At 36.0% G+C, this 287,641-nt stretch overlaps 25 protein-coding genes and 1 long non-coding RNA gene across 57 annotated transcripts in view; 13 read left to right on the forward strand and 13 right to left on the reverse strand.

Annotated features, from left to right (window-relative positions):
- Positions 1-7,487: 7,487 nt before the first annotated feature.
- On the forward strand, positions 7,488-16,792 carry LOC101896438 (TBC1 domain family member 5). 2 transcript variants are annotated; one of them, XM_059125294.1, is made up of 12 exons: positions 7,488-7,668; positions 7,891-8,025; positions 9,708-9,752; positions 9,809-9,905; positions 10,008-10,124; positions 10,373-10,524; positions 10,587-10,637; positions 10,696-10,798; positions 10,895-11,031; positions 11,090-11,232; positions 11,295-11,638; positions 15,739-16,792. In XM_059125294.1, exons 1-12 carry the CDS (start codon positions 7,535-7,537, stop codon positions 16,243-16,245), a joined length of 1,965 nt encoding a protein of 654 aa, XP_058981277.1. In that variant the 5' UTR covers positions 7,488-7,534; the 3' UTR covers positions 16,246-16,792. The 2 variants fall into 2 exon arrangements, with proteins under 2 accessions (XP_058981277.1, XP_058981276.1); XM_059125293.1 differs by having other exon boundaries at positions 7,489-7,668; positions 11,295-11,677.
- A 224-nt stretch (positions 16,793-17,016) lies between these two features.
- Positions 17,017-20,629, forward strand: LOC131803719 (TBC1 domain family member 5-like). Its single transcript, XM_059125296.1, is given in 12 exon segments — positions 17,017-17,401; positions 17,496-17,675; positions 17,732-17,828; positions 17,931-18,047; positions 18,296-18,447; positions 18,510-18,560; positions 18,619-18,721; positions 18,818-18,954; positions 19,013-19,155; positions 19,218-19,561; positions 20,069-20,183; positions 20,186-20,629. Coding segments are annotated over 12 exon segments (1,815 nt in total). The 5' UTR covers positions 17,017-17,399; the 3' UTR covers positions 20,560-20,629.
- Positions 20,630-21,082: 453 nt separating this feature from the next.
- Positions 21,083-30,421, reverse strand: LOC101893294 (protein suppressor of variegation 3-7). 3 transcript variants are annotated; one of them, XM_005176052.4, is made up of 9 exons: positions 30,183-30,421; positions 29,378-30,121; positions 28,250-28,579; positions 27,416-27,592; positions 26,613-27,119; positions 24,765-24,962; positions 24,518-24,700; positions 23,684-24,448; positions 21,083-22,492 (listed from the first exon to the last, which is right to left on the reverse strand). In XM_005176052.4, coding segments are annotated over exons 1-9 (4,212 nt in total). In that variant the 5' UTR covers positions 30,185-30,421; the 3' UTR covers positions 21,083-21,186. The 3 variants fall into 3 exon arrangements, with proteins under 3 accessions (XP_005176109.1, XP_005176108.1, XP_019894623.1); XM_005176051.4 differs by having other exon boundaries at positions 23,684-24,451; positions 30,183-30,420; XM_020039064.2 differs by lacking the exon at positions 24,765-24,962 and having other exon boundaries at positions 23,684-24,451.
- Positions 22,791-28,241, forward strand: LOC131803720 (uncharacterized). Its single transcript, XR_009342748.1, has 3 exons — positions 22,791-22,853; positions 22,909-23,020; positions 28,142-28,241. It is a non-coding gene; the product is annotated as an uncharacterized LOC131803720 (long non-coding RNA).
- An 80-nt stretch (positions 30,422-30,501) lies between the features above and the next one.
- LOC101893122 (protein suppressor of variegation 3-7) lies at positions 30,502-34,158 on the forward strand. Its single transcript, XM_005176050.4, has 3 exons — positions 30,502-30,897; positions 33,055-33,387; positions 33,445-34,158. The coding sequence occupies exons 1-3, from the start codon at positions 30,824-30,826 to the stop codon at positions 34,037-34,039; spliced, it is 1,002 nt and encodes a 333-aa protein (XP_005176107.2). The 5' UTR covers positions 30,502-30,823; the 3' UTR covers positions 34,040-34,158.
- A 132-nt stretch (positions 34,159-34,290) lies between these two features.
- Positions 34,291-44,852, reverse strand: LOC101892944 (pyruvate kinase). 5 transcript variants are annotated; one of them, XM_059125297.1, is made up of 5 exons: positions 40,840-41,158; positions 36,682-36,759; positions 34,802-36,197; positions 34,579-34,735; positions 34,291-34,514 (listed from the first exon to the last, which is right to left on the reverse strand). In XM_059125297.1, the coding sequence occupies exons 1-5, from the start codon at positions 40,879-40,881 to the stop codon at positions 34,502-34,504; spliced, it is 1,686 nt and encodes a 561-aa protein (XP_058981280.1). In that variant the 5' UTR covers positions 40,882-41,158; the 3' UTR covers positions 34,291-34,501. The 5 variants fall into 5 exon arrangements, with proteins under 5 accessions (XP_058981280.1, XP_011294964.1, XP_011294959.1 ...); XM_011296662.3 differs by lacking the exons at positions 36,682-36,759; positions 40,840-41,158 and adding an exon at positions 44,712-44,852; XM_011296657.3 differs by lacking the exon at positions 36,682-36,759.
- Positions 44,853-46,236: 1,384 nt separating this feature from the next.
- Positions 46,237-47,001, forward strand: LOC101892599 (guanosine-3',5'-bis(diphosphate) 3'-pyrophosphohydrolase MESH1). Of its 2 annotated transcripts, none has more exons than XM_020039056.2 (3): positions 46,237-46,503; positions 46,574-46,768; positions 46,817-47,001. In XM_020039056.2, the coding sequence occupies exons 1-3, from the start codon at positions 46,291-46,293 to the stop codon at positions 46,832-46,834; spliced, it is 426 nt and encodes a 141-aa protein (XP_019894615.1). In that variant the 5' UTR covers positions 46,237-46,290; the 3' UTR covers positions 46,835-47,001. The 2 variants fall into 2 exon arrangements, with proteins under 2 accessions (XP_019894615.1, XP_005176105.1); XM_005176048.4 differs by having other exon boundaries at positions 46,239-46,503; positions 46,835-47,001.
- LOC101892771 (probable phosphoserine aminotransferase) lies at positions 46,977-48,499 on the reverse strand. The gene is made up of 3 exons (XM_005176049.4): positions 48,346-48,499; positions 47,586-48,262; positions 46,977-47,378 (listed from the first exon to the last, which is right to left on the reverse strand). The coding sequence occupies exons 1-3, from the start codon at positions 48,388-48,390 to the stop codon at positions 47,006-47,008; spliced, it is 1,095 nt and encodes a 364-aa protein (XP_005176106.2). The 5' UTR covers positions 48,391-48,499; the 3' UTR covers positions 46,977-47,005.
- An 8,319-nt stretch (positions 48,500-56,818) lies between these two features.
- On the reverse strand, positions 56,819-61,626 carry LOC101896267 (putative defense protein 3). The gene is made up of 3 exons (XM_005176071.4): positions 61,097-61,626; positions 60,802-61,021; positions 56,819-57,003 (listed from the first exon to the last, which is right to left on the reverse strand). The coding sequence occupies exons 1-3, from the start codon at positions 61,308-61,310 to the stop codon at positions 56,934-56,936; spliced, it is 504 nt and encodes a 167-aa protein (XP_005176128.1). The 5' UTR covers positions 61,311-61,626; the 3' UTR covers positions 56,819-56,933.
- Positions 61,627-64,540: 2,914 nt separating this feature from the next.
- Positions 64,541-118,936, forward strand: LOC101892199 (uncharacterized). 7 transcript variants are annotated; one of them, XM_011296639.3, is made up of 8 exons: positions 64,541-64,697; positions 86,196-87,588; positions 90,624-90,776; positions 90,844-90,984; positions 93,868-93,982; positions 94,048-94,244; positions 95,031-95,510; positions 98,016-98,156. In XM_011296639.3, the coding sequence occupies exons 2-7, from the start codon at positions 86,391-86,393 to the stop codon at positions 95,387-95,389; spliced, it is 2,163 nt and encodes a 720-aa protein (XP_011294941.2). In that variant the 5' UTR covers positions 64,541-64,697; positions 86,196-86,390; the 3' UTR covers positions 95,390-95,510; positions 98,016-98,156. The 7 variants fall into 7 exon arrangements, with proteins under 7 accessions (XP_011294941.2, XP_011294938.2, XP_005176102.2 ...); XM_011296636.3 differs by lacking the exon at positions 64,541-64,697 and adding an exon at positions 68,211-68,519; XM_005176045.4 differs by lacking the exon at positions 64,541-64,697 and adding an exon at positions 68,211-68,519 and having other exon boundaries at positions 94,048-94,235.
- LOC101892027 (probable multidrug resistance-associated protein lethal(2)03659) lies at positions 104,285-118,360 on the reverse strand. Of its 2 annotated transcripts, none has more exons than XM_005176044.4 (7): positions 118,220-118,360; positions 113,050-113,280; positions 109,546-111,450; positions 109,166-109,481; positions 105,825-105,975; positions 104,797-105,745; positions 104,285-104,733 (listed from the first exon to the last, which is right to left on the reverse strand). In XM_005176044.4, exons 1-7 carry the CDS (start codon positions 118,297-118,299, stop codon positions 104,454-104,456), a joined length of 3,912 nt encoding a protein of 1,303 aa, XP_005176101.1. In that variant the 5' UTR covers positions 118,300-118,360; the 3' UTR covers positions 104,285-104,453. The 2 variants fall into 2 exon arrangements, with proteins under 2 accessions (XP_005176101.1, XP_058981424.1); XM_059125441.1 differs by lacking the exon at positions 118,220-118,360 and adding an exon at positions 115,955-115,989.
- A 4,846-nt stretch (positions 118,937-123,782) lies between the features above and the next one.
- LOC101891852 (ATP-binding cassette sub-family C member 4) lies at positions 123,783-135,417 on the reverse strand. Its single transcript, XM_005176043.4, has 7 exons — positions 135,079-135,417; positions 129,553-129,783; positions 127,471-129,489; positions 126,190-126,565; positions 125,974-126,124; positions 124,917-125,865; positions 123,783-124,316 (listed from the first exon to the last, which is right to left on the reverse strand). Exons 1-7 carry the CDS (start codon positions 135,156-135,158, stop codon positions 124,022-124,024), a joined length of 4,101 nt encoding a protein of 1,366 aa, XP_005176100.2. The 5' UTR covers positions 135,159-135,417; the 3' UTR covers positions 123,783-124,021.
- Positions 135,418-136,470: 1,053 nt separating this feature from the next.
- LOC101891683 (26S proteasome non-ATPase regulatory subunit 1) lies at positions 136,471-139,826 on the forward strand. The gene is made up of 2 exons (XM_005176042.4): positions 136,471-137,550; positions 137,603-139,826. The coding sequence occupies exons 1-2, from the start codon at positions 136,620-136,622 to the stop codon at positions 139,699-139,701; spliced, it is 3,030 nt and encodes a 1,009-aa protein (XP_005176099.1). The 5' UTR covers positions 136,471-136,619; the 3' UTR covers positions 139,702-139,826.
- A 997-nt stretch (positions 139,827-140,823) lies between these two features.
- LOC101891500 (histone RNA hairpin-binding protein) lies at positions 140,824-141,924 on the reverse strand. The gene is made up of 2 exons (XM_005176041.4): positions 141,698-141,924; positions 140,824-141,639 (listed from the first exon to the last, which is right to left on the reverse strand). The coding sequence occupies exons 1-2, from the start codon at positions 141,788-141,790 to the stop codon at positions 141,046-141,048; spliced, it is 687 nt and encodes a 228-aa protein (XP_005176098.2). The 5' UTR covers positions 141,791-141,924; the 3' UTR covers positions 140,824-141,045.
- A 1,064-nt stretch (positions 141,925-142,988) lies between these two features.
- On the forward strand, positions 142,989-144,396 carry LOC101891322 (phosphoglycerate mutase 2). The gene is made up of 3 exons (XM_005176040.3): positions 142,989-143,199; positions 143,461-143,958; positions 144,015-144,396. The coding sequence occupies exons 1-3, from the start codon at positions 143,007-143,009 to the stop codon at positions 144,179-144,181; spliced, it is 858 nt and encodes a 285-aa protein (XP_005176097.1). The 5' UTR covers positions 142,989-143,006; the 3' UTR covers positions 144,182-144,396.
- A 2,651-nt stretch (positions 144,397-147,047) lies between these two features.
- On the reverse strand, positions 147,048-153,792 carry LOC101891150 (plexin-A4). Its single transcript, XM_005176039.4, has 2 exons — positions 153,560-153,792; positions 147,048-153,494 (listed from the first exon to the last, which is right to left on the reverse strand). The coding sequence occupies exon 2, from the start codon at positions 153,319-153,321 to the stop codon at positions 147,265-147,267; it is 6,057 nt and encodes a 2,018-aa protein (XP_005176096.2). The 5' UTR covers positions 153,322-153,494; positions 153,560-153,792; the 3' UTR covers positions 147,048-147,264.
- Positions 153,793-155,827: 2,035 nt separating this feature from the next.
- On the forward strand, positions 155,828-158,355 carry LOC101890979 (eukaryotic translation initiation factor 2D). Its single transcript, XM_005176038.4, has 3 exons — positions 155,828-156,154; positions 156,764-156,908; positions 156,975-158,355. The coding sequence occupies exons 1-3, from the start codon at positions 155,897-155,899 to the stop codon at positions 158,327-158,329; spliced, it is 1,758 nt and encodes a 585-aa protein (XP_005176095.2). The 5' UTR covers positions 155,828-155,896; the 3' UTR covers positions 158,330-158,355.
- Positions 158,356-170,884: 12,529 nt separating this feature from the next.
- LOC101890805 (uncharacterized) lies at positions 170,885-174,277 on the forward strand. Its single transcript, XM_005176037.4, has 5 exons — positions 170,885-171,200; positions 172,792-173,040; positions 173,173-173,313; positions 173,381-173,526; positions 173,585-174,277. Exons 1-5 carry the CDS (start codon positions 170,934-170,936, stop codon positions 174,174-174,176), a joined length of 1,395 nt encoding a protein of 464 aa, XP_005176094.2. The 5' UTR covers positions 170,885-170,933; the 3' UTR covers positions 174,177-174,277.
- Positions 174,278-178,627: 4,350 nt separating this feature from the next.
- On the reverse strand, positions 178,628-198,456 carry LOC101896105 (GTP-binding protein Di-Ras2). Of its 10 annotated transcripts, none has more exons than XM_059125316.1 (5): positions 198,261-198,455; positions 194,621-194,981; positions 186,000-186,185; positions 185,774-185,944; positions 178,628-183,251 (listed from the first exon to the last, which is right to left on the reverse strand). In XM_059125316.1, the coding sequence occupies exons 3-5, from the start codon at positions 186,111-186,113 to the stop codon at positions 183,078-183,080; spliced, it is 459 nt and encodes a 152-aa protein (XP_058981299.1). In that variant the 5' UTR covers positions 186,114-186,185; positions 194,621-194,981; positions 198,261-198,455; the 3' UTR covers positions 178,628-183,077. The 10 variants fall into 10 exon arrangements, with proteins under 10 accessions (XP_058981299.1, XP_058981298.1, XP_058981296.1 ...); XM_059125315.1 differs by having other exon boundaries at positions 198,237-198,455; XM_059125313.1 differs by having other exon boundaries at positions 198,106-198,455.
- A 2,614-nt stretch (positions 198,457-201,070) lies between these two features.
- Positions 201,071-204,859, reverse strand: LOC101890631 (DNA-directed RNA polymerase III subunit RPC2). The gene is made up of 2 exons (XM_005176036.4): positions 202,195-204,859; positions 201,071-202,138 (listed from the first exon to the last, which is right to left on the reverse strand). The coding sequence occupies exons 1-2, from the start codon at positions 204,751-204,753 to the stop codon at positions 201,287-201,289; spliced, it is 3,411 nt and encodes a 1,136-aa protein (XP_005176093.1). The 5' UTR covers positions 204,754-204,859; the 3' UTR covers positions 201,071-201,286.
- Positions 204,860-205,481: 622 nt separating this feature from the next.
- Positions 205,482-209,207, forward strand: LOC101890463 (integrator complex subunit 5). Its single transcript, XM_005176035.4, has 10 exons — positions 205,482-206,152; positions 206,211-206,540; positions 206,596-206,940; positions 207,009-207,273; positions 207,357-207,723; positions 207,790-207,847; positions 207,921-208,285; positions 208,355-208,634; positions 208,696-208,838; positions 208,897-209,207. Exons 1-10 carry the CDS (start codon positions 205,597-205,599, stop codon positions 209,191-209,193), a joined length of 3,006 nt encoding a protein of 1,001 aa, XP_005176092.1. The 5' UTR covers positions 205,482-205,596; the 3' UTR covers positions 209,194-209,207.
- Positions 209,208-209,474: 267 nt separating this feature from the next.
- Positions 209,475-212,331, reverse strand: LOC101890290 (serine/threonine-protein kinase stk11). Its single transcript, XM_005176034.4, has 5 exons — positions 211,500-212,331; positions 211,120-211,442; positions 210,864-211,058; positions 210,105-210,268; positions 209,475-210,041 (listed from the first exon to the last, which is right to left on the reverse strand). The coding sequence occupies exons 1-5, from the start codon at positions 212,208-212,210 to the stop codon at positions 209,809-209,811; spliced, it is 1,626 nt and encodes a 541-aa protein (XP_005176091.1). The 5' UTR covers positions 212,211-212,331; the 3' UTR covers positions 209,475-209,808.
- A 2,149-nt stretch (positions 212,332-214,480) lies between these two features.
- LOC101895939 (elongation of very long chain fatty acids protein AAEL008004) lies at positions 214,481-264,110 on the forward strand. 5 transcript variants are annotated; one of them, XM_020039017.2, is made up of 6 exons: positions 214,481-214,977; positions 260,678-260,818; positions 260,894-261,084; positions 261,149-261,223; positions 261,285-261,584; positions 261,657-264,110. In XM_020039017.2, exons 2-6 carry the CDS (start codon positions 260,758-260,760, stop codon positions 261,912-261,914), a joined length of 885 nt encoding a protein of 294 aa, XP_019894576.1. In that variant the 5' UTR covers positions 214,481-214,977; positions 260,678-260,757; the 3' UTR covers positions 261,915-264,110. The 5 variants fall into 5 exon arrangements, with proteins under 5 accessions (XP_019894576.1, XP_058981270.1, XP_058981271.1 ...); XM_059125287.1 differs by lacking the exon at positions 214,481-214,977 and adding an exon at positions 238,210-239,112; XM_059125288.1 differs by lacking the exon at positions 214,481-214,977 and adding an exon at positions 238,210-238,484.
- Positions 217,353-228,008, reverse strand: LOC101890125 (elongation of very long chain fatty acids protein 7). Its single transcript, XM_005176033.4, has 6 exons — positions 227,316-228,008; positions 223,788-223,978; positions 223,625-223,702; positions 221,454-221,616; positions 221,229-221,365; positions 217,353-218,388 (listed from the first exon to the last, which is right to left on the reverse strand). Exons 1-6 carry the CDS (start codon positions 227,458-227,460, stop codon positions 218,092-218,094), a joined length of 1,011 nt encoding a protein of 336 aa, XP_005176090.1. The 5' UTR covers positions 227,461-228,008; the 3' UTR covers positions 217,353-218,091.
- A 3,802-nt stretch (positions 264,111-267,912) lies between the features above and the next one.
- On the reverse strand, positions 267,913-275,465 carry LOC101889844 (elongation of very long chain fatty acids protein 7). 2 transcript variants are annotated; one of them, XM_005176031.4, is made up of 5 exons: positions 275,306-275,465; positions 269,642-269,716; positions 269,352-269,542; positions 269,039-269,282; positions 267,913-268,966 (listed from the first exon to the last, which is right to left on the reverse strand). In XM_005176031.4, the coding sequence occupies exons 2-5, from the start codon at positions 269,697-269,699 to the stop codon at positions 268,536-268,538; spliced, it is 924 nt and encodes a 307-aa protein (XP_005176088.1). In that variant the 5' UTR covers positions 269,700-269,716; positions 275,306-275,465; the 3' UTR covers positions 267,913-268,535. The 2 variants fall into 2 exon arrangements, with proteins under 2 accessions (XP_005176088.1, XP_005176089.1); XM_005176032.4 differs by lacking the exon at positions 275,306-275,465 and adding an exon at positions 275,194-275,237.
- An 8,219-nt stretch (positions 275,466-283,684) lies between these two features.
- Positions 283,685-287,641, forward strand: part of LOC101889454 (adiponectin receptor protein) — a 7,113-nt gene continuing 3,156 nt past the window's right edge. The window contains exons 1-3 of one of the 3 annotated variants that reach the window (XM_059125320.1): positions 283,717-283,846; positions 284,262-284,468; positions 286,161-286,590. In XM_059125320.1, coding sequence (XP_058981303.1) covers positions 286,231-286,590 — 360 coding nt within the window. In that variant the 5' untranslated portion in view covers positions 283,717-283,846; positions 284,262-284,468; positions 286,161-286,230. Of the gene's footprint in view, positions 283,962-284,261; positions 284,469-286,160; positions 286,591-287,641 lie in introns of all 3 variants that reach the window. The other 2 variants (XM_005176030.4, XM_005176028.4) reach the window with 2 other exon arrangements.

The raw sequence follows: 287,641 nt of genomic DNA on the forward strand, positions 1-287,641 counted from the left end.
GATGTACCATGTTTGGATAAATGGGATACTCCCTTCGAAAGTTATCGTGCGCATTAAGCAGACAGACAGACGGACGTACATCGCTAGATCGACTCCAAATGTCCTGAAACGGATTTGTGGGATTTATGGTTCGTTTGGATATTGGGCCTTACCTTAAGTACCGGGAGCGTGTTATCCCCCGAAGTGGTGACCACAATTCAACACGTTGTTACTTGTGACTTAACACCTTGCTTATTCTTTCTTTGGGGCCCCGTGAAAGATTAGGTCTACACCGACTGGTCAGCGACTGTATTGGTCTATCGAGCACATAGGGCAGCCGTATGTTAATTGCATGAAAAGGGTTTGGTTTTGTAAGCATGTTTCTAATGGCACAACCAAACACAAATTTCTAGGGTACAGGGAGTATATCTGGCCATAATGACCATCAACATCCACCCACCTGCATCTCTCGCCGCAACGCAATGGCGATTGATTGGAATCGCTTCTATTTTCTGCCGTCCGACTGATAATTCATTTCTCCATTAGCTATTTATTCCAATTCTTATTCATGTGATGTGCCATACTTTATGTAATCAGTAGCCGAGATTAACAAACCAATATTCGGAACACGTACTGCCGCGAACGTTTCATAATTTCCATGAATACTTAATTCGACAATTCTATTGAGAACATCCACGTTTCTGGGCAATTGGGTATTTCGAAGTAAGTATCAGAAAAACGTAGAAACCCGACAGAATGAGTTGTCGAATTCGGTAGCGCTCGAGGAAGTAATCTGACTTGGTATACGTTCGTATGTACATATGTCTTTATATTTGGGTTCAATGGTATCTGGCCAACGTGTGTCAATAGATGTCCATATAAATCGATAAGTAAACAAATATTGAAAACTTACATATTGATTTGCATACAATTATTATTATTATTATTGTCAACACAAACAAATAATTGTCGAATATGAAACATGCTGTACTGACTTTGGGTTTTAATCTCTATGGAGATATGTATAATAAGCAATTTCTTTAATCAAACTGAACTGAAACGTAATTATTGTTGTTTTGAAATTTATTTTGCTTCATTGCAGATCAGTTATTCATCTAATAGAGCTCTTTTATTATTCGACAATATTCATTCTATTTTCATTTGATCATAATGTCAACAATTGTTTAATTGGAGTCGATCTAGCGATGTCCGTCCGTCTGTCTGGCTGGCTGGTGCGCACGATAATTCTCGAAGGGAGTATCCGATTTGGTCCAAACTTTGTACATCGTAATATTTTGTCAAACTTCGATCGACTTCGTAGATGGGCAATATCGAAATTTTCAAAAAAAATATTTTTTCCACAGAAAGAGAAACGATAATCCGACTTTGCTCCAACTTTGCAAATTCAAATATTTGCGTCAGTCACGTGCGAAAATGGACAATATCAGTCCACTCCATCAAATACCTCCCCCACAAATGGTCAACATGTTGTATAATTACAACTCTTATAAAATGTGATGTAAGAGTTCGATTGTCTTCAAATTTCACACATCCCAATATTTTTATTAACCCAAGGTCTGGTATTAAGATGGAATATATCGCTCCACTCCATCAAGTACCTCCCCCACAAAGGGTCAAAATTTTGAATATTCATGAAATTAACACCATTCAGACTTCGCACATTTCAATATTTCCATTAACACAAGATCCGTTAGAAGTATGGTAGAAATCGGACCATTCCTTCGGGTTCCTCACCCACAAAGGGTCAACATTTTGAATATACACGAATCTCATAAAACGAGAAATTAACATTCGATTTCATCCAGACTTAGTACATATCAATACTTCTATCAACACAAGATCTGTTGTAAAGATGGTAGAAATCGGACCATTTCTTCTAGTACCTCCCCCACACAAAGGGGCAAAATTTTGAATAATTCTATCTCTTTCTCACATCCCAATATTTCTATTAACACAAGATCTGGTGTAAGGATGATATATATATATATATATATATATATATATATATATATATATATATATATATATATATATATATATATGCTCCTTCTGGTACCTCCCCCACAGAGGCATCAAAATTTTTAATAAACAAACGACCTTAAAATGCGAAATAAGCTTTCGATTCTTTTCAAACTTCACATATCTCAATATTTCTACTAACACAAGATGTGGTGTGAAGATGATAGATATCGAGCTACCACTTGTGGTACCTCTCCCATAAACGATGACAATTTTAAATGCTTAAATCTCTTATAACTTGCGAAACAACATTTTCTAAAAATTATTACACATCTCATATCAAGTGAAGTAAATAGTCAAATGGGCAATACAAGTCCGATTTTAAAAGATGGAAATGCTTAGGCATATTTAGTCTTTTGAACTTATAATAATAATCATAGTGTGTATGATTGAATTCTCCCATAAAAACTATTAATTGTTGTGTGGAGCTCTACTAAATTAGCAAATGGTGTAGGGTATCATAAAGTCGGTCCCGCCCGAGTTTAAGACTTTGTTTACTGGTTTTTATACCCTACAACACTATGCGTTGGGGGGTATTATTCTTCTTCTGGCTTTATTATACTGATTTCGTTGACGAATATAGCCAAATATCGTAGACAAGCAAATCATATCGATGAGTCTAAATTTGAAAATTTAGAGTGACCTCAAAATATTTAGGGGTTCAAATGAACCAAAAACAAAAAAATTCCTGATCACACAATTGAAACCAATCGACACGGAGAATGAGAAGAGAGTTAAGGACAGGGAAGAAGTCAAGCATTTTGGCTGACGATTGGATTATAGTTAGCTGGAACTAAGAGCACGATGGAGTGGAGTAGAGTGGAGAAAAAACTAAGGGTAATATCTGGGCAGTGCTCTATGACATCATTTCAAAAGCGAAATCTTCCCAAATGGATTTGGACATAAGGTGTCTTCTAACATATTGTTGTAGGGTATCACATGGATTTTTTGACTTAAGTCAAAGGCTGGCTTCTTCGGAAAAGAACAAAGGAGCGTAAGACCAAAATCGAACGAAGTCGACCTAAAACTCCTTCCTTCCTCTACGAGGAAGCCAGCCGATGACTTAAGTCAATCAAAAAATCCTTGTACGTACCCTCATCCTTTACTCCCTGAAAGAGAAAGGTCTATATAGGTCCACGATATCGTATATCCCCCATGTGACGTTACCTTTCAAAACTGGCCAAATTTTTGAATCTATTTGAGCGGAATTAGATGCTTAAAGTTCTTAGTTACAAAAAAAATTGTGTAAATAAGTCTACGATTGCATATAGCGCCAATATAACATTACCACAAAATATTTGGTATTTTCATGATTTTGGACAATTTTTTATGGAATTGTCTATATAGGTCCAAGTATTACCTCATCTCATATAATGGAACCCCCTCGATATTTGAAATTTTGATGAATTTAGTCAGATGGGATATTGGTATTTTAATAGGTTTCTTGAAATATTTTAGGGTAGTCTTAATTAAGAAAAATTATCTTGCAATAATGGAACCATTTGAATAATATGTTTCAAATTTGTATTTTTTTTTCAAAAAATTAAAAAAAATTTAAAATTTTTTTTCTAATTGTCGACCTGCTGAAATAAACTGCTTTTTTACTTGTTAATACATTACATATGTTAATATTTCAGAATTAGAATATTTTCTGTACACAATTTATACAACTTATTAACGGTAAAGGTCAATGTCAATATTTCAGGTCAAATACAAAACTATGCTGACGATCTGATATGCCATTTACATTTAAATACCCGTATTAATGCTGTTATCTGGTTATAGTTGTGAGTATGTCTTGTTTCTTGCTAGGCCAGACCGACCATGTGTCTGTCCGCACTTTGAGATGGACAGGAAATAAATTAAGAAAAACAAAAACAACATCACGGCGAATCGGACAAGAAACCAGTAAAAACAGTTAAAAAATGAGGAAACGAATTTCAAACAAATTAATAATGACTAACTGTTCGAACAGTGAGACAGTCTTATCGTCACGAAGTTTCTGCTTTTTGTTTTCTTTCGCGATTCTCAACAACGTTCCTCTTAAAGCAGGTCAATGACGTCGTCTTATCCAAAGCAAAGAGAATGAGGGTGAGGTTATACCGTTCACATAGATTATCTGTTTATCTTGGGCTGCTTGTGCTTTCAGTCTTCGCCGACGAATTTCGGGTGTACAAAAATTGAGAAAGTAAAAGTACGATTTTTTATGGACTGAGTGTGGAGCTTCCCAGCAATAAAGGTGTTGGTATTCTCGAGATAATGTATTTTTATTGGCCATTATGAAAACAAATTGTTAGCTTAACGCCATATGCGCCATTCAGCTCTATTTTGGAACCTTCGGAGACAAAACTTGGCACACTTAAGCCTTACTGGTATCAATGCAAGCTCGTTACAGAATTAAATAATAGATTTTTTTACATTTTGTAAACAATTTGTTTTCGCGAACGGATCGCGAAGAAATAGATACCAATAACATGCCTTGGTAAGGCGTTGTTGAGAGTCGCGAAGGAGTAAACAACATGTTTACACAAAGGAGATCTCTATAAAAGGAGTGTCCCGCTGTGAGAGGGGAACAATCGAGTGTAGACCGGTAACATGAGTGCGGAAATTGATAAGATACGAGACTCAAGGAGTGAGAGTGAGTTTCTCCACGCCACTCAGAGACAGGATTCCATTTCTTATAAGCCCCAGGTTGCTCCGCAGAAGGGTGGGTTGAAGAAAGCCGCTCTTGATAAGAAGGACAACACTACAGAAAAATGATAAAATATTTGAATAATAAAGAAGAATAAAGCGGGATATCTCTCCCAAAATAAATATAGCCATTCTTCATACTCAAGTCGCTGAAATAAACAAATTTCTGTGACGCACGTTGGTCACCGCGAGCATATCCTAGCAACGGCGGTAATCGTGTCGTTACAAATTTTGTTGACAAAAGCTTAACATTATTTTTTTTAGTTTTTAATATAGAAGCTGGTGAAGCACAAAATCATCAGCTCGTGTAGGTTCTTCTTTAAGTGATCGAGTTTTATCTGAAGAATTTCAATTAAATTCTGTTCATTTTGTTCTTGGCAATCTATTATTTGCCAAGATGACACAAGTTATTGCAAATCAAGTCACGTAAAATTTGAGTAGATATAATATAGTGTTGTCTGTATAGCCAATGGTTCAGCTCTTGGCATGTGGTATTCAAGATGCAAGACGGATCCTAGAGAAAGAGACAAATGAAACATGCATAGAATCATTAAAAACAGTAAGAAGAAATCAATTTTTAAATTAAAGTAAATTTAAAATAAAGTAAACGTCCTGCAGTTTTTTTGAGAGAGTACGTTAGTTTAATTCTCTTTTGGAAGAAAACTCTGAAGAGTACACAGACGGAATCGAAAGTTAAGCTAAAATTTTTTTTGTTCGTCTACTAAGAAGCCAGCAGATGACTTAAACCAGCCAAAAAGCGTTTCATGTAATACATAAAAATCGATCAATGAAAAAGCAAACTTATAAATGAAAAGTTATAATAAAAGTACATGGTAAAGTTAACAACATTTTTAAATCCTGAAAACTATTGTAATTTACCATTGAGAGTTTTAATTTTATCAATTTGTATCGGTAACGGCAAAAGTGATGACGAATGATGAATAAATGATGTATATACCCATAATGACGAGGATACACTCAGAAACAATTTCACATATTTTCCCTAAACCCGTCATATTAAAATAAGTATCATGGTACAATGAAATAAAGATAACCTCATTTCAAATTAGCATTCCCCGCTCTGCATTTTCTGTAATTTACCTTGTCAAATTTCAATGCATAAAAAACACTTTCTATTCCAGATTTTTATGACAATGAGATGTTATCAAATGTATAAATTTGAAAAAATTGTAAACATATGATTAAATGATTGCCATGTTAAGTATTACTATTTTCTACAATTTAAATTATCTTATGTCTTCCAATTTATAGTTAGGGTAATAGTACGTTTATATATATGAGGGTTAACCCACTGGATTTGGATTTAAATTGTCATGCCCATTACTTTTGCTTCAAATAAATCCTCTCAAAGTAGGTTAACCCTACAAAAAGTTCTAACGTAAACATGGCATAAGATTACATAAACAGCTTGCCATTAATGGGAAACGACGGCAGGATTCGGCTCTGGTGTCCCTTTATGATATATCACAAAATATGGCATAAGGTTTATATCGCTGAAAAAGCTGTATTTGAATATTTTCTGAACAATTTTTTATTATTGAAAAGAATACGCACACATTAACAAATAAAGTTGAAATATTAAGCCAAGAAAATAAAAAAAAATCAAATCAAATGGTATCATAACCCTATATTAACCCAAGAATAATCAACAAATCTACAACTTTCCCGGTAAACACTAGTGCCTAATGTCACTTTAAAATTTCACCATACCCGAAACACGGTGGAATTGACATATGGCAACATATGTCTGAAGAACAGGAAGAAAATAAAAAATTAAAGAATGGAGACTAGGGATAGGCAATGGAAAGCAATAATCGACTTTCCTTTAATTTTGTTCTAATAGTGGGAACCTGTTTTCTTTGCCATTAAATTTGACAAGATTTTGAAATTTGAAACGAGGTGACCTTACAGTTTTGTTCAATGGAACAGGAATTTGAAAAAAAATAATGAGTAAAGTAATGCTAAGTTCACATGGCACGTGATTCGCTATTTATTTGTTATTCGACCATTAATTATGAAATATTTGCCTGTTTACCCACACAAAATTTTCTAAGCGAGCAAAGGTTTTGAAAAAAAAATAATGAGTAAAGTAATCCTAAGTTCACATGGCACGTAATTCGCTATTTATTTGTTATTCGAACATTAATTATGAAATATTTACCTGTTTACCTACACAAAATTTTCTGAGCGAACAAAGGTTTTTGTTCCATTCAAAGCACTCTCAGAACTACGATGAAATATATGCCATTCCTAACAAATGAGAGAATTTATCAAAAAAAATAAATTATGACATTTCAAAAATCAAAATAGAAAAATTAATCAGATTTAATGTACTTTGCATGGTAGAAGAATACAGGTAAAAGCAGCAACGCTTGGAAACATTGATATATCAAAAAATTTTAAATGTTTCTTCAAAAATAAATAGAAATAGATATTTTCTTATACGACGTCATTCGGATGTTATTATAATACACGTTTTTCAACAATTTTTACAAATTTAAATAATTTTTCATTCAACATTTTCAATTCCAAAATTGGTTTGACAGTTCGTTGTCCCGGCAGCTGAGTCGATGCGCCTACCTATATTCTTCTACCATGGTACTTTGAGAGCAAACAACGACATTGAAATTCCAATGTGAACATAGCATAAGTCAAACAATCAACTATGAACAGTCGAGTACTCGGTTTTCACCCAAGTCCATTGTCGAGTTCGAGTTTCAGAGCTTTGAGTACCAAAAGTCGATTATTCGATTAATCGGAAGTAGACTTATCTATCCCTACTCTAATCAATAAAAATGAAAAAATGACAGTGCCTGGTGTAGAAGCCTTAAGCTACACCTCTGAAATTAATGGAACAGAAGGTGAACAAGATGAAGCTAATGCTAGTGAGAAATCCAGCGAAAAAGGAACTGCATTGAACTCGAAGGAGAGATATAGGTAATAGAGTTGAGTCCCTTATCTAAAACTGTATTTCTTTTGTTTTGAACAGAAGGGAATGGTACTCACGGATCTTATCGGTCTAAGATATTCGCCAAAGTTCTCTGAGTATTCATTGTTTTAAAAAAGTTTGTATTTTATATTTTAATCGGAATTTAATAAAGATATGATGCGCGTTTAAGACCGTGCTAACTTATTTGTTATTGTATAAATTTCTTTAAGGAATGAATGGAGTGGCCTCTTAAAAAGCTTAAGTACAAATCCAGAGTACATTCGCGAGCAGGCGTTTGACGGTGCATTGCAATATTCAAAATTTCGTAGCGTTTTCTGGTCAATTCTCTTGAGAGTTTTGAGTGAGGATCATTGGCTTAACTCTAGTTTAGTAAAAACTCTTCAATTTTTTCGAAAATTTTTTCAGTGGTAGGTATTTTAACCATGATCCCGGGAAACTATTTTTTTCTTGGGGGACGGACCTGGGACCCCAGATTTTTGACCCGAAAGTCCGGGTTCGAGACCCCTACTAGACCCGGATCCACTTACCCGATACAGACAATATGGGTATCGTTGGAAAGCTTATGAAAATTCCTATCCAACAAGTGGTCACATGATGGGGTAAGATCTTACGGTTCGGAAGTTATAGTCTAATTATCGATTTTTTGGACCCGGATTTTTTATAAAACCCCCAAAAAGTCAAAAAAGGGTCCATTATGGGGGACAACAAAATTGATGCCAAATTATAGCTGACACTTCTACCTTTCCAAAAAGGTTCAATTTGTGCTAATACCTTTACTAAGTCCAGAGATATGGGTCTTTCCATCCGCATAACCCGATTCTAACCAGTTCATTAAAACTATGTTTTCAATAAAAAAGGTATATTTTGCGTAAGAATGAAATTCAGAAATCTTAGGTTCGCGTTAGCCGGTGTAGGACATACCCAGAGGAGAAAATCTCAAGCCCCGGCCGAAGGCCGGCTACTTACAAAAGGTATCCAATTTAGAAAACTTTGGTTCGCGTTAGCCGGTGTGGGACATACCCAGAGGAGAAAATCTCAAGCCCCGGCCGAAGGCCGGCTATTTACAAAAAGTGTCAAATTTAGAAAACTTTGGTTCGCGTTAGCCGGTGTGAGACATACCCAGAGGAGAAAATCTCAAGCTCCGGCCGAAGGCCGGCTATATACAAAAAGTGTCAAATTTAGAAAACTTTGGTTCGCGTTAGCCGGTTTAGGACATACCCAGAGGAGAAAATCTCAAGCCCCGGCCGAAGGCCGGCTACTTACAAAAGGTATCCAATTTAGAAAACTTTAGTTCGCGTTAGCCGGTGTAGGACATACCCAGAGGAGAAAATCTCAAGCCCCGGCCGAAGGCCGGCTATTTACAAAGAGTGCCGAAATTATGAACCTTTTGTTCGCGTTAGCCGGGGTCGGACATACCCATAGGTGAAAATCTCAAGCCCCGGCCGAAGGCCGGCTATTTACAAAAAGTTCCAAATTTAGAAAACTTTTGTTATTCCGACGACTGCTACGCGAAATAAACACTTTTTTTATTAAAAACGTAATTTTAATGAACTGGTTAGAATCGGGTTATGCGGATGGAAAGACCCATATCTCTGGAACCGAAAAAGGTATTAGCACAAATTGTAGCATTTTGGAAAGGTAAGAGTGTCAGCTATAATTTGGAAACAATTTTGTTGACCCCCATAATGGGCCCTTTTTTGACTTTTTGGGGGTTTTATAAAAAATCCGGGTCCAAAAAATCGATAATTAGACTATAACTTCCGAACCGTAAGATCTTACCCCATCATGTGACCACTTGTTGGATAGGAATTTTCATAAGCTTTCCAACGATGCCCATATTGTCTATATCGGGTAAGTGGATCCGGGTCCAGGCGGGGTCTTGATCCCGGACTTTTGGGTCAAAAATCTGGGGTCCCGGGTCCGTCCCCAAGAAAAAAAATAGTTTCCCGGGATCAGGGTAAAAATACCTACCTCTGGAAAAAATTTCCAAAAAATCTAAGAGTTTTTACTAAACTAGAGTTGTTCCGGATCATTTGTCATGGGCACTTGAAAAGAAAAAACAGAGGCAAAGGTAATATTACATTGTAGTCAATTTCTGAAGTATTAACTGATGACTATTCTGTATAGCTATGAAAAGTTAGGAAAGGAGTTTGCCAAAAATCCCCACCAAACAGGAGCAAATTTAATGCAAGTGGACGACGATCCACTGTCACAATCATCAAAGGTTAGTGACTAAAATGGATTCATATTTGTTGGCAACCAAGAAATGCTGTTAACTTCAAAACAATACTTTATGAAAAAAATATTGCAATATTAATTTTTGTAGAGTGTTTGGAACCAATACTTCAGTGACCAAGAACTGTTTGCTACAATACGACAGGATGTGGTAAGGACATTTCCTGGCGTAGATTTTTTTCGGAAACCGGCAATTCAAAATATTATGGTAAACAAGTGTTCCAAATCGCAGATATAGAAAAATGCCTTCCTTGGTTCAATAAGAAGGTATGCGATATTCGTAAGAACTACAAAGATATAACCAAAAAACAATACCTTTTTATTGTATCATGGTTCGGAGCAGTTCCAATAGTTACAGAAATATAAAATACTCAAAAGTATTACGAGTTGACTAGTCTGTATTTTTATTGGGATAAAGCTACACATACTACTAATTAAACATTTTTGTTTGAAAAGATCAATATACTTTTTTACTACGCCCGGGATCATCCATACATGTCTTATCGGCAAGGAATGCACGAAATTCTAGCACCAATTTTATTCGTTATGTACGGAGACCACCAGAGTTTTTTACATTTTAAAGAAATTGCTAATTATTCCGATATAGAGTGGGTATTTAAGTCGATTTTATTAGAACGTATCTCTTATTAAAAGATCTTCTCTATTTCAGTGACACACTGCTGGAAGTAATGAATCCTTTATATTTAGAAGCTGATTCATAGTAATGTGCAGTATGAACTATTTGAATTGGGATTCTATTGATTTATTTCATTTTCTAGTTTTATATTTTCTCGTGTTATGGCATCTATAGAATCCTATTATCGTGTTCGCGGCTCCATGGTGTCTACAAGTGGCAACAGTGTGGCTCTCTCAGATCCAGATGTAGGTTAAATGTAGTAGTGTTAAAGTTCTGGGAAAGAATTCATTTTACTATGACTATATTTAAGTTCATTAAAAATACTATCCTCTTTTTTACAGAAAGTACCAGCATATGCCTCAGAGGTGGAAGTAATAACGCAACTAAACTTTATTAGAGATAAAATCTTAGCCAAAGAAGATTTGCACCTGCACAATTATTTAATAAAGTTGGATATTCCGCTACATATTTTTGGAATGTAAGATAACTATGGTAAATACGTTAAACTTAATTACGTATATTTCAACTATCTTTAGACGTTGGTTGAGACTGTTGTTTGGACGAGAATTTGCTTTGTTAGATCTCCTTGTCCTGTGGGATGCCATTTTTGCCGACAGCGACCATTTTGATTTACCAAACTACGTACTTGTTGCGATGCTAATAAGGATACGTGATAAACGTACGAAAATATATATTACGTTTAAAAATAGATGATAAACGCTTTCGTCTTTACTATTGCAGTGTTACTGAGCGACTATACAACGTGTCTTACCTATTTGATGCGATATCCCCAAAATGTAGACATCAGCTTGATCCTTCGGCATGCTTTGCATATGAAAATGCCAAAAAAGTACGACAGACCATCTAATGCGTTCATATATTTCACCATGCCGGGCAATGTGCGCGATCCTGCCGTTAAAGATAAAAAATGCTCACGTGGACCCCAACCGAGAGAAAAAAGTGCTTTGGAGAGACACGTAACAACGATTCAGGAACGAAACGCTGTGGAAGAAGCACTATTTGCAAGAATAAAATCAACTTCTGAAGGCAGCAATAATGTAGCCATGGATGGCTATAAAGACAATGTACATAATTCGACCAAAAATTATCAAGAACACTTTAAGGTTATGACAATTTTATGATGATATATGTCCCTAAATCATATGTATGGAAAGGTTGTATTTAATGCACATAATTTGTTTAAGAAAACTGACAAATGTGCACAGATCTGACCATATTCATTTTAGAATTACTAAACGGTCGGCCTATGTAAGCACACACATGTAAATGTACCAAACATTCTACTTAGGTTGTTCCTAATACAAAATCAAACTATTCGGGATATCTCTTTATTATAGAAAACGTCAATAGTAATTACAGTAGTACGCCATTTCATATTATCAAGGATCCCTCAATCCCACGGCAGCGGGTTCTACGATACCGGATTGACCCGAAACAACAAGTTTCCTGTTTCGGCCAGCGGCTGCCAACCCAGTATGTACATGTTTGTGTTTGTTTATTTTTCTGCATTGGGAGCAGCATATCCCGGAATGCTTGCTCCGGATTTTATTGGTCCGTGCCGGGATTGAGGAAAACCCCGGACCTTGGTTCTGCTCGGTTTGTCAGAACGTCATCCACCACAGATCTGTCTCGGTGCGATGTAATGGATGCAGAGAGTGGGTGCACTTCAAGAACTGTTCCGGATTAAGGCGTTTGCGAGACTACAGCGAAAGGGATTATGTTGCGACTTGCTGCAGTAACGTAGTCCCCAGCGAGTCCTCTTCTTCGTCGTCCTCGTCAGAGACGTCGTCGGAGTATGGCACTCCACCGCAGTCTCCAGAACAGCAACCAACACCGCAGCACCTAACGCCACATGTTGCTGTTCCAACTCCGGATTGTGCATCATTCTTGCAATTCAATTGCAACGGACTTCGAGGCAAAATAGATGAGATAGTGGAATTTATGAGTCGGAGGAATATTAAGATCGCAGCGGTGCAGGAAACCAAGCTGAATGAAAATTGCAGCCTACAACGTTGTTATGGTTACAACGTACTAAGGAAGGATCGCACCAGAAGTGGAGGTGGGGGATTAGCGTTCCTGTTACACCATTCTGTTCAGTACAGACCTATCTCGCTTGAGCTAGTCTCTAGTGACCCATACATGGAATGTATGGGGGTAGCAGTCAAGTGTGGAACTGCCGAGGTAGAGGTGCTTAATGTGTATATCCCGCCGATTAATAGCTGTGAACCACGTTATTTGCCTGATATTAGCCCATTATTGGTAGGCAATAACCGCCTGGTACTAGGGGATTTTAATGCCCACCATGAGTTGTGGCATTCCGTCCTAGGTAATGACCAGAGGGGATCAGCGCTGGCAGAGCAGATTGACTGCTCCACATTCTGCACGGTTAACGAGGATGCCCCCACCCGAATAAGAGGAGAGTGTCACAGTTCGCCAGATTTAACCATAGTGTCACCCGGTCTGATAAATGACGTGACTTGGCAACCCGTCATTTCTCTTGGCTCAGACCATCTCCCGATAATCGTCTCCATAAGCAGGTCGCCCGATTTCATAACCTCTGAACGCCGCACTTTCCTTAACCATGGGAAAGCTCACTGGCCAGAGTTCAGAGAATTCACCAACCGCCGCTTCAGAGAACTGCCCAACCCTTCTGATGTTCGGGTAGCAGAAAGGATTTTCCGAAACATCATCAGAGCTGCAGCCGCTCGCTATATACCTGCTGGTCGAATACCCGAGATAAGACCAAACTTCCCAGCAGAGGCAGCGGGATTAGCAAACGAGCGTGATGATCTCCGTCGTACCAACCCTACTGATCCTAGAATCAGTGATTTGACAGTGGAAGTCAACCGGTTGGTGCAGGAGCATAAGAGGAAAAAGTGGCTAGACCATCTGAAGTGCTGCAACATTGGAACCGATATGAGTAAGCTGTGGGTAACGGTTAAGTCGCTCTCGAACCCTGGAAAAAAGGATGATAGGACCTCAGTCACTTTTAACGACGTAACGGTGACTGATCCGAAGAGGTGCGCGGAATATTTTAACCGACAATTTGTCGAGCACCCCGAGAGTGATAGGGCGAAGCGAAGAGTACTACGTCGTATCAGATCTCTTCCCGCCGAGGAGGAACCACCACAGTTTACGATGGGTGATGTTGCAAATGTCATCCGTAACGCTAAGTCATCCAAAGCGTTGGGCCCGGACGGAATCTCAATGGTAATGTTGAAGCAGCTGGATACGCCGGGAGTCGAGTACTTAACAAAAGTTCTCAATTTGTCGCTAGCCACCTACATAGTGCCCGAAACCTGGAAAATGGGCCGGGTGGTCCCGCTACTGAAGCCAGGCAAGGATGCCAGTAAAGGCGAATCGTACAGGCCGATTTCGCTTTTGTCGCCAGTAGCAAAGACTCTTGAGGCTTTACTCCTCCCCAGCATTAGAGGAAGCTATGCAGTTGCCAACCACCAGCATGGATTCCGTCCACAACATAGTACCACAACAGCATTACACGCCATTTCCACACATATTAGTAGAGGACTAAACCAGAACAGGCCGTGTGACAGAACAGTGTTGGTAGCCCTTGACCTATCAAAGGCATTTGATACGGTCAATCATGCCACACTGTTTGAGGACGTACAGAGAACTACCCTCCGGCCAAGTTTGAAACGTTGGATAATCAACTATATGTGTGGACGCCAGTCGTACGTGGAATTCCGGAACAAGAAGTCCAAAGCCCGTAGAGTGAAACAGGGAGTTCCCCAAGGTGGGGTGATATCTCCGGAACTGTTTAACCTCTACCTTTCCGGAATTCCTCGCCCTCCAGACGGCATTGAGATCGTAACGTATGCGGATGATTGTACGATCATGGCGTCGGGTCCAGTGGTCGATGACATATGCGAAAGGTTGAACCCCTATCTCGCGGAGCTTGCCGCATACTTCCACGCGAGGAATATGAAAATATCCGCCACGAAATCAACGGCCACACTCTTTACCACATGGTCTGCGGAGATGAGAACACAGCTGAATGTTCAGGTCGAGGGGAATTTAATACCGACCACGAACTACCCCAAGATTCTTGGGGTAACGTTCGACAGCATGTTCAAGTCGTCCGCGCAAGCCACAGCTATCTGCGACAAGATGAAAAGTAGGAACAAGGTCCTCAAGGCGCTAGCCGGCAGCTCTTGGGGTGCGGACAAAGAAACCTTGTTGACCTCTTATAACGCGATAGGTCGGTCTGTGGTCAACTATGCGGCTCCAGTGTGGTCTGCGAATACTAGTGCTACGCAGTGGAAGAATATCCAGACCTGCCAGAACGCTGCCCTGAGAACTGCGACAGGGTGCCTCCTCATGACACCAGTGGACCATCTACATGAGGAGGCGAAAGTCCTTCCCTTACGTCAGCATAATCATATGCTTTCGTTGCAGTACCTGCTTGGGTGTTACCGTGAGAGCCATCCCAACCATCACATGGTGGATAACTCTCCCCCACCCAGGCGTGTCAGGAAGGACATACATGATCTAGAGAGGGAGGTCCAGCGCTACAAGAGAGAGCCTCTAGATCAAGAAGCCTATCAGGCAGGTCTGAGTGGCATTCACACCGATGCAGTCGCGGATGCTATTAGCAGTTACAAAGTGAATGCCGTCCTCGGAGTCCACCCCCCATCCATTGCAGCCGAAGAACGTCAGCTGCCTAGACAAACCAGGGTAGTTTTGGCGCAATTACGTTCAGGATGGTGTAGTCGCCTCAATTCGTATTGGGCACGAATTAATGAAGATGTGCGTGACGCCTGCCCGGCGTGTGATACAGGCCCGCACAATACGCTACACCTTTTTAATTGCTCAGCCAAACCTACCCAACTCACTCCAGAGGATCTCTGGCTACAGCCCGTTAAAGTAGCCGAATTTCTAAACCTGGAGCTGGAACCAGATTAGCAGAACACAAACACACACATGTACTACTGCTACAACAACAACAACAACATCAAGGATCCCTATTAATCCCTACCTTTGGTGTTTTGATTTAGAACTTCTTTCTACTGAAATAAAATGTTCCATGTGATTTTATAATATTTAAAGACATTTGTGCTACATAGGGACTACATTTATTGATTTTATAAAAACAACGTAATATGTCTTGTTCACGACTTCAAAATTGTATCTTTGATTTTTCCAGAACACTGAAGTCATGCGACTAGAGTTGAAAAACATGCAAACGGTGGTAGCAGTGGCGCGTTCAAAGTTGCAGTCGTATTTGGAAACAATTCGAAAAAATACGCCAAAACAATCTACAAAAGAGATGTTGGATGCCATAGATGGCATAGAAGAGCTGTGCCATTTTTTGGATGTGAAAATTGAATTTCCTTTGCGTACGCGACCAAACCACATAGATCAAGCTTTGGAGGCCAACGAGTTGCAGTATCGCCGCAAGAGTGAAAAGACTGAACAATCCAATCTTACAACCAACCACGATCTCAAAAATATACCTATTGCTGACACAACACCAAACATATACGAACGACCCGATAATGGGATGCAATCTTCAATACTTTTAGGAACCGAAAAGGAATTTGAGTTGGTTCCAATAGTGTCAGAAGCAATAGACCCTAAGAACAATGATAACAATTTAACCCGAGGTAAGGGTTTACCAAAAGCCGATCCCCTTAGCCGGAAAAATGATTGAAAACTTTAAAGAAAAAAGCTGTGTTTAGAATAAAAATTAAATATATAAATAATTTTTTCAAAGAAAAAAATTGGACAAAGATTTTATTCATATATTGTAAATATATTTGAAAAAGAATGATATTGGAACTGATTTCATTTGGTACATAGCAGTCATACTGAAAAATGATGTCAGTTCCATTCTTAACATAAATCTTATATAATGTTTCTTTCTGATATATATATATAAATACGATTTACGTTTATACAACAACATCGAACAGTGCTGGTCGCAACCGGACATAATGGAATATTTTACAGAAAAGAAAGTTTAGATTTTAATTACGTAACTTTTAACAAGTGTATAAGGATTGACGAAAGAACATGAATGAAAAGTTACATTAGAACAACATATCATATATAGTTTTGTTAAGAACAATGCTGTTTGTTTGGCCTTTTCATCGAAACTTACATTGTGTAAGGTACCACTATAGCTACTACTGCCAAACCTATTGCAAGACAACGAAAGTAATTTCGTCCATAAATAATAACAAAATCTTAAAGAATAATTCGTATTTCTGTTTTTCTTAGAGAAAAATGTTTAAATTTTAGATGAAAAATATAAAAGTACTCCTCTTTGCATTGGAAATTAGCTGTGGTAGCTTCTTGAAGTTGGTGGTGTTTTCTGTCGCGAAACGTTATAGTTATTAACTGCAATTTGATTATTCATAGAGACATTCGGATTCTGGGAAAAACGTTTAATATTTTGTGTTGTCACTGTGTAGTTGCAATTTGGGCTTTTGCTCGAAAGACTGTTGGTTGTCACTGTTGAGGTAGCTGTCGTTTGTTGCACCAAATTGGGCCTTTTTGCTATTTGAATGCTACGAACGTTGACCATTCCTGCTTTAGATCTTTCCGATACACTAATGTTGGGAGAACTCTGGGGACTGTGGACAGAAGTAGTAGTGGATGGTGCTATTGGCATTTGAATGCGTGTGAACTTTGCATTTGCCTCTGGCCCAGCGCTATGTGACAAATTCTTAAGCGGTATGCAGCGAGTTGAGTCCCTTATCTAAAACTGTATTTCTTTTGTTTTGAACAGAAGGGAATGGTACTCACGGATCTTATCGGTCTAAGATATTCGCCAAAGTTCTCTGAGTATTCATTGTTTTAAAAATGTTTGTATTTTATATTTTAATCGGAATTTAATAAAGATATGATGCGCGTTTAAGACCGTGCTAACTTATTTGTTATTGTATAAATTTCTTTAAGGAATGAATGGAGTGGCCTCTTAAAAAGCTTAAGTACAAATCCAGAGTACATTCGCGAGCAGGCGTTTGACGGTGCATTGCAATATTCAAAATTTCGTAGCGTTTTCTGGTCAATTCTCTTGAGAGTTTTGAGTGAGGATCATTTGTCATGGGCACTTGAAAAGAAAAAACAGAGGCAAAGGTAATATTACATTGTAGTCAATTTCTGAAGTATTAACTGATGACTATTCTGTATAGCTATGAAAAGTTAGGAAAGGAGTTTGCCAAAAATCCCCACCAAACAGGAGCAAATTTAATGCAAGTGGACGACGATCCACTGTCACAATCATCAAAGGTTAGTGACTAAAATGGATTCATATTTGTTGGCAACCAAGAAATGCTGTTAACTTCAAAACAATACTTTATGAAAAAAATATTGCAATATTAATTTTTGTAGAGTGTTTGGAACCAATACTTCAGTGACCAAGAACTGTTTGCTACAATACGACAGGATGTGGTAAGGACATTTCCTGGCGTAGATTTTTTTCGGAAACCGGCAATTCAAAATATTATGGTAAACAAGTGTTCCAAATCGCAGATATAGAAAAATGCCTTCCTTGGTTCAATAAGAAGGTATGCGATATTCGTAAGAACTACAAAGATATAACCAAAAAACAATACCTTTTTATTGTATCATGGTTCGGAGCAGTTCCAATAGTTACAGAAATATAAAATACTCAAAAGTATTACGAGTTGAGTAGTCTGTATTTTTATTGGGATAAAGCTACACATACTACTAATTAAACATTTTTGTTTGAAAAGATCAATATACTTTTTTACTACGCCCGGGATCATCCATACATGTCTTATCGGCAAGGAATGCACGAAATTCTAGCACCAATTTTATTCGTTATGTACGGAGACCACCAGAGTTTTTTACATTTTAAAGAAATTGCTAATTATTCCGATATAGAGTGGGTATTTAAGTCGATTTTATTAGAACGTATCTCTTATTAAAAGATCTTCTCTATTTCAGTGACACACTGCTGGAAGTAATGAATCCTTTATATTTAGAAGCTGATTCATAGTAATGTGCAGTATGAACTATTTGAATTGGGATTCTATTGATTTATTTCATTTTCTAGTTTTATATTTTCTCGTGTTATGGCATCTATAGAATCCTATTATCGTGTTCGCGGCTCCATGGTGTCTACAAGTGGCAACAGTGTGGCTCTCTCAGATCCAGATGTAGGTTAAATGTAGTAGTGTTAAAGTTCTGGGAAAGAATTCATTTTACTATGACTATATTTAAGTTCATTAAAAATACTATCCTCTTTTTTACAGAAAGTACCAGCATATGCCTCAGAGGTGGAAGTAATAACGCAACTAAACTTTATTAGAGATAAAATCTTAGCCAAAGAAGATTTGCACCTGCACAATTATTTAATAAAGTTGGATATTCCGCTACATATTTTTGGAATGTAATATAACTATGGTAAATACGTTAAACTTAATTACGTATATTTCAACTATCTTTAGACGTTGGTTGAGACTGTTGTTTGGACGAGAATTTGCTTTGTTAGATCTCCTTGTCCTGTGGGATGCCATTTTTGCCGACAGCGACCATTTTGATTTACCAAACTACGTACTTGTTGCGATGCTAATAAGGATACGTGATAAACGTACGAAAATATATATTACGTTTAAAAATAGATGATAAACGCTTTCGTCTTTACTATTGCAGTGTTACTGAGCGACTATACAACGTGTCTTACCTATTTGATGCGATATCCCCAAAATGTAGACATCAGCTTGATCCTTCGGCATGCTTTGCATATGAAAATGCCAAAAAAGTACGACAGACCATCTAATGCGTTCATATATTTCACCATGCCGGGCAATGTGCGCGATCCTGCCGTTAAAGATAAAAAATGCTCACGTGGACCCCAACCGAGAGAAAAAAGTGCTTTGGAGAGACACGTAACAACGATTCAGGAACGAAACGCTGTGGAAGAAGCACTATTTGCAAGAATAAAATCAACTTCTGAAGGCAGCAATAATGTAGCCATGGATGGCTATAAAGACAATGTACATAATTCGACCAAAAATTATCAAGAACACTTTAAGGTTATGACAATTTTATGATGATATATGTCCCTAAATCATATGTATGGAAAGGTTGTATTTAATGCACATAATTTGTTTAAGAAAACTGACAAATGTGCACAGATCTGACCATATTCATTTTAGAATTACTAAACGGTCGGCCTATGTAAGCACACACATGTAAATGTACCAAACATTCTACTTAGGTTGTTCCTAATACAAAATCAAACTATTCGGGATATCTCTTTATTATAGAAAACGTCAATAGTAATTACAGTAGTACGCCATTTCATATTATCAAGGATCCCTATTAATCCCTACCTTTGGTGTTTTGATTTAGAACTTCTTTCTACTGAAATAAAATGTTCCATGTGATTTTATAATATTTAAAGACATTTGTGCTACATAGGGACTACATTTATTGATTTTATAAAAACAACGTAATATGTCTTGTTCACGACTTCAAAATTGTATCTTTGATTTTTCCAGAACACTGAAGTCATGCGACTAGAGTTGAAAAACATGCAAACGGTGGTAGCAGTGGCGCGTTCAAAGTTGCAGTCGTATTTGGAAACAATTCGAAAAAATACGCCAAAACAATCTACAAAAGAGATGGCATAGAAGAGCTGTGCCATTTTTTGGATGTGAAAATTGAATTTCCTTTGCGTACGCGACCAAACCACATAGATCAAGCTTTGGAGGCCAACGAGTTGCAGTATCGCCGCAAGAGTGAAAAGACTGAACAATCCAATCTTACAACCAACCACGATCTCAAAAATATACCTATTGCTGACACAACACCAAACATATACGAACGACCCGATAATGGGATGCAATCTTCAATACTTTTAGGAACCGAAAAGGAATTTGAGTTGGTTCCAATAGTGTCAGAAGCAATAGACCCTAAGAACAATGATAACAATTTAACCCGAGGTAAGGGTTTACCAAAAGCCGATCCCCTTAGCCGGAAAAATGATTGAAAACTTTAAAGAAAAAAGCTGTGTTTAGAATAAAAATTAAATATATAAATAATTTTTTCAAAGAAAAAAATTGGACAAAGATTTTATTCATATATTGTAAATATATTTGAAAAATAATGATATTGGAACTGATTTCATTTGGTACATAGCAGTCATACTGAAAAATGATGTCAGTTCCATTCTTAACATAAATCTTATATAATGTTTCTTTCTGATATATATATATAAATACGATTTACGTTTATACAACAACATCGAACAGTGCTGGTCGCAACCGGACATAATGGAATATTTTACAGAAAAGAAAGTTTAGATTTTAATTACGTAACTTTTAACAAGTGTATAAGGATTGACGAAAGAACATGAATGAAAAGTTACATTAGAACAACATATCATATATAGTTTTGTTAAGAACAATGCTGTTTGTTTGGCCTTTTCATCGAAACTTACATTGTGTAAGGTACCACTATAGCTACTACTGCCAAACCTATTGCAAGACAACGAAAGTAATTTCGTCCATAAATAATAACAAAATCTTAAAGAATAATTCGTATTTCTGTTTTTCTTAGAGAAAAATGTTTAAATTTTAGATGAAAAATATAAAAGTACTCCTCTTTGCATTGGAAATTAGCTGTGGTAGCTTCTTGAAGTTGGTGGTGTTTTCTGTCGCGAAACGTTATAGTTATTAACTGCAATTTGATTATTCATAGAGACATTCGGATTCTGGGAAAAACGTTGAATATTTTGTGTTGTCACTGTGTAGTTGCAATTTGGGCTTTTGCTCGAAAGACTGTTGGTTGTCACTGTTGAGGTAGCTGTCGTTTGTTGCACCAAATTGGGCCTTTTTGCTATTTGAATGCTACGAACGTTGACCATTCCTGCTTTAGATCTTTCCGATACACTAATGTTGGGAGAACTCTGGGGACTGTGGACAGAAGTAGTAGTGGATGGTGCTATTGGCATTTGAATGCGTGTGAACTTTGCATTTGCCTCTGGCCCAGCGCTATGTGACAAATTCTTAAGCGGTATGCAGCGAATCGCAGAGGTAGATAACATCGTATTGTTCGTGGGATTTAAACCCGATTTAGTGATTTGCTTAACAATTGCAGAATTCTTAAATTGCAGGGTATGAAGACCATTTTTATCCATTAGACCAATAATAGGTGGCTGCTGATTGGCATTCGTGTGGGAGTCCTTATTTGACTCCTTCGTTAATGTTTTAGAGGCCACATTGGTGTTTGTCAGAGATGATTTTGGGTTCGAATGTGGACCATTTACTGATGATTCGCCGGTTATTGGAGTTAAAATGGTCTCAGTACCTGTCTGATCGATTGGCTGGGAAGGAGCGGGGGAATTGTTGTATGTTGTCTTATTTGTAATCGCTTCGGAATGTTCCGACTGGTCGCTTACAGAAATATTCAACGCTGCTGGTGAATTATTTGCTAGATTCGAACTGCTGTCATTCGGAGCAGCAATGATATCTGCAGTACATTGCTGTTGTCTTTTTAAGGCCTTCAACTCTAAGTCACAAATAATTTGCATTATTTTCACTTTGCCCTCGGCTGCCAAATCGGTGGGAAAATTCTTCATAGTTTCACTGACACTTTTGAAAAATAAGTCTAAAGAGTTTTCCTGTTGCGGCAAACCGACAGCGGAAGTCGAGGGCTGAGCTATCGTGGGCGATTGTTGAATTTGTGAACTTGTTGCTTGTTGGATTTGTTGTTGTATCAGTGGACCTAGGCATGAGGCCAAAGTTAATGGTGTAGACAAGATACTGGCAACTAATGAAGCGCTGTTTTCATTAAGTCGGTGGAATGGACTACATTTTTTTGCTCTCTTCGAAGGCCGGCCATGTGGCGGTGTATTTTCAGCCGACTTGCCCGAACGCTGCAGCAAAAAATCTAATGCTTCGTGCTCATCCATATTTTCCGACCTTAAAAACAGTTAAAAAGACAAAAATTCTTATAATATTTATAAAAGTTAGGGGAAATGAAAATGTTCCCCCAGAAATAAGTTGTGCATGCACTTTCCGATTGTGCAAGACACTCGCTCTGTTCCAGAACCTGCAAAAATCTATTAACTTTGCAGCCCAATATATAAAACTATAATACAGCTTGAGTGTATTAATAGCTGCCTTGAACATTTTTTTAACAAAGTTTGACAAATATTTTTCAAATGTGTCGTCATTTGACATTCGTTTTGTATTTTTATGAAAATTCTTGCCAAAAATTTTTAGTTTTTTATAAATAGCAATGTGAGGCAAAAAAGGAAATATTTCCCACCAAATCCTTATGGTAAAAATAAGTGATTTAGGAGTCTGTGGTTTATATAACTTCAATTTTCTTATAGACTGAACGCCTCAACAAAATACAGGAATTCAATTGGTACTTACTTCAATATTTTCTCAAGCTTAAGGCTTATGTTTTTAAGCTTATAACAATATTATTCTCAAGTCATTCTGGTATGTTGGGAATTTGTTTCATATCATAAAGGAAACATCGGTTATCGTAGTGAGAAGTTTTACATTCTTGCAGTTCTGGAACTGGAGCAATTGTGAAACAGTAGTGCGATTCTGCTTTTAGTTAACGACAATTATCGATAACAGCAATTTGTAAATTGCTTATAATTTCGGTAATTTACCGGTAATTAGCGACAATGTTGTCAATTTTTTTAATTTACTTTTTGCATGAACATTTTGTATTTGAAAGTTACCGTCCCACTACAGGATGGATTTAATTGGACTTAGATGAGTGGCGATAATCTGTTTTTTTTCGGTGAGCTTGAAGTGTCAGTATTAACATTATTTTTGCGGTCTCATTTTTTAAGCAAAGCCAAGATCGAGATCGTTCTATAATCTTTATGTAAGAAATTTTAAAAATATTGAAACTCCCGATTATGGTGAAATGTTTTATGAATTCATGTGACCATTGCATTTGCATAATGCAATTTTATTTACACTTTGTAATTATGAATGAATTGCATTATAACTGGGTTTTAATTGCAAAGAAAAAATTAAACAAACGGAGGAAAGTTCGCCAGAGTATGGCACTTAGAGGATTGATTTTTGAATCTTTCATAAGACTGCACTTGAAATAAGAGAGAAACTAAGAAAAAGTAAACATACTTAACCGTCCAGTTATCATCTTGTTCAGATATTAAAATTTCTTCTGCGTTGTCTTCAATCAAAATGACATCATCACCATCATCAACATCTTCAGAGGTGGCGTTCGATTCGCTATGCCGTCGTTTTTCTCCTTTAGCGACATTTATACGGTATTTTACGACAGATTGACGATGATTTCTTGAATTACTGTGATTTTTTAAAAACATTGGCTTAAGGTAGACGTTTTCATTGCAATAGGGGCAGTGCCCACAGTTGGGTTTCGAAGATCTTTTTAACCATGAGTATCGTTTTTGCATTTCATCAATTATATTCGAAACAGCAATTTCACTTTGAGACTTCTTCACTTCAGGAGTTTTATCACCAGCATTTGATATTGGTGATGTATCCTTGGCTTTGGTTGTTTTAATCTCCCGCTTTCCTACATCCGCTATGATTTTGTGGTTCGCTTCATCCTGTTCCTCGCGTTGTTGCTGTAGTTTCTGCCGTCGAAGCTGATTGGTAGTGCGAATGTGTTTGCCGGATCGCTGATGTTTTATTACACTCTTTATGGTGCGCACGTAAACCGATTGCTCGCAAATTTTACAAAATGCATAGTTAGAACGGCTCTCCGAACGTTTGTACGACAACCACAGAAACTTCTTTTGCCATTGCTTGATGAGAGTTATTAACGACGGTACCTTTTCCACTTTTGACAATGGCGGCGTTTCTTGCCGTTTCAGGCTCGTTTGCTGTGTTACAATATTATTCTCCTGTTTGACCGGCTTTCTTCTAAGTGGATAGAGTATAAAACATAATAAATCAGAGGGGACTCTGCAATATCCCACCTACACTTACCTACTAGTTTTGAATAAATTTTCATTTATTTGATGGATTTTACTAATCGAATGTTGTTTCTTGCTGTAACGCCTCGAAATACGAACGCGGCAATACTTGCAATAGTACAAACTTGGCTGTGATTTGATATCCACGGCCCATTCGAAAGTCTCGTTAGGCTTTTTTAACAAGTACAGATTTTTCCTAAAATAAAAAAATATTGATTTGCATTTAAAATGTTTGTTGAAGGTGTTGGACTGTTGATTACTTTTGACGGTGCTTCCTTAAATATTCTGCCTCTGCCGCTACATGGCGTCCCGTCTGGCTGTGTTTCATACGATTGCACCTTTTACTAATAACAATCTTGCAAAAGCTGCAGAAGCAGTATTTCAAGGGGTCCGGTTTATACTTCTTACACCAGGGATACTGCTTGTACCACTCGGAATCATTGCGAAAAATACGTTTCCTACACAGATATACATACATATACATAATATTAGATACATATATTACTGATTTCCTTTAACATGTATGTTAAAAAGCAGCTGATTATGGCTAGGATATTTAGGGGTTCGTAGAGATCGATGTTGTTTTTAGTTCGGGTTGCACGCGTTTGGAATGTTCTGCCTAATACTGAATTTAAGAATAAGCTAGGCCGCATATATTTTGCTCTTACTTTAATAGTTGAAAAATATTTGTAATATTATGAAACTAAGGTTTTATGTAACCATTGTAATATTTGGTATTGCAGGCATTGTATTACATAAATGTAATTAATAAATAAAACATTGTGCAAGACTATGGGGACGTTAAACTAATATATAAATATTAAACTCATACATCAGTTTTCTCAGTAATATTGGATGGAAATAATTTTGATTTTTCATCGACTACTTGTTTGCGTGAATCTGAATCAAACTCGCTTTAAAACGGCATACCTTAGGGTTCAGTATTAGGGACTATCTTCTATATTCATACTATATGTAAATAACTTGAACTATTACATTACATCAACACTCCATAAGTTTGGTGATGATATTAGTGGTTAGGCTAAATCTCTCTTGGCCTTTGAAAGTCGTATTAATTTATTCCGTCGGGTTTCATCTTGTACGTTCGTTGCAAAAGCTATGATATTTGGAGGTTATAAGAACCTACATCCAGAGATGAATGTTGCATTAACAATAACGTGGATTTTGTCTCTCAAGGTTCAATGGCCGTGCAGCTCGATAATTAATTATATTTTATGTATCATATTAATCTGGGTAAAATTGATCTACGCTACGCAAGATTTTTGGTACAAATATGTATATTCCATTTTAATTAAGACTTATTATGCTGAGATCCATCCATGCTAAAATCCATTCTGCATTTTGTTTAAGACGTTCGAAGGAGATATTACATTAGGTGACTTCAGTAGCTATCGAAATGTTCATTTTTTTGTAACGTAGTCAATTGTTGAAAACCTACAACTTTAATAAGATGTTTTGGATTTGCTCATTCAACTAGGTTCTAAGAAGTATATGAAATATTATAATGAAGAATTATGTGAAGTGTAATAAAAATGTTTTTTAAGAATTACTTAAGAAATTATAAATAAGTGAATATTTATAGTAAATAGAGGAGAAAACTGTCATTGAGTGTAACGCATTTTCGTTCATTTAATCCTATTCAACATCGTTATACAGACGCTTTCTTACTAATGTCAACGACCTTCTAAAACCCATTTGAAGCGTTACAAATTTCATCCTCATATAATTCCTAAAGAGTTCATCAATATGTTTTGTTTCCATGGAAGACAAATCTATTTATTGAAATATTCCGAATGTAATTAAAATTAATGGTAATTATTTTTGTTGGCGTATGCTAATAGGTGTGTACGATAACCCAATATTTTGTACAAATGATTACAAAATATTGTTCGTTAACCCAAAATCCAGAAAGAAAGAGCGCGTGAAGAGAGCATTTTTGACAGTTAAATTACTGAGAGTTTGAAAATTCCTACTTTGGAAATATTCTCATTACGAAGTATTGCTCGCAATTATGGAGCAAAAACACATACATCTTGGTTAATACAACCAAAAATTAAAAAGAAAAAATTAGTCAGTTTTTAGCTTACCTTGATTCATCTGCTTTATTGTCCTCCTCTTGGTCGTGGGCTTCGTCAGTTTCCGCCTCTTCATTTTCTTCGTCCTCCTCATCATCTTCATGGTTTTTATCGTTATCATCATTCTCTTCATCTTCCGATTCTTCACTCGCTTCGTCATTCTCCTCCTGAGGGTCATTTCCATCTTCGGCTTCTGTATTTCCTTCTTCATCTGACTCATCTCCATTGTTTTGATCCTCTTCACTATTTTCGACGATATTCGACTTCTCTCCTCCTCTGCTCTCATTCAATTGGCCTTTAATATTTTTTTCTTGATTTTTATGAAAAACACTGTTCTCATGTGTAGCGCGTTTCGCTGCTGAGTTACCATATATTAGCCGCTTTTCACAGTATTTACAGTAGGCCTGTGTTTTATCAGACGGATCCGCAATCAGCCACGGATGTTGTTTTGTATACAGATGCCATTCGTGTGATGTTTTGGAAGAAACCTCCTGACTTTCATTATCAGTTGAATTGGTTCTGTAAAATACATTGATCTGTTATATATATATATTTATGTGTTAATGCAGAGAAAATGTTAAATATGTAGCATAGACAAAGAAAAACTCAAAACACCGTGGACAAGGAACTCAAACACAAGAAACTCAGAATTATTCGAAGACGGTTTCAAGTAACAAGTAAAATTGTAGTTCATTTTTCTGTTCAAAGATGTACTTTCATTGACATTAAACAATTAGCAGCTCCGTCGCCCCAACTCTATTTGAACATACATTTCTTCGTCCATATCTTTTTTTATCTATGTGTTTAGTACTTACTTTTTCGATTTCCTTGCCTTATTACTTTTAACATATTCCGATTCGCGCTTAAGATGCAGATTTGTACGTAGATGTCGCTTAAAATTATTTTTCGCCACTGTTATATCGCATATTTTACAGCGCAGTACAGCGAATTCGTCTTGAGCAGACTTACAGCGAAAATCATTGTCTTCGTTGCTAAAAATGAATATGTACATTTTATGTGTATTACTATATGCAATAAAAAAGTATGTAAACAGAAGTATATATTATTAAAAAATGTATTAAAAGGTTATTTTGTTTTTTCTTTTTTTTTTGCGGGTCTAGGCTTTTTTATATACTCTCTTATTTGAGAGAGATTATTTTTTGTCAGAGTACTCGTCTTTGGAATCAACTTCTGGTGATGTTTCACACACCTATATTACATTTGCTACAGATCAGCCCGGGTTTATCTTCAACAATAGGCTGTTCTGTAATTAAATGGTAGCAATTTTGTATAATCTTTATAATTGATGTTTCCTTTGATAGTTTAATTTTTGTCCATACGTTAAATTATATTTTTCGGATGCATACTGTTTATGCGTTACCAAGTATGAAATAAAATAATTTAAATTGAGCGTGATATATTTTAATTTACATACAATTCAATGTAATCACGGCCAATATCTTATATTAACAAACAACAACCTAAAAAATGCAGTTATCGGTAGTATACTCTAAGATGTTTACCTTTACCAATTTCAATAGGTAACATCAATTTCTACATAAACGGCTAAGGTGAAAGTCCTTGGCCAATCAAAATTATTAACCACTGCTGGATGGATACTATATAAATAATAATTTAGAATTTCTTACCTTTTGGTGTTGTTTTGAAAGTCGTCGGATTTATTCAAAGAACCATCTCTCTGGCCCGAACTGTTGTATTCCTTCTCGAACTCCTTGTGTTTTGATGTTTCCTGATGTCGCGTTCGTAGATAGGAAAATTCAACATTAATGCGAACATTGCAGTACTTACAGATGCCAATGGTGCCTGTTGCGCTGTCACGCTCCAGCCATGGATATTCTTCCAGCCAACGTCGCCAATTGAAATTGTTCAGTGCTTCAGCTTGGGTTTTGCGTTTCAATTTCAAGGCAGCTACGTAGCTGTCGGTTCCAATCTCCTGTTTTATTTCAAACAACGGCGTTCTTAAAAAATAATTAAATAGTTTAATGTATTGACACTTTCTAACTATTTAACGACAATTATTGATAACAAAAAAATCAATGGGGATAATTAACGAAATATTCTACGAGGTATTAGCGATGGAAATAAAGCTGTCTTAAAATCTACCGATAGTTATTGTGTTGACTTTTGTTTCGTATTATTAGTGAAATTTCGTGATCGAAATTAGGTGATTTTTATTGGCAACCGAAAAAAAGGTAGAAAAACCCCCGAATCTAACATCCTGGCACAATGGACCTAGGATACCTGGAACCAAACGTTACTAGCATACTTTTTGAAAGCCCAGTAAATTTCTAAAAGAGCAGAAAAACATAATTTTTATAATGCTCACTTTCCAATGGTGCGTTGATTATGGGATAGAACATTGAGATGGTGACATATGGGACATACCATATTTTGCAAAGATTACTCTTGCCCTTCCAACAACCCCCGAATCTAACATCCTGGCACAATTAACCTAGAATACCTGGAACCAAACGCTACTAGCATACTTTTTGAGAGCCCAGCAATTTTCTAAAAGGGCAGAAAAACATACTTTTTATAATGCTCCCTTTCCAATGGTGCATTAATTATGGGATAGAGCATTGAGGTGGTGACATATGGGAAATACCATATTTTTCAAAGATTACTCTTACCCTTCCAACAACCCCTGAAATATACATTTGAAACGTGCATATTTTTAGAGATAACTAACAAGAGCGTTTAATGTTATCTAAACTAGGACCAAGCCAAAATATACATATAACATTCCGAAATCTTACCCGAAACGATTCCTTTCTTCCTCCTCTTTAAAGGATAAGTAATTGTCGCTCCTTTCCTTATGATATAGGGACATATTATGTTGCTTGATATAGCATGCCGAGCGCACACTTAATCGAACATCGCAGTAAAGGCAATAGCCGAAAGATTCATCACTTTCTTCATACAATAGCCAAGGGAATTCTTTACACCATTCCGAGATATTCGTTGAATTAAGAGTGCCATGTGTGGACGTTGAACCGATCGAGCTGTAATCGTCAAAGGCATCCTCATTATCACCCTCTTCCTCTTCGTTTGATTTTAAGCTGTTACTACGATTATTTAGAACCAAAAGATCCATGGGATCATTTTCACAAGCTTCGCCCGTAGGAATAGCGTCTGTTATGGGCTCAGTCAATTCATCTTTAATACCAGTGTCAGTGTCAGCATCAGCATTTGTAAAAAACTTTTCAGGAGCTATTGACGTAGTTGGAACGACAACAAACTCTGTTGTCCTTACCGTTTCCGAGTGCTCTGTTTGACAGTTATCATTTCCGAAAGAATCATCATGTGTGTTGTTTTCTACGTCATTGCCAAAACTCATATTTTCCTCTAGCGTAGAACCGTTCAAAGATTCCACGATCATCGATCCATCATTAGGCATGTTTTTGGATGGAGTGTTCTCACATACTGCATCACCCACTGTGCCATTTGTTTTGTTCCTAATAGCTGCATCACTGTCTGACGGAACGTCCTTAATAACATCCCTTATTTACAACAAAGTTTGCATTGAAAAATACGTCAAAACATTTAATAAAGCTGACTTACATTTCCGAATCTATTGAATTTCCTTCAGCAGTCCTGATAATGCCTCACGACGCCACTTTGTTGTCGATAAATTGTCAGTGATGCCATACTCACAATTTTACGCATATATTAGCGGAATTCATCGTGTCTAGGAATTTAAAAGTTAGTTTTTTTTTTCAATTATTTTACAGTTAATTACTAATATGAATTCTTTAGTATCTTTGCCTCAATATTCCTTCCTCCATAACGGCAAGATGTATATAAAAAATCACAATTACATTTACATCATTAAATGTGGCAACTTAGCTTGGGAACATTTTTTCCTTCGATTGCAATCAAGTACGACACACAAACACACAACACAATTGACCGACGTTCACATCAGCTGTAAGGGAAAAAGTGCTCCATTTTGTAACTTTCCAACCAATTGTAAAATATATTATTACCGTTTTTTGGTTGTTTGGACATCTAAAATATATTTTACCAACATTCACAATTTCTTTGGGTACTAGCGCGCCACAGTGTTGTTATTTTTTATTCCCGTTCTAAAGTGTTAGCACAATTACAATTTGGCCGTACCACAATTTTTTAGCGTACTCTATACACATTTTATCGTACGAGTTTTTTTGTGCCCTTATTGAAGTGCAAACAATTTTTCAACTATGAATTGTGATGGGGAAAATGATGCGTACACTTCGACGCCTGATGCCCACATAGAGGAAGTCTTTATAAAATGGTAAGTTTGGTGGTATTAGAAAATATACCTCTATTCCCTGTGATATGGAATTTATTATAGGAGCCTTTGCATAAGGATTCAATGTGGTAGTTTCATAAAAATATGTTTATATCTTAAAACAATTTTTGTCAATTTGCTTCCAGTTTAGTTTGAAATTGTGTCTAGGACCTTTTGAGATTTAAAATCGTATTTAAAATATGTTACTTGCATAGAGTCAATTCCTTAGGAATATATATGGGTTAACGTAGTTTTCTGTTCTACATGTGAGAATGACTAGCCCATTGTGGCCCAATGTTGTCCACAGCCAACACTTATACATTTTACCGGATTTAATAAACAAAATGAATTTAAACTGTCGATTCCATTGCATGCATACAAATCCTCTTAAAGGAGGTTAACCTCTTAAAGGATGTTGGAAACTATATTTGTGTAAAATTTCGTTGAGGTTTAATTGATGTGTTTACATTCGAATCGTCATACAAAAACCGGACACAAGGATTGTCCTTTGCTGTAATATGTTATTAATTAACATATAAAAACAGATAATAATTTCAGCATATTTCCGTTTATTAAAATATATTTTGCGTTAGATTATTCAAATTGTTGAAATTTTATGAAGGAGGCACCAAAGGAATGAACTTATAAAACTTAAAGACAGTCTTTGTGATTATTCAAAATGTTGACCCTTTGTGCGAGTGATACACTGATACAAATGCTAGAATTTGCAAATTTTACCAAAACTGGAATCTATATAGACAATTTTCTATTACAAGGTTTGCTATTTATTGCGTGTCTTGAATACCAAATTTGAAACAATACCGTGGAAATTTCGAATATCGGTGGATATCATTGTATTGAAAATGTTTTGGCACTGGTTAAAGAATCCATTTTTTCTAAAAAAAATATCTTACTTCCTCCTCCTCCTCGACTTAGAATTTTAAGTTGATCATGAATAGGGTCTACGACGAATGCTTAAAGTTGTTACCAACGGAATGAGAAATGTGATATAGTCTCCTTTCCTTGTTTATTTATTTAATTTGTGTTCCGCATCAGTTTTATTAAATACAAGTAAATTATTAAGTCCAATAAATATTTTTCATACAAATATGTCGGATTTTTTTTTATCTAAAACTATACAGAATTACTTAAATTTAACGTAATCGTAAATTATCATTCGAAGCGGTGCAAGTTTGAAGATGACCTCAGCCACTCAATTGTCAAATTCGATACGCTTTGTACCCATGATGCATTTAGAAGTGAGTTGCTCATTGCCCAAAAACATCACTTCCGCGAATCGGAACTAATCAAAAAATGCACCAGTTTATACGTTACAATAACAAAATTCCTTTTTCTGCCTCCTGTTATCGTTATGTAAACCATTTCTTTGCATTATTACAATTATCTCCTGTTATCGCGTTTGCAGACATTTTTTGTGACTTTCATCGGATAAAGAAGCGATTGTTTACATATATTCAAGCATTGAACAAAATTAAAATTTCAGGATTTTATGACGTGGTGAAGCAGGGGTAGGCGTGCTCGGATCGTTGTCTGAACGTCCGGGTTCGATTCCCGAGCAGGAAACATTTCTGTGATATTTTTTGCATGCAGGGACGGGCCTATTCTGGCACTCACTTTGTCAGAACAAGTGTATGTACACTCACGGCGTTTCTAGTTCGGTATATCCTAGAACTTTTGAATAGCACTATTGCAAAAATTTAACAAGATCACTTTGCATAAATTCAGGATTTTATGACTTGGTGAAGCAGGGGTAGGCGTGCTCGGATCATTGTCTGAACGTCCGGCTTCGATTCCCGAGCAGGAAACATTTCTGTGATATTTTTTGCATGCAGGGACGGGCCTATTCTGGCACTCACTTTGTCAGAACAAGTGTATGTACACTCACGGCGTTTCTAGCTCGGTATATCCTAGAACTTTTGAATAGCACTATTGCAAAAATTTAACAAGATCACTTTGCATAAATTCTTATAACGTAAAAAGAAATCGCCCTTAATCGGGATAATCATCAGCATAGGCAATTACTTTCGCCATTTCAAGGATGATGTCTAGTTCTGTGGGTTGCTTTGCGAATGAAAAACTTTCATGTTATTAAATGCTTTATATAATATACCTATAATATAATTTTATACCAAATTTCAGCGAAAATGTAGAGAAGAAAGTCCAAAAGACACCTGCTAAACCTCGAGTGCGACCATACGAGGATCCCCAGCAACGACGACAGAAATTTTGCCTTAAATGGGGTCAAGACTTTCCGTGGCTAAGGCCAACCGAAAGAGATAGCTCTGTGGGATATTGCACCGTATGCCGCAGAGATCTAGTTTGTAAAAGGACACATTTGGAGAGACATCAGAAAACTTTGAAGCATATGCGTCTTCAAGGATTTGAAAATATGAACTCTTTTAATGAACCTGAAGCCGATTTAATTGAAGCCCATACTAATGGTTACTTGGAAAATGATATTGACCACGACTTGTAAGTATTCTTTCAAAAGTGTATCAAAGTAGACATCATTGATCTCTTCTTCTGCAGTGAGGACGAAATGATGCTTGATGATGATCATATTGAATACACGACTATTAAAGTGGAACCAGCTAAGTTTGCTACATTCAAAGAAGCGGAACCCGTTACATTGAAAAAGTCACCGTTGAAACGTACGAAGATTGAAAAACGCTCTTCACAAGTATCGACATTTGATAATATAATTGATCCCAATACAAGTAAATTGTCTCATTCTGTTAAGAGGGAGCGAGAACACGTGAGAGAAATGGGAGATTACTATTATATGCCCCGACCGCCACAAAAGGACAGCTTTGATTTGTTCTTCGAATCCGCTGCAGCTTCAGTTAAAAGCCTACCTCCAAAACTAGCAGCTGAACTTAAAAGTCGAGTGTCTCAGCTTTTAAGTGAATTTGAACTACGAGCCATTTGCGAGAAGGAGGCTCAAGAAAAGGCGGCTGCTGCAGCAGGCACACAATCCATAACGGCCATCGCGAGCCCTGTGACCGTCGCCGTTGACCAATCCATATGTTCCACATCACATGGCGAACCTTCAAGGGTGGGAAACCAACAGCTACAGGACCAGCATCCGATTGCTCACTACGTCTATTCGTATCAGTCCAAGTAATTGCAAACGTTCACCCACATACTTATAAACATATACATTTGTCATAAATTTCAGAATTTATAAAAAATATGTTAGTAAATTTACTAAATCATCAAAACACCGACATTTAAAAAATAAAACATCCTAGTTTCTTTTCAAAATTTCTCTTTGTCCAAATAGGAATTGTGAAATTGTTCCCATTTAATAATTACATATAATACATGCTTCACATGTGACTCGCAGGAAATTATTTAGAAGCGCACTTAAACATCTTCAGATGAGAATACTGATTATATTTTATTGTTTATACATAACTGAACTGTTTTTACTTTATTAACAGATCTATGTTCAGACTACAAATACATAATAATGGGAAATAATTTAATCTATACAGATGTGCCAGAACGTATTTTAATTAGTTGTTGCATTTAAGCGAATATTCCGAACTCCATTCGGAAATGTCTGCGTGGTTGAAGGTTTAGTTTATTCGACAGGTCTAAAAACGTAAAATAAGTTATAAGTGATCGCTCTCTGGGTTTAAGGTATGTTATTTTACTTACACGATGCGCATGGTATTGGTGAATCCAGCACCTTGTTTCCAGCCTGTAACAATGACTACTTGATCTCCGGATTTGATGAAGCCATTCTTTTTGCCGACTTGCACACCGAATTGGACACGTACATCGACATCCTTCAACCAGTCCCCAAGTGGAGCATCTGTTTGAAATGCGAATGGGGGCATTAAGTAATAGTTTTATGTACACTACGTAGTTCTTAACATACCCTTGTATACCAATGGAACCAAACCTCTGTACAAATGGGCTTGTCTAGCGGTCTGCGAATAACGAGTTACAGCTATAATGGGACATCTGGGACGATATTTACTAATGAGATAAGCCGATTTGCCAGTGGTAGTGATGACGACAATAGCGGCAGCCAAGGCTTTATTTGCTGCTTCTACAGCGGCAATAGCGGTGGCGTGGGCAGCATCCAGAGTGCATGACTGATTGGCACGAACCAGGTCATTGAATAGATTTCGGTGCCACAAGGCAGCTTCGGCTTCCTTGCAGGTCTTGGCCATGGTTAAAACACATTCCAAGGGATATTCACCCTTGGCTGTTTCGCCAGACAACATAACGCAATCAGCACCATCGAGGATAGCGTTAGCAACATCTGAAATTTCAGCACGAGTTGGTCGAGGCTTCTTGATCATAGATTCGAGCATTTGAGTGGCACAGATGACAGGTTTACCGGCCCTATTACAACGTGAAATGATGGCCTTTTGTGCCAAGAACACCTTCTCGGGTGGAATTTCGATGCCCAAATCACCGCGAGCCACCATGATACCGTCAGAAGCAGCAATAATTTCATCCAAGTTATGCATGCCTTGTTGATTCTCAATTTTAGAGATGATTTTTATATTTTTTCCGGCTTCTCCCAATACACTTCTGATTTCGGCCAAAGCTGCAGCGTTGCGAATGAATGAGGCGAAAATCATATCAACGCCCTGTTCAACGCCAAACTTAAGATCAGATTTATCCTTTTCCGACACGGCGGGCAAGTCTACAGGGACTCCGGGCAAATTAACACCCTTGCGAGAGCCCAAAACACCACCATTCTCAATTTCGCAGGTCAACGTGTCACCAGACACCTCCTTAACAATTAGAGATATCAAACCGTCATCGACATACACACGATTGCCGGGCTTGACCACCTTTACAATATTTTCATAGTCAACATAGATAACATCCTTGTTGCCTTTTTCGGCGTACTGCTTGTTAGTAGAAAGCTTAATGGTTTCATTCTTTTTCAACTCAACTTCTGCAGTACCGCTTCCTTCGATCAAACCGGTACGGATTTCAGGACCTTTTGTATCCAAGGCAATAGCAACTGGATATTCATAGCCAACCTTTTGTGAGTAGTTCGCTGCGGCCTGGCGTACGTTCTTTACAGTTTCGGCATGGTATTCGTGTGACCCATGGGAAAAGTTCATGCGGGCAATGTTCATGCCGGTAGCCATCATCTTCTCTAACATAGGGACGCTGACTGAAGCCGGTCCAATGGTACAGATAATACCTGACAAGCGAATTTGCGAAACAGGAGCATCGAATTCGAGGCGACACATGTGCTCCAATTGAGAATCTGCCTGGGCTGCCATCTTTTGAGGGTATTCGTTTGGCTGTAAGAACAAAAAATCTTTTGTAATTTTCAATTTGGCAAATTATCAATCTATAAATATAGTATGAAGAAGATTTCGATGTTGTAAAAAATCGCGCCGTTCCATTAGCTTTTCACGATTTCTCTTATTGCGAAAAAGGATAAAATAAAAAAATATAGCCTAGACCATGGCCTAGACTATTTCAAAATTTGGTCGCTTTTCATAACACATTGCAGCAAAATATTTTGTCACGTCATGTCAATCAATTATCAATTAATAAATCAATTATCAATTAATTTTGAGGATGAATTTTATGATTACATAGAAACTCAGCGAAACTTGTCTGGAAGCGGTTCAAATGTGATACATAAATTTCATTCAGTCCATGTGAAATGGTCAGTTAACTGACTTTTACAATTTCCAGAAATTGTTACACCTCGGGATAAAATAAAAAGATAAACATTTCATACATGCATGTTGAAAAATCCGTCCATTTCGACCTCACCCTTCGTTTGCAATCAACACCAGTGCAATTCATATCTGCTTTAACATTATACAATTTAAACGCGAAAATGAATTCAATCTGTGATATTTTGCGGAAGAATTATTTAAACTGTTACTCTTTTTATTTCGATAATTGGTCACTATTGGAAAATGTATTGGAGCAACTAAAGTATATAATTAGTCCAACTTTTTTATTTATTTGTATTTTTTATTTTTATTTATTCAGTAATATTAAAACCTTCTTTGCCTATAAAAGTATAGAAGATATAAATTTTCGAGTACATTAAATGTGTGGCATAAACAGTTAAGTTAACCCCATGTGTGGAAAAATATACTTACTAAATTAAGTAAACCTTAGACTGAAAATTAACCCCCAACATCTATGTTTATCCTGTATATATCAACACATGATTGTCCTATACAAATGAACTCAATATCATGAGTACCATTGAAATGAACAAATTGCCATTGTTTTCATAGCAGTATTATTTAAAGCATTATTAATCATGCATATATAATATACTAGCTGGCCCGGTCCGCGTTGCCGGCCCGTAGTTTTTGTCTATTATGCATATATTCCCAAGCATAATTATTCACAGATATGACTGATATAAGTGTTCACGTACAGGTCGATTTAAAGTGTTTTAAAATACCTGTACCCATTTTTAACCAGTGGGCTTCAATATTTAAACCGTGGGCTTCAACTGTGTGAATGTGCTATACAAATCTATTAAAAAGTATATATCAATCTTATCGCCATATAAGGGATCAAATTAATTTTTAATATGGTAAAAATCGTAGCAAAATCTTCCAGTCAAATGAGCAGTAATTTGGAATTTGCTGTATTTTGTATACTACATAATTGAGGGCTGAATGATTTAAGAATAGCCAAAGTTAATTACTTTTTTAAACCCATTAGCAACTTAGATTGTGCATTAGAGTCCTCATAAGTCCCCCTAACCATGTCAGTCTGTTTGTCCGCCAAAAGGTGGACTTGAGAGGGTATTATAACATGGATAAAAATTCTAAAATTTGTAGATATGTTGAAATTTTAGTGTAAGATTTTCACCCCCCTAATACGCATTATTAGCCAAATTCTTTGAAATGTGGTTAAATTAGGAGGTACCTTCTTTATATGGGCACTACTCCGAAACATCGACCTACATTGAAAACTTTCTTCTACCCCTTATAATCCAAGATGACAAATAGAGGCCAAATCAAAAATATAGCAGAACAATATAGCATGTCATAGCATTTCGCGTGATTTAAATAAGTAAAAATAGTTTTATCCACCTCATAATTGAGGGCAGAATGATAAGATGGGAATTAATTTTATTTGCCATTTAAATTGTAAGTTGGAGACCCCTTAAAGTCCATATTTTCATCATAGGATAATTCAATGATGATTAAACAAATATTCGGTCCCGTGCTACTTTCTTATATTTGTAATTTGTTCATGTTTCCACAATTTATTTCATATGGATGCACATCCCAAATCTACGTTCCCAACCAATATTCTCTTGGGGGTTAAAAATTCAATAGAATACAAAATTTTCTTTTCTGACCACACATTAGATGTGAAAGTGGACTTGGGGATACTCCAATGTGGGGACTTTACTTAAATAAATTCCTATGTGGCAATTATCTGTATGATGGTTCCCCACCCCAGGGTGGCATAAATAAAATTTTTTAGCCAAATCAATTGATGAATGTGGTCAATACCAATATGGGCCCCACTCTGAAAATTTCAAATTTTATGCGAAGAGGTTATCTACCCCCTTAGAAACAAAAATGTCAAATAAGGGCCCAAAAATGAAAAAAGTGGCCGGCCAAGACCCCAAAAATAACTTAAATCATAGATGGTTATATAAATATGAAATCGGGTTGTTCCCTTATCCATGAGTTATGATCGATATAAAGACCTGCAAAAGTGATTTTAGGTATTTTGAATGTTTGGGAAGAATTTCTGGAAGGATATAAAACCTTTTCTTACTAAAAGTCCCATTCGCTCTACTATTTTGCACCTTTTATTTCAATATTGGTATATTACTTATTATTCTCCCAAAGAATTTTGCATTTTGAGCTCTCATTGGACGGATCATTGTCACGCTTTGAAATGAGCCCCATTAAGCTTTTTCGGTCATTTTTGTTTGTTTAAACGTGTTCGCATCTTCCAGCTAACCCACGATGTAAGCCCTGGAGTTGAAAGGTAGATGTCAGTTAACATCCTATTTCGCACTTATTCAATTTTTTTAGTGAAAAATTATTCTTTATTTTGTTCACAAAAAAAAATTGACAAAAAAAAGAATAACAAATTGAAAAAGTCTTCAACTTTTTCGCTGATTTTTTACAGCAAATGTTTTAAGATCCTTCCTTACAAAGTTTGTCAATAGAATGTACTATTACTTTAAAATTCGATTCCATTGAAAATGTTTTTTTGATTTTTGCAATGAGATCTCTTTTTCATGATTTTTCAGCGATTTAGAAAAAGTAATTATCTTTTAACTTTGGTGTGACCGCGTTAAATTATTTCGATATCATCTATTCCGTTTCGCCACCACATAATTCGCTACTACACTTCCATGTAACCCGCCATCAATTTCAGTTCTCAAGAAATCAAGTCAATTAAATAAATTGGTATAAATATTCGAATTCAAAAATAAAATATAAAAAAACACTACAAATGTACATTAGAAAAAAGTAAGTCAAAATGGAAAAAAATCATGCAAAATAAAACATTACTATTGTACATTTGAAAAGTCAAAATGAAAATGTTAATATATCACATTTTTACGCGATTTTTTTTGGATATTATCCTTTTCGGAGAGTAGACAACTCCGAATTTGTGTGAATCGTTAAAATTAATCCAGCGGTTCTTAAGTTATAAGCGTAGTAACTAACACAACTTACATTTATATATATAGATACATTGACCCACTACCGACCCTTCGTGAACTCTAGAAGTTATTGATGTAATGCTAGAGGATATGGTTAATCATAATCATGCAAGGCCTTTAGGTCATAAAAACAAATTACGTAGCTTGCAAAACCTGTGTTTTATAGGATACAAAGCCGGTTATTCTCTTTCCTGGACAGAATGTCATGCGTACATTTCAAGGCAGGAAAGTTTCATACCCTTAGCCGCATGCCTAAAGAGGGTATATATATTATTTGAAATGTCTTGGCACATTACAAAATGTTTTCCAAACTTAGATCGATTTCAGAGATGAGCAATATCAGTCCACTCCCCATAAAAGTCCAAAACTTGTCCAATAAAAATAATCAAAGTCTGATTTTGAACTAAGAAAGTACCCGATGTAGTTTGTGATATTGTGATATTTTTAGTCACCTCATAGTACAACATAGTATGTGGTAAATTAGGAACATGGAAGTAAATGTTTATTTTAAGTTACAGTTATTCTTGTAACTTACAACATTTCCATACACCGCTGATTATAACCCAAGGAATAGAAGTGCCATTATTATTTTAAAATTAATTCCTCAAATTCTGCATAGATAGTTCTCATATCCGCATAGCTAAGATTGAATAATATTTATATCTTAACTATTTTTTTTTTACAATTTTTGCACTACGTAACTATGAGGAATGGTTGACGTTGCAAGCTTTTATTTCCGCAATTGCAAATTGAATATTCTTTTAGTTTACACGAAAACTATAACATTTTTCTAAAAACGCTATTTTTAAAACCAAATATATTTGTGCAGACTTGGCAAACATTTTTAGTTGTGACAAGCCAAATTGCCTCAGTATACAGAACTACACTCTCCCTCTCGCACTGCTCATCTCGAAGTGCTCATATCTTCCCACAATGTCGAGAGAAATGTTAAAAGGAGCTATGGCACATTCGACGATTTCCTTTGTGGACAGAATAAACCAACCCACCATCAATCGATTTCTTGTTGTCTTTTTTATTTTTCTTTCTCTTTCAACCCCTTAGAGAAACGTATGTCGTGAATTGCATAATTTTGTAAAGGGATGAAACTAGAAAAATTTCCACAAAGTTGAAATCTAGTGTTCTTCAGGGGCAAGCTTTGATTTGTTCGAGCTTGGATGTTTCAAGTAATTGATTGTGTAATTGTAACACCATATGTATGTGATTATGCAGTTGCAAACATCAATTAGCAAAACAAAGAATACCTTAAAATTTGGATTTTCATCGTAAATAGTTGGGTTCACCATTGCGACTATGTGACTTTGAAAAGTTCTCCTGGCAAAAGTTCCTTGTGGATACAATAGGCAAACGTTTGATGAATGGCCTTCCGGAATTCGAACGCAACACAAAAATCTAGCTTTGCTTGAAATTCCTTCTAGGACAACCAAACGCAATGCGTTCAAAGTCGATAAAATTGTTTTATTTTATTTGAAACACAATTACTGAATTCAAATATTTTGAATAAAACTATTTTCGATGCGATTTATCCGTCGGTTGTTACGGCCAGCGACCAACTAATAATCAACCACCACAGAGGAATCGAGAATTGTCAAAAAGGCATACAAACTTAGAGCAAAGAGAATAAAAATATTCTTTATGTCTGTTCTCACATCGTCTTTGGCACAGTGGTTCGGTGTTGTAACTGCTAGCAATTAGATGGAAGAATTTAGCCAGTCAAAATGACGTTTGTAAAAAGTTAAAATAACAACAGAACAGAAAACTTGTACGTATCCTGAGAACAATCGCAGCTATACGGGAGAAAAGTTCACCGCTATGACAAAAAAATGCTCTGAACTGTAAGGCTAGGCTATTCAGTAAAGTTTAAACAATCCGACAATCGACAACCTAGCCTATATTTCAAATTGTTGCAGCGAGAGGTGTGAAAACGTAGATAAACTGGGGAGTAGATAAACTTTCAAGTTTGAACATTTTCTTAACGAATATTGAAATTTTTTGTTGAAAAAATTAATAAAAGGACAATTTCGCTCCAATTTTTACAACAATATCAACTGTCGTTAATGGTTTACAGAAAAGGTCTACAGGGACAAAAACATTATCGCAATCATTTCCTTAGTCATTCAAAATTTCTTACTTAGTACTTTTAATGTTAAAATAACCAAAAACAATTAGTAAAAAGAATAAAGTATAACAATTTTAATGTATTACAAAAGTTAAATATTTACTTGTATAAAATAATAGTAACCATTATAAGAATACACCTAAGTCTGTTTTTACTCGGTCTTTTTGTACACGGTTTTTTATATAACACGGTTTGAAAATTGAATATTTTTAATTTATTTACACGATTTTATTCCATTTAGCACGATTTGAAATTTTATGTACTTAAATTTTTTTGTCAAATTTAATTTTTGCGAAGTATGTTCATATCACAAAAAAGTATTTATGAAAGAAAAAAGTCTGAAACCATCGATAGTTTGCGAACACTAGCTTAAAGATTTAAGTGAATTCCCCTTTAGCGCGTACAAACAATTTTTACTGGTCAAAGCAAATGTGAATAGCACTATGTGCATACAATAAAATTTACTGGTCAGAGCAATTGAAACGTGTTAATATTTTGTGAACTGTTAATGCAATAAGACGTGTTTGGTAAAGAAAAAAATAAAAAATAAGATTAGGAACAAATCACCCATTTTTGTATAAGATCAATGTCTTTTTTACACGGTTTTTTTTACACGGCTTCTTCTGGAACCAATCTACCGTGTAAAAACAGACTTAGGTGTATGCAAGAATTATGTTAATTCCAAGTATCAAATTGGATACACAAAAGTTAAAAAATATGTACAAGTGTTTGTTCAGAATTCCACTGGGTTATGTACGAAGTATCAGACGGTTGAAGGTTTATTTATACATTTCATAAACTAACACTGTGCCCTTAAGTTATTTTTGCATTGCCGGGTGGTATTTGACCATTTTTTTATTCCGCCTATTCGAAAATTCTCCAATTTTTTAATTATGTTCTTAGATAGTTGGGGAAATTGTTGAAAGAAATAACTGGTTATACTGGAAATGTCACATATGTATTTGTTTTTACATAGGTATGTTTGACACTCTTTCCGTTCTGGAACAGAACAAATATTACAGAGATGTGCAATGCATCCTGTTTTTGGAAATTTCAAAGGTTACAATTGTACTCAGAACGAATTGATTTCTAATATAAAATATTGAATTTTAAACTTTTTTTTTCAATTTTTTTTTTTAATATTTTTAATAGTCTTCCGCATGTGATGGGGGACATTTGGGATAATAGAGGGAGGAAACGTACATTGCGGATCGCGCATTAAATCTATTAATCAGTTTTGTCATGAAATTGAAGAGTTTGGATCATATTAAAAAAATCCCGGCAATTGGTTGGCATAGCCTCAGGGCTGCATTTATGTAGTTTTACGAAGCTGTTCTACCGCCTTATGTACCATGGATCTGCTCCCAGAACCAACCCTATATTCTTTGGTTTCATTGTCTTATCTACTTATCTGCTCTACTTGTCTTATTAGTAGCTTTCATCGTTGTAGTCCTATTCTGTATTTCCCTGGATTAGAAAACCTTATGAAGATGTAAATAAATTTCCACGTATTCCGTGTATTCACGTATTTTAGATCTCCACATTGCGCGTGTCTGCCTTCAACTTACAAAAGTTAATTTGATTATCAAGTGCTCTGTTCCAAAACCAGCAAGTGTGTACAAATTTTACCACAACAAAAGATTATTGTTTTATGATATTGAAAAACTTGCAAAATTTGTAGATTAATGCAGACTTTGGAACATAGCAATAGTTTTCAGCTTAAGTGTTACATCTCCAAAAACAACTGTCGTGAAAAACACATTTTAAAATATCGATAGATATTTGACTGACCCAAATTGAAAAGACAAATACAAACTTCAATTACAAACAGTCAACATTTTTTGTATTATTCGCATAGACAAATGAAAATATAGACAACGAAAAGTTAGATTTGTATTTTTTTCAAATATCCTACAGTTTTTGTTATTTTAAACATTTTTGAATTGAGTGACTTCAAAATTCCCACTCAAACCCCTGAAACGATATAAACGACATCTGCTGATCCGATTTTTTCGAAGATAAACGGTGAGAGCTTTTCGTTGTCTATATTTTCATTTGTCTATGTTATTCGTTTCTATTTAATTTGTATTAAAAAAGTTGTCAATATTGAGCTCGTTAAACTTTCTTACGCTCGACGTGTTTCGGTGCCACTCGTATGAAATGAATTAAGAGTGATGAGGTGTGGACTTATGCCCAATACAGAAGATATAATCCCAGTTTGGGAGAAAAATTACCAAATGTGGCAACGCAAATTCTGGAAGAAATACCACCCTCGCAAATGTCAATATGTATGCATATATGTTTATTCTTAACATTATGTGTGTTTATTCTTAACGTTATGCCAGTATCTATCTGAGCAAAAGCTTCAGTGTTAAAAACAAATTGAAACATTTCAAACTTACAAACGGAAAACAGCTGACATGAAAATAACCCCAACTTGGAAAATATGCATAAAAAATGACTTTTTTGACCTTGAATGCCGGCTGGAAGGACAACAAAGGTGTGACGACACCCTTCTTATCAGCAGTGGCGCGTAAATCAGGTTGTCAGGAAAATTATAACGAACCTATTTTGATATGAAATTAATGCCGGCAAAACAACATTTGTTCCAATTAGAGTTGCAACGAACTTTATCTTGCGTTCTCCAATTGACGCATTTATTATACTCGAGTATAATTATTTGCTTATGATCTGATAATCTAAATCTCAGATGTTCAGAAATAGCTATATTCATAAGTAGTCAGTGCAAGTCATTAATCATAAACTGACTCAGAGCTAGTAAGCTTAGAAGGGGTAACACTCACACAGACCCTTCAAATCGCAGAATCATCCGCTGGCTAGCGCACCGCTAGCTATGACTTTGAATTCACCTTGCTAACCGTAACATTTATATAGTACACATACGTGTGTAATATGATCACCGAGTGGAAAACATGGAAATTGATTCCAAATTGAATTCAAACAGATATTAACGAATTATAAAGTGCTTTCAATTACCTGTAGTTATTTAATGGGATAATTAAATGCGTAATGCGATCTAAGTAGATCTGCGTGAAATTCAACGGACACGGCGTAAATTTGCACTGCGGAATGGAACTGGAGTTGATTTGTGAATGGAATGCGACGAAATTAGGGATACGCAAATAGACTTCGATTTCGATAATCGTACATATAAAATCGATTTTTACGAAAAGAAAATAATCGACTTCTTTTTCGAATTTTAATATCATGTTTACATTTGGGCTAGGGCGATGTTTACAAGTTGACACTGCAAGTACGTTTACTTTCAAAATCTCTAAACAAATTTACCCTCACAGTTGACCACTCACAATAAATTGGACTATAAAATCATGCACTTATACTTTGTTCCAGACTGCAAAACGTTAAAAATGTCATTACGATTTCCGATTAGTTCCTAAGTTTCTGGAACGAAGCATTAATTAATTTTGACTATTTGCATTATCCTTATTATTATTTGAACTAATTCGTTCGCTATACGAATTAGGTACATAAACTAACACTTTCAAACGACACTGTGCGTGATACTTGTTTATGCCTGTCCCTTTTTCTGTCAGAACATATACACATTTTATGTATGTATGTGTATTGTTTTGAATAAAAAATACAATAATTTAAAAAAAAAGAAATTTTTCAAATTCGGTTGCAAAATAAATGCATATTTTCGACGTTAATGGGAAACTTATTATACAATTTTGGAACAAATCTGTATTGTCCCACTATTTCAGATTCAATCATGTGGAATAACCCCAAAATTCTATTCTTAATGAAAATTAAAGAGAAGCAACTGTTGCACATTTAAAAGTCTATTTGACACTATAAGACTCCAACACAGAGTTGCATTTTTCTAGTTTCTTTAAAGTTGAACAACCGATCTTTTTGAGTAATGCGTAGTAGCATAGTACAATAAGGGGGTTGAAAAGCTTCGTAAAACTACAGTAATACAACCTCAGGGCTCGATTCCTGCCAGAATTATTCAAAATTATATGCTACAAGTTTATTTTTCATTCATTTAATATTTTTAGTCATTTTTAAAATTAATTAATTAGCGCGAAATATGAATGGAATGTCTGGATTTCGAAAATATGATTTAAACTGTTTCAGTTCCTTGGCAAAACTGCTTAATACCTGGTCTGTTCCAGAACTGCAAGAATGTTAAAGTTTTTTCTACGATATCGACAAAAATTGCAGAACTAGTGGATTCTTGCAGATACTGAAACAGAATAACAGCAAACAAAAGCTTCCCAGCTAGGGAAAAAAGGTTTTATATGTCCACAAACAAATAGTTAACCTCCGTAGATCTCTATAAATGCTCTGTTCCAGAAACTGCTAGAAATTACTAGTTTTGCATTTTTTCGATATCATAGGGAAAAACGGTTATCGTAGTAAAAATTTGACATGTTCTGGAATAGAGCATATATATCCGTTGGTGTTTAGCACAGACATTTCGTATGAAAATATCGATAAAAAAAACTATCAAGCGACACTCCAAAATAAAGAATCGATACTATCGCTATTGCCATAGATTGTTTTGCATCCCATCTAGTTTTTGCGCAATATGGAGTTGTTTATGAAGTGTCTGCAGTTTGCTGCCGACAAACATCGGAACCAACGCCGAAAAGACACCAGTGGAACGCCGTATATAAATCATCCCATTAATGTGGCAACTATCCTGTCGACAGAGGCGCACGTACAGGATATGACTGTTCTTATGGCGGCCTTGCTTCATGATACAGTCGAGGACACAGACGCTACATTTGAGGATATTGAGGCAATTCATTAGTTTTCAGTCTCATTATTTCATTAAGTGGTGTTTTGAGCAATATTTACATATTTTGTAGAATTTATTCGGGCCTGAGGTATGTTCCATAGTACGCGAAGTTACGGATGACAAAACGTTGCCCAAAGGTGTAAGGAAAGATCTTCAAATAACGAACGCTGCTAACTCCACTCGAAGGGCAAAACTTGTTAAATTAGCAGACAAATTGGACAACTTGAGGGATCTTGAAAAAACGTTGCCCTGCGGTTGGACAGAGGTTAGTGTAATTCTCTTGCTACATGACCTGTGTGCCACAATTTGTCAGTCTTGCGTCAATTTGTAGGAACGTAGAGATGAGTACTTTAAATGGGCAAAGAAAGTTGTAGACAATTTACGTGGAACAAACGAACATTTAGAACGTCAATTGGATAATACATTCAGGACCCGTGGATTACTATAGGTGAAAAATAAAACAATACTATAAATAAAAAAATCTTTGTTTTATGTAAACACTTTATTTCTTGTTATTTTCATAAAACTGTAACATAACTTCAGCCAGTTTCTGAGCTTCCTCGACCTTGATCGCATTGTAGAGCGATGCGCGAATGCCACCAACGGAACGATGGCCCTTCAATTGGATCATTCCTTCATTTTCAGCTTTTGCAAGAAAAGCCTTTTCCAGATTATCGTTACCTGACCGTCCTCCGATTCTGAAAGGTACATTCATACGTGAACGAACATTTTTGTCTACTGGACAGTAATAAAATCCATTTGATTTGTTTATGACATCATATATGAGCTCTGATTTTTTCTGGGCATTTTTTGACATGCCTTCGATCCCGCCGTTACGTTGAATCCATTGGAAGACTAAACCAATTACATATATTCTGAAATTTAAAATAATAGAATAACATAAGCATGAGAATATTATAAATTTTTGCAGGCATCGTGACAAAATGATATGCGTTGATACTTAAATTTAAATAGCCAGCCTTTTTCTTGTAGATCTTTTGTTAATTAGATTTAGAAGTGCATTATTTGATAGCGGTTCCATTCACATTCGTTCTAACGTTGTTTTAAAAGCTCAAACTTACCCAAATGTGTTTGGTGTGTTAAACAATGAATCGTTTTTGCTCATTAATGCGTAGTTGAAAACAGAAGGCGTCTCCTTAGTCTGGTATCCCATTAAATCTTCTCTTATAATGACAACAGTCGTTCCAGATGGGCCAATATTTTTTTGAGCTCCAGCGAAAATAACACCGTATTTCTCGACGTCGATCTTACGTGACAGAAAGTTTGACGACATATCACACACCAATGGAACGTTGCTCGGAGGGACGGGTACAAAATCAAACTCAACACCGTCTACAGTCTCATTGTCACAATAATATAAATACGATGCTTCTGGGTCTAGATTCCAAGTGTTTAAAGGCGGAACAGTGGTATATTTGCCCAAAGCCGGAAATACCACATTCACTTGTCCATACTGACTAGCCTCCTTTGCAGCCTTCGCCGACCAGGAGCCGGTGACAGCATAATCAGCCTTACCACTCCGTCCTATAAGATTCATACACACTGCAGCAAATTGTCCACATCCTCCCCCTTGCATAAACAACACCTTATAGTTGTCCGGTATGCTCAGAATATCCCTCAAGCTACTAATGGCGTCCTTCTGGATCTTGGCGTATGAGGGGGAGCGGTGCGACATTTCCATAACTGAAATACCGCAGCCATTGTAGTTTAACAAGTTCTTTTGTACCTCTTGTAAAACCTGCAATATGCAAATTGCGGTTAAGCGAATAACAAATATAGCTGCATTAGTATTCAATAGATGAGAATCAACCCAATCATTACCTCTTCGGGTAGTTTAGCTGGGCCTGCAGCGAAGTTGATAACCATGGTTCAAACTGGTCCTTCCTATTTGAGAAGTGCGTATCGATGTCTACCGCTTCAAATTCTAGTCGACGACCGCCACGATGAGCTCCACTTTTGTAACTGATTGGGGATTGGGGCCATATTTTTGTAGAATGTTGGTTCGTCAAGTCGGCAAGTGTCATCGTACTCGCCGCGCTCTGGACATTTCATATTGTTGTTGATTAAATTGTAAAAATAAAAACAACATCGGTAAGTAATTCTGATCGTTCGATGTGTGCATTCAGCGAACATACATACATACAACACATAAGTATGTACACGCGTGTTCAATGTGCTCAAAACACGAGGAGAGCTGAGAGAAGTCTTCCAATCAAAGTACAGTAGCTCTAAGCGAAACTCGTACAGGTAATAACAAATGTTGATTTTTCGTATAACTTCGTATTTCAATGTCAAGACATTAATATTTTGTATGCATTCCTTTACTTTTTTTGCCATTTGTAGCCTATTTCCTATACTTTTAACAGGTTTTTCGCAAAAGCTAGTGTTCACGGATAAGTGAACATGTTTTTATAATAAAAGAGAATAGCGGGGCTACCTAGTGTAGATGAGAGGGATTTGTTAAACTGGGATCTTCTTAATACAGTCCACATAAAATAAGATAAGAAAATGTGGTGAGCAGACCTTCGAGTTAGAAATAAATAATACAGAATTTTCAATTGCTGCATGTGTTATGGTGGAGTTAGATTATGGGACGTAATCTTTACTCAGACTGATAAGCAAGTGCAGCATGTTTGCTTGCCACATGTGAGATAGCTATGCGTGTGTATGACCTCCCCCTAAGGTTTATGGTGGCATGGTGCATATGCATGTGTACGGTTGGTATCTATCTCTCTCTCTCATTTACACTTAGTTATAATTTAGGTTAAGTCATATTATCACAACTAGTTCTTAAGAAATGTTTTTAATAAATAAATTCAGTGTCTTACAAACGCTCAAACGGAAAAGACGTTGCGTCTTTTAATTAAATGATCCCTATTTACATTGGTCCACCGAGCCGGATCGGTAGAGGATAAATGTTGAAGAATTTGCCTTAACATCGAGGAAATTCTGTCAGGCTAAAATTGGTCTTCAAGAGTGGAAAATTACCGAGCTAAAACTGCAGCTGGAATTGTTCCCATACAGAAGAAATTTATAAGCCAAATAAAAGGATGCTGAGTCAGAAGGAAACTTCAGCACAGAAGACTGTGGTGGCGGTGCACACCGAGGGTGCCTCATATTTGAAATCTTCAGACAGAAGGGGTGATGCATATGCCCAGGAGGACGAATCGGTGAAACGGCCGCCAATGATGAAAATAAAGGAAGAGGCTGCCACTCTTCTCGAAATGATGGGTACAATTATGGAAATAATGAGTACCTTAAAGACAGAAGAAGCCATAGAAGGCGTATTTGACTTCGCCAAAGAAAAAATTATGGACGCGGCAAGAGACGTAATATTGCATCCATGCGTTCATAGGCGCTTTTTAGAGATGCTTCTAAAGAAGTCCAAACTAGCCGCTGCTGTCAGAGCAAGTCAGCCGAATGGGACAGCGAGGCTGTATTTGGAAGATGTTAAGATCATCCTTAAAGTCACGCAGGATCTTAATGTGGAGACCAAAGAGCAAGTCCTTGGCTTGAAGAAACAAGTGGCCTGCATAACATCCAAATTGGACGTCGAGCGAGAGGGGCGCGAAGCAGCGGTAGCCGTAATGAGAAAAATGGAAGGTGATATTAAGGAAATGGACTTTGCCTTGATTTCACAGAAAGATGAAAAAGAAGATGCCCTCAAACTTGTCTCCAAATTGAAGGAGGAAGTCGAAAATGCTGTGTGTGTAGCCGAGGATACTAAGGACAAATTACGAGCGGCTAACCAGGAGGCAGAACGCGAGGGCAAGGCGTTGAATGCGGTAATAAGACAACTTAGTGACGAGTTGTCTTGTGCAAAAAGAGAACGACTTGCAGCTGCAACCGAACGTGACGGGTTGGCTGCAAATCTAGAAGCTGGTGAAGAAAAAGAAAGAAGGATATTTCTGCTGGAGGCTGAAGTATTGCAACTTAAGGAAGAGTTGCTCATATCGCAGAAAGCATCCAAAATCGAGGCTGATGAATTGGCTGCAAAACTAGTGGTCAATATCAACGAAGATATGATGGTTGAAGAGGTTAATATGGAAGACCCAATTGCCAAAAAGGAATCAACTTTGGAAAAGGTAGATGAACAGGTCTCTGGAAAACTGGACACAGGGAGATTGGAAGAAGTCGAAGATAAACTGTTTGCCAGCGAGATGAAAACTAAGAAGAAAAGCAATATGCGTCGCTGGAATAATAAAATGCTGGAAGACGGTCAAGTTGTGATGAAGATGCCTAGTGGAAGTGGTGCAGCGAATAAAATACAAGCCGAGGTGACAGAAAATTATGAACGCTGGAACGATAAACTGTCCAAGGTCGGTCAGACGGCGCTTCCAGAGAAGGATGGAAACTTTGGCTACAGAAAGAAGACGACAGATAAAAAGGATTCGGCTTGGAAATTGAAGCCGGCAGATAAAGGAGGAGGGATGTTCAAGAGAGCCAGGCTGGAAAGATGGAGGAGTTACTTGGGTGTTATAACTTAACTTCTTTTCTCTTAAAATGTCACTTCTATTAGATCTATTTTATTGTTCATATTTGTAATTTTTATATTTTATATGTATTTTTGCCCCTGCCAAGAATGTTCACGGATAAGTGAACATGTTTTTATAATAAAAGAGAATAGCGGGGCTACCTAGTGTAGATGAGAGGGATTTGTTAAACTGGGATCTTCTTAATACAGTCCACATAAAATACGATAAGAAAATGTGGTGAGCAGACCTTCGAGTTAGAAATAAATAATACAGAATTTTCAATTGCTGCATGTGTTATGGTGGAGTTAGATTATGGGACGTAATCTTTACTCAGACTGATAAGCAAGTGCAGCATGTTTGCTTGCCACATGTGAGATAGCTATGCGTGTGTATGACCTCCCCCTAAGGTTTATGGTGGCATGGTGCATATGCATGTGTACGGTTGGTATCTATCTCTCTCTCTCTCATTTACACTTAGTTATAATTTAGGTTAAGTCATATTATCACAACTAGTTCTTAAGAAATGTTTTTAATAAATAAATTCAGTGTCTTACAAACGCTCAAACGGAAAAGACTTTGTGTCTTTTAATTGATCCCAATTTACAGCTAGGTTCAATTTTTTGCCATTCTTCCAACACAGCTTTCTTCAAATATTCTTTGCTATGCTGACGGATTTTTCCGTCGAGATTGCTCTATAAATTCTCTATGGGGTTTATGTCTGGAGTCTGGGTTGGTGTATCCATGACGTGGGGAAATTATATAGCAGCAATGACCGCATTTTATAAGCCCTGTGTTTCTGATGAAAATAATATTCTTCGCCAAGGCCGTTTAGCTCTTCTTCCATTGTAGTTGACAAGGTAAATGTCTTATTATTTGCCGTTTTTGACTTATTTTCTACACATACATCTGTTTTGAACCGTTTTATGATGTTCTAAACTGTAGATCGGCTTCTATTACCAATTTCAGATATCTCACTTAGCGATTTATGGAAATTTGTGATAAATTAGCTTTTCGGTAGTTCCCCAAATACATTTTCCAACAATCGCGAGAAGTTAAACGCAGTTCGAAACTGGGTTGCCGTATAAATGTGAGCTGTACGAGTTTAGCTTTTGCATAGAAAGTTGGTGAGTTTTAGAATAAATGTCATTATTTTGTTAAATAAATAAATAAACAGTAAACCTATGCTCCACGGCTAGTTCTAGTACCCTATACACAATGTATTGAAAGTTTTATTTTGAAACAGTGGTGAGTGAAATAATAAAGGAATGCATTTTATTGTTTTTTATACATTTATTTATATTATCTTATTTTAGCATTATACGGCGTCGGTTAATATAATAACAAAGCTAAATTTTACTTCAGGTCCACACCCTTCACCTTGGAAAGGAGGGTATATTAAATTTGTTATTCCGTTTATATATATTCATGATCAGCATAACATTCTAAATAGTTTAACGATGTCGGTCTGTCTGTTTAAATCACGATACAGACTACATTATTTGACGTAGAGCTAAATTTGGCACATTAGTTTGTATTGTGTCTAGGATGGAAGGATGAGATATATCGGTCCATGGTTTTGGGATAGTCCCATGTTTTCGTTTCGTATAGCTCACATATAACGGTACCTCCCGATATTCATTATTTTGATGGTTTAGCCACATTTTTGTCCAAAAATTTGTATATGTAGTTCGTAATAGGTTCTAGCTCCGCTGACAGAACATTGAATATCTAGGTTCATACACACGGTGTCAAATCATTGTCCATATTGGTTAACGGTTTCCATACAACGGTTCAGTAATTGATATATAGACCGATATTCGGTATTTTGAAAACCCTAGTCACATTTATCCATGGTAGAAAAATAAAGGTAGAAATATGAACACAGCTGATGGAACAATGAACTGCCAAACCAATTTCAGAATCGAAAATTTTGAATGAAAAATGGTTCGAATTTGTAAAAATTGAAATTTCAAACATATCAATGTTCTAAAGATTTGATGCATCTACCTGTATTCTTCTACCATGCATTTACCCACGCATGCAAATTTGGTATTTAAGATTCGCAATAGATAACAATCCCAGTAGTATAAAATGGTCTTCCGATTTGGTACGTTTTTTGAAAAGTTAATAAGTAACATGATTTTCACAAACTGACAAATGAATAGAGTTAGTCTCATCGCATATAATTGTATTATGTCATGCTTCCTTCGATAAGGTAAGTTTTAATGTATTATCTCCCACTGTATGGGGCGTTCGACAAATGCGAACGGAATGGTTACAAGAATTATGAAAATTTCGACCTAGCATGGCTGGTATCCTAATCGTTTAGTTTGTTTTTGTACTCAATATATTATGAGGATTTCCCCATGGCAGAAAGTTGGTCTTTTCTTTAAGATTGTGTTCTTATTTCAAAATAGTAATTATTTTTTTACAACCTGACATCGTTTTCTTGAGAGAACCCAAATAATTAAACGTTCATCGTCCACACCAGAAAACGATCGTAATGTTATCTTTTGGTAGAGTATTGTACTAAAGCAATATAAATACATCTTTGCGAACCTATGTGTGTTAATTTATAACTTGTTCCATTGACGAGCGTTATCAACGAATAAATTGTAAGCGCGCACGATTGTCCGTCTAGCCGATAACAAGGGTTAATAGAATGTTCCTTATCTACCGTGCACAATTTCTTCCACATTAACTGGTTGGAAACAGTATTGCCCAAGATATATTTATTATAAAGTATATGCATGGATTACAACAACTAACAATTTAACAACAACTATAATGTTGTTCATGGTAGAATAATACAGGTAACAGCAAGTGTTGTTGCACAACAAGCGTAACAACAGCAACATACAAATTTGTTTTTCCTTTTTACTTTTTACTAAGATAACCGATTTTTCGGAAAAATTGGAAAACTTGTAGATTCTTGCAGGTTCTGGAACAGAAATGGATTATTGAATTTAAAATACGGAAGAATAGTTCTTAAAACATTTTATTTTAATGCTTTTTCTCTGAAAGTATAGTTGTTTGCTGTGAGCAATCGCTAGAAAATCGTGGAAAACGCAATACCCTTTCAAAGTGAAACCAATATGTGTATGTAAATAAACTATTCTACATTTTGGAATTTTAGAAACATGAAATATACGACTATATTATATTATGCGACAACACGCTGTGCTTCACCATGTAATAATTTTCTTATTTTTTCAATTATTAGGCAAAAATATGTCCACATTGTCCTGCAGTGAAATTGTTATAGAAAATAAATTGTCAATCGAAGACATTTAAGGAAATTGTTGCAAGACAAAAAAACTTTTGGAAGTGCTAAATTCAGCTAAATTTATGTAGCATTCTTTTAGAATTCAGAAATATTTGAGGGACCCTACTAAATTCTGACAAATAATTTTAGAAAAAAAAAACAGACAGTGTATTTTCTTATTGCTTTTGCGCATAATATTTTACTCACCACAAAAGTTAAATACCAATGTGTCCAATAAAGTCAAACTCCATTAAAATATTCCATTAAATAATTGAATGTTTTAAAGTATGTTAGTAAGGTTGAGTTGATCTTCTTGGAGTTGATATTTTTGGTTAGTTTTCTATTAACTGATGATCGTTACTTGGATATAACTTATAAGGGGGAAGCCATTCCGAAACCAATTTTTTTAATAAACATCTTTTTCAAAAACAACTGTGGGTTTAATGAACAAAATAATGAATATGTTCAATGAACAAAATAACTAACTCCCATTAATTGAATTGCATGCATGTATTTAATATTTTACAATAAAAACATTTTTAAAGCATTTTAAATAATCTGTAATGGCCTCTTTAAAAAAATCCACATTTTTTTTAATTATTTCTTTGACAACATATCATTGTGGAAATATTTACTCTGTTCCATAACCTGCAAGAATCTATTAGTTTTGCAATTTTCCTCGATATCATCAATGGAAAATCGATTATGGTAGTAAAAACTTTTACATTTTTGCAGTTCTGGAACCATTTGATTGTATATGTGTTGTATATACACAAATCAGAGATTGGAGGCCAATGTTTTGTTTTTTTCCAATACTCTTTGAATTTCATTATCAGCGTGATTTGCCTAATTAAACCTAGCATGGTGTCATTGACCTAAAGCTCGATCAAACTGGTTTTCATACCTATTATTGATAACTGTCGTTGATTAATTTTTGAATAGTTAAAAAATCGCACTACTAACTACTAAGATCTATGTAGTGTTGGGCTGGAAGACTAATTTTGTCAAGAACGAGACCATGGTCTATTTATTAGGTTATCCGGTTAGACTAACCTTTTCCAAGCCAACTGACTATCAAATTGAATGTCAAAATGCATTATTGTGATTGAAATCGTAGAACAAAAGATAAATAAAATGTAAGAAAATTATGACATTTCAAATACATGACCCGTATTGTCAAAAAACTATGCCAAAGTGAATTGAATCTATCCTCCACCATAGCATGGAGGGTATATTAAGTTTGTCATTCCGTTTGTAATACCTCGAAATACACATTTTAGATCCCACAAAGTATATATATACTTGATCAGCATAAAATTATGTGTCGATTTAGCGACGTCTGTCCGTCTGTGGAAATCACTGTAGCTTCCGAACGAATTGAAGTAGATTGATAAAATTTTGCTAAAATGTATGTTATGCCTGCAGGAGTTTTGGTATTGAAAATGGGCCATGTAGGACCACGTTTTGGTATAGCCCCCATATAACGGTACCTTCTGATATCGGGTATTTTGATGATTTCAGCGACATTATTCACCGGAATAGTTCCAAATTTGGTATTTGAAGTTCGTAATGGATACTACAGCCTAATACAGAAAATTGTCTGTGCAGGTCAGCGTCTTCGTATAGCCCCCATATAACGGTACCTCCCGATATTCTGTATTTTGATGATTTTAGCGAATTTATTCACCGGAATTATTTCAAATTTGGTATTTGAAGTTCATAATGGATACTACAGCCTAAGACAGAAAATTTTCTGTGCAGGTCCACGTCTTCGTAGAGCCCCCATACAACGGTACCTTCCGATATTCGGTATTTTAATGATTTTATGGACATTTTTCACCAGAATTGTTTAAAATTTGGTATTTGAAGTTCGTAATGACCTATGACAGAAAGCTGTCTGTGCAGGTCCACGTCTTCGTATAGCCCCCATATAACGGTACCTCCCGATATTCGGTATTTTGAATATTTTAGCGAATTTATTCACCGGAATTGTTTCAAATTTGGTATTTAAGTTCGTAATGGACACTACAGCCTAAGACAGAAAATTGTCTGTGTAGGTCCACGTCACGTATAGCCCCATATAACAGCACCTCCCGATATTCGGTAATTGAACGATTTTAGGGACATTTTTCACCAGAATTGTTTCAAATTTGATATTTTGTAATTCATAATGGATACTACAGCCTACGATTTTTTTAAAGTTTCGCATTTGAATATTGTAATGGCTTATGACAAATGTTACCTACGCAGGTTCATGTCGTCGTATAGACCCTAATATAATAGCTACGTTCGGTATTTTTAAGATTTCAACAGACTTTTTAACGGATTTTATTGTTTTTAAGAATTGCCAAATTCTTTCCAAATGATGGAGGGTATTCAAAGTTCGGCCCGGCCGAACTTACAGCTATTTTACTTTTTTGTGTTCATATAGGAAAACTTTTTATCGTAGTGACATTTTTACATTCCTGCAGATTCTGGAACAAAGCATATTACGTTTGGACCCCATGACCTTTTTATGCCAAGACAGTTTTTAACGATATTTTTTGTTATATTTTATTACAATAATATGACCGACATTTTACGAACAGACACAGTATGTTGCATTTGAATATTTCACCACTTCGTTTTACAATACACATTTAAGCATTCATTTATAAATAATGTCCAATTCACTGATGTCGTTGGACCTTTCCGATAATGTCACTCCAGAAAGTTCCGTAGCTTTGTAGGACTGTTCCACTGCAATTAAAAATAAAAGACAAAACACAGTAAATTAAGAAAACAGGCGTAAAAAGAACTGTGGATAATGTAAGGGAAAATAAAAATTGCATCTTGATGTTTATTATTATGTTGCTAGCATTCTGAAACATCAATATTGCCTAGCATTCGAATCAAACTACTCAAATAAATAAAATATTTCATTACAGATTTGTTGATGTTTTATAAAAAATAAATAAAATAAGTTGATAACAAATGCTATTCCCGGTTAACCCTGATAATTGGCCAATCGTAACAACATTGACTATATAAACGCGCTATTACATCGATATACAGCAAATCGGATAGACCTAGGGAAAATACAAGTAAAATTGAAATATTTGCGAAATTTTTCAATTTCGAAGAGAATAACTATTTCTGTATATTATAACGTAAATAAAAAAATAATGTTCAATCCATGGTACAATGAAGATACGGTAGGCCAACTTTGAAAAAATTCCAAGTATAGAGGTCTACCTGTTTGGCTTGTAATAGGTGTGTCTGGTTACCCTAAAATTTGTAACAATTGTTACAAATTGTTACTGGAAGTCGTCTGTTAACCCAAAAGTTCTGCAAAAGAGAGCGGTTGGAGAGAGAAATTTTGACAGTTCTTTCAGTGAGAGTTTGCAAATTCTTGCTGGACAAATTTCTTTTTGCAATCTCTTGCAACTCTTCTTCTTCTCATTCATCGACATTCAATCAGATGTTTTATATTGTTTGTTTATTTCTTTTTGTTCTTTCAATTTGAAAATATTTTTTTTTGGAATTAGCTAATCTAATTGTTTTTGGAGTTTTTGGAATAAAATAAAAGACTATTTCCAACATTTTTAGACAAAAGCCATTAGCAACACGTTTAAAGGATTCCTGGGAACACATCAAATCTATCTTTATTTTACTGCTCATACTTTTATTTTATTGCTAACTTCCTTTTTATTTAAAAAACTTGTAAAATTAGTATTGATTCGTTTGTTTTAATTCTTTTAATGGGGGACAAATTGGTTTGTTTTGAAAAATCAGCTGATTAGTTGCAAGCTTCTGCAGAAATACCGTCTGTTTCCTTTTCGCATTTTCCTTGCAAAAGAGAATAAAACTACCTTACTCTCTCAGAAAGAAGTTGCTGGACAATTCCTGCTGGAAAAGTAACCAGATGCACCTAATGTCAGAATTAGTATCAAAACAATAAAAAATCAAACAACTTGTTGCATTTATTTTGAATAAATAATTGAAAAACGCGATAACTGAATGAAAGGTCAACACTTATTTTCAAAATCATGTACTATATATCTCTAAAGGATTATTTCGCTACAAAAACTCTAGATTTTGTCGATGCATACGTTGAAATAAACATTTTGAAAACACCCGAATTTGAATGTTTTCTGAACAATTTTTTTGTTATTAAAAAAACACACACACATAAACAAATAAAGATAACATATTAAGCCAAGAAAATAATAAAATTAAAATCATATGGTTTCATAGCCCTACCTTGATATCATTGTACCATGGTTCAATCTATGAATAGTTTTGTTCAATAACTCTTTGCACTTTACGTTTTGGTCTTTAGAGAGACGAGTTATACTATACTGTAAAGTTTTTTCTTTTTTCATAAAATATCCTGAGAAGCGTCTAAAATAATGCTGTAAAATGCAACAGATAATTGCGGATAAAGTTGCTCTACATATGACTCTAACATCATGTTTAATGTAGCCTGAATCTAAATCTAAATCTAACTCAACTCAAATTGTTATTTTTTATTTTATTAAAAATATAAGTTTTCGTTAGCCCAAAAAATTTGGACTAATTACTACTGAGTGTTGTTCCTCCAGCCCAGTTACATAAGGTTGAGAATATAAAGACGATTTTTTCAGGCCATATGTCATCGAAATCGGTCGAAAAAAAAAACTTATATAGCCTATGTTACTTTCAAGCGATGTTGTTGTATTCTTGGAAATTTTCAGGAAAATCTGTTCTGCGGTTTTCGAGTCCATCAATTACAAACGAACAAACAATCATACAAAGTCAAAGGAGCGTAGGGTTAACAAGCATTAGTTAGGGGCCGATATCGAACTAATCAACCTAAAGCTTCTTTCTTCTGTTACAAAGAAGCCAGCCGATTACTTAAGTCAGTCAAAACAGCTTTTAACGTATTCTCACCTTTGGGTCGACTTAGTTCACCTTCGGACCATAATTTAAACTAAAAACAAAGCAAAATCACATATGTAACTAACAACGATTGGCAACCCCTTCATTGATTTAGGTGTTAAATCGAGCATTAAAAATGTGTTTTTCTTTTGTTGTTTTTACAACATGTTGTTATTTTACTTTTTGTAATATTTACTCCTAAGAAAAAATATAATTTATGCTCGGTTATCAGTTACTGAGCACTTAGTTGCTTTTCCTTTTTTCTTATCGGAAAAGTAAACGAAGGCACCTAATATACCACTCATCTTGCATAAATTGTTGTGGAATCATCATGGCTGGTGTACCATTTACGTCAAATTAGAGGGAAAGTAACACTCTCATGGATTGTATATTGTGGCTTTGTGGGGACATAAATATTAAATCGGATGTTCGGCCGAATAGACCAAATATCTATTTTGGATGGTGCACAATCGTGCAAAGTTATATCCAAATCTGAACCGATTACCACAAATTTGAATAGTGTCTGTCCTTAGAAAAGGGAACAATAAATGCTTGCAGAACTTATTGTTATAATATTTACCCCATACCTATATATTCCTACGGTGCATCCCCCATAAAGCGTCAACCTTTTGAGGCCTCTACATACATAAGTGTGCATACTATTTTAAGATTGTTCAAAAGTTTTTGTATTGGCTGATTGAAATGGAGTCAATAATTATTGTTTTGAAAAATAAAAGTAAAACATTTTAGAATGTTTTTTTGTTGAACAGTTTGGATCCAATTTTTGAAAGAAAAATGAGGAAGCATATTAAATAGCTTATACAACTTGTTGTGTCTAATTTTGATTTTTTTTTAATAGTTTTGACAGGAAGATGATTTATGCACTGGGCTGCATTTCAGCTGTTTTGTAAAGCATTTATGTACGCAATGCAACCGTTGTGGTACCAATCATAACCAGAATATATTTAAAAAACACTTAAACACAAAACTTTGAATTTGGAGCTGAGCATTTTTGAATTATTGTTTAAAATATTGCACTTTTTACAATTGTTTGACTTTTCCGTTTGTATGTAACAAATATAATTCGGATAACTTTTCATGTTTGTTCCAAACGCCCTTTCAGTTGGTGTGCTCGTCAGTTATACCAATTCATTCATTAACTTTGGAAAACGGTTTTTCAATAGCCTATCGAAAATATTAGAAAAACATAATTTGACGGTAATGCGTCCACGATTGATTTAAAAAAATGCGAGCTTTTTGGCGAATGTAGCTATCCACGTACATACACAGAGAATATATGTCTACAAACATATTTTGCTGCGTTTGTGGTACACATTTCATCTAAAACTTCTTTCAAAGAAGTTATGACCAATGTGTTTCGTTTTGAGACACGCAGCACACAGCCACATATGGATGTACAACATATGAGTGAGTAGCCGATGGCCCGGACCGAACAAGGCACATGTCGGCATAACCAGTTTGTCAGTCTGTGCTGAGTTGTCGGCCTAAAAACATTTGCTTGTTGCAAAATATGCTGTTTGTTTGTTTGTTTGTATATTTTCTGGACCGGCATGGTTAAGCCAAACGAAAATTTCGAAAGAATATCGAACAGTTCGAGAATATGAAGTTCCTACTTACGTGAAGTAGACACGACCTCGTTTGTTTTGGGGGGCTTTCCAAATGAGCTTGGCGGCGAGTTTGTCACGATTGTCTCCGTGCGTAATGGCAGAGCATTCCGGTATTGTATTGGTATTTTCGCTGTGCAGCCATTCTCCAATCCATTCATTTGAATCGGCGTCTCTCGCTTGTATGAAGAAGCCCCGGAACAACTCTTGCTTTGTGTGGGAATATATGACCACTGTACGGCATTGGGATATGTTAGTTGAATGTAATTAGAAGTTCCCGATACCGATGGGCAAAGGATTCCACTCACCTGAAACTTCCTGGCCGGGGTGGTAATGCTCCGAGTCGGCTACCACATTGTAGGGGTTACTGTCGAGTGGTTGCGATCGAGCCTGTCCATGATTCGGTTGGTTGGGTCGTTTTTTTACACACGTATCTGAGGGAGCTCCGTCAGGGAATGCCAACGTTGCCGTCAGGGAGACCGCCAGTAAAACCGCCAGAGAATACATTACAGACACCGACATGCTTCCTATGTTGTTTATTGAGAGCTGGGCTACAGCGGCGGCTAGCAATTGATCGATTTAACGATGCGATTTAACAAAAATCTTTTTTAAAAATCTTTTAGATTTGCCCACAGACGCACTCTTTTATAAACTACTGGCAGTGAAGCGTGTAAGCTTTAGGACGCTGGACAACGTTGAAGAATTAGCAAAGAGCTTTAACTTTAATGTACCATGGATTGTACGAGGGTGTGGTGTCAATTGCAGAATGCCAAAGAATTGGGGCCATATTATTTATATCTGGAACAAATATAACCAAACCAACAAAATCAGATGATTTCCATGAGGTCGATCATTTACATTTTAATTTTGATTGTTTTTGAGAAAGGTACCGACATTTCTGAACTTGAAACTCGATCTAAATTTTATAACGATGTTATTTCTATGAGGCATATTTGGCGGTATCAATCGAAAAATTCTCTCTCTCTCCCTCTCTATAAATAAGACAGAAAACAAAGTTGAACAAGTTCAAATAATGTGTAGGTGGACTGTAAAATTGCCAAATAAAGGGTTTAGAATGTACATGTTAGCACCAGTAACTACTTACAGCCCCCTTTTTGACGTGGACATGTTATAGGAAATATAAATAAAAAGGTTCTTCTGCTATTTTGGAACACTAGAGTTGGATTAGAGTGCAACTACTGTGCTATTTTGATGGAGGGGTAGAATTTGATTGGCAGTCGGACACACCAAGCCACTGATTCGAAGGTTTTGTATCCGGAAGTACTCACTCTGTTACTCATTACATGGTCTAATGAATTTAGGCTGTTTTTCCTGTAAATATTGAATAAATACGTATTTTATAGCTTACTGGTAATGCAATGAGTATGTGGATGTCATTACAAGTAAACTAAAATGGCTTTTGTGTTAAAACTATCCATTTTAATTGTAAATCCGTTATATTTTATGTAAAGAATTATTTCCTTCATTTTTCACACCACCCTCATATTCAATTGATTTTTGTCTGTAAAAGCTTTATTTCTAATCTGAGATAAATTACCAAAATTAAAAATAAAAGCAAAACTAAGCAAAACAAGTACGGTTTCATGTGCGCAGCTATAAAGCCAGGCATTGAAGGAACGTTTCTTTTACACCACGACGGACAGTTTATGCGCGGAAGTGGCTGAAACAAAAAAGCACATGCATTTTTCTCCACAATGTGTGGAGGGCAGTTTATATTTGGATTAGTCCACAAAATACATCGAAACATTGGCAGCAGCTCCATCTTTTATCTTGTGAGTCCGCCTGTTACTTTGTCCAACAATATTTGTAAGAGAACTCCACATACCTATGGTCTCATCGTTCCGAAACATAGTTTGCTTACGAGAGAGAATCGTACATATTTCGTACTACGACCCGACACTATTAAGCAAATCAAAAACAAAAACAATAGATTTGTTCTTGTGTAAAGGGCAATAACATTATTCCTCCACCCTGCATCTTATAGGAATTATGAAATCGAGTTTCTTAGATAGATCCAGAGCTGTAAACCACTTGTGGATTTAGGTTGGTTCGGTTGAGTGGTTTACATTAATTTTGAACAATGGTTCGGTTTTTGAAATGCTTTTTCAGACTGCTAGATCCGTGGTATTGGTTCGGTTTAGCATTATATGAAAATACATTCATATCCAGTTCCACATACAAACTGCTTGCCAAATTCATTACATTAGTCGTAGTTGAACTAAATATTGTAAGGAATTATCAAACACAAAATAAACAAGTAAAAAAGCTGTAAGTGCAGCCAGGTCGAACTTTGAATGCCCTCCACCATTTGGAACAAATTTGACAATTTTCAAAAAAAAAAAAATAAAATAAATAAATAAATAAATAAATAAATAAAATCCGTTAAAATGTTAAAAATACCGAATGTAGCCGTTTTATTAGGGTGTATACGACGACGTGGGCCTGCATAGGCACCTTTTGTCATAAGCCATTATAAGATTCAAATGCGAAACTTGAAAAAAAAAATCGCTGAATAAAGTAGGTAAAATCTTCAAAATAGGAAGGTACCATTGTATGACGGATATACGAAGACCGGGAACTACACAGACAATTTTCTGTCATAGGCTTTAGTATCCATTACGAACTTCAAATACAAAATTTAAAACAATTCCGGTGAATAGTGTCACTAAAATCATCAAAATACCGAATATCGGGAGGTATTGTTATATGGGGGCTATACGAAGACGCAGACCTGCAAAGACAATTTTCTGTCATAGGCTGTAGTATCCATTACGAACTTCAGATATCAAATTTGAAACAATTCCGGCGAATAATGTCACTTAAATCATCAAAATACTGAAAATAGGGAGATACCCATATATGAGGGCTACACCAAAACGTGGACCTACATGGCCCATTTTCAATAGCAAAAGTCCTGCAGACATTTGAGTAAAATTTTATCAGCCTTTTTCAGAGTGAGATTCGATTCAGAACAGCGATTGGTTCGGTTCAGAACCGGTTTGCAGTCCTGTTTTCAGAATCTTGCAATAATTGATAAAGTGTAGTAGCATAATAAAAAAAAGGTATTGCAGTTATTTTTTATTACCTCGATTTTATGTTACCTCTCGAGTAAGGTCCATATTTCCAAACTGATAATGAGTGTAGACGTATGTATCTGGATACATATTTATTAAATATATTCACATGGATTTGACATTAAATAAAAGTCCCTTCGTTTAAACTTTTGGTGTTTGTAATGTTCAAGGCCATCCAAGCTAATTTATTAATCAAAATCCATATTTCAGTCCGTTTACGTTCTATGGAATAAGTAATGGACATCATTGATAAAAGGACTGTATTTCGAAAGTGTGATTTGAATTATATAATATTTTTTAACACTTAAGACTTCTATACGAGTTTTTTCAGATGAAGTAGCCTTTCAAGGTTATCCTCCATCCGCTGTGAGAGGAATTTTGTAAGATGTTCCATACCCATAAGGCATGATGTGTGGACGTATGTTTTATTTGAAGCAAATAATGAAAAAAAAACCCGAGCGGGTCACAACTACTGCCGTTTAAAAACAAAGAATTCTACAAGTTTTATCGTATTCCAAAGAATGTGACGTATGAAATAAATTGAATTACGACGAACTATTTATTGCTGTTTTGGACACTGGAATTTCCCAAAGATAATCATGCCAATAATAGTTGCTTGCTAAAACATTTCTAGTTAATCAGTTGGGATGTAAACTTCGAGTAATCCAGTACTCTAACTGTCAAACAATTAAAAATTAGAGACGCATTAATCGAATTGCAAGCTGTGCGTGTGGCCAATAATACAATACAATAATCAAGTTGAAATCGCCAAACCAAAAATCATAGTGTAGAATTCTGAATAGTATTCCAAAAGGTAAGTCTACAATCAATATCCATACCAGCTTTTTGAATTTTATTGGCATTTAGGCTAGGCCGTCTTTTTTAAGTTTTCACAACAAATCACAGGGTTTTGCTGAAATGGAAAACTTTGCGGTGGAGATGTAACATCTCCATACGAACGAGAAACAAGACGTTACATGGCCTTTGTTCACATCGGCTGTACTCAAAATATCAAAACTTTGGACTTTTGGCTACAAGTTCAAAAGTATAAGTCAGTTTTGCCGACAGATGTATACCTTCAGTCACTTTATGTGAGATATGTGATAATTTTTTGAAACTGTTAAAATTAGCATGAGTTATCAGATATAGTCGACCGAAGTATTCCATTTTCAAGCTTCACCAAATACAACACAGATCTTGTGCTAGCAAAAATGTTTCATGTGTAAAATTTGAAGAGGATTGGATGCTTATTTCGCTTTCCTCGAACTTTTATTATACCTTACACCACATAGTGGTAAGGGTATTATGTGTTTGTGCATTTGTTTGTAACATGGAGATGTGATCAGAATCACATTTTGAGTCGATTTATGCATGTCCGTCCGTCTGTCTGTATGTCCGTTTGTCCACGTATTTTTGTAAACAAAATGCAGGTCGCATTTGTTGTTCGATTGTCCCTCAGTTTTGGATATAGCTCCCAAATACATCCTCATCCCATTTGAGGTTCATTATGTACGATTTTGGTACGTTCGACCAAATTCAGCCCAGAAGTAAGTACATCCAATTTGGTGAAAATGAGTTAATATAGCTATAGCTCCCATATATATCCGATTCGGTGTTTAAATCTCTATATTTCGGAATATGCACTCTACCATAATCGTATGTTGTACCAGATATTTCATAGAGCTCAGAAATGTCCAATATAAACCTTTCTTTTACGAGATCTCTACTAAATATGCATAGTGGTGTAGGGTATCATGTAGTCGGCCCCGCCTTACTTTTGAGCTTTCCTTACTGTTTTTTTTTTTTAATCTTGAACCCTATGTGGGGAATGTACCAGAAGGAATGGTTCGATCTCTACCATCTTCATAACAGATCTTGTGTTAATAAAAATATTGAGATGTGCCAAGTCCGAATGAAATCAGAGCCAGAAATCAAATTTCGTGTTTTAAGAGCTCCATGAATATTGAAAATTTTGACCTTTTGTGGTGGAGGTACCAGTAACAGTGGACCGACATATTCCATCAACACCAGACCTTTGGCTAATACAAACAATTGGACACTTATATCATATTTTATAAAAATTATAATCATTCAAAATGTTGACCCTTTGTGGGGGAGATTTTGGATAGAGTGGACCGATATTTTCGTTTTGGTTGTATCAAATGATATATACTCTCTCTAGCCATATGGCTGAGGGTATAAAAAAATATTGTATTTGGGAGGTAGCTGCATTGTACCTCCTGTTATGGTATCACAACACCTATTTTCATTATTTTTTCAGAGCAATTTTTCTATCGACAATTTTTCAAAGACCTTCAAAATACCGAAAATTAGGAGATACCATTAAATGGGAAGCCGGTATGTGCCATTTTCAATACCAAACAACCCAACGAGCTAATGGATTTTGCATTGGTCATGAATGTATGTGTGTACTTAAGGGATCTGCGATAAATATTTCGAAATGGTGCAAACGGAATGATAATTTTAATGTACTCGTGGAGGGTATAACCATTCCGTTTCCAAACACTATGAGTAATATTGTTTAAGTTGAACGCAGGTTTTACCTATTGCACGGAAGCAATACAGTTTGACTACCAGTTAATTCACTTTGCAAGGCCTGAAACTGGTTTCTAATTAATGAAATGTCTGTTCTTACAAAAAGTCCGCTACCTAAGCTATGAAAACAGACAGAAAAACAAACACACGCAAATGCACATGTGTGTGCGCCTTTATATCGTTCAACGAATGAATTCTGGCTTCTTTTCAAGAATACCACTCGAGTTGCCGGATAAGGAGCTGAGTTTTGTAATATTTCGAGAACGTATTAGGCACTGATGTAAACAGCGACTCGATACGGGGCCAGCAAATGCCAATGTACGACAGAAAAGCTATTTGCGCGAGCATTCTAATTGTGATATAGCGAAACGGAATGATACAGATCTGTTTCATAATGTCGTTATAGTCATGAGTCACGTATCTGTGGACGATGTTGTCAAATATCGGTAATGTGCGAAATTTAAAAATTTGGTCTTTCCTTTTCACGAGTTTCTAAAAGAGGTTTTATCATGAGGTACAATCATGAAACAGATATTTTACCACCTTTTTCAAGGGTTCCGACACAATTTCCTATCAAATCACCTGCAAGTGATTATTTTGGATAAGAATTGTAAAACGTCTTTACTTCAAGAAGGTGGCTATATTTGTACCCTCCATTTCGTATCTGAATTTAAACGTCTTCATCACATATATGCAGCAATTGAGATGGCAACACTGTCACAACAATTAATTTCATTATTGGTGATGAAATGCATGACGAACCGAACTTGAATGATAAACAACCATCGAAGGAGGGCACAAAATACTACAGGTGTTCCTATTGCGAAACGTTGCGATGCATTTCTGTCACACATTTCATCGCCCACCACTTTCGTATCCCCGTCCGTGTTCGGTTGAGTAAACAGAATTTAACGTAGAGAAGGATAAAATGGAAAACTGTGTCAAACTGCACGCTTTGAAAAGTGATTAGGTTACGGTGGTGTCTCGAATTGCGCAGACGCTAAAACTGTTGATGCGAAAAACGACCCACTAAATCACTAGGGATGCCACACCTATGGCCAAGTCACAATTTGAGTAAAGGACAGAAGCTCATGTATTTTCGTTGAAATGTCCATCAGGAAACTAAATTATTAAAAACAAGTAAGAAGGGCTATAATTTCGGCCGGGCCGAACTTTTTATACCCGCCACCACTATGTTTTTCGAAGTAAAAAAAAATAATGAAAAGAGTAGAATATGTTAAGTTAAAATATCAATCCGTTTTAATTAAAATAAAACAAATAGACTAGTATAAGTCGGTTTTGCCGACAGATGTATACCCTCAGTCAATGTTCGATTTTTAAATAATATTTTGACTTCTTTTATGAGTTTTCAAATTTTTGACCCTTACTTCGTTCACTTTATATGAGGTATGTGATAGTTTTTAGAATTTTTTTTTCACATTTTCACACTTCATCTATAAAATATTGGTATGGGAGAAATGACAAATCGAGCATTTTGATCCAATTTTATGGGGAATTAAAAATTCCATATTCATATTTCTGGTTGATAGTTATGACATTAGACAGCCACATTACTCTTACTCTTACTAATAATCGAAATTTGAATTGAGCCAACCTTAAAGGAATGTCATAAACAATTCCAACTTTCAAATATCCCATGATTTGGCAACACTGAATAGGATTCGCTTACTCTCCGAAAGAAAGAGAGAACTGCACACGGACACTGGGAATGAGCTCACGTTGTTTTCCGCTCGGAATTGCTTGAAGAAAATCAACATTACACGCTGCCGTCACCATTCAGACGTAGGTGAGCTGTTCGAACGCATAAACGTTTTGTTTTAAAAACGCTGCAAAAGGTTAAAAAGAAAAAAAAAATAAGGAAAAAAGAAGAAAAATAAGAGAACACCAATCATCCTAAATTAAAAGAAGAAAGAAAAAACACAATCAAAGACAATTGGAAAAAAACAGAGTACAGTGAGTGGCCTATTTTTGGCAAAGAAAAGTGATGAAATTGAATAAAACAAAGTGATTTCTGGTCCACTGTGTGCTTTTCACAATTGTTTAATAACTGATTAGAACGGTACGAAATTTTTTTTTTAAATAATGAGATAATTTATACTATAAAACTTCAATAATTCCGATACTCCTCCTGCATAGCATATATTGACGGATTTACACACACGCACATATAGATTGCATTGGTGTGTGTGTGGATTTTCATCCACAAACGTATATATATATATATATATATATATATATATATGTATTAATATAAGTGTATATATTTTAAAAGTCTTATTAAAGCGTTCAATCTATAGAATTTTAAAACAATCGCATGAATAAAAAACCGTAACTCTTTGCATAAATTAAAAAGATCCAAATGTAACCAATATATTTTTGTATCCACCCATTCGCGTCTGTGAAAATCCCAAAAATTGAAAATGTATAGTTATGTTTTTTTTTTTTTTGTTTTACGAAACTTCGCAGTTTCACGTGATGCCTTTTAAGAATGTTCTCTAAGACACTTGTCCACATGCACATGTCTCCAATGTTCCTTCAAGCTGCCTACTTATAGTCGCAATGACTTGTGTGTGTGTTTGTTTGTGTACACATACAATGTGCGTATGTGTACGTAATTTAATTGTATTTGTTGTACCATGTCATGCCACACCACACCATGGCCAAGCAGCAAGTCGTCTAGGATTCGCAACTTGTGCCACTTTACGCCACCAGCTCTCATTCCATCGCATCGACCTGGTTCGCGTTTACCTCCCAGGCCTTTATCGAATTGTCGAATGCCCTCTTTCCACCATACGACTGATGATGTACCGCTACGGTGAGGGTCTTTTCCCATTGTATGATTCATAGAGAAGGCAAAAGTAATTCGAGATCCGAACGAATCGTCAATGGTGGAGGAAGTATGCCGAAGGAGAAATGTAAATAAAAACAAAGCCCCCCTAAAATATTACTAAACACGATACTAGCGTACACACAAGTGTATGTGTGTAGCTGTAATATTATATGCAAACACATATACAATTCTTCATATAAATGTATATTCTACGCTGCACATGCACACACGTCTACACCATTCATTGTAATACGCATCACTGTGTGTGTGTTCGAGTGGGGTTACTCGTTAAGCAATGTCGGTTAATTCCCCTTTATAAAGGTTTAAGGGTTCAGTGTCGGATCACTTGACTTGGTTTTTATTTAAATTTTCCAAGTTTTCATTTCAAATCCGCACAAATGTCAACAATATGAAGCAACAATCAAAGGCATAGCTCGTAGGGGCTTTTCTATAATTCATCTGAAATGGGATGAAAAGAATATACATATATATGTGTGTGTTCTAAACACGCACAACAATGATGTGAAGTCGAAACAATTATGTATGGGGAAAATCTATGGTCTCCAATAACACCCCCGATATCTGTATTTTGCATGAATGAAAGGACTCTGCTGTGTTTTCAAAAAATACCATCAATGCAGTGTAATGAAAGTTTAACGTCATTTCCCTATACACTTAAAAAAAAAACAAAATAACATATTTAAAGAATGTTAAAAATACGGTTGCTGTCCGAATGGCTAAAAATATCCATGCAACAACTGGTTTGTTCGCTTTATATTTTGACCACTGAAAGTGTTTTCAACATTTTTTGTCATTATAAAGCTGTCAGTCATTATTGTTATTGTAAAAATGCGATAACTTCCACTAGACCACATTTTTGAAATCCTCCACCACTATAAGGGTATTATTTTATTTTTTCCAAACAGTTCTTGCTTAATGCCAAACATTTAAATTATCTCTGATACCAAATAAAATATCGAATATAGTAGGAAGAACCATTATATGGAGGTTCCACGAAATCCGTAATCATATAGATCATATTTCTTTGTTTGAGCAGTTTTAGCCATTACTAACATCAAATACCAAACTTGAAACAATTCCAATGGAAATGTAGCTTTCATCGAAAATACCCAAAATCGAAATAGCAAAATTTAAGACTCATCTAAGTTCAGACCACAGTCATATGTGTGCAAAATGTCAGTTCACTATCTCAACTACACCGAAAGAGGGAGAGAGAGAGTGGTTACAACAGTCAAACGGTCTGACGGACACAGCCATTAGAATTTTACATTGATTCAAGATATATAATTTATCGGATTTGAAATTGAATACATCCAATAATATAGAGAATGACTAGGTTAATTGAGGTCATTATGTTTATTAGCGCGAGAAATTGAATTTGAAAAATTGAAAATAATTAATATCTATAGTTTCGGATTTACCAAAAAATGGATATTACTTTGTTTCCCCTTTTTTGTTCCAGGACAGATTTCGATTTTTTTCATAATTTGTCTTCGAAATTAATTAATTAATTTGTCTTAAACAGCATTTTACATGATTTTTCTTTTGGTGCCTCTATTCTGCCAAAATACTTGTATGCGTGTGTGTGCAGCGAGAATACGCCCAACTATTTACAAATAACAACAATTTTTTGCGGCTTCTTTAATAATAAAATTGTTGATTCCTTCATTACACAAGATTCATAAATTTTTAAATTCGTTTCGTTCGAACTTTAAAACAAGTTTTTCGATTTCAACCGAAAATATTCAGTTTAAATAAAATATGAAATTTAGCAATCAGTCACAATAAGTGTTGAACCTCGATACAAAATATATTGTGATTGAAAATATATGTGTTCTCGATGTTCGCTTTATTCATGTTCGACTGTATAGCAATTCAACATATCTGGTAAGCGACTATGACAATGCTGACATACTTCCTCAAGTATGCGAAATAATGGCGTCAAATAATTTAATATTCCCACGAACATCCCAAGGGGGACAAGGACGTCAAATATAAATGAACAAAGAGTTTTTTTTTTTTTAAATATGTGTATATGAGTAATATAGACCCCGACACACAAACCAATGGATAGAGTGGAATATTTGCAAACTGTGAGCGCATTTAGATGGTCTAAGAGTGCATTTAGATGGTTTAAGACAGAAGCTTCGATTTTAAACAGAAAGTATAGGTGGTCACATTTAACGACATCTACGGACATAATTTGGAGACTTGTTGTGCTTAAAAATTGAAATGCACACAATATACTTTGAAATCATATTTGAAACAAATTTTTCCAAACATTCTTACTTAATACTCCAACTGAAATTAAAGAACTGAAAGGGTTAACATAAGGATTAGATATAAAAAGAAACAGAAACCAACAGTTAACGTTTCTTTGTCATGGTGTAAAAACGAAATATTTCAAATAGCATACATTTCGGTGGGAAAATGCGGTTAAACCTTAAAAATGTCACAAATAGGGCATCGCAAAGTTGTTATTGGCAAGGATGATTCCCTCTCCCAAAGAACAACAATAATGTCAAAGTATAGATAATTTGGTTGAGCGGAACATCTTAACTTGGTCGATGGTCTACAATGTGCTATTCCAAAATGTGGACGAGTATAGCTTTTTTTCCAACATATAACGGATATAGACTGAAGCCACAATATTTCAATAATTTGTTCAAAAGATAGCGTCATAACAACAAACCGACGACGACATGGTTAAAGGATCTTTATTATAAGTATAAAATCGGGAAAAATGATGTTTGTGTTGCTTCACGCTTGCCAAGTAGTTTCGGCAGTTGTCATTCCCCACAACCCTAGTAGACACAAGCCACACAACAATACATATTTTGCGGCATTCATTTCTATTTAATATTTAAATTAATGAAGTTTTTCCTGGTCTTGCTGTAATTATATCCTTTAAATATCCTTATTTTTCACATTCATTTGCGCACAAACAAAAGCTCCCCTCCAGAGCATTATTTGACTTCGTTACGTTCTTTGGCTTACAAGGAATCCTAGTGAATTATTCAAGTCGTGACTGCAGCAACACACGTTGGCTCTTTGCCTCTGCTGTGGCTCGTGAGGTTTCATAATTCCGTTTGTCAACTCGTACAGCGGTTGTATATACTAATATGGCATCCTCGGTCCCTCTGTGTGTGTATGTGTGTGTGTGCCTTTTATGAGCGTCCATATTTTATTCATTCAGCAAAGAAGAAAGGGAGGAATATGCTATTTTGGCTTGGTATGTAATTGGGCGAAGGGATATGTCTTAAGAATGCCATTTAAGTGGCAGAAATCGATCTGGGAAAACAAAGAAGTTCGGGAACGCAAATGTAAAAAGGTCATAAATTCTATTGCAGAACTCCGTAGGCATACCAAAGACCATGCCAATGACAAGATGCTTTGAATCAGAGTTGAAACTAAAATAAAAACTAAAAATAAAAATACAAAAATAAATTAGAAGGAAAAATAATATATGGAAAACTAAAATGAACTAATTTTTGCTTGGTCAAAACTAAAGCAACTTTTTGATTTTTTATTTTAAAATAATTAAATTTTGGCTAGTAGTCGATAGCATCCATTTTTTTTTTTTTTGATAGCAGCTGCACACCTACGTGGCATTGAATCGATAACACGCTCAATTTGATCCTTGGGTATGCTTTCCAAGGCACCCCGAATTCTTTGGAAAATGTTGTGCTTATTTGTTTCCGAATCTCGCTTGATCTTCCTGTCTATGATACTCCAAAGGTTTTCTATGGAGTTTAGGTCAGGTGATTGTGCCGGCCATAACAAAACATGCATTTTTAACTCCCGCAACCAATATTTGACAAGTTTTGATGCAAGTTTGGGATCATTGTCATGCTGAAACACCCAAATGAGCCGAATATTTTACTCAGCGTAAGGGAACAACGTGATGTTCAACACATCTTTGTAAACAAACCGATCCATAACTTCCTTTATTTCATGGATAGGCCCAAGTCCATAGAAAGAAAAACAGCGCCACGCCATTCTTTACCCTCTCTCATACTTCACTGTACTTTTGCAACACTGAGTCTTTCATTTTTTGGTCTTCTCACCGTAAAATTTTTCACTTCTGAGCTTTTAATATTAAACGTAGACTCATCCCAGAAATAATGTTTTTCCACTTAATATTATCGTTTCCGAAAGCCTTTCTGATTTTTTCAGATATAAATGGCTTTTTTGATGGCTTACGGACATGCAGACCAGCTACCACTACAAGTCTACGCACTGATCTCGAGCTTATATCCAATGATTGCTCTTTCTTTTAACGCTGTTGGTGCACAAAAAAAGTGAAATCGGGTGAGAATAAATGTGGGAGCTATATCTAAATATAAATGGATTATAACCAATTTCAATAGCGTCCGTCCTTGAATCGAACAAATGATCTGTGCAAAATGTCATCACAATCGAACAGTAGATGCTACATTTATTTTGTTTAGAAAAGTAGATGGGCACTCGGACGGTAGGACATGCATACATCGATTCCTAATGTGATCTATCTCGTTTCATTTTACATGTTACAAACATTTTGATAGGAACTGGTGCAAATCATATTTTCAAATTCGTTCATTCGTCTGTGCAAGGCATCAATTCGGCCAAGCGCAATACATCTAAGCTGCTTATTTTATAACCCTAAATGCAGATTATCACAGTAGATTTTATTCCACTTTCGGCACATTATGAATTCATAAAAAAATTGTTGATGGGGAAGAAAGTGGTCCAGTTGTCTACACAGTTTACAAGTAGACCGTAAAATGTATAATGTGATAATGTGTGTGGATGTACATGTGTCGTTTTGCAGCCCCACCCCCCAATTATTAGGTTGTCCCGAATCATAGGATAGCAACATCTGTCGCAGCAATGTATTTGAACTAAGCGTTAGCCTTCCCCGAAAAAAAAAAAAAAAACATTTTTCAAAATTAGATTTTCAATTCCGTGACAAGCCAATACCCATGCAAACCGTTTTCTAAAAATAAAAGCCCTCTTTATTTTTTTCGCCATTCAAAGGGGACATTTCATTTCAGAGGGCTTTGCATCGCCGATGTGTGTGTGTGAGAGAGGACATGGAAAAGTGGAGGTGGATTTGCATCACAATGTAACGCATTGTTGCGAACGTTGCATGTCCTTTGTGCTGAGCGAATGAAATAAGCCTAAGGAAATGCCAAATTCGAACTGGAAACCATGATGACAGCGCCCACAATATCATTTTGTGCAGTAATTTGTTGAGAGAAAATATTGATTAAAATGCCAGTAAGAATTTATTTCTCTTTTCCATCATGCCCACTCAAAGTGTGTCCTTCACTCTAAGCGAGCTGCGTCCATGCTTTACTTCACATTGACTTTAGCTTCGAAATTCGAAATAACGGAGCGCCCCCAAACAAAGTAATTGGCTTTGAACCCATTTAGATAGAAGGCGGAACTACTTACCATTGAACAATTGACCCATTATTTCTCCATGGAATGGAATAAATCGAATTACAAATGGAAAAAATTCCAATTAAAAGTCTTACAATTCGAATTACAAAATGATTTCTCCAATTGCAACTGAAATGTTTCCCACCGCACTTATAAACATTTTCATCTCTCTTCACTGATGAGGATTGGTGGCTCTTTCCGAAACCTAGGTAATCATGGTAATGATAATCATTACCATCGTTCTCCGCTAAACAAGAAACATTGTTTTTTTTTAAAACAACAATAATGGGATTAAGCCTAACTATTTTGCAACAACGAAATGCCATTCTTTATTAACAAAATTCATTGACAGGATGTCGGGATGGATTTGCATAAATCGACAAATAAAGTGATTTCATGAGGACCTTAAAAACTTACTAGACCCATAGTATCTCGTATCATACTCATACATACATACTCACATTCATACATATATATTAGTTTTTCCTTTTTATCCCTGTTTCGCCACGACGCAGTCCCCAGTGCCAGAACAAAGAGAATACAGTTGATTGTGTGTGTCTGTGTGTGTGTGTGTGTGTGTGTGTGTTGTACTTCCCCTGTTCCAAAGGGCGAGTGACTTAATTGCAATTCCAAATGATTGTACGTTGACCCATACATTGTTCATATTCCAACGAATGGGCATTTTTCCCAGCGGTGCACCCCTTTTGGGAGCCTGATGAACTCACTTGTATTCCATCTCCAGTAATGCTGCCGTTGGAATTAATTAAAATGTAATTATTTTCCACTTCTGGGACCACTCTTTAATGTCCCGAACGATTCGCCCATGACCGAGGGGACGTTTTGCATTCCGCCTGCTTTCCACACCATTTGCTTGTTGCGACAACACCCATCTGGACTTTGGCTAGTGTGTTTGGATATTTTTGTTTGGAAATATAATTAATTAAGTGAGACCGACACAAACACACAAAAGAGCCGGCGTATCACTGCATCCGTGGTAGTGTGGTATACGTTTCTCTTTAGATTCTTTGCTGTATTGCCATGAAGAGGGGCGGGTGGTCGAATGATCTCCCAATGTTTGCTTACATGAATTTCGAGTGAATGACATACCCACAATTTGCGAACATACAACACTGCCATGCACCCTATTTATTGGTCTTCTGTAGGGTAATTTGGTTGTCATAAAAACATGTTTGGCAGAAGGTAGGATATGGCTTAGAGTGAATCATTGATACATGTTTAAATAGCTAAAGTCTCTTTTAATTTTTGTTGTTATTTTCATGGGGGAAAACTTTTCGAGGACAAACTTCAGACATTGGTATTTGATGCGACTTCTTCGCTTTTTTCCCTCCTTGAACTCACAGATCGATGTTAAGGTTATAAACAATTGAAAGCATGACAACTTGATTAGCTTGTTTAAATAATTCCCTGAGGACATAAATAGCACATCTGCCTTCATATCATGCTTCAGAATAGTATGTTTTGAACTGAAAGTATGCATCTGGCAGCATTTTTAAGCAAAAGCCAGAACATCGTGGTAAACGAAATTTCTCAAATCAAAATACATCTATCTGCCTACTTAATTAATTAATTTTAGAAAAGGGCTAGACATTTTTTCAGAAGTTTAAACCCCGAAGACATTGAATGAATGCCGAAGAAAAACACCACTTTTGAGCCGATTTTAAAGAAAAAGTTATAGAAAACCACCATTCCAAAAAGGTTTTTCAAACAAAAGCCCCTTTCTCATTTGCATTCACTTTCGAATGAAGACACATACACGGGATCTGTACATTTTAATTGATTGCTCTACAACCCTGTACTTTAAGGTGAAGTTTCTGTAGATGTGATACCCTTGAAATGGAATAGAATCATTCAAAAAAATCAAGGTTTGGTCTTTGAATTACGATTTGTAGGGCTTATAAGAAATAGGTTTCATTTTAATTTCACAGCAGATCTTGGGCGTATTTTGGTGCTACTTTCGAATAACCCTCATATATACCAAAAAAGTAACAATCTCTAAAAAAATCGATATTTGACAAAGTAGGGACAAAGTGGGTCCAGTAGAAAAATCACAAATGAGTCCAAGCCTAAGTATACTATTTGCAACTATCCTAGATTTTTAATACACCGAACAAGCTTTATACGTTTCGACAGACATACCAATCTTTCTTCACAATGTCACTAAAATTTGTCTCAAAATTTCAGACAATTTTCTTTGAATGGAAAATAGCTTTGTGTTTAAAGCATCGTCACATCCATCATCAGAAGCAATGTCTAAGAAGAAACTGCTTCGAAGATTAATATGAAAATAACCATCATCCATCAAATTCATTATGTGCTCAAGTATCGAATCGTAAATATTCTTTCAAGAGAGTTTCCCGGTCTCCCGGTCTTGGAAATGTTGCAAAAACATTCATCAGGTTTAGGTTTGTGCTTGCGCCGTACATCTATCGGCAATCTAGTCCAAAGCACTGAAGCCCTCGTTGTTTGTTGATTCGATTGGCATTGTCGCCTGTTTTTTTTTTTCGAATCGCACTTTGCCACGCTATATGTCGTGTTGGTGCGGAAATTATACTATTCAAATAGCTCCAGCGCGAAACTCCATCGCTTTGCTCCTCTGCAGCGTAACCATAACATCGCAAATGTTGAGGTATGAAATGAGTAGTTCGTCTGGTTGTGCGGTTGTATGTGTGGCCACCTAGCCGTTACTCTGCTTCTATGCCAGCGTTGTCTTGGCGTCACATAGCACACCAATCAATGGCGAATCGCACAGATTACGTGTTTTTATTTCTGAGGAGAACATAAAGTCAAAGGACAAGTACTCCGCTTCACGCTCGGCAATTTATCTTTTTGACAATAGGCAGAGAATGAAATGCGGAAATCGATTCGGTTTAAAATGCAAACAATACGAATGACGTGCTGCACAGTGGGACGTTGATTGCTGAGGCATAACCTGCATTGTAAAGCCGTTCTCTATGACTGTCATCGGAAATTCAATTTATGGGGGCAGGTGTACAAATATTTACATTGTAATTTTTCAAATGAAATTCCAGGTAGTTATGGCCTTCTAGGCCCTATGTCAGATTTGTTTGGACGTACGACGTAGAATGCGTCAGCAAAAGTCATATAACATTAACCCCTGCATTGTGTTTCTGACATGCCTCTACCAACATCAACATTTCAGGAGTCTTTGAGATCCTTCGTTATCGTAAAAATGAACGCTAAAAACGTTTTATTTTTGATATGAAACTAAGAAATGTTCATTGTTTTCGAACGTTGCTTTAAAATGACATTGATTTGCAAGAGACAAGCAGGATATTGAAGGGTTTGAATAGAGTAATGAATCGTATGCCGGAACATAATACACTCACTCATATGTATGGCCCTGTTGACTTCAATTTGTTTTTGTTCTTGCTTTTGCTTAGCTCTTTTCTTGTATTTATTGTATTATTTGCGTTGTCTGTTAGTAATTTTTAGTATATTCAGGATTTTATGCAACGCTCTTGGATATGTCCATGGCGATATTGGACATTTCCGAATGTTTCCTTATGCTTCAATTATCACACACACACAAGCAATGGAAATGGAAATGGGCTTACGCCGGCAATTAACTGCTAGCAAAACGGCTGGTAGCACCGAAACACCACATCCAACAACAACAAAACAGCCTCGTCACCGAATAAATTGGTTGCCATTACCAAAAACCATTGCCATTTAATATAACTCTCGGTCTACTTGCATTTAGGGTATCGTGATGCCATTCCTTGTGAAAAAGAATAAACCATAATGAGTAGAACATCATGGGGAACCAGGTGGTGAACGAAGTGGGGGGGGGAAGGTGACGTGGTTTGTTATTTTGTAGACGAAACTATTCAATGTATAACCCACCCCTCTGCCATAAAGCACCAAGTCTGTCGTGGCATGCAACTTCTCTGCCTCGTTACACATCCGCCCTGTTTTTAGAATTTTGGCGCCCAAATCACGACACGTTGCTGACTCTGTGGCATTGGCCTTCGACTTGTTACAGTAGAAAGCCACCTCAAAGAAGAGCCTTAAATAATAATCCCCCATTATTTATGGTGATATTAGCAATCGCCGCACAGTATTCCGAATGTCAAATGAATGTTCGCTGAACATTCAGCCTAGGTATAATAATTTAAGTGTATAGGGCTCTTTGAAGTGTATCCTACCTTGCGTTTACAAAAGGTAGGAAAACAAAATTCATGTATGAAAAAAAACTAAATTTTTCCTTGTGGCATAGGCGTTCAGACAATTTGCAAATCACCATTGAAGAGCCAATGTTCGTGTTCACTTTTCGCTCCCTGGTTAATTTATTTGCCTTGTTATTTTATTTTTATAGCGATGTAGAATTGCTTTTATTTTACGTTTGATCGTAGTGTCAAAACTGTCAATAGTTTCTGTCTTTGAAAACTTCAAAGTAAAACGTAGTAATTACACCTTCGCTTCGAGACAATTTTCAATAAAAGAAAAAAACATCAGAAGAGTATGGGCTTTATAATGTGCCAGGACGATGATAATCCCCCAAAGTTTGGTTCTTTCATAGAAAATGCATGATAGAGTAAAAAGTAACAAGCCAGTATTGTGTGGTATTAAAATACAACTCTGATGCAACACAATTTGTCAGTTTTATTAGTATTCATTTTTATGAGGATTCAACCTACCAATTCCATTCACTACATGTCGAATAAATAATCCGACAAAAGCTTCACAATTATTACTCTATCACAACTATTACTCTTCTCTTGAAGGTTTTTTTTTTCGATAAATCCACCAAAGGGAGGAAAACCATAGAATGTGTTTGACAAATAATAAACGTTTTTCAAATCTATATATAAAAATCAATTGTTGTTCGTCGGTAATGGAATCATTTGAGAACGGCAGGACCAATTTGCAAAATATTTTGTACAAAGTTCGTCATACCCCGATTTAGGGTTTTAAAGAAATAATATTGACCACACCTACTTTCACTAGATTTATCTAAAATCCTTATATTTGCCAAAATAATGAAGATATCGGTTTGAACTTTATTACACGAGATACTGTTGAGATACAAAGTATTGGGAGCTGTGGAACTGATATATATATATATATCATGGTTGTAAGTCAACATTTGTAACAAAGTTTAGTTTTTTTTTAAAGAAAAAAGCTTAACTTTATGTCATATATTAGGTTCTTACAAATATGCATTTGTGTATAATACTACGAACCAGCATGGCGGTCCGGGTCAGCTAGTATACATATATTTTTGTTAGAAAATAAATATTTATTGCATTTTTGGAACTTAAGCAATGTGATGTGACGGCAAACGAAGACGACCTGTATCGCCTTGTTTAAAACAAATAGAAGAAAAACAAGTTAAAAATTATCACTCGGTTTTGCCTACAGATGTACACTGGTGGCCAAAACTAAAGCAACTTAAATCGCAAAGACAATAAATGTTCTGTAACTTTTACAAAAATAAACAAATCGTAATTATTTTTCCAGTTTTAAATGAGGGGTTTCATTCACTTTCAAGAAACTAAAAATAAAAATAAAAAAATAATTTTGAACGAAAAATAATATATGGAAAACTAAAATGACCCAATTTTTGCTTGGTCAAAACTAAAGCAACTTTTGATTTTTTATTTTAAAATAATTAAATTTTGGCTAGTAGTCGACAGCATAACCATTATTTTTGATAGCAGCTGCACACCTACGACGCATCGACTCTATAACACGCTCAATTTGATCCTTGGGTGTGCTTTCCCAGACACCCCGAATTCTTTAGAAAATGTTGTGCTTATTTATTTCCGAATCTTTCTTGATCTTCCTATCTACGATACTCCAAAGGTTTTCTAAGGAGTTTAGGTCAGGTGATTGTGCCGGCCATAACAAAACATGCATTTTTGACTCCCTCAACCAATATTTGACAAGTTTTGATACAAGTTTGGGATCATTGTCATGCTGAAACACCCAAATCAGCCGAATATTTTACTCAGCGTAATGGAACAACGTGATGTTAACATATCTTTGTAAACAAACCGATCAACAACTTCCTTTATTTTATGGATAGGCTCAAGTCCATAGAAAGAAAAACAGCGCCACGCCATTTTTGACTCTCCCTCATGCTTCACTGTACCTTTGCAATACTGCGGCTTGAGTCGTTCATTTTTTGGTCTTCTCACCGTAAAATTTTTCACATCTGAACCTTTAATATTAAACGTAGACTCATCGCAGAAATAATGTTTTTTCCATTGAGCTTGATTCAACTTAATATTATCGTTTCCGAAAGCCTTTTCGATTTTTTATAAACAGATATAAATGGTTTTTTGATATCCTTCGGTCATGCAGACCAGCTGCCACTACTCGTCTACGCACTGATCTCGAGCTTATATCCAATGATTGCTCTCTCACCAATCCAGTTGAACTCTTAAATAGTTGTTTTTTATTTCTCTCACAATTTGTGGATCAGTACGGGCTGAAGTTTTTCACGGCCTTCATCCGTTATGGACTGTTACTACTGATCCAATTTCAAAAAACCGACTTAGTATACAGAAATAATTTTGAAATCACATAAATATTTATGAAATATTTCTAGGAAATCATTTTCTGTGATATGTTGTTTTGATAGTCACTGATAATTTGCTGTTTTATTCAGGTACTGTATTTGCTTCTAGCCATTTTTAAAATTTTTTTGGGCAGTACTTAAAAAAACGAAAAGAAAAACACATACTGTTGTAAAAAACTTCTCAAAAGGATTTATAACAAGCGAAATTGTCGAAGGAAGCAAAAGTAAAAACAACTGAAATTGCAGCGGTTATATGAATGTACAACAGAGTTGCTTTTGTTTTGTCCAAGCCAAAATCGGGTTAATTGACTTTACCATACGTTATTTTTTTATATAAAAATGAATTTTGGTTTTTTGTTTTAGGATTTTAAAAAGTTAATAAAGTACCTAATTTAAAACAAGAAAAACTTTCTTATTTTCTTAATTTTTAAAAAAGTTACAGGGCATTCATTCTCCTTGTAATTTCAGTTGCTTTAGTTTTGGCCACCAGTGTATATCCTCAGTCCATTTGCGATTGTTTTAATATATTTTTTACTTTTGTTGTGATTATACAAACTGTTGACCCTCTACGACGTAGATTCGGGAGGAATGGGCCAATATTGTCCATTTCGTATCGGACCTACATAAATATCATCTAAATATTGTGACGTGCTAGGTGTTGACTACATTGGTTACTTCCATCACAATTTTATGCGAAATCATAAATTCCATAGTCATCTTAGGTTTCGGGTTGAGATAAATATTTAGATATGGCATGTTGTAAAGAATCCCCGACTTGTTTCGCATGTTATGACAGATGAAAGTATGGCAAATTGTGAAATTTGAGGAGAGTTGGATGTTTATTTCGCGTTTTGTTTTTTTCAAAATCTTGAACCCTATGTATGGGCGAGTTACCAGAAGGAATGGTCCGATCTCTACCATCTTTATACTAGATCATGTGTTAATGGAATTATTGAGATGTACCAAGTCTGAATGGAATCGTATGTTAATTTCGCGGTTTATGATATGATATTGACCTAACACAGATGCAAAGATTAGGATTTCTCATTCGGTGCAGTAAATTATTTTCTTTGAAAATGTTGAAATTTTGTGGGGGAGGTGCCATAAAGAGTGGACCGGTATTGCCAACTCTGAACTCGAACTACGTTAGATAATAATATTACGATGTACCAAGTTTGGATCAAATCAGATACTCCCTTCGAGAGTTATCGTGTGCACCAGCAAGATAGATAGATGGAGGGACATCGCCAGATCGACTCCAAATGTCCTGCAACGGATTTGGTCCGAAGATACCTAGGGTCTAAAAGGGCTATTTCGATGAGGCACGTTTTGGCCGTATCAAATGATATATACCCCTTCTAGCCACATGTCTGAGGGTATAAATATTGGAAATCTAATGCAGAGGGCGTATGATTTATTTCCCTAACACGGAATGCCCAGTTGGCGTATGAATATTTCCTTTTTTTAATTTCCGACAAGTATATACTTTTTTAATATAAATTATCACTGTAGCACAATGTCGAAATTTTTCTTGATAAGAGAAAACTGGCTGTTATATTGTTGTCTACTCGATCTATCCCAAAACGGAAACATTTATTCTTCCCACAAGGTGTAATATGAATTTAAATTTTAACAGAATTTGAAAATTTGTAGGTGAATGCTATGTCCTATCATGGTACAACTAGGATGTAGAACAGCTTCTTAAAACAACTGAAATACAGTCCTGAGACTGTCAAACTATATGCGACAAGTTTTTTCTTTAAAAAAATATGGTCCCAACTTTTCGATCTTTTAATTCCATGGTAAAAGTGGTTACTATCATTAATGCGCGCCCCGCAGTTTTGTTTTTATTTTTCAAAACAATAAATACATGAAAAAAATGGAAGAAAAAAATTGTAATCAGCTGGTGGCTCTACACCCTGGAAATGATGAATGCCATCGACAACAAACAAACAAATATCTCAATTTCGCATTTTACAATTGAAAGTAATAAAGTGCTGTGTGAACTGCGAGGACATATGCTTTCCGCAGGATTTGGAATTGCCTAAATCAACACTCGAATTATAGATGTCGAGTGTTGGCCGACGTTTCTGGCAATATATTCATGGTCGATAACCAGCGATTGCGAAATTTAGAAAATAAATCCAGGTGTACTCTTCAAACTATATGGGGAATTTCAAGTTAGGCCTACATATGTGTGTGCTCTACATACACACACATGCACAAAAAGATGTTTTTATACTCAACAAAATGTACGCGCAACGACGAGTGAGTGACGACGTGAATGAGGAAGGAAGTGTTCTCGCATACGTCACTTGGCCGAGCGCCAAGAGAGATGATGGTGGCACCCAGAGAAAAGGAAAGAACTAGATATCTTAACATTGCATCGCATTAAAGCAAAATGTATGCAAAGTAAATCTGACAATTCCTTTTTAGTATTCTTCTTCCACGTATTGCATGTGGCATATACATGCATTTATTTTGTTGAAACCGTATCAAAGTTCAAGCCACGACATTGCAATGCGCCAAACGTAGAACACTGTCATACACACATACATACATTTGTTTAGAAGTATGTATGCAACATTTTTAATGCGCTCAATTTTTTCCACTACAGGACCTACTAATGTTGCTGTCAAAAAAAAAATACAAAAAATAGAAAATAAAAAAACGTGGCCTATTTAGGGTCGGCCAGTAAGCCCATCTGACAACTACATTTGCTGTCAAAAGTCATACTTTGATTTGAAATTTAAAGAGAATCGAATAGTACTAGTCCAAATTGTTGTCTAAAGTAAACTTCTTGGCCTATAATATGAAGGCCTAAAAACAATTTGGTTCCCACTTATTTATCGGTGCTGTAAAACGCACTTTCAATTCCGTTGATGAAAGAAACTGTTTAAAAGAATTTATTGTAAACATGATGGATGCTTCCCGGCCAAAATTAACATTTTTTACCTTGGTCTGAAATTCTGTGAGTTGTCAACACTGTTTTGTGTAACAGCATTACCATGGCGTATTTACAAGGTGACAAGGTAAGGTAGCTGTTGCCTTCTTTTTATACCCTCAGTCATATGGCTAGAGTATATCATTCGAAATAACGGTTTTAGACCCTAGAGACCAAATCCGTTTCCAAGAAAATATTTCACTGCTCAGAAAGAAAAGGGATAATCCGACTTTGTTCCAACTTCGCATATCCTTATATTTGCACCAGTGCTAGGTTAGGTGCGAAAATTGGCAATATCGGCCCACTTCATCAAGTACCTCCCCCACAATGGGTTAACAAATTTCAAATTACACACATTACAATATTTTTAATAACTCTATGCCTGGTGTGATGATGGAGTATATCAATCCACTACTTCCGGTACCTTCCCCACAAAGGGTCAAAATTGTTAATACCCTTGAAGCTCATAAGACGTGGAATTAACATCCGATTCCATGTAGACTTGTAACATCTCAATATTTCTATCAACACAAGGTCTGTTATAAAGGTGGGGGAGATCGAACTATTCCTTATGTTACCTCCCCCACAAAGGGTCAACATTTTTAATATCCATGAAACTCATAAAACGCAAAATTAATATCCGATTCCATTCAGACTTGGTACATCTCAATATTTCCTAACACAAGATCTGTTTTGAAGATGATATATATCTGTGTACTCCTTCCTCACATACAAAGGGTCACAATTTTCAATTGGGAAACAAGTCGGCGAAAATGGAATACTTCCGTCGACTATATCTGTACCTCATGCACATATTAACATTTTCTAAATATTATCACATATCTTAGACAAAGTGAAGTAACCAAAGTAGTCCAAACTTGGCAGGTTGCAATATTTATATCATATTTATTAAGGCCCGAGACAATATGGACAATATTGATCCACTCCTTCCGAATCTACTCCACAATTTGAATAATCATAACACATGTCAAAATATTTAAATAATCGAAAATTGGCTGATTGTCTATCGGCTAAGCCGATTGACACTTTTTTACTTGTTTATTTAAAATTTTATTAAAAATATTTCTTTTTGGGCAAAATATACATTTGCTACATTGAGATGTTGAATTCTGTGAAATTCTCCTTTTGATGGAATTCACGTCGAAAACTTTTGACAGCAAGAAAAGAGTAAGTCCTAAATTCGCCTTCTTTGCGAGCTTATTAAATATGGGGTACGCGGTCGAGGTTTACACTACAAAACCTTAACACATTATGTGAATACTGTAGTCTCGGTTTCGGATCTTGACAAAAATCGATATAACAAATAATATAAAGAAAAAAGCCTATGTTTGATTATTTTGTCGATTTTTTATAGTCCCAATAGTTTCTAACTAAGCAAGAGGTTAAAGATGCCTGTCGGTTTGAAATTATAGGCAATTTCAATTTTTTTTTTCAAAATGTCTGAGGTAATTCGGGACATCAGCAGTACTTAATGTGTATTTAATTCCTTAATGGACCATTGGACAAGCCCAAATACTTGGAACGACATTTTGCCACCTTTTTTTGTAAAAACTTAAACTTTAATGTCATTGCCTTGGCAAGAGGTGTCCCTTAATGCGATATCCGGTCAGAGGAATATGACGACAATGATGTCACTTCGGTGGCTACGACGATTCCTGCCGGTGCTAATTGTACCTGGGTGCATAATCTAATTTGGGTCGGCGCTTCCACACTTTGGTTTGTTTATAGTTCAAGGCTCACGTTTCACTTGTTCAGCCCCTCCCTCCTCCAAAAACGAGTAGTGCGTCATGATATTCAAGAGTAAAATATGTAATTTGGCTAATGGCGGAATGAGCACTTAACAGAGCTCTTCTTAACAGGGTGTTTAAACTGTTGATGGCAATGTAAAGTTGGATAAACAAATAAATGTGTGCCGTTTCCATTACAGGTAGCCGGAAGCCGACAGGCGTCATCTTCGGGATAACTACTCTGTGACTTACGCAATTGTTCTCGCATTGTTTCCACGGCGCAGGGATAACGTCAGCATTTACTATACCCACGGACACAGCTGGACAACTTGTATCTGAGAACAATACGACCGCAAGGACAACAGCATGGATGAGGAACACGACGACGAAAGAATATGAAATTCAATGGGGCTTTAAAGCCCCGCCACGGAGCCTCCATCGAAGGAAGCTCCCCTGGTGCTGGACAATTGCGAAAGCATCGCGTTAAACAATATCCCCAAGATATTTGTGGCAATGCTCAGAGCGAGTCGTTGCCCCAGCAGCAACAGCGATACCCGCACCATCACCTGCACCACCCCTTCGGCGACATCGAATGTGGTGTAAAAAGCGAAGAAATCAACACGACTTCCATCAGCAGCAAGGATAATAGATTCAAGAACTTACTCTCAAAGGAACGGCAACATCAACAGGCGCAGCATCTTGGCAAGCACCCTGATGAGCAGGGAATGGGCAATGATGCAGCACGAATGAGACCTCAGATTTTTACTCAACCAAGCAGGATCACATCGGTCACAGTGGCACAAAAACTAACATCGTTTATGGGTAGTGGCAGTCGGGGCACCGTAGCGTGGCGACAGGCTAGCGGCGCTCTGGGCGGGGGCGGAAGTCACGAAATACACGCCGTTATTATACCCAAACAAAAGCAACAACTAATCATCACAACGCGACAAGAAAAGGAACACGGCAACAACCGCAACAACAACAACAGCGACATCCAAAGAACCAACTCGCCTAACAACGAAAATACAAAGCGTCCAAAAGCCATAGCTACCAGTCGTCCCAGTAGAACAGCTACCAACCCTGTGACCAATAACTTTGACGACGACGACAACAACAAGAACAAGAAGTTAAAGGCTAGCTCGAAACTCTTGGAAATCTGCGACTGGCGTGCACTGCCCTTCCCGTCTGTAATATTTTCCAGATTATTTGAACAATTTGCCTTATTGCTGCTCTGGTTCGGATTGTTAATGCCCACGACCGGAAATACAGTTAGTGGCAACGGCAGTGGTATTCGGAACGGGCATTCCGCTTCTCGTGTCACGAAATATAATAGAATAGCGAAAATTATGCGTATCCCACAATCGTTAATGGCCTCATTGAAGCGCATTTGTTTTAAAAATGCGTTCCAATCACGTTTACCGCTCACCACCACCGCCATCACAACCGCCCCGACAAAATCATGCGCCCTTACGTACCTGCTGCTGTCCTGTGCAGTGGCAGCAGTTCTGCTGCCGCAGCAGGTTTTGGCGGACGACGGCGATAACTTCTTCTCGCCCAACGGCATTGTCATCGGAGAAACAACAACTGAATTTGGTGAGTATACGCATCGGACGCATCCATACGTATGTACGTACGATGTAGTTTTTGTTTATACATATTTACATCGAGATCTTTTTCATAGTTATTGAACAAAGAATATGTAATAATTATTGGTGACCATCTTCAAAGTTTATTTGGAGAGAGTTTTTCAAGTCTTTTCGTGAGAGTTTTTCACTTATTGCACGATGGGTCTTCTTATTTGTTGAAGGCAAAAGTTTAAAAATGTGCTTTTGATTTCTCTCCTTCTCTGGTTTCACCCCAGATTTTGCTTTCTATATAAAACACGAACTTTATGTTCTATAACGGTGGCCAAACTTATTAACCAGGCCATGATCCTCGAAATACTCATAATAGACCCTATAAAGTATATATTCTGGATCAGCGTAAAATTCTAAGACGATCTAGCAATGTCCTCCCGATATTCGGTATTTTCATAATTTTAGCGACATTATTTACGGAATCGTTTCAAATTTCGTATTTAAAGTTCGTAATGGGTACTACAGGCTATGTTTGAACATTTTAAATCTGAATTTTGATATGGAGCTAGAGTTTACCAAAAATTACAAATTCAAATTCATTTTTTGCATGCCGTAGGAAATCTATTGCTTGATCGAGACATTAAAAGGCCGTATGCATTTTGTCCCATATTTACAGTTTTATGTCTCGATTGGTCTGTAATTGCGACCTGTAGAGAAACTGCAAAATCAGGACAATTTACTTTTTTTTGGTCCATTTCAACCCTTAAATATTTGGTCCGTTTCAACCCCAACAACAATAGGCTATTACATAATTTTTAACCAAATCAAACATACACATAGTGGTGTAGGGTATAAAAACACGCTAAATTTACAGGTGGCATAATAATATGTGCATATTATTTGAAGAAAGTCGTTGTTAATTAGAATAGAGTCCAATCTCCCTCTTTGATTGTCAAGTCTATCCCTTTTTCTGTGAGAAAAGAAACACGACCGCTTCGTTAGGGTGCTATTTCAATTCTGATTTTATTTAAAAAATATGTTTCTTAAGTGCTACTGAAACTAAATTAACTTAACCTAATCGCAGCCACACAATTATTCTTATCTATTCTAATATTGAATGGAGAACATTGCGGGGCTGCTTGACATCTCATTCAAGTGGTCTCGTGCATCTACTGAGCGCATCGATATCTGTGCGTGTGGGTCATAACCTTTATTATCTCACACATTATCGTACGCGTCAGCGCACAAGATCACTGAATTGTTCACATGTGGTATTTCATGGCGGCTGGGAAATATGTAATTTTAGAATATTTATTGTTTATTGCTAGATTTCCCCAGCGCGTCAACCGCACTCAAAAGTATGTACAAAGTATTTTGTACAGTCGTAATGACCATTTTTATAGAAAATTTTAGGACAAACAATATTTTCACAGAACTCATCGTTTTCGGAAAAATTCTGACAACTAAAAATGGTGATCTTTTACCCCGATTAACAGTTTTTGCAGACGTGGAATTACTGGCGATTTTATGCAATTGAACACCCTTTTCTTATTATTTATTTTGACTGTACCATATATACGTTTTAATTTCACTTTCACCATGCCCACGTCTGCCTAATTCCTAAAGTTTCAATAATTAGTGATTGAAAATGAATCCTAAAGACCTAAATAAACCTCACAAGAATAACTAAAACGATGAAATCAAATTAAAACGAGTGTAGGCAAAACAATATGTAGTTCTTAGTAGGTTTAGGCTTAGTTATGCCTCCTGTTATTATGCCATGATAACAATCGTCTTAGACGTTGCAAAAACTTCGTTGACAAACTTCTTCGACAACCTTTAAAAGATATTACAACAAAATTTAACTGCTGATGCGATTAAATTGCTGGGATTGATTATTCGAATAAAATCGGAATCCTATTTTTGGGGTTATACAAAAAATTGCATTGAATTTTAGCCACTTATGGCCATCCGTTCGTCTGTGGAAATCACTCTAGCTGTCGAACGAATTGAAGTAGGTCGATAAAATTTTACTCAAAAGTGTGTTTTGATATTGAAAATTAAATGTACTGAAAATGGGCTACATAGGTCGACATTTAGTTCGGTATTTTGATGATTTTAACGACACAGGTCACCCGAATCGTTTCAAATTTGGCAATGATAGTTCGTAATCGGTGTTACCGATTGTGACGGAAAATTGGCTATGCAGGTCTACGTCTACGTGTTAGCCCCCATATAACAGCTCCTCCCTATATCAGATATTTTGGTGTTTTTAGTGACATTATTCCCCGGAATTTCGTATTTGAAGTTTCTTATAGGTGCTATAATCTATGACAGAAAATTGCCTATGCAGTTCCAGGGACTGGATTCTTGTTCTATGAAAATATGAAATGAATTTCCATTATAATATTTTTCATTTGACATTTCTTTCCTCTATAAAAGTTTTCATTTCACATTTTCATAGAACAAAAAAATAGAGGCTCAGGTCTTCGTATAGCCCCTAAATATCGGTACCTCCCTATATTCGGTATTTTGATCATTTTAACTACATTATTCTCGGGAATTGTTTCAAATGTCGTATTTGCACTTCGTAATGGGTACTGCCTGCCGGTGACTCCAACACGTCTTCGTATAGACCCCAAAATAACAGTAACTTTCTAAATTTAGTATTTTTAAGATTTTGATAGAATTTTAAACGGATTCTATTATTTTTTTAATTTCTAAATTCGTTTCAAATGGGTGAGTGTATTCAACTTACTACTTTTTAATTGTTATTACTATTTTTAGAGAAATTTATAAATCTATAAAACTTAGAATTTGCCTTTCTTTTGTTATATAATCGTAAACGACACAACAATAAATGATTATATATTAAACCATCCCATACTCTAAAGTATTTATTTTGGTTAAAAAATAATGGGTACGTTATAAAATCGCTTATTATAAATGTAGAAAAAATAATTTACATGGCACTCTTACAGGATCAAAGAAAAGTAGTAACTTGCACACTTTTTAGCTGATTTCTAATCTTGTTTTTCTTCTTATCCTCAGATTATGCTAGCCGTGGTCAAAAGAAGTTCGGTGACAAATGTGATAATACGTTGGAGTGCGGTTTTCCTGGTTCTATCTGTGATACTAAAAAGAAGTCATGCCAATGCACAGAAGACTTGCCCGTGACAAACCATTTTGACAAATGCGGAAAAGGTAAGTCCACGCAAGGCAGCATTTATCTGATTCATTCTCACATTTCTTTCCTCTATTGCATCTTTAGAGGCAGCTGTCAACGAATCCTGCTTTTTCAACGAGCAATGCGAAGTGAAATATTTCCAGACCGAATGTCGTGACGGTCGCTGTGTGTGTCGATTCGACATGACACCGATATGGCTGAAAGACGGTTCCGTAGAATGTAAAGGTAAGCAATTTGCTGAATTCTCCTCTATGATGAACGGACAAGAGTGCCCCCATTTGTCTCAACACTCAATTTCTTATGCCGATGATAGATAACGAACCCTTGGTTCAAGTGTTGCTTGAAGAGGATTCATGAATGTGGCCGAGAAATTAAATTTACTTATGCCAAGGCCAAAAGGCAAGATACGCATTATTAGACAAAAATATTGGATTAAAATGAACATCGGTCGTCATTTGTCGCCGATAGCAGTGGTCCGCAAGATACTTTGACCAATTTGCCATGTTGTACGTATGTGTCGGTATTGACGTGTTTTCCCATTAATCATGTGCGAGAATGGTCAATCCCAATGCAGTGGCATAGTAATCTGGATCAATGGTTATTGTTTTTGTTCCTTAACAATATGTCAGTCAGTCAGTCAGTCATAACAACAATGAATTATGTCACACGACATAACAACATTCAAGACATCTCCCTCCGAATGTATGCCTTCAAATTATATATTTCATTTTTCAATACTATTATCTGTTATAACTTGCGAAACAAGTCGGCGTTTCTTTATAACTTGTTATATATAAATATTTCTTTCAACCAGAAACCTGAGATAAATATGGAATTTATGATTTCGCATAAAATTGTATATAAATGTTCGATCTCCTTCAAATTTTGCACATACCGATATTTTTATCTGTATTAGATGAAGTATGAAAATGGAATACTTCGGCCGCTATAGGTGTTACCTGACGTATATTTCTACATTTTCCAAAAATTGACACATATCTTATGTAGTCCATATAGTCCATATATCTGGCACGTTGTAATATTTATATCCGTCTTAGGTCAGATACGAATTGCCCAATATTGGCCAACTGCTTCGGAACCTGCCCCATAAATCAACAGTTTGAATAATAATAACTCAAGCCTGGGGGTATACAGTTGCCGGCAAAACCGAGTGATACTATTACACTACAAATTATGCCAATAATGATCCTTTGCGATTTTTTACCTTGAAAGTCTTGAATATTTAATTGTTTTGTTTCTAAACCTCTACATTTTATCCCATTTTGAATATAGGAATTTTGTTTTTAATTTAGTTCGTAAAGATTTTGTAATCCATAGACTTAAGAATCCATGCCATCCATATTATTATGTATTTAAGGTTGTATGTGAAACTCGTACGAGTATGAATAAGTTCAGTTTCTAAACAACATGAACATGACGCAACACATGTCACATTGATTAACATTTCTGTTGGCGCTTGATAACAAAAATGATGCAAATTTAATTATTAGAAAACAATTTCTATGCAATTCTTTTAAGTAAACAATTACGCGAATTGAGTCGCTGTGCGTCACACTCACAGATTTAAATGATTAACTTATTTTGTTTTATTTCAATGTTCTATACAATTTCAGATTATCGAATTACAAATTAAAAGTCATTGTGATCGATCGCGGGAAATGTCGCACATCAGTGTATTGCTATAATACTATGGTATTATTACATGTGGATGTAATATTGACTGAGGGAGATCATACATCGAAACAGATACATATATCCATGGTAGGAGAATGCAGTTAGTCGCATTTTGAATTGAAAATTTTGAATGAAAAATAAGTAAAAAAAACATTAGGTTCGGACGGGCCAAACTTTTAATACCATCCACCTTGGGGTAAAGGAAACATTAGAAGAAATGTGGCAAACACCATCAAAATGGAAGCCATTATGACCAACAAATGCCAATTTTTAGACAAATACGTGAAGAAATGTGGCAAAAAAATTAAAATACCGAATATTGGGAGGTACCTTTATATGGGGGCTATACCTAAACCTGGACCCATACATGCAATGTTTTGCCACACGCACAGGGACCCATTATGACCTACAAGTACCCATTTTCAAACAAATCCGTTAAAGAATGTGGCATAAATAATCAAAATGCCGAATATCGGGAGGTACAATTATATGGGGACTATACCAGAACGTGGACCGATATATCTCATTTTCAATACCAAGCATCCTAGACACAATACAAATAGTTCTGCTAAACGACAAATAATGTGGGCTGTATCGTGATTTCAACAGACAGACAGACATCGTTATATGAATATATATACTTTATGGCGTCTACGACGAATATTTAAGGATGTTACAAACGGAATGACAAAGTTAATAGACCCTCCTTTCCAAGGTGGAGGGTATAAAAATTATTCAAATTTGTAAATATTTTTGAAAAACCCATATTATCCTCCGAATAACCGAAAAATCTACTTATATTTGAAAAAAAAAATTAATTTTTGACATATCAATGTTCTTAAGCGTTGATGCATCTACCTGTATTCCACTATCATGCATATATCCATGGTACGAGGAAGTAACCCTCATCTGTCAAAACATGCGCACATTTTTGCATGTATTCTTTAAAACCACTTTCGTTGAAAAAATTGGAGAATTATTAAAATACCGTGGTTATAAGAAAACGTGGACCTATATTGGCAATGTTCTGTCACAAAGAGTAAAACCTATTTCGAACTCTAACTTCCGAATTTTAACAAATTCCGTTAGTAAATGTGCCTTAGATCGTCACTTGCCCACTGACAAAATACACATGTGTACAAAATGTTAGCCTTCTATCTCCATTCGTCCGAAAAATAGCATGATTACAGACGGAAACTTAAGGCTAATAAGGCCTTGGATAAAGATAAGTAGTTTTGTGACGCATCATCGATGGAATTGACAATCTAAACGCTTTTAAAGCGTTTTATTAAAACATATTCGATGTAAATGAGGCTTAGTATTGCAGAAGTCAAGTCAAGTCAACTGGGGTTTGCAGTTGTACCATGCTTTTGTTTTATTGCAGATATCCCAAATAAACATATTTATTTCTAGGTCGCCAGGATAAGAAGGGGCCCGAAACCTACATAGATCCCGCCATGATTGGTGTTCTCATTGGCATGGCTCTGATGTTCATCATCATATGTGTGGTTCTTCGTCTCTTTAGCCAGTAAGTATGATGGTGCACCTCGATTAAGAATCGATTTAATTGCTGTCACCGTTTTCTGTCCACAGAGCTCGATGGCGGGAAAATCGGACTATCTTCAACACTCCGAACCCACGACTCATGAACGTATCGTTGCTGCGCGAGAGTAAACTTCTGCATGGTCAGGAGCGGAGGGGATCACGCATGTCCGTCAGGGCACCATCACGACAACCAAGTATGGCTTCTTTACGTCCACACTCACCAAATCCATCGTTAGGTAAGGCAGGTTCGTATTCAATGCACCCCAATTGCACCTAATTTTCTCTTACAATGCAGCTCACAACAATTTCCCCTTTCTCGTCGTCGTTCGAACAAATATGCATACATACAGATGTACATATATATTTTTTGAACGGCATACCAATTTTTAAAGCTTACTTCCATGAATGTATGTATGTATGAATGTACATAAAGCCGGAAAGTGCGCGCATGATCAGAACCATAAAACCTCATATCCTCGGATATAAACAACATTAATGCAGACATTTTTTGTGTGTGTGTGTGTGTGAGAAAGAGAGAGATAGACTACACCAAATATTAGGCAGCGATATAAATATGTGTACATGTTTTCTTTCATTTTCGTTTTGCAAAGCTTAACAGCTATGCGAGGGGTAAATCCAGATAGCCCTAAACATAACTCAGTTTAAAGTATTTTTTTCGCAAGAGTCGAATTGTTCTGGTTTTAACAAATTCGGACACTAAATGTGCCAATTTCAACATTTGTTTGTGTGAATCTCTTTAAGGTTACCAAATAAATAGTAATAGTTTCAAGAAAATAGACCGATTTACAGAAATCCGATCCGTGCCCCTTGACCGCATATCAAGTCGCCCGATCAAATGGTGTTATACGAACATGTAGATGCAGATATTTTGCAATCGTTACTTGCCTTATCGAAATTACTTAGATTTAAACTTATTTACAATGTTTTTAGTTGGCCGTTTTTAACGCGAAATATCCCGAATTTCGATCGGGTCTTTTTGTTGCCCCCTTATTAATGGCTTCCGTTTGCAGGACGAATGACCCGTTCCAAGAGCAATACTCGTTCCAGCGATTCACGTGTTAGTGATGCTTCAAACTGCTCACGCTTGCTTGAGCACAGTCATACAGCCAACACACATCATCATATCGCGCACCCACATCCGAACTCCTCAAATATAACAGCCGCTGCTGGTCATGCCACGCCACACACCAGTGGCATACACAGTGCCAGTGTGTCCCCTCACTCGTCGAATGCAATATCGCCGACACCAACACCAACACTGACCGCCACCATAGCCTATTCCAGTCAAAGTCCGACGACTGGTACTGCCTGTAGCACGAACATAAAGCCACCGCCGCCAACGGTCAACATAAAACCGAATAAATTTTAAAGGCCATTGCCAATCGTCATTACCAAATCCACCTTTTACTAAACCACAGTGGATGGTTGGTTGGTTGGTTGAGGCGACATCGAAAACAAAAGCCTATCCGATGCGATGTCCCTGCGAAGAGGTATGGTGTTCCGTTGGGATCTCCTCAACAAACCCACCTATTAATTTCTCACCTGCTCCCTTCTCAAAGTCTATCTATCGCTCTCTACTGCTATGACGATCGTAGAATCTAGAATTTCCACGTAGTCTTGACCTGAATCGTAGCTAGTTGTATCTGGAACATAGACCTTGTCCAGCTATTGTAGTGGCCAAACTGTGTCCCTATGTTTGAAGACACCAAAGTAAAACTCTTTGTTTTTTAGTTTCCACACCAAACCACACTCCACTTTAGCTCTGCTAAAGCCTCACTCATCCAAGCAGACACAAACCCGATCAGCTGAAGACCTCACCCACACTTAAGCCGATATACATAGCTTCTCAAATTCTATTCCTTTGCGTTCTCTTAACCTTAACACCGCTTAATACCCAATCACCGCTCTGTGACACAATCATCTACACACATTATACGCCTGTGCAATGTGGAGACGACGAAAGGCTAAATCGGATCATAAACCAATCAAAAGACCAGATAAAATAGTTCTTAAATATCAAACTTTTGTGTATTTATCTATTAAGCATTTTCATTACGGACAAATACAAGAGCAAACCATTTTCCTGAAAAGCAATAGTCGGAAGATAAAATATTAAGACGGGAGAAAGAGGAACAAAAAATGATATTTTCAATGATAAATTTACAAACATTCTGGTGATTGTCGGGACGACTTCTTTACAGTAAGATATTTTGATACTTGTGCAATAGATTACAATACATGAACTCTAATGCCTTTCGTTTCTGAATGGAAGGCATATGCCTTTATGGAAAAAAATAGGAAGTATCGAAATGTCATTTTCGTCACTCCAGCGTCCATAAATACAAATTCATTTCGATTGAAGTTTGTCCAATATCGATTGCGAGTACTGGACCAAGGCGGTTAGGTCTGACTTTGTTGGATGTATCGTTTTCCTATTCAAATGATCTGCATCATCATTATTATTGATTAATTGAAATGAAAGCATTTTTGCACAATTCGAAAATACGTTTAATCGAAGGTGCAGTTATATGGGAGCTATATGTGTTATATCAGTGATTAGACCGCTGTGTGATGGGCCAAAAAAGGATGGCTTTATAGACTTCTCAGCTTTTCCATAGAAAATAGAGTATTTTATATCAAATAACATTGCTATAAAGTGCATGATATCACTTCGAGGAGGATTATATTATATTTATTATATATATATATATATATATATATATATATATATATATATATATATATATATATATATATATAGAAAATGGAAACGAAAGTCCCGAAATTAGAAAATGGAAACGAAAGTCCCGAAATTCACTCCATTTAGACTGATATTATTTATAATTTGCACAGTAAACCTAAAATCGGATTAAGGATATGTATGGGAGCTAAATCCAATTCTTAGCCACTCTCGATAAAATTTGGCAAAGGTATTACTGACCTCTTTAAGATATCTGGTACCAAATATCATTGTTATCGAATACATATTACGATATGGGAGCTATAGCTATATCTGAACCGATTTTCTCCCAATTTGCTGTATTTCTTCTAGACTAAATTCGGTCGGATATACCAAAACGTAGGAATTTTTGAAATATCGGTTCGGTTGAAAATATGTATGGGAACTACATCCAAATCGGAACCGATCTTGAAAAAATTGGCAGAGGTATTTCTGGGCTGCATATATATGACGAAAAATGTTTCTGCACAACATCGAAATGTAAAATTCCTGAAACATATTTTAGTATTTTATCTTTTTTTTTGTTTGCACTATGGGCTGACAATCGAGACATTAATTACGCCATGACGGGTTCATCTTATCTGTTACGGTTCGTCTTATCGAATACTTGGGACAAGCTTTTCGACTGATCAGGGCCTCTCAGGTAGAGTTCCAACCCGCTCAGCCAACTTTCTTGAACTCGAACCAAAACAAAAATACATTTTTTATGTTTTACACTCGCCAGAGGCTTTCATTCCCCGCAAAAAAAAAATTTGCTCTGTTTGGGTCCACAGTGTTAGTATTGCTTCAAGAATTTCCTCGACTCACATTGTACCTCTTTAGTGGACATATTGCCGCCGTGTAAACGTAAATGTAGTGTCGTCAGAGCGTTGTTGTAGTATTCGTGTCGTTATACTAGATTTCGCATGCACAGACATCCGAACGTAGTGCGAACATAAACAACTTACTTTGTAAATAAACGGCATTTATCTATCTTTAGCTGAGCTTATTTTATTTTACGTTTTGTTTGCGATGCACTTTTTCATTCACCAAAAAATCACCCTTCACTTCAAACTGTTAATAGTTCACGTTAGCAAACATTTTGTTTACTCTTTTTAAGTGGATAATGGTTTTCTTGTTTGTTTTGAATTTGGTTAGCCAAATGTGTTTAGCTGTAGCGAGTTTTAATAAAACTAGATGTTGTTTCCCAGAGAACACCTTGATTAGATCATAATTTGTACATTTTCCCAAAAATCCAAAAACCGTCTATTTGCAGGTTCTCGTTCGAACTCCCATGGCAGCAACGCTTCTGCTACTTCGTTGAGATCCACACGAAGCAACTCCGTTTCGCCGGCCATCAATAATGCGCACCATGAGAGGAAAGGTTCCACTTATCATCCACATCTTCAGCACCACTCGCAGCATCTCTCGACACCCGAGGCAACACTTCAACAGCAGCATCAACCGTTGGTGCAACAGACCAACATAATCGCCAATCCAGTTGCTGAAAGTGTAACCGTGGACATTATAGAACCGGAAAAATAAACACAGCGCAAGTGTCCGGACGATAAGAGAAGAAGCGCACATACACGGAATCTATTGTGTGCAACTAACCATAGCAAGGAAACCTCTACATACAAACATATATATAAAAATACACAAACACACAATCACACACAACCAATGGAATATGCTTTAAACTTAGCAATTAATTAATAACAACAACAACAAAAACCACAAAAACGAAACAAAACAAATATTAAATCTCTATTTTGGAATATAACGAAATCCCAAGATCTATGCACACTTTTTAAAAATGATAGACGATATACAATATAGGACGTGCAAGCGAGCCCCCACAACTGCAGCAGTACGATGTGCGGGGTTCATTGCCGAGTTCATACTTTAGCTGCGCGTGCTCGTTTAGGAGGACACGAACAAAACCAGAATAATATTTTTTAAATTTTAATTATGGCATCTTTTTAAAACAAACGAAAAAGCAAACATTTTAAACAACCACAACCACAAGAACAAAACCAAAAATAAAAAATATATATATTGCCTTTAATACACACCAAGCAAAAAAGCTAACTTAAAAAAAAAATTAAAAAAAAACCTTGCATAACAAATTCATTATAAAAAAAAACAAATTATTTTATTTCGATTTATTAATCTTGAAACACGATATTTTACCACATTCGTACATACAAACACACATACATTTTCATTCAGAGATGATTACTCAAATTAGATAAGGATAAGTCAAACGTAGCTAAGTAGTTTGAAAGCCTACCAAAGAAGAATTCCTTCAGCAAGGAAGGAGCAATACTGCAAGACAAACATTTGGGGGTTGTACTTTATATGCTGCTAATTTTCTAATATTTCGCCACTCCTGATTTTTACCAACCACCAACATAGATTAGAGATTCCCAACTACTAGAGTCATGGGTCTTGAAACGCCAACATCGTCACACTACGCTTTCATAATTCATGCTACTCACCGCATTACCCCATCGCATTCGCCCACTCGTTGCACAAAAACCTTAGTTTTCTTCTACTTTGTTTTCCATCGAATAGTAATTAACAACGTAGTCATATGAAAAGAAACACAAACTTCGGGACCATATTTTCGAATCAAAATATGCGTTTCAAACAATTTTCCACTGTGTTTTTGTCATTCAATTCAATTGTTCTGTTGAAACAAAAACAAAAAAAAAAAAAAACACAAGAAACACTCTAAACGCAATCATTATTTGATAAATCGTTATATTTATAATGCCCAGACTATTAAAACAAACAAAAAAAAAAAACAAGCGCCCAAAGCTCTCTAAACATTTTCAAAGAAATTAAAACAAAAAAGAAAGAAGAAAGAAAAAAGAAAAAAAAAAAAACAATATTTACATTTAACCCTCTATATTATACATGATCTCTATACATTATTATATACTTCTTATATATACATGAAAATCGATATATACACATATATACATTCTTATATAAAGAAACTATTTTTAATTAGCCATTAAAACGAAAAACCTAAAGCGAACATTTGAACAAAAGAAAATTAGAAAAGAAATCTCATCCTCACATTCACATTCACAAAGAGAGGACGAAATTTAGTTTATTTTCTACACATCAGAAGGCATAACATTAGGGAATAACTTAATACAAAAACATATACATACACACAAATATATATTTATATATATATCCATACATACATATGTATGAAACGTATTTATGAAGAACTCCAATAGTGCATCTAATCGAATCATCTAGGCTCCAAATTTGTGCGATGTAAACCCATTCGTGGCAAATCCCAAGGTATTTCAAGATCTGCTGGGATCCGAATACCATTTCGGCTCCTGGGAGGAGCCATACATTAATAGTCGCGTTTACCTACCAAATCTGTACCCGGGTTAGCTGTGATCATTTACTAATCACAATAATTACGTTTCCCATAGACAAATGTGATTGTTATGTGATTGGCCAGTTATCAGATAGTTCCCACATTTTGGCATTGGCTTAGCAATCGACCCTTTGAATAAATATACGGGGAAGGTATTTATTTGTCGCTTGTTAAGTTCTATCAAATCGATGCGAATCGTATCGAGTCTTCACTCGTGCCCAAGTATACTCTTAAAAATGGTTCACAAAATTTACTTTACTTCGCGATCAGGCACTGAGTTCGGCTAGTTCATGATTAATTCTGTCGATACTATTGAAGACCGGAACAATTTCCAGAACAGATCCCCAATGAAACATTGTGATTTAGTTAAAGTTCAACGAATTTTTAGACAAGGCTTTGCTATTACGACTTTTTATTAAAACGAATTTAGTTTTGAAGTTTGGGGAAGAATTTCAAAACTACCAATGTCGTTTTAACGAACAAACCCTTTACATCCATACATACACATATACACTTTAGTATAGAGAGAACAATTACAAATATTTACTAGCTTAATGTTATTAAGATTCGACAAACAAATATTTAGGCAACGTTTAAAAAACAAAAATAATTACAAATATATTTCAAAGTTAGCCGGTAGCGTATTTTCAATTATAATTCGAACAAATACTAACACACATATTACAACGGCGATGCCATCCCACAGAAGTCAACCATGGGATGTGGCAACTCCATTCCTTTATCCTGACAACTGTTGCTGGCTGTTGTTTCGCCGAAGCAAAGCCTTCGACATTCGCATTCACAGTCCGAACATCACGTACACATAACGCTACGCAGTGACCACATGCACCCACCACGTTCGTTCTCCGGCGAGGAGGCATCTTCCAAAATTAAACTAATTTTTATTTCCCATTGAGTTTCATTTCACAAATTCGCAGAATTTACAACAAGTCTTCTATTGAACCTTCAAATAAAACAACAACAAAAACAACAACAACAACAACCAAAAGCCTTATGCTAAGCGTATTAAATATCCGCTTGCAAATAGTTTTCATTTTCTTTTTGATCGAAATCAGGAGACAAATCAATCATAAAACACGCCCATTCCATCGTTTCTTTCTTTACCACAACAAAGCATAAAACAACAAAACAAAACAAAAATAAAAATAAAAACACAATATCTAGATTCAACAACTAGCAATATATAATAAATAATTAATTATATTATATTACAAATATTATTATTATTATTACTACAAATAGAAGAGCAATTTGTTTGTGAGAAATATTAAATGACGCCATTTATATCTAAAACGTAAACTGCAAACTAAGAAAACTACGAACTAAGAACTCATTTTATTAAAATAAACTAAATACTCTACCATACCTTACTTACAAAAACCAAACTAAGTGTTTTCAATTGAGTTCGTGAAGCAGGAGGGGGAGGCGGTAAGACCACTAGTTTCAAATACAATAATCCACAAATAAAAGTTCCAACAAAGAAAATCTCGGTTTTCCGTCGTTTGCCAGTATGTGCGTATTGAATATGTAAACGATTCTACCATTCTACAATATCCCTCTGAAATTTTGCTCAGACATTTATATTACCTTTAGTATGTTTTGTATTAAAAATGGGACATATCCGTCCACATTTCGGTAAGGCCTCTATATAGCGTTATTTCCACATTTAGGTGTTTTAAATGTATTGAAAACAATTTTTAACCAAATCATGTGTAACTTGACATTTAAATTTCTTAGCAGGTATAATCTCTTCGTGCCAAAACTTTTCAAGATTGCTTGCTTGATTTGGCCACAATTCAAGCCCGATAATGACTAACCTGACATTTTGAATTCTGAGCTGACAAAATCTCTACCTTTGAAGACAATCCACCATTGTGTATTGACCAAATATAACGATACTTCTAAATTTTAGGTATTAAAACATCTCTCCCTGCAAAATTTTAATTATTTTACGTATTTGAGCGTTTTAGACACAGATTTTTTTTTGGCAAAATTATTATTATTATATAAAATGCAAATATAAAACCACCTAAAAGGTAGGTCTTTGCTGGGCCTAATGGGGTTAGATGCCAAAAATCAAAGAAAAAGCATTTCGTTGCTCCCATTCATATGTTTTGTTTTAAGTACCATTTTGAGTCTTTTGCAAAAAAATTTTTTTTTTCTCTTTTTTAGTTCCCTTGATGTATGATTTGGCTTAAATCCAGTCTAGCTCACATTGATCGCGCAACAACAATGATATACCTTGTAGTACTTTTTTACCCCTGAAGTACCAAAAATACCTCCTCTTATCAACACCGCACAAGAAGAGTGACTCTCATATAATTTCCGGAAGACCTTTTGCATAATGCTGTTAAACTTATCAAAAAAACCAGAAAGTGAGCGAGGCCGTTATATGGGGCCATACCAAAACGGGAACCTCTATGGATAATTTTACACTTCAAGGTTTGCCAAGATACCAAACTTGAAGCACTTATGTGGTAAATATGACTAGGACTATCAAAATAAATCAAAATATGTGCGTTTTAGGAAAACGTAAAACTAAATATTCAATGTTTAGCCACACGAGCTACAACCCATTACGAACTACAAATACCAATTTTTAGACAAATACGTGGGAAAATGTAGCAAATATCAACAAAATACCGAATATGGAAAGGTACCGTTATATGGGGACTATTACAAAACGGGGACCGACATATTTCATTTTCAATACCAACCATCCTAGACACAATACAAATTGTTCTGCTAAATTTTGACGCTCTACGTCAAAAAATGTGGGCTGTATCGAGACTTCAACAGACAGACGGGCATCGTTAAATCGACTTAGAATTTTATGCTGATTATGAATATGAATAAATATGCTTTAAGGGGTCTACGATGAATATTAAGGGATTCTACAAACGGGTTGACAATGTTAATGTACCCTTCTTTCCAAGGTGGAAGGTATACAAATCCGGTAAATAATGTAGCTAAAATCATCAACATAATGAATATAGGGTACCGTTATATCGGGGCTACATGAAGACTTGGACATGCATAGGCAATTTTCTGTCACAGACTGTAGTACCTATTAGGATCTTCAAATATGTGGGCCAATGGGGCCTATACGAAGACCTGGACCTGCGTGCACAATTTTTGGTCATAGGCTGCAGTACCAATTACGAACAATTCCGGTAAAAATGACGTTAAAATGTCATTAAAATACCAAATATCGGGAATACCATTATTTGAGATCGTAGACCTATACAGACAATTCTCTTCCAGGGGGCAAAGTACTCAAAAAGAACTCCTCGTGCGGATTTTAAGATAATTTCATTGAAAAATTTGGCTAGTATCATCAAAATACCGCATATCGGGAGGTACCGTTATATGGGGGATATACTATATCATGGATCTATATATACGATTCTCTTCCAGGGGGAAAATGCTTAGAAGAAACTTCTTGTGTGGATTTTCAGACAATTGCATTGATGAAATGTAGCTTAAATAATCAAAATACCGAAATCCCCGCTATAAGGGGGATATACGATATTGGGGACCTATATGGACAATAATATTCCAAGGAGGTAAAGTACTCAAAAGGAACTTCCTGTATAGATTTTCAGACAATTTCAATGAAAAATTTGACTACAATCATTAAAGTAGCGAGTATCGGATGTACCGTTATGTGGGGCTATACATGTTCGAACTTGACCTGCCTGCAGACAAAAGACTGACCTGTGCAAAATTTTAGCTTCCTATCTTTATTCGTTTTGACAGACGGACATGGCTAAATCGTCTTAGAATTTTACGCTGATTAAGAGTATTTATACTTTGGTCTAAAATTATTATTTCGATGAGTTACAAACGGAATGAAAAACTTAATATACCCTTCATACTATGTATGGTGGAGGGTATAAAAGACATAAACCATTTCCATACACCAAGACACCACCAGCAACAAATATCTATTATTGCTGCATCTCCAATCGTTTGAGGTAATGGTAAAAATTTATACAAGTTATCGAGTAAACAGGCACTCCTATTCCTAAATTTTACGAAGGAATATATATTTTCTTTTTTGCACACCAGGACCGTATGTATGTTTGCGAAGCGCTTAAGACGTGTAGCATTCATTTAATATTTTGTGCGTTTATTTGTGTGACAAAAACGAAACCCTTAATATTTACAAAACATACCCACTAGAGATCTAAGAGTAAACTGTACTCACTAATATTCCCGAGTTAATTAAATATAAATAGGTAGTATAAATAGATGTCTGTGTGTGTTTGTGATCTTCTAAAACTATTCTGATTTTTTATTTGTGACACGTTTTCTGTAACTCTGCTCGGCTATGTAACGCAAATGCTTTGACGTGCCTGGACCGGTTTTTTCAACAAACTTGAAGAGATGTCCCTCTGGATTCTGGAGTAACTGATGGGGATGACCCAGTTCTACTGCACTGCCAGCGTCCATAACTAAGACTCGATCATTGTCCATTACCGTGTGTAGGCGATGGGCAATCGTAAGGACTGTACACTTCTCGAACTTAGTGTGAATGGCCTCCTGGATGAATTTGTCGGTTCTGAAAGCAAAAGTTCTATTTTGAAAATTGCAATTTTATTTACGCCATGAGGATAAGACTTACTCAGGATCTACATTGGCCGTAGCCTCGTCCATTATCAAAATTTTGTTGTGCCTCAAAATCGCTCTCGCCATGCATATCAACTGTTTCTGTCCCATACTAAAGTTCGAGCCGCCGTCATACACTCGAGTCGACAGACCACCCTCGAGTGACTTCACGTAATTTTTCAATTTAACATCGTCCAGGGCATGCCAGATTTCCTCGTCAGTCCTCTCGTCGAAAGGGTCGAGATTAAATCGCAGAGCTCCGGAAAAGAGAACTGGATCTTGTGGGATTATAGAAATACGACTGCGCAGGTCATGTAGTCCCAGCCTTTCGATATCGAAGCCGTCAATGTCCAGAAGTCCGTCATTTCTAGCTAGACGGAATATTGCCTGTATTATCGACGACTTGCCAGCGCCCGTTCGACCAACTATGCCAATTTTTTCCGTCGGTTTAATGGAGAAGTTGAGCCCCTTCAAAATATAGTCACTATTTTCCGAATATTTGAGCTTTAGATCTTTGAAGTGCATTCGGCCCGTAGCGGGCCAATTCTCCGGCAGTCTGACGGATGCGTCCGTTTCTAAACTGGGTTCTGTGGGAAGTTCAATATACTCTATAACGCGTTCTACACTCGTCATATTGTTCTCCATTTCGGCCGTCTGACGCATCCCCCACTGGCACATTATAACCAATGACATGGACTGCGTGATGGCCAAACCGACATCGCCGCTGTAGAACTCTTGGTTAATGAGCAGAAAACTGAATGTTACGGCCAGAATGTAGAGGACACATATCAGATCCGTCCAGAAGGCGAAGGCCCGATTTGTTGTCACGTACAGATACAGTGCCGACGTATTGTTGTTCTGATGGTCGTGGAATTCTGCCTCCAGGTGGCGGCTAGCATGAAGGGCACGAATAGTTGTCAAGCCTTGAAATGTCTGATTCGTATGGGAGTAGACGGGACTGCGGGCTGAAAAGGTTGACAGACAAATTAAAAAAAAATGAGCCTATCAATGTATTCGACTCCCGAGATTGCCCCTATGACTTACTCATTACTTCGATTCTTTTCAAACTACGACTAGCCCCTATATATAGTCCACGACAAGCGTACAGCAATAGAATCATTATGAAGGCCGGTATCAGAAGCCAATAGTTTGCCGTGGCCACGACCACCAATACGGCGACGGCATTAACGATGAACTGAAATGAAGAAAATATTAACGTGTAAGGTATTTGTACGAAATGCTGATTATACGAGTGATTACAGTTTTTTTTTTTTTTTTTTTTGTAATTTACCCTGCCTGGGAGATGTTCGAACATATCCTCTGTTATAAACCATACGTTTTCATATTGGGTTTACACATACAAGTGTTAATAAAAACAAGTTAAAAAGTAACAATCGGTTCTGCCGACAGGCTAATGCCCTCAGCCAATGTTCGATTATTTAAATATATTTTGACTTCTGTTATGATTATTCCAATTGTTGACCCTCTGTGGAGTGGCTTCTGAGGGAATGGGCCAATATTGTCTATTTCGCATCGGACCTAAATAAATACGATATAAATATGGGGTAACTTAGTAACAGGTTGGTAACTTCCTTTACTTTAGATGACACATGTGATAATTTTTTAGAAAATGTTAACATGTGAGTGAGGTACCAGGTATAGTCGACCGAAGTATTCCATTTTCATGCTTCATCTAATACATATGAAAATATTGGTATGGGCAAAATAACAATCTATGGGAAATCATAAATTCCATATTCATCTCAGGTTTCTGGCTGAGAGAAATATTTCGATATAGGAAGTTGTGAAGAAATGCTGACTTTTTTTCGCAAGTAATGACAGATAAAAGTATTGAAAAGTGTGACGCTTTGTGGCTGAGGTACCAGAAGGTACAACAGATCTTGTATTAGCAATAATGTTTGTATGTGTGAAATTTGAGGAGAGATGGATGCTTTTTTCGCTTTCGTTGAGCTCTTTGTTTTTCAAAATATTGAACCCTATGTGGGGCAGGTATCAAAAGAAATGGTCCGATCTCTACCATCTTTATAACATATCTTGTGTTGATGGAAATATTGAGCTGTACCAAGTCTTGAATGTAATCGTATTTTAATTTCGCTTTTTATGAGCTTCATGGATATTCAAAAATTTTAATCAGAAGGAGTGGACCGATATATCTCACCTTCACAACAGATCTTGTGTGCCAGAATAGAATCGGATGTGCCTAAATAGAATCGGATGTTAATTTCACATTTTATGAACTTAATGAATATTCAAAATTTCGACCTTTGTGGGGGAGCTACCAGAAAAAGTGGACCGATATATTCCATCTTAAGACCAGATTTTGAGTTTATAAAAATATTGGGATGTGTGAAATTTTAAGACAATCGGATTCTTACATAACATTTTATAAGAGTTATAATCATTCCAAATTTTGACCATTTGTTATGGAAACACTTGATGGAGTGGACCGATATTATCCATTTTTGCACCTGACCGAGAACTGAGGCTAATATTAGGATTTGCAAAGATGGAGCAAAATCGGACTATTGCTTCTTGAAAATTGAAATTTGAAGACAATCGAACTTTTACTTCACATTTTATAAGAATTGTAATTATTCAAAATGGAGTGGGCCGTGGACGGTGGTTTTTAGTAATATCACTGCAAACAAACGGTGGCGGATAGCCGAATTAAATCACGCCAACAATAGAAGACAGGTGACTGCGTAAGACACGTAAAGTATAAATGGAGGCGCTGTACAGTTGTTCGTGGTCCAACTGGCTCTTTATCTCTTCGAGTCAGATGGAGAGGCTTTGGTGATGGGAGAGGTGAATCATAAACTACTGTTTGGGACTGAAACCAACCGTGAGATGGGATGGGGCTATAGGGCAACATATCGTGTAGGGCAACATATGATGCGGCAAATATAGAACGTATCGATCGATTCCTCATGAAGGGTGCCATGAACGTTATAAATGGAGCGCAACACTTGAAGAATGATTTGGATGAGGATTCCCTACTTTGTTCGTATGACGCGGCGGACATATGTACTTAAAAAAACATCTTCCACCTGGTTCTTTAATGATATTATTAGATCAAGGTCTATTGTACAATGAAGAGAATAATTTGTTATTATACCACAGAACGTATAACATCATGAATTTGGATACTAATGTATATATAACTACACAGTAGACTTGTAAATAATATGTAAATAGTAGTTAAGTTCCCTAGTTTTAATTCTTAGTTTTAGTCCCTAGTTCATAAGCATTTTAACTGATTTTTGCCTACTTCTAAGAGTTTTGTTGTACGTCATCAGTGTTGAGAGGGGTTTCTGTCGTTCCCTCAGGTTTTAAATGCTGTCAATGCAGCTGCCATCGATCTGTCGCAATTCAAACGCAGTTATTGTCATCAGCGCCGGCCACATGTCGTCAGCACCATTGTGTCAAGCTGCCGTTAATGGGACTCACCATTTATTTGCAATTGCGCAGTGTTTCTTACAATGACCAAGTGATGCAGATAAAAACATGTGAACTGTATAATTGATCCAGTGTAATATATATCATAGTGTCAGCTTTAATCCCGTACTGTAAATAAAGAAGCACTGTTTAATATTAATCCCGCTGCATTCCTTTCCCTAATGTCACCGAAACCAAATAAATTATCTGTGATGTCCCTGGCGCCCGCTAAACCAACGCCAGCTTCAAAGTTTTAAAACACGTCGTTATACATAATAACCTCCGGTTGGAGATGGATATAAAAATCCATGGCACAATTGCAAAAGATAGAACAAAGCTACCTCAATACATACATATACAAATTGTGTATGTGTGCGTATAGTTTTTAATTAAAACCGAATAATTTGAATTTATTTCAAATTCATTTGCAAAATAAATACATATTTTCGACATTAATGTGCAACAAATTGTTGAGGATAAATCTGTTTGGTCCTACTATCTTAGATTTAATTTTATGGAATAACCCCAAGATTCTTTTCATGTTTTGTGGTTCTTCCTCAATATTAACATTTTTTTAAAAATCTAGTATAGTATATTTAACACTGCAAGACAGAGTTTTTCCAGTTTCTTGAAGTTGTGCAAATTTTCTGGTTGAGCCTTGTAAAAATCTACTTATTTTTGACAAAACATTTTGACATATCAAGGTTCCCAAGCGTTGATGCATCTACCTGTATTCTTATACCAAGGGAAACACATTAACAACGTTCGCATTAGTTTTAAGCGTACCTACGGCGTTACTGCTAAAAAACACGTTCGGATAGCAACCGGGCTTGTTCACCACTAAACTCCTATATTTTCAATTCTTATCGGTTTTTATCCGATGCAAATGCAAATCTTCACCAGAATTGCTCTTCCATTGTCTCACTTACCGATATCGAGTCTAACATTGCCTGTGGCAGAGCCACGTCAATGTTGTTGATGTCACTGGAAAATCTGTTCAGGATGCGCCCCGAGGGATTTGTATTGAAGAAATACATATACGAACGGATTATGCCATTAAAGAGACTGTCGTGTAGACGCAACGAAATCTTCAGGCAAATCATGAAGAACCCAAAGGTCCTCGCTATGTAAAGGACCAAGGTACATATGATCAATACTGTGTAGATGGACACCATTCGTTTCCGTTTGGACGTGTACTCCGCATAGCTGTCGTGTTCCGTGGGTTGCGTTTCTTCCCAAGTGGCCCTATGCGAGAAGAACAATTAGTTGGAGCAGTGACAATCTGCGAAGCGTATCGAGGAGTACTTACCACCGGGCAATGAATATATCCATTAGAGCTTCGCACGCTCTGGCCATTATAAATAACAAAAACACAAATATGATGACCCACGGCTTGCCCAGGGCATGGAAATACGAGAGATAGGTTTGCAGTCTGACCGAGCCCTGCATTTGGTTCTCTTTGCGGTCCTCGCCTTTGTCCTGTTTCGTGACACGTTCAACCTCGTCTTTGGTGTCCTTCTTGTCGTTGTCAATTATGCTGTCCGTATGCTTCAGAGCCTGCTTGCTATCCTCTTCCTCCTGCTCCAAGAGAGCACGAAACACGATACTATGCTTCAGCGTCTCGTAGGGACCCTGTTCGACGACTCTGGCATTTTCCATCAGAATCAAGTGATCGGTGTTCTTGAGGTGGTGGATGTGATGGGTGACCAGGATGCGTATTTTATCGGTCAAGAATCGATTGAAGCACTTGCTGAGCAACAATTTGCCCACATGTGAATCCACGGCTGATAGGGGATCGTCAAAGACATATATATCGGCTTGTCTGTACACAGCCCGAGCGAGGCCGATACGAGCCTTTTGGCCACCGCTCAAACTGATACCCCGTTCGCCCACAATTGTGGAGTCGCCATAGGGGAACAGCGAAATATCCCTCTCCAGCTCGCATGCATTGAGGACTGCCTTGTAGCGGGCTTCGTCGTACTTCTCCACAAACACTATGTTATCTCGTATGCTGCCTTCGAACACCCACGCTTCCTGCGGGGCGTAGCTCACCTGGCCGTTGACCTCAACGTTGCCGTGGATAATTTCCAATTCTCCGAGAATGGCATTCAGCAGGGTCGTCTTGCCCGACCCAACATTTCCCACGATGCCCACAAATTGTTTTTCCGTTATAACAGCACTGACATTGTCGATGTGCTTTCGACGGCTCTCGGAGTCCACCTTATCCCAACTGGCCGTCAAGTTGTGCAGAAAGACGCCCTTCTTTATGGCCCTGGGATTGTGGACACGCCCGCTGAAATTGCCCTTGTCGTCGTCATCATCCATGGCGAAATTTTCAATGCCACCGTCGGCAGGGTCCTCGCTCTGCATGAGGAACATGACCACGCGACGAGCACACACCACTGTCTCCGCCCAAGTGGTTACGGCCAAGGGCCAGAAGTGCAGCAGCGAATCGTTCAGGACATCGTAGTACGAAGACACAATAAACACCTTCTTGGCCGTCACTATGTCGCCCGTGTACACGTATGCCACCAAGCTGATGAAGAGCGAGAATTTCGATATCATGTTGGTGCACTGCAAGGCGGCATAGATGTTCATCGAACCCCTGATGGCCTTCACTTCTTTCTTCCGTATAATGGCGATCAGCTTGGCAAACGACTTCTCCCAAGCGTACATTTTTATGACCTGCATCGCAGTGATTATCTCGTTCATAAGGTTGACTCGGTCATCGCCGTGCTCGGCCGACTCGTATCTGAAGTGAGCCGAAGCCTTTGCCGCCCAACCCTGCAGCGGAATGAAAATTATGATGAAGCCCAGGCCAACGATGGCGGGCCATCCCACCTGCAAATACATCAAGTAGCCCATGATGCAGGCCTCAATCGGTCCCTTCCACAGGTCGTGAAAAAAGTAGAAGGTAATGTCAAACTGGGGCAAGTCCGACGACAAGACGGCAATGGCAAATCCGCTCATGCCTCGATTGTCTGCAGTCACTGAGGAACGCAGACATTTGCGATACACCAACCCAGAGCATGCCAATCGTATTCTCGTCCCCACTTCGAAGAGGTAGAACATGAAGGGATGGAAACACAGTGTCGCCACCAGTGAGCAAAGGACTATGCCCGTGGCATAGAGGTAGGCCTGTTGTTTGCTTATGTCAGTCTGGCCCTCAGCAAAATAGGACACCAATCCTCCCAAAAATAAAGGTTGGGATGAACTGAAATTAGAAAGAAAGTCATTATGAGAGGAAATTTGCCAGCATGCTTGTGGTTTGTGGAAAATAAATGTGGCTCCGTGATACTATAGTACAATATGATTGCAAGAATCTGCAGATTTCACTGTAGTATAGTATCTGTATATAATACTGTTACGAAATTCGAAAGAAAAATAAAATTATTTTGAAAATTCTCAAATTCTGTTGAAATTTAAATTCATGTCTACAGTTTTTGGGAGACTGTACTTTCGCTTTTTGGGATGAAAATCGTATTAGAAAAATCCTCCTCGTCGTTCCGAACAATTTTCGCAATGGATTTATGAATATACATTTTGACAATGGTATGCTTTATAATTTTGGAAACAATTTTAAACATACGCTTGCATGAGTCCATCTTCTTAATTCTACAATGATAAAAACGAATAATGGAAAAATGTTGGAACTGGAAAAACCTACATTTGGAGGAATTAAATCATGTTTGAAAAATGACCCTGCTTTTATTTGATTGGCTTGAAGCTATGTAATTTGCGAATATATTTCACTCACACTAAGGGACGTACACAGAAAGACATCAAAATCACTTTTCCATGTAAAATGTTCAAAAAAAAATAATCATTTCAGGCCCTCTGAAATGATTATTATTATTATTTTTTATTTTTTGCCCACAAGCATTTATCTCTGTTCCCAGATACAAATCTTAGCCAGAGAGGTAGAGATTCAAGACACTAGTTTCATACTTGACGAACTTATCTTACTATAACTGCGATGTGCCCAACGATAAGATATCCGAATGGTGGACACATTATCTGATCCCACTAACGTGCTCTCTTAGCGACGTTATTAAAAACTGACTATATATGTGTGTGTATTTTTTGTACTCGATGTTTTGTAAAAATTGTTACATGATTTTTCTAAATGTTCACTTTTTTTAAGTAAAAGTCGGGTAAACGAGAGCGAAATGAGCAACAAACGTTGACTTTTTGCCTCGAGATCTTTCGCAAGAAAAGATGCCGAACCACAGTTTGCACCTCTGATTTGTTAAAGTTTCGGTCAGCTATTTCTAACTTTCCGATTTCTAGCTAAAAAAGTTTAAACTGGTAATGTTAGTCTTTTTGGCGGCTTCCAGAAGTCAGATCCTTACTTCTTATTCCTTTTTAAAATAGAGTAATTTATTATACATCTGCATATTTCTATGAAAAAATATATATTTTGACAGCAGCCGGACTTATTTTATACCGTTATAGTGTTGTATAAAAATCCAAGCACAATATTTTATTTGGCAACTAAATTGAAAAAAAAAAACGAAACAACAATAACCCAAATGAATCAGTAGCGATTGATTACCTATAATCTCCACCGGACGAAGCATGTTTACTTCATTTGATCGACACTGACCACATCAATTTGTGTAATGTCCGATATGCGTCATGTACAAAAGATCAACTTGTTTGTTAATGATGTATTTTGTAAATATCCTATTTTTAAGTTAATACATATTTTAATTTCATTAAAAAATAATATTTTCGTATAATAGGTATACATATTTCAAAATATATTTATACCCCAACACAGGGTGTGTGTGTTTACTTTCCATATACTTACTGTATCGATATCTCCAGTATTGAGTACAATATGCAAATTGGCACAAACTTCCACCCGTACGCACGGAATATCATGTGCAAAAGATTTGGTTTCTTTCGCCTCACTTCCTTCTCCCAGTGTTTGATGAGTGCAAACGAGACATTTCTACTGTCCAATGTGGGGATGTGTGCATACAAATCGTCTGGTTGCAACTGCTCCCTGTAGCCCCGTTTGAATGTGTCACGTGTCCACCTGCGAACAAAGAACAAACATAAACAATGACCAACATCGAATCACAACAACTCCCTTCGTCTGTCGTAAATCAAAGCACGCCCCTGTTGGGTAGCGGGAAAAATATGACAGGCCATAAACTATTTACAAAATCCCACCAACAACAACTCTCTCACTGATCCTTTTGACTGACAGCCGTAAGTCGCAGTCAGTCACTTTTTGACTTGTTCTACATAAATACTTTGTTTATTTTTGTATTTTATTTTTATTAGATAAGAATTGAGATTTTCCACAACTCCCCAAAAAAAAAAAAGGTCCGCACACTTAATGGTAGAAAAGTTCATGTCTTACGAATTTTAAAATTGTCATTTTTTTCAACATTCCAATAAGTTCTACAAATAATATTTACTGATAAATAAAATTACTTGAATGACAAAGTCGAATTCTGGTGCAAACGAGATGGAGATTTTGGCAAACTGGAATATGTTGCTAATGAATAAGATATGAAGTACGTTTACCATCATCAGAAATCCGGATTAACCAAATAAACCCTGCTGATACATAATTTGTAATAAGTCTTACAAGTGAATTTGAATATTAGAATACGCACACACAGAAACACTTTCCCATCTCTGATTTCAGTATATTCAAATTATTCAGTGATTTCAGTATATACGATGTGATGTCTGTAGAGGGATTCTCTAGCTCTTTCTTTGAATTACCGACAAAAATCGGTAACTTCCGAAATTCAGTTCCTTCCTTTCGTTTTAATTCTATCGATTTTTTCGGTAACTAAAAAGTTAGAGAAACCCACCACAGAAGTATAATTTTGTTAACGATTGTAAACATATATGGACTGTTCCAGAACTGCAAGAATGTAAAAGTTTTTACTGCGACAATCGATTTTACCTTTATGATATCAAAGATAATTTTCAAAACTAGTAGATTCTTGCAGGTTCTGGAACACAGCAATAATATCACAAGTTTTACCATGTAAACATATTAGAGTGTATTGGCTTTATTCAAAGAAAAATAGTTGGTCTCAAAAAAGAAAATAGCATTGAATGTTAACCAACTAAGCCTTACAAATCTACTGTGTTAACCTTGTGTACGGTTAAGGAAACCGGATATACGAGACGATCATCATAAAAAAACACATTCTGAATCGATTTATGTATGTCCTTCCGTTCGTCTGGCCTTGTTGCATTTATTGAGTTGAAACTTTGCACATATCGTTTGTTTGAACCAAGGACGAACGCTATACAGTGTGAGATGAAAAACTGCAACCAACTTCAGGCTGCTGTAGAAATGACAGCAGTCTGAAGTTGGTTGCAGCTTTTTCGTCCGACAGCTGTTAAAATTATTTCAGTGAAAGCTCAGTATATTGCTTACAAGCGTACAAAAGCATTTTGGTGAGAATTTTCCAGAAACAAAGTTATTCGTGATGAAGACCAAGCGTGATAGTGTGATTTTCTTATATTTGGCAGGAAAGCCACAAGTGGCTATTAGTAAAGTTGGAGCACTCCAGCATTTAAATATAAACAAATCTTTTGTGTCTCGTACCGTGATACTGTTAGCGTAGCACGACGTCAAGGAAATGTACGAAAGAAAACAGCAACATCAGCAGAAATGGTTCGAAAAGTAAAGAAGCGACTTGATCGAAACCCGCGTCGCAGTGGCCGAGAAATGAATCGTGAGCTGAACATATCGCAATATTCAATTCGACAAATATTGAAAAATGAGCTCGAGGTAAAACAATTGAAATTGCAAAAAGTGCAAGAACTTACACCGCAACAGAAAGAAATAGGCTCAAAAGAACTAAAGAGTTGCTTCGCTGGGCCAAAAGTGGTGAACTGTCGAATTTAGTTTTCTCCGATGAGAAAACATTCGTTGTCCAGCAGTTTATAAACAAACAAAATGATCGTGTTTACCTGACAAAGAGGTCAACTGAAAAAATGTGCACCTTCGTGTGATGGTGTGGGCCGCCATAACAGCCGATTTTCGCTCTCCGCTCGTATTAATCGACCGTATCAGAATATATGCCGAATATTATCGCGAAACTATTCTGGAGGGTGTATTAATGCCTTGGGCACGCAAACATTTTGGCCGCAGACCTTGGACATCCCAGCAGGACTCAGCACCATCGCACTTAGCACGCGCCACCCAAGAATGGTTACAAAATGAGGTTCCTCGCTTCATTTCCAGCGCACAATGGCCATCAAAATCTCCTGATACCAATCCGTTGGACTATTGTGTCAGTTGTACTTTGGAAAGCAAGGTTGACACTAAAAAATACCAAAGTGTCGATCACCTCAAGCAACGTCACCAATTCCAACAAATCTAAACTTAGTCGAAAATTTGATGCTATTTCCGACATTTTTTGCTTTCATTCAATAAAATTAAAAAAAAATGTAAAAATTATGTCGTTTTATTTTTTTGCAGTTTTTTATCTCACCCTGTATATTTTCACCCGATTTCACGTTTATTGCGCCCAAATCCAAATAAAATGAGTTTGGGCAATTATGACCCACCATAGACACTAAGTAAGTATGTTGATTCGATTCAGATATAGCTTCCACATACATGTGAACCATATATATGTAATATTAGCCTAAATAGTATGAAATTTGGCACATTCGACCAAATTCAGCCTAGAAGTAATTTTATGAAATTTGGCGAAAATCGGATCAGATACCTCCAATATTTGTATTTCATCCGATATTTGAATCCCCCACATCCGTAATTTACACTCATACGATGCAAGTACATAAAATTTGATGAAAATCAATTCGGATAGCTCCGAATTATATTCACAGCCAATTTTAATTAAAGTCCTATTAAAGTGACTCGTTAGCAACGATATCTTTTATGCGAGATCGAATACATAATGTAGTTGAAATCGATTAAGAATCAGATATGAAACCGCTTTAAAATCGCAACACGCAATCAATAGCGGTCATAGTTGGTATTTTTAGTCCAACTTTTCTTTACTGATTTCCTTTTGGCACTGTGAGAGGCTGTTATACTTTTTTGAGTTATGGTGTTTATTTCCTTGGCGAGTAACACATTTGCCATTTTGTCTTGCCGATTCGACGTAGGGAACACGATTGTTGGAGTGCATGAATCATTTGAATACAACGTTTTATTCTCATTCACGGAAGCTTTTGGACGTCTAATCTTCCTAGCCAAAAAAAACAAAACAGAAACAGATATAATAAAAGAACGCGTTTTAAAAATAAACAATCAATATTTATTTTCAGCACTGCCCCACAAATTCAGCTGCAAATATACAGACACATGTACATCAGCCATATTGTACGTGCGGCGACTCTACTTCTGCTTTATCGCGTCTTTAGACTCAACAATTAAAGCATTTCAGATAATTTGAAAAGACATTGTGGGAATGCTTATTCATATAAATTCATACAAATATATTGAAATAGATTAGCAACACTTCAAACCTGTCAGATCTATGTAGTTTCTCTAAAATCTCGCGGCAATTTTGCTATTTTATTATAAGTGTATTTTATTCTAAGTTGCCTAAGGTACTCAAGGTTTGAAACAAGAAACTACCAACTGATATTTTTCATTATTAAAACAAGAAAGTAGACCTGTAAAGTTTGCCCGGAAGAAAATATTTTTTTATGAGAGAAAGAGGGTCGAAGAAGAAGCGACATTCACCTCATAGAACTCCTTTCTTTCCCATAAAACTCATTTTACGTTTCCCTTTCCTTCCCCCTCTGTTTTCATGGGCTATGAACTGGTCACCAAGGAGGCAAATTAATGAAAATGTAATCAATTGCAATATTTTCATAATTATTTAATTTAATATTATTAATAGAGATTACATTTTTGAACATTGAAAACAAAAACACAATATTGTAATAGGGTTGTGACCATGGGAATTAGAAAAATGCTAACTCTTGAACACATTTTTTTCTTTTGATGCCCCCATTCTTTAAAAACATATACATGGTTGGATATGTGTGTGGTGTGGTAAAATAAAATCCAAAGTAGGACATTGAAATCATCTGGATAACATGTTGACCTATGTTAGAAATTTTTATAGAGTTAACCTACTTTAAGAGGATTAATTTGAAGTATAAAGGTGTAAGTACAAAAGAAGTGACATTTCATAAAGGGATTACAGAGCCGCACTAAAATCCTGCCGTCACTTTCCATTATAAGTTGACATTAATATGCCTACACATGATTTCAAGCCTTTTATGTACTTGCATCTTAAGTAGTGGATATTACAATTTTAATCCAAATCCAGTGTGCTAACACATTTATATGTAAACGTACTGTAAAATAAAAATTAAATTCGTCGCTTTTAGGGAGAATATAGTACGTTTACGTTGTAAGGGATTCAGAAAACCAACTTCCTCGTATAGCTCTCATATAACGGTAACCTCCCGACATTCGGTATGATGGTGGGTTTTCCACGGATTTGTCTACAAAATGATATTCGTAGTTTGGAATAAGTTCTAGCTTCGGTTGCGGAACATTGTACATATAGGTTTCGTATAGCCCACATATAATGGAACCTCCCAATATTCGGTTTTTGATGATTTTTGACACACTTTTAAAAAGAATTTGCAAAAAAATGATGGGCTCCAGCTCAGGTGGCGGTACATTGTATATATAGGTCCACGTTCTCGTACAGATGATTTTTACAACATTATTTTTTCACGGATTTGCCTAAAAATGTTTATTTGTATTTCATAATAGTGGAGGATATTACACTTATGTTTTTTACTTGTTTCATATTTAATATTTATATTTAATAAACCCGTCTTTCCTTGTGCTTATTGTACTGCTGTATCATGTGTGTGCGTGTTATTTTTAATAATAGAGAGAAAACAATTTGACATATGCAATTATGTTGAACACCCAGAACGATTTCCCGTAGGGAGCCGAACATTGAAACCAATTATTTTTTTAGGTCGTGCCTCCTTACCAAAAAAACCATTTCGATAAGAAATTGGCTTCAAGTATCGGATTAGGTTTACGCTCGTTTTTGTACTTTGATTTGTTCATATTTATGCATGTATTTATTTATTTATTTCAGGATCGCACTGTATTCGGTTCCGTTCGTATTCAATTTTGGTTTCTGGTACACATAACGCACAATTCAAACGACCACAGTGATGTACTATGTTTTTTTCATTCGACTGCCTGAAATTTTTCCCGCTATATACACACCGACCACTTCAAAATTCTCACGAGATATGACTGCCGTTCACATCATTGCCAAGTTTTTAATCAGAATGCCGCTAAATAATTTCCGAAAAACAAACATATGTACGTACTGACATTGTCATATATGTATTTACGACACCAAAGCCCGACAACAACGTCGATATCTAGGTTCTACTAAATTAACCTTTTTTGATGAATTTATCTAAATCCTTGCGGACAGTTGGACATCACGGTGAAGATGTTTTGTGAGCGACGGCGATTTCATTTGAAAGAGACCCAGCTATTGGCTTGCATACACACACGAATGCTATCATGGTACTATAATTAAATGTAGAATAAGTTACAAAAATAAGAAGGTTTTTTTCGAGTTTGTAAAAAAAATTCCAAATGTATAATACTAAAAATGGTAAACATCGCATAACTTGCAGATCATTTGAGGTTCAGAAACAGAATATATATTAGTTGTATATTTTTACTGATATTTAATTTTTTGTAAAAATGTCACTGGATGTTGACTTTTTACTCAAAATCCCAGTAAAAGAATGCGTAATGAAGAGAGGTTTTGACATTAGTGTGTGCAGGGAGAGAACGAGCCAGATTCTCTTAATTATTAATGAGTAGTTTTTTCAACGATTCGAACGAAAGCCATTTAGTGTTCTTGGTCAGTGAACATATTCTGCAATTCTGTACAACTTAAAAAAAATGATTTGGAAAACTTCTCGACACCATCGCGAACACACTTCAAGGCTGAAATATTCATAAGATTTACAGAATGTCAAAGCGTGGTACAATAAAAAGGTAAGGTAGACCTACCAGTTGATTACACTTTTTTTCGAAGTGTACCCGACTTCTGACAATTTTAGGTATGTCCCTGCAGGAATTGTCGAGAAACTTCTTTCTGAGAGAGTGAGGTAGTTTTATCCTTTTACTTCTAAGGTGACATATTTTATAACGTGGTGGTAAATTTTACCCCTCTAAACATTACAGGAAAAAAACTTTGTTAAAAATTTTATTTGATTGTTGCAAAATGGTCTGGCTTTATCCCTTTATTGTTGTTTTTATAAAAACAACGTTTGTTTATTAGTGGAGAACGATAAAGCGAAACGAAAGCATAACAAGTGGAGAAAGATGTAAATGTTTATAAGTGCGGTTGTAAGATTTAGAAGACTTTCCAAGAGAATTTTAGTTTTATTTAATTCTTTGGTTCCTCTTCTATTGAGCTTACGATCTCGGGTAAAAAATGTTTTGTCATAGAAGTTATTTTTAAAATAACTTCTGGGGAGAATATCCCAGACAAAAACAAGGGAACTGATGAGGATTGGTGGCTCTTTCCGAAACCTAGGTATTCCCTGCCTTACCCCCTGGTAAACATTACCATCGTTCTCCACTAATAAACAAACGTTGTTTTTATAAAAACAACAATAAAGGGATAAAGCCAGACCATTTTGCAACAACAAAATACTACGGTATCCCGAACAAACAAGCCACACTGTTCTAATTTTATTTGATAATAATTTGTTTTTTAAAAGTAAGCTTGTATATTTTAAATTACAATAAGTAAAAAAAAACATTTTTTTTATGTAAACGAAATTTTTATTCATTGTAATAGAATAGAGAATTTCAAGAAAATGTGAAGAGAGGGTAAAATTTACCACCACCTCAGAAGTTAAAGGTTTTCTCTTTTCCAAGAAAACTGTGAAAAGTAAACAGACGGAATCCCTGCAAAAACTTGCAAGCAATCAGCAAGAATTTGTAAACTCTTGGTGAAAGAACTGTCAAAGTTGTTCTTTCAAATCGCTCTCTTTTGCAGATAGTTTGTGTTAACAGACGACTTCCACGACGCGACAATTGTTACAAATTTTAGGATAACCAGACACCCTTTTTGCGTATGTATTTATTGTTTTGAAAAACAAATTTTTTTCAAAATCAATGATTGGAAGAAACATACATTGCAGGGCTCAAATTAAAGGTAATAACTATTCCATGAAATTGAAGGATTGATCAATTTAGATCAAGTTTTTTAAAGAAAATCCACACATTTTATTCATTATTCGCGCTTTTTAATCTGTATTCAAAATAATGATAAATATTAAATAGCTTAGAACCACCTGTTGCATCTACTTTTGAATAAGTCTTATAGAATTATATAAAAGTTGCACAAAAAATTGCTCTTTAGTCGCAAAAGCTTACCGCGGCTTACTGTCATAATAAAAATTACTGGGTAAACTTTACTGGAAAAGTAAAAAAATATACCTATTTGTTTATTGTATACGAGCGGATAAGAGTGACGCTGGGAACGAAAAAAAATAAGGAGGTAAAACAGCTTCATAAAACTTCTGAAACGCCGGCCTGATGCCATGCTTGCTTCCTGTCATAACTATTAATCATTGTTCCAGTTCGTTTGATATTTGTCCTAATTGTTAAAAATGGATCAAAAATCACAAAGGTGAACAAAATGCTTGGATTTTCTTTCAAAAAAATTTCAATACAATGGCAAAATTGGATATGTGACTATGCATTCGAAATTTTGTCGTATTAACGTGTTATGTGATTTTGAAAGCGAGCAACGTAGTTTAAATTCCAATGAGAACTATGAATATTTTTTGTGGAGCATTATATGTTCACAATATTAACAAGATGTCCTAGGGCTACAATTAAACCACTATTGACTGGGATATGTTGAAACCATTTCAACTTGCTTTGGCATCGAAATTGTATTTGAATTATAATTGCATAACATAAATTCACCAAAATTCAATACCGATTTCAAAACATGTACATATGTTCACAACATCTGAACGCCGCACTTTCCTTAACCATGGGAAAGCTCACTGGCCAGAGTTCAGAGAATTCACCAACCGCCGCTTCAGAGAACTGCCCAACCCTTCTGATGTTCGGGTAGCAGAAAGGATTTTCCGAAACATCATCAAAGCTGCAGCCGCTCGCTATATACCTGCTGGTCGAATACCCGAGATAAGACCAAACTTCCCAGCAGAGGCAGCGGGATTAGCAAACGAGTGTGATGATCTCCGTCGTACCAACCCTACTGATCCTAGAATCAGTGATTTGACAGTGGAAGTCAACCGGTTGGTACAGGAGCATAAGAGGAAAAAGTGGCTAGACCATCCGAAGTGCTGCAACATTAGAACCGATATGAGTAAGCTGTGGGTAACGGTTAAGTCGCTCTCGAACCCTGGAAAAAAGGATGATAGGACCTCAGTCACTTTTAACGACGTAACGGTGACTGATCCGAAGAGGTGCGCGGAATATTTTAATCGACAATTTGTCGAGCACCCCGAGAGCGATAGGGCGAAGCGAATAGTACTACGTCGTATCAGATCTCTTCCCGCCGAGGAGGAACCACCACAGTTTACGATGGGTGATGTTGCAAATGTCATCCGTAACGCTAAGTCATCCAAAGCGTTGGGCCCAGACGGAATATCAATGGTAATGTTAAAGCAGCTGGATACGCCGGGAGTCGAGTACTTAACGAAAGTTCTCAATTTGTCGCTAGCCACCCACATAGTGCCCGAAACCTGGAAATGGACCGGGTGGTCCCGCTTCTGAAGCCAGGCAAGGATGCCAGTAAAGGCGAATCGTACAGGTCGATTTCGCTTTTGTCGCCAGTAGCAAAGACTCTTGAGGCTTTACTCCTCCCCAGCATTAGAGAAAGCTATACAGTTGCCAACAACCAGCACGGATTCCGTCCACAACATAGTACCACAACAGCATTACACGCCATTTCCACACATTTTAGTAGAGGACTGAACCAGAACAGGCCGTGTGACAGAACAGTGTTGGTAGCCCTTGACCTATCAAAGGCATTTGATACGGTCAATCATGCCACACTGTTTGAGGACGTGCAGAGAACTACCCTCCGGCCAAGTTTGAAACGTTGGATAATCAACTATATGTGTGGACGTGGAATTCCGGAACAAGAAGTCCAAAGCCCGTAGAGTGAAACAGGGAGTTCCCCAAGGTGGGGTGATATCTCCGGAGCTGTTTAACCTCTACCTTTCCGGAATTCCTCGCCCTCCTGACGGCATTGAGATTGTAACGTATGCGGATGATTGTACGATCATGGCGTCGGGTCCAGTGGTCGATGACATATGCGAAAGGTTGAACCCCTATCTCACGGAGCTTGCCGCATACTTCCACGCGAGGAATATGAAAATATCCGCCACGAAATCAACGGCCACACTCTTCACTACATGGTCTGCGGAGATGAGAACACAGCTGAATGTTCAGGTCGAGGGGAATCTAATACCGACCACGAACTACCCCAAGATTCTTGGGGTCACGTTCGACAGCATGTTCAAGTCGTCCGCGCAAGCCACAGCTATCTGCGACAAGATGAAAAGTAGGAACAAGGTCCTCAAGGCGCTAGCCGGCAGCTCTTGGGGTGCGGACAAAGAAACCTTGTTGACATCTTATAACGCGATAGGTCGGTCTATGGTCAGCTATGCGGCTCCAGTGTGGTCTGCGAATACTAGTGCTACGCAGTGGAAGCATATCCAGACCTGCCAGAACGCTGCCCTGAGAACTGCGACATCTACATGAGGAGGCGAAAGTCCTTCCCTTACGTCAGCATAATCATATGCTTTCGTTGCAGTACCTGCTTGGGTGTTACCGTGAGAGTCATCCCAACCATCATATGGTGGATAAATCTCCCCCACCCAGGCGTGTCAGGAAGGACATACATGATCTAGAGAGGGAGGTCCAGCGCTATAAGAGAGAACCTCTAGATCAAGAAGCCTATCAGGCAGGTCTGAGTGGCATTCACACCGATGCAGTCGCGGATGCTATTAGCAGTTTTAAAGTGAATGCCGTCCTCGGAGTCCACCCCCCATCCATTGCAGCTGAAGAACGTCAGCTGCCTAGACAAACCAGGGTAGTTTTGGCGCAATTACGTTCAGGATGGTGTAGTCGTCTCAATTCGTATTGGGCACGTGACGCCTGCCCCGCGTGCGATACAGGCCCGCACAATACGCTACACCTCTTTAATTGCACAGCCAAACCTACCCAACTCACTCCAGAAGATCTCTGGCTACAGCCCGTTAAAGTAGCCGAATTTCTAAACCTGGAGCTGGAACCAGATTAGCAGAACCCAAACACACATATGTACTACAGCTACAACAACAACCGATTTCAAAAAATTGAATCGGATCGGTTTCCACGCCAAATTTGCATAATTATCATATAAATTTCACTTCTGCATACATATGGCCTGATAAAAAGATGTTCTAAATATTTGCAGCTAATTTGCTTTACTAATTTATTTATTTTCCGATTGCAATTGAAATAAGAAAGTACAAACAGAATATTTTTAACAAATCTCTTGTATTTGAATTTCAGACAAAAAAACATTTTCTGAAATATTTTATATAAACTATTACTATTTGTGCTTACAATGTAGAAAAAAGTGTATAAGTAACAAAGCACACAAAAGCATGTGTAAAATGGCAGTATTCAATTTTCCTACTTACATATAAGTACATTTTTATACTATATAAATATAAATTCATTAATTTATGTGTTGTATAGTACACTTGATCACAATTCACAGAGATTTATTAGACTTATCACTTGGATCTTGCATCCTCAATTTGTAATTGTTTTCCGCAGCTTGTAATAAAGCGGATGCTGTCGCCAATCCTGTATGATCGACTAAGTTACGTAGGAAACCACCTGGTTTCTGTAACAACTCGAATGGATGTCCCAACTCGACAGCTTGGCCCGCGTCCATTACCAATATACGATCGCAATCCATAACTGTGTGTAAACGATGCGCAATCGTTAAAACGGTGCATTTGGAAAATTTGGTGCGTATCGTCTTTTGAATAAGTTTATCCGTCCTAAAAACATATTATTAATCAAATAATTGTAAACATATCGACAAAATATTTTACATAGTAGAATATAATTATTGCATGCATAAAGTAATATATAAGAAATAAGAGTAGATAGCATATTATCATTGAATTTCGAAAAATTTTGTTCGCGTCCAACCCATGTCCCATTTCAAAAAAAATTGTTTTCTTACGAGTATTTTCCAGTCATAACTATTAACAAATCACCCTAGTTTCCACATAGTATTGGAGTCATATGCAGCTTTAAATATGACTCGAACATTGTATACTAGTCTTATTTTAACACCGCTACCTAATACCTAACATTTTAAGAACTTCAACGACTTCAATATAATGTGGTAATTTCTATTTGAATGCAGAAAAGTCATTGAGTTAAGCTAATATAATGAACCACTTTTCTTAATGAAAGAGGAAAGGAGGTTAAAAAAGTTGTTTTCGCTCAATTCGTTCGTATTCAAACGTATTCGTTTTTTTTATCCGGCTAAGAAGTAACTTGGCATGAAATAAATGATATGAAATCGAAAAAAGTTATGAACAATAGAAAACTTGTTTTTTAGATTATATACAATATATGGCGATACTTACTCGGGATCCACGTTTGCCGTTGCTTCGTCCAATATTAGAATTTTGTTCTTCCTCAGAATTGCTCTGGCCAAACATACCAATTGTCTCTGGCCAACACTAAAATTCGATCCACCATCATACATACGGCAATTAAGACCACCTATCAACGTAGAGACGTGTCCCTTTAATTCGACCTCCTCCAAGGCTTTCCACATGTCATCGTCATTACATTCATCCAATGGATCCAGATTGTAACGCAATGTGCCAGAAAACAGGACCGGGTCCTGAGGAATAATTGATATTCGGCTTCTCAAATCGTATAGACCCAATTGCTCTATATTGATGCCGTCAATATATATTGCACCTTCGTTGCAGGCTAAACGGAATAATGATTGGACAATTGAAGATTTCCCAGCACCAGTTCTGCCAACAATGCCAATTTTTTCATTTGCCTGTGTGGCAAAGTTCAAATCTTTCAGGACGTAGCCTTCCTTTGGACTGTACTTGAATTTGAAATTGACAAATTCAATGCGACCTTCACTCGGCCATTCACCTTTGGGCTTGTTTTTCTCCTCTGTTTCCATTGAAGACTCTGGGGGCTGCTGTGTGTACTCCAATATGCGTTCGACGCTTGTCATTTGATTTTCCAATTCTGCCGTTTGGCGCATGCCCCACTGACACATTCCAATCATTGTCATTGAATGTAAAATTGCCAAGCCGACATCGCCGCTATTAAAGTCTGCACCCAATACGAGAAAACTAAATGTTACAACACTAATGTAGAACACACAAATTACATCTGTCCACAGCGCAAACGCTCGTGTGCATGAGAGAAACAAAAACCATGCTGAGGTATTAGCATTTTGATAGCCATGAAATTCCGCTTCCAAAGCAGGTTCAGCTTCCAAAGCTCTTATTGTTGAAAGACCTTGGAAGGTCTGGTTCGTAAGGGAATATATAGGACTGCGAGCTGAAAGATTCAACGGATGTTGCGATATTTAGATGGTATTGAAAATATTATCTAACTATTACAAGCAAAGATTTAAGATTGTTTATATTTAGTTAGCTTTACACTTACATATCGATTCCAAGCGCTTCACGCTGCGACTTGTCTTTATATACACGAAACGAATGCCCACTAAACATATTAATATCACAAAGGCAGGAACCAGAAGCCAATAGTTGGCGATTGCAACAATAAGCATTACACCAGATATATCGATGGCGAACTGTAATCCAAATTCAAAACCAACATTCATTCACAATAAACCACTAATTCACCAACAAAACCTACCGACAAACAATCCATTAGTGTGTGAGGCAAATCTGCGTCAACTGTCCGAATGTCTTTTGAAAATCGATTAAGAATCCGACCAGATGGATTAGTATTGAAGAAATACATGCTTGTGCTAGTTATCCCCTGAAATAGACGATCGTGCAATTTCAGAGAAATCCTAAGGCACATCTTATAGAAGCCAAATGTACGCAGTAAATAGACAATTAGAGTTGAGCCCAGCATAGCTGAATATATTATCACACGTTTTTGGCGTTCGTGATCTTCATAGGCAGTGCTATCCGTTGTACTCAACACATCGGAAAATGTGGTGAAGTTTCCAACATTCGAATCCGTATCATTTGCTGTGTGATGAATATTTTCTTCCCATATGACCCTGAAAGCGAAAAAACAAGGCATTTTAAATCAATAAATTAACGTTTGATTTACTAAAATTACGCAGAGATGCAAAAAATTGTCGCCAGCAAAATGAAATTGAATTTGTTCAGAATGAAGTAGTACCTAAAAAGGTCTTGTGTTCTTCACATTCAACAACACCCGATTCACATCCAAGTAATTCTTCATAATTACTACTCAAAATGTAAAATCATATTATTTTTAAAATAATAGTTGTGTTCCAGCAAACGCAATATAGTATCATTTTGTATTATTTTTACAATCTCTACTCGAAAACCGTTCTCGTATACGAAAACCAAACAAAATGTTCGCATAATAAAGATAGTATAATAAAGAGAGCTCGATTCTCCTAGACTATTGTTTAGTTGGTGATGGTGAATCGAGGTGTAGGGTTCGAGTTTCTAGTGAATTTGTAAGATAAATTATTAGGTTTAATATGTTATTTGTTTGAATTAATCATAGAACTTAAATAGCACAAAAATGAATAAATTGTTTTCGAATTCGAAGATCAATCATAGTGACATCTGCCGGAAGGGGTAAATTTTAAAACATTTTAGTCTATACCTTTACTTGACTATTGTTTGGCCATAAAAAGTACGAGAGCACGAATTCTTTACATGCTAGAAACAATGTATAGTAATGGGTGTCCACTCGGACAAAATGACATTAATGTTATTCCTAGGATGTTTGGCACTGTTATCCATGTTTAATTATAACCCCATTAACAGTCATGTTTGATTTATAATGAGTATATAGAGAAGAAGGTATTCAAGCAAAATAATCAAAAACGTAAACAATATGAATAAGTTTACTGAACATTTTTACACATCAACTGTCCAAATTCGTCTCTCATTTACTAGACTTCAGCTTATATGGAATACTTACCATCGGGAAAGGAAGTAGTCAACGCCATTTAGCATAACTCGTGCACAAATAAAAAGCCCAACTATTAGAATCAGGATAAATGTGCTCTCTAGTGCCTTAAAATAGGATAAATAGACGTCTAACTTTACCGACCCAACAGCTTGTGCTTCTTTGTTAGCATCTTCGACGGGTGATTCATCGGGTCTCAAAACTGGATGGTAATGTTCTGTACTCTTTTCCGAATCGCTTCGGGACATATGACTATTTACGCTCACTTCATCTGCTGCAGTCTCGCCAGGCCCACAATCGTGATGTGTTTGTGCCAAAAATTGGAATTGCTTTGATTTCTGCAACTGCTGATAGCTCCCTTGAGCCACTATACTACCCGAGCCCATAAGAAGCAAATGTTTGACGTCGTAAAGATACTGCAGCTGATGTGTGACTAATACCCGTACTTTGTTGGATAAGAAATCGTTTATGCATCTTTCGAATATATGTTTACCGACATTAGTATCAACGGCGGATAAGGGATCGTCTAAAAGGTATATGTCAGCCTTGCGGTAAACAGCTCTGGCCAAATTAACTCGAGCTTTTTGACCTCCGCTCAAACTAACGCCGCGCTCTCCAATCATCGTCAAATCCCCCCTTGGCATTAGTTCTATATCTCTTTCCAAAGCGCAGACCTTCAGGACCCGTTTATATCGTCTCTCATTAAAGTCCTCAACAAAAACTACATTGTCACGCACAGTTCCTTCAAAAACCCACGGTTCCTGGGAACAATATGAGATCTTTCCATTAACGACTACTTCGCCGGAACCGATTTGAACTTCGCCCAATAATACATTGAGAAGGGTGGATTTTCCTGCGCCTACTGGTCCAACTACTGCAGCCAATGTCTTATCCTTGAATTCGCAGTTCAATTTTTCTACTGCCATATTTCCACAAACATGCGATGTTGTACTTTCCCATGTGGCACTAACATCGCGTAGAACAATACTTTTGTTGGTGGATTCAAGATCAACTAATCTTAAATTTTTTATAGGACTCGATCCTGCAATTGGTACAATATCGTTTTTTCCTACACGATCAACGTGTTCAAGCCCCCTCTTATTGTTGTTTACTAAATATTTTTTTAACGACTTTTTCTTCCTTTTCTTTTCCCTCTGAAGCGGAGCCTCAGCTTGGTCACCATCCAGTAGAAATTCCTTGCATCTGCGTGCTGAAACACACGCTTCGGCTAAAAAGGTTATGGATAGCGGCCAAAAATGAACCATGGACTCATTTAACATATTAAAGTATGACGATACTGTATATACGCGTTTTGCGGTTAAGGCATCTCCCAAGTAAACGTATGACACCAGCGCCATGAAAACCGACAGGGGAGAAATCATGGAAGTGCAGCTTAATGCTGCATGGATGTACGACGTTCCACGAATAGCCTTCACTTCCTTCACGCGTACCTCGGCGACAACTTTGGCAAATGATTTCTCCCACGCGTACATTTTTATCACCTGAATGCCCTGAATGATTTCATTCATCAGTTTCACTCTTACATCGGTTCGTTCCGCCGTTTTTTGCCGGTAATAAGCCGCTTTCTTTGCAGCCCATGCCTGTAAAGGAATGAAACTCAGCATGAAAGCAACGCCGATCACAGCCGAAATACCGATTTCACGATACATTAAATATCCTATTAGAAGAGACTCTGTTGGTCCCTTCCATACGTCGTGCAGAAAACATAGCGCCACGTCAAATCTTCCCAAATCATTTGAAAGAATGTTGATTGCACGTGCCCGCAATGCATCGTTGGAGGCGCTCCTTGAAAGTTTTAGGCATTTGCGGTATATAAGACCCGATAAAGCTAGACGTATTTTTGTGCCAACTTGAAATATGTAGAATATAAAGGGGTGGAATGTTAAAACAGGAATACTGGAACACAAAACGATGCCGCCCGCAAAAAAGTAAGCATTTTCTTTGCTTATTGAACTTTGTCCATTGGCAAAATATGCCACAAGACCGCCAAGGAACAGTGGCTGTAAAGCTCTGGAAAATATTGTATGTTGTAATTATTCATAACATCGGTATAGATGAAGGTCATTTGCTTACTTTGTTGCAGATTCGCATATTGCAAAAAGTACTCCAAGTGGAAGAAATACTGAACCGTAAGCTTTAACAATCATCCGAACAACGCTTGGTTTTTTCTTTCTTCTTTCCTCTTCCCACAGCCGGCTAAACTTTTCTGTAACTCGTTCGCTATCCAAATTCTTGCGATGCTGATAGAGCTCTTCATCTTCCAAAGGTCCTTTAAGGCCGCGTCGAAAAAGATCTTTCATCCACCTAAAAAGTACATATACAATTAACAGTCATATTCATTATTTCTAATTAGTTTCTGGTCAAATTTCCCATATTAGAAATTGACCAAGATTATTCAATGTTGCCCTCCATTAGGCTCTAAACGTATATATAACAATATCTTTATCTTTTATAAAATTAAACACTAAACTCAATTAAAAAATGAAGATAAGCAAAAATAACAACTAATTGTATAATTTGACGAACAAGCCATGATTTACAAAAACAAATTACCACAAGAAAACCATAAAACATTCAATAATTTTTAAAAGAAAATAAACATATCTTCACGTTCTAGAGGATTTAAAAAGATTCAAAGGAGAAGTTGACTGCAATTTAAAATTTCTCCAATCAACATTGACCTTAAATCCGAGCTGAACAACATAATATAAAGAGATTGTTTAACAGAAAATTAAAGTTGGATATTTTATTTATTTATATTTATTTACATAATACATATATAGTGATTGGTTGGTTGTTTAACAAAAAATAAGAAAAATTGGCCACCTGTGCCAGAATAACTTCTAGCTCAGCATTGCCTTAAATTCACAACGCATTCAAACCTACAACCAAGAAACACGTTCTTGTAATGTTCGTTTAGAAATTTGTACAGTGTTGTTGAAGAATGGAAAGTGTGAAATAAAAAAAATTAAGGTTAACGAAGAAGTCTACTACATTTAAAACTATTTGATGTTCATGTTCAAAGTGGCTTCAACAATGGGTGTGTCTGGTTACTTTTCCTGTAGGAATTGTCCAGCAACTTCTTTCTGAGAGAGTAAGATAGTTTTACTCTCTTTTGCAAGAAAACTGTGAAAAGTAAACAGACGGAATCACTGCAAAAACTTGGAAGCAATCAGCTGATTAGTCAAAAGGAAACATTTGTGAGCCATAAAAAGAGATTAATTATGCAGAAAAAAATGGCCGGAAAAAAACAAAACAATTACGTTTGCGATTTCCAAAATATATATGTTTTTTAAATTGCTTGTCCAAATATAAATCACCGGAAGGAGAAGAACAAGAGTTGCAAATGATTGCAAGAAGAAATTTGTCCAGCAGTGAGAACTGTCAAAATTGTTCTCTCAAATCGCTCTCTCTTGCAGATATTTCGTGTTAGCAGACGACTTTCAGTAATAATTTGCAACAATTGTTACAAATTTTAGGGTAACCAAATTTAATGAAATTTTAAAAATTTTTGGGAAGACTGAAAATTTTGAATGAAAACTACAATGTTGAATGGCGTATGTACATTCAAATAAAAGTACATTTTGTTTTCTCTCTCTTTCGAGAGTTGTTTTACTATGAATTACGAATCGTACAGTATGAACGGGTTAATTCGTGTACAAAATTCTGAGAACGAACAACGTGATTGAAAGTGTAATGAGAACATAGCATAACACGCTTATAAGAAATAAATGCATATATAATAATGGTTGAAAAACCAAAATTTGAAAATCACCCTTAGAATACATTATGTAAGAACATTGACAACACTTGTTGGTGAACAATCCTCGCAAAACACATGTATGCACGTAAAATGGGTACGAATACGTTTTTAACGAAAATTTGCGACACATCTTAGGGTAAGTGCGCCTAAGTTCGGCATGTCCCAGTAGGTTTGCAGTTTTGCGGCAGTTTTGAAATTCCAACTTAAATAACTAAGAATAGAATTGACCAAATAATAAAAAATTGCAAAAAACGTCAACAGTGTTCTCTGCTCTCTTTCTGTAAAAAAGCAATTAGCTCCAATCATTTATTAAAAGATAATAACGGTTTTCGTCAGTGAGTATCTTCCAACGCGTGCGAGAGTTCTTGTTTGTAAAGAAAACCAGTAAAGAAAGTCTTAAAGTCGGGCGGGGCCGACTTTATGATACCCTACACCACTTTGCTAATTTAGTAGAGCTCCACATAATAAAAGTTTTTATAGGAGAATTCAATCATACACGCTATGATTATAATTATAACATAAAGTTCAAAGGACTAAATATGCCGAAGCATTTGTATCTCTTAAATTCGGAATTGTATTGCCCATTTGGTGCACAATTAATTTGAAATCGGATAAAGATATATATGGGAGCTATATCAAAAACCGATCTCGATAAAATTTGGCAAAGATATTTTTGAGCTGTATTTGATATATTTCCCTGAATATCGTTGTTACGGAGTGCATATTACGGTTGCGGGTAACAAATATAACAAATCGGATGAATAATATATATGGGAGCTATAGCTATATCTGAACCGATCTTCACCAAATTTGACATACTAGCTTCTAGACTCAATTCGGTCATAAGTGTCAAATTCCATCCAATTTGGACAAATATTAGACGTTTGGTGCACAATAAAAGGTAAATCGGACGAAGTTATATATGGGAGCTATATCCAAATCTGAACCGATATCGATAAAATTTAGCAAATGTATTTCTGAGCTGCATTTGATATATTTCCCCAAATATTGTTGTTACAGAGTGCATATTATGGCGGCGGTGGACAAAAATAACAAATCGGATGAAAAATATATATGGGAGCTATAGCTATATCTGAACCGATTTCGATCAAATTTGGCATACATATTTTCAGACATAATTTGGGTGTATATGCAAAATTCCATACAATTCTGGTGCACAATAAAAGGCAAATCGGACGAAGATATATATGGGAGCTATATCTAAATTTTGACCGATTATTTCCAATTTCAATAGGGTTCGTCCTTGAGCCAAACAAATGATCTGTGCAAAATTTCATCTGGATCGGGCAATAAATGCGACCTGTACTTTGTTTACAAAAATACATGGACAGACGGACGGACGGACGGACGGACAGACGGACGGACGGACATGCATAAATCGACTCAGAATGTGATTCTATGCAGATCATCAAAAGGAACTATGGGTCTATCTCGTTTCCTTCTACCTGTTACAAACAAATGCACAAAGACATAATACCCTGACCACCTTGTGGTGTAGGGTATAAAAATAGTGGTGGCGTCAACTTAATAATCGATTTAAGTAAATTAAATTAAATACTTTTGGAATCAGAAATATTTTATAATAGTAAATAATAGTCTAAAGATCATTTTATAACTTAAAAACATACAAATCAAGCATTTTTCTGTTATATTATTTAATGCCGACATTAGGAACAAAAAAAAAGAGATTTGCCAGTAGTCGGCAGGGGGTGCCGATTACTAGAAAAATATCATTTTTGGCCAAAACTTGAGAAAAGTATTAAAAAATTATCCAAAAACTACTCAAATAAAAAAAATAGTTTTGAGTCGGCAGTTGCTTTTATATGTGCTTTTTAACCAACTTTTATTTTTTTACTTTTATTTTAATTGAAAATCCATACGCTCTCAGAATTATGTACACGAATTAACCCGTTCATACGGCACGATTCGTAATTCATAGTAAAATAATTCCTTTTTTCAAAAATTTTGTTTGTTGATTTTAATTTGAATTTATACGAAAATACATGAAATTCTCACTAATATAAATAGAAGAAATGATTGTTTTTCTCCTAAAGATTTATTATATCATTAATTTTATAATTTTCATTCACGTTTTCAACTTTTTGTGCAAATGTTGACATTTTGAATATATTTTTGTATTTTTCTATTTTTAAATTTTGCTGGAGAGACACTTGTCAAACATTTTTTCTGCCGAGACAAAGTTTTTGAAAATATTGCCTCTTTTGTTTGCAGTTTTTTGTGGAAATTTCAACTCGTGGATAAAATGCGTACCTCGAATCAGAGAGAAAACAAAATGTACTTTCGTTTGAATGTACATACGCCATTCAACATTGTAGTTTTCATTCATAATTTTCAGTCTTCCCAAAAATTTTTAAAATTTCATTAAATTTTTCTATTTTTAATTTTTAAATGTCATAATTTATTTTTTCGATAAATGCTCTCATTTGTTAGGGATGGGACATATTTTTTCGTTGTTCTGAGAGTGATTTGATTTGAACAACGTACAAATATGAGTGTTCGCTCAGGAAATTTTGTGTGAAGAATAATGTAGTTTTTTCATAGTTAAGGGTCAAACAACGAATAGAGAGCGAATCAAGTGCAGTGGAAACGCCACATAAAGTGTGAATTAGTAATATAACATTGCTTTATACTATTTGAAATACAAAATTTACAGAATAATATTTTTTACTAAAATACCATATGCCGACTATTGGCAAATAGACATGCCTAGCATTGGAAAATGGTGCCGACTACTGGCAAAAAACAAATTTTTTGGTAAAATTGCAAATTTTGCCAATTTAATAAAAACAAATTCACTTTTTGTTTATTATTTCGAAAATAAAACAAAATTTGGAATCTGAATAATTTTATTTACCTGCAATTGTAAGATTTCACTCAGAATGTTGGAAGATTGAAAAATCGAAAATCCTAAAAATGCGGACTACTGGTACACTTACCCTATATAAGGGAAAACTAGTTATCGTAATAAAAACTTCTACACTCTTGTAGTTCTGGAACAGAGGATATGTTTATTGTTTAGAATTTGGCCCAGTACCATTGCGTTTTGTGTACTAAATTTGTTGCTTCATTGCCGGTAAGATGTAAAACCAAAATATCTAGCATGTCAGAAACTAACTGAGGGGCTATTCACTGAGCTAAATAAGTGATTATGGACAACATGTGCAGTTGCGCTGTAAGGCCTAGCTTATAGTTTTGGAAAAATAATCGTACAGACCTATTAAGTTCTGACGTTACAAGCCTGTGCACTCGGTAATCTGCAACAAACAATTTTTAGACACTGTCCGAATTTACATTAGCAATTTTACTGCTGGCAAGTCTCTGCTTTGTAGAAGAAAAAGCTAAGGGAATAGAAAAAATTGGTCGAACTGGAAATTTGTTGACAATTCCCTTTGCTTTTTTGTTCCACAATATATCATAAATAGCAGACAAAAGAAGCAGTGATGAAAAATGAAAATTTAAAAAACAAATTTCCAAGAGAACAATACAAATTGTAAATAAACTCGTCCAGTCTAAATCAGGAAAATTTTGTTGGAGCTGCTACTGATGACACTGAGATTTTCTTTTTAATTTCTTCCACACATTGACAGAAATATATCATTTTTAATCTTAGGGAATTCTGCTAACTGTATGAAAGTACAATAATGAACACTGTCAAATGTATGTTAGAGACGTCATCATATTACCCTTACACATGTTCTGTAAAATACCGTAGCCTTAATTGAAGTCAAATTACACATACCGCATCACGTGCCTTTGCATTTCCTTAAAGAAATCTTTTCAATAAAATTACTTACCAAAAACTCCATCGTGAGAAGAGATTTGCTTTAGAATAGGGATTCTTCGGTCGTATGATTTTCTTGCGTGTCCTATTCATACTCCACTCCTGCCTCCGAACTTATTACAAATTTACAGTTACACGACCTATTCTCTTAAAATACGATCACTAGATATTGAGACAACTTAATTTACACTTTGTTTTTAGAAAAAATTAATATAGAACTTCACTCCAAGCGTATTGACGGAAGGCAGAAGATTAACTAAGTAATTATAAGAAGCAAGCTGAAAAGCAGCAACAAAAAAATAAAAAGTACCGACAAACACATCAAAACAACAAAGCATGCGTCCACTACCACAGCTTCGCGTAATTTCATGAGATTTTGCAATTAGGAATAATTTATCGATAAGAAATCGATAAATTAATTTTCGCATTCAATTTCCTTCATTCTCTCTTTCTTATTCTCTTTCATTGCAACCTTAATCAAGGCCAGGGCTGCCATTTGCCGGCATTTTGACGATTTTTTACTCTAAAAATGGGAAATGCCGATTGGCCGATTTTTGCTTCAAAAATTAAGATTTTTATTCAATATGTAATACTAAAGCCTTCAAGGCCAATAAATAGTATATATAGGCCATGGTGCAATAAAATGGTAAATGGTAATGGTACTACGATAACCGATTCTCCCCTTATGATATCGGAGAAAATTGCAAAACCAGTAGATTCTTGCAGGTTCTGGAACAGGCCAATTATTTCAAAAATAATTAACAGAAATTCATAATTACTTAACCATATGGAGCTACTTTTTAGAAGAAACTTTATAAGAGATACTATTCTGACTTTATGGACATCAAATATTTTTGAGAATATGATGAAGTATATTTCATATTATATACAAAAGATATTTGCTCAGTTTTGCCATTTTCTTTGATATTATAAAAAGGTAAAAGCTTTTACATTCTTGCAGTTCTGGAACAGACCAATTGTTGCCTAATTAAAACTACACAAAACAAATTAAAAAGCATCACTCGGATTTACCGACAGATGTATACCCTCAGCTTATGTCCGTTTTTTTAAACATATTTTGGTATGCGTTATTATTCACCCTTTATGTATCGGATGTACCGAAGTAGTGGGCCAATATTGTCCACTTCGCATCTGATCTAAATCTCATTTAAGTATTGCGACATATCAGGTTTGGACTGTACTGACTATTTCCTTTACTGTACAAAATATATGTGAAAATGCTGAACTTTTGTGGCGTGTATGTAGTTCTTTTTGTTCAGTGACCTCCACAGCTGTTTTTTCGGCGAAAATTTGGCTTCGTCCGTTTTCAATCGTTGTTTTTGTTTGATATTTCTTTTTATCACATATTCCGGCTTTGGCATTTGTTTCTTATATTACGGCGGTGCATTTTTTAATGGAGCTTTGTAATGTGGTAGTGATTCTGCAGTTTCCAAGACAAAGTGTGAATTTGCGAATTTGAAAGTGTTTTTAGAGGTAATTTGTCAGCACAAATAATACCATAAGTTAATACAACGTAACCAAAAAGAAACGAAAATGAGTATTACTTCGGCGGCTGGAATAATATCGCTGCTCGATGAGCCGATGCCAGATTTGAAAGTTTTTGCTCTGAAAAAGCTGGATCATATTGTTGATGAGTTTTGGCCAGAAATATCCGAATCAATTGAGAAAATTGAAATGTTGCACGAGGATCGGACTTTTCCGGAAAATAAATTGGCTGGAATGGTAGCGTCAAAGGTCTTCTATCATTTGGGCTCTTTCGAAGACGCCCTCACCTACGCATTGGGTGCGGGAGATTTATTTGATGTTAACGCTAGGAATGAATATACCGAAACTATTATTGCAAAATGCATAGACTTTTATATAGCCCAGCGGGTGGCATTTATTGAAAATCCAAAGGAAGCTAAGCCAGTCGATGTCCGTTTGGAGGCGATTGTAAATCGTATGATTCAGCGGTGCCTAGATGATGGCCAATATCGGCAAGCGTTGGGTATTGCTCTGGAAACTAGGCGTATGGATATTTTTGAATCAGCTATAATGAAGTCGGATGACGTTAGCGGTATGCTGGCATACGCTTATAATGTCACCATGTCATTGATTCAGAATCGTGGTTTTCGTCATGAGGTGCTTCGTTGCCTGGTAGGACTCTATCGCGACTTAGGAGTTCCAGATTACGTCAATATGTGTCAGTGTTTAATATTCTTGGAAGATCCATTGGCCGTCGCCGAGGTTCTAGACAAGCTGACAAGGTCTTCCAAGGAAGCGAACAACTTGATGGCTTATCAAATCGCTTTTGATTTATACGAATCTGCTACCCAGGAGTTCTTAGGAAACGTCCTGCAGGCTCTTAAGGAAACCGCGCCCATTCCCACTGCCTTGCCTAGTATATTCAAACCGCAGGGTACCAATCCTACAACCAAGAGCGAAGAAGAGACTTCTAAAGAAGAATCTAAAACTGATGAAACAGGTATGAATAAACCAATATTTATAGGCGCTGACTGAAATGTTTTCTTTTTTAGATATCAAGGCGGAGCGCACTGTAGAATCTCTTAATGACTCGGAGAAGGCACATCAAAGGAATATTGAAAAATTAATATCAATTCTTTCGGGAGAAGTGACAATTGATTTGCAATTGCAATTCCTCATCCGTAGTAACCATGCAGACCTGCAGATTTTACGAGCAACAAAAGAGGCAGTCCGTGTTTCTATTTGCCATACAGCCACTGTGATTGCCAATGGCTTTATGCATGGCGGAACCACATCGGATCAATTTTTACGAGACAACTTGGATTGGTTGGCACGAGCCACTAATTGGGCAAAACTGACAGCAACAGCTTCCCTGGGCGTCATACACCGGGGACATGAAAAGGATTCGCTGGCTCTTATGCAAAGTTATTTGCCCAAAGAGGCCGGCCCCAGCTCTGGATACTCTGAAGGAGGTGGCCTTTATGCGTTAGGTTTGATCCATGCAAATCATGGCGCTAACATAATAGATTATTTGCTGCAACAACTGAAGGATGCCCAGAATGAAAATGTCCGTCATGGAGGTTGTTTGGGTCTTGGTTTAGCTGCAATGGGCACTCACCGCCAGGACTTGTACGAACAGCTTAAGTTCAATTTATACCAAGACGATGCAGTTACAGGAGAAGCTGCAGGTATAGCAATGGGTATGGTCATGTTGGGCTCTAAAAATCCACAAGCTATAGAAGATATGGTGTCATATGCCCAAGAAACGCAACATGAGAAAATTTTGCGTGGACTCGCTGTCGGGATTTCCCTTACAATGTTCTCTAGACTAGAGGAGGCTGATCCATTGATACTTTCTCTATCTACAGACAAGGACCCAGTTTTAAGACGTTCAGGCATGTACACAATAGCCATGGCCTATAACGGTACTGGAAGCAATAAAGCCATTCGAAAATTGTTGCATGTTGCAGTTTCGGACGTAAATGACGATGTCCGTCGTGCTGCTGTCACAGCCATTGGATTTATATTGTTCCGTACGCCAGAACAGTGTCCGTCAGTCGTTAGTCTTTTAGCCGAATCATACAATCCTCATGTTCGATATGGTGCTGCCATGGCACTGGGGATTGCTTGTGCAGGCACAGGCCTAAGGGATGCTATTGCATTGTTGGAGCCAATGGCTCGTTTGGATCCGGTCAATTTTGTTCGTCAGGGTGCATTAATCGCTTCAGCAATGATATTAATACAACACACTGACCAAACATGCCCCAAAACAACATTTTTCCGTTCGCTGTACGATGAGGTCATTTGTAACAAACATGAAGATGTTATGGCCAAGTTTGGTGCTATTCTGGCGCAAGGTATAATCGACGCTGGAGGCCGAAATTGCACTATATCATTGCAGTCGCGAACTGGTCACACAAACTTGCAGGCTGTTGTTGGTACATTGGTATTTACACAATACTGGTATTGGTTTCCATTGGCACATGCCCTTTCACTAGCATTTACACCAACTTGCGTAATTGGTTTAAATTCCGACTTAAAAATGCCTCAAATGAAATTTAAATCGGCAGCAAGACCCTCCATTTATGCATACCCTGCTCCTTTAGAAGAAAAGAAATCGGAGGAACGCGAAAAGGTTGCTACAGCTGTTCTTTCAATTGCAGCTCGTCAAAAACGTCGTGAGACTGCAGATAAAAAGGAAGATGACAAAATGGATGTTGACCAAGAAGAAAATAAGGAGTCTGCAACCACTTCCAAGAAAGAAGAAGATGTAAAATCTGATGAGAAAAACAAAGTGGATGATAAAAAGAAAAACGCGGACGCATCCAAAAAAGAAGATGAGAAAGATAAAGACTCGTCTGCTTCCGACAAGGACAAGGATAAGGACAAAAAAGATGACAAAGAACCAAAATTCGAAATTCTTGAAAATCCTGCACGCGTTATGAGACAGCAGCTAAAAGTTTTAAGTGTTGCCGAGAATCAGTCGTATGTTCCTCTTAAAGATGTAACTATTGGTGGAATTATAGTGATGCAGCACACCGGCAAGGCAAAGGAACAGAAACTTGTGGAACCCGTCGCAGCATATGGCCCTAAAAATGACGACGTCAAGGAACCCGAACCTCCAGAGCCATTTGAATACATAGAAGATTAAACAGTTTTGCAAAAAATACCGATTTCATTTTAATTGATTTCTTTAACATAAACACATTAGTCCAACGCTCTTAGCAGTTGCATTGTCACAATATTATAATCAATATATCACTAATAAAATCTTAAGCCACGCAGTGTTTTATTTCCAGTAAATGAGCGCAACCTTGTTCAGTTCTTAAATCAAGTGTGCAACTAAAATTATAATTTCGCTCAATTGCAAAGGTTTACAATTTGGCATAACTTGCACTTTTCAATATTTATGACAATAAATATCAATTGTGAAAATGACATTTACTTGCGGTCCAAATCCCATTTTGCTTATGGCAGGATTAACTGATTCGTTAACGACTGCAGTCATAGATCACGGCTTCAACATGTGTCTTCAAATTGTGTTTTATACAATATTTAACCTTTAATAAGTGGTGTTCCTTAAAGTTCGTCTCGTCTAGTTATTAGCCTGTACGTGTTTCTGCAGTCGGTTATTTACTTTGCTACTCATAAGACCAAAGTGCAATTTATTTTCCCTTTGTTTGCCTAAAAAGTCCAATTTGTAGCAAGGTGCCTCCGCTTTGTGATCACTTCTCTCAGCAATGTATATAAATTAAATTTCTAGTTCCATTTCTGCTCAAATTTGAGATGCAGGTAGATGCATCAACGCTTGAGATCATTGATACGCCAAAAAAATTTAAATGTTCTTTCAAATATAAGTAGTTTCTTAAACGTTTTCGTATACGACATCATTTGAGGGTTATTATAATTCGCGTTTCTCAACAATTTTAAAAAATTTTATAATTTAAATAATTTTTCATTCAACATTTTCAATTCCAAAATTGGTTTGACAGTTCATTTTCCCAGCAGCTGTGTCGATGCGTCTACCTATATTCTTCTACCATGGGATAAACCCTAACATGCCACTCATGTTTTGTGGTATCCCCATAGACACACAATAAGACTAATACAGCGTTGCATCTTCGGTAGTTTGGTTAAAGCTCAAAGACATTGCTGGTTCGCCAAAGAAAATTCAATGTCGATCGAAATTTAAGAATTTAATCTCCATATAGGTATATCAAAGTCAATTGACACTGATCCGAATTAACCGCTTAAAACTTCACAATTGAAGGTATTCAATTTCAATATATTCAACTTTTATTTATACAGAATAATATAATTCAGTTACATTTATCTACTCATAAAAATTTAATCCAGATACTTAATTATTTCACAATAGATAAACGTACTTTTGTAACTTGAAAAAAACCAAACAGACCTTATATAAAGTAGAGAAAAACAGACTGTTTTTACATTAGCAATCCATATTACGAACAGAATAAAAAAGGGCTTAACATTAGTCCGAGTCTGAATCGCTACTCGAAGCAACACCAGATCCTTTACTAAGCGTGGGTTGATTGGCATTAGGTGGATCGTAATAGTGTAATTGTTTGCGCCATATTTTTACCAGTCCATCAAAGGCTCTACGGCTATATTTACCGTATTTGTTAGGAGTGCGAGGATGATCACGGGTACGTTGTGCTTTGGGGACCATTTCAGTATATCGTTCGTATGCTACGGTATTTTTTCCATAATCAATTTGTTTTTGGCGTCGTGTGAGTACGGCAGCATCAGTCTCTGTATATGAAGACGATGAAGAAGACGACGATGTAAAACTATTCTGCCTAGCGCGTTTTTCATTCTTGTGACTATTAAAATACCGAGCTTGCTCTCCGTCATTGCTAGTGTTGCTGCCACAACTGCTATTGGGACTGTTGGATCGTGTCTCAATACTCGGCGTCTCCGAATGACGCCTTTTGAATGGTGTTTTCAGCTTCTCCTCTTTTAAAAGACGCTCAAATTTTTGTTCATTAACATTATCGATAAATTCCAAGGATATGTCCCTCCGAGATTCGCCATCAGTTAAACTGTTGTTGAAAGAACACTGAGACTGGAAAATAAATAAATCTTTTGGTGAGACCCGACATGTTACCGCGTATACTACTTACGTGAGAGTCAGCTTCATCTGCCCAAGAACGACTGCCTGAGCCAGCATCTTTTTTTTCGATAGACATAATTGTAGAGGTCTCGCAAACCATCATATCTTGACTCAAATTTTCGCGTTTAACTAGAGAAACAAGATTCTCGTAACAATATTCAACAGACTTTAAATGCTTTCAACCTTCCCTTTCCGCAGCAAATTCACATCTGAAAAAACAAACCAAATGTTTGCCTCAAAAAATTCGCGCTTTTTTATCTCGTTTTGTTTACTATTGGCGATAGAGATGCCCAAATATTGAATACCAAATACCAGTTATTCTTTTGGGATGTTCTACTGCCGTTTATACAAATCGTAAAGTGGACGTATGCGATAAGTATCGTAGGTGATTTAGGATGTGATATATGACATTGCATGCATGGTAGAAGAATACAGGTAGATGCACCAACGCTTTAGAACATTGATATTATTGTCCCATCAGCTTTGTCGATGGGTCTGCCTGACGGCATGGTAGAAGAATATGGGTAGATCCATGGTACAATGAAGAGAAGGTAGGTCAACTTTGAAAAAATTGCTAGTATAGAGGTCTACCTGTTTGGCTTGTAATGTCAAAATTAAAAATCTATATGTTTCCTTATACGACACAAATAGTGACTTGTTATGGTATGCATTTTTTTAAACAATTTTTACAAATGTCATTAATTTTTCATTCAAAATTGGTTTGACACTTCATTGTCCCAGCAGATGTGCCGATGCGACTACTTGTTTTCTTCTATCAAGATGTTTTCTTCTACAAACCCAGTAGATAATAGTTATTTCGGGAACAGCGCTTTCCTAACAATTACTGTTTATCATCCTTAATTGTTGAATACATAGTTCAATCTTTCAATTTCATTGCTAAACTGGTTGATAGCTTTAATGTAGTTTTGAAAATATTTAGTTTTTATTTTTCAAAACAATAAACACATACAAAAAATTGCCAGAATTCGGGCACACTTAGGAAAACAATTGTAATCAGCTGGTAGCTCGACCTTACCTTTTTATTGTACCATGTTTAATTGTGCCAAAGACATAAAACTATAAAGCAAAGGCATATATGTCTTTGGTCCCATCTTATTATATTATATGTCTTTGATTGTGCCATGATAGCCCCAGTTTCAAAATTGACAGAACTTTTTTGTATGTTGTGTGCGCAAATGGAAAGACTATTTTTTCTTTTTAAAATAAACACGCCTATTGCACAAAGCCGTTGCAGTTAGATATTTTGTTAGCTTTGTACTCTGATGACCTTGTTTTTTGCAAAGGTCATATCCCAATTCATGGTAGGACTTAGCAGTACATTATTCCTATCTCATATTTCAGTCAGAGGTAATATCGGTGCTGCCTGTCGAAGATTATTCACTGCGAAAATGGCTGGAAAATATAAAATTGTTATGGTCAGACATGGAGAGTCGGAGTGGAATTTGAAGAATCAATTTTGTGGATGGTTTGATTCAGATTTGAGTGAAAATGGTAAGATTTGCAATAGTTATGAAATGAATGCAGCATGACATCCTACTGCATGCAATATCAATATCTCGAAGTGGGCTTAACATTATTGTATGTGAGCGATATTTGAAGAATACATACATTCCATCTGATTATTTTAATAATATTTTTTAACATATATCTAGTCATAGGCAGCTGCATCCAAAACTAATCATTTTCCTTAATAAACTTAGCAATTGTTAGAGAATATGTGTATATTGAATGTGATCACACTCATGATTCTAGGTAAAAAGGAAGCAGAAGCTGCTGGGGAAGCTGTAAAAGCCGCGGGACTAAAGTTTGATGTTGCTCATACATCGGTTCTCAAGCGAGCCCAAATAACCCTCAATACCATTCTCACTAAAAGTGGTCAAAGTGATATTCCCGTGTTTAAGACTTGGCGTCTTAACGAACGCCATTATGGCGGTTTGACTGGTCTAAATAAGGCGGAAACTGCAGCAAAATATGGAGAAGAGCAAGTAAAAATCTGGCGTCGTAGCTTTGACACTCCCCCACCACCAATGGAACCTGGACACCCATACTACGATGCCATTGTCAATGATCCTCGCTATGCTAACGAACCTAAAAAAGATGAGTTCCCTATGTTTGAGTCATTGAAACTTACCATTGAACGTACATTACCCTATTGGAATGATGTCATTATTCCTCAGCTCAAGGAGGGCAAAACTGTAATGATTGCTGCCCATGGTAACAGTTTGCGTGGTATAGTCAAACACTTGGACAGTAAGTACTTTACTGTATTTTAGAACGTTCGATGGGTAATACATTTTTTACCGCAGATATGTCCGAAGATGCTATTATGGGATTAAATTTGCCTACCGGCATTCCATTTGTTTACGAACTGGATGAGAACTTTAAACCCGTAGTATCCATGAAATTCCTGGGAGATGAAGAGACAGTAAAGAAGGCTATCGAGGCAGTTGCAGCACAGGGTAAAGCTAAGTAAACTCGGCATTTAGTTGTAACTAACTGAATATATGCTCAGTGTTTGTGGAATGTAAGCACTGAGCATTGCATATTCTATTAATTGGAATTCATAAGAAAATTCGATGAAAACTCGAACTCTATTGTACCTCTGGTATAGGTAAATTCAAATATATATGTATACAGTGTTCAACATGTAGATTGTATTTAAATTATTAAAAAAAATTAAATAAAATATACACTTTAGTTTTATTTGTAATGTTGGTATTGTTCGTTTAAGTTACTAAGTCAATCACCATGGGTTAAATGCTTCCATGGTCGACATGTCCCAGTAGTCGGTATTTTACGTTTTTTTTCCAGAACAAGGCAAACATAGCCAAATTCACGCATTTCATATCAAAACAATGTCAATCAAAATCGGTTTAAATGAGTCTATTTTAGCTTGACTAAACTGAAAATTTCGGTGGAAAGGGCTAAATATGACATTTTGGAGTTATTTCTTGGTCGACCTTATATGGGCCTTGATAAGGCATTTACCAAAATGCTTGACAGCGTTACCTCAAATTCGACGTAACACATACAAATATTCAACTTCCCACTATGGTAAAATATTTTGTATGTTGTATTACCCAAATACGCCAGGTCCATATCTTAAAATCTTCTAACTAATAACGTTGTAAATGTGGATAATTTCTAAAATATAAAAATACGAGAAAATCAAGTGAAAAACGAAGACATGTGTTTTCAAAATTTCTTGGTCAATAAGCATAAAAAGACAAAACTAACTTTCCCTTGCAGCATGTTGAGGAATCAATCCGTCCAAATGTTAATTCTTCGTTTCGCGCCATTAGTTATGATGAAATTGTTAAAGACTTTAAAAAAATGGAAGTGGAAGCTTAAATTTATGCCTTCTCTTGTTGCCCATTTTGTGCTGCATATTGTTAATACTGTGTTGGCAGTGTCCGTGTTTTCTGTTATTTAAATGCATGGGTTTCCTGCATTAATCTGTTTTTGTACGAAATAAATTTTCATAGCTAATTAGAAATATATGTTTGTATGCACAACGGGGCCACCAGAAATGAGAATTTGATTTGACGCCACAAGTGAATAATGCATCACATCACAGCGCGGATGTTCGATCTGTCCTTCGAAGGACACCAACAAAACTTTTTCCGTCCCACCCATCAAAATACACATTGTTGAAAAATAAATCATTCACAACACCCCTTAGACTGTATAGTTTTACCAGTTGTTGCTACAAATCTAGCAAGACTTAAGAAACTGCTAAAAATATATACATAGTATTTATCAGAAAAAAGAAATTAAAACAGAAAACGTTGCATCGACTTTGACACTAATATTTAAATCAATTTGGATGTTGCTGCTATCTTTAGTAATTGTAGAATTTCTTGTGCCAATGCATTTGATCAGATATGGACATTGCGTATTAGTGTATACGACCGTATAAATCATTTTAACATAGTGTGAAGGATAATATTAGGTATATCTGTTAAGAAATTACTGGTTCAATCTAGATTTAGAAGATGTTTAAAGAAAATTGGGGAATCATCTCAATTTTTTGTAGCATAGACACCAGAGGAGAAAATTAGAGGCTCTGACTTATATTCATTTTCGTAGCCGGTGTTGGACATACACAGATTTGAATTTGTGTTACCGTTGGGAATATATGTGTTCCGGTCATTTGTGAACATATTTTTGGAAGAAATCCATGTATTTCATTTTAAAAATTAGGAAAAGTATATAACATAAATGAGAACACCATTAAATTATGCGGACAAATTGTTTGTCTCAAATACCCTTGTAACGGGAATTTGGGAAACCGATTTCTTTTAACCCATCAAAGGTAAAGTTTCAACTATATCTGAGCGACTCAATGAATACACATTGTACAAAATTAAATAACCCAATATTTTGAAATGATGATGCTCGCCCACATTACTAAACTCAGTAAGTATTATCAAGTTATCAAAACTGACCCATTGTTAAAGCACGGGGGGAAATTTAGCAAGAAACAATATAAACACACACTTCTTTTATTCCATTCAAAGAACTAAAATGAATTTACTTTATGTAAGATATTGTAGAGACTTATCTCACATTTGGTTCCTTACGTTTGCATTGAATCCGTACATACAATATATACATATGTATACTTATCGTTTACCACCCTCTTACAATTGCACAGGAAATACAATAGGTTGACTTGTACACCCAGCTACTGATACTAGTGAACTACTGTGGTCGAACAAAGAAATGCGCATGTACTCGTTTATACAAGCAGTTACATACAACGTTTTTTCATTTCAGATGTTTCATGAATGTATTTTCGTTTGGGATATGTATGTTATTATTATGTGGCTTCTTAGGCTTAATATATGAAATAGACAAAACATCAATATTTTATAAATTATATTCGTAATACATTTATTATTATTATTATTTGTTATCGTTTAAAATTATAGTTATGATTTCGTACTTCTCTATTTTAGGTCTGTCCAGCAAGAATAAAGCGTAGTTTTCGAGTACACATTCTTCTATGTTTGTATGTTCGTATGACAGTGTGAGAGTGGCAGTGTTGTGCAGGTACGACAATGCAACAAGCATCGTTAACCTACATCAGAAGTTGAGCATGATGAGATGAGTTGTGGTTTACTTTCACTGCAAGATTCATTTGTTAGTTGTGTTAATTGGAAATCCAAGTTGGCTTCTTGTTGGACAGACACGATCGAAAATTACATTGTTAAATGATATATGTATAAATGGTGGAAAATGTATATAGCATTTTCGTTAAAAAATGAGAAAATATACAACAAAAAAGAACTTGACATCGATTAATACTTAAATATGTTTTGAATATCAATATGTTGTTGGTTTTTGTTTTTGTTTTTATTGAGCCCAAATTGGGAGTTACAATTTGAATTTGCTTTTTAAGATTGACTTTTATTACTTGGTATCTTCCAATACGTTTTCTTTGCTTATTAAAAAAATGTTGAACACCAATTAGTTTTATATTTTACTTTGCTTAATTGTTAATGATTACATATTACAAAATATAGTAGCTTTCACTTTGCATGGTCAGAGCTATTACTCGGCTGACATGATGTTGTGGACTTGTTCTAGTTTATAGGCAAGACGCTGCTTTTGCGAAAACTCGTCCTCCTCCAATGTGACTGCCAGTTGCTCATTGTATTTGACCACGTAGGTGTAGAGTTCGTGGAGAGCACAGTTTGTGTTGAATTCGGATGTGTGAAGTCGCGACTCCTCAGCCAACATGGCATTCATGTCCTGATCGGAGATTGGTGGCATCTCTCGGATGTCGTGATAGTAGCGATCAACCCATTTGCGGTATTCTGGTATGTCTTTTGCGTAGAGCAGTTTTGAACTGGGCGAATCCTTGCCTAGCCTGTGATCGGATGTGGAGCATGAGTCCATGAATGTTTGTGCGACAACGGAGAGGCAGGAATCGACGATATTCGATTTGTGGATGTCAAAGACGAAGTTAGGATTCTTAATGAGATTCACCCAGAAACGTAGTGGCAAGCTATTGCTTTTCCAAGTGTGCACAACCTCGGGATCAGTGATGCCATGCAACAGGGCCTGGTCATCAAGAAAATCAAACATGTACTTAATAGCTAATGGCAAAGCCGAACCACGGTGGGCTGTGCTGAAAATTGTCTCGAATAGATCGTCGACGAATTTTTGCAATGTGCCTTTCGTTGCTAGAAGGCGTGTCAAATATATTTCCGAGACGAGCTTATTGACCCGTTCTCCCTCTTTCTGGACATCGTTGTCGTGATGCTTGACCAGATGCCAGTATTTGATACCGTTTTCATGGATGTCATTATTAAGGGGACTACCAGCTCTGCTGAATGTTGGCGAAGATGATGTGAATTTGGAAAGATTTAATGTCTCGTATTTATGTGATTTTTCGTTTTTGTCGGACAAAATGGAAAAGTTATAAATTGAACTTTGTTTGGGAACCAAGCTCAGGGCTGCGCCGTCCGGAACGTTATAATGTTGCAGCGTGTTCAGCTTCTTCCACTCGTTCTCAGTCTTTGAGGTTGTGTCTTCGTCATACAAAATAACTCGGCCAGTTGCACCTGTTCGCCATTCAAGGTCCAAATCATCTTTTCTGGGTTTTTGACTAGCCGGTATATTGCGATAAATAGTGTCCAAGCACTTCTCTTTAACTTGTCCTATAGTATCGCAATCTAAAACTTTGACTGGCACATTCTCAGTGTGTGTTGGTAGCATCTCCACATTGTTACAAAATATTGGCTGTTGTATTATGCTGGCATAAACTGTCATGGGTCTGAAATCAATGAGCTGTCGAATGAGTTTCTCTTCACTCAATGAGTAGCGAGCTTCATATGTACAGGCGTCCACTGGACCCTTGTCTACTTGGCCTTTTACCGCACGGAAAAGCATGTATAGAGGTTCACCAGCACACTCCTTTAGAAATTTATATAGGAGGAAGGTGAACCATGCACTCAACATTTTTTCGGCGACACTTTCCGTTCTTCGTAGTAGCAGTTTGGGATGGCTCTTTCCTTCAATGCATTTCTCAATCAGATCACTCAACAGTGTTTTCAAAATGTCTGTGCAGTATTCCAGCTTTGATTGCAATGTTACCATAATTAGAGAGGCAACATTGACTCGCTCTCTCATCGAGAAGTAGCGATTTGATTCAAGGGTTCGAATAAATAAAAGTAGAAAAGTTTTATTCATGATTAGCTTACCGAATAGCCGCAAGCCATTTTCCTTGCGCAACAACTCGGGTCGTTCCCATTGGAGTACAATGTGGTCTTCATGATTCGGAAACAATATTTTCATTGCATAAGTGCAGTAGTCGAGGAATGGAATACCACCTGAAGTAAGGTCTCCGGTAAGATCTGTCATTTCTGTTTGTAATTCAGCAAAGGCTTCTTTGCATTCAGCGGCCACCCGCAACTCCAAAATATCCATTTGTTCTTGCATGTTTCTAAGCACTCTATTTGATTCCGATGTTTTCTTCTTGTATGCCACCAATAGTGCGACGAATATCAAGAGCAATAGTATAACACCCGAAACAACGACCACAAAAGCATTTTTGCCCAAATCGTCCATGATATTCGGCGAGGCATAGCTCAATACCCCGATTCTGTACTCCAACGAACGTCCAATGCGCACAACAACCTCAGGCCCAGAGCTGTCCTTGCTTTCTGGACCACTGTCGTCATCCGTATCGTAGTTGTCTCCCCCGAAGGGCTCCAATGGAGGACGACACGTCAGTTGTTGTCGCGACAACGACGTAATATTGCACAACTTTTTGCCAATGAATACTTTCACATCGCTTTCGCTACATGCCCGATCCAAATGGCGTCCGTTGATAGTTAAATATTCGCTCTTGTAGTACTTGACGCGTTCTTCAAAGTTGTAATAAACGGGATTCGGGTACAATTCGTAATAATTTTGATGTTTGGCCGAAAGATTTTGCACTTGCAATACATGGTCCATTAGGAATCCGTATTCCAACTTTTGCGGATTCTCGGCCTCTAACATGTCGTCAGCGCTAGTTTCCACCGTTGGTGAATCGCAAATCATTTCAGTTGATGATTTAACTTGACACTGGCTGAGGAACGTTTTGTTCTTATAAATGACATACATGCTAGGTGCCTGTATAAAGTTGAAATGCGTACCAATCACAGTTATTTCTGTGCCGCCTGCTGGTATCCCTTTGGGGACTTTTATTTGGCCGCCTGGGGTTCCGGAGTATACCTGTTCAACGGTGGGATCAAGTACATATTTAAAGTTGTACTCGTTAAATTCTCTTGGGCCGTTATCAAATACCATCTTCAGACGCCCCTCGATGATACCCGGCGACGAGGACGTGCTGCAAATTGCCTGATTTTCATCTACACTGAGAATCTCGCATGGCAAGTGATCATTTATGAAAGCTTGAATTCGTGAACCGGAATTTAAATACTTTCCAATTATTCGTATCTGAGTTCCACCGGAAACGGGTCCATGTCTGGGGCTGAAGGATGATATCTTGGGGTCAACAAATTCATAGTCCTCTTTTGACTCTCCCCGATAATCGCCAATTTGTACAACAATGCGGCCACTACGGTACATTTGTTCCCCGGGACTGTCCACTATACAAACAATTTCCTTGGTATCCACGTAGAACTTTTCAAAGGGCGAACAATTTATTCCTGCAATGCGTACTCCCGAGTAAATGTCGGAGAACTTTTTACCCAAGTTGATGCCGCGTATCGTTATGTTGGTACCGCCCTCCCAGGGTCCTGTTTTTGGTGAAAAATAATGTATTTCCGGATTGGGACATGTTTCCATTCGATTCAACCAGTCGGTTTTGCCTTCATTATTATTCTTGTTGCACTGCTCTTCGACCTCGCATGTGTTCGTGGACGAACACCAACCGCAGTTGTATTTTTGTGCCAGCGCTAGGCACATGCCACAACTGTCGGCCATATCACGACAACGATATATGACCACGTGTATATCATGTGGGTTGTCCAGGGGCTTCGAACCTCCCCAGATAACAGCAAATGTCGCCGTCAAATTGGGCGAACGAGATGTATATTGGAATTCCATGCTATCACAGTAGATTGTATCGCCTAATAGCTGGGCATTTAGACTAGTGACGCGTCCTTCAATGTTGAATTGACACACAAATCGAGTTTGTACTATGAATTGCCCGATTATATGAACCTTAACTTTAATGGACTTGCTGGTGCCTGCGGCCACAAGAATCTCACTCCCATCGCCCGTAGCATTTATAGTCGGACAAAACCCTGGTCCAGATCGATAACTGGGACCAATACGACTGACGCCAGTTACAAGGATATCATTGCGACAGTTTTCTGCTGTATCATGTGTGCAACGATGGGCTTCGACGCACCAGTCACAAGGGAATTCTGAAGATACGCAGCGAGTACACGACGAGTGAGTACTACAGTCGAAGAATGTAAAATCGGTTGATACCAAATCGGGGCCATTGCGAGTGCGCACAGACAATTTCGCAGTAAAGTGGTGTTTTCCTTGTCCAATCTGTGGCAACATATCTGTCCGTGGAGTAGTGCAGTTCACACCATTTCTCTTCTTTGTCGCATTCGTAAATAGCGCCTTTTCTTCTGTCGTAAAAGCACACACCAAGTTTTCTTTTAGCTGTGGCAAGTGGTCAATGATCAGTTCCAAAGTTCGAGCTGTTGTTCGTTGCAATTGATGAGGCATTACACTAGTTATGGTCGTACACTTTCCCGTCTTGTAGTTTATCCAGTACAGGGGATCGTTGACATCGTCCTGGCAAGTTGATCGTGATGAGCACTTGTTTTCCAAAGAACACCAACCGCAGTAGGGATCATGTGCTCCCAAACATTCACCACATGTTTTGTAGCCACTGCAATCGTAAACCTTAACTTTGGCGACCTGCGACCTTGACATAACATACAAATGCATGTTCTGATTGTCAAAAAGCATGTCTTTGAGAATTGGCGAACCTACGGAAATTGGTATCTCGGCATATTCATTTGCTACCGTGCTCGATTCAACAACGATTTTCTTCAAATATCCGTTGCCAGTTCCAATGAAGACAACCGTATAGCCGCTGGAGCTGGTCGCAGCAATTGATGTAAGATAATCTTTAAACTTCAGAACAGCGACTGCAGTAATCGGTTGATCACCACCAAGTGGAGAGTTGACGTCCAAACCGCAAAAGTCTTCGCCAATAGTTTGCAGTTTTGTTGGCACACATCGCATATCGGGGGATATGAAGTCGAGGCCTCTGAATCCATTACCATTGAAGCACGATTTAATATTCTGCATAAACTTTTGTCTTATTGATTTTAATGAATATATGCAAAGCGCCGAGTTGTCAGTTGATTGGTTACCACGGCCCTCGGAAAATACAGCATAAAGGACGTCGTCTTGTGGTGTCACAGAAAGACTCTCAGCCAAGTCCGCACTTGGCTTGTCCAAGTAGGCGGCTTGTACCAAATTGTACTTGGTGCCGCTGGAACACTCAACTGGTATCTCAGTGTAAGAGTAGTAATTTGAATCCTCTTGACAAATTCGGACAAGTTTGGTAATGTATTCCTTTGGATACACGTGATGATTGCGCTTCAGTTGCGTTGTTAGGAAATAAGAAAACTTCTCAGAACTAAAGCCATAGACATACGTGACCAAATATCCTTCGCGGGCATACGAGTTGATGAATGTTCGTGTTCCCGTTGTTACCGCCGCCGAAGCTATTTGAAACATATTTTTCTTCTCCAACGAACGTGAAGCTACTGCCGGTATTTCACTCCGATAGGGCGAGTTATTTGTATAAGTAACTCCTACATACATTACATTCGTTAGGGGGTGCTGTGGGGGCCCAGGCGCGATAAATGCAACTGTCGAAGAATTAGCATCGTTCGCCACAACTGCGTCTTGAACTTCCTGCTCTATAATCGACACATTCTGTAGGTTATGTACTGTGCAATTTCCTTGGAACAAGCTTCCGCATACGATCAGGCGTGAAGTTGCGCGGTCAATTAGCAGGACCTTGTTATAGTTATCGGTGGGCTTACGTTTCGCATGCGCAGGACAATCTAATATCGAACACTCAACCGAATCGTTTTTGGGGCCGGTCTTTACACTCTCGTGTATCTCCAAATCGGGCGATAATTGATATAGGTTATTTACACCACCCACATAAACGCGCCCCGTCACCGTGTCCACAACCAAGTGGTTTAATTGGGTGTCAAAGTGAACCTTCTTAGTAATAAAGTTGTTCACAGTTTTATTGCTGCTTTCCGCACCTGAGTGTAAGTCACTCGGCGCTGATGACGAGTCACCATTGTTATTTGTTTTATTTTCTAAATTAAACGACAGTGACTGATTGGACGAAGAGGGACTCGATGTATTGTTTGGATCTTCGTATGTCAACGCTGCAGACTCAAAGCCCTTATATGCAGCGCTGCTGAACAGTTCGATAATGCTGCTGCTCGCCCCCACTGAAGCTGGAGATTGTGGCAGTGACTTTGATTTTCCTACTGTGGAGCTCACTACTTCATTATACGTTTCTATGCTGGTGGTGACATGATGTGCAAGCAATGCCAATATTACAATGATGCGACAGGATAAATAAGCAAACTTCATGTTTCAAGCAACAGACTGAATTTTCAGTCGCATAAATTACTTGGATTTACGTTTATGGCTGATGCGGTGCACACTTAGTTTAGACAATTAATGATTTGAGTATTGTATTGTTGTGTTGATATGAATAATTCGTTTCACGGTTTTGTCAAAAAATTCAATGAAGATGTGAAAATCTGCTCGCGAAAAAGGACACCATTAAAATCTGTACGTGTGTATGTATTTACTGTAACTGTCTTACCCATATCTATCGTTGTCGCATTTTATCTATATGGGTTTATTTTTTCGTTTCGTTTGGCTCAATGATACTTTTGCATTATAAATTTATTGTTTGTAACTAACAAGAGTCGCTTAGTCTAGCATAAATGTTGTTTCATTTGCAGTTTAATACTTTTTTTAAGATAATTTAAAATTTTCTGTATTTCTTGTTCTCTGTAGGCAAAATAGGGTGTTAACTAGGGATACGTAAACTGACTATAGTCTAATCGTTGTTAGAGCTGCTAAGCAATCGATAAAAATCTAGTAATCGATTTGTATGATTTAAGAAAAATAATAATCACTTTCACAAGAACAATAACTGTGTTCTTTGTTGTGGCGTTATCTGGAAATTGGCCAAGTTTCAACTTTCTAAAACCAAAAAAAAAAAAAAAAAAAAAAAATAACTGTGTTCGATTGCGTGTAAGGGTGCAAGTACATAAAAGGCTTGAAGTCAAGGCTAGGCATATTAATGTCAAGTTATAATGGATAATGACGGCAGGATTTTAGTGCGGCTCTGTACTCCCTTTATGAAATGTTACAAAATATGCCTAGCCATGACTTCAAGCTTCTTATGTACTTAGCCCTTAAGAATCAAGGCCTATCATCATTGGCATTTAATAACGGCGTACCGCTCACACGAAATATCAAAACTTGTATTTTTGTTTTCAATCGTTTTCAGCGCCAGAAGTACACAAATAATACGATTGATTTAAAGTACTTCGACACATTTTTTGATTGAATGATGCACATAATAAATGGATAAAAAGTTATGAATTTGACTTTAAATTAGTTTTTACTTAATTCATAATGAGTTCATATACAGGCAAACACATGGTAAAAGAATGGGACAATGAATTGTCAAACAAATTTTGCAAATGATATTTTTGAATGAAAACTTGTTCAAATTTGTAAAAATTGTAAAAAAATACATATCATAACAACCTCCGATTGCCGTCGTGTAAGGAAACATGTACAAATCTACTTATTTTTGAAGAAACATTTAAAAAATGTTGATATATCAATGTTTCCAAGCGTTTATGTAGCTACCTGTATTCTTCTACCATGGGCAAACGTTTGCAATGAGGTTTGCACTGTTTTGTTTCCAATGTTGCATCATGCAGCAGAGTAAATTTCAGTTTTATTTTCGTTTCCACTCATCGCAAACTGACCACAATAAAAAAACAAATTCCGTTTTTTCGTACGCTGGTTCCAGAAGAAGAGTTTTTACTACGATAACAGATTTTCCCGAATAGATTCTAGCAGGTACTGGAACAGAGCATGTATTTTCTTGATGCGTATTTGCCTTTTCATGTTAGGAAGAAAGTGGCTGTGTAAGAGGTCAATTATTTTAATTTTATTATTTCTTAAAATTTTAAATTAAGACGGTAAAGTAATTTCAAATAGGAATATCCATCTCTGCATTTTCTGCAATTTACCTTATCTGTGTAAACATTGGATTTATAAAATATGGTCTGTTTCAGAATGATATTCCCATGATACAATGAATTCAAGGTAGGGCAGAACTACCATATGATTTCAATTTTTTTATTTTCTTGGCTTAATATGTCATCTTCATTTATTTATGTATGTGTTTTCTTTTCAATAACAACAAAATTGTTCAGAAAACATTCAAATTCGGATGTTTTCAAAATGTTTATTTCATCGTATGCATCAACAAAATCTAGAGTTTTTGTAGCGAAATAATCCTTTAGAAAAACAGGTAGACCTCTATACTTGCAATTTTTTCAAAGTTGGCCTACCTTCTCTTTATAGTACCATGGATATTCCCTTTATGATATCGAAAAATATGCAAAACTAGTAAATTCTTCCAGGTTCTGGAACAGACCAATAAATTTTGACATTGTTATGTTTTAAATAAATAATTGAAAAAATGTAAACATATGATTGCATGACTTTACCTTCTTAATTCTACCATGTGTATGAGAAATTATATTTGAAATTGAATATATTATTTGAATAAAAATATTAGATGTTTAGCAATACAAATACAAAATAGAGAAATATTTACATTGCATAATGGAAATACAAAAATATTTTTAAACTGTAAAAATGTTCAGAAAAACGTATTGTATTAATGATGCAAAACTCTTAAAACACACAATTTTATCCGTTGTTTACATCAGCGCGCATTTTTAAAATGCAATGAGAACATGGTCTTAGGACTTGTGATTGTGGCTACAATCGACAAGCATGCACGTCGTACTTTAGATGGGCATGCAAAAGTCGATAAATTTTAGTCAACTTGTCAATAATTTGGAGAAGTAATTAATTTATTTAGAAAAATTGGACCGAAATAGACATGTTCCTTAAAACTTTCAAATTGAAAAGTAATGCACCACTTAAAGCTTCGGAAGCTAAAAAATTACGAGCTCGTCTATTAACAGAATACCCTGACGCAAATTCGGAAGTTTTAATACCGCCGAAATCGAATGTTACGACGTTAAAAATAGTAACTTGTGGTGAAATACAGACGTCTGTTTATTGTGTGGACAAATTGCCTATTTTCTTTGAAAATGAAGAAAAAAAGCTTGTGCCAACAATATACGCGCTTTGGAAAGTGAGTCTCATTAGATTTTTATGAATACACATACAAATTCAATTTTTAATATCTCAATTTAATCTTTTTTTGAGAATGTTTATATTGGAACAATGACTTAGATCAAGTTGAAGGTCTCCTTACGGATCTTTGTAAAAGTTTAACCATGTGTAGCGTATGGGGTTTTGTTTAAAACTGCAACGTCTACTTTTTTTTGCGGAAATCTATATTTCCGAAAGTTTTTGAAACAAGGATTTCCATGATATTGCTTATTATCATAAAGAATTCCATCTTTCAACACCCACAAAAACTCATATTAAAAAGATATTTTGTGACTTAGCCTGTGTTGGAATTTGCCCATAGTTGAAATTCTTGAATTATGGCCAGAGACCAGCCGCCTAGAAAGACAAGAACTTTTAACATAAGATTTTGTTGATTTGTGGAGGGTTTGGGCTCACTCGTTAACAAGGCTTACATCCCTACTGCTTTAATCCATATTGCGTTCAGGGGCTCATATCCCGATTCCGATCCCCAGAATTCTGAAAAATGTTACAAAAGTTCCTCGAGGGACCATAAACTGAACTTGTTCCCAGACTAACATTGATAGATTCTTTTTACGTCGAATTGTAGGTGCCGGATTTATTACCATACTTTACTACTCATCCGGCAGTTCTGCCCAAACTAAACAATGGTGCCGATTTGATGCTGCCAGGAGTAGTAACTCATGGGAAAGGTGGTATGTACGTTTACGGTCACTACAAAAAAGGTCAATTGGGTAAGATTTCCATTTCTATATGGTATAACAAGCGGAATGCCTTCATGAGATTTTACTTTATTTTAGTTGCTGTAAATCTAACGTCCAACAAACATGCTGTTGGCGTTGGCGTTTTACCTCGTTCGAGCGAAGATTTATACATGTGCGGTGGGCATGGTGTCGCCGTTAAAATGTTACATTTGTTTGGTGATAAATTATGGGGTATCGAACCACAACTAGCTCAACAAGTACCAGAATTTAAGACTACGTTGTCAGAGGATGACTTTCCTGAATTAGGAAAAACACCAAAGCTAAAGAGAAACGAAGAGCAAAAGCTTGAAACCCAAATGAACGAAAACGTTGTGCTTGATCGATTTGAAGACCTGAGTATTAAAAGTGAAACTTTGCAAGAAACATCAGAGGATTCAGTGATCGATAATAAAGAGAACCTTGTCGGAAACGAAGTGAATATAACAGACAACGATAATACAAATGATGTTACCAGCCCAGAGCAAATACTGAAGAACGCATTTCTATCAGCATTAAAGAACCATGGCAAAGCTTTACAACTGCCATTGCTAACTAGCAATTTTTATCGTCTTTATGTCGTACCTGAAGCTCAAGAAGCCATAGACATAAAGAAAACGAAATACAAAAAGTTATCGAATTTTCTCAATGAAATGATTGAAGAAGGCTTTATAGTTGTAAAGGAGGAAACCAAGGGTGTTGACAAAATAACATATGTTGATTTGGAACACCCTGAGTTGGTTAATTTTATTACAGATTATAAAAAACCGACAGCTAACAGTGACGGAACCATGGAAAATTCCTTATTCCATTCCGAATTAATGGAGTTGTATACAGTAACTGACTCGACGGCTCCATTTTTCACAAAAATTAACTACAAACGAGGAGAAGGGATACCAGCATCTAAAATAAAAAAAGTTATTCGCGAATATCTAAATGTACACAATTTGCCACTGTCAAAAGACTCTACTGCGGAGCCAAAGTCATACGAGCTAGACGAATGCTTACAATCGATATGTAAAACGAAGACTGCAACATTATCCAACATCATTGCTCTCATTACATCACAAATGCAGCATTCTTACCAAATGTGTACAGTAACGAACGTGTCGAGCAATAAACCTATGATTCAAATGTCTTTAGCAACTCGATCGGGGAACAAGAAAGTGACGTTGGTTAGTAATTTAGAGGCTTATGGAATAATATTGCCAGAGTTTGTGAAATTGTGCAAACAGGGAGCAGCTGCCAGCACAACAATTGTATCCCTTCCTAACCAGAAGGGGGATATGCTACAGATACAAGGGAACCAAGTCAGATTTATTTACAATTTGCTCACAGAGAAATACAAAATACCAACAAAAAATATTTTGGGCCTAGAATTAGCTAAAGATGGTAAAAAGCACAAGAAGAAATAAAAAAATAAATAATTACATGACAATTACCCGACTGAGTTTTGTTGGCTCCGACCGTTGCAGTTCTTAAATCTTTTTTACTGTTTTTGATTCTATAAAATAGAATCCCACTACCAATGTTCATTTATTTAAAAAATATATATGAAACAAAAAACATATCGCTCATTTATTCAAAAGATGTCACAACTAAAAACTAACGACTTTCGAAAAAAAACTCATTTTAAGTTATCGATTGAAATTTGACTTCCCAAATTAAAAAAGATTATTACACAAAATATAATATATGTACTTAGTCAATTATTTGCGAAGAGGTCATAAGAAATCAGTACTAAATTTCTATGAAAGGTCAATATACTGTTTTATTGATTTACAAGTTCTACATATACCAACATGAAAATTTGATAAAGCAAATAAAAACGTTTTGCAGGAAAAAATTAAGGTGCCTTCTTCGAGTTATGCTACTCATTAAGTAAAGAACCGATATGTCAATATCGCACAATCTGTTTTTATATCCTGCACCTTAGAAAGGAGGGTATATTAAAAATATAATTTTGTTTGTAATACCTGTAGTTGTCGCAGACACCTTAAAGTACATATATTGAAGGTCAGCATAATATTTTAAGTAGATTTAACGATGTCCACCTGTCTGTAGTCCGATACAGTACAGATTTTTTGATATACAACTTTGAAATTTGGCACAATGGTTTGTATTTTGTCTAGGATGACTGGTATTGTTTTCGTATATCCCCCATTGAACAGCACCTCCCGATACAAGGTATTTTGATGATTTGAATGATATGTTTTCACGGAATTGTTCAAAATTTGATATTGAGAGTTTGTAACGGTAGCTGAACTAGTCTGTATAGGTCCACGTTTTACTATACCACCCATATAACGGTAACTTTGGATATTCGGTATTTCGGCGATTGAAGCAACATTTTCTAATGAATTTGTCTAAAATTTGGTGTTCATAATGGGCAGAGCATGTATATATAGGTTCACGTTTCCTATAGCTACCATATAATGGTATTTTGGTCACTTTATTTTGAATTTGGTATTTACAGTTTGTAATGGGTTCTACCTTTTGTGCCATATTTTTGTCTATATAGGTCAACGTTTTCCTATAGCCTACAAATAACGGTACCTGTTGCTTTTTACCTATTGATGGAGGGTATTGAAATTTGTTATATGAGAGTTCACTTCAATTCAACTGCTATGAATCATTTTAATTGGAAAAAAGGAAGGTGTAAGGTATATGAATGATGAAATAATACAAATAGCCACATCAACACATCCGATGGTACAATGAGCTATTAACACTTTTTCGGATTTATTTATTTTTTGTTTTCAATAATTTCAAATTGAAACCAAAGTACACATGTACATGATGTGCATTTTTGCAAAACTTGAAGTTGAGTTCTGCAGATATCAGCATGATAATTTGATAGAAAAATAAAGTAAGTTTCGTAAAAAATAGTTTCGTAAATAATCTGTTCTGAACACACATAAATGGAATGGAAAATTAAATTTTGATACGTTTTTATTTTCGTTTTAATATTTTTTTTTTTAATTTGTTTGAATTGTAAAGATTCAATAATTGGCAGAATGCTGCAAAATGTAATAGCAAATTAAAAATACTACAAAATGTAAAAAATCCATTGAAAAATGTCACCATAATTTTAAAAAATTGAATAATTGGACTTAAATTTGTATTGACAATTCTGTCACAGGAAATTGTACCCATTACGAACTCGAAGTACAAATTTCGGCAAAAAAAAGTGACACAAATCATCAAAATACCGAATATCTTGAGGTACAGATAGGCGTTACAAACGGAATGACAAACTTAATATATCTTTCATACCATGGTGGAGGTTATAAAAATGGAAATAGATGCACTTTACTTCTGTATTGAACCTTGTTTTTACCTGCAAGAATCTAATAGTTCTGACATTTTTCGATATTTTCGAGCAAGTTGAGTTTTTTAACCTAGTTAAGGGAAATAATTATTTTTGGGTTATTTGACCCGAAAGTTCGAATACAACATCCGGTTTTTATCCGGTTCTACAAAATGGGTATCATTTGAAAGCTTGTGGAACCGGTTCCGGAGTAATCCAAGAAAATTGGTATTTTTATGTCATTCCTTTAAAAAACAAGTTAAAAAGCAGTAAGTTCGGCCGGGCCGAACTTTTAATACCCTCCACCATTTGCAACAAATTTGGAAATTTTCAAAAAATAAAATACTTAAAAAATTCTATTAAAATTTTAAAAATACCGAATATAGCCGTTATATTGGGGTCTATACGACGTGGACATTCATATGCATTGTTTGTCATAAGCCATTGCCATATTCAAATTCGAAACTGGACCCGCACCGACAATATCAAATTTTAAACAATTCCGGTTAATAATGTTGCTAAAATCATCAAAATACCGAACATAGCGAGGTGCCGTTATATGGGGCTATACGAAGACGTGGACCTGCACAGACAATTTTCAGTCTTAGGGTGTAGTATCCATTTGGAACTTCAAACACCAAATTTGAAACAATTCCAGTGAATGATGTCGCTGAAATCATCAAAATACCGAATATAGAGAGGTACCGTTATATTGGGGCTATACGAAGACGTGGACCTGCAAAGACAATTTTCTGTCTTAGGGTGTAGTATCCATTTGGAACTTCAAATACCAGATTTGAAACAATTCCCGTGAATAACGTCGCTAAAATCATCAAAATACCGAATATCGGGAGGTACCGTTATATGGGGGCATAGACTTGCACAGTCAATTTTCTATCTTAGGGTGTAGTATCCATTTGGAACTTCAAATACCAAATTTGAAACAATTCCGGTGAATAACGTCGCTAAAATCATCAAAATACCGAATATAGGGGGGTTACCGTTATATGGGAGCTATATGTAAACATGGCCCATTTACGAACTTACTGGAAAAATAAACATGTGCGCAAAATTTTAGCCATCTAGCTCAATTCATTCGAAAGATAGCTTGATTACAACAGAGAGACAGACGGACAGACGGACATCGCTAAATCGACTTAGAATTTTACGCTGATCAAGAATATATATACTTTGTTGGGTCTGACATGAGTATTTCGAGGAGTTACAAACGGAATGACAAAGTTAATATACCCTCCATAGTATGGTGGAGGGTATAAAAAAACCCTAAAAAGAAGAAAATGGTCTTCGGCCAGGGATTAAGATTTTCTCCCCTGGCGTATGTCTAACACCGGCTACGCGATCCGTAGTTTTTCTAAACATTGTAATTTTTGTAACTAGCAGGCCTTCGCCCGAGGCTTTAGTTTTTCTCCGCTGGGATATGCCTCACACCGGCTACACGATCCACAGTTTGTCTAAACTTTATAACCTTTGGAAGTAAACGGAATTCGACTTTAAAGTCAATACATTCGGAACTACAAAGCTATAATGGTTAGATATATATTAGTAGAGAAAACCTCAATTTCATGAATTGCAACACCAATATCTTCGGAACTACTAGAGATAATATGGCACCATTTTGGAAAGGCCAGAGTGTATGCTACAACGTATTGTGCTTTTTTCTATGGCTTTTCCCGGTACAAAAATACCAATTTTCTTGTATTACTAGAGAACCGATTAAAACCAACCGATCATATGACCACTTGTTAGATAGGTGTTTCTCTAAGCTTTCAAATGATAACCATTTTGTAAAAGGTTAAAAGGATGTAAACTTCAGGTCAATCTGAGCATAGCCCCTAAACTCAACTTAAACAAATTGTTTTCATTTATTTGATATTATTTGTTTATTTTTTAAAATGGTATTATTTGATTTATTTGTTTATTTTTTAAAAATAGTGCGAAAGAGGAATGAAATACCTCTAAAAAAAATATGATCCTAAGTGTTCAATCTTTCAATTCCAATGCAAATCTGCTTAATATCGCCCCGCAATTTTAGTTTCTTCCAATAATTGATTTTGAAAATATATAGTTTTTATTTTTCAAAACAACAAATACATACACAAAATTGGCAAAAGTCGGGCACACTTAGAAAAAAATTCTACCTTACCTCTTCATTTACCATAGGTGATCGTAGTATTCTTGTAGTTCTGGAACAGAGCAATTGAAATATATTGAAAATTCCAACATTGTGTAAAAAGTGGAAATCATGAATGAAAAGTATGTATTTTTTTAAAGAAAAACATATTTTGAATTTATGATGTTATTTGCTGCGTCTATTTTTATTAATTTTATATGTTCATTGGTTCAAATTGTAATAAAACGAGGAAATAAAGTAAGAATTTATAAATCATGTTACTACATTTCATGACCGTTTGAACGGGTTCGCTCGTGTACGTAATTCTGAGAGCGAACAACGTTGTTCTAATTCTAATGGAAACATGCTATTAGGTAGACCTTTAACCATGGTAGAAGAAATATATATGTAGATGCATCAACGCTTGCGAACATTGATATGTCAAAATGTTAAAATTGTTTTGTCAAAAATAAGTAGACAATTTTGGAACAACTCTAGTTTAGTAAAAACTCTTAGATTTTTTCGAAATTTTTTCCAGAGGTAGGTATTTTTACCCTGATCCCGGGAAACTATTTTTTTCTTGGGGGACGGACCCGGGACCCCAGATTTTTGACCCGAAAGTCCGGGATCAAGACCCCGCCTGGACCTGGATCCACTTACCCGATATAGACAATATGGGTATCGATTGAAAGCTTATGGAAATACCTATCCAACAAGTGGTCACATGAAGGGGTAAGTTGGCTCGGAAGTTATAGTCAAATTATCGATTTTTTGGACCCGGATTTTTTATGAAACCCCCAAAAAGTCAAAAAAGGGCCCATTATGGGGGTCAACAAAATTGTTTCCAAATTATAGCTGACACTCTGACCTTTCCAAAATGCTACAATTTGTGCTAATACCTTTTTCGGGTCCAGAGATATGGGTCTTTCCATCCGCATAACGCGATTCTAACCAGTTCATTAAAATGATGTTTTCAATAAAAAAAGTGTTTATTTCGCGTAGCAGTCGTCGGAATAGCAAAAGTTTTCGAAATTTGGAACTTTTTGTAAATAGCCGGCCTTCGGCCGGGGCTTGAGATTTTCACCTATGGGTATGTCCGACACCGGCTAACGCGAACAAAAGGTTCATAATTTCGGCACTTTTTGTAAATAGCCGGCCTTCGGCCGGGGCTTGAGATTTTCTCCTCTGGGTATGTCCTACACCGGCTAACGCGAACCAAAGTTTTCTAAATTGGATACCTTTTGTAAGTAGCCGGCCTTCGGCCGGGGCTTGAGATTTTCTCCTCTGGGTATGTCCTACACCGGCTAACGCGCACCAAAGATTTCTATATTTTACACTTTTTGTAAATAGCCGGCCTTCGGCCGGAACTTGAGATTTTCTCCTCTGGATATGTCCCACACCGGCTAACGCGAACCAAAGTTTTCTAAATTTGACACTTTTTGTAAATAGCCGGCCTTCGGCCGGGGCTTGAGATTTTCTCCTCTGGGTATGTCCCACACCGGCTAACGCGAACCAAAGTTTTCTAAATTGGATACCTTTTGTAAGTAGCCGGCCTTCGGCCGGGGCTTGAGATTTTCTCCTCTGGGTATGTCCTACACCGGCTAACGAGAACCAAAGATTTCTGAACTTCATGCTTACGCAAAATATACCTTTTTTATTGAAAACATAGTTTTAATGAAGTGGTTAGAATCGGGTTATGCGGATGGAAAGACCCATATCTCAGGACTCAGTAAAGTTATTAGCACAAATTGTAGCATTTTGGAAAGGTAGAAGTGTCAGCTATAATTTGGCATCAATTTTGTTGTCCCCCATAATGGACCCTTTTTTGACTTTTTGGGGGTTTTATAAAAAATCCGGGTCCAAAAAATTGATAATTTGACTATAACTTCCGAACCGTAACATCTTACATCATGTGACCACTTGTCGGATAGGTATTTTCATAAGCTTTCCAACGATACCCACATTGTCTATATCGGGTAGGTGGATCCGGGTCTAGTCGGGGTCTTGAACCCGGACTTTCGGGTCAAAAATCTGGGGTCCCAGGTTCGTCCCCCAAGAAAAAAATAGTTTCCCGAGATCATGGTTAAAATACCTACCACTGAAAAAAATTTCGAAAAAATTGAAGAGTTTTTACTAAACTAGAGTTAAGCCACAATTTTTACAAATTTTAATAATTTTCAATTTTAAATTCGGTTTGACAGTTCATTGTCCCAGCAGCTGTGTCGAAGCGACTACCATGCCTTTTACAAATTACTTATACGACTACCCGTATAATCTGCTTTGGGCTGTGTATTCGAACGTCGATTTTTACTCGATTACCGATAAATCGTCAAACTACTTGTTTACCTCTAGTGTGTGTGTTAAACGTCGTCGGTGAAAATGAATTTCGCGCAATCATTCATACTCAGTTATGTCTTTTTTCTACATGTAAACAACATTTGTTGTGAACATGGAGAGGATTCATGGCTGGAGCCGGATGCTTGGACTTTGGAGCAATTAAATGATGTATCTAGCTGCAAGTGTCAATTGGATTCCTCCGATGCCTCACAAATTCATCCGATTCCTGAAAAAGTATCAACTGATGAGGTAGCCTTTGTGTATTTTAAGAAATTAATTTCTGTTCTTTTCGACCGCAAGCACTTAATGGTGAGTTTAATTCACACATGAACATTGAGTATGACATCATGGAGTGAATCCGAACATCTGTATTTCCTATAGAGATTTAGACGCGTTTGTTTTTCAAATACAAGTCTTATCCAAATATGGAGCGTACTATTCATAGATCATAAAAGCGTTGGATTTTTGTATATATGACGTAGTCATTTTTAACGAGATGAATGTTTGTAGACCCAAGGCACCCATTTTAATAAGAGCCCTAAGGATAACTTATACCTATTCTATGGTATAAAAGGACCCGAATTGCGTCTCTTTTTTTTAGCTATAACATCCCATTAGCGTCGTTGAATTTAAAGTTGTGTAGGCCTGTCTTTTAGGAATTTTACAACGTTTGGCTACATTGATCATCCCCTACTTATGCGTTAAAAAGGGGGATTACCTTTTCTTTGTTATTGTGTGTATAAGTTGTAGTAGAAATACATTTTTGCATTTGGCAATAATACAACAGTAATACCAATTTGCAGCAGAGACGGCAATTAAATTAATCTAAACAAGATACAAAAGAACGAGATCCTTATTTGGTTGAGATGGGGTCTCAATTGGGATACATGATCAAAATACGAGGTTCACTGAGCAAGGATGTTATTTTAAATACAGCTCTTTTTATTTACTCCGAGTTCAAGGTCTATATAATGCATAATAATGATTTCGAATCCAGGTTTCAAAAGCGAGCAAATTTACATGATGTAACATCAAAAGGAGAGTCGGCCAGTGCAGATTCAGTAGCTTTCGAAAAGTTTAATCTTTAGCAGAAAGACATAAATGAAACAGATCTTTGCGCAAAACATTGAATAACCACAACCCTATTAACACTTTTTCGGATTTATTTATTTTTTGTTTTCAATAATTTCAAATTGAAACCAAAGTACACATGTACATGATGTGCATTTTTGCAAAACTTGAAGTTGAGTTCTGCAGATATCAGCATGATAATTTGATAGAAAAATAAAGTAAGTTTCGTAAAAAATAGTTTCGTAAATAATCTGTTCTGAACACACATAAATGGAATGGAAAATTAAATTTTGATACGTTTTTATTTTCGTTTTAATATTTTTTTTTTTAATTTGTTTGAATTGTAAAGATTCAATAATTGGCAGAATGCTGCAAAATGTAATAGCAAATTAAAAATACTACAAAATGTAAAAAATCCATTGAAAAATGTCACCATAATTTTAAAAAATTGAATAATTGGACTTAAATTTGTATTGACAATTCTGTCACAGGAAATTGTACCCATTACGAACTCGAAGTACAAATTTCGGCAAAAAAAAGTGACACAAATCATCAAAATACCGAATATCTTGAGGTACAGATAGGCGTTACAAACGGAATGACAAACTTAATATATCTTTCATACCATGGTGGAGGTTATAAAAATGGAAATAGATGCACTTTACTTCTGTATTGAACCTTGTTTTTACCTGCAAGAATCTAATAGTTCTGACATTTTTCGATATTTTCGAGCAAGTTGAGTTTTTTAACCTAGTTAAGGGAAATAATTATTTTTGGGTTATTTGACCCGAAAGTTCGAATACAACATCCGGTTTTTATCCGGTTCTACAAAATGGGTATCATTTGAAAGCTTGTGGAACCGGTTCCGGAGTAATCCAAGAAAATTGGTATTTTTATGTCATTCCTTTAAAAAACAAGTTAAAAAGCAGTAAGTTCGGCCGGGCCGAACTTTTAATACCCTCCACCATTTGCAACAAATTTGGAAATTTTCAAAAAATAAAATACTTAAAAAATTCTATTAAAATTTTAAAAATACCGAATATAGCCGTTATATTGGGGTCTATACGACGTGGACATTCATATGCATTGTTTGTCATAAGCCATTGCCATATTCAAATTCGAAACTGGACCCGCACCGACAATATCAAATTTTAAACAATTCCGGTTAATAATGTTGCTAAAATCATCAAAATACCGAACATAGCGAGGTGCCGTTATATGGGGCTATACGAAGACGTGGACCTGCACAGACAATTTTCAGTCTTAGGGTGTAGTATCCATTTGGAACTTCAAACACCAAATTTGAAACAATTCCAGTGAATAATGTCGCTGAAATCATCAAAATACCGAATATAGAGAGGTACCGTTATATTGGGGCTATACGAAGACGTGGACCTGCAAAGACAATTTTCTGTCTTAGGGTGTAGTATCCATTTGGAACTTCAAATACCAGATTTGAAACAATTCCCGTGAATAACGTCGCTAAAATCATCAAAATACCGAATATCGGGAGGTACCGTTATATGGGGGCATAGACTTGCACAGTCAATTTTCTATCTTAGGGTGTAGTATCCATTTGGAACTTCAAATACCAAATTTGAAACAATTCCGGTGAATAACGTCGCTAAAATCATCAAAATACCGAATATAGGGGGGTTACCGTTATATGGGAGCTATATGTAAACATGGCCCATTTACGAACTTACTGGAAAAATAAACATGTGCGCAAAATTTTAGCCATCTAGCTCAATTCATTCGAAAGATAGCTTGATTACAACAGAGAGACAGACGGACAGACGGACATCGCTAAATCGACTTAGAATTTTACGCTGATCAAGAATATATATACTTTGTTGGGTCTGACATGAGTATTTCGAGGAGTTACAAACGGAATGACAAAGTTAATATACCCTCCATAGTATGGTGGAGGGTATAAAAAAACCCTAAAAAGAAGAAAATGGTCTTCGGCCAGGGATTAAGATTTTCTCCCCTGGCGTATGTCTAACACCGGCTACGCGATCCGTAGTTTTTCTAAACATTGTAATTTTTGTAACTAGCAGGCCTTCGCCCGAGGCTTTAGTTTTTCTCCGCTGGGATATGCCTCACACCGGCTACACGATCCACAGTTTGTCTAAACTTTATAACCTTTGGAAGTAAACGGAATTCGACTTTAAAGTCAATACATTCGGAACTACAAAGCTATAATGGTTAGATATATATTAGTAGAGAAAACCTCAATTTCATGAATTGCAACACCAATATCTTCGGAACTACTAGAGATAATATGGCACCATTTTGGAAAGGCCAGAGTGTATGCTACAACGTATTGTGCTTTTTTCTATGGCTTTTCCCGGTACAAAAATACCAATTTTCTTGTATTACTAGAGAACCGATTAAAACCAACCGATCATATGACCACTTGTTAGATAGGTGTTTCTCTAAGCTTTCAAATGATAACCATTTTGTAAAAGGTTAAAAGGATGTAAACTTCAGGTCAATCTGAGCATAGCCCCTAAACTCAACTTAAACAAATTGTTTTCATTTATTTGATATTATTTGTTTATTTTTTAAAATGGTATTATTTGATTTATTTGTTTATTTTTTAAAAATAGTGCGAAAGAGGAATGAAATACCTCTAAAAAAAATATGATCCTAAGTGTTCAATCTTTCAATTCCAATGCAAATCTGCTTAATATCGCCCCGCAATTTTAGTTTCTTCCAATAATTGATTTTGAAAATATATAGTTTTTATTTTTCAAAACAACAAATACATACACAAAATTGGCAAAAGTCGGGCACACTTAGAAAAAAATTCTACCTTACCTCTTCATTTACCATAGGTGATCGTAGTATTCTTGTAGTTCTGGAACAGAGCAATTGAAATATATTGAAAATTCCAACATTGTGTAAAAAGTGGAAATCATGAATGAAAAGTATGTATTTTTTTAAAGAAAAACATATTTTGAATTTATGATGTTATTTGCTGCGTCTATTTTTATTAATTTTATATGTTCATTGGTTCAAATTGTAATAAAACGAGGAAATAAAGTAAGAATTTATAAATCATGTTACTACATTTCATGACCGTTTGAACGGGTTCGCTCGTGTACGTAATTCTGAGAGCGAACAACGTTGTTCTAATTCTAATGGAAACATGCTATTAGGTAGACCTTTAACCATGGTAGAAGAAATATATATGTAGATGCATCAACGCTTGCGAACATTGATATGTCAAAATGTTAAAATTGTTTTGTCAAAAATAAGTAGACAATTTTGGAACAACTCTAGTTTAGTAAAAACTCTTAGATTTTTTCGAAATTTTTTCCAGAGGTAGGTATTTTTACCCTGATCCCGGGAAACTATTTTTTTCTTGGGGGACGGACCCGGGACCCCAGATTTTTGACCCGAAAGTCCGGGATCAAGACCCCGCCTGGACCTGGATCCACTTACCCGATATAGACAATATGGGTATCGATTGAAAGCTTATGGAAATACCTATCCAACAAGTGGTCACATGAAGGGGTAAGTTGGCTCGGAAGTTATAGTCAAATTATCGATTTTTTGGACCCGGATTTTTTATGAAACCCCCAAAAAGTCAAAAAAGGGCCCATTATGGGGGTCAACAAAATTGTTTCCAAATTATAGCTGACACTCTGACCTTTCCAAAATGCTACAATTTGTGCTAATACCTTTTTCGGGTCCAGAGATATGGGTCTTTCCATCCGCATAACGCGATTCTAACCAGTTCATTAAAATGATGTTTTCAATAAAAAAAAGTGTTTATTTCGCGTAGCAGTCGTCGGAATAGCAAAAGTTTTCGAAATTTGGAACTTTTTGTAAATAGCCGGCCTTCGGCCGGGGCTTGAGATTTTCACCTATGGGTATGTCCGACACCGGCTAACGCGAACAAAAGGTTCATAATTTCGGCACTTTTTGTAAATAGCCGGCCTTCGGCCGGGGCTTGAGATTTTCTCCTCTGGGTATGTCCTACACCGGCTAACGCGAACCAAAGTTTTCTAAATTGGATACCTTTTGTAAGTAGCCGGCCTTCGGCCGGGGCTTGAGATTTTCTCCTCTGGGTATGTCCTACACCGGCTAACGCGCACCAAAGATTTCTATATTTTACACTTTTTGTAAATAGCCGGCCTTCGGCCGGAACTTGAGATTTTCTCCTCTGGATATGTCCCACACCGGCTAACGCGAACCAAAGTTTTCTAAATTTGACACTTTTTGTAAATAGCCGGCCTTCGGCCGGGGCTTGAGATTTTCTCCTCTGGGTATGTCCCACACCGGCTAACGCGAACCAAAGTTTTCTAAATTGGATACCTTTTGTAAGTAGCCGGCCTTCGGCCGGGGCTTGAGATTTTCTCCTCTGGGTATGTCCTACACCGGCTAACGAGAACCAAAGATTTCTGAACTTCATGCTTACGCAAAATATACCTTTTTTATTGAAAACATAGTTTTAATGAAGTGGTTAGAATCGGGTTATGCGGATGGAAAGACCCATATCTCAGGACTCAGTAAAGTTATTAGCACAAATTGTAGCATTTTGGAAAGGTAGAAGTGTCAGCTATAATTTGGCATCAATTTTGTTGTCCCCCATAATGGACCCTTTTTTGACTTTTTGGGGGTTTTATAAAAAATCCGGGTCCAAAAAATCGATAATTTGACTATAACTTCCGAACCGTAACATCTTACATCATGTGACCACTTGTCGGATAGGTATTTTCATAAGCTTTCCAACGATACCCACATTGTCTATATCGGGTAGGTGGATCCGGGTCTAGTCGGGGTCTTGAACCCGGACTTTCGGGTCAAAAATCTGGGGTCCCAGGTTCGTCCCCCAAGAAAAAAATAGTTTCCCGAGATCATGGTTAAAATACCTACCACTGAAAAAAATTTCGAAAAAATTGAAGAGTTTTTACTAAACTAGAGTTAAGCCACAATTTTTACAAATTTTAATAATTTTCAATTTTAAATTCGGTTTGACAGTTCATTGTCCCAGCAGCTGTGTCGAAGCGACTACCATGCCTTTTACAAATTACTTATACGACTACCCGTATAATCTGCTTTGGGCTGTGTATTCGAACGTCGATTTTTACTCGATTACCGATAAATCGTCAAACTACTTGTTTACCTCTAGTGTGTGTGTTAAACGTCGTCGGTGAAAATGAATTTCGCGCAATCATTCATACTCAGTTATGTCTTTTTTCTACATGTAAACAACATTTGTTGTGAACATGGAGAGGATTCATGGCTGGAGCCGGATGCTTGGACTTTGGAGCAATTAAATGATGTATCTAGCTGCAAGTGTCAATTGGATTCCTCCGATGCCTCACAAATTCATCCGATTCCTGAAAAAGTATCAACTGATGAGGTAGCCTTTGTGTATTTTAAGAAATTAATTTCTGTTCTTTTCGACCGCAAGCACTTAATGGTGAGTTTAATTCACACATGAACATTGAGTATGACATCATGGAGTGAATCCGAACATCTGTATTTCCTATAGAGATTTAGACGCGTTTGTTTTTCAAATACAAGTCTTATCCAAATATGGAGCGTACTATTCATAGATCATAAAAGCGTTGGATTTTTGTATATATGACGTAGTCATTTTTAACGAGATGAATGTTTGTAGACCCAAGGCACCCATTTTAATAAGAGCCCTAAGGATAACTTATACCTATTCTATGGTATAAAAGGACCCGAATTGCGTCTCTTTTTTTTAGCTATAACATCCCATTAGCGTCGTTGAATTTAAAGTTGTGTAGGCCTGTCTTTTAGGAATTTTACAACGTTTGGCTACATTGATCATCCCCTACTTATGCGTTAAAAAGGGGGATTACCTTTTCTTTGTTATTGTGTGTATAAGTTGTAGTAGAAATACATTTTTGCATTTGGCAATAATACAACAGTAATACCAATTTGCAGCAGAGACGGCAATTAAATTAATCTAAACAAGATACAAAAGAACGAGATCCTTATTTGGTTGAGATGGGGTCTCAATTGGGATACATGATCAAAATACGAGGTTCACTGAGCAAGGATGTTATTTTAAATACAGCTCTTTTTATTTACTCCGAGTTCAAGGTCTATATAATGCATAATAATGATTTCGAATCCAGGTTTCAAAAGCGAGCAAATTTACATGATGTAACATCAAAAGGAGAGTCGGCCAGTGCAGATTCAGTAGCTTTCGAAAAGTTTAATCTTTAGCAGAAAGACATAAATGAAACAGATCTTTGCGCAAAACATTGAATAACCACAACCCTCTATAGAGATTGACCTATTTACGTCAATATCCTGGATATATACCAAAAAATCCAAGGGCAATGACTGGCGCTCTGAAAAAAGGCTTAAATGACCGCAACCCTCTATAGAGATTGAGCTATTTACGACGAACTACCCCGCAAATTCTTGATTCAAGAGATAAAAACCGTAAATTTTCTATGAAACACTTCTGGAAGAACTACAAACAAAAAAGTCCCTAGGCAAAAGTCCTTAGGGTGTATAAAAAACTTGACTTGAAAATGAACTTTTAGTTTTGTCTGACAAATTTCTTCATTTCATTCAACATTTTAATTTTATAATGCAAATTCCAAAAATATGAATTTCTAAACATAAATTAATAGATTAAAATTATGTTTTGTTAAGTTTGTCTTGCAAGAATCTACTATTTTTGCGGTTTTCTTCGATATCATGGTTGGCGTAGTAAAAACTTTTACATTCTTGCAGTTCTGGAACAGATTATCAATAAACTCTTTAGAGAAAGAAAAGATCATATAAATCCAATTTCCGTTTTTATTTTGCAAGTGTTTTTCAATGTCACTTTCTAACTTATTAAAAAAAATGACTGTGTCAATGAATCAAATAAAAACAATTCCATGACATCTAGCTTAATATATGTTCTCGTAAATAACGTGTAAGATTTTTTATTCTAAAAATAGTAAAACAGGAACAAATCATACAATTGAACAGGTTTACCTTTTTATGTTGTTTTATGCGCTAATCTGTTCGATTTGTTACAGTTTGACGCCTCACTTCAGAGATATGAGAGGTCGATGTCATTTTCACTTCAATTGTCTCAATTGGAAAAATTGGAACGCTTACAAGATCCGAGGGATTTGGACAACGTCCTAATGGAAATATTTGAAAATACTAGGCACGTGCCAAATTCGTTCAATCAGTGCGCCTCTCCTACTTCTGAAGCAGCCGGTTTTGTTGAATTGATTGCTGATATCTTAAGGGATGTGTGGCACCTCACACAAACGTCAGAAGTAAGTGTTTGTTTTTATTACAATTGTTACAGCGCGTCTTTCTTTCTTTTGTTAGAGTAGCTAGACTAATAAAGTTACATACAAATGTATCTCACGCATTACGAAATTTACATTTGCTTGCTATGTTGTCAGATTCGTTTTCTCCTAATTGTTTTAATTGTGGTTTTGTGTGGATGGCTTTTGAACAAACGTTTTCGAATTGGTTTATTGGCACTGCTTGGTGGAGGCCTGTTTGTGTTTGGATATTTGCACACGTACTTGGAGTGCAATAGGGTAAGAAGATGCATAGAAATGGTAATATTGAATGTAATTTTTTTGAGTTCAATTTTTATACTTTCAGGAGTTAGAAGTTAATGAAATGCTCGAAGTGTTGAATCGAAATAAGCTATCGCAGGGCGAAGAAGAAAAGTCGCATTTTTTTGAATATATTAAAGGTTTTCTTCCATTTTCAAAGTCAGAAAGTATTGACAACAAAGATCTTTTGAGGTAAGGGTCAAAGTTGAAGTTCGATTATTGCAACACTTATAAAATTATTTCATTGCAGGAAATCAACAAAAATATCTTTAGGCTTTTGCCGGCCCGATCATGTTCTAATTATGTACTTCAATGATATATTTTTGAAATACCTGGAAGTTCTATTGGAACAATGCACAAAAACCTTAACATCTTTACGGGAGAATTTATCATTCCCTTCCTACATAGTAGCGTCAATTTTTTTAATAAGTATTATTGGATTTGTCATTAAATTAACCTTTCAGTACATACTGAGCCCAGCAGTTTGGTCAAATATATTACACAGTGGGTCTGATAAACATCGGACACATCGTTATAGTAATAATGCAGCTTTAGTACAGGGAAGCGCAAATACCGGAGGCGACCAAATATCGGGGGAAAATCTAAAGCTATTGTTAAATGCCATAAATACAGCTCCTCTTCGGCAGTTGCCAATGAACGCCGTGTCAGGCGTACAGGAGGTGAAGGAATGTATAGAAGCTCCCCAAAGTTGCGAGGATGTAAAACCCATTATTATCCAAAAGAAGAATCCTCCTACTAGCCAGGATAATAACAATATGCAGAAAGAGCAGGCTGGTAAAACTTTCTTAAATGTAACACTAGAGGATATGGCTGACGAATAGTAATGAGCTTTTATTGTTAACCATTATTTATTTATAACTAGTTGATAAGATAATGTTTTATACTTTTAATTTTTTCGAATAAACGTTTTATGCTTTTGTAAGATTGTTCAGCCTAATTCAGGATATACCCAGGGAGTTTTTCTTGTGAGAGCAAAAGTACAGAAGTATGTCCCCATGTTCCCTATGTTTAATGTGTAAGCGAAATTAATTAAGCAACTGCTTGTGTCTGTGGAGAAACGAACCAAATACTTTCACTTTTTTAATTCACGCCATTAACATTAAACTGTAGGGCGATCCTTTATCGCATTGGCAAGAAGAACCAATCAGGAGAGATGTAATATCGGAAGGAGTTTGTAGACAATAATAAATCTTAAAGTACAGGGGTGCCCATATTCGACAGACCCATGTTTTTTTTTTTTTAAATCAAAGAAAGAAATAAAACTTTGGCGGTTGGCAATGTTAATCATTTAATTTGTTCCAAAGAGATTTGTTTACATCAATTTTTGAATATGATATCACTCAAATGGCCGCCTCTGGCGTTGATGACGTATTGTGCCCTTTTTGCTGCATTTTCCATCGTTTTTGCCAACATTTCGGCCGGAATAGCGGCTATTTCTTCACGAATGTTGTCCTTGAGCTCTTCTACGGTCCTTGGCTTGTTAACATAAACCTTTGACTTCAAATATCTCCACAAGAAGAAGTCAGGCGGCGTCAAATCGGGCGAACGCGGTGGCCAGTCCAAATCATCACTTTTCGACATCAAACGGCCCCGAAACAAATTCTTCAGAAAATCGATTGTTATGCCACTTTTGTGCGGTGGAGCGCCGTCTTGTTGAAACCAGAACTGCCTCATACGCTTTCGACGAATAATTGGCATCACAAAATTGGTCATCATGTCGCGATAACGCTCCTGATTGAGGGTAACAGCATGGTCATTTTCATTTTGGAAGAAAAACGGCCCAATGACCGTTTTCGCACTAACGCCGCACCAAACTGTGACTTTTTCGTCATGAAGAGGCACTTCTTGAATCTCCTGAGGATTTTCAGTGGCGTAAAAACGGCAATTTTGCTTATTTGCGGTCCCATTCAATGTGAAATGGGCTTCATCGGACATGATAATTTTGTTCCAAAATTGCTCGTCATCTTCGGCAATTTCGATGACTCTTTAGGACCATTCCAATCGACGAGGCCTGTCCGCAGGCAACATTCTTTGCGTCAATTGAATTTTGTACGGAAACAAATGCAAATCAATGCGAATAATCCGTTGTAAAGTGGACCGAGCCATGCCCAACTGCTGAGAACGGCGTTTTTGGGATGTTCTTGGTGACCTCTCAACACTGGTTCGTACGGCAGCGACATTCTCGGCCGATCGCATTGGTCGACTTTTATATGGCCTCTTCGGATTAGAAAGAGCCTTACCAGTCGAAAATTTTTCGTATAAACGCTTAATGGTGTTCTTAGAAGGCGCACTTCTCACATTTTTTAATGTTTTAAAAGCACGTTGATTTTTCACAATTGACTTCTTCTGTTGAATGTAAATTTCAAGTATTTCAGAGCGCTCGCGTGGCGTGTATTGGTTCATGGTAAAAATCTGCTTGGACTGACGCTTCAAACGCGGTATGTCATTAAGCGATGTGACATCTCTGTCAAAAGTTATGGCGTTGCCAGATGGGTCCGTCGAATATGGGCAACCCTGTATAGTTTTAATTAAACTCTTGATATGAATTATATAAACAGGGACAACGCCGTAAAAATGCATTAGTTTTATGAAAGGGTCCATGAAACAAATAATGTTCTCGTGGTAAAAATAAGAAGGTAACGTCATGCTGTCATATGTTTGCAACTTTTTCAATATTAATTTATAAATCCATTGTAGGGACATAAATCAGAGACACGTCAGTTTTATTTTTTTTTTTTTTATTTTTTTGAATTTCGCCTTACCAATTTCAATATTAATATTATAAACAGAGCAGCTAATTCATTCTTAAAGTCGTCTGTTTTTTTTAGATGAGTGAAGTTACTCTTCTGCACGGCTTTGCTAACCTAGTACATAAAACCAGTAAGCAAATACGGATTACCCTCCCGACAACTTATTTACAATGAATATACAGTAGACAAGTTTTCTTCGATCTATAATTTTATTTAAATTGATATTACATGTTGCATGTATTTGTAGTACAATCTGATAGTTTGTTCATAAAAAGGTAGTCATAATGCAATATATGTACAATAGCAGATTAAGAGTATTATCGGGATTTAATTTTAACACATTCTCATATTTAGTCAAGTCGATATAATAGATAATATACTTAAAGACTAAAAGCAGAATGAACGCGTAGGGACTTCATTCAAATGAATCAAATACAATTTTAAATTGAAAACCCGATAATGAATACTAATCTACCTTAAAGGGTTAAAGAGAAGATGGGCATTCAACCATGCTGCACGTTAAATTTGATCGAAAATACAACAACCACAAGGTTGTCCTTGTGAATGTTATTTACGATTATATTTAATGCGAGTATGTTCGCTCTTTACGAATACGACATTGACAATCTAAACAACGCATCTCGTTTATACGTGTTTAAAGTAAACGTAGGAATAGTGTACATTTTCAAATTAATTTGTCATTCGTGTTTTCAAGCTTAGACAAACACATTTGAACAAACGTCATTGTATTCGCATTATTATCACTGTTTCAAATTAAATAATTGATAAGTTAGCATACTATATAATATAATTAGGTAGGGATGATTTTCAAAGTGTTTTTGTGTGTTTGCACAGAAGTTGTGATTACGATTGTGTGGAGTATAAACATACTGAATGTCTTAAACTACGTATGGGAAAGCTTGTTATTTTTTTATTCTTGTTTTATATAATTGTTGAAATAATTTCTTAAAGAAGCCTAATTAAATAACATCTGTGTATTCAATTCTAATATATTTTTAAAGCATGTCGATTCAAATGCTTTCAAATGCGGACTTAATATTACGATAAATAATATTTTAATAATTGTGATTGTTTAATATATAACATTTTTTATGTTTAAAAAATAATTAACAAAAATCTTGTAAGCGTTGTATATATTATATGTATGTATATCACTTTAAAGTGTACATTTTTTATTATTCGTTGTATTTCAATGAAATCTTAATATTGTATGTATTTTACATTGTGTGTTGCGGTTGTTTTTTTAATGCTATATTTTTTTCCTTCAGATAATTTTTGTGAGCGAAGAAAATACATAGGCAGAGATGCACAATTCAATTGCATCATTTGTGAAATACATGGAAACTATATGCATTTTTGATTTAATTTAAAAGTATTGGTCCTCTCGTGACATATTCAATTGAAAAAATAATAGCCGAACGATATTCAACCTTTAATGTCCCTAAGGAAAATCACTACAAAATAAATTAGAATGTTATAAAAACTAGTAAAACTTACCTATCTGCCAGAATAACTTTTATAATACAAAAATTTATTAAAAATAATAAGATAGAAATCGGATATGTCATGCCTTAAGCAGAATGGTTGCAAAGACATACACACATTTTCTGTGTTACAGAAAAAATCGGTAAAATTCAAATGCTTATAATTTCGGTAGTTAACGAAATTAGTCGGAAAGTTAACGATGAAATTAAAGTAGTCGCTAAGGCGTACCGATAAATATCAAAGTTGTCGTATTTTTTATATCAATTTTATATCATATATATATACTTACACTTTGATATTTATCGGTATATATATATATATATATATATATATATATATATATATATATATATATATATATATATATATATATATATATATATATATATATATATATATATATATATATATATAACATATATATATATATATACATATATATATATATATATATATATATATATATATATACATATATATATATATCCCGATAAATATCAAAGTTGTCATCTTTTATTTATATCAAAATTTTATATATATATAAACTAGAAAACACAACAACTTGTGGACACCCAACTAGGAATGTACAGGTCTCAACTCTATTATTTCTCATCCTTAAAATCTGACTTGGTTTCTTCATTCATTTGTCACATACGCATTTCTTCATTCATTTGTCACATACGCATTTCACTGTCTTACTAGTTTTTTGCCCATAAAAATATTGAAGGTATCAAGCTAAATTTGTACACTTTGTAGTTATAAGTAATATATTTCTTAGGACGACATGTTTAAAAAAAAAAAGATTTAATCAAATATTTGAGGGTTACGAATCCAAACAATCATCAACGTCCTGCTCGTTTTTGTTTAACTTTTGAATTTTTACGCATGTACTCATTTAGTCGAATACTGATGTGGTCGATTATTGGATCATTATCATTTGATCACTATTTATGCGAAATTGATTTAATATTTTATCAATTAAAATACAAATATTTGTTTATTTATTTTTAAAAACAATAGATACACATGTCAATATTGTTTTTAAAAATTTTCGAAATTTAATGCATATTCACGGTATTTTGATGCCACATTTTTTTACGAACTGGTATTCAAAGTTTGTAACGGGTTTTCCTATGGGCCCCATATAACGTTACCTTTATATATTTGATAGTTGTATTTCGTAATGGGCTCTATCTCCGAAGAGAAAAAATATTGTCTATATTGGTTCAAGTTGTCCTGCATCCATATAACAGCACCGTCGAATGTTCTGTAATTTTAGCTACATCTTTTAAACTTCGAATTTGGATTCTTTCAGTTTAATGAAAACTGATTGGACATTTCTATGATACATTTTTAAATTAATTTAAATTACCACTGGTCTTATTTTTGAAACTGAAATTATTGATTTTCTCAATTGCATCATGCAGTAGACAGTTAGATAATACTAAAACGGGTTTTAGTTTGGAAACATCATATAATTGTAATATTTTTAAACATTAATATGTGAGCGTTTATTTGTATAATGACGCGACCTCAGTAAATTGCCTTATTTTTCTTGTCTCTCTATTCATCAGTATACGACATATATTTTTACAGAATAGCACTACCCATGGTAGAATTAAAATGGTGACGTCATACTAGCATATGTTTGGACATTTTTCAAAGTTATACATTTGACAACATCAACGCCGTGCTGGATATTATTATTTTTGAAATGGTGTTAGATTGATTTAATTGTACCGTGGTTCTATCGTTGTAACCAAGGTATAAGAATATAAGGTAACAGCTAAAAAACGACAAAATTGATTTTTTTTTGGTAGAAATTAATACAAACGTCACCTGAAGAATACAACATGAATGTATATGTTTTTCTTACCAGCCATGAATGCAATAAGTAAGACAACAAATCAAATATTTCTTGGCTATAAGAGTAAGTTTTATTCGAAAAACTGTTGCTGTTGGTGATACACTAGACACTTCAAGTGTCAATCTGGATTGAACAATGCATTGGAGGAAATCCGAACTGAATGTAAACACTGGGGGACGCATGTATTGTGTTGAATTCGGCATAAGAATAATAAAACTACGAGCATATGATAGAAGGTAAATACAATCATACAATATTGAATTCGATTATTTTGATTCTAAATTTGTTGGAGAATTTCGTGTTTATATCGTGTTTGACATCTTGTCTTTGTCTCATTTTAACAACAATACGTTTGTATTTTCAAAAGATAATTAAAGCTTTGTTTATTTTTTCAATTCTTATATTGATAATAAAGTAAACTAACAATTAAAACTACCTAATTTATTTGTTGGTAAGTATGTGTTGCGCAGTGTATATGTATATATAATTAAATTACGAATATTACAATATATTACTACAAGTTTATTGTTGTTTCTCTTTAATTTTATTAAATGACTAAATAAGCAAAAATAACAACACTTGAATTCGGGTAATCGGTTGCTGTTTTCTGCCAATTCCCAATAATCTCTTAATAAATATTTACCTATTTGAATAATAGCAAAAACTGTCTATTCTTATGTAAAATTGCGTTCCTTTGTGTATTTATTTAATTAATTGTATAAATATTTGATGTATATATGTATGTGTGTGTTTGTATGTATTCTTGTATGAAGTTTTCCGTTCAAAAACGTATTCAGCAAGCGGTTAATTAAAATTATGCATAAATATTTCATACCTACATATGTTTTTGCTTCGAATGATGCTAATAGTGTACACAAAACATACATATCGCTCTATTACTCAAAGAGTGTGAAAACTCGAAATTCGCCTTTTTGAGTCATCGATTCATTTTTAAGTACCTTTGCATTAGCCGTCACTTAAGAAGTGACGACACTTAACAAAACAACCTCATGTTGAATCTTGAAGATGTCGCCAAATTCTATGGAAGATAATAACTATGTCGATCTTATTATTTAGATTTTATTTCATCGAGACCCCCTTAGGTATTATAATTCATGCCTTATTATTCTGTCAAAAGGGTTTCTGTGTGAAATTTATCAAACACAAAAACATACCTAACTAAATTTCAACATTTTAACATCATACAAGTATATTTAGGTTCTGGAACAGAGCAACACTTATCCGACAATGAGGCACAGTTTGCTCAGATAACAGTACGTGTACAATCACATTAAATTTGACTATTAACGTATGTAGCAAAATTTATTGTGATAGGTCAATCGTCCGGATTATCCCTGGTAAATATTTTGTATGCACATGTGCTATAAGTCCCACGAAGAGAGCGGAACATGCATTCATAGACACGTTACATAGTATATAGACTCGACTCGCGGTAGAATTAAATTAAGGCAATCTCATTTTTAATAATATCCAGTAGTGGAATTCTCTAACTCATTATCGAGTCACCACTGTGGATAAAAATAAAATTATATAAGGAGTTTATAAGACCGTCAATATTGACGGTTAACGTATGTGTTTGCAGGAGAATATAAAAATAGAGAATACAAAAAACGACCAACAAATTATGCCGCAATAGAGCTAATATGGAAGTAAATTGTGTCGGAAAATACGTGCACATTTAGTTTGGTTTTTAAGTTTTTTTACAACCATCTGAACGTCCTACACACCGACAAATAAAGTACTCACTTTTAGTAGATTCCTTATTTACTTGATGTATTATCTAAGTAATTGAGAATCTAAATAACACGTTTTACGAACATATTTTCCATGTAAATAAGGAATACATAATGTATGGTATAATTATAAGAAGTACAACAACAAGTACAATTCAATAAGAACCATAAGGAAATTTTTTATTGTAAGTAATGCTAGTGTCAGTGTGTTATGTCCAAACATGTAATCCAGGCAAAATAATTTTAAAATATACATAAAAGTATTTATAATATTTGGATATTTGTATTTGGATTATAACGCTCCTTGTTATGTTATAACTCGTAAAAAAGAACCGTCACGCATTTTCAGTCAGATTTTCTTTCAATTCGTTTTGATTTTTCGGTGATTTACCTTGAAGGTAAATCTAAAAAATCGACATCCGGGGACGGGGATTTTTAAGCCCAAAAAAATTAAATTTTATGTCCCACGTAATACAGCAGATAAAATGTCATTCATTATTTTTGTAAAATATGCCACCCGTCACACGAAAATATTTTAGTCATGAAAAGAAGTGTTCACACATAGGAATACTAGCCCATTATTTTAACAAGGTTAAGTTTCTTGACAAAGCATCGGTAGTTATTCCTTGCCCACCAATCAGTCGACAAAAAAGCAGTTATTCTTTGGCTACTGCCATGGAAGTTGAATAGTTGAAAGCGGTAATTTTGAATGGAGGAGGAGTATACTACATTTTGCAATTTTAAAAAAAAGACCAAATAAAAATAGAGTCGCGCTTACCTCAGAAACAAAGTAGAAACAATGTTTTTAACTTTTAATTTATGTTTTACATGAAAGTTACAGACGTTTGCCCGTAACGCCAAAAAGAGTTGGAGAATCCTACTACAGCATAGACTAAAAAATATTTACACAACGGAATGCTCTCACTGTCAGTCGACAAAAAAGCAGTTATTCTTTGGCTACTGCCATGGAAGTTGAATAGTTGAAAGCGGTAATTTTGAATGGAGGAGGAGTATACTACATTTTGCAATTTTAAAAAAAAGACCAAATAAAAATAGAGTCGCGCTTACCTCAGAAACAAAGTAGAAACAATGTTTTTAACTTTTAATTTATGTTTTACATGAAAGTTACAGACGTTTGCCCGTAACGCCAAAAAGAGTTGGAGAATCCTACTACAGCATAGACTAAAAAATATTTACACAACGGAATGCTCTCACTGCTTATCGTCCATATTATGGCAGGGGTATGATTGAAATTCAAAGCCACTCAGATCTAAATCTTATGTATATTTTACATGATTTCGTCGAAAAATGGCCTATCAATCATGTGCAGTGCTTCAAAAACGAATTAATGTGTTTCCAAGTCGAGTAGGTCCACTGGCTCAATCAGCATGTTGACTATGCAAAAACTTGCTGAGAGCCACATGGGTATAAAGACAGGACCAAAGCTTCCGTTGTCTACATATTCATTAGTCTATGACTACAGAGGGATGTTGGATGATATGAGAAGATTTTCATCCATATCTTTTAATATATTTCTTATTCCTGGTCTTCAGTCTTAAAACGTGAAAAAAAAACATTCCCGATATGTGCACATGAAAATGTTACTTTCAATTTTGGTAAATGATTATGGAATTATTTTTTAGTTCAATTTCCAAATGAAAGATAAATGAGACTACCTTTTATAATTATGCTATGTCTAAATTTGGTGTACCCAACTATAGCCGATCTTTTTCCGCCGTCTATCATTTATGAATATAACATAAGTATGTTTGTATGGGTGTGTACAATGTATAATTTCACTGAATATATGCACCAGTTTCAAGTATTTGTTAGTATTTCTTTGCATTACATTATGAGACATTTCTCTTTGGCACTACTGGAGCCTCCTCCGTCACCCTCGCCGTTTTCCGCTATGGCACCATTTGTTTCCTTATTTTTCTTTTCCTTCTTCTGCTTCTTTTTTGTTTTTGTATCCAGCTGTAGCGATACTGTTCGTGTTTTTTCCAAATTTAGCAATTCCTGAAACCAAACACAAGGGACACATTGGGATTAACCTTAGATTTAGTTAAAAACAAATTTACAGTCCAATACTTTATTAAGCATATGAAAATATCTTAATGTGAAAAAGGCGTTTGAAAGAACTACATTCCTGTTTCCAATTTTCCAAAACAGTCTAATGTATCGATGGGCACTGTTAGTTCGGGGTACTTACAGTCGGTCTGTTCCCGAAATGTGAGAGTGTACATTTTTTTAATTCATTGATTGATTTTTCCTTTATGACATCGGAAAAAATCAAAAATAATAGATTCTTTTAGGTTCTGGAATAGATCAAATGTTTGTAAATAGTTTTTTAAACATTTGAAGAGAAACGCATACTTTTTCGTATTTTAAGAAAGTTATAATTATTTAAAATTTTGATCCGTTCTGAGGGAGGTACTAGTACCCATGGTACAATGAATTCAAGGTAGGGCAGAACTACCATATGATTTAAATTTTTTTTATTTTTCTGGCTTAATATGTCAACTTCACTTGTTTATGTTTGTGTATTATTTTCAATAATAAAATAATTTGTTCAGAAAACATTTAAATTCGGGTGTTTTCAAAATGCTTATTGCGACGTATGCATCGACAAAATCTCCACCAAAGACATAGAAGTATAAAGATGGGACAAGACAGAGTCAATATATGGCAACCCTGTGAAAATACCTCTGTTGTTATGATATCGTAACAACATAGTTAGAAATGTTATGCGATTTAAACCGCTTAGGCAATATGCAATTAATTTGGACAGTCTATGGAATAGAATTTTGAAACCCAATCCTTGGATTTTTCAAACTTTTGTTTGTCATTTTTTTTCTATAAATATATTTTTTATATTAACATGGTCCTGCCATAAGCTGTTACTCAGACAGTATAGACACAAACCATTTGCTCAGAATGCATTTTGTCTAGTCTTTACCATTTTAGGTCTTTGTCTCCACTTTTTGTCGCGAAATAAACCATAAGAGATGTATAGAACATGATTTTGAAAAGAAATTTTGACCTTTCATTCAGTTTTCGCGGTTTTAAATTATTTATTCAAAATCAATGCAACAAGTTGTTTGCTTTTTTATTGTTTTGATAGTAATTCTGACATTACAAGCCAAACAGGTACCCCTTTTTACTTGCAATTTTTTCAAAGTTAGCCTACCTTGTATTCATTGTATCATGCTAGTACCATATTCAAACATGGTCTTGTTTTGATAAAAATATTGGGATGCGTCTTTTGAAAGTAATCGTATACTTATTTCGAATTTTATAAGCTTCATGGTTATTCTAAATGTTGACCCTTTAATGGGGGAGGTACCGGAAGGAGTGGTTCATTCCATTCGTTCTTCATACCAGATCTGGACGTGGTAGAAATATTAAGGTTTGCTAAATTTAAAGACAATCTGATCTTTTATTTCACATTTTATAAAAGTTATAAAAATTCAAATTTTTGACACTTTGTGGGGGAGGTACTTGATGGAGTGGACCGATGTTATCTATTTTCGTACATGACATAGCACTTATAGAAACATTGGGGATTTTAAAGTTGACACAAAATGAAATGATCCTTTCTTGTTCCATAATATAACTATCTGAACCCGGTGCGCTTCGCTACTCTCCTTTTGATTTTATATGCATTCAAAATTTTGTATACAAATATTTGTTGGTTAAAAAAAATAAAACAAATTCAAAAATTTAAAGAAACAAATTAATACTTTAATGCGTAAACAAACAAAGAGCTAGGTCTGCCACGCGTGAGCATGTCAGGAGCAGCTGACCATGAGAAAAGCAGGAAGCGAATTTATTACACCAAATTCATTGAAATTGGAGGTGCATACCGTGTTTGGTGCATCAAATTTGTGAAATCGGCCAAGAATATTTATGGGAGCTATATCCAAATCTGAACCGATTTCAATATAATTTTGCAAATTTATTTTTGTACCAAATTTAGTCACGCATGCCAAATTTCTTTGGAATCGGACTTACTTATCGTGTTTGGTGCATCAAATATGTGAAATCGGACGAGAATATATATTGGAGTTATATCCAAATCTGTACCGATTTCAATATAATTTGGCAAATTTATTTTTGTTCCAAATTCCGTTACGCATTCCAAATTTGGAGACTGTATCTGTAATCGATCAATAGATATGTGCACATAAAATCTAAATTTTTGGGAGGTACCCTCGATTCTGATGCTATATCCCTAGTTCCAAGTGGAATTCCAAAAATTTATATAGCTTATGTCACTTTGTAGTATACTTGTAGCATACCCAATATAATCAATGTAGCGGCAGTACTTCCAAGTTTTCTGTGGGAAAGAAGCAGAACATAGGTCTTCCGATAGGGCCAGAGGATTACCCTAGTATTGCATACATGCATACAATTGTGAATAAAATGTACACAAAATTGTTGACAGTGCTGGGTTTTTAATCTTAATGGTAGTTTTCGTTGTACTTACACGTTTAACGGACCTTGGAACCCATAAACAAAGTTGTTTTTACTCAACTTACCTGAAATAATTCCGTAACATTGTGATTGGTTTTTGCAGAAGTTTCCATAAATGAAATATTCCATAGCCGGGCCTGCTCTTTGCCCTCCTCCTCTGTAACATTTCGCAGTTCCGCACTTTCATCGCACTTATTGCCAACCAGCATAACAGGTATATTTACTATGTCTTGACCCTGGAAGAGTTGTGCTCAGTAACATTATGTGTCGCTTCTAATACGAATGTCTTACCTTCAGTTCCTTAATGAGATTCCATATTGGCTTTAACTCTTCTAAGCTTTGCTTCGAGCACACCGAATACACTAAAATGAAGGCATGACCTTTAGTTATGGACAATCTTTGCATCGCAGGAAACTGATGGGATCCCGTTGTGTCGGTAATTTGCAGGGTGCAGATCGTTTTATTGCAGCTTATGACCTAAGAAAATGGGAATGGATCAAAGTATATCTTAATCTCTGTAATTAAATTGATAACATTGTTCAAAAAATAAATGTATATATGGACTTATTGCCATTGTATTTTGTATGTAAACTACCCGCAACAAGAAGCGGGAAAACGCATTATCTACTTTCGGACAAAATTGTGTTGTCTCACAATAATAATCCCGAAGACCTGATATATATTTATGCAATATTTAACGATTCGATAATTTTCGCCTATCAACCACCATGGAAAGGATGAAAGGACGAAGACCCCATAAGTATATATATTCATAATCAGTATTAAACTCTAAGTCGATTTAATTGGGTCCTTATGTTTGAAATTTGACACGGTAGTTCATATCGTGTCTAGGATGGTTAACATTGAAAATAAGGTATATCGGCCCCTTCCGATATTCGGTATGGACGGTATGGTAATTGGGTATTGAGAGTTTGTATCGTGTTCTACCTCGGGCGATCGCACATTTTCGGTATAAGTCCATGTTTTACAATAGACCCCATATAACGGTTCCGTCGGATATTCGGTATTTTGATGATTTAAGACAAATTTTTTACAGGATTTGTGTAAAACTTGGTGTTTGTAGTTCATAATGGGTTCTATTACCGCTGTCAGATCATTGTCCATATTGGCCTACGGTACCCGCCAATATTTGGTATTATGATGCTGCTAGCTTCATTCTTCCACGAGATTGTTTTAAATTAGGTATTTAAGACTCGCAAAAGATAACGGTATTTGTAGTAGAAATGTATCTCTATAGAATCCCGTTTTGCTATGACCCCCATACAATGGCTCAATCCACTTTATTGTTTTTTTTTTTAAGAACTTTAACTTCGTTCTCCAACCGATCTCACTGATATTTGTAGTTTAAAGTGGAAGACACATTTGAATCCAGATACTTTTAATTATATTTTTTTTTTCCAATGGTGTACCATCCACAATAGCCCTCCTTCAAGGTAGAGTGATGCAATAGTATGTTAACAATTTGCTCTGTTCCAGAACCTGCAAGAATCTACTACATTTGCAATTTTTTCGATATCATAAAGGGAAAATCGGCTATTGTAATATTTTTTTTGTTTGTATTCTTGCAGTTTTGGAACAGACCAAAAGTTATTAATTTGACAATACTCATCGTCAAAATATATATTTTTAAAGACGCAACTCAGAGATTGGTACCTGTTTTCTATGCAGTGAAATTTGACAAAGTAAATTACAGAAAAGGCAGATTAATTGAAATTACTTTACCTTCTTCATTTGAATTTGCGACACATCTAACACAATCTCAAAAAAATTGCGACTCACCAATTGGCTGCTTATAAAAGTAACACATAAATACTACCAATAGCAGTTTGCAATAGAGATTTAAAGATTACATGTATCATTTTTTATTTAATACTAAAATAGTCTACGAACAATTGATTTCAATGGGTATGATGTACTTATTCTACACATATTACAGATTTACCATCATATTAGTAACTTTTAGACGCAGGGGGTTGACACGTCCAATTTATTCCATATTTAGTTGCATAAGAAGTGAAGGCAGGAAGACTTTGGTTGATTCATTAAATAGGCAAGCACACTTCCTAGCAACCGAAATCAGAATTTCGTAAATTGTTTGTGATGAAATGGGTGTCAAAGTTACTTCTTTATAATAAAAAATGCGAAGCAATGGCATGATGACTTGGTTTCCTTCTATTAGGGTTTCAAGAATGCAAGTAATTTAAAAACATTTGTATGTCGAAATTCGCAAACTTATTTTTTTGTTTTTGAAGAACCATGGTAAAATAAGGAAGGTAATGTCATGCAATAATATGTTTATTTTTTTTTTTTTCAAAATTATACGCTTTATCATTGTACAATGAAATCAAGGTAGGGCAGAATTACCAAATGATTTTATTTTTTTATTTTCTTGGCTTAATAAGTCAACTTTATTTGTTTATGTGTGTGTATTCTTTTCAATAATAAAAAAAAGTTTTCAGAAAATATTCAAATTCGGGTGTTTTTAAAAGTGCTTATTGCAACGTATGCATCGACAAAATCTACAGTTTTTGTCGCGAAATAATCCTTGGTAGATATATAGAACATGATTTTGAAAATAAAATTTGACCTTTCATACTGTTTTGGTGCTTTTCAATTATTTATTCAAAAACAATGCAACAAATTGTTTGGTTTTTTTATTGTTTTGATAGTAATTCTGACATTACAAGCCAAACAGGTAGACCTCAATATTTGCAATTTTTTCAAAGTTAGCCTACCTTGTCTTCATTGTACCATGCGCTTGATAACATCTCATTGTCAAAATTTATATTTACAAAACCATTGTATACTCACAAATCAGAGATGGGAACTAGTTTTCTATGCACTGAAATTTCTTATAATTTGTTTATATTCTATGGAATACAATGAAGACAAGGTAGGCTAACTTTGAAGAAATTGTTTATATAGAGGTCTACCTGTTTTGTTTGTAATGTCAGAATTATTATCAAAACATAAAAAGACAACTTGTTGGATTGATTTTGCATAAATAATTGAAAACTACCGAAACTGAATGAAAGGTCAAAATTTCTTTTCAAAATCATGTTCTATACATTTCCAAAGGTTTATTTCGCTACAAAAAATGTAGATTGTGTCGATGCATACGTTGCAATAAGCATTTTGAAAACACCCGAATTTGAATATTTTCTGAACATTTTTTTTTATTATTAAAAAGAAAACACACACATAAACAATTAAAGTTGACATATAAAGCCGAGAAAACAAAAAAATTAAAATCATACCCCAACATACCAAATTGACTTGAGAATAATATTTTAATAAGCTTACAAACATAAGCCTAAAGCTTGAGAAAATCTTGAGAATGTATTGAGAAATGTTTGTTTAACAATTATAGAATAATCGAAAAGGAACCCTTATTCATAAGCTTATTCTTGTAATTGCAGAATAAGCTTACGAAAGTAATATTTTATAAAGCTTATTTTTTCAATGGTAAAAAATATTTATTTATTCATTTTTTAATTATTTTACACATTTCATTCATTGATTGCCATCCCAGCTGTCACTGCATCCTGTTGCCTTGATACCTAGATGTTTTCTTTCCCCTTATTTGAGCTTCTGTATCTCCTCCACTTATTCTTCACTTCTGTTGAATTCCTGCAACTTTTTGACGCCTCCATTCTGAAATGAGATTGAAATAATTTATACAACAGATTCCCAGATTTATTATTCATCATTACCTTAGAGTTTCGTCCGGAAATGGGTCCTAAATTCGCGTGATTTTGATTTTAACCAAAGAAAATAATTTTTTGTTGACAATTTTCACAAAAAAAAATCAAAACAAATTTGTCAACAAAGGACAGATTTGAGAAAAGTTTGTGCAAAAAAGTGTTTCTCAAGCATTGTTGAAAAATTTTTATGATAAACTATTTTCATAATGTTATTCTCAAGCTGTATTGTATTTTTGGTATGTTGGGACGGTATCATGGTCCTACCTTGATGTTATTGTATGTTAAATTTGTCATTCCATTTGCAACATCCCCAAATATTCGCCGTAGACCCCAAAAGTAAATATATTTATATTCAGCATAAAATGTTCAGTCGATTTAACGACATCCGCCTGTCTGTTGATGGTTGGTATTGAAAATGAGATAGATCAATACCAACCACGATTTGTTATAACCTACATATAACGGTACCTCCCGATATATGGTATTTTGATGATTTTTGCCACATTTTCCACGGATTTGCCTAAAAATGGTATTTGATTTCGTAATGGGTTCTAGTCCCGGTGGCGGAACATGGAATATTTAGCATTTTAATAATCCTAGTCACATTTACCCACGAAATCGTTCCAAATTTGTTATTTAAGACTCGCAATAGATAACAATCCTTGTAGTATAAAATTGTCTCTATATGTTTCCGTTTTGGTATGGCGCCCCATATAACGGTTTATGAGTAAAGTATTAAAAGTTCATCCAGGTCCAACTTACAGCTTTTACTTGTTTTATTTTCTTGGTTAAATACGTCAGGTGAGAATACATAAACATTGTTTTGGCTGGCTGTAGTCATCGGCTGGCTTCTTCCAAAGAAAAGAACAAAGGAGCGTAGGGCCAAAATCGATTTAAGTCAACCTAAAACTCCTTTGTTCTTCTACGAAGAAGCCAGCCGACGACTTTAAGCCAGTCAGAAGCTTTTTTCTCACCTTTAGTTGTGTATGTATGTATTCTTTTCAATTATATAAAAATTGTTTAGAAAATATTTATTATTTTTTATTATATTTAGAACATGATTTTGAAAAGAAACCTCGATCTTATATTCAGTTTATAGGTGTTTTGTTTATTAATTCAAATTCAATGTAACAAGTTGTTTTGTTTCTCTGGCAAGGATTTGTGTAAAATTTCGTATTTGTAGTTCAAAATGAGTTTTATAACCGCTGTAGGAACATTGTCGATATTGGTCCACAAAGGAGTTTTAGGTTGACTTAGTTTGATTTTGGCCCTAGGCTCCATTGTTCATTTCCGAAGAAGCCAGTCGATCGATATTGGCCAGCAAGATAAGCGCTTTATGTATTCCCACCTTAAGTGTTTTTTTTTTCTCACAACCACTTTAATGGCGACTTTCAATAAAATTTGAAACTTTTGACGGTCGTTTGATTTGTTTTTAATTCAATATTCGTTTGCTTATAATTGAGCGGTTCCAGATCTACAAGAATGTAAAAATATTAACTACGATATGACATCAAAAAATTTTCTGGAAGTACTGGAACAGAGCATATATATATATATATATATATATATATATATATATATATATATATATATATATATATATATATATATATATATATATATATATATATATATACGGTGATCAACACTTTGGTATTTTTAAGTCGCTAACTTACCGAAAAATATCGTTAATTACCGAAATTATAAGCATTTGAATTTTACCGTTTTTTTTTTTTTTTTTTATATATTATATATATATATATATATATATATAAATATATATATATATATATATATATATATATATATATATATATATATATATATATATATATATATATATATATATATGTATATATATATACGGTGATCAACACTTTGGTATTTTTAAGTCGCTAACTTACCGAAAAATATCGTTAATTACCGAAATTATAAGCATTTGAATTTTACCGTTTTTTTTTTTTTTTTTTTGTAACTCAGAAAATGAGTTACAGAATTCCACTACTGGTGACCAACCGAAGGTGCACATTTTTTCAGCTGACCTCTTTGGCAAGTATACACTATCATTTTGTTTTGTTTACAAACTGCTGGACAACGAATAATTTCTCATCGGAGAAACCCAAATTCGGCAGTTCACCACTTTCGGCCAAGCGAAGCAACTCTTTACCTCTTTTAGGTCTATTTTCTTTCTATTGCTGTGTAAGTTTTTGAAATTTTTGATATTTCAAAGACTTTACCCCGAGAACATTTTTCAATATTTTCCGAATGGAATATTCCGAGCCATCTTCGACCATTACGTTCTTTACTTTTCGAACCATTGCAGCTGATGTTGCTGTTTTCTTCCGTCCACTTCCTTGACGTCGGGCTACGCTACCAGTATCACGGTAACGAGCGATGGTACGAGACACAAAACATTTATTCACATTTAAATGCTGGAGTGCTCTAACGATAGCCACTTGTGGTATTCCAGCCAAATATAACGTCGGACGAGTGGCTCAGAAATGACAGCAGTCTGAAGTTTCGATCGTTGTTTCAAATAAACCAAGACATGCGAGCATGTATTTTTGTATGGCAAAATATGTTTTTATACCCTGCGCAAGCGATTCCATATTGGAACTAAGAAGGCAGAGTGATGCAATCATATGTTTACCGTTTTTTTTTTTTTTCAAAGTTACTCTTTTGATAACATCTTAATGTTATTTATGAAATATGACAAAGTTAATTACCGAAAATGCTGAGGTGGGTATGCTTATTTGAAATGACTTTAGTTTCTTCCATGTGTGATTCCCAAAGTTTACTGACCCAGACCCAACTTTGAAAAAAATGGTGACAAGTGGATACAAGCGAAGTAAGATGAAATTTGTAATTTGAAGGAAAACGTGACATGATGACATATATAAATGCCTATTTAGTAAACTCACCAACGAAAGGGAACTCATATATATATTGGTCTACGTTGATGATATTTTTGTGATTTAAGACAAAATATTTGATTATTGAATTCGTCAGGAGACATTTGTTGAAATCTTACTAAAAGAGTTTGAAATACAGGATTTAATACAGGACATCAAAGTATACACTTGATCCAAGATACGGCAAGGAGATATCAGAACCATTGCTGATAATTCAAGGTGCGGGAAACTAGTTGCATCTCTTCTGTACATACATATGTGTGACTAATAGGCCAGATATAACAGCCAGTCGTTTAAAGATGCCTAGTGGACCGAGCTAAAAAGTGTTTTGAAATACCTAAATTATGTTAAACTACTACAATGAAAGCACTCTCTTTTAGAACGCATTGATAGCTATGCCGGCGCGTATTTGGTCGGAGAATAGAATTGGCAGCAGATGTAATTCTAGATTCATTTTCCAAATAAACGGAGAATCCATCAACAGTTCATTTGCTCTCTTCGATTACATTAAACCACAACATATCAATTGCATATATTGTCCTTCATATCTGCTATGTCGACCAAGCCTCTATCATTAATCAAAAGTGCGAGATTCAGGTAGCAATCAGGAGTACAGATTGCCAAAGTCTTAAGCTGGGAATACATAAAGCGCTTTTTTGGCTGGCTTAAGTCATCGGCTGGCTTCTTCGGAAATGAACAAAGGAGCCTAGGGCCAAAATCGAACAAGGTCAACCTAAAACTCCTTTGTTCATCTACGAAGAAGCCAGCCGATGACTTAAGCCAGCCAAATATGCGCTTTATGTATTTCCAGCCTTAGGGTGCAAGTACATAAAGAGCTTGAAGTCATGGCTAGGCATATTTTGTGACATTTCATAAAGGGATTACAGAGCCGCATTACATGACATTACAATGACATTACATGACATTAATATGCCTAGCCATGACTTCAAGCTTGTTATGTACTTGCACCTTTATACTTTGATTTGTAAAATAATATCAATGTAGTTTACATTGAAATGTGAATTTGTACCAAATATTTTTCCATTCTCTAAAATTAACTTGATGAAGATAGTCTTCTAAATTTTGTTTCTCAGACGTACTCTAAAGGTGTGGGTACATAAGTAGCTTGAAATCTTCGCATAGCATATTTTGTGACATATTATAAAGGGATTTAAATTTGGCATTAATATACAAATCTGCTTCTGTTCCGACAGGGCCAGCTGGCATTGCTACCATTGAACATATAAGTTGCAACCATAGTAAGTTGCTACATTGCTGCTGGGACAATGAACTCTCAAACCAATTTTGAAAATTATTCAAATTCGTTAAAACTGTTTAAACAGGCATATCATAACAACCTCCGATTTATTAAAAAAAAAACATTTTAAAATTTTTCCAAGCGTTGATATATCTATGGTACAACAAAGAGGTAGAACAGCTTCGTAAAACTACAGAAATACAGATCTTTGCCCGCTTCCTGTCAGAATTACTCAAAATTATATGCAACAAGTTGTTTCCATTTTTTTCACATTTAAAAATGTCTTAAATAAAGCGAAAGATGAATGAAGTTTCTGGACTTTCTTTAAAAAATATGAACCAAAATGTTGAATCCTTCAATTCCATGGCAAAACTGGTTTATATCTTCAAAGCACGCTCCACAATCTACGTTTTCTCCAATCATTGATTTTGAAAATATTTTGCTTTTATTTTTCGAAACAATAAAAAAAATTGTGATCAGGTGGTAGCCCTACATTACCTTTTTATTGTACCATGGATACATCTACCTGTATTCTTCTACCATGGTTGCGACATAATATGTAAATATTTTCAATATGATTTAAAACAATAAATACTCAAACGGTGTACATATTTCGACCAAAAAAAAAAAAAAACTACACCGTGAGACGTAGCAATGGTTTATGTCGCATAAATGTAAAGTATGTGTCACTATTGTTTAGTTAAGACGTTCAATTTCCATTAGGTCTTCAACACAATTATTACCATTCCTGTAAAACTATTAAATATTCTGTGCTCTTATTGTCGGTTGGGAGTCGAATGCCTTTGGGAATTTTTCGAACCCTTTTATTTATTCGTACTTCGTCGTTCTGAAGCGAAAAATTACTAACTCACACTATTAAAACATTCAATTGGTTTCGTTGAAGTCATCTGTGATTTTCATATTAAGGTTTGGAGCTAAATATTTTTTGCTCTAGAACGACGACTTTTCAGCTCATAGAGTTACAAATAGTTGAACATTTCTCTGTAATATGCTCACCTGACGATATGTATCCTCTATTGTTGGTATATAGGATTCGCGAAATGTTCCTTTTATAAATCGTAGAACTAATGAACTTTTCCCAACTCCCCCCGCGCCAAAAACAACAACCCTATAGTCGTTGTTTGCTTCGGCGCGGGTCACGACCTGCTGATTCTTTTGCTCCGTAATTTTGAGGCTGTTTCTTAAACACTATCACAATGTTCACTCAAATATTTTCCCTGAACGAGAAATGAGTCAGTTCTCTTTGTTTTATAAAATGTTACGTGGCGTATGACACTTCAAAACTGCATGCGCGGAATTGATGATATTAATGACTTGTACACTTTCATACCGGTTTTTCAGTTTCTTTCGCGCAGGTCTGCAAGAAAGTAATCGTAAGGGTCTGCTACAATGTTGCGAGTTGAGTGTTTATGTTGGATGTTTGTGGGTGTGAGATCAATCATTGTTTCGCTATTAACATGCATGGTATATATTGTATGTTTTATATGTGTATATACATATAGGATGCTTATGCCAGTATGAAACTATTTTTTGTAAAAAGGTGCAAAGAAATTAGAATCAGAACAAGTTACTTCTCCGCTCACGACTTGGTGCTCCGTCAGTGTTAGGCGCTTTAAATCAATACGTTAAAATAATAGTTCTGAAAATTTTATAAATAAAAAAAATTGTTTCAAATTATTTCAATTTGGCCAACTTATGAAATATACATAAATATAAGAGGTGTGTGTGTGTCTTCACTATGTATATTTTTATAAATGCAAATAAAGTTCAATAGAATAGGTCATGGTAGAAGAATATAGGTAGACGCGTCGACACAGCTGCTGGGAAAATGAACTGTCAAACCAATTTTGTAATTGAAAATGTTGAATGAAAAATTATTTAAATTTGTAAAAATTGTTGAAAAACGTAAATTATAATAGCCTCCGAATGACGTAGTATAATAAAACATATAAAAATCTACTTATATTTGAAAAAACATTTAAATTTTGTTGACATATCAATGGTCCCAAGCGTTGATGCATCTACCTGTATTCTTCTGCCATGGAATAGGTATAGAAAATAGTATAAACATATTATTGCAAGCTCATTTTGTCACTTCAATACAGTCAGAGAATGAAATGGGGCAACCTCAATCACATTACGTTCTTAGACACTTGTAGAAAATAAATGGCTAATTGTTATCGGCATTACAGTTGTCACAATGTAATGCCGACTCTGAAATCACTTCCACCCAAAGTTTCGCTTTGCTGCAGTATTTCATTTTCTAATTTTAAAGTTATAGTTGTTCTAAAAATGCGCCCAATCAATTAGCAATACCATACTTTATACAGATGAGAGAGATTATTTTTTGAAAGAATGGCAATTTTTGTCAAGTTTAGAACTAATAGTACGTTTACAGTCCTAGTGTATTTAAATCACTGCATTGCATATACGCCAAAGGAGTTTAGCCCGGCAAAACGATCTAAGGTAAACATATTAAAGTTTATTAAAAATAAAATAACATTATTATAATAACAATCACGAAGTCGCGGTTTTATGTCAACAAGCCTCAGACTCTTTTAGCTTTTAAAGACAATATCCGTCAAGAATGTGGGGACCTATTAGGTGTGTCTGGTTACCCTAACATTTGTAACAATTGTTACAAGTTGTTACTGGGAGTCGTCTGATAACCCGAAAGTTCTGCAAAAGAGAGCGGTTGGAGAGGGAAATTTTGACAGTTCTTTCAGTGAGAGTTTGCAAATTCTTGCTGGACAAATTTCTTCTTGCAATCACTTGCAACTCTTCTTCTCATTTATCGACATTCAATCAGATGTTTTCTATTGTTTGTTTATTTATTTTTGTACTTTTAATTTGAAAATATTTTTTGGAACTTGAAAGACTAATTGTTTTTGGAGAAAAACTTTAAAAAATGTGGAAAACGTAAAAAAATAAAAGACTATTTCCAACATTTTTATTTAAAAAACTTGTAAAATTAGTATTGCTTCCTTTGTTTTAATTCTCCTTATGGGGGACAAATTGGTTTGTTTTGACAAATCAGCTGATTAGTTGCAAGCTTTTGCAGGAATACCGTCTGTTTACTTTTCGCATTTTCCTTGCAAAAGAGAATAAAACTGCCTTTTCTCTCAGAAAGAAGTTGCTGGACAATTCCTGCTGGAAAAGAAACCAGACACACCTATTGCCGGATGTGTTGGCCAAAGAGATGTAAAATGTCATAAAAAGAGCTCAAATGACAAAAAACTGTGGCGACGGCCATTTAAATGTATTTCTTAATAGTTTGTTTGCCATGACAAGCATATAACCAAAATTGGTTTTCAGTTCATTGTCCCAGCAGCTGTGTCAATGCGTCTACCTATATTCTTCTACCATGTATTGGACCATGATGCAACAATAAGGTGTTCCAATAATCAAACGAAATGTCTAAACTTGTTTACTTTTTGTTTATCTTTCGTACTGTGATTCTAATCACAATAAGTATTTTGACAACTAATCTGGATGTGTGTAAATGCCTTTGCCTTGTGTAAATGCCAGGTTAGTATTTTAAAGAAGTGTGTACAATGTCATATCAGACATTTGTAATATATATTGTAATGCTCATGGTAGAAGAATATTCTTCTACCATGGCAATGCTTTTGTTGAAAAGTTGCCAAAGGTTGTTTTCTTAGCATTGGAACAAATGTCCCTGAACTCCACTATATGAAACCCCTTCCCCATATAAAACCCTTAAAAGCACAGAAACACAAATATGAATCACATAGTTGGGATGGAAAAATTAGATATGTAAATACGTCAAGACATCCCTTGATGGTGATCGGTGATTGTCTTTCCCAACAAATGTCATTCCCAATAATTCGCCTTAACTTTCACAGCAATGGTTAGCCACTAAAACTTAAAGCATCATAGGTGTTCTTCTTAAAACATCCTGAAAAATATATTGTTGGTACTTCCAAGCGGATTGTTGATACAATTACTACCGATAAACTAAACAGATGGGCTCGTCCTAACAAGAGTTATTAACATTTCGACATGTGACATATTTTGCAGTTCGTGCGACAGCTTTAGGTTCTTGCTTGTTCTTGGGGGGTGCACAATTCAAAATGAGTGGGTGGGTGTTATATGTATTGCAGCATTATGGTTGTTATTTCCCATGTTGTAGTAGGAGTACGAAAACTATAAATCACACAGTCCCGAGTTAAAAGGCTCATATTTGAAATGAAAAAAAGAAATATACAAAATTAAATAATAGACACGCTACACGTATGTAGGTACATGTACAATTGTGCATTGCCAGGGAGCGGTGGATATACTAGATACTTTCAACTGGTCATATCCCGTGATAGTTTCTTAGTGAAGACAGCTGTAATATAGTAGTATTGAAATGCGCAATATGTATTAAGATTAATTAGGTAAATATTTTTCAAAGCAGGCATACAAATATACTATATTGGGTTCTTTGTGGGTTCTACCGCAAACACTTGTGTTACAATTTGTTTGTGTGGATTGTTGTATTTGGTCGTTTGAGATTTCCTTCTATAGGTTGTGGGTATGATGTATTATGTAGGTAGGAAGGTGGGTGGTTAGATAGATATTCGTATATTTTGTGTTGTTCTTCTACTGTTATTTTTTTATTTCTTTCCACTGGTTTATTTTCACGTCTCGATTCTCATTTCGTTGTTTAAACAAAGAAATTAACAAGTATCTTCGTTGCGTATCGAATTAATTGAAACAAGAATAATCGCGTTAAATTACATTTGTTTTTTCACTAGTTTTGATTTTAACACACGGACGAAATTAGTGTCACACATACACAATCAATGAACAGAGAGAAGGAGGAGAAATAACAAATTTCAATTGCATTTGGTATTTAGTACAGGTTTGACAACTCCAAAAATTACGACATGCGCAGAAAAAACGACGACATAAATACTTGAAAACCGTTATGATATTGGATATTGCTTGTCGAAAATCGACAACATAAAAAAACACTTAGAATAGATTTGAAAAAATAAAGAACTTAGACTATGCCCGCTTCCTGTCAGAATTATTCAAAATTAGATGCAACAAGTTGTTTTACTCATTTTTGTGAAGCCAAAAATGTAAACGTTTTTACTAAGACAAAAAATTGAAAAACTTAGATATTAGGTGTGTCTGGTTACCCTAACATTTGTAACAATTAATACAAATTGTTACTGGAAGTCGTCTGTTAACCCGAAAGTTCTGCAAAAGAGAGCGGTTGGAGAGCGAAATTTTGACAGTTCTTTCAGTGAGAGTTTGCAAATTCTTGCTGGACAAATTTCTTCTTGCAATCTCTTGCAACTCTTCTTCTTCTCATTCATTGACATTCAATCAGATGTTTTCTATTGTTTATTTATTTCTTTTGTGATTTTAATTTGAAAATATTGTTTTGGAATTAGCAAGACTAATTGTTTTTGGAGAACAACTTTACAAAACGTGAAAAACATAAATATTAATATGTAATAAGAAAGTAAAAGACTATTTCCAACATTTTTAGACAAATGCCATTAGCAATAGGTTTAAATAATTCCGCAGAACACATCAAATCTATCTTCTTTTATTGCTCATATTTTTATTTTATTGTCAATTTCCTTATTATTCATAAAACTTGTGAAATTGGTGGTGGTTCCTTTCGTTTAATTCTTTTAATGGGAGACAAATTGGTTTGTTTTGACAAATCAGCTGATTAGTTGCAAGCTTCTGCAGGAATACCGTCTGTTTACTTTTTGCAATTTCCTTGCAAAAGAGAATAAAACTACCTTACTCTCTCAGAAAGATGTTGCTGGACAATTCCTGCAGGAAAAGTAACTAGACAGACCTATTGTTGGTGGTTCTGGAACAGAGCATTTGTTATGAAATGATAAGCCATAGAAATCACCTAAAAACATTTTTTCACAAAACATATGTGCATTTGTCAGATTTTGAAATTAAATTCCAAAACATAGGTGTGTCTGGTTACATTTCCTGCAGGAATTATCCAGCAACATCTTTCTGAGGGAGTAAGGTAGTTTTATTCCCTTTTGCAAGGAAAATGTGAAAAGTAAACAGAAGCTTGGAACTAATCAGCTGATTTGTCAAAACAAACCAATTTGTCCCCCATTAAAAAAATTAAAAGAAAGAAACTCCAATTTTACAAGTTTTATAAATAAAAAGGATATTATCAATAACATAAAAATATGAGCAATAAAAGAAAGATAGATTTGATGTGTTCGCCGGAATCCTTTAAACGTGTCGCTAATGGCGTTTATCTAAAATGTCGGAAATAGTCTTGAAGTTGAAATGCATGGCAGAAGAATACAGGTAGATGCATCAACGCTTGGGAGCATTGATATGTCAAAAAATTTTAAATGTTTTTTGAAATATGAGTAGATTTTTAAATGTTTTCTTATACTTTTTCTTTTCTTATTATATTATAATTCGAGATTTTTAACAATTTAAATAATTTTTCATTCAACATTTTCAATTCCAAAATTGGTTTGACAGTTCATTGTCCCAGCAGCTGTGTCGATGCGTCTACCTATATTCTTCTACCATGTTGAAATGCAAGGATGCAAAGAAAATAATGCAGAAGATTAAACCCGGATTAAGCAATAAATCCTGATGTGGGTTAACCCGGAAACCATGTTGTGTCTAAACGCGCTATAAGACTATTTAGAAAGTGGGAAAACTTTCAAATTTAATTCCCATCTTGAAAAACTAAAAATTTTGCATGTGATACCTAAAAAAATTGACTAAACCCTTCTACATTTTGTATAATCAGAAATTAATATAACTTGTGGGAAAGTTTGTGCCACCGACAGCAACAGTGCTGTGAACTTTATTTAGATTTTAGTATGGAATGTAATCCTATCTCTTAATGAGAAAATTAAAAATATAAAAATAAACGAGTTTCTTTTAAAATCAGTGGTGAAGTTACTTGCCTCATCTTTAATTTTGACTAATTATCCAATTTTAGGCAATGAGATAGATTTAAGGGAGGACATAACAGATGAGGTTGAATTTTATTTCATTTAGCTTAATTACCAGCCGTTCTCATAAAAACATGTAGTCTTTTTGTCTTCAGATTTGAGAAGGTTTTTCGAAGAATAAATTATATGGACATAAACGTGGACCGATATGTCCCATTTTTAATACCAATCATACTAGGAGTAATATAAATGTCTGAGCAAAATTTCAGAGCGATAGAATGCTTTCCTGAATTAATCTCCGTTTTTGGGGATCTAACCCCCCAGTGCGACGTCTAATAAGGTTGATTATAATTTTATTACTTATTTTATTATATTATAGATTATTTTATTATATTTAAAGCACCCACAACGTTTTTAACATATGTGAACGTTGTGCCATTGGTTTTTGGTATAGTTTCGATCAATTTCTTCGAAGCATTTGCCTTTGACTAAAGCAAAATTAAATGCAATAAACAAAAATGCAATGTTGTCGATTACTACGAATATCCCTAGCTGCCAACAAGTTACGAAAACCTGAATCAGCGGCAAGGAATTACATTTATTTCGCCTTTTTCACAGTTTAAAATTGCTTCCAGCAAATGGGATTGTTCACGGACGATATTCAGCCGATCCCACAAAATCGCTTTTGCTCACAAATGTTTTTATTCATAATCGACAATTAGGACACACATTTACTTTTGCGTTAATAGTTCTGCAATTTTAGTTTGGGAACAACATTCATGCTTGTTAATTCTTGGAATAACAGTTTACATGCATATGGCATAGATATTTTTGACACGTTGGCCGATGACTGACAGTAATGGCACCACGAAGAGTAGGCTAGTCGTCCACATGACTTGCACACATCTACGTCAAATGCATCCGACGATATCATTAGGCGTTCCATAATCAACATACTAGCGCCATAAGATATTAAACAATCACGTTCCATTTCACCTAAACGTAAACCACCTTCCCGACTCCGACCTTGAGTAGGTTGTCTAGTGAGCACAGCTTTGGGACCTCTTGCTCTGGCATGCATTTTATCTTGCACCATGTGCTTCAATTTCTGGTAGTACACAGGGCCTGAATAAATATAAGCTTCCAAACTTTCGCCAGTTATTCCTGAGTAGAAATAGTCCTTGCCCATGTAATTGAACCCGTTTTTAAATAATTCATCCTGAATATCCGAACATTTTGAGCCACCAAAAGCAGTGCCATAGTGAAATTTCCCCTCCAATAGACCAGCTTTTCCACCCAACAGTTCGAGAGACTTTCCAACGGTCATACGAGATGGAAACCCATGAGGATTCATTATCATGTCTGGACAAATACCAAAATCATTGAAAGGTAGATCCTCTTGGTCTACAATTAGACCAGTCACACCTTTTTGACCGTGGCGGGAACTGAACTTGTCACCGATTTCAGGTCGCCTCGTTTGTCTTAATAAAATTTTTATTAAAAAATCTTCTTCGCCATTCGCCGACACCATTACTTTCTCAATATAACTGGGTTCTGGGCCTTTGTACGAAATTGGAACAGCTGTGTAGGAAACCTGAAATTAAAATATCCAAAATAGTAGAATATAAGTAAAAACAAATGTTTACCTACCTGTGAGCTCTGTCCCGTCTGTTCGATGGGATTAATCGAAGTTACGGCAGGCATTTCTTTGTTGATTAAAATTTGTTTATTCACCACCATCTCTCCAGGGGCAACTATGCCATCCGTATCTAAGGCATCATGTTTAAAAATAACTTTATTCGTTAGAGCATCTTTCATAGGTCCCATAATCCGGTCGTATGTCTGATTGGCATACCTTTTGACAGTACATTTTGAATTTTTGTATATAAGACATCGGCCATAACCTCGGTCAATTGAAGCTTTATTAAGTATAAGCGCATCTTCAATATCGTAACCAGAATAACTCATGACGGCAACGGTGGCGTTCTGACCGGCTGGTAACTTGTCGAATCCCGTCAATTCAATGGTCTTTGATTTTACCATTGGAGCTTGTGGATAGACGAGGTTGTACATGAGCGTATCTATGCGATTTTTTTGGTTATATCCAATAACGCCCATCGCTTGTTTGCCCATAGCACATTGGTAGGTATTACGGGGACTCTGGTTGTGATGCGGGTATGGAACTAATCCAGCACAAACTCCAAGCAACGTGAAGGGTTCTATTTCCAAATGTGTTGTTGTGTCAGGATCAATGTCGTTTTCGTTCCAGGCAATGAATGAATCGTTCTCTTCATTTACATCCAAATATTCTACGAGGCCATCGTGGAGGAAATCTTCGAATTTGCGGATGCCCCTCTTTAGTTCCTCAATGTGGTGCTGTTTTACAGCTGGCTGGCCTTTTCGGACAATTATGTAAGGTCGACACAAACGACCCCCATCAGTATGAATATATACACACCTTTGAGTGTGAGACGTGTGAATGGAAACGAAGGGTCCCAGGCGACCTTTACGTCTCATCATACGGAATACTTCTACTAATCTTTTGTAACTGATTGTTAAGCCTAAAATGTTACCATTGATGAAGACGAGAAATACCTTGGAATTATTAATGGCGTCCCCACCGACCAGACGAATGTCCTCTACACCCGCATTGAAGGCTAAACGGACTACTGGTTCTTCCTCAACTTCAGTGGTTATGTGAGTCATTAAAGCCAGGTTTTTGACAAGACCACAAGCTTCACCTTCAGGTGTGTCAGATGGACACAGCATACCCCACTGACTGGGTTGTAAAGAACGAGGGCCCGATACTTTTCGAGTTTTTTCGAATTGAGAATTTACCCTTGTCATCATTCCCAGGGCGGATATGTAGCTTAGTCTAGAAAGAACTTGTGTAACGCCAGCTCGCTCCATCTTGAAACGTTTAATGGTCCAATTTCCTGACGATATAGCTGACTCCAATCCAACTGTTATTTGCGCCGCTCTAATATGCTTCACCACATCGAACTGAGCGGCCTTCACCTTGGGAATATTTTTGTCTGCTATCATTTTAAGCTCCCAATTCATACGCTTAAATAAATCCTCAAACATCAGGGATATTAAAGACCCGGCCAATTCCAAACGCTTGTTACCATAGTAATCCCTGTCGTCCACAGCCGAGGCATCCAATTCCGCAGCCATAACGCGCCTGACCATAAGTGAAACGTAAATAGATTTTATTTGAAAATTAAAATTTTCCACAGGCACGTGGGCCAAAATTGTAGTTGTAAGCAGTTCCCTTGCTTCATCAGCTGGTGTTTTACTGGCAGTGGTTTGGAATCGTTTTACCATCAGTTTTGAGCCCATATATTCAAGAGCACGTTGCTGTGTAAAGATCTTTAGATTGAAAGCCTCGAGGAGGGAAGGTGCGAATCGGTTTTGTGTTTCCGTACTTGTGCCAATTAGGGACATAATCTCAAGATCTGACACTACTCCCATGGCTTTAAAGATGACAACTATGGGAATGTCATCTACCATTGAGTTGTGTTTCAAATAGTATTTACCGTGTTTGCTGAGGACAACAGTTCTTGATTTCTTTTCATGAGTGGAAGAGGTGACCTGGCACTGCACAGTCCCATTGAATTCTTCTGTGATCATCTTATTCCATGACAACTGTTCTTGAATGAGGATAACTTTCTCTTGTCCCCTTACTACAAAATATCCACCAGGATCCAAGGGACATTCATTTAACTTTGCCAATTCAAATTCTGATTTGCCAGTGAGGACACAGTTAGAGGATCTCAACATGACAGGCATTCGTCCAATCAGTAAATTATTCCTAACTATCCTCTGTGCTCCGCGCGTGTATTCGATGTCCACTGTAATAGGGGCAGAATAGGTAGTGTCTCTTAAGCGACATTCATGTGGCGTTGTGGCTTTTGTAATGTTGTAGCCATCTTCAATGTCTGGTGTACCAACCCGTACATCCAAATACTTGAGATAAAACATCGGATCAGCATCACTCAGCACCGTTTGGTTAGCTTGCACAATTTTTTTAATATCCACATTAACAAAATGATTAAAGGAGTCGATGTGCTGCTTTACTAAGCCCTTAACCTGTAGAAACGCAGGCACGAGTTTCCATTTTTCTTCTAACGGTTTGATGGGATTCGGCCAATTTTTCTTATCACTATCCCATCCGACGTCTTCCTCAGTGGTTGACATTTGATCCATATTTTCAAAATAATGTTCAGATCCCTCAGATCATCACAACTCCACACTTTGAAATAGAAAACAGTCAAGGACCGGGGATGCAATCGCTGACACTACCGATAGTTTCTGTGAAACATTTCATTATCGATAGTACCCATATGTTTTAACTGTCCAAATCAATAGATGGTAATCGAATAATATTTGCGCCTGGTCACTTCTCACAAACTCTGCGTTTTCAAAAGACATAGAAGTGAGTTAATGCGTTAATTATCTAAATAAAAAAATTGTATTTCAATTTTAATATACGAAAGTCTAAAGGGCTAAGTACATAAGAAGCTTGAAGTCATGGCTAGGCATATTTTGTAATATTTCATAAAGGGATTACAGAGCCGCACTAAAATCCAGCCGTCGTTTTCCATTATAATTTGACATTAATATGCCTAGCCATGACTTCAAGCTTCTTATGTACTTAGCCCTTAATAAATTATCTATTTCGTAAATTTAAAATTTGTAAAATTTGTACACTTGCGAGACATTGGAAATAACTGACTACAGGTTCAAAAAAGATTTTTAATTGAAAACATATTAGAGAATAATATTCATGGTCTATTGCATACTATTTTTCTTATTATTACAAAAATAATCGAACGAAGTTAGAAGTAAATGAAAATGTGGAATTAGATTAGTAATCATTCGTTCGATTTGATGATTTTTTTTAGTTCAGTGAACTATAATTCAACTAGTTCTAAAGCTCTCTTTAATGAATCATTCAGTCGAACTAGTTCGTTCGTGTAACAACGCTCCTAATAAACCTTCAGCTTGGATTTAACAGGAGTTCGTTCCCAGTTATCTGGAAAGGAAATAATGTTGAAACAACATGTTTTAGTAGAACTAAGACAATTCATTCAGTCTGTGTCCACCATTCATCGCAGCAGTTCTAATTTAACATCAATTGGCCTGATTAGAGCCTCGCTACATTTGCTAGATGATCTACCATCGTGCAGAGAAATTATTTTCGAATACTTTGCCTTGGTGGCTGAGGTAGGTGTCCAAAGCTATGTGAATACGGCGAATGTGGACCCACAAACAGGGTTGATTATACAGCAGCCGCAAAAAATGGCCGGAAATCAGCAGCAACAGCAGCCTGTCTCCCAGGAAGATCCGTGCTTCGAAATGATACAGCAAGCTCTGGATAATATGGTGAGCAAAGGTCCAAGTGCATGGGCAACGGTCATTGCGTCGTGGAGCCTAGAACTGGTAGGGAGCTTGTCTGATAAGTATAGCAAAAGAATGCCGATTGGTGCAGCTTGTAATTATTGGCTAAACTGTTCAACCATGCGGGGACTGCTTGCATTGGTTAGTGTTTGTTTTCGAAAATTGACGAACGCCGAAGCAGAGTCATGTGTGGAGACTTTATTAGGTAGGTGCTTCAACAAACATCATATTATATTGTGTTATTATTGATGTTTTAATTCCAGCTGCCTATCAACGATATTCAATGACTTTTGATTGGGTAGTGGCTCGCCTGGGAGGATGTTTTCCCTCTAAAATCATATCACAAATTCTGCAATGCAGCCTTAAACGATTTTCAGAGAATTATCCTTGCCGATTCGACTCTGAGATAGGTATTCTTGAGTACCTATGTTTTGCTCACGAACAAGTGCTTCGAGTTTGCGTTAGAGATCTGTTAGAGGATGGTTTTCAACCTAAGAAAAAGTTAGACGCTTTAATAGTACCCTTTGTGTTGGAATTTTGTAATTATTCGGATATATTGCTGCAAAATACTGTTAGCGTTTTTCTTGAAATGTGTAAGAAGAACTTATTTGGAAAATCATATGAGTAACTGACCTAATTCTTTTTCAGATAACGATGAATTACGTTGTAATATCGCCCAGAAGGCGCCATTGTGGATGGCAAATAGATTATTTGCAGATATGCAACCATCTCTAAACAATTTAATACTACGACTTAAAATGAATGGTGCCAAAGCTTTGATTACTGTATCAAAAATGTCGGAACAATATTCGTGGTGCCAGGACTTCTTAGAATATTCACTCCAGGAGCTGGAGCAAATTGTACTGAATGCTAGAGTTTGCCCTTTAATGGACGATTTGGCAACAGAGGAAACGAAATACATGTTATGGAAAAGCTGTTTGAGCACAAATATTTATGAACAACAAACTGCTGTACGTCTTCTACTAGTTGTTTGTATGTATTTAATGTCAGTGTACTATGTAATCCGTACAAACTACTCTATTGTCTCCTCCATCATTTAGCTACACAACACAACCATATATATTATCAGACAATATCAGAATTACTGCGTAAGAGTTACGCCCTTAATTCGTCTGGCCTGGGTGCCATAGTAAGGATGATTGGTGGTCAATCAGGCGTGGTTGAGTTCCCAGAAATAAAATCAGGCATTCAAATGGTCCTGGAAGATGCTCTACTGCAGGAACAGCTGAAAAAAGCACGTCTAACAAAGTCCTTCGATGAGTCTGAGGCCCTCAATATATTTAAAAATTTAAATACGTTAACGAAGCAAGTCAAAATTCAATAATAATTAATACATTACTTTTATATGCATTGATCACATTTAACTTATTTTTTTATTTTGCTTATAGAATGGAAAAGAAAAATAACTTCTGTTGTATAAAACAACATCAGCTAAGATCAGCTTTAAATGAAAGCCTGCCGAAAATTTTGCAAATACTGGAAGTTACATTGGAAAAACTCGTATTAAGGATGGATGCAGAAGCTTCTGTGCGCAGTGAGGAGAAGTTTCGTGATCTCCAGAACCAAACAAACAACAACACCATTAACGTCTACAATTCACGCAAAAAGCCAAGGCTTGGAATTGTAGCAGATATTTGCGAAGAGGAGGAAGAAATTGATTATATGTCAAAACGTCTAATGTTGGCACACACAATTATAGACATATTGAACACAATTGAAGCGGGTTCAAAGTCGCAAGTTATAAAGACCACCGAGGTACCACTACTCATGTCTCCAATTATATTGTCATGTATTAATGTGCGTTATTTTTATTCCTTACAGATATTAAAAATGGCCATACTGAGCGTTAAGTACTTTTATATTAGTCTAAATGAACCAAGTAAATGTGAAATATTGTTATATTCAAGGTACTTTATAAGATTTATCTCTAATACAATTCTTAAAATTCACAGGTACAACCGAACGTATGGCCGCCATTAACCGCGTGTTAGTTTTACTCCAACGTCAGTGCAGAGCACGAAAATCGTCCCGTTCCGCTTGCCTAAGAGAACTTGTTGAGGGTGCACTCTTTTATTACGGTTATTTATTTGGCCAATATGAAGATCCTCCCATGGACGAGCTATTGATCCCCGAAAATGAAATGATTATAGTACAAAATCAAAAACAGTCATTTGGGCCAAATTCTAATCGGTCTATTCTGCATGCTGGGGTCATTGGTCGTGGTCTAAGGCCCGAAAATGCTTTAGCCGGGGAATTATGTCCACCTGAAGCGCAAACACTGCTTCTAAAAGCGTTAGAAATGTGTTGTTCCGACATTGTGGGTTATTGAAATTCGGAATATACCTATACCAGAATATTAAAATTAATGTTTAAATTTGTTTTACAGGATCGTCAAGTCGCAATCGAATCCTATTCGACAATTTCACTGCTTCTGGTAGAAATGGTATCAACCGATGTAATGTACAATGGACTTCCATTTCCGGACGAAGAATTTACTAAAGTAACAATGGAAAGGGACCTACTGATTAGGAGAGCTTTCATTACATCTCCCATATTGTGGTCTTTACTAGGCTTTATATCGACACATCGACCAGCTTTGTGTTTCTCTTCCGTATTATTGAGAGCACTGTGCGCCACGTGTTTGCACCAATGGAGGGCAAAAAACGGTATGTTCATCCAACAATTAAAAACATCCAACATCGTTGATCATATGCTCTTATTCCGCAGTCAATAAGTTTGAAACAAGTAACGCAAGTGGTGAACTCATGGAAACAACAAAGAATCTTTTAAAAATTCTTGCAATGGGGCAGTTGTTGCCGCCTCCTCTTTCTAATCTCCACAATATCATTGAACACTTCGAACCACAAGAGGTTAGAGAGTATTCACTGTCGAAGTTGACAAAATTTGATGTAATGTTGTTATTTTTAGATTGCCCTATTACTTAAGGAGTGCGTGTGGAGTTATATGAAGGATAATGTACCGTCTCCTGCTCAATTTCACGTCGATAACAATGGACTGCAATGGCGCAATTCTCAGTTGTGTAAAATTCCACCACAGTACGTGGACACATTGCGGAATCTGATGCAGAAAAAACTTTCAAAATTAGGTCAACACTACTATCAAATGTTTATTATGCCCGAGTATGTTTCAAACGGCATGTCTCAACTTCACAATGTTCCAGCAAGCATAAACCCCACGCTATCGGATCATGCGATTGAAATATAAACAGATTACCAAAACTCCAAGTACTTATTTTTTATAAATTGTAATTGTAAGTATATTCGATCGTTATTGACAGCAGTCATGAGTAAAATTGAAGCAAGTTTAAAGGGGTGTTTTAAATGAACCAATTTCCCTCACTTTTATGTTATAATTTTGTTTTGCAGCATTTTACACAGTCAATTCAATCTAATTTGTAATGTGTTTTTTATATATTACACACAGACCATGTTTGAATAGTATCTTTGTTCGCAGTAATTTATAATTCAGGCCAAGTCACTTTTGACTTTCTTGCAATTTCATTGTTTTATTGTTTCATCTATCAACTATGCAGTAAATAAAAAGTTTAACAACTTAAAAATATACACAAATTATTTAGTCTAATCGATGGTAGATATAACTAAATAAATACTATAACAACAAAGAAATATTGTAAATCGAAATATTCCAATTAAGGAGCCAACAAAAGTAAGAAAATTAAAAATAACTACGCTTCACCTGAAATTGGGAAAACATATAAACTACTGCATGGGCGTGCATTAAAGAAGTGACATGTGTTTGGGTATATCTTCGATAATTGCCACGGGTGCACATATTCATTTTGTTTTCCATTGCCAAATCCTAAGAGGGACGACAGTTAGATAACTTTCGCACAGAAATACATGAGGTAAGTTTTTTTGCTCGTCTTTTCAATGAGGATGACTTTTTCTCCTTGGTGTGGTGGGAAGCAGAATTGGAACAAGATTGTGCATTGTGATAGTTACTCGATGAAGCTGCCATTGTTGCAAAAGAATTGTGCTGTTGCTGAGCTTTAATTTCTGCGGCGGCAGCGGCAGCTTTGCGTGCTAACTCTTCTGCAATAAATAAAGGTTAATAATGTAGGATAAAGTTATACAAAAAATAAAAAATAAACATACGGTTTAGGTCATGTTCGGTAAAATATACTTCTTCCAAATCACGATCAGTTTCGTAATGGTAGGCATCCAAATAAGGCAGTACAGTAGAGCGTCGATATTTATCACTTTTTAGTGGCGGAATGGGTATCGGTGGTCCCTTTTCTTCGGGTGCCGAAATGAACCAGCTGCAAAAATGTTGGCAATAATAATTTTTAGGCTTTAGCATTATAATTTGAATGTGTACCACAAAACATGTTTTTAATCGTAACGATAACGTGGACTATAACCACCCAAAAATGGAATTTAAATAGTTATAAAACTAATCATTAGAAAATTTGTAAGGAAGGAAATCCTCCCCACTCTTAACTCAGTATAAAAGGCTTCTGCTTGGAAAACCAAATTAGGGACATTTCATTAATATGCATTTGATTGATGCAAATAAAAAGATTAAAAATTATTTTTAAGAAAATTTAATGTGTCCATGTAGGGTATATGTAGAAATTAGCAATTGGTCTGTAGAGAAGTAAGAGTATTCTAAAGAATTAGAGCCACAAACAAAATTATGCATAATTTTTAAAAGCCTTTGGCTCCTTATTGGCATCTGATATAAATTGACATAAATGCGCATTTAGTTGCCTTTTCGTTTGGTTTTGTGTAAATAACAAACTTGAACCACATTGCCGTAATAATGAGGAACTTATGGAAAAATAGAACATTTGTTATGTTATTCACTAGGTACAACTTTTTCCGAAGTAGTTAAAATTCAATTGTGTTACTTACGGATCTTGCCTTATTTGCTGTATAGAATAACGTTCCTCCGGGTTATCCTGTAGCATCCCAAGGATTAACACAGCAAGTTTCTCATCTAGCTTGTATAGCCAATCGGGGGCTTCCCACTGTCCGCGACCAATGCTTTCAAGTAGGCGATAAATATTGTCGCCATCGAATGGATATTTTCCTGTGCATAGGTTATAACTGCAATGAAAGGCTCGTTTAATACTAAAATTCACTTTTTTGAATGTCTCTTTTGATTTACAGAGTAACTCCACTGCTCCAAATGTCAACTTTTGTACCCGAAAATGATTCCAGGCCATTGGCGATTTCTGGAGGCTGGAATGCCGGAGACCCTTGTCCCGTTGTGCAAGTATCGTCTGGAGCAAACAATTCCAGTTGCTCAGCAACTCCAAAGTCCGATATTTTTAGGGTCTCATCTAAAGTCAGCAGTAAATTACCTGGTTTTATGTCCTTGTGTATTACTCGCATGCCATGCAAATATTCTAAGCCATTTATTAGTTGGCGAAAATATCGATGGGCTTGATATAATGGAATTTTCTTTTCAGGGGCATTGTCGAGCATTTCCTAAGGAAGATTCACTACTTAGTAAACGACAGTTTTCTTTTAAGGCGGTGCACATACCTGGAGGCCTCCAACACAATATTCCATTATTAGATACATCTTCTGTTTCTCGTCGTTGTACAAAACATCTAATAGAGCCACTACATTTTTATGCTTCAATTGTTTTAATAGCTTAATCTCCCTCTGTACGTTCTGTTCACCATTAGGTATGCGCCTCAACTTGCGCCTAGTTAATATTTTTACCGCTCTTCGACACAGATTCTCTGAATCAAGGACCTCTTTTACTTTGCCATAGGAACCTTCTCCTAGCACATCACCCATCACATATTTGCCAACCATTTTAATGTTTTTCTTTTTCTGTTGGTATATAATTTCGGCACTGTCCACACGGTTGAACATGTTTCCCATATCCAATGTTGCCAAATCAAGGTTGTCAATATCTAACCACGTCACTTGGTGATGGTGTGTCTGTTGTTCTTCGAGCAGGTATTGGGCTGCTTCATCTCCATGCAAGAACTGCGGCTCCCGACCTTTCTCCCCGCAAAAGTGATCGTCTTCTTCTGCATTTGGATATGTATCTATGTGAAATTTATTATTAGCCATAATTAGAGTTGAGCTATCGCCGCCAGCGGCAACTGATTTTTCAAGATTCCTTCCTTGATGGCGGCTCTGTCTGTCCCCATTGTCGAAAGTGGTACTTGGCGGTGGAGTTACTGCCACTTGATCATGACCTTTTACTTGCACTTCCATGGCGACATGGGTGATAGTCATTTGTTTTATATTTCCCGCACGTATCCCGATGTCCTCTAAGGTTTGTGCTGACTTCCAGTCCAGTCAAATTGTCAATTGTGCTAAATGAAATGTCAAAATTAATGCTTGAAGCGAAAATAAATATTTTCGCCTTGACAGAAGAATTTTGTGGCGAATATGTTTGTTGTCATTTTTTTTTGTATAACAGTTCTGCCATGATCCAAGTATAAGGTCCCCCTTACAGCTCAGCTGATTACCACGCGATCTGTCAATTAAATTTGAATTCGCTGCTACTAAAACAAACTTCAAAACTATAGTAGAAGAATACAGGTAGTCGCATCGCATAGCTCCTGGGACAATGAACTGTCGAACCAATTTTTAAATTGAAAATTTTAAATGAAAAGTTATTCAAATTTCCAAAAACTGTTGAAAAATACATATCAACAACCTACGATTGGTGTCGTATAAGAAAATTTATAAAATAAAAAAAAAAAAAAAAATAAATAAATTTTCTACAGCAGTAGAGCTTTTATACCATGGTAGAAGAATATAGGTAGATGCATGAAGGCTTGGGAACATTAATATGTCAAAATTGTTAAATTGTTTTTTTTAATAGGTACATTTTATAAGTTTTCTTATACGGCACCAAACGGAGGTTGTTATGATATGTATTTTTCAACAATTTTTACAAATATCAACAATTTTACATTCAACATTTTTAATTTCAAAATCAGTTGGTCAGTTCATTGTCCGAGCAACTGCGTCGATGCGTCTACCTGTACTTTTCTACCATGATTTTCTATCAGATTTTCTCTCAAAAGTATGAACCAAACTGTTTAATCGACCAATTTCATGGCTAAACTGGTTAATAGCTTTATTGCGTGAGCCGCAATCTATGTGGCTTCCAATCAACGGTTTTGAAAATATTTTGTTTTTATTTTTCAAAATACACAATACAAATACAATACATGCACAAAATTGGCATCAGTCCGCCATTTAGAAAAAATTGTATCAGCCAGGAGCTATACGATGCGACTACCTGCATTCTTCTACCATAGCTTTGAAGTTTGTTTTTGTTGCAGCGAATTTAAATTTAATTGCTGCGAGGAGTTGATTGTCGTCTCTGCTTCAAGCGCGTTGGAAACAAAAATGAAAAACGTCCCAACGAAACGAATATGAAGGCCACAAAGGAATACCCAATAAAAAACAGAAAACAAAGACTCGGGGTACTCTGTTGTTTACGAATGAGTGTAATGCATAACGCCCGGGTACTCTTTGTTTACGAATGAGACATGAGAAAATTGAACATCTTCACTAAAGAGCGCGGAACATGGTAGAAGAATATAGGTAGACGCATCGACTCAGCTGCTGGGACAATGACCTGTCAAACCAATTTTGGAATTGAAAATGATAAATGAAAAATTATTTCAATTTATAAAAATTGTTGAAAAACGCATATTATAATAACCTCCGAATGACGTCGTATGAGAAAACATATAAAAATCTGCTTATATTTGAAAAGACATTTAAAATATTTTGACATATCAATGTTCCCAAGCGTTGATGCATCTACCTGTATTTTTTTACAATGAGCGCGGAACTAGCTACAAAGGTGGTTTACACACCATTGAACAAAGCGGTGCAGGCACTTGGATTGGGCGGGAGTTGCAGGGAAAATGCGTGGTACAATTAAATGAAGGTAACCCCATTTCAAATTATAAGGCCCATCTCTAAATATTCTGCCAGGTATTTTACAATAAAGCTGAAAGGATGGGAATAGTATAAGAACCTGCAGAGGAATTCTTTAATTCATTTTTGAATTACCGACCAAAATCGATAACTTTCAAAGGCTAATGGTTTCGGTAGTCGACTTTTAGTATTCAAAGTTCTGGAACTTGAACTCAAAGTCGATATTCGATTTTTTCCAAACTTGCTAAAGCCAATTGTTGACAAATTCGAGTTTTCACTTTAAGAACAAAATCGATACCTCGAGACTTTCCATTACCTATCCCTAGTGTCGTTTTGGAACGAACTACTTCAAAAGAACTATTCTTTGCTTCGTTCCATCTTTTTTAAAATAAAAAAATGAATAAAATGGAAAAAATAAAAAATTATATGCATGGCTTTCCTTTGAATTGTTCCGTTTAATGTTCAGGGTGCAAACAGGTCGTGTAGTAGAAAGAAAAGCTTGCATTGTGATTGTCATGCTGTCAATGTTTTTGTTTAAGTTTTAGTATGATTAATTCACAATTGTATGAATTTTGACAATACGGATGACATCAACTGGTCTTGTCTGATGAACTTATTCAGTGTAAAGAGTGATAAAAGAATACCAATTTATAAAGAATTTTGAAATTTTTGGCATATCATTGTTCCCAAGTGTTGATGCATCTACCTGTATTCTTCTACCATGATAGCTCCATCATCTGGTATAACCTTCACACAGCTCTACCTGTCGATATTCGTTGTTGAATGATGCAAAAGTAACAAAAAACATTTTCAAATTGATGTAGATGTGACTTTCAAAAAGAATATATCAATTGATGCCCGTAATATTACGTTTAGGGCATTAAAGGTCTGGCAACACAGTTAGATAATTAAATACTTGTGGGGTGCTTTGTGCTCGTCGGAATAAATAAACAAGAATTTTCCAGTTGTAGTAATTAATTTAAAATAATAGCTATATTTCCTTTAAATTGGAGCACTTACAACTGCAGGGTGCATAAAAATATTTGTGATACAAAATAAATCAAAATATGTACAAATGTATTTGTGGTGTCACTAATTGGTGAGTTCTCTTTATTTTTTTGGTTTTCCATTGCACTGGCATTTATGGTACACAAAACAAGGCAGACCATCATAGTTACCAATAAACTATGATTCAGATGTACCAAAAATGCTTATTAAAACTGGTAAACATGCAATTTATTGTGATTGGTCGATTTCCAGGGTTTACCCAGGTACTTTTATGTGAAGAAAAATTTTAGCCATTTTATGTCGAAATTGCTTTGCGCCTTGTTTGCTTAATTAGAGTTATAGATTTGCATTTAATTATTTAGGCGGTCGCAAAAATGACGAAGGAAAGTTTTTAAAAGAATGAACAATAACTGCCAAAAGATATGGATGTTTCACATTACGTCTTCCTCGCAATATATTTAATTTTTTATTTGTATTTAATTCTTGGTCTGTACTTAATTTACGTTAATTAATTTCATAATTTAGATAAATATACAATTTTTTGCAAGGAAAAATGCTTTGGAACATTTACGCTACACAGAAATGTTTTTTTTTGACTTATTGTTCCTGATCATTTATTACGAGCGAATAACGGTTTTCGTCAGTGAGTGTCTTCCAACGCGTGCGATAGTGCTTGTTTGTAAATGTTGAAAGATTGAAAAATCGAAAATCCTAAAAGTGCCGACTACTAGTACACTTACCCTAGTTAACATTTTTTATTTTTAAAATAACTTCTGGGGGGAATATCCCAGAAAAAAAGGGAACTGATGAGGATTGGTGGCTCTTTCCGAAACCTAGGTATTCCCTGCCTTACCCCCTGAAGTTTTGATTACTTATAGCGTGTTTAGATACACAATTTTATCCGGGATAACCCATATTATCAGGATTTTTTGCTTTGTATTTAATAAACCCAGTGGCATGGTACAATTAGGAGGTAGAGCAGATTCGTAAAATTACCAAAACACGACCATAAGGCTGAGTCCCTTTCTTCAAAGAATATTTATGGTGACAAACGTCAATTGTTGTTTATTTTTTTTCAATAACTAAATTAGAGAACAATTTTTTGGAATATTAATTTGAAAATCGTGTTATAAATTACTTTTAATAACTACTCTTGTTGGGGTTTACTAAATATGTCTTGCTGAAGATGTCAACTGATGATGGTTTTAAAGAGAAGGAATGTTTCAGTAACGTTGGGTTTTCCATATTCAGACAGAATGGTATATGGTTGCCATTATGGGATATCGTAAATACTTAATTGCATATTGCCTGCAATTGTGCTATGCGACACTTTAATTGCGGAGGTAAAAATGGGTTGAAGATAGTTATTTCATTGAAGGAGTAGTATTTCTGTTTTCTTTCGATGGCATCGATGGTTTCAATAGATGCATGTTTTCCTGAGTTATATATGTCTTAATTTTGAACTTGAGCCAGTCAATTCGATAGAGTATAGTTTTATTATCATATATTTAAAAAAAAATATTTTAAAACTCTTATATTGGGAAAACACAAGAATGAAATTTCGGGGTTATTCAACAATATTGAATCTAAAATAGTAGGACAATATAGTTTTATCACAAAATTGTTCAATTTGTTACCCCTTTCGCCGCAAATCTGCCTTTATTTCGCAATCAAATTCGAAATAATTTTAGTACACGCGACCAGGTTCAGTCCAGAAGTATATCTTTCATATATATTCTCGTTCGATTTCAATTTCATTGTGCGCGGCATGTTTACTATTGGTCCAAATGGGATGGATTTCGATACATTCGAGTGAATTCAAACCTGAAGAAAATACTTCAAATTTGGTAAAATCGCTTCTGATACACCTATAGTTCCCATATATTTTCTTCGTCCGATTTGGTGTTTAAGTCTCTCACATTTGTAATATGCTCTCCACAACAATGATATTTAAAACCAGATATCGTATATATTGTGGACCAAATATGTAATATCAGACCAAATTGGTTAGATTTTTTCACATTCAGCTGAAGTTATCCTGGACGCAAATATGTCATTTGTTGAAACTCAGTTCCCATACATCTATTGCTCGATAGAAGACTAAAACTTTGCATATGCAGGCTATTTTAATCGGATTGATTCAAATTTCGTATTCGAAATTTGTAATGGTACTACAGTCTATGCCTAAAAATTTCATATGCAGGTCCACGTCATCGTATAGCCTCCGTATAAAAGTCATCGTTTACATGGAAAATTCGAACTTGGATGCTTTTTTACTTGTTTCAATTATCTTCAGGAACACTTCACAAATCACCAGTAGGAATACGACAAAACAACATTTTTTTATTCAACAGATTTCTGCCTTACGAATGACTTTATTTATTTAATTATTTAATAATAACATTAAGAACTAAATTGTACACCAAAATATGAATTTATCCTAAAGTCGAAGAGTAGGGAATATGGGTTTGTGTTTTTTTAGCTTTACAATTGTTCGTAATTAAAGACTAGTTTAGACTTAAACACAGTGTTTGGGCTGACGAAGTTGGACTCTTTGCAGTGCCTTGTCCCGTCTGTGAGGGAGGAAGATGGACATGGGACACACTGCACAACAAGGCTACAAACTGCTTGTGGCGCCGTTCAACGGAGCCTTTCAAGGATGCCATCACTGGACCGAGCATCGCCTTCGCAATTCATATATACACGAACTTGCCTTACATACATAATACTAAATAATATTCTACATACGTACATACATATTTACATCAAAAGTGTTGAAAACAAAAAACAAAAACAAAAAAACCATAAACTAATAGAGGAATGATCACCAGCAGGTCAACTCACAACTCGGGAATATGTTCTCCGGCGATGCATTCCCCAGCACACGTCCATGTGCTGCCTACATAAATTTACATACATAGATCCCAGAACCGCCATTCATCGAAGGGCGCCTCTGTAGCGTATAGACACTAGCAATTCGAATGCAGTACTGAAAACTGAAAAGTTTGACGGCTTCAAGTCTCATCTCACTGCTAGGCTTTAAAATTCGTTCTTATATGTATGGGTACACTAAACTAAAATGTGTCACTGTCGGATGGAACAGCGACCATGTTGTACGCGAACGAGCTGCTGTGTACGCTCGTCCTCGATGTTCGAAAGCTAGGGAGTAGTTAACGGTAGAGTTTGGACGCAGGCCGATGCAACGTTAGTTGACCTTCTTTTGACTTAATGATGGCAGGATATCCTGGCTGTTGTGGTTGTTGTTCACTTCCAAAGACTTTGGCTTCTGCAGGGATTCGCTGGCGCAGGTTGCTGCCTGGTTGGCTGCTGCAAGGGCCGTAGTGTTTTTGCCTTTTTTGTAGGCCTGTATGTAGAAGTTCATGAAGAGGCAGAAGAAAATCGAGGAGTTGAGCAGCAGCAAGCTGGAAATGAATTTGGAGAACTGGCACTGTTGGCTGAAGAGGGCGCGAATGGTGTGAATGATGCAGAGAATGAATTGAGCCTGAAAGAAATGTGAAACGAAAAATGTAATTAAGGCCACAAATGAAGTAACAACAATTTCGGAAATAAAGCCGGTCTTTAATTTTTCGAGACCCATGTCTTATCATATTTGAAAATTAAACCTGCGTGCTGGAAGTGTGTATGGGCAAATAGTTGAATTACAGATTGTTGCAAAATTTGGCCTCCCTTGCAAATAGACACTTTCGAATCTTTCACAACTTTATTTTGGGGGAAATAATATTTTTTCTGACGCACACACTTACATGCCAGCGATGTGTGTTTGTCAAGCAATGAACGACATTGCAAAATATAATTAAGCCGTTCCGCTTAAAAATCGTAAATTCCTAGGATTGTGTTTGGGCTGTTGCCAAGTTCACCTCTGGCGAGGTTGCGACTTCATTAAACACACATTCGTACAAATACATTCTGAATTGGGAACTTTGTACTCTTCCGTTAACGAAATTCCAGAAAAAAACATTTGCGGAATTACCGTTTTTGCCAGAGCTAACCTGTTACCTGAGAACCTGAACTGTTCAAATGACGCACATGAAATATTTTGCATTTTAAAAGGTGGCGTGTTGAGAAGTTTGGCTGATTTTAATTGTGGGAAACCCAAGCAACACTGGAAAGACGAATGTACGTTGTCGGCCAATCGGTCGGATCGGAGTGCTATTGCCCTTCATCATATTCGGGTCGTGTTCAATTCTGGGTCCTCTCTGACCTTGAATCCATGAAAATGCTCCACTCACCCACAATCCACAAATCGGGGTACATACAGGTGAAATATTGTTGACAATATCGCTATTTAATCCAAACCACAGTACCGATTGCGATGTTCCATTGTGTAGCACACAAACACACACACAGACATATATACATCATAGTCGCCTCGCTTATGAGTGACCTACAAAGCAGTTCGTTGGTCAACAACTAAGCAGTGCAACAAGTTTCCATTGCCGCTCTGCCATAGTTTCGGCTTCTTGTTGCTGCTGAAGCGAGAATGTTGCAGCCGGCGCATACCCAATAACACAGCAGTGGCATGTTTATCCATCGGTCGGTCGTTCGTTCGGTCGGTGTGACTGTCGTCAATCTGCCAGCCCAATGAAGTAACAACTGATATTAAGCATGTGTTCGAGCTTTCGTATATTCTTGACTCGACGGCTTCACTTTGCAAATAGTTGCAATCGACGTCAAAGACGCGGTGGAGAAGGTGTAATGATGTCGGGTCACATGTAAAGCGTTTCTCATTTACAGAATTTTAGAAATAAGGTTGTTGGCTTTAGTCAATTCGCTGTTGTGGGCAAGATTCCAAAATGTATGATAGAACAGACTCCTTTTCGCTGATCCAAGATTCGAAACACGATTTCGACTTGTTGACATTTCTGAATAGTTTATGTTCGTGTGTTTCGCATAGAATGGAATTTATAAAAAAGTTGGACTTTTCAGGAGAGCCATCATAGACTTTTTAAATATTTGTTCTACCAAAGTTTGTTGGATTATTTTATATTTATTTTTTAACATGCAAATAAATGAATACCAAGAGAACATTCTGCAAAACATTTTTGCAAGGAAATAGCCAACTCTGATGCCGTACAGTTTTACCAAAAATATCGACCCTTGGATACACCCTATGGTCTTTGACCCCTGCCTTCCCCAATTGCGAGGGTATATTCAAGTCGGTGACCACAGCACCATTATCTAACATTGTTGTAACTTTGAATGTGTTACGTTAGCAAGTCTTGTTTGTCTTGTGTCTAGCTTGACTCACTGATCTGCTAAGCTGGAGGCGGCATAGCTAATGCTTGAGCGTCTGTGTGGCTGCGCAGCACTCAAGTGGCACGAGAGCTTCAAAATCAGTTTGTCGACCGAGTGGAATTGTTTATAGTTTAATATCGGCGATGTAAAGAACGTGGTTTTACTATTTTTCCTTCCATTTTTGCACAGACTGCAGCTCATACTCATGCATGAAGACTACGGAGCTGGGTGAGAGAGCGCGGGCTGGGGAGTAGCAGGTTCGCTGCTTTTCCATTATTTCCCAATAGATTTCAATTTCAAGTTTTATTCAAACATTCAGACAGCAATGGAAACGTTTTGAAAACGTAATTTATATCTTGCGCTTGGCTAATTTGAGTTTCAGTTCTGTGTATGTTTGCTTCGTAATAATATTGAGCATTCTCTAGCAAATTAGCACGATTTAAAGTATTTGCATTTTGCCGCAATTTTGTAATAGATTTCGATTTCAGTAGTCGTGACCGTTGGCCCAGAGAGGAGCAGCATTAGCCAACAGGTTTTATTTAGGAAAAAAATCTCCGGGGATATTATATTTTATAGTCCATAGGCACATGTTGAAATGGGTTCTTCGGTCACATAAATGGGTTGGATTTAGGTCCAACATCACCACCAACGATATTTTTCGGTTAGCTGCTGCCAACTATGAGCTTGCTTTTTGTTTTTCTTCTAGGCATGCAGAAGGCATGGTGGAAAACCGGAAAATTTGTCTACACTGTAATTTTGGATTGGAATGTAAGTCAAGTTTTTGGAAATAGGAAAAACAAAGCGATTGAAAATCTATTCTGTGTGAATTGCATACAAGTTGCGTTGTAACCGGTTGTGCTTTGTGGTAGTTCTCCTTTGATTCCGCACGAATGTTCAGATACTTAATTGCATAATATTGAGATTTATATTCTATGCTGTTTGTTCACAGTCTGTCAGGGAAATGTTTGCAAAAAGGGAAGCTAATCTTGTGTCCAAGTCCATGCAAACGGCATAGCGGTTGCGTTCGAAACGATATGAGATGGGAAAGCTTTCCCATAGGTAATAGAACGCTTCATTGTTACTTACGATTTGCAATTCTGTCATATACTTCTTCCACCAGAGGAATTTGGCGTAGTTTGGACCCATGGCGGACATCATGTAGTAGAAGTACATGCAAATGTGGACGAAATTGTTGAGCAGGTTGGGGAATGTTGCATTGCCACCTACGAGTAAAGAAAAAAATACACCCACACAAGTGTAGAAGGTTAATTACTTTTCCAATTTCGACTCGTCTCAATTGTTAAAACTTACCGGCAACGAATTTTACCAGGACCCATGTTTCCAATGGCGTTACAGAGTGGTGATACACATGCAACCAGGTGATTTGCGACGACTTCTTGCGGAGCACAAAGAACACTGTGTCGGCGAATTCAGTCAGCTTTGATAGGTAGTAAACATAGCAAAGGTTCAGCATCTGCAAGGAGAGAGGGGTATTAATGAGCGACTGTAAGTACAAAGCATTATCAATAGAATGGTTTTCTTGTCACACCGACGAAGAATCATCTCAAACCACTCATCAAATCTGAAAATGTGCGAAAATGACGTGAATAAACTGTGGGTCCAATTACCTCCGTGTTAAACATAGGAACATCGGTAAACCAATCTGTTTTAGTGCTGATAACGTTTTTATTTGTTTGTTGTTTTTTTGAACAAAGTCATCGTGTGGTGAGATTAAGAATACACACACATACTCACACAAACGTACATAAATGTAAACGCGCACTTCTATACTCATTACCAACCATGAACAAAAATGTCAATAAGATTGGCCACCAGATGTAGGTACGAGAAGACTTCGTTGTACATGCCTGTGTATACTGCATTCACAAACACACACACTCACACGCTGACACACACACACACACAAATGCCACAGTGTTTAGTCAGCCAGTTCAATAACAAAAATTGGTTAAACCAACTATCGGTTGGCTAGTTATGCAACAGCAACAACGACCTTCAGCACGAAAATTGTGCTTAAAAGAAAAACAAATAAAAACAAAACATTCTACGAATGAGGCAAATGTATGGATTGCTCGATTGGATTGGAAAACGGAGTGATGGCAGGCTAGTAAGCGGTGTTGCGTTCGTTGTTTGAGGAGCGGAAGTGCCCATGTCCGAGGGACGGCCATGCCTTGTTTTTCACATTCGACATTTCTGGGCTAGCCTGCTTGTGTCTTAAGTCTTTCGATATCGCACAACCGAAATAGAGAACAAACCAAATAAACGCCGAGAGCGCAAACAAATGGACGAGCTTGTCGTCCAGCAATGAAGTCATCTTCTGCATTGGACATTAAAATGCTTACATAACAAATAATGTGAATTGTTCTATTTATCCCTAACTGCCATGTGGCTCGATACTTTTGCTGGGTGAAGAATTGTTTGTGCTTTGAGCAAAAATGGACAATATCTAATCTAAATTAATGGCGGAACGCTTCACAGCGCAAGGTATTGCTAATAGTTTTTATTTGTATATTTCGCTTTCGAGGTGAGCTGATCTTAAAATAATCTGAAATTCTATGCTATCTGGCCTGAATGGGAAACGAAACCAGATTCGACCTTCGCAATATTTTGCGCATTATTTCCACAACAACTACATGGCTTCAAAGGCATGTATCTAGTTGGGCAAGGCATGCATCTAGTAGGGATTTGAGTTCCACGGACCGAATTCCAGCCGACCTCAGTTGTATTATCAATGATTTTATTTGTCTATTTCTCTTTCCAGGCGACTTGTTTTGTTTCTAAAATCTCGTATCGATCGATCATACGAATATTGTTTAAATTATAAAAAAAAAACAAACGAACTGCATATTGCGTCAATATCCAAACAAAAGTACAAATGACCAATGATCAACCAATTACAATTGCCTGTTGAAGTTGAAAAGTCTGAGGTGACAATCGGACGTTTGCCTTCCGTCTATTGCCTTTGTGGAAACGACTGCCGTTGCAGACAAACGATTTTGCTTTGTCATTTAGTTTTTTTTTTCATGGTTCGACTAAGCCCTGTGACAATTAAAGTACTAATAAAAAAGTGGTGTCCGCTTGGATAATGAGTCTTAAAAAATTATGAATAAAAGTTTATTGCTCCTTTGCAAAAGGAACGCTAGTTTGATCACATTCAATTCATCAAAGTTCGACCATTATTTTTTATTGGGGAGCTGTCATTTGGAAGCAACATGCACACTCTTCTTGCCTTATGCCCTGTATTGGTGGCCCTCAACGCTAAACAGTTACTCTTTTTTGTTTTTTGAATCCGTTTATGTTATAATGCCACATTAAAATAAAACTGATAGATTTCCTCAAAGTACAGAACATTATATGTTAATGCATTAGAGCCCTATGCTCCAAAATTGCAACCAAACGCGGTTTCATTGACTTCTTGGCGAGACGGCCAATCTTCTTCAAAGGAACAACATTTCACTTACCCGTTTTGACATTGGGCTATCCGAATAGTCCACTGGCTGACATTTAAGATTGTAATTCAGCCATCCTGCTACAAGATGCTAAAAATAGACAAAAATGAATGAGTTCGATTAGGAGTTTCTCAATGGTTTGTGTGGGGGCATCTCCCCCAAATGTTTGACATACCTCATAGAACATGTACGCACTGATGGCTACTTGGAATGCATTGTAAATGACCATGGTTCGTTTGAGCTGGAACGGCTTGCGATCACGCATGAAATACGGTCCTATCACCAGCACCCAGGACAAATAAATGCCGACCAAGCCGAATGTGTATAGCGGGTTTGACATCATTGGGAAACGATTGGATCGGGGATCTGCAAGGGGAAACTTACATTAAAATCGGCAGCTGAATGGTATGGCCAACAGAATTTGTGGTAAAAAAAAGTTCTAATGGACCGTTTTGGTTCTCTTTGGGATAGGTGGTTTAAATTGGAATTACACTTTTGTGTCCACCACCAACTAGGTCGAGCTTGGGGAACATAGGATTCGAGTACACTCATCTGTCCAATTGAACATGGCTAAAAAAGTTCGGCTCTGTTATACATGTTGTTGTTATTGTTCTTGTCGTTGTTGCTGTTGCGTAAGCAAATTTTGGGGATTTTGTTCGAAATACACTTTTCAGTTCAGGGGCAACTGTTTCGATTCGTGTTTTGGAAAAAAGGGAGAAGGGGCTTCACTTCACTTCAATTAGAGACTTGGTAATGAAAATAAAAACAAGAAATGCAAAACAAAAGCAACAACAACAACAGCCACAACAAGTAAACATTCACTTTAAATGTGAACGAATTTATTAAAGAGTGACTTTCAGCAGTTTATATTTCAGGTTTGCTGGTTCAATACAGCCAAGCCGATTTTTTTTTTGGCAAAAATGCAATGCAACTACGGTCACCGTACAAATGGTTCCTCTTCATCCGGTTTTAATACAAAAATATCTTGTATGTGGAAATGAAACAGCCACAGAGACTAAGATGCTCCTTTGAAGTCGATCTTCGATCTGTCAGCTTTGTTTTGCAATATCCCCAACACAAATGCAATGTTTATCTGTTGCTTGTCAGGCTTACTAAAATGGAGAAGATTCAATGCAGTTCTTGCTGTTGTGGTTTCCCACTGGAAATAGAAGTGTAGGAATTATGTCTAGATACACGTCGTTACAAACAACTTCCTCAGTTATTGGCGATTACATTTTTCCGGAATTACTTAAAAACTAAATCAGATGAAGAAATCTGAACTGGCTAGTTGCGTAAGCAGTTTAAGGAACATTTCGCTTGGATTAACACTCCAAGCCATGAGCATAGACTGAAGCAGAGTCAATTTGCAAATCATATTAAAATAATTAAGTTTCGATTTTAACTTGTTTTCCGGCTTTTTACTAAGACCTGGCCTTTTGGTCGTAATTGCTCGTGTGTCACATGGGGCACAATATTTAATGTCAATTTCTGTATTTTTCTACAATTGCAAACAACAAAAGCTACAACAACACCGCAATTAATTCAGTTCCCTAAACAATGACTATTTTAAGAAGAAGACTAAACACACGCTTTATGTTCGTCGTTCGACATTTAAACAATGGCAAACAATAGTAACTCCATAAATGATGTTCAACTAGGCATTCGTTTGTTTGTTCGTTCGTTCGTTCATTCGTTCGCTTAACCGCCTAATGCGTACCAACAAATATGAATATGAACCACGTTATAATGAGCTACCCCCACGGAGGAGGGGGCGATCGGAGAGGTGCACGTAGCTAGTTAAATGTAATTAAAACCTTTTTTGTTTTATATTTCTCTCTCTAAAAACGCTTTAACGACAATCATAATTGTCTGGAAAACAAAATCTAAAGCAAAGCACAGCACAGCACAGCAGCAGATCTAAAGAACATATCATAGCCGCTGACATTGGCAAGGTTTCCTTCTTTTTTGTTGTTGTCGTATACGTCTTCAAGCAATGATGTTTGTGGGTTCACTTAGAATTCGGCTATTGTTGAATTACTTCTGAGGCTAGATACATTTCGTACGATTAGACTAATTTGTTTGTGATTTGGGGGGACTTTGAAAATAAATGCTTCCACCCGGCACCGGGGCATTAGCACAGCAGAGCACATTCGCAAATTATAAGTCAGGCCACAAATAGAAAGAGTGTAGTCTACAAATATGAAGGGTATAGCATATATGTTATTTGATTCTTCATGTCTTCCTTGGATCCACTGGGGTGAGAGACCCGTGAGACCCCAAATTTTGTTAAATGTTTCCTTAACGAATCTAAAATTTAAAATAACGAAATCTGATTTTTATTGCAATTACATGGCCGATTACCAATCGCCAAGACCCAATTGCGTCTCTATATAATAAACACCAGTCTAATAGTTATGCATTCAAAATTGATTATTCCGATATTATCGTCGTGTTGTTTACACCAATGATAACTGGGAAAAGTTTCCGTTTCAAAGTTTACATCCATCGCCAGTACTTAGAATGGTGATTATTACTTAATGTCCGTTATTAGCACTTGTTATTGGCACTCGATCGCATACGGGTGATCTTAATCAATTTACCCCTGATAACGGCGAATGGAATTCCCCTAACTTGTATCCGCAGTTCGTTTACTTTAATTGCCACCGTGGTAAGCGGACGTGTAATTGAAAAAGAACAATTATTGCTAATCATATTGGAGGGCGGGCGAGAAATTTCTTCCATTCTCCTATAGCTAGGCAGACACAACACACAAACACACACACACCTGCAATTGCATGGCGTAATAAACGTATTTGCATTATGAAATATTGAATAAAACTATTAATTATTAAATAAATCAAAACATTTCGATCGGTGGAGACAGCGTTAAAATCTGCAGGTGAAATTCGCACTGATGGCGCCCAAGTGATTAAATGCCGTATTGAAATGCCAACATTGACCTTGTTACTAAATTAGCTGTGCGTCGGTGCCATCAAGAAGAAGAAGATCGACTCATGTCCAGCAACCTTTTGAATTGGTTTGCTGAATGGCTTGGTGCAATGCAAGCATAAACATGAATGTGTTAAGGGACAAATATGACCATTTAATACACATATGGATCAAGGGTTACCTTTTTGAGTCGCCAGATGAGAAATATTTTGTGTTCCTTCTCATATTTCAGTTTTATCTATTACCGGTCTATTTTCTTAAAACTTTATTTCCTTCGTGTGGAAACTGAAAAATTGAGAAGTTGACCATTCTTATGCCTAACTGTTGCACATCCCAGGAACGTATGCAATGTGGAGGGGGAGGGGGGGGGCACCATGATTCCCAAATGATTACTGTTTTGATAGGCTTGTACTATTTCTATGAAACATTAATTTTTTCTCCGAAATATTTTGAATAGTCTTGTACGCGTACGTCTCTGGCACACACGTACATATGTGCATTCTCGGTAATCCCCATTAAAGCAACGAATTGACAATCGAGCAAGTGTGTTTAGCAAGTGTAAGGCTGAGAAAACTAGTTTTTACTGTTTTTCTTTTTTTACTTCAGCGACAAATCTTTCCTGAGTACTTTGTGAACAATTGTAAACAAGCTGTATCTGATCGGAACTATCCGAACGTTACGCCGTGATACAGGTTCGGAGGCAAAGGGAAACTTCACATTGCAGATCCGATCGCGTTCGACATATCATACTTACCGCCGTAGTCCTCCTCCACCAGGTAATAGTATCGCTGCATTAATCCACTGAAGTTCTTTGTCACGTAATGCGATTTGAATTCCTCGATGGCGATGTGGGCAATCTCCGCGGCCATGTCAAAGCCTGATGTAATGTTTCTGTTCATTTTGAGGGAGTTTTGTTTTTGTTTTCTTTTTGGTTTTGTATGGGGTTGCTTGGATGGAGCAAGTTCTTGAGTTTATTCGGATATTTTTCTATTTCAACTCGAATGAAATAAAATAGCACAATTCAATTCAATTCGATTCGATTCGATTCACAATTCGAGTGGTTTCGTCGTCGCTACAGTATTCAAAATTTGTTATAATTTTCAAATTGTAACGTATGCTATGAGCACATTATCACTTCTTGTGTTATTGTTGTTGTTATTGTTTTGAGCAGATTGTTTGTTGTAAGTGTTGTTGAGAAACAATCCCGTATTGGAAATGTTTGCGCTTTTGTAATCCACTTCGGGCGATTGTTTGTTTTGCAATGACTGTTTGTTCGCTGCTCGGTTCCGTTCTTTGTTGCCTGATTTACAACTCGATCGTTAATGTGTGTTTTTCATGTTTTGGAAACGATAATTATTTTGTTCAAGTTTTATCGGAGGTGGGCTTCTTTGCCAAACCGAACCGTACGAATTTTTATGCTCAACTGACTCCTAAACTTCTCAACCTGCATAAGATAATATAAGTTTTTGAACAACGATCAAGACGCAATCTGGTAAAGACAACAACACCAGCACACTAGCTCACACATACACCGACACAGGGGTGCACGAAGCCAAGCTCAGATTGTAGAATAAAGACACCGCCAGCACAGCGCTCAGCCGGCTTCGGAAATATCGATCATAACAATAATCACAGCCCAAGCGACAGTCAAGCACGGCCGAAACGAGCCGGCAGAGGCACATCTACAATGTGCCGACGAGGTGGTAGCAGAGCAGAGCAGAACACAGCGAAGAGTGACAACGTTTACGTCGACAGTGGTTGTCATTCATTCTTTCCTTCATTCGTTCAATAAAGCAATGACTTCGAAAACCGAGGTGACGTTTCGAATTGAGCCGAAACCAAATATAAGCTTTAGAAAAAAACCAAAACCGCACACACAAACATATGCTCACGCGCACACAGCCACTGACAGAGTCTGAGGCAGACGAATACAAATACGAGTGCAGTTAAAAGTTCTTTTGAATTATTAATGAAAAGCTTTACCTTGCTTCTCCTTTGGCTAGAATGTGCGTCAAGAAGAAATCCTTGTGAACGTGTGTGTGTGTGTGTGCAGTTACCTGTTAGTCTGTGGGCCGGCGCGACATCAGTTGATCACATCTCCGCGGTCAACCTTTGGACCTATTGATGGCTGTCATCGATGAAAAAGAGAAATACCAACAGTAAATAACAAACACAAATGCGGACATAGCTGACATTGTGTTCGTTTGCGAATGTGGACCAATGAAAGAGGGGAAGTACAATGAAATCGGAAGATATTCAATGAATACGGAGGCAAGTCTACGACAAGCTGCAAGAATCTGTGTAAAATAGAGATGAAGTGGAAGAAAAAAATCCGTTTGAATACGATGAAGGTCATCAATATTTCTAGCTTTTTATTTGCCGGATGAATGATTTCATTGTCGCAATGGGTCGAGAAATACAAAATACTCTACTTAGAAGTCAGCCTTTCGATTCTGTGTCGGCAGAATCACGGACAGTTGCCGGCAAAAATGGGGGGATACTTTAAAGGGATTAATTCGAATTCTGAATACAATTTAAAAATGGCAACAAGCTGCCTCTTGGTCTGGAAGTTTTTTTAAGCAAACAATCATTCAATACTTTCACTCAAATTAGTGATTTCCGTACTCCCAGTGCTCCCAGTTGATTCCCCACATAAAAAGCATCTTTGCGATTATTCTCCACGTCAGCTTGACTTGCGTCAGTTTTTGCAGGTCATCGGCAGTTCTTCGTTTGGGAACCAAACAAAAAGTGTATTCGAAAATGATTTGGGATATTGAAAATTCGTTTAATATGAAAATGTCTTCGAAAACACTAAAAAATGTAAATCTAACACGTGTTGATATGGAATACGATTCAATCGTGTGAAGTGATTAAAATGTCCCAATATGTATTTGCAACAGGGATCATAATAGGGGTTGGATTGAATTCAGGTTTGTACCGGTACTAGAAAAGGAATTCCGGATGCATTAGAATGCGGAATAAGGATTTTAGCCACTAAATCTCGATCTCGGTTAATCAGGAATCTGTTTGGGAATCGATTTGACCGAATCTTTACAGACTTTCAATCCAAAATTCAATTAATTCAACAAATGTAGCATGGTTGTTGCTTATGGGCGAAATGTATATTGGAATCGTTCGAATCGTCTGGAACATATATGTGGGTGCCATTACTATACCTCAAGTGATATTCTCCGAAATCTGTGACCATAGAAAATTGACTTTGCTATTTTTGTTTCCATTACAAAATATAGGGATAGTAGGATGCGTGGGCATACCAAAGCGACTCCAAAAATAATTCTATAATGAAAGTATATCTTGACATTGTCATCTAGTTACAAAGGTTCCCAAGTGTATATCATACTTTTTGACCTATACTTCTGAATTCCTCAAGGGAGTACATGGTGCCTGCAAATATTATACAGAAATTTCTTTCTCAACGGACCAGATAGTTTTATTCAACGTTCTAAGAAAACTATAAACATTTTGTCCATATTAGCAAGGGAAAGAAATGATAATGGGCCAAAACGATAATTTATTCTAAAAATATCAGTCTCGATAAAATAACTCTCAAAATTCCTCTCTTGCATCGCTCTCTTCGGCAAAAACTTTTGTCTTAACAGACGATTTCCGGAAGCAATTTGCAAAGAGTTGTTACAAATTAAACGGATATGCTTTGTATTTTCTTGCACCAAAATTGACACAAACATTTTGACTATTCGAAAAACAAAACCCCAATTCATAGAGTTCTTATGAAAGTCTCGTGTATGGGAGTTCAGTTTTATTTGCCTTCCTAGTCTAACAATCCACTCTGCGTCTCAATTCATTAACTTGAACAAGTAAGCAATCTGATATCCGTACAACACTATGCTACAACACTCTAATGGTCTAATTTGTGATTTCGCCGGGATTAAAAATATTTGCGGCTTAGTGGAAATGTTCGTATTTTTATACCCTCAGTCATATGTCCGTACTGCACAGAAAGAGAATGTATAATCCATTTAGCTCCAACTTTCCAAATCCTGATATATTCATCAGTCAAATTTGAATAGTTATAGCTCTTTTCAAATATGAAAAAACTCAGATTGACTTCAAGTTGCGCGCATAACAATACTTTCATTAACCCAAAGGGTCTAAATTTTGAGTATCCATCAAGCTCATAAAACGATAAATTAATATCCATTCAGACTTGGTACATATCAATATTTCCATGAACGCAAAGTCTGTTGTAAATATGGTAGATATCGTACCATTACTTCTGGAACCTCGCCCATAGAGTTTCAAGATTTTCAAAAAGAGAACGCTCGAAATAGGCATCCAGCTCTTCTCAAATTTCAGACATGCAAATATTTTTACTATCGCAGGTCTGTTGTGAAGATTATATATATCTGCGAACCCCTTCTGGTACCTAACTTATAAAGAGGCACTATTTTCAATCCTTTTATCTGTCATAATTTGCGAAATAAGTCAGCAATTCTTTTCAACTTCCGATATCTAAATATTTCTCTCAACGAGAAATCTGAGATGAATATGGCATTTATTGAAAATTATTATTTCACATACCGATATTTTTATCGTAGATCATATAAAGTAAAGGAAGTAGTCGATATAGTCCAAATCTAGCACGTTGTAATATTTATATCAGTCTTATACGAATCGGACAATATTGGCCAACTGCATCGGAACCTTCCCCATTAAAGGTCAACAGTGTGAATAATCATAACCCAAGGCTGGGGTATACATCTGTCGGCAAAACCTGCTGATACTATTTTACTTGTTTACATAAAAGTTTAGGTTTATTTTACCTGCTGAATATTGTCCGATGATCATCGGAATTGGTAGAAATAAATTGGTATATAGTTGTGGCCTAAAGAGCATCAGGAAAATCAATATTTTTTGCTGATTTTGGTCCATTTCAACCCTCCTAAACACAAACATTAGTATGAAGAGACGTACGGATGGACATACATAGCTAGATGGGCTCAGCTCAGCGTATATAGTTTCCTATGTCGGGAACCAGTATTCGAGGTCTTACATAATTTTTGAGCCATTCAAACTTAGTGTTGTAGGGTATGAAAACGGCATACAATTTGTTTTTTTTTTTCGAAAATAAGCAAGAACAAGTTAAAAGGCTAGACTTCGTAGATCCCGGCAACAGAATATATTCAAATAATTTACTTTCAACCTCAATATGTATGCTTCATAACGAAATAGTTGCAAAATATGTCTGTACGTGTAAATGACCATCTGCCCCAAATACATGTGTGGCAAATATATCTGTTTATGGTTTTGTTACTGCAAACTGGTTCAAAACGTATGCATTTGGAAAATGTAATACGACACACACCAACCTCTGACACACCGCTCTACGTTTTCATGCGTATCCTCGAATATTGATCAGTCATCTCGTCGAAGGACAGAGTTTCAGTCGGCCACTAATTACCCTCGTCTAAGTGTTTGTTTACATCCTTCGTCTGAACGACATTGATCATGAAACCAACTTTATTTTGGGTTCGCTAATATCGACATTAAGCGCCATTCTTGCTAGCCTTAGTCTAATTAACCTCTTCCAATTATTTGGCTGTCACAATCATGCGCAGATATTGATCTTGGAACGCCGGCATCACAGTGCCTTTCCTTTACGAAATTTCGTAATGTTACAATCAATGTCACACTGACGAAGCAACAGAATTATTCGTCGAAATAGGAACCTTGTCATTAAATTGCCAACGTGCTGTAATTATCGGCAGTTGATGTAGTGAATTATTCAAAGTGTCCGAAATAGACCAATTAAGAAGTACACATGGCCAGCGACTGTGGCCTAAGAATATTCAACAAATTGTTAAGTTAAGCGATACATTATAGCGCTTAGCCGAAAGACAGCAGCACTTAACCTGTTAGCACTTCCAAGACAAGTTCTACCCCAACAGAGGCATGACATACTCGTATACGTGTGTGTGTCTGTTTGTTTGTGCGAATGAAAATAATCCAAGTGCTTCTGGGTATTTGTGGTTAAGACCTCACATGAACGCAAAGACCCATGCAATGTATATATATGTGTGTGTGTGTGTGTTTGGGTCTGTCGGCAACACAACAAATTGAAGCCATTGGCCAACCGCCGGAATGTCCATTTGTTAATAATCTCTTTGCTGACTTTGAAGAATATTTCGGTAGCACTTTTTGTAGTCGTTATTCGCGAAGGTTTATGATAACTCTGACATTGATTCTGGGGCAATAAAGCATAGAAATTGTTATCACAAAGAATGGCAATGGCTTTCCAGTGTTAAGGGACAAACGTATGCGCATACATTCCCATACATACATACATATATACACGAATGCGTACAAAATTGTTTTCGAATAGAACTTTTATCATGTTTGTGTCTTAAGTCTTTCGTTTTGAACAACATGTCTAACATTGTTTTGGTTTTAGAAAAGGGTTTCAGTCGTTTTGGTACAATTTGAATTGGATATTTCGATGGTAGTAGGGTCTTTGACCCAGATCTACCTACATACACCAGCACTTGATTTGCTGCACTGCATCTATGAGATCGTCCAAAATGAAAAAAAATTCTCATAAATGTGGTCTGTGATGTATTTTTATTTGCCCCATTTCTAGCTGTTATTTGTTTGCTAATATAGACGACATTTCGGGATGAAATTCCAAAATAAAACCAACACTAACGGTAATCAATAAATATCAATCTAGACTCTGTGTTCAATTGTTGTTTTTGGCCCCCCCTCCCCAATTTTGACGGTCCATCCGCAGCGAGTTTCGAAATCTAATTAGCGTTGTTTTCTTTTCTGCACGAATTTCGTTTCTTTTTGTTCGGCTGGCGAATTTGCATCGAACATTGGTTATTTACGTTTTCAACGGTTTCTTGTCTTGACGACATCGACGACGTATGATTTGTAGCGTGAGGCGTCTGCGAAAAATGCGAATGGTCAGACAGCGCGGTTATGTGTGTAGGTCTAGGTCTAGGTCAACGATGTTTCATTTCGCTGTCGGTATTTCATCTTTCGATTTCGTTGCAAAAGGTCGTTCACCATGCGGAAGTTGGCCATTTCTTGATAACGATTCCATTGATGACAAAGCTGATATAACTGTAACAAAGATTTGAGTTAATATCGAATTATTTATTTATATTCCAAAGTCTTCGTCATGTGTTTGTCTCGCTTGTTTATCTAGGCCGATGTCTGTGTTGCGTTTGGCGTTGCGAGGCGGAAGATAATCCGATTTTCCTTGCGTCTATGAACCTTTTAATAGAAAAGACAGAAACTTGCGAATTCATTTCAGCTCAAAATTTTGGCATTTCTTACGTAACGATTAAAAATGTTTATTAGATATGATAATTTTGAATACATCTCACAATATTCTTAAAATAAAAATTAAAACACTCTCCAAAAATTGAGAGTTAAGTTATTTAAAACTATATTTTGTTTAATATTCCCATATTCGCCCCAGAAGGGGAATCTGGACGTCTTAATTAAATACATATAGGAGATTTTTTGCTTAAGATCCGTGGTGTATTAAAGACACTGTCCGACTATGGGTCTGTTTATTTGTTCTGATTTTGTTGAAATGTTATTTGGTCGCGCTTGAAGTCGCATGTAAGGGTGCCGAGAACATTAAAAAATGTTTTTACTCTTGTTAAAATTTGAGCTTTTTCCTTTTATGAATTTAAGGAAATAGATTATTCGATTTTTACAATCTAAAATAGTTTGTATTTTAATACCCTCCACCATTCTATGGAGGGTATATTAACTTTGTCATCCCGTTTGTTACTCCTCGAAATATTCATAATAGACCCTACAAAGTATATATATTCTGGATCAGCGTAAAATTCTAAGACGATCTAGCGATGTTCGTCTATCTGTCTGCCCGTCTGTCTGTCCGTCTGTCTATTGTAATCACGCTATCTTGAGATAGAAGGCTAATTTTGCATACATGCATAGTTTACAAGTAGGCAGGTTCAGTTCGTAAATGGGCCATGTCGTTTCAAATTTCGCATTTGAAGTTCGTAATGAGTACTACAGTCTATAACAAAATTTTTGTATGCAGTTCCATGTACTCGTGTAGCCCCCATATAACGGCACCTCCCGATATTCAGTATTTTGATGATTTCAGCAACATTATTCACCGGAATCGTTTCAAATTTCGTACTGGAAGATCCTAATGGTACTACATCCTAAGACAGACAATTATCTGTGCAGGTCCACGCCTTCGTATAGCCCCTACATAACGGTTACTCCCGAAATTCAATATTTTGACGATTTTAGCGACATTATTCACCAGAATTGTTTCAAATTTGGTATTTGAAGTTTGTTATGGGTACTACAGCCTGTGACAAAAATTTTTGTATGCAGGTCTAAGTCTTCGAATAGCCCCCATATAACGATACATCCCGATATTCAGTATTTTGATGAGTTAGCAACATTATTCATGGACTTTTTTCAAATTTCGTAAGGGAAGATTGAGCAGTGGCCCGCTGTGGATGGATCGGCTTTTCAATGTATACATATGTGGTTTCTGTTCCTCAAATGCGACGTTTTTGTTGTTTTACATACCCGCCACCATCGAAATGAGCTTTAACTGAAAAGATTATTTTTTTTTTCTAAAATCCTGTCCACTTAGCGAAGTGAAAACGCAGTTAATGGTCAATTGGCTAGGAGTTTATTGGAATAAGTTTACATTACAGACCCTGTGAAAGAGTACGAATAGTGCTAAAGCACTGGTGTAGTTTAGCAAAGATGCAATACACGATTTTTAGAATAGTCAATCTTTTAGTGTAAATGAAACTAAATTAAGCAGGGAGCATATGAATGGAATAGGCATCAATGTTAGTGTATTAAGCGTTTAGATAACGATATGGGATACTTGGGAGGTAGCGGACAATATTTTGCCATTTTGTGCTTTAAAAATTTGAAAAGTTTTGTAAGCCCTTCTAACGGGAACACACGAATATAAATTGAATATAATTATTGCCAGGTATATTTTTCATTCAATCATTTAATTTTTTTTTTTGGGAATTTTCCTTGTAGAAATGCCTTCTCGGTGTTGGTACGTGAATGCGTACATACGTAACCGTTTGTGAGTAATTGTAGTATTGGCAATTACTTTGTTAATAATGACGCTTAGGTAGATCTGTGTATGTGTGAGTGTTTTTGTATTCGATATTGGCACAATGTTTTTCTTTAAGTTCGAAGGTACAGCTATCACCCCTGTATTATTTAATGCCAGATATTGACGTTGTACTTGGAACTCAATTTAATTAGTTTGTTTTTGTTTGTTTTGAGTTATTTCGACAGCGGCTCATATCCCATATTGCTGATATAGACTGGAATTAATCACAGGTTCTGTTCAAATTAATTGCTAACAAGGGTTGTTTACATCCAACAGTGTATTTTGCGCAAGACAATGAAATTTAAAAAAAGTCAAAAAAAAAATAGAATTATTGTTTTTCTTTCACATATCTTTCGACGCACAGAAACAGACACAAAATATAATCTTTCGAACACAAACCATTCTTAGCAATGCTTTAACCAATATTATCCAGTGCCAATCCTGCGGAAGTTTTCTATATAATAATTTCACATATCGCCCTTAACTCACAGAGTCTTATAACTCGAATCCTGCCAGATATTCTAGACATCAGAGAAATCGTCGAACTAACTTATGAGATATGGCTAGAGATGGTATATATCATTTGATACGATCAAAACGTGCCTAATCGAAATAGCGGTTTTGGGTCTCTTTGGATCTTTTGGAGTCGATCAGGGCATTTGGAGTCGATCTAGTGATGTCCGTCCGTTTGTCTTGCTGGTGCACATAATAACTCTCGAAGGGAGTATCCGATTTGGTCCAATCGTCCACATCGTAATATTATTATCAAACGTCGATCGAGTTCGGAGAAGGGCAATATATATTTTGACAATCCGATTTTGCTCCAATTTTGCAAATGTGAAAATAGACAATATCGGTCCACTCCGTCAAGTACCTCCTCCACAAAGGGTCAACATTTTGCATAGTTATAACTCTTATAAAATGTGATGTAAGAGTCCGATTGTCTTCAAATTACACATATCGCAATAATTTTATTCACCCAAGGTTTAGTGTGAATGTGGAATATATCGGACAACTACTTCTGGTACCTCCCCAACGAAGGTTCAAAATGTTAAATAGCCATGAAGCTCATAAAACGCGAAACTAACATCCGATTCCATTCTGACTCGGTACATCTCAATATTTCCATCAACATCTGTTATAAAGATGATATAGATTTGACCATTTCTTCTGGTACGACGGATAGACGGACCGACAGACATGGCTAAATAGACATAGATTGTATGCTGACCAAGAATATATACACTTTGGGGCGTCCAAAATGAATATATAGAAGTGTTAGAAAAGGAAAGAAAAGCTTAATATACCCTGCATACTATGTATGGTGGAGGTTGTAAAATGTCAGCTAAGTTCGGCCGGTTCATAACTCTTATTACCCCCCCCCCCCCCCCCCCCCCCCACATTTAAAACTTGCAAATTGAAAATCGTTTCAGATTGCGGCTAAAATATAACAATACTGAATATCGGGTGATATAGTTGTATTCCGTTGAAAAATACGGCTCAGGTCAGCAATTTTTTCCAAACAAAATAATTCAGGTGGAAAGTATACAGAAATATCTGCAGGTACAGTTATTTGAGAAATACACCAAACCTCTTTTCTGCAAAGATGTTTCCTTCCTACACATTCTGCCAATTTATGGCAAAACGTGGACCAATATGACCCATTTTTAATACCACTTTAAATTCTAAAGACCTACAATACATGTTAGTATTAGTTAGTATTATAATTAGTTTAATATTGTTTGGTAGCTAAAGTCATATCCAGGCAGACGGACGGACGGACATCACTAAATCGATATGTAATTGTATGCTGCCCAAAAATGGGATGTAACACCTCGAATGAAGGGAATTAATAGTATGATGGAGGGTATAAAAATCAAATCCACAATTTGTTTGGCTTTGGAATAACCTTTGAATACAGTTTCCAAATGAAAACCCTTTTGAAGCAACGAGTTCCTGTTGACTTTGGTACAAATTCAATACGGAATCCTGATAGACTTATTGCCTTGTTATTGTTATATACAATGAGCTGCACTATTCCACCGTGAGCTTTTCGCTGATTGAGATGTTGTGAGAAATACGGCGATAAGCCTTTCCGGTTTCTCTCTGCCAACCTTGACCTATTCTTTTACAGCTTCTCTTTCAGTGCGTAACAAGCCAATGTCAAAAACCTGTTGCCGTTGTTTGTTGTTTCTTTTTACGACGTTATTCTGATGTTCTATGTGTTGCTTTGCCAACAACTTTCACAAGAAATTAAGAGACGAATAAAAAAAGAAATGATAGACTTCAAACTCAGATGCACACATACACACATCCCTATCCAGAAATGTTGTCCAATGTACCCAAACTGGAATTAAGAGAATAACGTTAAACAAATACAAATACAAATACAAACATATGCACATTCAAAAGAGTTCCGCACACACACCCGCTCCGGAACTCGGTGCGGCTGCAGACTGTTCATAGAGGAGTTAGATAACAAACCGTCTTCATTTTCAACGGCTATATCTAGCGTATATAGGGCGTATTTACTAAACCAGTCCTTTCTAGTTTAGACGTGACATTAACGTGATCATAAATACGACAATCCGCAACAGCAATGGATTCTTCGATTCGAAGTTCTTTTGTCGTTTTGTGTCGTTTGTGGCTGGGGGCTATATTCCTGCTTTGCCGGGCGGAGATAATGCTCCGAAACAGGAATTGATTCCGAACACTGTTGTGTTTTGACGCGACGACAAGTCAACAATCTCGGAAACGAAGTAGACCTTGAACATAACATGTTAGCAGGTACCTATATTAAAGGTGCGTGTTACATTTTAAGATGGTTGTTTTGTATTTCGTTGACGAGCAAGGCACCACGAAAGACATTCGGAAGAGTTCACGAACAATTTAAGGCGCTGCAACAGAAGCTGACATTTGAACAAAAAACATCTGCATTATGCGAACATTGAAAGAATGCAACGAAAACACAAACGGGGGTCTTTACTTATCCGCCCTGTAATTGATCCAAGCATGGTAAAATATTTAAAAACACAGCTCCGAAGACAGAGTAGCGTACTTTCAAATAAACTGATAACAAATACATCGAGCGTTTTTGTTACTGGAAACTTTCTCGTAATATTTTAATTTAAGAAAAAATTGCGAACATTTATGGAACGCCACAATAACGAGTTTCTAATCCAATTATTTTTATTATAAATATGAATTTAAATTTCAACAAAACTTGAACATGTTCAAAATTATTTTGTTTATTAATTAAAACACACATACGACACATACAACAACTGTATATATGTTTTGACATTAAAATACTACCAAAACAAAAAATGTTATTCAAGTAATTGCTCTACCTTGGAGATTATTCTACCATGGATCCAAGTTCAATTTGTATATCATAGTCTATAGCTTTTTTTTCGGTGTTGAAAGGGAAGTAAGTGATAAAAAAAATTTGTATATTTGAATTTGGAAAATGTAACAATTGGGTGAATTATAAAAAATATTAATTTTTACTATTTTATTGTTTGGTAGATACGAATGTACACAACATTTTACCACAGTGGGGAAGTTGAATATTTGCGTACGCTACGTATTTAAAGATTATCCGAATCTTGAATATTTATTCCCAAAAGTTTTACAGCAATAGATAATGAAGTCGGTGCTTTTAAATTTGCCCAAGGCCAAAAACGGACGGGAGGGCATGTGTTCACAGACAATGCAGAATACCAAAAGGAAATGTGGACCTGTTTCTCGATTTTGTGTGTATTTTTTATGCTCTATCGGAATCTGAACATCTGTTAATATCGTAGCTTCCCAAATCTAATTGGGAAATGGACATTTTTTTCTAATTTGCAAAAGTATTTTGCAATATGCATACAAAAACACGTTAAAAAGTATCAGTCGGGCTTGCCGACAGATGTATACCCTCAGCCATTGTTCGATTATTTACATATATTTTGACTTGTGTTATAAAGGAATGGACCAATATGTTCATTTCGCATCGGGCCTAAATAAATACGATATAAATGCTTCGATAAGCCAGAATTGGACAGTATTGGTTACTTCCTTCTCTTTATGTGAGATATATGACAATTTTTAGAAAATGTTAAAAAGCGCGTGACTTGCCAGATATAGGTGACCGAGGTATTCCATTTTCATCTCAGGTTCCTGGTTGAGAGAAATAGAAATGTAACGAATGGCTAACTTGTTTCTCAAGCTTTGAAAAATGTGACCCTTTGTGGGTGACGTAGATATATAGCATCTTGTACTAGCAAAAATGTTTGTATGTGTGAAAGAGAGTTGGATGCTTATTTGGCTTTCTTTGAGCATTTTGTTTTATGAGCTTCGTGGATATTAAAAATTCTGACCCCGTGGGGAGGGGAAGGTACCAGAATGAGTGAACCGATATATCCCATCTTCACAATAGATATTGTGTTATTAGAAATATTGAGATGAGTGTAATTTAAAGATAATCAGATGCTTATTTCGCGTTTTACGAGCTTCATGGCTATTCCAAATTCTGAGCCTTTGTGGGGGCGGTACCAGAAGGGGTGGACCTATATTCCATCTTAACAGCAAATGTTGTGTTAGTAGACATAATGGGATTTGAGAAATATTAAGCGAACCAGAGGCTTATTTTGGATTTTATAATCGTCTTGGTTATTCAAAAGTTTGACCCTTTGTGGGGAAGGTACCAGGTATACCATCTTCACACCAGACTGTGCTTTAATAAAAATATTGTGATGTGTGTAGTTTGAAGACGATCGGACTCAGAATTCATATTTTATAAAAGTTATAGTTATTCAAAATTTAGCACCGATGCAAATATTGAGATTTGCAAAGTTGGAGCAAAATCGGAGGATCTTTTTCTTTCTTTAAAATAATAAAATATTTTTTGAAAATATCAACCTCAATATTGTGCATCTCCGAACTCTGTTCAAGTTTGATATTAATATTACGATGTACCAAGATGTATCATGCATACCAGCCAGCCAGACAGACCAACCGACAGACTTCGCTAGATCGACTCCAAATGTCCTGAAACGAATTTGGTCTAAAGGGTCAAAATCCGTTACTTCGATGAGGCACGTTTCAAATCTCTAGCCATATGACCGAGGGTATAATGAATGTTCTATCCTTCTTCAAAGTTCTTCGCTCTTTGTTTAAATACTTTGAAGGCATTTACTAACAGCTTTATTAAAATGTTGGTCTATTTTTCTTCTTGTTCAAATCGTTTGTATTGTTCTGCGTAATAAAAAGAAAGCCGTTGAATCTTCAAAAAAATAATTTTGCAAAAAAAAAAAATATGTATTGTACCCTTGCCATGTCGTAAAATTGACAATTTTAGTGGCCAAAAAATTAGGCCGGATGAGATTGAAAGCTGAAAATACTCTCGTAAATGTAATTTTAAAATATTCATTCATTAACTGAGGTTGTATGAGAGAAACAGCGACATCTATCTCGCTATTCTCGACCATCTGGGCGACAGGGCAGTGATTTGATTTGATTCAGATAATAGAACGCCTCACCGCACAGCAGTCTTTTCTACCAAAGTCTGGCATTACTCGCAGACAGATTATGTCTGAAACGTAAAGTGAAAATCCGCAGCGTATCGTCAACGCCGACCAACCCTTCCTCGTTTCGCTGAGCTCTTTCGACCATGAAGTTGAACTTGAATTCGCTTCATTATCATTTGTTTTCTTCATAATTTTCATTGGTGAACTTCCACATCTATGCTTTGTGGAAGCGTTGAATGCGTTCTTCTTTAAAGGTTATTAGCATTCGAGTACCTTGGCTACTCGGCCATTCGGCATCACAACAGCGATACAACACTTTGACCCGTAGTTTGCCGTAACATTTAGAATCAGATTCTGCTAATAATAATGAAGTTGTCATTGCGAGAAACCGAATAAATTGTTTTCTTTGAGAAGTCGAAGGGTTTTTGTTTTGCGAACAATATTTTTTGGTTCTTATTGACATGAAGTTTTATTTTAGGCATGATGGTTCGATAAACACCACATCGAAACGAATCCACCTTGGCACACTTATGACGTGTCTTGTGGTTAGTGTGGTCATCTGTGCGGGTATATTCACTTTGCCATTATTAAGATAGGAAACTTTGAAGCTGTGCACAGATCAGTCTTTTGTGTGCAGGCAGGTCAAGTTCAAAGATGGGCTATATCGGTCCACGAAATCGAATGGCCTCTATACAACGGTACCCCCTGATATTCGGTATTTTGATGATTTCAGGTATATTTTTCAAAGGAATTGTCTGAAATCCTACACAAGGAGTTCTTTGTGGGTACTTTACTTGCTGGAAGAGAATTGTCTATATAGGTCCATGATATCGTATATCCCTCATATAACGGTACCTCTCGATATTCGGTATTTCGATGATTTAGTCAAATTTTCAATAGCATTGTCTGAAATTCTGCACACGGAGTTCTCTGTGAGTACTTTACCCCCTAAAAGAGTGTTCTCCACATAGGGGCGCGATATCATATAGCCTCCATATAATGGTATCCCCAATATACGGTAGTTTGATGATTTTAACCACATTTTCAATGAAATTGTCTGAAATTCCACACTTTACATTTTTCATGTTCCTTCCGAATGGTGGAGGATATGAAAAGCTCGACCCAAACGAACTTCGCTGCTTTTTTACTTGTTTTTTTTTTTAATTATTTATTTAAAATAATAGAATCAGGCAGTGTCGATTAAAATATGGCGTTGTTTATAGCTATATAATAGGTCATAAACTGGGATCGGAAGTAACTTAATTAAATTACAGATGTCACACCTCTGCAGTGGAGTCCTGTAAGTTATTTGTCGTTGTGTAAAATATTGAATTAATTTGAAGCGATAAGTTTTGGCAACTTCTTGAGAACAACAAATTGGTTCCGGAACGGGTTAAGGAGCTGTTACAAAAAAAAGATTGTTTGTTCTGAAAAAGCTATGGTGTTCTGTCATTAGGAATTATCATGTACAAGTCAACTTCTCGCATTCAAGCATGATTAGCATAAGATTACATGTCGATTAAGCCATGTCAGCTCGTCTGTCTGTATCGCAATATTCGGTATTTTGATGATTTTAGATAAGTTATTCACCGGCATTGTTTCAAATTTCGTATTTGAAGTTCCTAATGGGTACTATGACAGAATATTGCAGATGCAGGTCTACTTTTTCGTATAGCCCCCATGCAACGGTACCTCTCTATATTTTGTATTTTGATGATTTAGATACATTATTCTCCGGAACTGTTTTAAATTTCGGATTGGAACTTCGTCTACAGTCTGTGACAGAAAATTACCTATACGCGTTCACGTCTACGTATAGACACCAAAATAACGGTAAATATTATAAAGATTTTTAACAGAATTTTTAACGGATTTTGTTTTTATAGCCTCCACCATATTATGGAGGGTATATTAACTTTGTCATTCCTTTAACTCCTCGAAATACTCATGTCAGACCCAACAAAGTACATATATTCTAAGTCGATTTAGCGATGTCCGTTTGTCTGTTGTAATCACGCTATCTTTCGAACGAATTGAGATAGAAGGCTAAAATTTTGCACACATGTTTATTTTGCCAGTAGGCCATGTAGGTCCACGTTTTCTTATAGCCCACATATAACGGTACCTCCCGATGTTCGGTATTTTAATGGTTTTAGCGACATTATTTACCGGAATTGTTTCAAATTTGGGATTTGAAGTTCGTAATGGATACTGCAGCTTACGACAGAAAATTGTCTATGCAGGTCCAGGTCTCCGCATAGGCCCCATATATCAGTACCTCCCTATATTCGGTATTTTGACGATTTTAGGTACAATACCCACCGAAATTGTTTGAGATGTCGTATTTGAAGTTCGTAATGGATGATACAGCCTGTGACAGAAAATTGTTTATGCAGGTCCAGGTCTTCGCACAGCTCCGATATAACGGTACCTCCCTGTATACGATATTTTGATGATTTTAGCTACATTATTCACCGTTTATTTATTTGGAGGCTATACGAAGACCTAGACCTCTACGAACTCTAAATACGTAATTTGAAACAATTCTGGTGAATAATGACGCTAAAATCATCTAAATACCGAATATTGGGAGTACCTTTATATGGGGACTATACGAAGGTGTAGACCTGCACAGACAATTTTCTGTCATAGGCTGTAGTATCCACTACGAACTTCAAATGCCAAAATTGAAACAATTACGGTTAATCATCAAAATATCGAATATAGGGAGATGCCGTTATAGGGGGGCTATACGAAGACGTGGACCTGCACAGACCATTTTCTGTCATAGGCTGCAGTATTCATTACGAACTTCAAATCCCAAATTTAAAACAATTCCGGTAAATAATGTCGCTAAAACCATTAAAATACCGAATGTCGGGAGGTACCGTTATATGGGGGCTGTATGAAAACGTAAACCTACATGGCCCATTTACAAACTTAACCTGCCTACTGGAAAAATAAACATGTGTGCAAAATTCTAGCCTTCTATCTCAATTCGTTCGAAAGATAGCGTAATTATAACAGACAGACAGACGGACATCGCTAAATCGACTTAGAATTTTACGCTGATCAAGAATATATATATATATATATATATATATATATATATATATATATACTTTGTTGGGTCTGATATGAGTATTTCGAGGAGTTACAAACGGAATGACAAAGTTAATATACTTTCCATAGTATGGCGGAGGGTATAAAAACAACAAAATACTTATTTTGTGCAAAAATTTAAGTATTTTGAAATGTTAATTAACGTTTTAATAATTTAGGGGCAAGCACTGGAATTAATTTATAATTTAAAATAAACTTGTTTTTTAAGACGCTCAGACTGCACTGCGGTAGGACACATTTTTCAGTAATATTTTCATTGATTTGCGTCGCAATTACAGAAACAATCGAGACTTCCGGCATTATGTAAAAATTAACATTATTTTCGCACAAAAAGCTTTTCTTTGGAATAGATTATTTTTCACAATACCTACACCTACTGTGGTTTCCAATCATTTCTTTAACCTTGAATAATGATAATGACGGAATAATGAGACTTTTGTAATTCACTTAATCGATCGAATTCTGAAGAAGCGAAAACAATTGAATTGAATTGGTTCTGCAAGAAAATCCAGGCAAACCATTCATTGTTCGCGTTTTTAATCCAAAACTTGATTTTCATTGAGAATGTAGCCTTCCAAGCCGATCTGGGCAAAATTGCTTGAGATGAATAAGTCGCCTTTTATGGCCAATAAAATCGAATATTTAACATAAACTTTTGCAACTTTTTGGGGAAGTAAAGGAACAAAGCCATTATATTTTATATATATTTTCATTATTTCAGAACCAAGATAAAACATGTCCTCCGGCTTTCTATCTATTATGTTGAACTAACCAACCTCACATCTGAAAAGTTAATGGTTTGAGTAATTTTCACTCAGAGCGAGAAAGTTTTCTACTTCGTTTTCCACCGGCCCAGATATGGCTATAGCCATTCGGATGTTTCACCCGATCTGCTATTTAACAATGATGTTTGGAATAAGACATCAGAAGCTGCCATATAATACTTCTGCAAAGGTTGTCAAAATCGGTTAAGATTTGAATACCGCTCCCATATTTGGGCCCCAACTTGAGGTAATTAATGCACCAACTATACCATGTTTATAAAATTGGGTGGAATTAAGGATTATGTCGGTCAAGTTCTGACTAGAATACAGTTGGTCTATTTCCATTTTGAGTTACCGACGAAATTGGGTAACATTAAAATGCTTATAATTTCGGTCATTAGCGAAATTTGTCCGTAAGTTAGTCGCTAAGATCTACCGATAAATCCCAATGTTGTCAACTCTAATTTTTCTTTTATCTCAAAAAAATGAGTCAGAGAATCCCACTACTGGATGATATTTTTCTTTCGCCTTTACTTCGTATCCTCATTTGGTATCCTTAAACTTCTCGAATTCATAAAGGGTACTCTGCAACAATGATATGTGTTATTTGAAGTTATAAACAGCATAAACATACCTCCGTTAAAGTTAGCAGAAGTCGATCCAGATCGAAATATATCTCGATATATTAGTTCCGTCCGATCTAAAAAAATTAAACCTCTCTAAAGCGGGGATTCGCTTTCAATAGCGGTCATAGTTGGTATAATTGACTTTACACAAATTTCCGACTTTCATCCTTTCTTTTTATTTATTTTAAATCCTGAAGTTCCATTTTAGAAAATGACGCCCCAATTTTAAACGATAGCCAAATTGCAATAAATGCTCTACGTAAACAAGCGAATACATTTTTAATAAACCGGGTATTATTCTTAATTAATTAATTAGAGAATATTTAATCACCTTTCGGCTTTTGTGGAATTTATGGCTTTTAATAATTTGTATTTATTTTTTGCGAATTAATTATTATAATATCTGAAACCAGAAATTACAATGCCCGGGACGAGATGCAATTGATGTACATGGTCTACATCTAAAATTAATGTAACCAATCGATTTCTTGTTTGAAGTGAATATTTGAAATTTGTCCGTTTGACGTACCTAAAACAATTCAATTGCGGTTGCTGTTCAAATTGCTGTTGCACTGGATTTCCCAGTTTTTTAAATATTTCAATTGGTAAAAAATATCGATTGACCGAGGAGACAATTGCTTTGTTCTGAAAGTTGCAATTTGTCAGATACGTTGTTGGCATACTACGCATCGATGTGTAATGATCATGGCGGATGTCCGTGCAGCTATACTTGAAATACACATAATTCAAATTCTCCATTGGGCTTCAGTTGGGCAAAGCGTCTACTTTTCCATAACAATCAAAACCTGTTTCAAAACCCCACTCTGGCACTCGGATATAAGCAAGAATTACAGCTTTTTTAATTCCCAATAGCAACCATTTTTTATTCCAAATTGTGACGTCAAATTTAGAACCAGTATGAATGCAGTACACTGATCTGTTGTAGAGCGAAATATTGGTGTCACTAGTAGATCATTGGACTTCAAACTCTAAAGTCACTGAAATGTTAGACCTTGAGAATATGTAAAAAAATATGACCTTTATCAAGCAAAGAGTATTTCATGAATGTGACGAGACTCCACAGTTGATATGGGAAGAGTAGAATGACAATAATTTAAAGATCTACAAATTATCGAGATTTTTCATGGAATTACGATTTTTTAATAAATCTTCATTTATTAATATAACGAAAAAAATGAAATTACTTTCATTTCGGAAAAAGACACTATGCTTAGAGGATAAAATGAGACTTCCAGAAGTTTTTAAGAATTGACGAACCTTTTCTTGTCGATTGTCGGGGTTAAGTAGTGCCATTTCTCAAAATCAGCTAAACTAATGTGTTAGACTTTATGGTGGAAAACATCGACTGAGTGGTAAAAAAATGAGCGAAATAATGCACGGATGATTACGTAATAATAACAAGGTTCTGTACCATTAATATGAGCATTTTTCCAGTTTATTCAGTCATATCGTATATGCCATAATGGTCCGTCTGGCTGGTGAGCACGATAACTCGCGAAAAAAGTATTCGATTTCGTCTAAACTCATCGAAATAATAATTTTAGACCAAACAAAGTGTTTATATTCTTGATCAGCGTAAAATTCTAAGAAGCTTTAGCCCTGTCCGTCTGTTGTAATCAAAAAAAAAAAAAAAATAAATTTTGCACAGATCTGCCTTTTGTCTGCAGGCAGGTCAAGTTTGAATATGGGCTATATCGGTCCACGATATCGTATAGCCCCCAATGAAATTGTTTGAAATTCTACACAAGGAGTTCTTTGTGAGTACTTTACTCTCTGAAAGAGAATTGTCTATAAAAGTCCACGATATCGTATATCCCCCGTATAACGGTATCCCCCGATATTCGGTATTTTGATGATTTCAGCCACATTTTTCAACGGAATTGCCTCAAAATCCACAAAAGAAGTTCCTTGTGAGTACTTAAAGAGAGAGAATTCTATATAGATTTACGATATCGTATATCCCATGTATAAACGTTTCTTCCCAATATTCGGTATTTTATTGATTTTAGCCACATTTTCAACGAAATTGTCTGAAAATCCTTACAAGGAGTTACTGATATCGCATATCCTCCATATAACGGTACCCCCCGATATACAGTATTTCGATGATGATTAATTGGAATTGTCTTTAAATCCACACAAGATTTTTCTTTTGAGTACTTTACCCTCAAAAGAGAATTATCTAAATAGTTTTATGTTTCAGATTAGCTCCCATATAACGGTCCCCCCAAAAATTCGGTATTCTCATGATTTTTGCGACATTATTCACCGGAATTGTTTCAAATTTCGTATATAAAGTTCAAACAGTTACTACAACCTATGACACAAATTACCTTTGCAGGACCACGTCTTCCTATAGCCCCCATATAACGATTTTCATTTGAACCGAAAACAGAAAAAAATGCTGATCACGCAATTGAAGCCAATCGACACGCCTGACAAGAGACTTGGGGACAGGGAAGAATTCTAGCATTTTGGATGACCATTGGATTATATTTAGCTGTAAAATAGACCACAATAGCTAACAGCACGGCAGAGTGCGTAAATATTGGGCAAATCTGGGCAGTACTCCGTGACTTAATTTCAAAAGCGAAATCTTCTAAAGACATAAGGGGGCTTGTAACATATTGTAGTGTTGTATGGTATCGCATGGTCGGCACCGCAGGTCTATAGCCTTTTCTTATTTGTTTTTTTTATACCCTACACCACAGGGTATTATGTCTTTGTGCATTTGTTTGTAACATGGAGAAGGAAGCGAGATAGACCCATAGTTACTTTCTGAGTTGATTTATGCATGTCAGTCCGTCCGTCTGTCCATGTATTCTTGTGAACAAAATGCAGGTCGCATTTATTATCCGATTGAGATGAAATTTTCCAAACAACATTTGTTTGGCCCAAGGACGAACCCTATTGAAATTGGAGATAATCGGTAAAATTTTTAAATCATCCAAATAGCGAATATATGGAGGTACCGTTTTATTGCGTCTATACGACGACGTGGAGCCGCATATTTAATTTTCTGTTACAGGCTGTAGTCCCATTACGAAGTACAAATACAAAATTTGAAACAATTCTGGTTAATAATGTCGCTAAAATCATCGAAATACGGAAAATAGGGTGGTACAACCTATAGTGATTTCCACAGACTGGCGGTTAGAGAATCAGACGAACGGTCATCGTTAAATCGACATAGAAATTTTATGCCGATCATGAATATATATACTTTGTGGGGTCTACAATGTATATTTCGAGGTGTTACAAACGGAATGACAAAAAATTGCCAAAATGAACGGAATATGAAGGTTTCGCTCTATATTAATAGCAGAACAATTTTTTTTTCATCTCTAAACTCCAAAAATTTAAACTAAGTTAAAGTAAATAAAACAAGTACAGAGTCTGTAATCGTTACCAGTTAACAATTACAAATGGCATGATTTAGTTGCTCCCATAACAGTTGTAATTTATCTTTTTTGAGTAATGTTTAATAATTGGCACAACAACGACATCTCGAGAAGACTTTTTAAAATATTAATGCAAGACACAAATTTTGTGGTAAATTTTATTTGTCTGTTATTAACATCAGACCCAATGGATGTGCTCCTAAAAGTATGCCTTGGGGAATCATGTTAATCTCAGTGAATTTGTAACTAAAAGTCAACCAAACTCAAATGAAATGACTGCGCGTATTAAGCTTTAATAATTGAAAACTGAGAATAATGGAATAATGAGATAGGCACACACAACTCTGGCAAACGTTGTTAACAGTCCGTTTCTAAATTGCATCCTCCAATCATAGGAGTCATGATTAAAACATCCATACGAGTAAGCAGATCTAACTTTGATAACATTTTCTTCAAGTTATTTTAAAAGCCCCTCAAGAAATTCTTTTTAAATATTTGGCATATCTGCGCCGCAATCTGACCATAATAGATGTATAACCCCAAATTAAGGCTTGCTGGCTTTAATTAATCAGAATATTAACTTTTGAAAAAGACAGTAGTTTTGTTTGTCTTGCGAATAATACTTGCATGGTATAATCTTTTTTCTGAGTGTGCTCGACTGCTGCCAGCTTTGTGTTTGTATTTACTGTTTTAAAAAATTAAAATCAAAACATTTCAAAATCAATGATTGCAAGAAATGCATATTGCGGGGGGAGATTAACTGGTTTTCCTATTTTCAAGGGAAATTCAGGTATTTCATTCATTCATTCATCGAACTTTGTAATTGATTCTAAAATCAATGAAGGATATAAAATAAATGTGAACAACTTGTGGCATTTAATTTTGAAAACTTCTTACTTGTTGTACCACGGTTACAATGGAATATTTTATATATTATTACGTATTTTGATAGCAAAAGAAAAACAATCGTCCCGATCGTGTACTTTTTATACCCTCAGTCATATACCTAGAGAGAGTATATATCATTTGATATGGCCAAAACGTGCCTCGTACTCGAAATAACTGTTTAGGTCTCTTTGGACCAAATCCGTTTCAGGACATTTGAAGTCGATCTAGCGATGTCCGTCCGTCTGTCTGTCTGGCGGGTGCGCACGATAACTCTCGAAGGGAGTATGCGATTTGGTCCAAACTTGGTACATCGTAATATTTTTGTCAAACTTAGATCGAGTTCGGAGATGGGCAATATCGGTCCACTCCTTTTGGTACCTCCCCTACAAAAGGTCGAAATTTCCAAAAAATATATTTTCTGCACAGAAAGAGAAAGGATAATGCGATTTGCTCCAACTTTTCAAATCCTAATATTTACGGCAGTTCTAGGTCAGGCGAAAAAATGGATAATATCCAGTCCATCAAGTACTTTTTATATTTTACACATACAAAACATTTTTGCTACCACAAGATCTGTTGTGAAGATGGGACATATCGGTCCTCTCCTTTTGGTACCTCCCCCACAAAGGCTCAAAATTTTGAATATCCAAAAAAGCGAAAACATTCCAGACTTCGTACATTAACACAAGATCTGTAATAAAGACGGTTCAAGATTTTGAAAAACAAAACGCTAAATGAAAGCGAAACAAGCATCCAACTCTCTTCAAATTTCACACATACAAACATTTTTGCTAACATAAGATCTGTTGTGAAGATTCCAACCCCTTCTGGTACCTCACCCACAAAGGGTCACAATTTTCAACATTTTTATTTGTCATAAATTGCGAAATAACTGAGCGATTCTTTACAACTTGCTATATCTAAATATATGTCTCTCAACCAGAATCCTGAGATGAATATGGAATTTATGATTTCCCATAAATTGGATATAAATGTTCGATTTTCTTATCATTTTGGCCATAAAAATATTTTTATCTGTATAAGATGATTACTTTGGTCTCATTTAGAGCGACGGAACTTAGCAATATATCCCAAACGTGGCACGTCGCAATATTTATACCATATTTATTTAGGTCCGATACGAAATGGACATTATTGGTACATTCTTACAAACCCCACTCCATAGAGGGCCAATACCCTCAAAGAGCCAAAGAAATGCTAAATCTGCATAATAATTGCAACATCCTTAAAAAAACTGAAAATCCGACTGTATATTTTCATATGGGTGCTATGTCACAAATTGGATCCATATTCTTATGGAAGATATATTCATTTCGTTGAATTACATAATGACAATTTTGTAGCGTGTTACTGAAGATAAAGACATTTCAAAGAACACTCCTGCTTATCATGCACTGACATTATTCAATTAAATAGTAGTTGTTGATCGCAAACCTTAACCGGGTCAGCAACGCACATCGGGTCGGTATGTATGTATATGTATTCTAGTACTGACTGCTCATATTCACAGTTGTATAGTTTCGTTTATCTAAATCACTTCCGCATTTGGAATATGAAAATATGAACAGCGGTCAAACCGGTAGGATTTGGCAAAAAACAAAACAGACGCATGGTTACGGTAACGGACAGCAAAACTGGGTCACTGGTAGTGAAAATACAATTTAACCAATAACGGCATAATTTACTAAGTTGATTCAAAATAGCTTTTTTATATTTGAACAGAAGGAAATATCCGATTTGGCCCAGCGGAAGACAGAGTCTACGATTCCATCCAACATTTGTACATCGTAATATTTGTATCACAACAACTTTGTACTTATCAGCCTTCTTAAGCAACAGCGGTATACCCTCAACGATGATGAAGATCGGTTTAAAAAATTGATAATAAATTTGTTATTTTATGAAAGACAAGGTGATTCAAAATCTTGACAATTCGTGGATGTGTTGTACCGGAAGGTATGTACGGGTGTTGCAAACTTTAGCATCTGGGGGCAGATTATGTGATTACCCTGTAGGAAACTCCTAGAGTCAATAACTACTGACTTTGTCACCAATACTTCTGATAAAGTGTCGACATTTTGAAGTCACTAGTGACATTGTCAGCAGTTCTTGCGAGGGCATATGGAGACATTGGAACTAGTGAGTCAGTAGCCCATGATTGTCAAAAAAATACATTAGTACCATGGCTCAATAAGAAAGGTTGCTAAACTTCAAAGAAACTAGAAAAATGTAACTCTGGGCTGGAGTCTTATAGTGTCAAATAGATTTTTAAATATGCAACAGTTTTTTTTTAATTTTATATTGGGGACAATCCGCGAAACAAGAATGAAATTTTGGGGTTATTCCACGAGATAGAATCTAAAATAGTAGGACAGATTTATTCCAAAATGGTACAATGAGTTGTCCAATATCGCCGAAAAAATGCATTTATTTGGAACCAAATTTGAAATAACTTCAAATTATTGTATTTTTTACCCAAAGCAATACACACACATATACACAAAATGGGCATATGTTTCGACAGAATAAGGGCACCAAAGAAAAAAATGTACTCAGGGCGTAGATTTGTTCTACCTTCGGTAATTGTGCCATGATTAGTACCAGATATAATCTTTTACATCTCAGATTATTTACTACACTTCATATAAGACTGATTTGTTCAGTAAAGTTACTTCAAGGAAAGATTTGTTTCAGTTGTATATTTAACTAAGAACAGTAAGTTCGGCCGGGCCGAACTTTTAATACCCTCCACCATTTGCAACAGACAGACGGACATCGCTAAATCGACTTAGAATTTTACGCTGATCAAGACTATATATACTTTGTTGGGTCTGACATGAGTATTTCGAGGAGTTACAAACGGAATGACAAAGTTAATATACCCTCCATAGTATGGTGGAGGGTATAAAAACTTACAATATTTTGCTAAATTAAATGTTAACATTTTTATATTTATTTTTTTTTATTAAAAGTAGTTTTATGATTAAGAAGGCTAGGTTCACAATATGATCTATAAGCCAGTTTTCTTCAATTAAAATAAAAAAGTTTTATAATAAAATATTGTTCAATTTCGGAAAAATCAGTATTTTATATTCTCCCTATTGCTTGAAAACAATTTTCTTTTGTCGCTGAAAAGCGGATCTTAATTTGTTCTGCTGTCTCAATAAAAGTTAGCCCAACATCTACATATAAAAACAAGGAATATTTAAAGATTAACCTTTAATAAGTTTTTACTTATGATGGCTTCATATCCAAGCCTTCCTTTTGAAGTATTGCTAGCAGCTTTTGCAAGGTAAATTTTTAAGACAAATCTTTAAAAATCTTTAAAAAGATCATTAGCCGACCCCACAACATGTTTGTTGTGCTTCACAAAATTAAAATATCGACTTTCAATACTAATTTTTCTGCAAAAATCCTATGTTTTCTGAGAAAATTACAAGTCATAATTAGTTGGCGATATAAAATAAATTAGATTTTTTTCGAATGCTATTATACGGTTGTTATGATCATATCGAAATTTATTCTTAAACAAAAACTCATCGAGTGTCAGAATCTGACTCAGATATAAGTGTTGTGTTTTTACCCGTTGAACCGCTTCAAGAAGCGGGGGGCGATATTGTTCAGAGTGATATAATTATTACGAATTCTAAATAGAACGCCTTCTATGAAATTTTATTTTTTTAGCTATTATCTTTTTGGTAAGACTGGTTTAAAACAGCACGCGCAGGATTCGTGTTTTGCTTCGCTGTCAAACAAATTCAGTTTGCACTTCTCATTTTTGCCTCAACGGGTACACAAATGAGCATGGCTAATGGTTATTTTTTGAAGAACCTAAAGACTAACCAATTATTTATCGATATATGCTCGTAGACAAAGAATAACTACTTATTTCGAGTGACATGAGATAAATAAGATTTATATGAATACGAAATATGGGATGGGAAAGCGAAGTAATTCACTGCGGTTATAGACCTTGGGTGGCGCGCATCACAACTCTCGAAGGGAGTATCCGATTTGCTACATAGTGTATAGTAATATTATTATGCACACATCCTAATACATATATAAAACACAAAATCGAGGAGGAAGGAAGGACTACTCCTTATGTACGTCACCCACAATTGTGGTCAGGTACCTTACTCCCAAACTCCCAAATCATATTTGTGATTCTCTTTAATGAAAGTATATTTAAATGTTTCATTCTACGAAATGTCTGACACATCCGACTAAATTCAGCATAAAAGCAAATGTTTCAAATTTTGTGAAAACAATGCAGATATAGCTATTGTTCCCATGAACAGATTTTCCTGAAAATGTCCAGGTGTACTACAACATCGCCTGAAAGTAACATAGGCTATATACATTTTTGAAATTCCACTTGGAATTGGATATAAAGCATCAGAATCGGAGGTACCTTCCAAAACTTTAGATTTTATATGTACATATCTTTTCATCGATTCTCCAAATTCTCCCTGTCTCCAAATTTGCAATGCGTAACGGAATTTGAAAGAAAAATAAATTTGCCAAATTACATTGAAATCAATGACATTTGGAATGTGTGATGGAATTTGTCTAACAAATTTGTTGGCTTAATTTTATTGAAATCGCTTCAGATTAGCTCCCATATAGCATGTTTCCATTGGAAACCGAACAACGTTGTTCGCTCTCAGAATTAGGTACACGAATTAACCCGTTCATACGGCACGATTCGTAATTCATACTAAAATAATTCCTTTTTTCAAAAAAATTGTTTGTTGATTTTAAAGGGAATGTATACGAAAATACATGAAATTCTCACTAATATGAATAGAAGATATTATTGTTTTTCTCCCAAAGATTTATTATATCATTAATTTTACAATTTTCATTCACGTTTTCAAATTTTTGTGTAAATGTTGACATTTTGAACATATTTTTGTGTTTTTCCATTTTTAAATACTGTTGAAGAGACACTTGTCAAACATTTTTTCTGCCGATAGAAACATTTTGAAAATATTGACTATTTTGTTTGCAGTTGTCTGTAGAAATTTTAACTCGTGGACCAAATGCGTACCTCGAATGAGAGAGAAAACAAAATTTACTTTCATTTGAATGTACATACGCCATTCAACATTGTAGTTTTCAATCATAATTTTCAGTCTTGCCAAAAATTTTTAAAATTTCATTAAATTTTTCTATTTATAATTTTTAAATGTCATAATTTATTTTTTCGATAAATTCTCTCATTTGTTAGGGATGGGACATATTTTTTCGTTGTTCTGAGAGTGATTTGATTTGAACAACATACAAATATGAGTGTTCGCTCAGGAAATTTTGTGTGAAGAATTAGGCAGTTTTTTCATAGTTAAGGGTCAAACAACGAATAGAGAGCGAATCAAGTGCAGTGGAAACGCCACATTATATATTTATATATATATATAAATATATATATATATATATATATATATATATATATATATATATATATATATATATATATATATATATATATTCTCGGCCGATTTCACATATTAGACGGACCAATTTCAATGAAATATGGAAGGTGTGACGGAATTTGGGGTAAAAGTAAATTTTGTCAAATTATATTAAAATTAAATTGAAATTTGCCATGACATTAATAAATCCGAACGACAAACCCTTCGTGTATGCGGACTAAATTTGGTATGTCCCTACTTTTCTCATGGTCAGCTGTTCCTGTTATGTTCACGCGTTGGTAGACCGAGCTATTTGTTTATTTACGCATTAAAATATTACAATATTTTTCTTAGATTTTTTTTGTTATTAAATAATATATTTTTGTTATTAAATAGTATATAAAGTCAATACGGGTAGCGAAGCGCACCGGGTTCAGCTAGTGATACATAAGAGGGGTGACATGCAGAAATCCCACCTATATTTAGGGCCACATCGAGTACCTCTATCAGTATTAGTCTAAATACTGAAAGTACATCTTTTAAGGGTTTTGTGAGGGACAAAAAAATGTTTCCATAATACCGATGCAAATGGGATGTTGAGCGCGTAAAAACGGTACATCATTCTGCCTAATCCGCTGCCATTTTACTTTTTACATTTTACAATGTATCTATAATGTCGTAGATTTCATGGTATGTTTGAACGATCTTTGAACAATTTGGTCCCAATCGCAAGTCTAGGACGTCAATCCTGAAAAATCGTAGACAATCTAAGGATGAAGGTCACAACTTACAAGGATGAAGGTCAACTAAAGTCCTTTAAACAACAACTAACACCTTTGTCAATCTAACAATCTGAAATGAATTGTATTTTGTTTGAACTTGGGAAGATGGAGGTTAACATATCAATGAAAGTAAAGAATTTGAATTCTTCGGCTCAGGACTTTTAAAGAAAGTACTATTTCTAGTACAATGTATCGAATACATGTAGATCAAGTATATCGAATACAAGAATCTAACTGCCTAACTGCAGGTCAAAAGGTAATGGAGCGAACTGCCACTTTCATAGCATTCTCAAAAAAATCGCCAGCAATTACTGATTTCTTGGCCAAGATTAGAGTTTAGGCTTTGTATTAATCGCCTGTTTATTATTGGTTAACATACGGAGCATAGCACGCTGCTCATTTCGATTTCGACCCGTTAAGTTTAAACAAGAAATTATCAAGTTCAATGCCATGATCATGCCAGTGAGCCACAGCGCTCTCGGGCATTCGTTTGTATAGCCACAAACAGTTATAACAGTAAAGTTAACATCAAAACTTGCTTGGACAGGAAATAAAACAAAGTGCTTGGAAGAATTCCGAAACCGAGAGTGAATCGTTATTTTCAGTTCCGTGGTTGTTGCTGACAATATTTAATTGCGAACCACAATGGATGGCCGATAATGAAAACGAAACGAAACAAAACAAAACAAAACAAAAGCAAAACAAACATCGACGCTGCATGACATTGTGTGTGCGTGTGAATGTGTGCCTGCCAGCGAATGATGAGCCCAATGTAGGTGATAACAAGCATTAGAAATGTAGTGGAACGACCGCACAGATGCGAGAACCGGCAAATGGACACAAGTTCGACAACATCTTCCATTCTTCGTCGTTCTTACTTCTTTTCATTTGTCTGATTGCTCCAAGGTACTTGACATCTATTGGTCATTAACAGTCGGTGTTTCTTAATTTGTATCGAGTGCAGAGATTCACCTGCATTATTATATTTGCCAAAAGCCCAAAACACACACACACACACACACATATGTACACCCAAGCAAACACTGATCAATGTGAGGAGGCATTCAAGTGCGCGAACTATTGTCAAAATCAGACACACTAGCCGCTAGCTCCCATCTACCTATACAACAAACTCACATTCATTAACAAACACAAACGCACACACAGACTGCTACCCAGCTGGGTTGTAGGGCACCAAGAGTTTGGCCAAGTTAAGGCGGCTGGTAGCACAGCATCGATTGTATACTTAGTGCCGTACACTTTCAGTGAAGAGATCAGTTGGTGAATGGGAACCGTGGGAAGCGGATGTCAAAGGTTTCGAGTGTAGTGGACAAAATAGTAAAGCGCAAATAAAACGTTCTCCTCGTCTCAAGAAGTCTAAAGAGCCTCCAACTTGTGGTGCGTGCGAACTTGAACGGATCTAAACAAGTTGGACCCACCATACCCAAACGTCAAAACAAAAAGGTGAGCCGATGTCCCCGCCTCCCCAAAGGATATATCTACCAACAATCCGTCAAGAGAAGTCCCAGTGTTTGATGTGTGCCCTTGGAGCGAAAATATCGAATCGCGTAGTCACCGAAATGTCAATTAACGTTGTGACTATAAAAAAAAAAACAAATCGGAAGATTTTTCAAGTCATTCTATTGACATTCTGCTAATTAAGAATAGAAAATATGTGATTCAAATGTGTGTGTGTGTGTGTAAATATGTATAGCTTTGTGTGTGTGCAAAGTTTAAATGTGACAAAAGAACAAAGGCAAACACCTTTCATAAGCTAAGCGTGGTCATCGTGTTCCTTGACAGTACAGATACAACAACTGTAATCGGCTCATTTTCTCGATCAGAGCAATAACCAAGGCTCCCAAGGGTTATCCTTCGCAAAATATATAGTTGTAAACAATGGTAAAGGGGTGCTTGAATGTTACATGTCGTTAAAAGATCCAGCGCCCAACAGTTTTAGTAGTCGATGTAAAATTGTGAAGGGTACAGCTCAACAAACGAAGAAGTAGTCATCGATTGGAGGAAGATTATAGAAGATGAGTTTTTGAAAATATTTCTTGCAGAAATTTGACATTAGGCGAACTTACCATTTAGCTCCCCACAAGCACGACATTGGAAGCATCCGCCCACTGTGTTCCATAGCAATAATAATGATTACCAAAATTAATTTATGGCTTCCGCATTCGAAGGACTAGCAGGAAGTGCCAAGGTTACATTGTTCGAGGAAATGCGAAGGTTATATTGTTCGAAACAGGAATTGCAATATGTCTACAAACTGGTCTAAAAATCTCTATTCGATAATGCCAATTCAAGGATAAACAATATTGGCATCTTTTGTAGTTGTAACTTAATAACAACTGCACATACGTATTTATTTCTAAGAGAATTTTACCCTTTAAGTTTTGATCTTTTCAGAATTTTCAGACTAATCCAAAGTCGATTTCGATTTAGCCGACGCTGAGTCTCGATTTTGTGTTCTTTGTGTCTTTGTTTGCTTTGTTAAAATGCGCGAGACGAATCTTTGCAAATGTTCTAAGTTCGAGTATAGTGAATCCATGAAGTTATATATTTTTGCTAATCTCCCTCATTTTAATTGCTACGATCGTGTTGTGGAACTTTCTATGGGTACTGTGGACTTGTGGGTTGAATTTGTAATTCTTACATCCCTGAGTCGAGAGATATTGCCCCAATCACAAATTGCTTAGATTGCTTAACCTCCGAAATTGCAATCTCATGCTCATGTCGGTCAGTCAGTCAGTGACTTACCTATTTGTCATCACACATTACGGTGTCATATTTACGGAGCGTCGGATGTGGTAGCCAGCCACCCAGACCCAAATGTTGCCTCTTTATTTTGTTTTGTCTTCTTTTTCATGGTCACATTTGACAATTATTTCGAATGGATTAGCGGGTGCGACTACCAAATGGCGAATGCCGTCTGAAAAGTTTTGTGGTCGCGTCCGTCGTCTACCACATGCAGGCATGAGTACAACATATAAGAACACACATACAGACGCATGCGTATGTAATTCGTACAAATAATGATACTAATAATAATAATCATAAATTACGGTTACATGGCAATTATCAAAGCAAAACAAAGTCATGACATTTGATTATTTTCTGGCTGTCTGTCTGTCCGTCTGTCTATTCCAAGAGACAAATTTCGTATAAAACAGCTTCCAGACTCGCAGTGCCTGGTGAAGTCTTGGCCAATTTCAGAAGGGCGAGGCAACCGAGTGTTTACTTCTCGCTTTTGACTGGTGATATATAAATGTATTTTTATTAGCACAAATGTTGTTTCTTTATTGCTCAACCGCTGATCTACCACTAATACACATACCTGCATATTTTTAAATAGCCTCCCATATTTATGAGTTTTAATGTAAACATTTATGCAAACTATACATATCCCGAGATTATTCACGAATTCTTAATCAGTTCGATAACCCACGAGAGACTCTTTAAACCTCATTGGCCAGTGTTCTACACAAGCGTCAATAAAGCGTGAACAAAGAATTCTATGGCAAATAATCGCGTTATGGAACAACAACAACGACATAGAAAAAACCTGTTAAGGCCATTTTGGAGACCATTGAAAAGACGTTGTGTTTTCTTCTCCATTGATTGTGTTTCGCCGCCTTAGTGACAGCGTCCTAACCGTAGATAGAACGGAAACTGCAAAACTATCTTCTAAATTGTGTGTAAGTGTGTGTATATTAAAACCACTGAAGGCAAATCTAATTAGGTCACACAGCAGACAAATCCAGACCTTAGACTTCTCTTGCAGTTCCTAGGGAAAGGAGAACACACTAAAATATGTTTCACAAATTTAGAAATTCACCTCTGTTTTCTTTTGTTTATAAAAAATAGTGTGTTTTGACAGTGGAAGAATTTAGAAGAAGCCCTTACGATGTATGCTATGAAACCACTCTTGTTATCAGAGTTTTACTCACCTGACGTTTATACTGGCGTCACTTGGGTGAAAAAGTCGATGCCATGGCAGTTATTTTAAAATAATTCCTGGGGAGAATATCCCCAGACAAAAATCCAGGGAACTGATAAGGATATAAGGCTCTGCCTTAATCCCTGGTAAACATTACAATCTTTATCCATGTTTACATTCTTGCAGTTCTTAATCAGACCAATTGTTGACTTTAGAGTTATTTGTGTTATTGTCGGGCGCCTACGTCACAAAGACAAAATATTCTATGCTGCACTACCATATATAGGCAATGGTCAGCGTAGTCGAACAGTCGACAAAAACCCTCTGAATTCATTCTCATCTACTGAACTTTTGGGATAACCGAAATAAAACATTCGAGTACGCCGGCGCACTGGTTTACTGACATTATAAATGGCAGATAACTTCTGGAACTTCTATTTTGCATTGGCAAAGACTCCGTCAATAACCATCATCTGTCTTCTTGTTTTCATTTTAGAATTTATCTGGCTTGGACTATAACACTATTATTGTTTAGACACAGAAACCAAAGACCCTCTGTTATACTCAACCATAACTATGGAAACTATGAACGCTACCAAAACAGACTACTGGAACTTTCTTTTTATCGAACTAGCTGGTGAGTAGAGTGCATGCAGTTCAATCCTAACATCATCTGTACATTTTCATTTGATATTTTCCTTTGGATCCGCAGACGAACGAACAAATGACTGGTTTCTGGTGAAATCGCCTGTGCCATTGTTCAGCTTGATTGGCTTATATTTGTACTTTGTACTGTCATGGGGTCCCAAGTACATGAAGGATCGCAAACCATTCCGATTGGAAAAGACCTTGATGGTCTACAACTTCTTCCAAGTGGCCCTTAGCGTGTGGATGGTCTACGACGTAAGTGGCAAGATGTTTTCCCATCAAACGCAATAATAATTTTGGTAATATTTCTCTCATTCAGGGCGTGATGATCTGGAAGGATTACAACTGGAGGTGCCAACCCGTTAACCGTTCGAGGACTCCAATGGCGTACCGGGTATGTGTGAACATTTTAGCATTTCATTGGAGCCTTTCTGAGTGTGTATCTTTACTTTTAGGAAGCCCGTGGTGTGTACGTGTACTTTATCGCCAAAATCACCGAGCTTCTGGACACCATATTCTTCGTGTTGCGCAAGAACGAACGTCAGGTGACATTCTTGCATGTTTATCACCACTCCGTGATGCCACTCATCTCGTGGGGCGCTACCAAGTACTTCCCTGGAGGCCATGGCACATTCGTCGGCTGTATTAACTCCTTCGTGCACATCATTATGTACACCTACTACTTCCTGTCGGCGTTTGGTCCTCAAATGCAGAAATACTTGTGGTGGAAGAAATACATCACCAACCTGCAAATGGTAAGAGGTCCACTTTTCGCTTCCAGTCGTATTGTGTCCGATAATTAATCTTTTTGCACCCTTCGTTTTCAGATCCAATTCTGCCTCATTTTCATCCACCAGACTCAATTATTGTACACCGAATGCAACTACCCACGCTGGTCGGTATGCTTCACGCTGCCAAATGCCGTCTTCTTCTTCTTCCTCTTCAAAGACTTCTACCAGAAGTCCTACAAGAAGAAGACTGCCGCAGCCGCTGAGAGCAAACGGAAAGCTGCTGAGCTGGCCGCCGCCAATAATAACAACAATATCAGCGGCTATGTTCCAGCCGAACCTAAGAAGGTACTCTAAGTTTGCGACATGGCCAATACGAAGAGAACGCCGTACCCGCTGTGTGAACCATTAACCGAATACACCCGACGTAAGAGAATATTTCTCAGACATCTACACCACTCGCCATCGTTTTTACTTCGGATAACGTTCACATGTGCAGCAGCCACTGTCCGGATGTTCAGAACCACCTGCTGTGTTAAATATCCCATTGTATTTTTCGGTATTTTAATATTAAGTCGTGCACCTTTCACAAAGGACCACTTGTTACCGTAGTCTTAAGTCATTGTCCAGTGTAAATATTCCTAGGGTTCTCGAGTAGCATTAAATGTTAATAATTTTAAGAATCAAGTACCGGTATTTAGGATATAAGTTGACGTGTTATAGCTTTGTTTTCGAAAATAAAGATAACACACCTTTTTTGTTAAAGAAATGTGCACTCTGTGACTCCAAACTGGTCGGATCAGTTCAATTATACAATACAAGTAATAGGCTCTGATGGTGGAATAAAGAGAAAACTCCTAAAGATGGCCGAAAAAAGTAGAAAAGCAACAAATACTGCCTCATACTTTGAGTCATGACAGCATAACAAGAAAACCCTTTCAGACCTGCTGACAGATATATAATGGAAATTCAAACTTCAAATAAAAACAACGGTTGCTTATGTCATGCGTATTCCCCCATTGGCTTAACTTCATTTTACTCTCCATTACAGAAGCAATGCTTTTCAAAACGATACTGACAGCTTTGTAATGCTTTGCTTATCGCTACCATGACTATGTGGATGTTTTTTCGACTTACAGAACTCGGTGAATTCTTAGTTAACAATGTACTGGATTTTTGGGAGAGGCAGGAAGAGAGCGTAATTCTCTTTCATTTGCGAATGCTGGACACGTATAAAGCTTGCTTTTCACCAAAGCCGCCATATAAAAAAACCTCAAAAAGCCAAGTGACCATTTCCTTCGCCGGAATGAAATCATGAGATTGGAAGCTATCAGCAAATATTGCAATGCGGCCAGATTCGATTCGCTCTCTGTTATAGACAGTAATAAGCAAAAGACGGGAAAACTGAAGGAAATGAAAAGACTTCTTTTCAGAAGCGTGTTCAATATATATTAAAATATTTAGTTCGTTACAAAAATGGTACATTTTCAAAAACATTTGGTTACAACTGAATTTGAATGTTTTCTAAGCAATTTTCATATGATTGAAAGGAACACACCGTTCCAGAACTGGAAGAATGTGAATTTTTTTACAACGATAACCTTCTTTCCCTTTATGATATCGAAGAGAATTGCAAAAATAGTAGACCCTTGTTAGTTCTGAAACACAGTATGCATTTTGCATGTTAGGTCAAGCAAATAAAAACAATTAAAACCGATTGGTAGCTGTGTCCTACCTTGATTTCATTATACCCTGGCATCGAAAGCCCTGATACCTAGTCTAAAATGTACAATATTTATATAAAACAGATGGTGTGGAACGATTTTACAGAGGACTTTTATTGAATTCTCTAGGTTGTAAATCCTGCAATATCCTTGAAGATAACAGTTGGACTCATCTAAAAAACATTAGTCACTATTTCAGACCCGAAATCCACAATCTATGAAATATTTAGAGAAATGTTTTTTTTAAGTCCATAATTTGATTTCTGAAAGGAACCGCTATTGAAATCCTTTGACTTGAAGGAGTTTATAATCCTCGAAAAAGTTCACTATTTTGCTACCTTGTATTTCTACCAAGCCTTTAGCTTTATTCGTAAAAGCAGCAATACAGCAAAATGTTGAATTCCCTTCGACTAGGCCAAAGTACGAAAGCACTACTTTTTTGAAAACTTAAAACAAAACATTTTCAAATCCAAGCGTTGGAAAAAAAGAACATTGCGAGCACGCTTTGAAAAATTGAACAGTTTGGATCATATTTGTGAAAGAAAATTCCGGCATTTCATTAAATTTAGTGCATCATATGCATATGTATTTTTTGATTTCAATTTAAAAAAGATTTTAGGTCATATGATTTCTTGAAGTGTTGCAAGGTTTGTACCTGCAGCGTCAACAAACATTAAGAGGAGCAATATAAAGGTATTGAAATTAAACCTTTAGGGAATATTTGTTCTGCATTTTGAATATAATTATCTAAATTCAAAAAATTGAAATTTTTGAAATTTTTGTTTACATTTACGGACATAAAATCGTGATCATATACAATTATTATATCCAAGGGCTCAATTCTTGCTATATGAAAATGTCAAATTTAAAATTTAATAAAGGAAAGAAACATGCAAATGAAAAAAAATATGAAAAAATATTTTTTAATAATTTCCTCTTTCGAGTTGAGCTTATGATGACCTAAGAAGATGCAGGTTCTGGAACAGAGCATATATGGTACAATTGGTATTATGTTAACGGATATAGTTTGAATTATGAAGCCTACAAAGTTTAAACCTCCCCATAATGGTAAAATGTTTTGTACCCAAATACGCCTAGTTCATATCTTCTACAACTTCAGCCCAATACCTTTGCTCGCAGCATCGAAATTTGTGAACCTTGAAGTGAACATTTTTTTAACCCGTTTAACATAAAATTGTGAGCGTACGTCTTAGTTTTTTTTTAGGTAGACTGACAATTTTGCGGATTCCGTTTTGTTAAAAGTTTAAGCCTTTGAATGAGAAACATTAAATATGTATTAGTATAGAAATATTGAATACGTCAAACTCGGCAGCCATTTGTGCACAGATACTTACCACTCCTAGATGCCCCTAACTCGCCAATAACCTTATAGATGGCTTATGTATCTACCTGTTCTGGTGAAAAAAAGAACAAAAACCAAATACACTGTTTGTCTCCATCTCTTATGAGATGAGCAACAAGAACCATACATATACATATATACATACACATGAATCTATGTGTACATGTGCTATTCTAATAACAATACCAGTGGAATATAAAATCTTCAAAATTCTTCATGAATTTTACCTTCAAAGAGAACACACAAACCCCTTTTGTCAAGGCGTGAATCTATTCGAGTTCTAAATAGCCGACAACAACTATCGTGAGCTGCTGTTAATTTGCTTAAAAACAGCAGCCTATCATCACACAATGCCCTCTTCTTCTTGGTCGCTTCGACTTTCCGGAAGTGAAGCTGTGCGAGGCAAAATGCTGCATCTTAATGAATATTTTCAAATACGATCTACGAAACACCCTAGACAATACCACTGCCCGCAGTTATAGTTAATTCGAGAAACGAGTTTTTCAACCGACGTTGCGGATAGTTATTAACATTGAAAATAAATAAAAAAATATGAAGCACTGTATCGATGTATTATGACATGAGAGGAATATTTTCCATGACATGACTAGGAAACACATTGCTTCTGCGTATAAATAAAAAATCAACACGGCTTTGATTTACTCTTCCGGGCCGGGTCATATTGAAATTATTACGTATGTGGATTTTACAGAATTATAAATGTTCTCCACTAGTTCAGAGGGAATAGAGAATCAAACATGATGCTAATGTAGATATCATTGTCTTTTGATGTATCAAATCAAAGATTCTTGGATCTTATACATCATTTTAAGCACTTTGATGATTTTTGTTAAATTTTCCTAACGAATTTGAAGTACTTTATTATTAGACATTCTCAATAGGTATCGAATCGTAAAGCGACACGGTCCAACTTTATGGAAAGTTCCAAAGTAAAGGTACTCCTCAAAGGGAAGTATTTATAATTTGAGATTTTCATTTCGAATGGCATAAAAATGTGCTTGCGAAAAAGGTTTGTCCTAGGCTCACACTTTCATATAATTTCAAAATCCGGACAGAAACGGATATATTACTCAATGATATTAGAAAATAAGCAACCTTTTACATCGTCAAAACCGAACCCTCAAAAATTATTAAGGTCAACTAAAATCCGACGTACACACTCATTTTTATGAATTTCACAAAAAATTCGCCTGGCCTACAAAAATTGTCGACACTTATGATCAATAAAACATTATGTCCAAGGTCAAAATCGTCAAAGTAAATTTCTTAATATTTTATTCCCGGTTCTAGTTAATAGATACGAAATCGTGTAAAATTTGTGTAAATATTCTTCTATAGAAATATAGAAATATACTTCAGATTTCAATGCAAAACTTTTTGGAATATATGAACTTGATTGGAGCGAAAATGACCATACGAAATCATGGGATTGCATACATAGTTATTGAGGAAATATTTTTGAAAAATATGTCCAAAATCATCCGAAAAACCAATATAGAGTCCTACCAAAAATGTGTACAATCGTGATTGAATAGCATTGCTGATTTTCATTGTTTGTGTTAAAAGTTCAACAAGTTCACAACTGACAATTTTTTTTACGTTGAAATTAAAATGGTATTAAAAATTGAGAATGTTTGCAATTGGAAAACGTCAGCGTATTTGGGTTATGTGGTCGTGGAAAACATTTTACCATACAGGAGAAGGTGGACTGAAATTGATGAAAGTTAACCAATAACCACATTTGTTCTTTTGCGAAAAAGACAGCCAATGACTGAAGCTTGAATAAACTTCATCTATGTATTCTCACCTTAATATCTCAAGGTGATCTGACTGGATAAATTGGTAGCAGTAAAATCCAGCAACTCTCAGTAACACAAGTGTCAAAATGTCTCTCTGGATTCTTTCTCTTTTACTGGACTTTCGAGTTAACAGACAGCATCCAGTAAAATTTGTTAACAATTGATACCAGATATTGAGAAAACAAATACACTTATTATAAATAAGTTCAGCTGCTTAACAAATGTGTAGTATTTATTATTTGTGGAAAAGCAATAAAAAGCAAATGCAAAAACCATTGCATATTTTGTGGCTGATTTGTGTGTGGCAAGAAATGCGACAGGGTGATACCAAAATAAAAAAAAAATATACTCACGTTTTAATAGCATTTTTAATGTAATATAAAACTAACTGGTAAATATTTCAAAACATAGTAAAGAAGAACAACCATTGTACAAGAAAAAGGTACCAGCTGATTACAATTTTTTTGTAATTTAATTTTTTTGTAATTTTTTGGTTTTCAAAATCAATGATTGGAAGACGCGTAAATTGACCTTCACTTTTTGAAGGAGGGTATATCAAATTTGTCTTTCCGTTTGTAACACCCCTAAATATTCGTCGTAAATATATAAATTCATGAACAGCATACAATTCTATGTCGATTTTACGACATAACGACATATATATGTGTAAAAATTGGTATTTGTACTTCATAATGGGTAGCAGAACATTGAGTATGTAGGTCCGCGTTTTTCTATAGTGAACATATAACAGTACATTCGGCAATTCGGTATTTTGCCGATTTAAGCTATATTTTGTAATGAATTTTCGTAAAATTTTACATTTTTTTTGTTTATAACGGGTTCTACAACCAGTGTCAAAACATTGTCCATATTAGTCCACTGTTTCCATATAACCGTACCCACCGATAATCAATATTTTGATTATTCTAGTCAGATTTACTATTACATCTATTATTACATCTTCCATTCAACATAAATATATTTGGTATAAATATTTCAATGTCAAGTCCAAAAAATAGAATTTTATTACGAAAGGGTTGCTCAATATGTAGTACGCCTTTTTCAATTCCAAACATTTTCTATCATTGGCCTTTACGATATTTAGATACGAAAATTGAAACAATTCCTGTAAATATTGTAAGTATATCATCAAAATACCGCATATAGGGAGGTACCGCTACATGGGGACCCGTCACAGACTATAGTACCTATTACGAACTTACAATGCCTAATTTGAAACAATTCCGGATAATGTCACTAAATCATTTCAATACCGAATATAAGGAGACTACACCAAAACTCGGACCTATATTAAGAGTTGTATGCTGGATGTTTCTTACAAAGTGGGAACACGTACTGCCAAAAACAAAAAATTGGCTAAAAATCTGTCGGAGGATATGAAAAAGGTAAACGGTTTTGGTAAAAAATAAAACAATAAAGCTCCATAATTAGAATAACAATAATAATTCGATTCCTTTTTATTGGCATAGCTTAAGAACAACAGCTTACATACATTTACATAGGTATACTCATGTATCATCCAAGTGTTACATGCTTACATACATTGTATGTGTGTTCATATGTGTATTCGGTTCAAAACGATTGCTCGGTTCAGCGTGTGCGTCATGGCCTCTACGTGGCTCCTCCCCGCCCAAGGAACCGGAACGACAAACTTACATTCGTACTGCTGTGTCTATGTTGCACCGCCTCATATATCCGCACAATTTACAAACATACCTTTTTTACAGACTAAACAAACAATCAGACATACATATCACATTCACTCACAAAGTGCCGCCAGCCACCTTGGCTCCGGTAGAGGACATGGGTTGGCGACTTATCCAAAATTTAGAAGAAAGAATTTGACTGAGAGAGAGAGAGAGAGAGAGAGAGGAAAGGAAGGGTGCTCGATTCAAACCTACTTAGGGAGTAACTAAACAACATTAAATAAACATAGAAACGGGAAAAATAAAGCGGATTGAAGACACACATTTCGAAGATGGCTTATAACTAGTTTAACTTAGGCGAACTATTTAAAAAATAAAAACCCCCCGGACACCACGGACTCCATCTACTCGGCTTTGGTCGATTTCATTGTGTTGTTGTTACTGTCGATTAGTCGTTTCATTTGGTCACCCTGTGACAAAAATGCTTTGGATGGAACACAGCCCAAGCCGTTGGCAGCTCTGAGGGCGGCGTTCGTGGCTCCGCCATCCTTGGTCTTGTAGGTTCGCTTGTAGAAGTTGCCGAAGAGGTAGAGGAAGATCATGGTGTTGGCAATGAAGAAGAATGTCAACGACTTTGGCATGTTGCAACCCTTGAGGGCAATCGTAACCATGTAGGCCATGATAAGAACGAATTGGATCAACTGAATGCTGGTCATGTACTTTTTCCACCAGAGGTATTTCTGGTATTGGGGTCCCATGGCGGCGACCATGTAATAGAAGTACATAACAATGTGGACACCCGAGTTCAGGATGCCAATAACCACACCTTGTTCGCCTAGATGAAAACAGAAAAAAGGACATCATTGACAAACACTGGACAGGTTTCCGCATACCCAATTATACATACCAGGGGCATATTTCAGGTACATCCAGGAGAAAAGAGCGGTAATGGTGTGGTGGTAGACGTGCAAGAACGTCACTTGATTCTGCTTCTTACGCAGCACGAAGAAAACGGTATCCAGTAAATCAATGATCTTCGAGAAGAAATAGAACCACGCTCCCGAATATAAATCAAGGCTTTGTTCGCGAGTTCTGTAGATTTCGCACTTTTTGGACATTAGCGTTTCGGCTATGCGACCTTCCCGGATGGACTGCGAAACAAGAGAATAATTTTCATCTTAATCTTAATCCCCGACCTCAAAGGCTTTTCTCATACTCACCGTGCGACACATCCATATGGAATAGCAGACCTGGAAGGCGTTGTATACGATCATGATATTCTTCAATTGGTATGGCTTACGATTCTTCATAAATGCAGGTCCGATTTTTAGTACAAACAATAAGTACACGGCCACAATGCTAAATACCGGACCGGGAGAACTCATCAGGAACCAGCGGTCGATGGTTTCGTCTGCAAAGATGCAAATCAAATGCATGCAATTATCGTATATAAATAGGGGTATATCCATTCCACAGGGAATCTAAGGCTGTGAGAGAATAAAATACATACCCACTCCCTTGGAGAGAGTTACATATCGTTCGTTGAAGTCTCGCATATAGGTAGTCATAGTGTCTTCTGTGATATCTGGAATGAAATCAATGAATACAGATATAATAATAAACTCATGAAAGGGGAGGGGGGGGGGGGGTAGGGAACTTAGGGGTTGATTAGCCCAAAAGTCCATACTCGTGGCCAAAACGGTGACAAGATCCTCCAAGCCGTTACCCAATTAAACATTCGTTTCACTGAAGATTGACATTACAATTCAGAGTTGAGTTCACTGACGGCTTTTGGCTATAAACCTCAAACTTAGACAAGTAAAACACTTGCGTTCTCCAAAAGCCACAAAACCAAAATCTTGCCTCCGAACATTTGTGTACGAATATTTCAGCCTGCTCACCCCCTGAAGTTTGTTAACCAAGTGCTTTTGCCATTCATTTGAACTTTAATAAATGTTTGTAACCTCCCTCTCTGATCAGTTAGTTTGGTACAGCAGACATATTGGCCTACACTTGTGTGTATGTGTGCATGAGTCTAACACTTAATATGGGCGATGTAGTCAACTAAGCCGCCAAAAAGAATTACTTCAGCAACAAAAACTCATTCTAATGCTCTCCTTGCTCCCAGGGATCTTGCGCGGGATGTTCGTAAAAGTCCTTAGTTGGTTTGTGGCAGTGTCTACCGCCTCAAGAAGAGTTGTTGCAAAAGGGACGCGACACCGCTGCTGACTTGCATTTATGCCGCCAAGTCACCTATTGACAAGAGTAGCGTGTATGCCTGTTGATCTTGTGAAAACACATGGCTTGGAGGTGAATAGTTTGTAGCGAGTATTTGCACGCCAACCGAACACCTTGCCCACAAATCAAGTTAGAAGATAGAAGTCAAGGCAGTCTTCTTCTGTTCAAAAACGTCTGTTGGAATTTTGCTGTTTGTTGTGACAAAAATGCAATAGCATGAACATGGAAAACATGTGGCACCGGCACCAGGGCATCGAGTGTCGAAATTAATTGCAAATAGTTCCAGTGGGAAACTACTACACTAGGACACAATTCATCTAATTACGGCACAAATATTGGGATGTGCGGAGTTTGGCCAAAATCGGATATTCGCTTCACAAAAACGTAGCTTTTTTTGGAAAAGGTTAAGAAACTTCGATTGACTATATTTAATATCATGCAAATGGAACGAATAAAAATTCCAAACATAATGTCATAAAACATAATATATACGGAAGCTGTATCTGTATGGTGAACTAATTTACATTTTTTTTTTCAGACACCAATAGGTTTTCAATATTTCGGATTATTTACGTTGTAATTAAGCAAAGAGTTCAGTGAACTCTAGTCCAATATACAACTAGATTTCAAGTGTAAACGACGGACGTCCTCAGTAATGGTATTTCTTCAGCCCTGTATGAGTGGAGGCTGGGACACAATATATTTGAACGAAATACCAAACATAAATACCAATCTTCTCCGGAAACGTAACAACAATGCCGATTAATGTAAATCAATTCAGCTTTGAAATGGTAAACTTTTATTTGGTTCGAGAACGAAACAGGTTCTTGTTCCAAGAAGTATGGAAAACGTGGCTAAGCGTGGCATAAATTTTCTAAAATGTTTTGATTTTTAGTGATATTTGGCCAAGTTTGAATTTAAACAATTCCTTTACACTGTTGCAATGTGAAATTTTCAAAAACTACTTAAAGTTTCCAAAATTGAAATCGTATTCCAATTCAATTTGATTGCCGGGCAAAGGAGAGAAATAGTGCTAAGGGGTTAGTTGTAAATAATTCACTCATTCATATAACACATCGAATTGTACGTCATCGCCAAAAAAAGGTCATTAATTGAAGCAGGTTTACAATATTCCTATCGACCTGTTCGTATTCAAATTAAATTAGCCATAAAACAAATTATTTGGAGTACATAAATATTGTCCTAAAATTCAATTATGGAATTATTAGCCGTTTTTCAACTCCAAATTCAACCTTGAATACGGACCGGTTCTCGTCCGATCTGTAAGTTCAAGGTTGTGAATGATATATCGCGGAATTGCATACACATACGTCATCATATTTTATAAATTATTTTATTTTCAATCGAAGTATTTGTAAAATACTCTGTGACAATGCTTGGAACAGCATTAAGATAAAATTTGAATTCCCGATTTTCCCCATATGATATCGTAGACCGTTGCAAAACTAGTAGATTCTTCCATGTTCTGAAACATACCTACTGTTACCGCACGATACATTTAAAATGGGAAACAATTTTGCAATTTTCTCGATATCATAAAGGCAAAATCGGTTATCCCAGTAAAAACTTTGGCATTCTTGCAGTTCTGGATCAGACCAAACGTTTACATTAAGAGAACAATAATGTGGCCTGATTGCAGGTAAAATAGACCAGTTGTGTTGTTTTCCTCTTTTCTAGACTTTTTATTGTCTCATTTTCGCAATTGTCTTCGGAATAGCGAATGCACACTTTTCTTCGAGGATTGATACCAAAAAGCTGCCACGACAAAACGACAGTGCGGTTCCTAATTCATAATAAATATTAATCAATTAAACCATTGATCTTTCATAAATATATTATTAATTAATTAGTATGTTCCCCAATGGCGATGGTAATGCGTGTATAAATGTGTATGGGTAATTATGCGGAAGATACTTCGAACCACCATTCATAGCTAGAATTTTGCATTAACAACAATGTGTTACGTATCGATAATCAATTCAGCACACGTTGGCCAGCACATGCGGACCGACCGGACGGACGATTGTTTGCGTACACCACGTCCACATCCATATTCAGATGGCGCGCTTTGTCAACGCCGCGACTACCATGGAGGCGACATACAGTGGGCCAGAGCCAGAACCGACTGTGAGAGAAGAGCCCGACGACGTGCTAAAGTGTACGACAATAAAGTAACAAATAATTCAAAAACAATGTTATCCGAAATAGCCAAAACGTTGTGGGAATATGAGATACTTTTGATTTGCTTTGTCAGCTGCTGAAATGCATCTCTGTTTTTGTTAATTTCATAATAACGTACGTAACGCACATTACAGCAGAACGTTAGAAAAATCGGAAGGTGTCGCTGGAAACTTTGCAACCTCTACGACCGCCAAGCAAAAAATTACGAGCAGTGCAATACCTCGACATGAATCCTTTGCAATCGCGTTCTATTATCACTTCAATTGCAATGTTACAACGGCTATGACTGTTCAACGGTGTTCTCCGCCAATGTAAGGTCGAATCGCCGGATCGGCATATTCGTTGAAATATATGTGCTCGTTCATATTCACCCACCATCGCAAATAGTTCAAATGTCCAATGGCAGGTGATTTGGTTTTGGCCTATTTTGTACACCAAAGTCAGTCCGATATCCCAGAATCAGAATCGACTTTTCCTGTCATTTATCAGAATCGTCCATTTATTTGGGATGGCAAATGACAATTTTAGTTCGATTTGACGTGTTCGGCATAGGAAATTATGTCGGTTTCGTTGTCTGCATTGATTGCTCAGCTGTGTGCGCCATTCAGACAAAGGCACACAGAGAACGCAACACAGACGCTTTGTGTCACAGCAGAGTACACACGTACCTACATACTTGAATATGCACGATTCCGTCGAAGATACCTTATATAATACTAAACATATATATAAATACATATGTATGGGGTGTATATGTATATACTAAAAGAGGTGTTCGATAGGGGTGATATGATTTGCGAAATCCTAAAATACATCCCAGTCGCCTACAAATGTTCTGAGTTGATGTAAAATAACGGACAGTTAACTTTATTTGTTAACTAACAAATTGTATATACTAGGGGTAACTGTCGTTGCTTTGGATAGTGTTACTGTGAATCCGCCTTGGTTGACATGCTTTTCGGAACAAAACTAATTAACCTCCAAACGATGGGTATAAAACAATTCGGTACAATTGTCTACACATTTTAATAGACAAATTAATTCAGCAATACCGAAACACATTGTGTCTATGAGTGAAACTAATTTATGTAAATATTTACATTTTAAACAATATCCCACGAATAGCAGAAATAGGTCTATGTCGGCAAAATAAGGAAACTATTTTTGTGACTAAAAGGCTAAAGGGGCGTAGACGTCCAAAGGGTGTAGCAGTCTTCCGAATTTATTTACCTTCGACCTTTAAACCATGACTGCGATAACAAATGGGCGCAATTGCAGATTGGAGGACGTATTTCAAACCTACGGGCGATTTAAGATTTATCTGAAGACCTCATTGGCGTTGTAATTGTTTGACGCATTGGCTCGGCGAGGCGAAGCTTAGACTGTGCGTCTTTACGCTGTGCTTCTCTAATTAAGAATTATTTGATTTGAAGACAATGGAAAAATATTCTCGCATTCACGCCATCTGCTGCTGTTCAGGTGTTTGAAAATTACACGTTAACCATAATTGAGGCGGTTATTAGCCATGACTCAAAAATGTCCAATTTTGTACTTATCTACTGATGATAGTGAGCCAGGGAAATGTGTCTTCTGCTGATTTGACACATGTCGTCATCTGGGCTCATATTTTTTTCACCTCACCCTCCCCCCAACATACTCGTTCATATGCACATAAATACATAAATATGTACATACGTACATACATAATTCTGTTTGAATACTGCTCCAGCGGCGGATACAGCTGGCACTTGTACTAGTTTCGTTCGTCTTCATTGCCAGAATAGAGTGTGAAATTCAAAAACTGGCGTTCCTACTACGATCACGACAAATTTGTTTAAGTGACTTAAATATGTTTACTCCGAATGATTTGGTCAATATTTGTTTGTAAAATTGATGTGTTAACCCTTCCATTAAACTGAGAACAATTGAGTTTCGACAGATTTGACGGTCCAAATGGCGTTCTATGGGAATTTCTTATCTATTTTTGGTGCCAAATGTATGCAAGTATATCGTTTTTGTTTTTATGTATTTCGTTGGGGTAGAGGTGGTTGGTAATGGCCTGTGGAGTAGTCAAGCAGTCTGATCCAAATTCATCTAGGAGAACACAGTAGTTGTGGGTGGGGGATAAAATGTCAATTTAAATAGGTCCGAATAATTCTGGTCTAAACACATTTGTAATAATTGTAATGTTGGCTTGTTGTTCCAAAGTTTGTATCTACATCAGGTGCCATTCGACGGGCCAACACTCTGTTCTTTGGAAAATTCTAAATCAGAATTACTCTCAGAAAATTACATTTGCTTTGGGTTAAGGTCAACAAGAAAAAGCAAATCTTAAAAACGAAAAAAAAACATTTTAGAACTGCATTTGAAGCGAATGCAGTCGACTGAGATTTAAAGAATACAACAACAAGAACGACGACACAAACGAATTGCAGAGAAGTAAAATGTACTCAAGTAAGTAGCCTGTTTTGTACAACTGACGGATTCGATTTTAGTCCGCCAGACACACACACGCACACACACACATGCATTGCCATAATATCAACGTATTCTTAAATATTTTCGGGTTTTGTGATTTTCTTAAAATTTAGCATAAATTTCAATTAACTTCTTTGAACGCACCCGACTAGACGCACTTTGGCCACTCACACATCCGCACAGAGAAGTTTGTGTCAAATTGGAAATAAATCGTTTCCGCTGTAGATTTCTTTGTTTCAAAATCAAACCAACTCACTTTTGTTTTCGTTTCAGATGTTAAAATCCGTTTCCGCTTTTATCCGTTTTTGTTTTTTGACTTTTTTTCAACTTTCCAGGCCGCGATTCCTTTCGGTTCTTAACCGTCAATGCTGCCAAGAAGACATCAACTGAACGTTAGACCGCTTTCGACGGTTCTATAAATAAAAGTTTCGAGTTGTTACTTCGTAAACGGCACAATTCGATTTTGAATTCTCAGTTGCTAGTCGCTCGTTAAATTGGCCTAGCTAACAGACGATTTCAGAGATGTTCAAACGAACGAGCGAGTGAGCAAGCTTGTAGCAATAAGCACATTTCTGTGCCGAAAACCCCCACATGTGTGGTTGTGAATACAGACACACACACCAGTACACATGAAATACTACGAGAGAGATGGTACAAACAAGTATGGAATAAAAGACCAGTATATTTTTCTAAAAGAAATAGCTATTGCCAATATTTTTTTGTTGGCGTTAAGCCGCCACAGAAATTTCAAACCTTCCACTGGATGTACATGTGTATGTGTTATTCTGCAATTCCTCCGCAACCACATACATGCAATTTGTATTGTATGTATGTACTGTTTGTCAGGAACCAGAACAAATTAAAATATCGTAAGAAATATATTTTTGTTCGACGTATAGCTTTGTTCTTTTACGTTCAAGAGTCGAGAAGAACCAAAACCTTAACATAAGATGCCGTACCAGGTACACAAACACTAATCCTAAAACATGTTGTAGTTATTCCTCTGTCCCAGAACCAGAATCTACTAGTTTTGCTAAGGAAAATCGGTTATCGTAGTGAAAACTTTTACATTCGTGCAGTTCTAGAACCTACCGGCTAAAGAGTTCTTTTTATACCCTACACCACAAGGTGGTCAGGGTATTATGTCTTTGTGCATTTGTCTGTAACAGGCAAAAGGAAACGAGATATACCCACAGTTCCTTTTGATGATCTGCATAGAATCACATTCTGAGTCGATTTATGCATGTCCATCCGTCCGCCTGTTCATGTATTTTTGTAAACAAAGTACAGGTCGCATTTGCCCGATTCAGATGAAATTTTGCACAGATAATTTGTTTGACCCAAGGACGAACCCTATTGAAATTGGAGATAATCGGTCAAAATTTAGGTATAGCTCCCATATATATTTTCGTCCAATTTGCCTTATATTGTGCTCCAAACTTGTAATATCGGCCCAAATACGTACGACCAGATTATAGCTGAAATAAGTACGCCAAATTTGATCGAAATCGGTTCAGATATAGATATAGCTCCCATATGTATTGTTCACCCGATTTGTTATTTTTGTCCTCCGCAGCCGTAATATCCACTCTGTAATAACGATATTTGGGGAAAAATATATGAAATATAACTCAGAAATACCCTTGCTAAATATTATCGGTTAATATTTGGATATAGCTCCCATATATATCTTCGTCCGATTTGCCTTTTATTGTGCACCAAACGTGTAATATTAGCCAAAATGGAGTGGAATTTGGTACTTACGATCAAATTGAGTCTTGAAACCAGTATGTAAAATTTGGTGGAAATCGGTTCAGATATATCTATAGCTCTAATACATATTGTTCATCTGATTTGTTGAATTTGCCCTGCATAGCCTTAATTTGGACTCTGTAGTAACGATATTCAGGGAAATATATCAAATGCAGCTCAGAAAAACCTTTTCCAAATTTTAACGAGATCGGTTCAGATTTAGATATAGCTTTCATATATATATCTATCCGATTTTAAGTTAATTGTGCACCAAATGGATAATACAAGCCCGAATTGAAAAGGCGCAAATGCCTCGACAAATTTAGTAGAAATCGATTCAGAGGAGGATATATATATAATCATATTCTCACAAATTCCCCATTAAAACTTTCATTTGTTATGTTAAGCTCTACTAAATATGCAAAGTGGTTAAGGGTATCATAAGACTTTCTTTACTGGTTTAATTTTGTAAACATCCCCCTGTTTTAAATATAATTGTATCACTTAGGATTTTTTCCCCAAGAATTCACGAAGTTGTGCAATCTATTTCCCATTTACGTCGGAAATGGTATCCTTTTTTCTAATAAGCATACCTTCTTGAATTTAACTGACTAGGAAACAGGCAACTTTCTTAGATCTGTTTAGATACAACGGATGTAGAAAATACATTTCTACAATGATATGTAGCCAAATGTGTAATTTTGAAAAATTATGATTGCACGAGGCTACATTCTTAGTCTACAATGGGAGAGTTTTTAATTTTACATTCTCAAATAAAATAATCTTGAAGGTTTGATTGCATAATTTTGATGTCACTTGACGGTGCAACTGTTGAGGCCCTGAGACTTAAGCCCGTTTTCAGTCAGAATTATACAAAATTAGATGCAAACAGTTATTCTCATTTCTTGGATATATTTTTTCATTTTTAAAGTGAGTTAAAAGTTGTTTCGTTTCTTAAACAATTTAACAACTATAATTGGACAATTTTCATTCATAATTTTACCCTCCACCTAAAAAGGGAGGGTATATTAACTTTTTCATTCATAATCAGCATAAAATTCTAAGTCGATTTTACGTTGTCCGTCTGTCTGCCTATTGAAATCACGATACAGCCCACATAGTATATTTGCGTAGAGCTTAATATTTGGCAGAGCAATTTGTATTTTGTCTAGGATAGTTGGTATTGAAAATGAGATGTATCGGTCCACGTATAACCGCCATATAATGGTACCTACGGATATTCAATATTTTGATGATTGTTGCCACATTTATCCACGGATTTGTCTAAAAAAATGGTATTTCTAGGTCATAATGGGTTCTAGCTCCGGTGGCGAAACATGGTATATATAGGTTCACATTTAGGTATGGCCCCCTAATTACAGTACCTCCCGATAGACGGTGTTTTGATGAATTTTGCCACATTTTCCCACGGATTTGTCTACAAAATTGGTATTTGTATATTGGGTTCAAGCTCCTGTTGCAGAACATTGAAAATTTATGTCCACGTTATCTAATTATACCAAAAGATACTCGGTATTTTGATAATTTGGTATTTAGGAATATTTGGTAAATGACAATCCTTAAAGTATAAAATTGTCCATGGAGGTTTTTTTAAGTTTAACTGCATTATTATTTTTACTTGTTTGTTAATCATCTTTGCAGCTGTCTGGACGCCTACGTTGGATTGATAAACTTTGATATTTGACAACTAATACACGAAATCGGTTGGCTTGTCTTTTGTAAGCACAGGGTTATTCAAAATTGGGAAACAAATCTAAAAGGATCTCTTAAATATGTATTCATATTTTTGCAATTAGTTTTGGAAATTTGTCACAGACAATATTAATTATTTTGACAAGTAATATGTGAACTCACATCTCATTTCTTTCCCATGTTCCGCGAAGTTCTGTTCTTTATTTTTTATTTATTTTTTGTAAAATTACAACGGCCGTACAACGAACCGTATCTTCTGAGATGATTATTTGCAATGCAACCCAAAAATTTAAGAATAACTCTTAAAGTTACAAAATAGTCCGGCTTAATCCCATTATTGTTGTTTTTTTATTAGTGGGTAGAAATGGTAATATTTAGGAGGGATAAGAAAAAAGAACCTCCTCAGGAGTTATTAAAAAATACTCCTTTCACGGCATCTTTTTATGTGTCGATCTCAAGCAAGTAGAACCAGATAATTAAAAAACTAAAATTATTTGGCATTTCATTTACACCTTTCCCCACTGTCATGCGTTCGTTTACCTGTACAAAATTAGCCTAACCATGTAAGTTGGCTCTGTCTGTTACAACAACAAAACATTCCTCGACCGTGGCTTACCTATTTATAATAATAAATAATTGTTTTTGCTTTTATAAAAACAACAACAGTGGGATTAAACCTGATTTTGCAACAGTAAAATAACTTCGGCATGCCAAAATAAAATACCAATGCTCTCGTAGACTTAGACTTATAGCTACAATCCAAATTCGAAATAATGGCACTAGGCATTCCGCCAAAGTGGGCGAACTGCAATATTACAGAAATGTCATTCTATGTTTACAAATTCGATATAACTGGTAAAAAAAATGTCAGCATTCTGCAAGCACACATCACACGCGACCATACAGATGCAGTCTCATCCGGAAACGAGCAACATTTGTCAATGACCCATGCTCGGCATAAATACTCCATAAATACATACATGTGTATGTATGTGTATTTTGTATCGTCATTTCATCGGACTATATTGTTGGTGGTAGGTTGATAACCTCTTTGGTTTAAGCGGCGAGAAAACCTAAAGAATCGCTAACTGGATTTACTAATAATCGAATGGCTCGCACTTGTGCGAACATGCAAATGGTCAAGATAGTTTTTGAAGTTCGGTTACTACGTTTAACAGTTAGGCCATAGACAAATGCCGAAACCTGGTCAAGGCACCGAATGAAGAGAAATGAAAGAAATCGATGGCAAAAATATCATAAAAACCGTTTGTCTATTTTCAAGGTGAAGTTCATGAACGGAAGTATTTTAAACAAAAACAAAAATGTGAAGAAGAAGAAACAAAAAGACCACGAAGAGTAAACAAACTAACGCGAGTTGTTTTTAATGTCCCCCAATATGTAAGCATACATAAATATATAGTAGTTACCTTTTAGTAAAAGCGAACCATGGTACGATAGTTTTCAGCTAAAACAAGTCTGATAGAATTAGAGCAAAAATTTTAAAAAGTATAAGTCGGTTGCCGACTGATATACTTACAGGCCTACCTAATTCCCGACTCACCGCACAAAAATAACCGCCTTCCCCACTATGGTAAAAATTTTCGTATGACCTTTTCATAGTACAATAAATTCCAAGTTAGGGCAGAGCAAGCACCTGAATACAATCTTTTCTTTTGGTTGTATTGTAATATCAAAACATATATACAGTTTTTGTACGTGTATGTACTGCTTGTTGCAGTTGTTATTGCTATTTTGCTATTTTTTTATATAATTACCAAGCTGTATTGTATTTTTGGTATGTTGGGAAGTCTCCCAATGGAAGCATTCATATGAATATCGCTCTGTTCCAGAACCTGCAAGAATCTACTAGATTTTAGATTCATTCCACCAGTTCATTTTAGTACTCAAAATTCACAATTGGTTCAAATTCCCGAACAAAATTTCAGGATTTCTGGCCTATGCCTTCACCCAATACTAGATTTAGTAGCATTTAATTCTTTTCGTACAGTTAACGTACGCATTTTCAAAACAATCTCCATATCTCAACATAAGATACCAACAGTGATCTTAATATCAAATTTCAGGATTTTAGTTCAGTAATTTCTCAGCATACCCAAAGTTAGTAACATTTATTACAATTGCAATACGCATATCCAAAACCATATCTTAACCGCAGAAACCAACAGTGACATCCATATCAAATTTCAGGATTTCAGATCTATTCATTCACACAACATCAAATTTAGTATTATTTGTACAATTACAGTACAAATTTCCAAGCCAACACCATTTACATATGAACCAGGCTACATATGAACCGCGACCCTAATACTAAATTTCATATTTCAAGACTATATACCAAATTGTAGTTAATGTAGTACTTTTCATGCACTTTTAGTACAAATTTCAATAACTACATTTTGTCGCAAACCTACAGGGACTCCAATACAAAACTGTTCCAAATTTAGTACCAATTAATGCAGTCCGCACACTAAGCACACATTTCCAAAACAACCTAAATGTATAAAACGTACCTTCCAACCTTGATTCTCATACCAAATGTCAAGTTTTTAGCTATATCTGTTCACATAATACCAAATGGTACCATTTAGAAGTTTAGTACCCTTTTTTAAAACTTTTCGTAACTTTGAAGTGCAATTTCGAAAAACACTTTGATGCATCTATCCTGCACTCTGTGACTCTTATTCGAAATTTCAGAATTATTGCTCATACCAGTTGTCCAATACAGAGTTTTCTATTTATAGTATTTCAAAATTCTAGTTTTACCCGTTTCGCCTGGGCGTTGATTCTTATATTATATATCATTTTTATCATATTGCATATGTCCACTACTTTGTTTGCGAATGTTTTATGTTGTTTTCGCAGAAAACTGCATATGTCAGAAAAGCTAAATAAGCATTCTTGAAATTTTATTGTTTATATAACTTATGCATTTTTTTCAAAACCACTTCACAACACCAAAATTCATAAGTCCAACTCTATCCGTATTATCAATTCTAAATTGTGTACCACTTATGACCTTTCGTACTCTTGTAGTACTTATTTCCAAAAATAATATGTTTATATATTAAAATAATAATAGGTTCATCCAAATCCAATTTGTACCTCAGTTGGTACCATTTAGTTCACATGAGTACAAATTTCCACAAGTTGTCACGTAAACCAATTCTGTACTCCCACAGTAATCTTAATTCCAAATTTAAGGATTTCAGCCCTATAGTTTGAACCTAATCCAAATTATACCAAATTTAGTACAACTTTGTGCATATACTAGTCCTATAGTTTAACAGTAATATTAATTCCGAATTTCAGGATTCCAGCTCTATCTTTCCACTCACATCGAGATTTGAACAAAATTAGTACCATTTAGTACTTTTCGTGCACAGAAGAACAAATTTCAAAAACAAACTCCATGTCCTAATTCTACACTCCGTCAGTTATGTTAACTTCCAATTCCAGGATTCCAGCTGCATCAAAATAAAAATTCGAATTGTACCAAATTTTGTACCGTTTAGTGTTTATCGTATACATGAGTACTCATTTCCAAAACTATCTCCTTACATCGCCCTAGTCCCTTAATCTTGATTCCCATTCCTTATTTCAAATGTTTAGCTCTAAAGCTGGGAATACATAAAGCGCTTATTTGGCTGGCTTAAGTCATCGGCTGGCTTCTTCGGAAATGAACAAAGGAGCCTAGGGCCAAAATCGAACTAGGTCAACCTAAAACTCCTTTGTTCATTTACGAAGAAGCCAGCCGATGACTTAAGCCAGCCAAATATGCGCTTTATGTATTTCCAACCTAAATATTCACATGATACCAAATGGAACCAAATGTAGTACATTTTAGTTCATTTCGTAAACTTATAGTGCGTCTCTGGGCGTTGATGAATTATTAAGTAAGGTCGGTACTTTTACAATCTGTTTTAACTGCTTATTGTACCGTGGTATTTATTTGTCTCAAAAAAAAAAAATATATTTTTAATAAGATTACCCAAAATGTTACCATAGTGGGGAAAAACGTTTTTTGTTGTAGTTTTCTTCCACCTTTTAATAGTTATTGATCTGTTCCAGAACTGCGAGAATGTTAAAGTGTTTACTACGTTTATTAATTTTCCTTAAATGATATCAAAAAGAACTGCAAAAATAGTAAATGTGTTTTAAACGCTAGAGTTTTTTTCTAGAGCTATTACTAATAAATACCAGGGCCTCAATTCTTGTTCTATGAAAATGTGAAATGAACACTTTTTTAAAGGAAAGAAATGTCAAATAAAAATTGTACAAAGGAACTATTTTTCATTTCATATTTTCATAGAACAAAGATATGGAATTGAATAAAAATTGTATAAAGGAACTATTTTTCATTTCATAATTTCAGAGAACAAAAATATGGAATGGAATAACAAATCACAGGGTTTCAGTTTATGGTCTATAAAAATCTGTCATGCATGAAAAGGCGACAAATGTTCAATGTAAAATTGTATACACAAAATAATTTTAGCTTTATTGTTTATTATTTTGCTTCGCCAAATTTGGAAAATATACATAAAATACCATATTCTCATTATGACTAGCGATGTTTCGAAAATACGACTTAGATCTATAATAACCAACTTGGGACGCATCCAACAATAGTTTATAAGTTTAGGACGATTTCTACTTTTTCTACGTTTTATATAGGTTGTGAAGTTTTGGACGTTTACAACTTTTTGAAAGTGAAAGAAAGAAACCTTGACTCTCACTTTGGCATCCAGCGATGCGACCGCTGCCAAAAATCTAGCTAACAATCGATTGTTGTGGAAACTGTGATTGTTGATCTGTTCCAAAATATGCAAGAATCTTGTAGTTTTGTAGATATCATAATGGAAAAATTGGCTATCGTTGTAACATTGTTTACATCCTTGCAGTTCTGGAACAGAGAAATTGTGCATCCCATCTTTTAATAATTACGACGAAATGGACGATGTACTGACCATAGCTATGATTGTTCCCTATCTTTTTCCGTTTTACACCTTCGCCAATAAACTCACTTTTCTTTCCGCCAAACGTTCAACCTTAGAATACGGTTTACCCAATTAATTTACTGGCTCCTCTTTAGTTGCCTTTTCTTTATTAGTTATTGGCAGCACTTTTTAATTCAGATGCCGACACACCTGTTTCTTGCCGCCGTTGTCTGAAAAATATACCCATCTTTGTTTTAAGCATTTTCATTTCAGAAATTGGAAATTTTTATACGTATAAATTAAAGTTGTTGTGGACGATCGTGAAAAATATAATTGGGAAATATAGTGTAAACATATTCAATTTTCAAGTGGTTAGTAGCAACAGACGAAGAACACTATGTCCAAAGTTTCTTTGAATCTCAAGCAAAATTGTGAATGTGGTGAAATTGCCAATCAGCCACAAATAATTGGGGACAGTGAAAAAACGTAATATTGAAATCTTGATATCTAGAAGCGAAATATTGCATTAAATTCATGCACACTTGTACATATATTTCAGTGCTAGCTAGTCAAATGTTCGCCCGTAAGAATAGTGTCCCTTTTCCATAATGGTCAATCAAATTTTTCCATTTTTTATATAATCATATTTTTACATGTATGTCTCTCTGTCTGTAAATGCATTGCATTATTATTTTTGTGTATGTAGGGCTGCCTTCATTTGTATTTGTTTTCGTTGTATCAATTTATTATATTTTCAATGCTTCTAATTTCACTTGATGAACAAAGATTGCAGTCCCAAAGATGATCTTTGTACTTTCCGGACAAGGGAGTTCGACCCAAGATAAGCGATAGGCAAACACGAGAATTGTAAAACATTCCTTTTTACGCTCGGAATTTACACATAACGTTCGTTTATCCGAATAAATGTCCCACATAAATTCTCAAAACTTCCCCAAAATTAGATATCACCAGTGGAATTTCGAATTTCTTCAGGTAATAATTCGTTAGTAGACGCTTACAATTTAATGCCATAATTATGTTGCAAATGTTAAACGGATCTGAATCCCCTGAATTTCTCATTTCCTATATTAGAGTAATCTTACTTTAAATTATTTCATTTCGCTATTTTTAAGTCAAATAATGAGAACAATTAAAAATATTAACTCAGTAAACTATGATATAGGTACTACTTTAATTGGTACTAAACTGATATATTGGGAACTACGGATTTTCGAAACTATGATATCGACTATAATTTGGTTTTTGAATGATTAATCCATTCGTTGCGTTGATGAAGACGGATAAATCAGCAGAGCCATCTTCCTTCAATTGTTAATGATTGTTGATAGAAAGGATAGATTAAAGGTATGAATATTGCGTATTATTTTCAACAGCTATGTCATAGCCAGTACTGGTGTATAGTAAAAGTTTGGAAAAAAGGATTACAAGATTTCAAGTCTTCAGAATTTTAATTCAACAAATGTTAATTTACAAAAAAATTAAATTATTGGCACTTTGTATGTTTTGTATATGTATATAATGAGGCACCTATATTCTTTCGTTACAACAAGAAATAAATATAGAATATAGATCATTAATTAACGAATAAATTAAATGCAGATTTTATTAATATCCTAGTAAATATTTTTCGGCTGCTATCCGAATAGTCGTATTACATATTAATATTTTATATAACCCACTTATACCTTGACCGGACAGGCATATAAAAAGGAAACCAAAATTATTTACAATAGGTGTTTTTGATAGGTGTTAACGATAAAATAGTTAATTAAGTAAGTAAGAATATGCAAACTCTCAGCAAATTGTATATGCTTAGGCTTGTCGAGCAATATTTTGTGCAAATTATAAATTATATATACATGTGGTTTTTGTCGTATCGTTCTGATTCATCTCAATTGGGTCCAGCCTCAAAAAGGATGCAGCTTTTATCGGCTGGGTCCACAACAATTCTGGAGTTAGTTGAGTTGGTTTGGCTGGGCAGCGAAATAGCTGAGCAGATGTTTTGCACATCTCTGTCAATCCGGGCCCAATACGAATTGAGGCGGCTGCACCATCCGGCTCTTAACTGTGCCAAAACTACTCGGGTTTGTCGGGACAGCTTTCGCTCTTCAGCTGCGATGGGAGGGGATGGTCGGTGCGATACGGTATCCTTGTTGTTGTTATTATTTTGTGTAGTAGTTTTCAGTTAGTTCAGTCAGGTTACTGCCTAAATCAATACGCGCGCTTACTAAAATTTATCAATTTATGTTTTTTTGTGGTCCCACGTGTATTTGTTTTTTTTTTACTATGAACTGGTATTTGAATCACTAACTCCTTTCATATAAAAATGTCAGTTTTCGCATAAACGAAGAACGATGCACTGCAAAATAGCTGAGCTCAGTGTTCAATGATAATAATACTGCAATTTAAGTGTTTTATGCAATCTTGTCCTCACAACATTGCATTCGCCCATTATAAACAACATAATGGGGGAAAATACATGGTGATCGGTGTATTGTCTAAGCCTAAATCATCTTTTAACGTAATTGTGTAGAATAATTATAAAAGAGCAAATATTTATTTTCATGCATCTATTAGTAATACGTCCATACTATTCTACCATATAGAATATGTCGACTGTGAAATTTTGCTTTTAGATTAATTAATTTATTTAATTTTCTTTAGCCCCCACGAGGCACATTTCATAGACCGCTTTCGAGAGAACCAGCGGTTACAACCAGTTTCACCAATCGACATGGAACCTTCCAAGATCTTATTACACCGTAATACCTCGATGGCAGATTACTCGGAAGTTCGGACGAACGATCCACTTAGTGATCTGGATTCGCCCCTTCACACACGTGCTGGAAATAAATTCAGCGAATGTGATCTTGTTGAAGGTGAGATGGGGGTACGCAGTGATGATGACGACGAATTCATTTCGGCAGACGTCAAAATGATTCTTCGTAAGAGACGTGGATGGGGTCATGACGACTCCTTAAGCACTCACGATCTGGATTTGCTTGGTGAAGATGATGACGTATTAGCTGAGGAAGATGATGCAGGTTGTCCATTGCCTTCAACTCCTGAGGATACGCAACTCATAGAAGCTGAAGTAAGTAATTATTTTATTTTCAAAAAAGTTTTATGAGAACAAATATGTCACACTTATAAAACAAAAATATTAAGTGATTATTTTTTTTTTTTTTTTTGTATATCAAGATTTGGCTTTTAATTATTTTTCTTGGCTTAATACGTTAACTTTATGTGTATTCTTTTCTATAATAAAACAATTGCTCAGAAAATTCGGGTGTTTTCAAAATGCTTATTGCAATGTATGCATCGACAACATCTACGGGTTTTGTAGAGAAATAAATTTTTAGAAATATATAGAACATGATTTTGAAAATTAAAATGTTGACTTTTCATTCAGTTTTCGCGGTTTTCAAGAGAAACAAGAGAAACCTACTCCTAAACAATTACTGTATTAGACTATAAACAATGTAAACAACGTACAAATTATACTTATAATGCTTAATAGATGAAGGATAAAAACCCGGTAGAATTATACAGTTAACAGCAAGTGGTGTTGTAGAACAAACGTAACAGGAATCACATAAAAATTTGTTTTTGTACATAATACAAGTGTCATTTAATTTCAAAAAATGTAAAAAAACATTATTTTCAATAAATTATCTTAATTTCAAAAAAGCTCATTTTTGAAATTAAATCTAAAAGGAAGAGGAATAGTTTTAAAAATATTTAATTTTAATGCTTTCATATCAACCCCCTAAATGTATAGTTGTAAGCTGTAGGTCCAAATCTTTCAACTCTTCTATCAATCCCTACAAAAACGTGGAAAAGTTATTCTAAATTTAACGATTTTAGGAAACATGAAATATTCGCCTATATGACCCAATGTGGTGTCGCTGTTCCTTAAACGCGAAAAAGTTTTTGCACTATCGCCGTTGGCGTTTTGTTAAGTATAGCAGTGATTTTTTTCTATTATTAGACAAATAAATGTTCGCATTGCCTTGCAGTGAAATTTTATATCAAAATACCTATCGGTATTTTAATTTAACACTAACTATATTGACTATAGAGTCAAATCAGCCAAGAGAGTGATATGAACTTAAGCCAATGGGGAATACTCCAAGACCTAAGCA

Source organism: Musca domestica, unplaced genomic scaffold (genome assembly GCF_030504385.1).
Source record: "Musca domestica strain aabys unplaced genomic scaffold, Musca_domestica.polishedcontigs.V.1.1 33, whole genome shotgun sequence".
Classification (NCBI taxonomy): domain Eukaryota; kingdom Metazoa; phylum Arthropoda; class Insecta; order Diptera; family Muscidae; genus Musca; species Musca domestica.

Excerpts from the sequence above, each read along its gene's own strand:
- LOC101892027 (XM_005176044.4), bottom strand. The coding sequence starts at position 118,299 with ATGAACAAATCAAAGTACAAAAACGAGCGTAAACCTAATCCGATACTT. Across the intron at positions 105,746-105,824 it reads GAAAAGAATCGAAGTAATGA|CCCGCAGTCCCGTCTACTCC; the intron begins GTAAGTCATAGG and ends CAACCTTTTCAG. Across the intron at positions 104,734-104,796 it reads ACGGCCAATGTAGATCCTGA|AACCGACAAATTCATCCAGG; the intron begins GTAAGTCTTATC and ends TTTTGCTTTCAG.
- LOC101890979 (XM_005176038.4), top strand. The coding sequence starts at position 155,897 with ATGTTCCTTAAAACTTTCAAATTGAAAAGTAATGCACCACTTAAAGCT. Across the intron at positions 156,155-156,763 it reads CAATATACGCGCTTTGGAAA|GTGCCGGATTTATTACCATA; the intron begins GTGAGTCTCATT and ends GTCGAATTGTAG. Across the intron at positions 156,909-156,974 it reads CTACAAAAAAGGTCAATTGG|TTGCTGTAAATCTAACGTCC; the intron begins GTAAGATTTCCA and ends ACTTTATTTTAG.
- LOC101895939 (XM_020039017.2), top strand. The coding sequence starts at position 260,758 with ATGGAAACTATGAACGCTACCAAAACAGACTACTGGAACTTTCTTTTT. Across the intron at positions 260,819-260,893 it reads TCTTTTTATCGAACTAGCTG|ACGAACGAACAAATGACTGG; the intron begins GTGAGTAGAGTG and ends TTGGATCCGCAG. Across the intron at positions 261,085-261,148 it reads GCGTGTGGATGGTCTACGAC|GGCGTGATGATCTGGAAGGA; the intron begins GTAAGTGGCAAG and ends TCTCTCATTCAG.
- LOC101890805 (XM_005176037.4), top strand. The coding sequence starts at position 170,934 with ATGAATTTCGCGCAATCATTCATACTCAGTTATGTCTTTTTTCTACAT. Across the intron at positions 171,201-172,791 it reads TCGACCGCAAGCACTTAATG|TTTGACGCCTCACTTCAGAG; the intron begins GTGAGTTTAATT and ends GATTTGTTACAG. Across the intron at positions 173,041-173,172 it reads ACCTCACACAAACGTCAGAA|ATTCGTTTTCTCCTAATTGT; the intron begins GTAAGTGTTTGT and ends CTATGTTGTCAG.
- LOC101890125 (XM_005176033.4), bottom strand. The coding sequence starts at position 227,460 with ATGAACAGAAACATTACATCAGGCTTTGACATGGCCGCGGAGATTGCC. Across the intron at positions 221,366-221,453 it reads CCTGGTAAAATTCGTTGCCG|GTGGCAATGCAACATTCCCC; the intron begins GTAAGTTTTAAC and ends CTTTACTCGTAG. Across the intron at positions 218,389-221,228 it reads ATATGACAGAATTGCAAATC|GCTCAATTCATTCTCTGCAT; the intron begins GTAAGTAACAAT and ends CATTTCTTTCAG.
- LOC101891150 (XM_005176039.4), bottom strand. The coding sequence starts at position 153,321 with ATGAAGTTTGCTTATTTATCCTGTCGCATCATTGTAATATTGGCATTG.
- LOC101893294 (XM_005176051.4), bottom strand. Across the intron at positions 28,580-29,377 it reads GAAGAAAGGAATCGTTTCGG|AACGCCGTTGTTTGAAATAA; the intron begins GTAAGATTTCGG and ends TTATTTTTTAAG. Across the intron at positions 27,593-28,249 it reads TTTCAAAACAACACCAAAAG|CAACGAAGACAATGATTTTC; the intron begins GTAAGAAATTCT and ends ATTCATTTTTAG.
- LOC101892771 (XM_005176049.4), bottom strand. The coding sequence starts at position 48,390 with ATGGTTATCAACTTCGCTGCAGGCCCAGCTAAACTACCCGAAGAG. Across the intron at positions 48,263-48,345 it reads CAGCTAAACTACCCGAAGAG|GTTTTACAAGAGGTACAAAA; the intron begins GTAATGATTGGG and ends TGCATATTGCAG. Across the intron at positions 47,379-47,585 it reads AACACACCAAACACATTTGG|AATATATGTAATTGGTTTAG; the intron begins GTAAGTTTGAGC and ends TTTAAATTTCAG.
- LOC101890463 (XM_005176035.4), top strand. The coding sequence starts at position 205,597 with ATGTTGAAACAACATGTTTTAGTAGAACTAAGACAATTCATTCAGTCT. Across the intron at positions 207,724-207,789 it reads AAGTTATAAAGACCACCGAG|ATATTAAAAATGGCCATACT; the intron begins GTACCACTACTC and ends TATTCCTTACAG. Across the intron at positions 207,848-207,920 it reads TATTAGTCTAAATGAACCAA|GTACAACCGAACGTATGGCC; the intron begins GTAAATGTGAAA and ends TAAAATTCACAG.
- LOC101892944 (XM_059125297.1), bottom strand. The coding sequence starts at position 40,881 with ATGGTGAACCCAACTATTTACGATGAAAATCCAAATTTTAAG. Across the intron at positions 36,760-40,839 it reads ATGAAAATCCAAATTTTAAG|ATTGAATTCATTTTCGCGTT; the intron begins GTATTCTTTGTT and ends AAAATATCACAG. Across the intron at positions 36,198-36,681 it reads GTGTTGATTGCAAACGAAGG|CCAAACGAATACCCTCAAAA; the intron begins GTGAGGTCGAAA and ends TTGTTCTTACAG.
- LOC101891852 (XM_005176043.4), bottom strand. The coding sequence starts at position 135,158 with ATGAATAGGACACGCAAGAAAATCATACGACCGAAGAATCCCTATTCT. Across the intron at positions 126,566-127,470 it reads GACTACTTCCTTTCCCGATG|GGTCATATGGGAAGAAAATA; the intron begins GTAAGTATTCCA and ends TTTCGCTTTCAG. Across the intron at positions 124,317-124,916 it reads ACGGCAAACGTGGATCCCGA|GACGGATAAACTTATTCAAA; the intron begins GTAAGTATCGCC and ends ATATGTTTTTAG.
- LOC101896267 (XM_005176071.4), bottom strand. The coding sequence starts at position 61,310 with ATGTCGGTGTCTGTAATGTATTCTCTGGCGGTTTTACTGGCGGTCTCC. Across the intron at positions 61,022-61,096 it reads CCCCGGCCAGGAAGTTTCAG|TGGTCATATATTCCCACACA; the intron begins GTGAGTGGAATC and ends AATGCCGTACAG. Across the intron at positions 57,004-60,801 it reads CGAGGTCGTGTCTACTTCAC|TGGAACAGTCCTACAAAGCT; the intron begins GTAAGTAGGAAC and ends TTTTAATTGCAG.
- LOC101892599 (XM_005176048.4), top strand. The coding sequence starts at position 46,291 with ATGGAGTTGTTTATGAAGTGTCTGCAGTTTGCTGCCGACAAACATCGG. Across the intron at positions 46,504-46,573 it reads CTACATTTGAGGATATTGAG|AATTTATTCGGGCCTGAGGT; the intron begins GCAATTCATTAG and ends CATATTTTGTAG. Across the intron at positions 46,769-46,834 it reads TGCCCTGCGGTTGGACAGAG|GAACGTAGAGATGAGTACTT; the intron begins GTTAGTGTAATT and ends GTCAATTTGTAG.
- LOC101896105 (XM_059125308.1), bottom strand. Across the intron at positions 185,945-185,999 it reads ATCTCATTAAGGAACTGAAG|GGTCAAGACATAGTAAATAT; the intron begins GTAAGACATTCG and ends CAACTCTTCCAG. Across the intron at positions 183,252-185,773 it reads ATGTTACGGAATTATTTCAG|GAATTGCTAAATTTGGAAAA; the intron begins GTAAGTTGAGTA and ends GTTTGGTTTCAG.
- LOC101891322 (XM_005176040.3), top strand. The coding sequence starts at position 143,007 with ATGGTAGGACTTAGCAGTACATTATTCCTATCTCATATTTCAGTCAGA. Across the intron at positions 143,200-143,460 it reads TTCAGATTTGAGTGAAAATG|GTAAAAAGGAAGCAGAAGCT; the intron begins GTAAGATTTGCA and ends TCATGATTCTAG. Across the intron at positions 143,959-144,014 it reads TATAGTCAAACACTTGGACA|ATATGTCCGAAGATGCTATT; the intron begins GTAAGTACTTTA and ends TTTTTACCGCAG.
- LOC101896438 (XM_059125293.1), top strand. The coding sequence starts at position 7,535 with ATGACAGTGCCTGGTGTAGAAGCCTTAAGCTACACCTCTGAAATTAAT. Across the intron at positions 8,026-9,707 it reads CTCTTGAGAGTTTTGAGTGA|GGATCATTTGTCATGGGCAC; the intron begins GGATCATTGGCT and ends TAGAGTTGTTCC. Across the intron at positions 10,799-10,894 it reads TGGCTCTCTCAGATCCAGAT|AAAGTACCAGCATATGCCTC; the intron begins GTAGGTTAAATG and ends TCTTTTTTACAG.
- LOC101892199 (XM_011296639.3), top strand. The coding sequence starts at position 86,391 with ATGAAATTCAATGGGGCTTTAAAGCCCCGCCACGGAGCCTCCATCGAA. Across the intron at positions 90,985-93,867 it reads CGGTTCCGTAGAATGTAAAG|GTCGCCAGGATAAGAAGGGG; the intron begins GTAAGCAATTTG and ends ATTTATTTCTAG. Across the intron at positions 93,983-94,047 it reads GTTCTTCGTCTCTTTAGCCA|AGCTCGATGGCGGGAAAATC; the intron begins GTAAGTATGATG and ends TTCTGTCCACAG.
- LOC101890290 (XM_005176034.4), bottom strand. The coding sequence starts at position 212,210 with ATGACTATCACCCATGTCGCCATGGAAGTGCAAGTAAAAGGTCATGAT. Across the intron at positions 211,059-211,119 it reads TGGAGCAGTGGAGTTACTCT|TTATAACCTATGCACAGGAA; the intron begins GTAAATCAAAAG and ends CTTTCATTGCAG. Across the intron at positions 210,042-210,104 it reads TACCGAACATGACCTAAACC|AAGAGTTAGCACGCAAAGCT; the intron begins GTATGTTTATTT and ends TATTTATTGCAG.
- LOC101890631 (XM_005176036.4), bottom strand. The coding sequence starts at position 204,753 with ATGGATCAAATGTCAACCACTGAGGAAGACGTCGGATGGGATAGTGAT. Across the intron at positions 202,139-202,194 it reads AGACGGGACAGAGCTCACAG|GTTTCCTACACAGCTGTTCC; the intron begins GTAGGTAAACAT and ends TTTTAATTTCAG.
- LOC101891683 (XM_005176042.4), top strand. The coding sequence starts at position 136,620 with ATGAGTATTACTTCGGCGGCTGGAATAATATCGCTGCTCGATGAGCCG. Across the intron at positions 137,551-137,602 it reads ATCTAAAACTGATGAAACAG|ATATCAAGGCGGAGCGCACT; the intron begins GTATGAATAAAC and ends TTTCTTTTTTAG.
- LOC101891500 (XM_005176041.4), bottom strand. The coding sequence starts at position 141,790 with ATGATGGTTTGCGAGACCTCTACAATTATGTCTATCGAAAAAAAAGAT. Across the intron at positions 141,640-141,697 it reads CAGATGAAGCTGACTCTCAC|TCTCAGTGTTCTTTCAACAA; the intron begins GTAAGTAGTATA and ends TTTATTTTCCAG.
- LOC101889844 (XM_005176031.4), bottom strand. The coding sequence starts at position 269,699 with ATGACTACCTATATGCGAGACTTCAACGAACGATATGTAACTCTCTCC. Across the intron at positions 269,283-269,351 it reads CCATATGGATGTGTCGCACG|TCCATCCGGGAAGGTCGCAT; the intron begins GTGAGTATGAGA and ends CTTGTTTCGCAG. Across the intron at positions 268,967-269,038 it reads GTACCTGAAATATGCCCCTG|GCGAACAAGGTGTGGTTATT; the intron begins GTATGTATAATT and ends GTTTTCATCTAG.
- LOC101893122 (XM_005176050.4), top strand. The coding sequence starts at position 30,824 with ATGAATTGTGATGGGGAAAATGATGCGTACACTTCGACGCCTGATGCC. Across the intron at positions 30,898-33,054 it reads GAGGAAGTCTTTATAAAATG|CGAAAATGTAGAGAAGAAAG; the intron begins GTAAGTTTGGTG and ends ACCAAATTTCAG. Across the intron at positions 33,388-33,444 it reads AATGATATTGACCACGACTT|TGAGGACGAAATGATGCTTG; the intron begins GTAAGTATTCTT and ends CTTCTTCTGCAG.